The sequence below is a fragment of the Geotrypetes seraphini genome, chromosome 12 (assembly GCF_902459505.1).
Source record: "Geotrypetes seraphini chromosome 12, aGeoSer1.1, whole genome shotgun sequence".
NCBI classification, from domain to species: Eukaryota; Metazoa; Chordata; class Amphibia; order Gymnophiona; family Dermophiidae; genus Geotrypetes; species Geotrypetes seraphini.
Window position 1 is genome coordinate 67,004,479 of NC_047095.1, and position 288,358 is coordinate 67,292,836.

General features: G+C 45.0%; 7 protein-coding genes across 16 annotated transcripts in view; 1 reads left to right on the forward strand and 6 right to left on the reverse strand.

The window, feature by feature from the left end:
* Positions 1-8,134: 8,134 nt before the first annotated feature.
* LOC117346672 (vitamin D3 hydroxylase-associated protein-like) lies at positions 8,135-72,176 on the reverse strand. The gene is made up of 15 exons (XM_033916618.1): positions 71,916-72,176; positions 63,951-64,064; positions 63,360-63,503; positions 62,065-62,198; positions 58,123-58,329; positions 52,144-52,184; positions 47,779-47,903; positions 45,015-45,140; positions 40,421-40,518; positions 38,777-38,876; positions 25,821-25,864; positions 19,291-19,330; positions 12,896-13,004; positions 9,081-9,226; positions 8,135-8,983 (listed from the first exon to the last, which is right to left on the reverse strand). The coding sequence occupies exons 1-15, from the start codon at positions 72,123-72,125 to the stop codon at positions 8,831-8,833; spliced, it is 1,791 nt and encodes a 596-aa protein (XP_033772509.1). The 5' UTR covers positions 72,126-72,176; the 3' UTR covers positions 8,135-8,830.
* Positions 72,177-80,694: 8,518 nt separating this feature from the next.
* Positions 80,695-140,795, reverse strand: LOC117346614 (vitamin D3 hydroxylase-associated protein-like). 3 transcript variants are annotated; one of them, XM_033916479.1, is made up of 15 exons: positions 140,565-140,795; positions 120,943-121,053; positions 118,864-119,007; positions 111,777-111,910; positions 109,829-110,035; positions 108,474-108,514; positions 107,329-107,453; positions 104,676-104,801; positions 104,252-104,349; positions 101,777-101,876; positions 98,680-98,723; positions 89,076-89,115; positions 84,334-84,442; positions 81,855-82,000; positions 80,695-81,779 (listed from the first exon to the last, which is right to left on the reverse strand). In XM_033916479.1, the coding sequence occupies exons 1-15, from the start codon at positions 140,769-140,771 to the stop codon at positions 81,660-81,662; spliced, it is 1,752 nt and encodes a 583-aa protein (XP_033772370.1). In that variant the 5' UTR covers positions 140,772-140,795; the 3' UTR covers positions 80,695-81,659. The 3 variants fall into 3 exon arrangements, with proteins under 3 accessions (XP_033772370.1, XP_033772372.1, XP_033772369.1); XM_033916481.1 differs by lacking the exon at positions 140,565-140,795 and adding an exon at positions 133,863-134,091; XM_033916478.1 differs by lacking the exon at positions 140,565-140,795 and adding an exon at positions 123,475-123,902.
* A 7,508-nt stretch (positions 140,796-148,303) lies between these two features.
* On the reverse strand, positions 148,304-191,140 carry LOC117346627 (fatty-acid amide hydrolase 1-like). Of its 2 annotated transcripts, none has more exons than XM_033916513.1 (15): positions 191,042-191,140; positions 187,207-187,320; positions 186,725-186,868; positions 183,598-183,731; positions 180,910-181,116; positions 178,729-178,769; positions 176,908-177,032; positions 174,568-174,693; positions 172,146-172,243; positions 165,251-165,350; positions 164,302-164,345; positions 161,583-161,622; positions 161,238-161,346; positions 152,907-153,052; positions 148,304-148,560 (listed from the first exon to the last, which is right to left on the reverse strand). In XM_033916513.1, the coding sequence occupies exons 2-15, from the start codon at positions 187,213-187,215 to the stop codon at positions 148,429-148,431; spliced, it is 1,455 nt and encodes a 484-aa protein (XP_033772404.1). In that variant the 5' UTR covers positions 187,216-187,320; positions 191,042-191,140; the 3' UTR covers positions 148,304-148,428. The 2 variants fall into 2 exon arrangements, with proteins under 2 accessions (XP_033772404.1, XP_033772402.1); XM_033916511.1 differs by lacking the exon at positions 191,042-191,140 and adding an exon at positions 190,547-190,793.
* Positions 191,141-195,865: 4,725 nt separating this feature from the next.
* On the reverse strand, positions 195,866-208,001 carry NSUN4 (NOP2/Sun RNA methyltransferase 4). Of its 2 annotated transcripts, none has more exons than XM_033916568.1 (6): positions 207,849-208,001; positions 206,230-206,678; positions 203,216-203,370; positions 200,961-201,118; positions 200,478-200,602; positions 195,866-196,304 (listed from the first exon to the last, which is right to left on the reverse strand). In XM_033916568.1, the coding sequence occupies exons 1-6, from the start codon at positions 207,933-207,935 to the stop codon at positions 196,028-196,030; spliced, it is 1,251 nt and encodes a 416-aa protein (XP_033772459.1). In that variant the 5' UTR covers positions 207,936-208,001; the 3' UTR covers positions 195,866-196,027. The 2 variants fall into 2 exon arrangements, with proteins under 2 accessions (XP_033772459.1, XP_033772460.1); XM_033916569.1 differs by lacking the exon at positions 207,849-208,001 and adding an exon at positions 206,983-207,124.
* An 11,245-nt stretch (positions 208,002-219,246) lies between these two features.
* On the reverse strand, positions 219,247-229,128 carry LOC117346730 (cytochrome b-c1 complex subunit 6, mitochondrial). The gene is made up of 4 exons (XM_033916786.1): positions 228,967-229,128; positions 221,372-221,395; positions 220,427-220,588; positions 219,247-219,472 (listed from the first exon to the last, which is right to left on the reverse strand). Exons 1-4 carry the CDS (start codon positions 229,111-229,113, stop codon positions 219,440-219,442), a joined length of 366 nt encoding a protein of 121 aa, XP_033772677.1. The 5' UTR covers positions 229,114-229,128; the 3' UTR covers positions 219,247-219,439.
* Positions 229,129-234,989: 5,861 nt separating this feature from the next.
* LRRC41 (leucine rich repeat containing 41) lies at positions 234,990-288,167 on the forward strand. Of its 5 annotated transcripts, none has more exons than XM_033915452.1 (11): positions 235,183-235,269; positions 242,627-242,676; positions 245,405-245,491; positions 246,565-246,635; positions 252,648-253,749; positions 254,435-254,668; positions 258,741-258,905; positions 265,810-265,908; positions 272,819-272,941; positions 276,373-276,448; positions 284,578-288,167. In XM_033915452.1, exons 2-11 carry the CDS (start codon positions 242,661-242,663, stop codon positions 284,807-284,809), a joined length of 2,205 nt encoding a protein of 734 aa, XP_033771343.1. In that variant the 5' UTR covers positions 235,183-235,269; positions 242,627-242,660; the 3' UTR covers positions 284,810-288,167. The 5 variants fall into 5 exon arrangements, with proteins under 5 accessions (XP_033771342.1, XP_033771343.1, XP_033771341.1 ...); XM_033915450.1 differs by lacking the exon at positions 235,183-235,269 and adding an exon at positions 236,415-236,514; XM_033915451.1 differs by lacking the exon at positions 242,627-242,676 and having other exon boundaries at positions 234,990-235,269.
* Positions 287,863-288,358, reverse strand: part of RAD54L (RAD54 like) — a 90,255-nt gene continuing 89,759 nt past the window's right edge. For both annotated transcript variants that reach the window (XM_033915455.1, XM_033915456.1), the window contains one exon: positions 287,863-288,358. This exon is cut by the window's right edge and continues 1,029 nt beyond it. The gene's annotated coding sequence lies outside the window, so the exon portion shown is untranslated.

The following is a 288,358-nucleotide window of genomic DNA, read 5'->3' on the forward strand; positions in this document are numbered from 1 at the left end:
CTTGACTGTAGGCCTTGTCTTCAGTGTCAAATACTCCCCTCTTCTGATTCAGCAATACTTCTTGCTTTTATGCACACACAGTGTTAAACAAATTCCCTCTTCTGGAATTTATGACTTATTACCTCTATTATTAATATCTTTTGTTTGTGATTTGTTTACCTTATTTCACCACACTTAAGTAGATGTGTTGCATGTAAATGTTACATAGAAACATAGAAGATGACGGCAGATAAGGGCCATAGCCCATCAGGTCTGCCCACTCTACTGACCCACCCCCAAGTCTTCTATCCTAGGGATCCCACTCCTGGTGACAGGTTCCCTTGGCTTAACCCTCTAAGGGATCCCACATGGGCATCCCATTTGCTCTTAAATTCTTGCACGTTGTTTGCCTCGATCACCTGCACCGGGAGCTCGTTCCAAGGATCAACCACTCTCTCGGTGAAGAAATATTTCCTGGTGTCGCCATGAAATTTCCCGCCTCTTGAGTTTGAGCGGATGCCCTCTTGTGGCCGAGGGTCCTTTGAGACCTAAATTATCTGTTAACACCTTTATGACATCTTGCAATAATTGACACTATTAGAAATATATTAGTAATTCATTTCTCACATGAGGAACAGAGAGGCTTGTAAGAAGAGACAAGGGAGGAGAGATACTGAGAGTCTGCAGAATGAACACACTTCTAGGTTAGTAATAGGAGTTTGAACTGTATGCAAAAGCAGATTGGGAGTCAGTGAAGCAATTTGAGGAGAGGGGTAATGCAAGTGTAGTGAGGTTGGCAGAAGACATGTCGTGCAGCAGAGTTTTGCATGGGGGAAGGGGAAGGCGCAGGAGACCTGTTAAGAAGTAAATTGCATTACCGGTAGTCTAAGTATGAGGTTATAAGGATGTGGACAAGGGTCCAGGTAGTGTGCTCTAAGAGGAAGGGGGGAATTTTGGAGATGTACAGATAGAAGCAACAGGCTTTAGCAGTCGGAGGTGCGTAGAAAATGGGAGGTCAGAGTCAAAGATGACTCTAAGGTTATGAGCAGAGGAGATGGGAACTATGACAGAAATGGAGAATGGAGGGAGAGGGGTGGAGGGTTTAGGAGGAAAGAGGAGCAGTTTAGTCTTTGACATGTTTATTTTCAGGTGGCAGCGGGACATCGAAGAAGCAACGTCAGACAAACAGGAGACTTTTTTCTTGGATTTTCAATGACATCTCAGGTGTAGAGAGGTAGATTTGGGAATTATCAGCCTATAGGTGATACTGGAAGCCATGGGAGTGTGAGACTTATCACAAAAGCTAAAAAATTCGACCATATAACTCCTCTTCTAAAGGAAGCTCACTGGCTTCCAGTAGCTCACAGAATAACTTACAAACTTTGTCTGCTCACATTTAAATCTCTTCTGTTTAAAACTCCGGCCTTCATTCATAAACTATTAATTCCTTATTCCTCCAATAGAACCCTAAGATCAGACCAACAGCACTTATTAATGATTCCATCGTTAAAAATAATAAATACGCGCCGTCAGTATATCTTCTCAGTAACGGCTCCCCAAACTTGGAATTCTCTTCCCATCTATTTACGTGAAGAACTTAATCTAGACAAATTTAAAATCAAACTTAAAACTTTTTTATTTAACGATGCATTTGTTATCTGATTTATAGTTATCTTTTTAATATCATCCAACTACATTTGTTCCTATTTCTTTTTTCTTCACATATTCAACTATTTTTATCCCATCCTTTCTGTGTTTTCCTTATTTGGTTCCCCACTTTACTCAATTACATTGTAACTTCTTCCCCTACCTTCCTTTTGTTTCCAGTTTGTTCAGTTATCGTCTAGTCTTGTCAGTTTTTAATTATTTTAAATTATTTTATTCTGTAACTTTATTAATGTGTAAATCGCCTTGAATATTGAAAAGGCGATTAAACAAATAAATAATAAACTTGAAACTTAAACTTGAAACTTGAAACTTGAAGTGTGAAAAAGAGCTCTTTAATACATTAATAATACTAATTGAATAATCCAGTGTTAATTATTGCAAACTGCAGAGGTATGCAGAAAAAGTACAGAATTGGTAAACTGCTGAGGAAGGGAGAATGAAGGGAAATGAGACATTCTTGAGATAGACTTTTGCAACTATGTGAGGACATAGTACCTCTAGAAAGTTCTGTCTCAGCAGTTACAGCATAAAGACAATAACTTATTGAAGGGCTCTGTATATAGAAGGACGACTGTGCATGTGATAAGGGGAGGGAAGAAGTGAGAGTAGTGGGAGAACTAAACAGAGGCGTGGAAAACGAAAATCCAGAAGGTGATATTTCATAAGTTGTAACTTGCCACTGCCCTAACCAATGGGTTTGTAGGCAGGAAAGAACCAGAAATGTAAGGATAAACTACATAATGTGGAACCACAGTCAGCTTTGCTTCACCGGAGTCTGCTTGAGTTCTTGTAGTGAGCATTTCTCACAGGAGGAAATCATGGCACCAGGGGTCAAGGTGCAGACAGAGCAGAAAAAAGTCCTAAGACAGAACCCTGGGGTACGCCAACTGCAAGCGGGATAGCATCAGAGGAGAATCCACCAGCACATGCACTAAAGGTACGATAGGAGAGGTAGGAGGCGAGGCAGGAAAGGCATATTTGTTGAATCCAAGCTAGGACTGTATCAAGGTGCAAGCAGTGATTAACAGTATCAAAAGCAGTAGACAAGTCAAGAAGAATGAGGATTGAGTAAAGGCCCTTGGATCTGGCCTGAACAGGTTACTGCAAACTTTGGTAAGGGCAGAGACTGTGGAGTGTAGGGGACGGAAGCCAGATTGTAGAGGATCAAAAGTTAGTCGAGATGAAAGAAAGTCAAGGCAGCAACAGAGGACAGCAAGTACAAGTGGCTTGGTTAGGAACGGAAGAAGGGAGATTGGGCAATAGCTGGAGGGGCAGATGGGGGTCCAGTGAGGATTTTTTGAGAAGCAGTATAACCAGCATATGTTTGAAGGCATCAGGAACATTTTCAGTAGAGATGGATAGGTTGATGATATGAAGATAGCAGGGATAACAGTATTTGAGATGGTGTCAAGTAGAGGGATGGGAATAGGGTCAGATGGGCATGTAGTGAGCTTGGCCAAGGACAGAAGTTATGCGGTTACTACCACCCTGATTTTAGAGAAGGAAGAGAAGTTGGTGGGAGTGGAAGGAGAATTGAGAGGATGGTACCGGGCAAGAGGGGTGGGGTCAGGAGAGGGAGGTTAATCCTGAGTTGTTTGGGTGAAGTAAGCGGGGATAGTGGGAACTGAAGGTCAGAAAGGGGAGAAAGATGTGACTAAGCAACAAATTCAAGGGTAATATTGTGAACTTGTCATGGAAGTATTCAGCCATCATCTGAGGAGAGAGAGAAGGAGGGGTAGGCATAGGAGGCACTTTGAGGAGGGAGTTCAATGTGGCAAAGAGACGGCAGGAGTAGGAAGAGAGAGAGTTAAGTGGGTGTAGTAGTAGCATGGGGAAGTGTGTGACACAGTGGTTAGGCTATAGGTAGTGCAGGCAGTCCTCGGGTTAAGAACAGGTTCTTGGATAAGTTGAATTTGTATGTAACTCAGATCCTAGTATTCTTCCCACCTTCTCCACATCCTTGAGGCCCCTCTTGCATTCCTTTCCATCCATCCAACTGTTCCCTCTCTAACACCACCACCACCATATCCAACATTACTCCCTCTCATCTCTCTCTTCCCCTTCCATCTCTATCTCACTCCTCTCCCATTACCATGTTCAATAATTCTCTCTCCCTTCCTATACCCATCAATTCTCCTCTTTCTTTATCTCCCCATATGCACACATCTCTCTTTCCCTCTCACTCAGACACCTAATTCTCCCTTTTTATTCCCTCCCCCAACTCTGCATCTCTTTCCCTCACTCCCTCCATTCTTCCATTCTATGACTCATGCTCTTCTCCCTCCTGCCATTCTGTGTCCCAAGTTCATGCCCCCTCCCTCCATCCTGTGTCCGGTTTGTGCTCCCTCCCTCCCATGTCCCAACGCGCCCCTCTCTCTCCCTCCATTCTGTGCCCCAAGTATGTCTCTCCCTCCAGCGAGTGTTTATCTTCTGGCCAGCTCCCTCCTCCTTCCAGGCACAGTCGTTTCTCTGCACAGAGCTGCCTGCAGTGGCTCCTAAGCGCATCCCGCGGTTGAGCCAGAAGCCTTCCCTCTGCATCAGAGGAGCTTCTGACAACAGAGGGAAGGCTTCCGGCTCAGCCATGAGATGCACGTAGGAGCCACTATCCCCAGCTCTGTGCAGAGAGATGACTGAGGCTAGGAGGAGGGAGCCGACCAGAAGAAAGTAAACACCTGCCAGAGGGAGTCATGTACTTGGGGCGCAGAATGGGGGGAGGGATGGAGAGAGAGGGGCGCATTGGGACATGGGTGGGAGGAAGAGAGGCATATTAGGACTTGGGAAGGAAGGAGAGGGGCGCGTTGGAACACAGTTTTCATGTGCCTACACAATTTGGCTCCCAAACACCTGCTCCAGAGTATCTTGCCACTTGATCCACCTCGACTGCTTTGGTCCGCAGACCATTTGGATCTGCAAATTCCATTTGTACGAGATCTGAGGTTAACATCATCCAGGGATAGTATTTTCCATTGTATTAGGCCCAGAGAATGGAAAAACCTCCCCAGGTATATTCGTCAACAGCAGAATATACAGGATTTCAACAAATTACTCAAAAGGCACTTGTTTTGTCAGATAAAATATAGGGTCTGAGATTGTTTAAATGAGGAAGAGTGGAGATTGTTGATTGCATTTTACTGTCTGGATTGTTTTTGTTTGTAGAGATGTCTGTCGTTGATGCGACCTGTTTGTTATATGTAATTTTATATTTTGTATGTAAGTATGTAACTCGGCCTGGATAAGGGCAGGGATAAATAAAACAAACAAACCAAAGGTAGAACAGGACCTCCATTCATACGTACGAGTCCGACATAAGTCGGATATTCGTAATACTAGGACTGCCTGTATATAAATACTAAAGAAAAATAATACTTGGTTTAAAATGTGGGAAGTCAGCATGTGTATGAGATTTAAACCAAAGGTGCTCAGCGGAGCAGGTACAGGAATGTAGGTAGCAAATATTGGGAGTCAGCCAAGGCCAGCCAAGGGAGTCAGCCATGGCTGGAGCATGGTGCACCTGACAGAGCAGGAAACAGGGAGAGCACAGGTTTCCAGAGCAGAGGAGAGACAGCCTCATCCACAGACTTGGATAAGATAGTGGAGGCGAGGAGAGGCGAAACAGTAGTTGGCGATAGCTGGGCCTGAGGGGGAGGGTGTGTAAGTGTGAAGGATATCAGATGGGGAGAAGTTAGAAGGAGCAGTTAAAGAAGACAGGATGGATGGTGAGTATGGAGAAAGAAGAAAATGTCAAATGGGCAGGAGACCCTGGCAAACGAGTTATCAGAAGATAAACAGAAACCAGAGCCTGGGACCAACATGCCGGTGAGTAGGGGTAGTAGAGCATAGCTGGAGGTTAAGGCAATAAAGTCGGAGAGGGAGAAGGGGATGGGTTCTTGATATATTCTGGAAAAAAAATTGCTTTTTGATCAATAAGGAGAGTTAACATAAACACAGACATATAGTCTCAATAGCAATCTACAGAGCACTTGGAGGAGAAGCCTAGTGGTTCGAGGCAGGGCCAAAATCCCACTGCCACTACTTGCAGCCTCGGTCTGGTACGTTCATTCTTCACTGCTAAAATTACACAAACCCCGTTCATCTCACTAAGACTAGCACTAATACAAGGTCATACCTGAAAGAAGTCTCCCCAGCTTTTCATTCAGTCGCACAAGATAGTATTAAGCATTGTTTCTGAAACTGTGAGATGAGATATTATTTGACTAAGAACTCTAAGGATCTCCTATACAAAAAGGGTAAGTGAAATGGGGTTAAGCGACCACCCGAAGGTCACAGGGTGAGACTGAAACTTAGACTTACGATGCAGTAGCCATTTTAGTGTTCAAACTTGGGTTAGTCTGGCTCTACTCAGTGTGGAATTAGCTCAGGATTAAGAGGTTTTGCTCCCTCTCTAGGACTGATTGCCAAACTTCTTCCACTTGCGCATAGAGTTGGAATTAGCTGGGTTAGGATTAATGGGGCTCTTGCTCTGATGTACTTTGGAGTGAATTTGGACTACACTCTACTTGTTACTCATATATTATTGCAATCCATACTACATATCTCAAGCTCATTTGGATTAACTGGGAATAAAATAGTCATTCAAGAGAAGGATAAGAGCCTGCGTCTCAGAGCCCAACCCGAAGGGAAGATGTGCAGAGGGAAGCCTTGTGAGATATTCTACCCCAATCATGGAGTGAGGATTGTAAGCTGAAAGGGAATACGGGATGAATAAAAATGTTACAGTTCCCAAACCTAGTGTCTCTGACTTATGTCTGTAATGCCTCTGAGATTTACCTTCATTAAGTCCTTCCTGAACCAAAGCAAGTGACACGGTAACATTAAAGAATTTCTCACCATATGCATTAGGGTCGACCAGAAAAAAAACTAAAGTTGAAAAAAACTATGAAGTTTTTCCCATGAATTTGATTGAGCTTGATCAGAAAATAAATTTTTTTAAAAAAATTTTAAAGCCCATCCTCGGGTCCCTCAAAGCCACAACTATTATTTTGCTGAATAGAGCAAATTTCTTGGTATTATAGCTCTAACTTTTACGTTTTCACACTTAGCAATGATACATTGTTAAAAAGACATTTTTAGCAGCATTTTATTAAATGAACCTTCAGTATATGCACTTTATTAAGGAAAATAACAGAAATTTAACATACTTCACTAATAGCTAAATATATACACTTTGATGTAATCATCTACCGATGGTGTTCCAAACAATGTCTTCCTGAGATGTCAGGAAAAGCCTGCGATGCTGTTCAACTCCATGCAACAAGGCCTCACGCCGTATCGGGCCTGTGGTGTTACCAATGGCAAAGGGCTAGATTCACTAAAGGCACAGATTGGATTCGATCCGTGAGCGATCCAATCCATGTCCGAGGGGCTGATTCACGAATCGCCCTCATGCAAATGAGGGCAATCGGAATCACGCCTCCAACCGACTGCTGGGATCGCTCTCTAGCGATCTCGACGCATCTATAGATGGTCTGTGCTGGCCCTCCGTGTCCGGCAGAGCAGCCAAAAAACTCTTTTTTAAAAAACTTTTTTGCGAGCCCGTGGTTTTAACCCGTGGGTTAAAACCATGGGCTCGCAGTGCAGGGAAGGGCAGGAGAGTCGGGGCGGCAGGAGAGATTCGGGACAAGAGCAGGGCGGCCATAGCAGGAGATCGGGGCAGAGAGGAGCAGGAGAATCGGGGCAGAGAGCAGGGTTTTTACACAAGCGACTGTCCTGAGCAGTCGCTTGTTTTTGGATCGGCCAGCCCAGTCTGTGTGCCTGCTTTTTGTTATTGAATCGCTGCCCTTCCTACTTTGCATGCTGTTTCCCCTCATTTGCATGCGCGGATCGGAGGATGATCGGGACAGAGGTCAGTGAATCGGGTCGGAGGGAAATCGGGTCGATCGGTTTGCTTAGTGAATCTTGCCCAAAGTCAGCGATCAGTTTAACTTCACTGTGACAACCTTGATATTGCCACTGGTATCACCACACACCCAGTGGTTAAAGACACAGCGAGTGAGGTGTTACAGTGATAACAGACTGTAAAGAATTCCATTCAGAATCGGTCGCATTATTTCTACTTCGACAACTTTCAAAGAAGGTGCAGACAATTTTAACATGAACACTGGAGCTGGAACCCAAATCCATAGAAACACCAATAGCGTTTGTCCAAGGTTCTCTAGATTTGGATATATAGATTTAACTACTCATCTTTCAGACCTGAGCTCAAGGCGAGTTACATTCAGATATTGAGCGAGTCCCTGTCCCCAGAGAGCTTACAATCTAAATTAGTGTCTGAGGCAATGGAGGGTCACACAGTTTGCCCACGGTCACTAGGAGAAGCCCATTTCTTAATCTGTCGCTCTAACCCAGGGGTGTCCAATGTCGGTCCTCGAGGGCCGCAATCCAGTCGGGTTTTCAGGATTTCCCCAATGAATATGCATGAGATCTATTTGCATGCACTGCTTTCATTGTATGCTAATAGATCTCATGCATATTTCATTGGGGAAATCCTGAAAACCCGACTGGATTGCGGCCCTCGAGGACCGACATTGGACACCCCTGCTCTAACCGCACACCAGACTGTCCCTCCACTCCAAGGACTTCCAGTTTGCAAAGTATAGGCATAAAGCATAATTAATATCTTGCTAAGGCTCTTTCCTTGGCCCTATAGTTAGGGGTACCAGACGTCCGGATTTCCCAGGACACGTCCTCCTTTTGAGCCGCATTGTCTGGGTTTTGAAAAGCCTCCTCAAATCACATCGGGCAGGGAGGAAATCCATGCACACGCGAGTGCCATGCGATGTCCCTCGCAAGTGCGCATGACGTCATCGCGTGGCATCCACACATTTGTGGATTTCCTCCCTGCCTGACAAGAGCAGGCAGCAGGGGGCAGGGCTAGGACGGGACTGGGGGTGGGGCAGGTCTTGGAGAGTCTGGATTTTCCCGATTGGAAAATCATAGAAACATAGAAATAGACGGCAGATAAGGGCCACGGCCCATCCAGTCTGCCCACCCCAATGACCCTCCCCTACCTTTCTCTGTGAATAGATCCCACGTGCCTATCCCATTTGGCCTTAAAATCAGGCACGCTGCTGGCCTCAATAACCTGAAGTGGAAGACTATTCCAGCGATCAACCACCCTTTCAGTGAAAAAGAATTTCCTGGTGTCCCCGTGCAGTTTCCCTCCCTATAGTGCTTCGATTCTTGGCCCTATAGTGCTTCGACTCTTCTCTCGAGTTAGTGTCTCCACTTCCTTCATGAACCGAAGGCATAGCTCCTCCTGCCAGGGTAATGCCACACACTGCACTCCTACGGGAAGGCCTACTCCTCCTGCTGCGGCCTTCAGCAAAGGGGAAAAAAAAAACACATTAGAATTAGCATCCAAAACCAATCAGGAACCGTTTATTCACCCATTGGTTTAGCAACTTGCTTCTTACCTTTTTTATCAGTTTATCCCAGTGGTCATTGTAATGTCCTTTGTAATGCCTGAGCTCCTCCTCATCTTTTTCAGTCACGTTGGTCACTGGCACAACCCCAGCAGGGAAATTTAAGATGTTATATAAGACTGTGTAGGTACCAGAAGCTATAAAAAAGAGATGATACAGCTTTAAGTATCGGGCTACCAATATCACAAGGTTCATCCATTTTATTTGGATACCAGGAAAACCATCAGATTTCCAGTTCAGAAATACTCCGATTGCTACAATACTGAATCCTTCAGACCTTCTTTGGGACAGGGTTTTCTACAGGAAGTCCTACAAAAATTACAGAACAAAGATAGGCTGTAGAGATTATGCAAGATCTATAAGTGCGTTCTGGGTTGTGAGCAGTGTAGGTCAATATTCAACCCATTGCAGTCAGTGTAGTTTTTTTTGGTTTTTTTTAATAAATGCTGGACATCGTCTGTTGATTTAGACCAGGATATCCAATGCAATTGCCTCTGAATGCCCAAGTCTTGAACAGCTGCCAAAGTTCTCTGGATATCACCAGTGTTCAGATCTGGTACTGGATATCTATCCATGCAAGTTAGGATGGCCATTTATGAAGTCCTATTTACTCGGATAGTTATTCCAGAGCTGGCACTGACTATCGGCAACAATGACGTAACGAGGGTACGAGGTGCTTCCCTCTCCCCTTTTTTCCGCCTCCTGCCACATTCACACCCTCCCTTCCCCCCTCCATGTCTTTTTAAATCTTCACCAGTATAAGCAACTTCTCTAGCCTGCTGCTTGCGCTGGCGTTGGCTTTCCCAATGATGTCACTTCCTGGTCCAGCAACCAGGAAGTGATTTCAGAGGGGAGCCAGGCTGGCACAGGCAGCAGGTCAGAGAAGTTGCTTGGGCTGGTGAAGATTTAAAGAGGTACAGGGGTAGGGAGAGCACCAGCATGCCAGGGGGGCGGAGAGGTGCCAGTGCCCCCCACCAAAATGGCGCTTCACCCCTTGCTACACCACTGATTGGCAGCAATAGGATCACTTCTGGTTCTGCCTCTACTCTGCCCCTGGACTCCCTCAGCACTAATTTGATAATGCTGCACCAGGCAGACACGATATTCAGTGGTGGCAGCAGTTAAGTTCTAATCTAATCTAAGACTTGAGTTTATACAGCGTCATCATCTGAAAGGAGTTAAACTCGCTTAGCAAGATTAAATATCAAAGGGAAGATGCTATTCAACTAAGCATAAAAAAGACTAAATTACATAAGAACATAAGAATTGAGGCTGCTGTGTCAGACCAGTGGTCCATCATGGCCAGCAGTCCACTCACGTGGCGGCCCTCTGGTCTAAGACCAGCACCCTAACCGAGATTAGCCCTACCAGCGCCCGTTCTTGTTCAGCAGGAACTTGTCTAACTTTGTCTTGAATCCCTGGAGGGTGTTTCCCCCTATAACAGCCTCCGGAAGAGCGTTCCAGCTTTCTACCACTCTCTGGGTGAAGAAAAACTTCCTTACGTTTGTACGGAATCTATCCCCTTTCAACTTTAGAGAGTGCCCTCTTATTCTCCCTACCTTGGAGAGGGTGAACAACCTGTCCTTATCTATTAAGATTAGTCCCTTCAGTACCTTGAATGTTTTGATCATGTCCCCTCTCAATCTCCTCTGTTCGAGATCAGAAGAGTCCTAGTTTCTCTAATCTTTCGCTGTACGGCAGCTCCTCCAACCCCTTAACCAATATTACAGCCAGCTAATGGGAAGTGAGTCCCCATCAACTTGGAGAAATTATTTAAATTACCTGGGACAATTATCTACATATTGATGGAATAACAAGGTTTTCACAGTCTTGTGGAACGTCTGGTAGAAGGAAATCCATTCCAGATCTCTGTAAATCTATATCAGGGGTGGGCAACTCCGGTCCTCAAGGGCCGGAATCCAGTCGGGTTTTCAGGATTTCCCCAATGAATATGCATTGAAAGCAGTGAATGCAAATAGATTTCATGCATATTCATTGGGGAAATCCCAACTGGATTCCAGCCCTCAAGGACTGGAGTTGCTCACCCCTGGTCTATATGGATAAGACCGACATAGCATTCCAATAGATTTTATTCTCTTAAAAGAAGGAAAAGAGAGTTTGTATTTTTGAGTATTTCTTAAATCAAGAGATCGATGAGCATTCAGTGTCAAAGGTACCGGGAGAGCAAATAAGCCAAATAGGAGTTTAAATACCACGCATGCACATTTAAATTGTATTCTGAAGTAAACAGGAAGCCAATGGAGTTGTCTTAAGAAGGGGGAAACATGATCGAACTTTTTCCAAAAATTAATTTTGCCACTGTATTTTGAGTCTATTGAAGTCATTATAAACCACCCTTACTCAGGCTTAAATAAACAGAATTATAGTAGTCCAATTGTGCTAGTATAATGACCTGCGTACAATATTGTAAAGGGTGGCTGGTGAAATAAGTGCCTGACTTTTTTCAGCATTCAGCAAGAGTTAACCAGGCAGGAGCCGCTGAATATTAACCCCTTATTCGGAACGTTATTGGCTCAAAAAATCTTTAACCGCACACTTTCATTCTCAAGGATGATGAACGTTAACTGAGGATGTGTAGAAAATCTGCAAAATAATTACAGAGATTTTTCATCCGATTGCTGGGGAAAATGGCAACTTATGTAACCATAAGAACATAAGAATTGCCGCTGCTGAGTCAGACCAGTGGTCCATCGTGCCCAGTAGTCCACTCACGCGACGGCCCCCAGGTCAAAGACCAGTGATTTAAATGAGTCCAGCCTCACCTGCATACGTTCCAGTTTAACAGGAACTTGTCTAACTTTGTCTTGAATCCCTGGAGGGTGTTTTCCCCTATAACAACCTCCGGAAGAGCGTTCCATTTTCTACAACTCTCTGGGTGAAGAAGATCTTCCATACGTTTGTATGAATCTATCCCCTTTTAACTTTAGAGAGTGCCCTCTCGTTCTCCCTACCTTGGAGAGGGTGAACAACCTGTCCTTATCTACTAAGTCTATTCCCTTCAGTATCTTGAATGTTTCGATCATTTCCCATCTCAGTCTCCTCTTTTCAAGGGAGAAGAGGCCCAGTTTCTCTAATCTCTTACTGTACGGCAACTCCTCCAGCCCCTTAACCATCTTCATCGCTCTTCTCTGGACCTTTTCGAGTAGTACTGTGTCCTTCTTCATGTAGGCGACCAGTGCTGGACACAGTATTCCTGGTGGGGGCATACCATGGCCCGGTACAGCGGCATGATAACCTTCTCCAATCTGTTCGTGATCCCCTTCTTTATCATTCCTAGCATTCCATTTGCCCTTTTCGCCACCGCCACACATTCTAAATCTTAAACTGAGTTGTCATAAGGAAACGTGACCCCTGTTGGTAATCGTGTGAGGTTACCACTAAGGTAGGATGACCAGATTTCCTCTTTAAAACAAGAGGACCCTTGGCCCCCACCCTGTTCTGCCCCCCAACCACGCCCCATTCTACCCCCCCAGCCCCGCCCCCACGCGAACCACATGTATTTGAATTTATGGCTTGGCAGCAAATGAGCGATTTCCTTCTGTCTTGCTTTCAACTCTTGAACCTCCACTTTTCCATTAATCTTTCACATTTAGAGCCTCTTTTTTTGCCATGGGCTTCAGTGCATTTACCGCACCAGACCGCATTATTCGGCTTCATAAAAGAGTACCTTAGTAAAAAACAAACTCTATGAAATCTATCATCTAGTTTCTCACATATGAGTATAATCTTCCTCTCCCCAAGATGTAAAAAAGCCATTACAGTTTTGCATTCACTCCAAGGCATACCTACTAATTTTCCCAGATAGCCCAAGTTAAACGCAGGTCCCATCACAGGGCATAGCACCACGTCCAGCCTCAGCTTCTTCCACTCGGCGATGAATTCCTGGCAATATACCTACAAGAGAGAAAGGATACTCGCTGAAGAGAGACGTAGAGCCCTTTGATTTCTCAGAACTCTTGAACATTTGGTGACAACCAAAATTTTCTCTCATGCATCGAAGCTTACTCGCATCTGTCTTAACAATTGAATTGAGAAATGGGCTGACCTGACCTTAGTAATGCAAGAGTTAATGTATAATCAAGCATAAAGATAGGTGAATAAATCATAGTTACACTTTAAGCAGATAAAAAATTATTTTAAACTTGAAAATATATTGCTGCGTCTTCAATTTTTAGAGCCGCCACCTTTCAGCATTGATCAGAATTTGTGCAGGGGTCAATAACTCAATGATTGAAAAATAAGATATTGGGATATTTGGACAAACAACGCTTATCTTAGGCCATTTAAATTTGGGGGGAAGACCTCATTGGATGACTCGTTTCACATGGGGAAAGCCTCTGCCCCGTGACTCAACAAATATAGGGCTCCTTTTACAAAGCCGCGCTAGCGGGTTTAACGCGCGTGACTTTTAATCATGCACTAACCCTCGCGCTGGCTGAAAAACTACCTCCTGCTCAAGGAGCCCATAGTGTGACGTTGAAGATAGGAGGTGAAGATGAAGTGTTAGCATTAACGTTGCGTTTGATTTCACAGGACCGAGCCCTGAAGCAATACGCTATCTTTGCGCAACACTGGCCACATTGGCGACAGGTCCTTCTTTTCACCTACGTACAATTACAAGGGGCCGCTGAAAAGGTCTTGGCACAACCAACAAAGCTGGGGCAGTCTCCATCGATTTTCCACTTTTGTTTCGTTCCACTTTTTTTCAGTCCTGGTTGGGTAACTACATTAGCGGAGCCATGCTGTCCTACGGCGGCTTCCAAAAAGAAATTAAGGGCTAGCGGGGGTTAGCACGTCGGGCATTTCATCACGCGCTAATCCCCGCGGCACCCTAAGATCCTAACGCCTCGTCAATGGAGGCGTTAGGTACTGGCGCAGCATTCCGCAAGTTAAACCACTACCGCGCCTTTGTAAAAGGACCCCTAAAACATTACTATTTGATAAATTTATCTCTTAATTCGAGATTTTATTCTTAGCATAATAATTTTACTGCATTAACAAATATTTTTATTTTCTTTTTAGTTAATATGCTGTATTTTTACCATTAATATTTTGTATTTTGCCGATTGTCCAGATTTTTTCTTTTGTGTAAACCGCCTAGAATTCTTTTGATTGAGGCGGTAGAGAAAAATAAAGTTAGAAACATAGAAGATGACGGCAGATAAGGGCCATAGCCCATCAGGTCTGCCCACTCTACTGACCCAAAACAGGTGGAAAATCACTGAACTTAGGGCTCCTTTTACTAAGGTGCGCTAGCGTTTTTAGCCCACGCTGCATTGCCACGCACGCTAACCCCGCGCTATGCACCAAGAACTAACACCAGCTCAATGCTGGCGTTAGCGTCTAGCCCGCGCGTTAAAACCTCTAGCGCGCTTAGTAAAAGGAGCCCTAAGTGTAAAGCTCTTGAAGGAGACTGCCTCATCGTGGTTGGTTGCGCTATGAACTTTTCAGCCCCATCAATCCACAATGGCATATAATAAACTTCAAAGTGCCTAATTTCTAAGTGATCTTTTTTTTCAGATAATACATTTCTAAGTACCTCTATCTATGGGCTTCAGTTCCAGCCAACCACCAGCCAAAATATTTGAAGGCTTGTTTCTCTTTCTGGCTTTTATTCATCATCAGACCTTAGTATTTTTTTTAAAGTGCTTGCGCTCTATATTCTACTAGTATTTTAGCCCGTTACATTAACGGGTGCTAGAATATATGTCTATGTGTCTTTATTTCTGTCTCTCTCTCCCTCCTGCTGTCTGTCTCTCTCCCTGGCCCCCTTTGTCTTTCTGTGTCTCTTCCTGCCCCTGTGTCTTTCCTCTTTTCTTTCTATCTGTCTCTCTCCCTGCCTCCTATGCAGCAGCATTTCTCTCCCACCACTTCCCTGTGCAGCAGCCACAGCAGGATTCCCTCCCCCTTCATTTCCCTCCCCCCACACCACTTCCCTGTGCAGCAGCCATAGCAGGATTCCCTCCCCCCATTCCCTTCCCGCGGTCTGGCCAGCTCACTTAGTCCTTTACCGCCCCCCCCCCCTTCCCTTTCCGCAGTCCCGACTAACCTTCCGATTCCAGCAGCGTCTGCAGCACTCTACACACTGCTGCTTCGGGGCCTTCAGAAGGCCCCAAAACAGCATGTGTAGAGTGCTGCAGATGCTGCTTGAATCGGAAAGTTTCAGAACCCGCAGCACTTGCCAGACCCGAAGCGAGCTCTGGGTTTTTTTGGGGTTTTTATGCGGGCCCAGCCGGAGCAGGAGGAGAAGCCTGGGAGGCAGCAATTAAAGTCTGTTCTGGCCCCTGCTGACATCGCCCTGGCCAGTTCACATCCTTAAGTTCAGACGGCAAGAGCCGCCACATCCGACAGGCTCTGCGCCGCCGCGCGCATGCGCACTCCTACCTGCGGGTCCCTACAGCTCACGGAAAATGGGAGCACGCAAGTGGGAGTGCGCATGCGCACTTAGGGATTTATTATATTAGATGTTTTGTGCAAATCGATAAACTTTTCTTATACAACTTTAAAACTTTTGTACTTAGCTTTAGCTATTTCTTCATTCTTTTTTTAAACCTCGGGAAGGAATGTCAGAGTCCTAATTTAGTAGGGAATGATTTGGGTTCTTTAGAATTCAACCCATTTCTTTGTTTTCCTTAAAACTAAGTTAGTTAAAATACAAATATGTCTCCCCATTTAGTGGGCTTGTAAAGGATTGTTTCTTTTGTAATGTTTGTTCAAATTTTGTATTGTAACCCTTTTTTTCTTTGATATCATTTGATATTATAAATGTATTAAACTTATAAATAAAATTAAAAAAAAAAAAAACCTCGGGAAGGACCTTAAGGTTCAACCATTTTGTCTTAGAAATTAGGCACTTTGAAGGTTTTTATTAAACGCGTTGTGGATTGATGGTGTATATCACATAGACAACGTCATAAACAACATTGGGCTATTTTAATACATCAGATGAACTTTTCAGCGGCATAAATAGCTTTCATAAGTTTTAATAAGGAAATTATTTGTGAACCATTATAAAGGACCAGCCATTTACAGCAATACTAACCAGGTAAGTATCCTTGAAAATGACCGGTTAGCCCCAATTAGGCAATTTAACTGGCCAGGAGCCGTTTCTGGGTCGTTAATTTGCTTTGAATCTCAAGCTGGAAGATTTTTTTTTTTTAAATATTTAAAGTGCTCACATATGTATTTTTAAAAATACAGTGGTACCTCAGAATCTGAACACCCCAGAATTCGAACGACTTGGAATCCGAACCTTTTTTTGTAGTAAATTTTGTCTTGGAATCCGAACGCCCTGCACATTGCATGTGTGTGTTTGTGCCAGAATCGGAATGCTGCTTTGGAATATTTGTTAATATTTTACCTTAAAATCCAGTGTATTTCCTGTTAAAATTTGAGTTTTTGGGACCCAGGAACGGATTAATCCAGTTTCTATTATTTTCAATGGGAAAAATTGTCTTGGAACTCGAACGCTTTGGAACTCGAACAGGGTTCTAGAACGGATTAAGTTCGGATTCCAAGGTATCGCTGTACCAGTGATTTACAGACTGTAGCTTATAAATTGAGAACGGTCTGGGAGAGCTGCTATGCAAAAGATATCTTGTTTACTCTGGTTTTGACTGAAATATAACAGAACACTGTGGATAAATTGTTCTTTTTGAAGGACTTGAAATATTTACTGACTGTTTAAATTCTACTTTATGTATGTTGCCATCTGTTAGCTGCCTAGTAATAGGCGGTTGAGAAATTTGTTAAATAAATATCTGGAGAGCCCAATGGAGGGAGGTTAAAATACCTCCGTTTCCAAATCTTGCCACAAATATGAATTGAAATGTGGGATCCACAGATCCTGATCACAAAGAGGGTCGTTTACTAGTATGTTACGTTTTTTTCATTTACACTTCTCCCTCCGTATTCGCGGTTTCAGCAATTGTGGTTACGATTATTTGCGGTTTTTAGCTTTCTGGCTCCTCCCCCCAAGTTACATCAGCTTTCATAGAGAAATCACTGATTGCAAGTATTTACAGAGAAAATCGCCGATTCCAAGCACTTTCTTCACCGAGTTTTGCCTCTCCTTCAGGAACAGGCCAGGCCTCCCGCCATGTTATTTGCGGTTTCACCAAATTCACAATGGTTTTTAATAGAAAACGGCGAATAACATATGGAAAAAGTTATTTGCGGTTTTTCTGTATTTGCGGTTCTGTTAATCCCCTATCACAGCGAATACAGAAGGAGAAGTGTACTACACTTTAAACAGGAAAATATAAGGCACAGTAAGTGCAAAGGCAGTTCAGGATTTGTTAATAATAATAATAATAACTTTATTTTTATATACCGCAATACCACAAACAGTTCAGAGCGGTTTACAGAGGAAGAGACTGTATACAGACAGCTATATTACAAAAAACTTTCAAAATTACATTAGCATGGTAAAATTAATCAAATTTTTCCTGAAGTGTTTTAGAAGTACATCATGGCAGAAATGGAGTCAGAGAAATTTGTCAGAGATAAGTTTTGATTGACTTCCTAAAAAGTTTGGTAAAACATTTATTCCATTTGCCTGCTTGGAATGATAATGTTGAGGAAAAGTGTGCCCAACATGTACTCTGCAATTCCATGTTTAAATTCGGCTGGAAGGAGAGATGCTTCCTTCCCCATGACCCCATTGGGGATCCCTGAGGATCCATGTGGGATTCCTGTGGAACCAAGGGGGAACCCCACAGATTCCACGGGATTCCCATCAGCCCCATTCCTGTGCAACTCTCTTGTAGTGACTTCAGAGATAATCATTATGCTCCACAATGAGAGGTGTCTCCCAAAAGACTGTTTCTACATTGTCTCTAGTTCTTTGGTTTTTCTGTCTTGTTCTGGAGGAGGGCTGTGGCCCAAGGAAGGATTGGTCAAGTACTCGGAAGGGACTTCTTCACATCTAAGGGGAGCTGTAGACTGAGAGAACCCCAAGACTAAGGTTGGTGAAAGGGAGTTCAAGCGTACTCTTTGAATCTGTTATAATTTAAGGGGAGCTGTAGACTGAGAGAACCCCAAGACTAAGGTTGGTGAAAGGGAGTTCAAGCGTACTCTTCTAATCTGTTAAAATTTAAGGGGAGCTGTAGACTGAGAAAACCCCAAGACTAAGGTTGGTGAAAGAGAGTTCAAGCATACTCTTCGAATCTGTTATAATTTAAGGGGAGCTGTAGACTAAGAGAACCCCAAGACTAAGGTTGGTGAAAGGGAGTTCAAGCGTACTCTTCTAATCTGTTATAATTTAAGGGGAGCTGTAGACTGAGAAAACCCCAAGACTAAGGTTGGTGAAAGAGAGTTCAAGCATACTCTTCGAATCTGTTATAATTTAAGGGGAGCTGTAGACTAAGAGAACCCCAAGACTAAGGTTGGTGAAAGGGAGTTCAAGCGTACTCTTCTAATCTGTTAAAATTTAAGGGGAGCTGTAGACTGAGAAAACCCCAAGACTAAGGTTGGTGAAAGAGAGTTCAAGCATACTCTTCGAATCTGTTATAATTTAAGGGGAGCTGTAGACTAAGAGAACCCCAAGACTTAGGTTGGTGAAAGGGAGTTCAAGCGTACTCTTTGAATCTGTTATAATTTAGGTGCAAGCAATTACACCAGCCAAGGAGCTCACGCTTAAATTGCTAAATCAGCTGCATAAATTAGTTTTCTATAGTTTTTGTGCATAACTGTTCACCCTAAACAAACTCCACCCATATGTATGCCCCCTTCCAAACTATGCACCATTACAAAATAGTGCCTAGTGGGAATATTGGCATTTATGTGTGAACTCGGCACTTAAATGTCTCTGCCCACACAGAATTGCCCCCTATGTGCTTGAGGTCCTCTGGGCCACCATGTGACAGCTCTTAAGAGGGAGGAGCCTCAACCACCCCATGGCTGTGCGCCACAATCATAGAAAACTTTATTAACAAAGAATTAGTCAGCAACCTGGTAACACTCGAGTACAATAAAGGAGAACTTAGAAAGAAGGCACTCCTCATCGGATTTTGTTGTACATGACCTAGAGTGGTTTTGAGAAATTAGGTGGTTTCTAATGCTGATATATTTCATCGTATAACTAATGGGATGAATCCAGTGAAATGCCATAAAGTCATGCTAATGAATTAGATCAGTAAAGAGTGTCGATAATTATTATATTGGGAAAGCAGGTGGGTACCTCTGCAGCAGCATGCTGTTTCCAAAGATTCTTCGCTGACCTAAAATTCAAGGGCAGGTATGTTGGATCACTGAATATTTCCGCATCCGTTTATCCCATATAATCATTACACAATGCTTCTACATGCTATCTTCAAAAAATAAAATATAGATGTCAGTCAACTTTTCTCTTTCCAGTGAATTGTCCAACAGTATGATATTATTCATTTGGCAGGTTTTCTTACCGTTTAGTAACATAGTAAATGATGGTAGACAAAGACCTGAATGGTCCATCCAGTCTGCCCAATGTCAGAATGATACAAGGTTAATGTTGTGCATGATCTATCAAGACCACAAGGGTCGTGAAGAAGCATCCCATAATTTTTAAGAATGGACTTGGGTTTCATTAGTCAGGTTTCCAAACCCAAGTTCAAGGTGTGTTACACGGAGGTATGAAAGATATTTCTCTGTCTCCAAAGAGCATTCAGTCTAAAAGGTCAATTCTATAACTATGCATGAGGAGTTAAGAAAATCCTACATTTGTAAGTGCTATGATACCGTAGTTGGCATTTGTGTATGTGCACTGCGTGTTATTCTCTATAGTAGCGTGTAATTGCGTGGGGAGGTTCACATGGGTGGATTATGGGCAAACACTTAATCTGTAAGGGTAACAAAAGAGTAAGCACAGCCATCCAATTATTACTAGACGTCAATCAGCAAATGTTACACTAGAGACCTAAGTCAAAAAGTGGTAGAAAAAAAGCCTCAAACCATCATCAATTTTATCATCGGCATTGAAATAACTCCACCCATACACTTGTCTCATTGTGAAACAAATTGCTTCCGTGTACTAGAACTGAACTTATCTTTTCTTTTCCATGGAACCGCCTCTCACAGCTTCACTTTCATGGTACAGTTGTGCATTTCAGGCTCCAGCTACATAAAACGGCTGAAGTTCCAGCATCATTGGCTGTCTCAGGGGCTGTAAATTAAACTAAAAGTTTGTGCTCGGAATAAAAAGACGCCACAGATTTCACTTCCAGACCGTCTCTACCCTAACTCTAGTGTAACATTTGCTGATTGACGTCTAGTAACAATTGGATAGCTGTGGGGATTATGGGCAGGATGTGGGTATACCTCCCGTTTATAACTTAAACACAGTGTCCGGAAAAAACAGGACCCCCAACATTTTTCTAAATAACCCAAAAACAAATGCACTAGTATTAAAAAAATGATTACCATGATTGACAGGCATTACTGCAAGATGCTAGAAAAACTAAACAATCCCTGTTTCCAAAATGATGTCATTTGAAAAGCAGCCATTTTAGCAAAATGGCATTTAGCAAAGAAGATTCCATTTTTGCTCCAAAATAAGACATGCGAAGCAAAGCGTTCACAAAGGGAGTTTCCTAATTTCTTCAAGGTCATCTAAAATGCTTAAACAATTGCAAAGTATTTTGAAACTATTTAAGGGGTCCCGTTTTTTCCCGGACACCTTGTAGAATGCTATCAGTTTTGTGCATAGCATAGAACACTTAGGCGAACCCATGATTGTACTTAACTATAGAGGCACCAGCACTGACTGATACTAGCATTCTAGAACACCATCTTGGCGCAAAGATGCCATTAGGGGACTGGCACTTAGCACATGGCATCAGGGTGCCTACCTGGAGGTGCTGAATTGCCCCCTAAAGGTCAGTATGGCTATGGGCCGGTCCAAAGGGCTGCTTCAAAATTGGGTAGTGGTCTTTGTCATAAAACATACGGGGACAGACCTAGAGACCTCAATATGTATACTTTGGAATAAAGGTGGGAGAGAGGGGATATGATAGAGACATTTAAATATCTCTGTGGCATTAATGTGCAGAAGGTGAGCCTTTTTCAAATGAAGGAAAACTCCAAAATGAGAGGGCATAGGATGAAGTTAAGAGGCGATAGGCTCAGGAGTAACCCAATGAAATATTTTTTTTTACAGAAAGGGTGCCAGATTCATAGAATAGTCTCCCGGTGGTTGAGACAAAGACTGAATTCAAGAAAGCGTGGGACAGGCACGTGAGATCTCATAAAGGAGTAGATAGTAGATGCTGCAGATGGGCAGACTAGATGGTCATTTGGCCTTTATCTGCCATTGAATTTCTATGTGTCTATTGAGCCTGGTCTTATTTTTCTCAGTGGCCAATTCAGATCGCAAGAACCTTGGCATCCCAAAGAATGGATATATTCTATACTGCTTTCCCCAGCTTTCTCAATATTTGAACCTTTGCTTCTCTAGAAATTGCTGTAAACAAGAGGCCACTCATTCACTGCAAGACAGCATCCCATCCTAAAACAAGCAGATCATAACAAAGCACTTTGGGAAAACAACTTGCAAAAAATGGCGGCTGTACCCCTAAAAGGCAATGATGCTACTTTAATGGGCTAAGTGAGGGGTACAGGGTTCATCGGGGAATAATTTCTCCAAATAGGTTTTGCACATGCCATATGGATTCTATATAGCAGACCCCCAGCAGTCAAGTTTTCAGGATATCCACAATGAATATGCATGAGAGAAATTTGCATAATAGAGGCAGTGCATGGAAATTTCTCTCACGGATATTCTTTGCGTATTTATTTATTGATTCAATTTTCTATACTGTTTTCCCAGGGGAGCTCAGACCGGTTTACATGCATTTATTCAGGTACTCAAGCATCTTCCCCTCTCTGTCCTGGTGGGCTCACAATCTTTCTAACGTACCAGAGGCAATGGGGGGATTAAGTGACTTGCACAGGGTCACAAGGAGCAAGGTGGGTTTGAACTCATAACCTCAGGGTGCTGAGGCTGTAGCTTTGACCACGGCACCACTCTAGAAATCAAAATGTAGCAAAAATGAGCCAAGTAAAGGACAATCAAGCCATTGTGACATCACTGATGAGGTTGGCTCTTATTGGTGGAATGAGGCATTGTGATGTCACAATACCAGCTCTGGTTATCAGAGGCTGAAACTTGTCACACTATTTCAGTTTTCTATACTGTTCTCCCAGGGGAGCCCAGAATGGTTTACATGAATTTATTCAGGTACTCAAGCATTTTTCCCTCCCAATCTATCTAATGTACCTGGAACAATGGGGGGATTAAGTGACTTGCCCAAGGTCACAAGGAGCAGTGGGATTGAACCCACAACCCCAGGATGCTGAGGCTGTAGCTTTAACCACTGATCCACTCTAGAAATCAAAATGAAGTAAAAGTGAGCCAAGTAAAGGACAATCAAGCCATTGTGACATCACTGAAGAGGTTGGCTCTTATTGGTGGAATGAGGCATTGTGATGTCACAATACCAGCTCTGGTTATCAGAGGCTGAAACTTGTCACACTATTTCAGTTTTCTATACTGTTCTCCCAGGGGAGCTCAGAACGGTTTACATGAATGTATTCAGGTACTCCTGCATTTTCCCCTGTCTGTCCCGGTGGGCTTCCAATCTATCTAATGTACCTGGGGCAATGGAGGGATTACTTGCCCAGGGTCATAAGGAGCTGAGGCTGTAGCTTTAACCACTGCACCACTCTAGACATCAAAATGTAGTGAAAGTGAGCCAAGTAAAGGACAATCAAGCCATTGTGACATCACTGATGAGGTTGGCTCTTATTGGTGGAATGAGGCATTATGATGTCACAATACCAGCTCTGCTTATCAGAGGCTGAAATTTTTCTCACTATTTCAGTTTTCTATACTGTTCTCCCAGGGGAGCTCAGAACGGTTTACATGAATTTATGCAGGTACTCAAGCATTTTCCCCTGTCTGTCCCGGTGGGCTCACAATCTATCTAATTAAGTGACTTGCCCAGGGTCACAAGGAGCAGCGTGGGTTTGAACCCACAACCTCAGGGTGCTGAGGCTGTAGCTTTAACCACTGCGCCACACTCTCCTAAAAACTTGATTGGCTAGGTTTAGAACCTTCTGTAGGTTCTGTTTATGTTAAAATTTGCTATACTGCCCACCCTTACTGGTCCAAAGCGGTTTACAGAGTTCTAATTAAAACTGAACAGAAAGGACAAGAACTCCATAATCAGATAGGAAAGATCTACTTATTCATCCCAGCAACATCATTCGTACATTTTCTATCTTTAAAAAGTCCTTCTTTTCTCAAATTTCATACAAGACTTATTCATAATTGTTGCCTATTCATGGGTAAACTTCCCAAGGGGACAACAGCACAGACCCAAGGATCAGAGTCCAGAGGCCAAGCTGAAAAAGTATGATTTCAATGAAACCTTGCTTTTTTTTGTTAACAGGCCTCTGACCAAATTTCCATAGCTTAGATGCAATCCAAAAGAATGCACACTGAAGAAATTAGTCTAATTTTTATTAGGAAACTCCCTTAGTGAACGCTTTGCTTCGTATATCTTATTTTTGTTGCAAAAAAGTCCATCTTCTCAAGTACAAGGGTTCTCGTTCCCATAATGATTTATGAGCGATATAGAGACGTTTAAATTTGCTTCTGCATGATATAGAATAGGTAACCAGTGATAACTTAGGTAAATATTTCCAAGAAGCCCTACTGCTACATTCAGTAAAATTTGTAGTCACTTATGGCTCCTTTTACTAAGGCGCGCTTGCCAATTTAACACACGTTAACCGCTAACGCATCCATTATATGCTATGGACGCATTAGCGTTTAGTGCACGCTAATATTTAGCACGCCTTAGTAAAGAGGGGGTTAATTTGAGATTGGGGCAGTTTTAAATACACTACATACCCATAATCCATCCTAGAGATGAATAAAACGTACAATAATGTCTGCAGTCCTGTATCAAAATAACCTTTCACACATCGCACTTGCATTAGCATATAGAAGCCTTTCTCCAAGGAGGTGGAAGCCTTTCTCCAAGGAGGTGGAAGCCTTTCTCCAAGGAGGTGGAAGCCTTTCTCCAAGGAGGTGAAAGCCTTTCTCCAAGGAGGTGAAAGCCTTTCTCCAAGGAGGTGAAAGCCTTTCTCCAAGGAGGTGAAAGCCTTTCTCCAAGGAGGTGAAAGCCTTTCTCCAAGGAGGTGAAAGCCTTTCTCCAAGGAGGTGAAAGCCTTTCTCCAAGGAGGTGAAAGCCTTTCTCCAAGGAGGTGAAAGCCTTTCTCCAAGGAGGTGAAAGCCTTTCTCCAAGGAGGTGAAAGCCTTTCTCCAAGGAGGTGAAAGCCTTTCTCCAAGGAGGTGAAAGCCTTTCTCCAAGGAGGTGGAAGCCTTTCTCCAAGGAGGTGGAAGCCTTTCTCCAAGGAGGTGAAAGCCTTTCTCCAAGGAGGTGAAAGCCTTTCTCCAAGGAGGTGAAAGCCTTTCTCCAAGGAGGTGAAAGCCTTTCTCCAAGGAGGTGGAAGCCTTTCTCCAAGGAGGTGGAAGCCTTTCTCCAAGGAGGTGGAAGCCTTTCTCCAAGGAGGTGGAAGCCTTTCTCCAAGGAGGTGGAAGCCTTTCTTAAAGGAGGTGGCCTGGTCCACAAATCACAGGGGTTTCAAGGAGTACCCATATAATAACTGTGTTGAAGAAACTACACTGGTTACCTATGCAACAAAGAGCAAAGTTTAAGATTGTTACGATCATACATCAGACACTGTATCTTGCTTTCCCAAAGATCTTACAAGAATTCCTTGAGATCTATAAACCGAGGAGAGAGCTTAGAGATGTAAATGGAATGAAATTAAGTTTGGAGGGTAGAATGTCGATTATGCGTACTAGGATCGGAGCATGAATGATATCTGTGGCTGGCGTAGAACTATGGAATCCTGCGGTTTTGTATGGGGAGGATGAATTTTAAGAAAATGCTGAAAACTCAATTATTTCCCAATGCCTTCTTATACTATGATATATTTCAGCTGATAATCGTCTTTTAGAATTTTTCTGACCTCAATGTATGATTTAAAGCTTGCTTGTATTTCTGAATTGTTTAGACATGTCTATGTTATATGTGATAATCGTAGGGAAACAAGATTTTATGTATGTGATATGGAAACCGCATAGTCGTTTGCGGTATATAAATTTTTTAATAAATAAATAAATGTTGGGGACATATTTGACTGTGAAATCCAACATGTTGTGGTCTTAGAAATCTTTGAAGCTAACTTATGTTGCTGTAAGCAGTTGACTTAGGTAGATAAGGCTTTGCAAGATAGATTGGATGGGCCATTTGAATCCCCACTATCCCCTTCTTTATTTCACAACGGCTCACAGTCTATCTAATCTACCTCTGGCAGTGGAGGATTACCGGTAAGTGACTTGAACGAAAACAAGAGTGTCGGAAGCAGCGCGGGCCATTCAGCGCGTCTCTCTGTGCTGAAAACTGCTAGCGCAGTTTGATAGAAGAGACTCTGAATGGCGGTAGAGGTTTTACCATGGGCCGGAGAGGGAAATGCTTCAACAACAGGAATTCTATGAGCGTCAGGGAACTTATCTATTTGGCTCGTGGTAGAAACCTCTACCGTCGTTTAGTAAAATCCAGCGTGCGTTAGTTATTGGGCTTTATTAATTGACTTTATGAAGAGATTCATCCTAGGTGGTTGAGCTCTCTACCTCTTTGAAAATTAAAGGCAACAACTTACCCAATGCCACACAGTGCTTTCAATTCGCCGGCAATTCTGGGAACCTGTAAGCATTAAAAGATGAATTCAGATTGCAATTATAGAATTACAGCACTCCAAAGTCTGAAAATTCTTTATCTTTATTAAAATTTCTATGCTGCTTATAATGGCTCGGTAGTCAATTCAATAACATTGCATACGCACCATTTCACGTGAAATACTGATCAAAACGTAACCTTTCTCCCCCCAAATACCTCACAAAGACTAGCAGCAAAGCATCAGCAGAAGTAGTCGGTAAGGAGCAGTGCCTTCAATTTTCTTGTAAATTTACAAACATCCATTTCTGCTCATAACAGGGGTACAGCGAGGGTGAGAGGTGTCCGGGGTGGTGGCATCCCTCCTCCGTCGCCACCCACCCCCGCTCCATCCCCGATCCCGCCTGTAACGCATGTCCCCCTGCTCCTTCCCCAATCCCGCCTGCCATGCGTGCCTCCTGTTTCTTCCCCAGTCCCGCCTGCCACGCATGCCCCCTGTTTCTTCCCCAATCCCGCCTGTCACACGTGTCCCCTTGCTCCTTCCCCAATCCTGCTTGCCACGCTCGCCCCCTTGCTCCTTCCCCGATTCCGCCTTCTGCGCATGCCCCCCCATTCCCTTGTACCGCTAGTTCAAGTTGTTGCTTGCCACCCTGTCGGCTCTCCCTCCGACATCACTTCCTATGCGCGGCACCTGGAAGTGATGTCAGCGAGAGAGCTGACGGGGTTGCGAAGAGCATGTTGTTGACCATCACGAATAACTTCAACTAGACGTACAGGGGAAGGAATGGGAAGAGGCGGGGGGGGCAGGGAGGAGGAGGGATGCCAGCTCCCTCACCAACATGGTGCCTGTGATGGAATGTCTTCCTTACTATGCCACTAGCTCACAATTCCTTAGGTCAGGGGTGTCAAAGTCCCTCCTCGACGCACTGCTTTCATTGTATGCTAATAGATCTCATGCATATTCATTGGGGAAAGCCTGAAAACCCGACTGGATTGCGGCCCTCGAGGAGGGACTTTGACACCCCTGGCTTAGGTAACGCATTCCACCACACTGGAGAGGATTTCCAACAAGAGTTCTTGTCCAGAACATAGGCCCCTTGGTTGAACAGTACATATTTGTGTAATCTGGTAAACAGATAGTGTGGTTCAGTTAACCTCAACTGTCAGTAACAAAATCTTAAAATTTCACCCTGCTCTCAACTGAGAGTCAATGCGACGTCTTTAACGAAGGGGGCGGTACTTGTCTGTCGGGATTTTCCCAGCAAGAATCTTGCTGCTACATTTCGCACTGTTTGGATTCGTCAAATCAAATACTTTGGTAATCCCAACAGGACAGCGTTACGATAATCAAAGACAGAGAGGATAAACCAGACAACTAAAATTAAGTCATTGAAATAAATTGCCCTCCACATCCTTGCGCGAGCACGCTGAGCTCCCTCAGCCCTTTCACCTCAGGTCTAGAGTTCAGTATTTTTCAGTTCTTATATGTAGTAAACAAAAACTTAAAGTTTTTATGTACAAATTCAATTGAAGTGCCACAGAAGACCTCACATAGTTACATTGACATTTTGCTGTTCTTGGGGGCTCTCTGAAACTATTATACTCTGCAAACAACAAATTCCAACATGCCTTACAAGTTTGAGAAACTTGTAGGTCCATATTCTGTGGCCAGTGTTTGTTTTAAGCTCCGGCTGGAGTATTTAAATTGTTCACCAATATTCAGTGTGTTGAATGGGAAATTTATTTTAAACAATGAGAGAAATGGCAGGGAACAAATGGACCGGAAACGAGGATAGACATCTACTACCGACCTCCAGGGCAGTCCAAAGAAATTGATGGAGAAATGACGGATGAGATTAAACGCTGAACAAGGACGTACGCTGGTAGGGCTAGTGTCAGTTAGGGCGCTGGTCTTCGACCACAGGGCCGCCGCATGAGCGGACTGCCGGGCACGATGGACCACTGGTCTGACCTAGCAGCGGCAATTCTTATGTTTCTTTCATGAGTCATTAAATTTCAGAGTTTGGTTGCCACAAACCCTAGATTGGGAGGCAGTTGGCCTCCAGGAACAGCTATCCTGCTACTTGGGTGATTGGCTGTGGCTGGTCTAGTCTTAGCTGTGTCTTGTATTTCTGATGGAGGGCAACTGAAATCTTGCAGTATGGGTCCACGGCTTTTGTCCTTTTAGCAGCACAATTTCAGCGCTTAAATACTCAACTTTCAGATCAGGCACATTTGTTGTACGTCCTTTGAAACCACCATTTTATGGGACCCCCTGAAGAAGATGTGTTGATCGAAACATAGACCATGTTGGGTCCCATATTTTGTATCAAGTGGTCTATTTGTACGTAACAGGTGGCTCAAAACTCAGTGGTTGGAACTTTTTTTTCGTTTGGACAAGACTGAACATGCCGCAGAATATTATGTCAAAATATAAACTTATTTAAGGCTATGAAGCCACCTTGTATGTGATTTTCAAAAATATTTTTTAGAATTTTTTCCCAACCCTCAGTGGCACCACTCAGGACTCAAACTTCTCATTGTCCTGAGCTTTATGTGTCTGTTCGTCATGACGAGCAGACACATAAAGCTCAGGACAGTGAGAAGTTTGAGTCCTGAGTGGTGCCACTGAGGGTCGGGTAAAAAATTCTAAAAAAATATTTTTTCTAAAAAATATTTTTGAAAATCACATACAAGGTGGCTTCATAGCCTTAAATAAGTTTATATTTTGGCTATATTTATAAATTGAATGTTCTGGCACCTTGATAATAATTTCAATATTTGTGCGTGGATTTGATTCATTGCAGAATATTATGTGACATTATACTGGTTGAAGCTGGAAGACCGGATATACTTTAGACTGCTTGTGATGGTCTATCTGTGTTTGAATGGTTTGGCGGGCATTATTCAAGCTTATGTCCCTTTATCCAAGTTGCGCTTCGTCCATCATGGAAACTTGTTTATGCCATCGGTAAGGAAATCGAGATTGAGTATCTCACGTGTGACTATGTTTTCCTGTAGGGGCCCTCAGGAATGGAACCGGCTACCTTTGCACATTAGAAAGCAAAGGCATTTATTTTGCAAGATGAAATATGGGCATTAAGAAATTTGTATTTGTGTAAGCGCTGGTCACTTACCTTGTTTGGTTTACACTCTTCCCTCCTTATTCGCGGTTTTTGGTGCCGGGACACCCCCCCCCCTCCCTAGTGAATCAACCTCACCTGGTGGTCTAGCGGTGACGCAGGGCAGGAGCAATCTTCCTACACTCCTTCCTCGTGCAGAGCCGTCATCGAAAATGGCTGCTGTGAGTTCCCGTGGTCTCACGAGACTACAACGGGAACTCACGGCAGCCATTTTTGAGGATGGCTCTGCATGGGGTGTCAGGTCAAAAGCCCGCCGGGACAAAGGCGCGCGCAGACAATTGAGCGCAGCACGGAGGTGCGCGCTGCAGAAAATTACTGTTTTTAGGGCTCCGACGGGGGGGGCATGGGGGAGAACCCCCCACTTTACTTAATAGAGATCGCGCCACATTATGGGGGCATTGTGGGGGGGTTTGGGGGGTTGAAACCCCCCACATTTTACTGAAAACTTCACTTTTTCCCTGTTTATAGGGAAAAAGTTAACTTTACAGTAAAATGTGGAGGGTTACAACCCCCCAAACCCCCCATAATGCTGGTGCGATCTCTATTAAGTAAACTGGGGGGGCTCCCCAACAAAACCCCCCGGAGCCCCTAAAAACTGTAATTTTCTTCGGCGCGCACCTCCGTCTTGCGCTCAGTTGTCGGCGCGCGCCTTTGTTTTTCGCGGGGTTGTCTATGAACCCTGCACGGGGCAGGAGTGTAGGAAGATCGCTGCTGCCCCATGTCACCGCTAGACCACCAGGTAAGGTCTGTGACGCAGGAGGGAGGTGGGTCAGAGTCGGCCCAAAAGTTATTCGCGAATTTTCCATATTTGCGGGCCGGCTCTGCCCCTAACTCCTGCAAATATGCAGGTATATTATGTATGTTTATATTGCGAGTCGCCTCGGGAAAGGCTTTCCTTGTTTGTCTTCATTCTCCCTGCATAGATCGAGCCTCCACTGTAAGCAGCGTAATTTGCCTAATGTCTGACACAGTGGCATAGCCAAAGGGTGGGGACGGGGGGTGAGGAGGGGGCACCAGCCAAATCGTTTCTCTGCCGGAGCCCAGCCCATTATCTAATCAGCAGGAAGTCGGCAGGGTGCTCTGGTGGCTGATGTGGCACTTCCACATACGCCCAGTTCACCGAGCATGCGTGGAAATGCTGGTTATTAGAGGTCAGAGCATTCTGCTCATTCAGCATGGGAAACAATTCAGCTGGTGGGGTTTGAGCATCCCTGCCAGCAAAACTATGATTGGGTGGGGAGGGGGCAGCAACAGCAGCAATATCATTAGGGGGCCAGGAACAGTAGCAGCAGGAGGGGCAAGAGGAAATGCTTGGACCAGGGTTACCAGATTTTACTTTAGTAAAATCCGGACCCCCTAGACCTGCCCCCAGACCTGCCCAGATCTGGGTGTCTCTCTCTCTTAGTCTTACCTATTTTTCAGCAAGGCTCTCCCCTTTCCTCTCCACAGGGCTTTCCGGAGAATCAGAGTAGAGAATGACACAGCAGCAAGAAGATTCTGGTCAGAGCAGCCCTGTGTGCAGGAAGCTTCAAAGAAGCTGGTAGGCCCACCCCGGGAGGCGTGAAGGGGCCAATCCAGGAGAGTTGCAGGTTTGTTGGGGGGTTTTACCACCGGCGATCGGGAGGGTATGAGGGGGGGGGCTGTTGGACCCGCGATAGGGAGGAAAGGAAGGGAGCTGCTGCTGCACCCGCAAAAGGGGCTGATGGACCGGCTGGAGCTGAAGGGAACGGAGACAGTTGCTGGATCTGGTCTGGAAGGGAAACAGGTGCTGGGCTCATGTGGTGGGTGGAGTGGAACTGGACGGAAGAGAAAGGTGCCAGACCCACACCTGGGCACTGAAGGGAGGGGATAGAGGGCTAGAGGGGCTAGAGGAAAGGGAGAGAGGTGCAGGACCTGCAGAGAGGAAGAGAGAGAAGGAAAGAGAAAAGCTGAACCAAAGGGATAAAAGAAGAGTGATTGAAATAAAGAACTTAGCGAAGGGAGGGAAGAAAGAATGTGAGAGACACATCGGTGTAAAGGAGTAAGAGAGAGGAAAAGCTGGACACAGGGAGATATACAAAAAGAGGGAAGATGTGGGCATGGATGGGAGCATAGGAAAAGGGACAAAAAGGGGAATTCCGCAAATGCATGGGGATGGTATATGGACACAGAGGGGTAATTGCTAGACATGGGAGGGTATATGGACACTGAAGATGGCTGGACATGGGGGAGAATAAGAACACCGAAGGAAGATGCTGGACAGGCAGGGCATATGGATATAGAGGAGTGATATGGTACATAGGTGGAGGGGATCAAAAAATTGTGAGATGATGAAGGCAGGGAGATAGGCACAGGGGAGATAGTAGAAAGGGAAGTGTAGGAGACAGAGAAGGGAGATGCTTTCTGAACGTGGGGGATAAACATACACAGAGATGGAAGATGAATGGTGAGCGTGTAGAAAGAAGACATGTCAAATGGTCAGGAGACCCTGGCAAGTGAGTTAAGAGTAGACAGATGGAAACAGAAACCAGAGCCTGAGACCAATGTGATGTGAAGAATAAAATGACCAGACAACAAAAGGTAGAATTTTGTTTTTTTATTTTGTGATTAGAATATATCAGATTTGAAATATGTATCCTGCTAGAGCTGGTATTAGACATAACTGGGGTCTGCAAAGTCCAGGCTGTGCTTCTTTAGCTTCCAGCTAGCTTAGGGCTCTGTCTCTCTCTCTGACCAGGGGGCAGTTGCCCTCCCCAACACTATTCCTGCCATGTGTGACTGAACTATTCTGTTAGCTTGATTTTTCTATGTAGCATTCTGTAGTAATTTGACTTCAGTTTTCTCAATAGTGGAGGGGATATTTGTGAGGGGGAAGATAGGGAAGACAGGGGTTTTGTTGATCCTTGCCCTGTATTTGTGATTTATAAAATGACAATTGTACAGAATATTGTTTATTTTTATACTTTAATAAAATTAAGTTCAGTATAAAACTATTTGAGGTTTGTGCAGATAGTTTGTGAGGATGGGATGGGGACCAAGCTTGCGGGGACAGGGACAAATTTTTCCCTGTGTCATTCTCTAAATCAGAGAGACCCAGCCCAGTGCAAATTAAGATGCCTCAGTTTCCTGGAACTCATGTTTTAAAAACAAAAAAAAAACCCCAGATATAGTTGCAGTTGAGACAGATTTTTAGCTGTGGAGGAGTGCAAACTTGTTTAAATTAGAGAAAAGGTCAGCAGCCAAATTAATTATTTTTTTTTAACCTGGAGATGAAATTAAACAAGCAGGTTTTCCACCTACTATCTGTTACATCAGGGGTGCCCAACACGTCGATCGCGATCGACCAGTAGCTCAGGAAGGCAACGCGAGTCGATCGCGGAGCCCATCCCGGGCTCCGTGATAGACTCGTGTTGCCGTCCTGATCTACCGGGCCGATCAGCCTTCCTCTCCAGTGTTCTCTCTAGGGCCTTTTAGCTGGGCGGTCCGCCCAGCTGTCATCTGCTGCTGCCGCCGATACTGAACATAAAAAAAAAACAAAAAAAACCGGCTTGGAGATTTCAGCCTGTAGCGAACTTATGCTCCGTGGCTCTAACGTGTGCGTGCCGGCTTCCCTTCTCTTCCCTCCGAAACCGGAAGTTATGTCCGGGGGGGGGGGGGAAGAAGGGAAGTCGGCACGCACATGTTGAGAGCCCTGAAGCAAGCGTTCGCTACGGGCTAATGCGGGAGACAGGTTAGTTAAGCATTTGTTCTTCCTGCCGGGTCCTGCCTACTTTCTGTTTCCGCGAAGGCAGGACCCTGCAGCATTTCCCCCAATAGGTTGATCACGATCTTGGGATGATCAGCCTTCCTCTTCCCGACGGCAGAATTGACGTCGGGGAGAGGAATGCTGGTTGGCCGAAGCAGGGAGAGCTTGGGGCCTGTTATTGGTGGCGTTTGAGTTCTGGTCCTCGATGGCAATGGCAGTGGCAGTGGCTTGGGGGAGGGCAGGGAGAAAGAAAGAAAAAGGGCAGGCAGGGAGACAGAAGGAAAGAAGAGAAACAGAAAAAAAAAGAAAGGGAGGCAGAGAGAAAGAAAGGGCAGGGAGAGAGGAAGGAAAAGTTTGGGGAGGGAACGAGGTCTGGAGGAGAGGAAGCATACAGGCTAAAAGAAGGGAAGAAAGATTGGATGCACAGTCAGAAGAAGAAAGTGCAACCAGAGACTCATGAAATCACCAGACAAGGTAGGAAAAATGATTTTATTTTAAATTTAGTGATCAAAATGTGTCTGAATTTATATCTGCTGTCTATATTTTACACTAAGGTCCCCTTTTACTAAACCGCAATAGAGTTTTTTTAGCGCAGGGAGCCTATGAGCGTCGAGAGCAGCGCTGGGTATTCAGCGCAGCTCCCTGCGCTCTAAAAACTGCTATCGTGGTTTAGTAAAAAGGGAGGGGGTATTTTTGTATGGTTGTTACTGAGGTGATAGTGCATAGAATCATCTGCTTTGACCTCTTTGAAAAACCCTGAAATAGGAATGATAATTAACATTTTCTATGCGTTACAGCGTGCGTTGTGTTTTTTTAAAATTTTATTGTTGGTAGATCATTTTGACTTGGTCATTTTAAAAGTAGCTCGCAAGCCCAAAAAGTGTGGGCACCCCTGTGTTACATCATCAGCTCTACTGTTTCCTCTGGCTTTTCTATGCTCAGACTGCCAGAAGCCCTCCCACTGCAGTCCAATTAATCATTCAAGTTCACCTTGAAGGTTGAGATAGATAGTAGAGAATGATACGGTGACGGTTTACCCGCGGCCACCGCATTTAAGCCGCGGGTCACCGCCGAAAACGGGGAAGAAAACTAGCAGTCGCTGCGGTGACGGGGACAAGGCCATTCACCGACCGCGGAAACGGTGAACAGGTTTGTCCCCGCGGGCCAATGTACCCCCTTCTAGGAACCGCTATTTACCGCCCGACGCCCGATTCACCCCCCCAGCAGGACCGCTCGCACCCCCACCCCGAACGACCGCTCGCACGCGCTCCCACCCGCACCCGCGATCGGAGCAAGAGGGAGCCCAAGCCCTCTTGCCCGGCCGACTCCCCGACGTCCGATACATCCCCCCCCCCCGGCAGGACCACTCGCACCCCCACCCCGAAGGACCGCCGACTTCCCGACAATATCGGGCCAGAAGGGAGCCCAAACCCTCCTGGCCACGGCGACCCCCTAACCCCACCCCGCACTACATTACGGGCAGGAGGGATCCCAGGCCCTCCTGCCCTCGACGCAAACCCCCCTCCCCCCCAACGACCGCCCCCCCCAAGAACCTCCGACCGCCCCCCCAGCCGACCCGCGATCCCCCTGGCGACCCCCACGACCCCCCCACCCCCCTTCCCCGTACCTTTGGTAGTTGGCCGGACAGACGGGAGCCAAACCCGCCTGTCCGGCAGGCAGCCAACGAAGGAATGAGGCCGGATTGGCCCATCCATCCTAAAGCTCCACCTACTGGTGGGGCCTAAGGCGCGTGGGCCAATCAGAATAGGCCCTGGAGCCTTAGGTCCCACCTGGGGGCGCGGCCTGAGGCACATGGGACCAACCTGACCATGTGCCTCAGGCCGCGCCCCCAGGTGGGACCTAAGGCTCCAGGGCCTATTCTGATTGGCCCACGCGCCTTAGGCCCCACCAGTAGGCGGAGCTTTAGGATGGATGGGCCAATCCGGCCTCATTCCTTCGTTGGCTGCCTGCCGGACAGGCGGTTTTGGCTCCCGTCTGTCCGGCCAACTACCAAAGGTACGGGGAAGGGGGGTGGGGGGGTCGTGGGGGTCGCCAGGGGGGTCGCGGGTCGGCTGGGGGGGGCGGTCGTTGGGGGGAGGGGGGTTTGCGTCGAGGGCAGGAGGGCCTGGGATCCCTCCTGCCCGTAATGTAGTGCGGGGGGGGGTTAGGGGGTCGCCGTGGCCAGGAGGATTTGGGCTCCCTCCTGGCCCGATATTGTTGGGGAGTCGGCGGTCCTTCGGGGGGAGGGATGTATCGGACGTCGGGAGGGGGGGGCATCAGGCTTTCAGGATGGGGACAGACCTTCAAGGGGGGACAGTGCAGGGAAGTCAGGGAATTTATATTAATTAATTTTTTCTCTGCGTGTTTTGTTTTTGTATAGTTATTAACAAATATTTAACTAAGTTTTAAAGTTTTAAAGAATGTTTCCTTTATACGTAAATAAAGAAAAGTGAATGGGATTGCAGTGGCGGTGACGGGGCGGTGAATGGGGTGGCAGTGGTGGTGACGGGGCGGTGAAGAGGATGGTGAGACGGGGACGGGGCGGTGACGGGGATGGTGAGACGGGGACGGGGCGGTGACGGGGATGGTGAGACGGGGACGGGGCGGTGACGGGGACCAATTTTTTCACCGTGTCATTCTCTAATAGATAGACTAGCTTAGATTTTCTGTTCAGTTAGAATGAGACATCTCTTATGCCCTAAGAGGAACTACTTGTTTAGCAGTATGGAAATATTATGCACGGTGGGTATGTCTGCATTTATTTCACAGGACTGCTTATAAACTGTTCCGTTCATTATCAGTGCTGTGGTTCTTATCTGCAGCCCTAGTAATTAGAGCTGCGCTCTTGTCTGTCTATGCTTGGAGCTTTTTCAGCCCAAAAAATGGGAGTCGCAGTTTATATTCGAGTCCTCCCCTAGCCCCACCCACAGGCCCGCCTAGTTCTGCCTATCCCCAGCCTAATCCTGCCCCCAAGCCTGCCCTAGCCCCGCACCCCACGGCCTGCTCTTGTCAGGCAGAGAGGAAGTCCGGGCTTGCGCGGACGCTATGTGATGATGTCATCGCATGACAGCCGTGCATGCCCGGACTTCCTCCCTGCCCGGCACAGCTTTTCAAGCCTGGACAAAGTGCCAGGTTTTGAAAAGTCATCTGGACCCCCGGACATGTCTTCAAGTGGAGGACATGTCCAGTGAAATCCGGTCTTCTGGAAACCCTAATCCAAGGTCCACTGAAGGCTTCCCGCAGGCCTGCCTTAAGCCATGGTGGTCTAGTGGTGAGCCAGGACAGAAGCAGTCCCTCCTGCATCCTGTTCCGGCCTGCACCACCCCACCTTCAACCTGCCCCCTGGACCCATCCACAGCCTACCTTTTATGGCCTGGTGGTCCAGAGGTGAACCGGGCCAGAGCGATGCTGCTACACTCGTTGTTCAAAATGGTTACTGCGAGTTCCCATGGCTACCTCGCTCTGACTTTGTGAAGTGCTGCCTGATTCAGAGAAACTTTTTTTTTTTTTTAATTTGATTCAATTTGGCCCATTGAATTGATTTTTCAATTCGATTCAATTCACTTTTCCTGCCCAATCAGGCATTTTTTCCCAAACGTCCTGTGGGTTTATTTTGTAGCCTCGTCACCCCACCCCCACCCCTCTTTGCCCTCTCCAACCTCATGCTGGTGCTGTGGTGTGAACAAAATAAACATAAAAGACTTCTCTCCCTATTAGGTCCTAGCTTACACTCACTGTCTAACACCAGCTCTGGCAGGATACACATGAGTAATTCCATGTCAACTGGTCAAATTTCAAGGAGGATCGATATCTTCCACAGATACAAAAAAGTAACCCAAATAAAGGGTCCCCTACTCTGGACCTAGTTGAAACTGTGCCCCAAAACTTTGGACATCTTCATTAGAGGTCCCTGAAAAAAATGTCATCAATTTCTGAGATGGTCCAGTGGGGGGCTCCGGACCACTTGACACGGAATGACCCACATTTCAAAACTGACATATTGTAGTCACAAAACAGAAAATAAAAATTATTTTTCCTACCTTTTGTTGTCTGGTCATTTTATTATTCAAATCACGTTGGTCCCAGGCTCTGGTTTCTGTTTGTCTTCTGTTAACTCGCTCACCAGGGTCTCCTGCCCATTTGATGTTTTCTTCTTTCTCTGTGCTCACCATCCATCTTCCATCTTTGTACCTTCCCTTCCATTGCTATATCCAATATTTGTGTTTCTTTCCCACTGTCTACCATCTCTCTCTCTCTGCCTTGTGCCCTGGATCAAATCTCTCTATTCCCCTCCAAGCAGCATCTCTCTCTTCCTCCCCTCCATTATCAAGTGCAACATTTCTTTCTCTCCCCATGCACCATCTCTCCTTGCCCTCCACTCTATGTCTGACATTTCTCCCTCTCTCTTCTCTATGCATGTCTCCCTTCCCTCTACCATATGCAGGATTTCTCCCTCTCATCTCTTTGTACCTCTTTGTTGCATCTCTCCCTTCCTCTCCTCCACCCTATATCCAATTCTTCTTCTCTCCCCCATGCACAGCAGCTTTCTATCCCTCCCATCCCCCTGTGCAGCAGCTCTCCATCCCTCCCTCTCATCCACCTGTGCTCCAGCTTCCCTCCCTCCATTCCCCCTGTTTAGCACCGACCAACTGACCCCCCTCCACCACGATATCTGACACATGGACCTCCCAAAGCAGCAGTAGCAGTGGTAGCAGCAGCTGGCAGGAAGAGGCAGCACTCTGAACAGGCTGCTTCTGGCCTGTCCTGCCAGAGCTTCCCTCTGCCGCATCATGTGTGACATCATCAGTGACATGGCAGAGGGAAGTCCCCGGTGGGGTAGGCCAGGAGTAGCCTGTTCTGAGCACCGCCTCTTCCCGCCGGCCACCACCACTGCTAAATAATAATAACAACTTTATTTTTATATACCGCAATACCACAAACAGTTCAGAGTGGTTTATGGAGGAAGAGACTGTATATAGACGGCGATAATACAAAAAACATTCAAAATTACATTAGCGTGTTAAGATTAATCGAGTTTATCTGAGAGTGTTTTAAGAATAGATCAAGGCAGAAGTGGAGTCAGAGAAATTTGTCAAAGAGATAAGTTTTGATTGACTTCCTGAAAGTTTGATAAGAAAGTGCATTTTAAATAAAGTTAGTTAAACATTTTTTCCATTTGCCTGCTTGGAATGATAGTGTTCTTTCAAGGAAATCTGCTTTAGGAGACCTGGAGGTGTCAGGAGTCCGATTTTTTTCGAAAGCAAATTGATTCTAATTGATTCACCGATGTGAATTGGGCAGCAATACTCTGCACCTGCTTGAGTTAGGGAGTTTCAAAGGAAATTGATACAATGTGCAGACATGCTGGCTCCAGCAACTGCCAGAGCCTAGTTCAAGGGTTTTGGTAGTTTCTGGAAGCACATTCTAGTAGAAGCCATGGCAGCTCCTGGATTTTCTACAGGGGTGGGATTGTGGTAGTAGCTACACTCCCCAAATAAGATTTGAGCTCTATTTTGGGTGCCAAAATCATCTTGTGGATCCTCCGCTGCCAAATGGCTGTCTACCCTGAAAGAGAGTCCCTTCACTTTGCCTATTGCCTGAAGCAACCCAGCATTTGTCTAGCCTTTGCTGAAGCTTTCTTTACCTGATTGGCGGCTTTCCTATCTTCCCGGATGAGAACTCCCAAGTCCCTTTCTGCAGTAGGCCGGAGCTTAGGCATTGGTGGAATGAGGCATTATGACATCACAATCTCAGCTCTAGAATGTTGCTACTTAGGATTTTAAAGCATTCGAGGCTAGTGCAGATGAGGCCACAGCTTAGGCATTGGTGGAATGAGGCATTATGACATCACAATCTCAGCTCTAGAATGTTGCTACTTAGGATTTTAAAGCGTTCGAGGCTAGTGCAGATGAGGCCAGAGCTTGCAGGAATGGGGCAAGGACAGAGCTCGAGGGGATGGGATGGAGACAGAAAGATCCCGTGGGGACAGGGAAAATTTGTCCCCGTGTCATTTTCTACATGACATTTCTGTATTGCACATATGTAATAGCAGAAGCAATAATTCAAAGTACTCACCACTGGTCTGAGGAAGAAAGCCAGAATCCTCTTCAGGAGCTGTGGGAGTTTATAAACAGAGAGCTGTGGTTTCAGGTTGGGATCAATGAGATCTCCTTCACTGAAAGAAAAGGAGACGGGGGAGGGGGCAGTTTTATTCTAGTATGCCACCGGAGGGAAACAAAATTCGCCTGCATGCTTAGGTGCCAGCTCTGTGGGTGCTTGAGCAAACTCATCAATTTTGTCCAGAGAAGAGTTAATTCTAATAGGTTTAGCACCCCCAATCATTTTGAAAAGCTGGCACCCATGCCTGCATATCATGACATTCCTCTATCACTTATATAGCACTGCACATTTTGACATTAATAGGCAATCCCTATTCAGAAGAGCTTACAATCTAACTTGGACAGACAGACATGACGTACAATGTTCCCCCCGCAAATTTGCGGTTCACGAATCGCAGACTCACTCATTCATGGTCTGCTCCTACCGCCTCTTCCTGTTGTAAAGTCGGGCTACACCAATCAGGAGCTGCGTGTCATAGCAGCTCCTGATTGGTGTAGCTCGACTTTACTACAGGAAGAGGCGATCAGAGCAGACCACGAGTGATTTTCTTCACCCGCCGGCGCTCCAGCTTCCCTCTCCTGCCTTCGAAATTCTGGGGGGTTCCTGGAATGGAACCCCCACAAATTTCAGGGGAGTACTGTATAGAGTCTGGGATGCAGAACCCAAGGAGTTCGGAGTTGAAAGCAGTCTTGAAGAGGTGGGCTTTTAACGGCAAAATGCTGTTTAAAAACAACAGTGTTTATTTCAAAAAATATAGGTGCCTGCATTGTGGCTTTAGAGGCGCTTTACAATACCTAATGCCACTGTAGGCGTGGCTAATGCAACTTCCTGTTTCCACCCGGATTGCGGCAGAGGCAGACACGGAAAGCAGGAAGGGGAGCCGCGGGCAACGTAGCTGAATCACTGCCGAGTCCGGCAGTTTTTTCAGCTTCACGGAAGGTAAAGGGCCATCGGATAGGAGAGAAGGCTGGGAACATGCTGGGCCACGGGGACTATCCAGAGCCTTGGCACCGGGCCGTGAGAAAGGAAGTACCCAGACCATGACTCCCAGGCCAGGAACACCCCGCTCATGGCTTGCACCTGGGGGAACATTACTAAAAATATTTTTTTACATTGGGGGGGGTGTCAAAAATGATGGCAGGGTGTCAAAAAAACAATGGGACCTGGGTGTCACATACCCTAGGTACGTCACTGCCCAAGACCAAGGATAAATCCCCTCACAAGATGTCACCCCATTTCTACACTGTACATTACGAGCAGTCTTGGCCATCCCCAGGGACCGCTGTGTGACAATGTTCACAGAAAACCCTCCATTAACCGGTTTCAATTTAAGAAACAGTTAAAAACTCAGTTGCTTGATACTGCGGTTTTCTGATTTATTAGTCGGCATTTGAAAAAAAGAATCTGCTTACCATGTCTGCTATTGTACTCTTGCGATTTATTAGCTGACGTTTGCAAAGAAGAAATTGTTTCATTATGTAGATTTTTATGACATGGTTTGTTTTTATCGTATGTATGTTTTAATCGATGTAAACCGTTTAGGGGTTTTTTTGTAAACAGTATAAAAAAAGAAGTCTGAAGTAAGATGAAATAACTCACAATTTCTCCAGTAATGCTGAAGCTCCTTCAGGAAAGAGTCCTTTCAGGAAGAGTTCACCAACAACGTACTCCATCCGAAGAGGATTAAAAGGTATCAACTGCATGAAAAGAACATTACTGAGTTGACCAATATCAGCGATAGGTCACTGTGTAAATAAAGTATGTAAAAAGAGGCCACCAAACCCTGTTTCACTGAAACTTGGGTGGCCTTATAGGTCCATGTCATGGAGAGGGTGGTGGATGCCTGGAATGTCCTCCCGAGGGAAGTGGTGGAGAGGAAAACGGTGATGGAATTTTAAAAAGCATGAGATAAACATAGAGGATCTCTAATTAGAAAACGAAGGATGTGAATTAAAGAACTAAGGCCGGTACTGGACAGACTTGCACGATCTGTGTCCCATTTGTGGTGATTTGGTGTAGGATGGGCTGGGAAGGGCAGCAATGGGGACTCCACTAACTTGGAACATGAGGATATTATTGCCCGGACTTTATGGTAGATATCCTGCAAACAGTGGAATGTGCTTAAAAACAAAACAAAATTTAAAAAAAGATGGCAACTTCAGCAGTTGGAACCTAGGACAATACCAGGTGGACTTTACAGTCTATGACCCAGAAATAGCAAAGAAGAGACAAGTTCATTTAATCATGTATTTAATGGGTATAATTAATGGGCAGACTGGATGGACTATTCAGGTCTTTATCTGCCATCATTTACTATGTTACTTGGCAGAAACCCAGAGTAGCAACATTCCAGAGCTGAGATTGTGATGTCATAATGCCTCATTCCACCAATGCCTAAGAGCCAACCTCATCAATGATGTCACAATGGCTTGATTAGATGGCAACTTCAGCATTTGGAACCTAGGGCAATACCAGGTGGACTTTACAGTCTATGACCCAGAAATAGCAAAGAAGAGACAAAGTTAATTTAATCGTGTATTTTTAATGGGCAGACTGGATGGGTCATTCAGGACTTTATCTGCCGTCATTTACTATGTTACTATGTCAGAAGGGATAAACTTGACCTATCATTGGGTTTACATCATTGCATGGAGCGGGATGCAGTGCAGCTTTAAGATCATTGCACCCATCTTTCCCAGACACCACAGAACAGCAGGTAGGTTCACAGTTTTTGAGCTATTTCAGAATTCGGCACTCCAGGGAAATGCTATTTTCCTTATTCCTAAATCCATCCCTGAAGGAAATTTGAATGATTCCTCAATGCAATTAGAGAAATCCTGAACTCGATCAGCCTGTCATTGCCTATATGTGACTGCCGCACCCTTGGGCTTCCCAAGCCTGTCCTTGTACATATCGGCTCATATGAGGGCAGCTTTCAAGCTTCCCGTATTTCTACAAAGTCTTTTATCCCAGGTCTCTCTATCAATTATCAAAATGAAACCTCGTTATGGGTCCTTCTAAAACAATGTGTGGTTCTGAAAAGTCATAGGTTGTGATCTCCACCCTAACCCATGGCCTGAGAGGGTGCACACTCAGAGGCTCCACCCCTCCTCCTGCACGATTTTCCTGTTATCACAAGTGAAATAGTATGGTGGCTGTGTTAGTCCATTTTTCAAGGGAAAACGCTGGGCTGACAGTAATATTTAGAAATAAAACAAAAACAAAGCATATAAAGTAATACCTTCTTTATTGTCACCATGGAAACCCAGAGAGGGGACAGGGCCAGTGGTAATGAGGCGGGGACAAATTTGTACCCATACCCGCAGGAACTCAATTTCTCTGTCCTATCCCCGCCAGTTTTGTCTCGGTCCTTGCTCCATTCCTGTAAGCTCTGCCTTGACAGCACAAGCCTCGAACACATGATTTTAAAGTGTTTGAGGCTTGTGCAGATGAGGACAGAGCATAGGCGTTGGTGGAATGAGGCATTATGACATCACAATCTGAGCTCTAGAATGTTGCTACTTAGGATTTTCAAGTGTTTGAGGCTTGTGCAGATGAGGACGGAGCTCAGGCATTGGTGGAATGAGGAATTATGACATCACGAGCTGAGCTCTAGAATGTTGCTACTTAGGATTTTAAAGTGTTTGAGGCTTGTGCAGATGAGGACGGAGCTTAGGCATTGGTGGAATGAGGCATTATGACATCACAATTTGAGCTCTAGAATGTTGCTACTTAGGATTTGAAAGTGTATGAGGCTTGTGCAGTTGAGGACGGAGCTTAGGCATTGGTGGAATGAGGCATTATGACATCACAATTTGAGCTCTAGAATGTTGCTACTTAGGATTTTAAAGTGTTTGAGGCTTGTGCAGATGAGGACGGAGCTTAGGCATTGGTGGAATGAGGCATTATGACATCACAATTTGAGCTCTAGAATGTTGCTACTTAGGATTTTAAAGTGTTTGAGGCTTGTGCAGATGAGGACGGAGCTTAGGCATTGGTGGAATGAGGCATTATGACATCACAATCTGAGCTCTAGAATGTTGCTGCTTAGGATTTGAAAGTGTTTGAGGCTTGTGCAGATGAGGATGGAGCTTGCAGGAATGGGGCAGGGACAGGAAAAGAGCTCCCCGGGACGGAATGGGATGAGGAAAAATTTGTCCCCATGTCATTCTCTAGTGCAGACTACCCCAGGCTCCGTCTTTGAGGGGGGTGCCAATGTCAGCACCCCTTTTCTCCATCCCCCATATATCTCAAACATTCACTGGCAGAAGTAGCATCTTCCACCTGCTGCTCATGCCAGCCTTGGCTCCCTTCTGACATCACTTCCTGGTCACAGGACCAGGACATGACATCAGAAGGGAACCGAGGACAGCGCGAGCAGTAAGTGTAAGATGCTTGCGCCAGTGAATGTTTCAAGAGGTACGCGGGGGCAGGGAGCACTCAAGTGGTGGGAAGAGTGTCAGGTGCATGGCACAGTGATGCCTCAAGAGCTCCAGGGCAGGGACTGACGAGCCCCTTTATGCTTGGGCATCCATCCCCCACACACACGAGGATGCCTCGGGCAGAATTAAGGCCAGTGAGTTGTATGAGAGCAATTCTTCAAGTCTTTACCCGCTTTTCATCCAATAATATGTCTCTTCTTAACCTCATTAAATTCATTCTGTACCTTGCTTCAGAGCCTTGTCCTTTATGTATTTCTCTTCATCACTTACTAATCATATTTCAAAATTTTTTGCCTATTGTAAATTCTTATTAAAGTGTTCATGGTAAAAATAAATGGGGCAGTGTGAGTGGTCCATCTAAGTGCAAGGTAGACATGTACCATTGCCGTGAATTTTCAAAAGGTACATATTCGGACGTTGCCCTTTGATAAATATGTTACTATGTACATGTGCTTTGGATCTGCTCTTTCTGCTGGTAGAGGAATGGGGGGTACCATGCCACAGACAAATAGGAAAATTCCATTCTATATGCATTATTTGCTCCCTAGCAGTCATGTCGAAATGATTGGGGGGTCTAACAATATCCACGTTAACCTTCCCTGAACACAGCACCCTCAGTATTGTACACCCTTAGGGCTGTCTTTTATGGCTTCCTCCCCAGCCTAGGCCCAGACACAGTAAAGTACTCATTGTTGCAATGTTCATATAGTTATGATTAATAAACAAAGTAACTATTAACTACCTAGTTAACCTTTTTAGTAACTAGTAAAGTAACTACTGTACATACATTTAGTGAAGAGTAACTGGAATAAGTAACTAGTTTCTTTTTATCCCATATAACTAGTAATAGTAACTAGTTACTTTTTTTTACAATAACTAGCACACACTGTTTTATGACCTCACAATGCAAATGTTAAGAGCCTTAGCTTATAACAATAATGCTCTATGACCTCACAATGTAGGTATAAAGAGTCTTAGCCTATAAGAAGAGGAGATGCAAATGTTAAGATCCTTAGCCAATAGGAAGAGGAGGAGATAGTGGATGCTGCGGATGGGCCATTTGGCCTTTATCTGCCATCATGTTTCTATAACCATAAAGCTCTATGACCTCACAATGCAGGTGTAAAGAGCCTTAGCCAATAGGAACAGGAGATGCAAATGTGAAGAGCCTTAGCCAATAGGGAGAGGCGGAGATAGTGGATGCTGCGGATGGGCCATTTGGCCTTTATCTGCCATCATGTTTCTATAACCATAAAGCTCTATGACCTCACAATGCAGGTGTAAAGAGCCTTAGCCAATAGGAACAGGAGATGCAAATGTGAAGAGCCTTAGCCAATAGGGAGAGGCGGAGATAGTGGATGCTGCGGATGGGCCATTTGGCCTTTATCTGCCATCACGTTCCCATTCCTGAATCCTTGAAAGGGAAAACCAACCCTAACCCTAACCCTAAATCATTCCACTTCTCCTCAGAAAGCAAGAACATTAACAAGAAGGCTGGGCAGAGAAATTAGGATGCCTTTATCAGCTTAATGAATTAGTGATGCAAATTGTATCTTGTAAACTGCCATCTTTAGATTCAGCTCTTAGGCTATCTTCTAAAATGGACCTCTCTATCCAATATCTTTGCTAATTATCTCTTAACTAATGGAATAAACAAGACTCTTTAGGGCAAAAGCAGCATCAGTGTTATTAAAATACTGCCAGCTAAAAAAAGGAACAGATTGGGAAGAGATTCCAGCTGAAAGACGCACCGTATGCCCTGCCTTCTCGAGAAGCTTTTTGGTCTCTTGGACGGCCCGTTTCATGCACGGAGGGAGCAAGGTAAAACCATCTGTATCGTAGTATCCAATCCTCAGGGGTTCGGTGCTGCAATATACCTGCAAAGAGAGAAACAAAGCTTAGATTTGCTCGGCATCTTCGACAGTAGAAAAGAGTTAGAGGACAATTCTGTAACTTGGCGTCTCAGTGCATGGACTGAGCTCCAACTCTATAAACAGCATCCAGCACCAAGATTTCATTATAGGATACTAGTGCAAGTCTGTATCAATGCACCTGCTGCATTTAGATGTGCCCACTTGTACCAGTGGAGTCCAGAGTCTTGTTCAAGTTTTCATGCATTTGTTATAAAGCAGTTTTTGCTATGTCACCCGGTTATCTTGTTCCTCACTTTTCTTTGAGTCACTCTAATAAGAGTACACCTTAGAGTTCGTTTGTTTAACATATCCCTCCATAAAATCTTGTCATTATAAGAAGTTCCTAGAGAGAACTTTCTCATTTCAGGCTTCTAAATGGAATACTTAGCTGGGAAAAATTAGGTTAGAGGCTACTTCTTATTTCGATTTTAGGAAAATTGTTCAAGACACAACTATTCGATAGGTTGGTATCTTAATGCATTCTGTTTTAATTTGTAATATATTCTTAACTCGATGTATTTTATCTGCATGACATGTTTTTAACTGATGTTATTTACTTGTACTGTATGTATTACTTAGAACCTATTCGGTATGGCGGTATATGAAAAATAAATTATTATTATTATTATTATAAGTAGGACCTATGGAGTGGAACAAATTACCGGTGTATTTACGACAGTTGAAAGATTTGCAGGAATTTAAACAAATTTTTAAAAACCCCATCTTTATTGTGCTATGAAATATGTTCTTGTTTCACGGTAGAGAATTTCCACACCACCTCCCAGAGTGGCCAGGGCCTCCAGGACAGATCTCCCCCAGATCTTAATTCTGGGGAATACGCTACTTTATCTGCCTTTCTTTCAGCCCGCATTTTCTTAATTTTTGTGAGGGTGGTCCCGTAAGGTCATCCTCCCAAGGAAATATTTCCCCCAGTTCTCCCAAGGGCTCCCTCACTACTTGCGGTCTCAGGTCATCACCACGCTTAGCCCGGGGCATCCCCTCCAGATCTCTCATGCATTCTTAGAAGCAAGACTACTCTAATTCAAAGAGCAGCACCTTCAGATCAGCATCCAAAACATCGTTCCTTAAGTGTTTCGGAGGTGACACTACCTGCGAGGAAAGAACTTACTGTTCTGGGGGTTGTTTTGGATTCAGGCCTGACCATAAAGCTCCAAATAGTTATGACTGTTAAGGCCATAATTTAACCAACTTCATATGCTCCATCGTTTGAAATCGTTGATCTCGCCTTCTGATTTTCGGACTGTTGTGCAGGGGATGTTTCGGTTTATGTTAGACTATTGTAACGCTCTCTACCTTGGAATTTCGAAAACAAGAGTGTTACAATTGGTACAAAATGCCGCAACAGGGTTAGTAATGGGAGTTGACAGGATGGCACTTACTACGTCAATTCTGAAGCAATTACATTGGTTACCAAATAGGGCACTGGTCTTTGACTCAAGGGCTCCCGCGTGAGCGGACTGCTGGGCACGATGGACCACTGGTCTGACCCAACAATAGCAAATCTTATGTTCTTCTTAGTTAAAAATTCAGCGGCATTTTTGCGATTTATTAGTCAGCATTTGAAGAAAAGAATCTGCTTATCCATGTTTGCTATTGTATGCTTGCGATTTATCAGTTGACATTTGCGGAGAAAAAAATTGTTTAATTATGTAGATTTTATAATAATATGGTTTGTTTTTATTTTATATATGTTTAATTGATGTAAACTGTTTAGTTTTTTTGTACACGGTATAAAAAAACATTTTAAAAAAAATTCTTTATTCATTTTTAAACATACAATAAGTGCATCAATATAATATAACTAATAGATCATAAATATATCACTTAATAGTCATCAAGAGTATACATTAAAAAAAACAAAAAAAAATAACAACGTTTTAAATAAATTAATAAATAAAATCATCCCCCACCTTTTCCACTCCAACCAATACATATCTCACCTCTCTGAATACAGCAGAATATGTCATCACAGCTGCTTTAGGAATACCTACTTCTACTACTATTTAACACTTCTATAGTGCTGAAGGACGTACACAGCACTGTACATTTTCACACTTAATAGACAGTCCCTGCTCGGAAGAGCTTACAATCTAGCTCAGACAGATATGACATAGAGGGTTGGGGATGCAGAACCTAAGGTGAGAGGAGTTAGGAGTTGAAAGCACTCTCAAAGAGGTGGGCTTTTAACTTGGACTTGAACACAGCCAGAGACGGAGCCCGCCGTAGGGATTCGGGCAGTTTGTTCCAGGCAAACTGTGCAACACGACAAAAGGGACGGAGTCTGGAGTTGACAGAGAAGGAGAAGGGCACAGACAGGAGGGACCCACCAGCTGAGTGGAGCTCGCAGGGACGAACTTAGGGTGAGGTAAGAGAAGAGAGATAGTGAGGTGCATTTGTAGGTCAGTAAGAGAAGTTTGAATTGTATTCGGAAACAGACAGGAAACCAAAAGTGACTTTAGCAGCTCTCAAGGAATATGAGCTGTGCAGCCAAATTCTGGATGGATTGAATGGGAGAAAGACCCTTTCCTTATTTGGCACTTCACCCCATATCAACATTGCTGACATCTTCCTGCCTTTTTACCTCGTCTCTGAAGGGGATGGGAGGCACGGTGGGGTCCAGGTGGAACATGTGGTCACACAGGAGCGCCTTCATGCACAAAGCCAGGCTGTCCACGTCCCTCGCCATCGGTCCTATTGCTGGGTGCACTGAAATTAAATAAGTCAGAATGTCAAGGAAAATATTCTCTTTCCTCTACAGACTTATAGTATCTGTTATTTAGAGAATTCTAAAAGGATTTATGTAGCACTTTTTAGAAGAAATTCACCTAAGTTGAACATAGGCAATAAACAATTTCAGAAAAAAAAAAAAAAAAAAAAGTTCAAACAACCGTACATATTACAGCATGGAGGGGTGTTTTCAATATGCCCCTCTTTCAACACTGCCTTCCGGATATTTTTTGCCGATATAAGTGACCCCTCTTGATGAAGAGCCGAAACTCAAGTCGGGGGGGGGGGCATGGATTTCAATATGGGGATTTAAGTTTAAACATTAGCACATTTGAGCACTGGTACGTTTCACAGCTGTGGTTATTGAACTCCCAACTCTTCAGAGATTTCAGATAAGTGGTTTTATCATCTTCCAGTTATCTATGGGTTGGGTTAGGGGCAGTAATGGCAATGATGGTCCCTATTATAACCACAGTTTGGCGTTATCACCAAATGAAAGGTTATATGGTCTGAGCACTTTACAAAAAGTTTTAGGATTATTTAAGTAAAGTAATTAGCTAAAATAAGAGCTGCGATTGATTGGAAGTATTTCTGATATATTCATCACAGAGTTTAATTTTGATATCTCCCTATTTTTATGGACATTTTTCCATAATTTTTTTTTTTTTTTTTTTTAATTATATTTTTATTATTTTCAACTTAAATTTCAAGTATTACACTTGTACAGAAAGCAAGAATAGAATGGATATCAAATACAATAGTAATATAATTCCTAAGTTAACAAATATACTATTTATGCTCAAGTCCACAAATTAAGATCCAAGAATTAAAGAAACTTGGCGAATAAAAAAAAAAAAAAAAGAACAGTAATAATAACAGAAAACTGAGAGCTATAGCATTGAGATAGGGGTCACAATATCTAAATTTTAGGGCTCAAAGATTGTTAACATTCAGACGAGACATAGCCACGAAGTTGGTCTGTTGTGATGGTTCAAAAAACACATATTTAAACGTACGATAATATACAATACACTTACACGGATGTCTCAAATAAAAAGTTGCCCCCAAGGATAAAACCCCAGGTTTCAAAAGAAGAAATTCATGGCGGCACCTTTGCGTCTCCCGTGCCAGATCTGGGAACATTAATATTTTATAACCAAGAAAGCTTTTTTGTCTATTTTTAAAGTAAAGTTTTAACAACCATGTTTTGTCAATTGGCAAAGCTAAGGTGATAATCATAGTGGCTGGTGATGCTAAATCCTTCTCAGATGTTTCTAAAACCTGTGAAATATTTAAAGGTTCTTGATCTGAAGATTTTACATTTGGTTGTTGATTTTGTTCTTTATCAGGCAAGTAATAAACCCTTGAAAATGGTGGTAATGAATCCTCGGATATCTCTAAATTTTCCATTAGATATCTCTTAAGCATATCTCTAGGTGTTACTAACTCGAGTCTTGGAAAATTAATTAACCTTAATTTCCATAATTTAATAATTGGGTTGTTGATTTGATTTAACAGCCAATTATTGGTTTAAATTGGTGTTAACTGATATTAATCGGTACCGATTTTCAGTAAGCTGCACATACAACTTCTAGGGCGCATGGATAAGGATGGGGCGTGCCTACACATTAAGCACACATGTGTTGGAATACTGCCAACACTTAGGCATGAGCACTTACACCAGCCTCTCACATGCATAAGTGGTTGTGTCAGATGTAGGCGTGAAAATGTTAAATCAAGGATTGCCGGAGAGGTAAAATTCCTAGACGTCATAAATGACTGCTTCTTTGAGCAACTGGTCCAGGAACCGACAAGAGGGGGAGTTTCAAGTTTATTTCAAATTTACTATACCGCCCACTCGAACCTTCTGGGCGGTGTACAAAATACCTTAATATTATACCAGTTAAAAAATAATTTAGTCTGAAACAAACCAGGGGGGGAAATCTCCCCCCCCCATAAAACAATTTACGGACAAGGACGAACATGGACAAAAGGGAAGAAGGGATTGGAGATTACAATTGATAGAGAAAGAGAAAACACTTAAAGGGAAGAACAAAAGGTTGGGGGAAATAGAACGGAAACATTACTTAAAAATAAATCTAAGTTAGGACAGTTTAGGTTTCAAAGGCATCTCGGAAAAGGAATGTTTTTAGCGCTACCTTGAATTTGATCAATTTTGTATTTTACAGAGAAAAGGTGCATTAACAGAAAAAAATGTATTCCTCATAGTACTGATCTGTTTCAATGAGGGAACGATAAGAAGATTTTGCGAAGTGGATCGTAGAGACCTAACTTGAGTATAAGGGATAAGCAAATTATTAATAAATTCTGGCTGGCTATTTGCTTTCGTTTTTAAAGCTTAGGAGTAAAATTTTGTAAGTGATCCTATGCTCTATAGCAGGGATCTCAAAGTCCCTCCTTGAGGGCCGCAATCCAGTCGGGTTTTCAGGATTTCCCCAATGCATATGCATGAGATCTATGTGCATGGACTGCTTTCAATGCATATTCATTGGGGAAATCCTGAAAACCCAACTGGATTGCGGCCCTCAAGGAGGGACTTTGAGATCCCTGATCTATAGGGAGCTATTTTAGATTTAGTTCTAAATAGAAGGCAGGGCATAGTACAAGAGGTAACAGCATTAGCTCACCTGAGAAACAGTGATCATATCTGGAGTGATATCTGGAGTGACGTTGCTAAAAAAAAAAAAATCGACTGTAGTAGCATTTAATTTTCAAAAGGGTAACTATGATAAAATGAGGAAATTGGTTAAAAAGAAACTAAAAAAATCAGCAGCAAAGGTTAAGACTTAAAATCAAGCATGGACGTTATTTAAAAATACCATTGTGGAAGCCCAGACCAGATGTATTCTGCGTATTAACAAAGGAAGAAAGAAGAGCAAACGAGAGCCGGCATGTTTAATAGGTGAAATGAAAGAGGCTATTAGGGCCCACAGAACATCCTTCAAAGAATGGGAAAAGGATCCAGATGAAGAAAATGAGATATATAGGAACTGACAAGTTAAAAGGTTTTTACCATGGGATGCACTGAAGCACCCTTAGATAAAAGCCCAATGTAGGGATGCAAACCATGTCCTAAAAATGTTTTATTTTTTTCTGAGGAGGAGGGTGTGTTTGCGGTGGAGAGTGGGCATGACGGCCTGAATTAGTTAGCATAGCCACATTACTATGCATTAATTGATTTGCACAGGACGGCCATTTTCCAGCTGCAGTAAAAATGCACACAGAGAAATCCTGCATAAGAGTGCATTAAGGCCACTTTTTACCACAGCTTTTTAAAAGGACCCCTTAAATCAAATCTGTCTTAGTATCACCCAAATTAATTTTTAAAAAAATCCAACAACCCAAAGATGCTAAATTGGTCCAAAGGCTCAGCGCTAGTGTTGCATACTGATACGCTTCTCCCTCCGTATTCGCTCTGATAGGGGATTAACAAAACCGCAAATACAGAAAAACCGTGAATAACTTTTTCACATGTTATTCACTGTTTTCTAATCAAAACCATCGTGAATATGGTGAAACCGTGAATAACATAGTGGGAGACTTGGCCTGTTCCTGAAGGAGAGGCAACACATGGTGAAGAAGGTGCCGGGAATCGGCGATTTTCTCTGTAAATGCTTGGAATCAGCTATTTCTCTATGCAAACTGATGTAATTTGGGGGGGAGGAGCCAGCAAGCTAAAAACCGTTGAATAATTGAAACCGCGAATAAGGAGGGGGAAGTGTATCTGAGATTCGAAGTTTAGTTCCATCCTTCCTGACCCTGCTGTCTGAGAGAGGAGATAGGAGGTTGCAGCACTCACAGTCCCTGAGATCACACACAACAGTGACACCTACTGTTCAAATTCAGGGAGCAGACATCAGACTCTGGAGGGCATTATGGCCTGTGGCTCCTCCATGATAATTTTCATTAAGACAGGAAGAGCAGGCGGGAAAGGCCAGGGTAGATGTGAATGAAGGCTCTTGATATTATAGCCTCAACAGAGACCAGATCCAATTGAACCACACACTGAAACGGAACAGGAAAGAAACCGCTGGGTCTAAGAACACCAGCCAACCATGGAAATAACTAATAATGAGCGTGTCCAATATCCAAATACAATATCGTAGCAGTGAGTTCTCTCTGCGTTATACATTTCTACACCACAAGCAAAAAAATAAAATTTAAAAACTGATTAGATATAAGCACGTCATCAATTTACCTGATTTTATGCCATAGACTGGGGAAGAAATGCCACACAAGCTGCAGAAAAGACACAAAAGGTAAGTGTCATATAATAAATTAGAGGACAACTTTCTAATAATGCACATATCAGCCAAGTCTGTGGATGCTTTTGAACATTGAATTGGTAAAGTATCCACCCATATCTGCCCCGTATCAATTTTATGCACATCGTTTTGGAAATTACATTACATTACAGACTTGGAATTCTCTCCCCATCTATTTACATGAAGAAATCAATCTAGACAAATTTAAAAATAAACTGAAAACTTTCTTATTTAACGATGCTTTTGTAATCTAATATCATTGGTTCCTTTTAATCAATATTCAATAAAATTTTGGACCTAACTGCCTTTTCTCCACACATTCCACACATTCAACTATTTCTCATCCCATCCTTTTGTGTTTTCCATTTTCGGCTTCCCACTCTGCTCAATTACATTGTAACTTCTTCCCCTACCTTCCTCTTGTTTCCAGTTTGTCTAGTTATCGTCTGTGTCTAGTCAGTTTTTAAATTGTTTTAAAATTCTTTTTATTCTGTAACTTTTATTCATGTGTAAATCGCCTTGAATACTGACAAGGCGATTAATCAAATAAATATTAAACTTGAAACTTGAAACTTCTATTCCGCCTGTACCTTGCAGTTCTAAGCAGATTACAATTGAAGAAGGCTGGACATTTCAAGGAAGTTACAAATTTTAAGGAAAGATGCATAAAGATGCTAGAATAAGAGATAGGTTTATTAATAATAATAATAATAATTTTATTTCTTAAATACTGCTATACCCTAAGTTTAGATACATAGTGGAGGCTAAGAGGGTGAATTTAAGGAAGTGGAGGCTAAGAAGGTAAATTTAGGGAAGGGGGAACATTTGAGGAAACTTGTAGGGAGGGAGGAGATTAGGGTTGGTTATATGGTGGGGTATGCAGGGAGGGGGATTTTATGGAGGAGGGGGGATAAGTGGACAAGATAGTTTCTTTGAATAACAGAGTTTTGATTTCTTTTCGAAAAGATTTAAGGTCACATGTGGTTGTCAACAGAATAGAGATCGAGGGGTCTAGCTTCAAAATCCAAAAAGAATGCACATAAGGCTATTTCCCAATGTATGGATGCACTTCTGCATGCACTGAATTGTAAGCTTACCTGCAGATAGGAATAAGCAATTTTCAGAGATTGCATTTCTACGTATAAGACCTTGCTTTATGTTTGGAAACACCTTCCCCAAAAGTATGTTTGGAAATACCTTCCCCAAGGTCAAGCTGTCGAGGGGAAAGTACTTCTATTGCAAAATCTCACCATTAGGTACTTTATTTTATTTAACTTTATTTTTCTATACCGCCATAGTCAAATGACTTCTAGGCGGTTCACATCGAAAGAAGGCTGGACAATCGGCGAATTACAGAATGCATGAAGAGAAATGTTACATAAGTAATTGGGGTTACATGGGGGAAGAATACATGAGGGATTGGAGTTACATGAGAGGTTACATTCGGGTTTGCAGCGGGGAAATAACATAGTGAGAGAAGATCATCTGTTTAGGTAATGAATTTGTCAAGGGAAAACTCATCGTAATGAATCGACAGGTTGTAATAACACCAGCGGCCCCTTGAAACTACAAGCAATCCACGCTCAGACTTAAGTCTCCATATGTCTTACTAGGAAACAAGTCTCCTCCACCAGGGACATCGTATGACAAAGCTGGAGAGTAATGCAAAATACCCCAGTGGCGGTCAGTATAAGGAATAAAATCAAGAGAAAAGCAGCTGATAATCTAACAGTAGGGATGCCTGCTTAGGGTAACTACTTATCTGACCAACTGGACAACCTGGCCTCTAAAAGAGGGAAAAGCCAGGAGGAAGATATTATAATCAGAGGGAAGAACTGGAGGTAGAAGGCAACTCCCGACTATAAAACCTTGATTCACTGTTGAAATCCTGCCCAGGGAGACAAGACTTTATTTTAGATATATTAGTGATAGGAAGAAGTGCAAAAGTGGTATTGTGAGACTCAAAGGTGAAGGGGGGGAAATATGTAGAAGCTGATAAAGAAAAGGCTAAATTGCTTAACAAATATTTCTGTTCTGTGTTCATGGCTAAAGCGCCGGGAGCGGGACCACAGAAGACAAACGTGAATGGATCTATTTTCAGATGGTTGTGTTCATGAAGAGCTAGCTAAAATAAAGGTAGACAAAGTGATGGGGCCGGATGGTGTACATCTGAGGGTGCTGAAGGAACTTAGAGAAGTTCTGATAGCTCCATTGACTGACCTTTTCAATGAGTCTTTAGAGTTGGGAGTGGTACCGGAGGACTGGAGAAGGGCGGATGTGGTCCGTAAAGATGTGGAAGTAAAGAAGAAGTAGGGAAAAGCAGGCCGGTAAGCAAATTAATGGAAACGCTTTTAAAACAGAGAATGGTGAAGTTTTTGGAATCCCGTGGATTAAAGGACCGGAGGCAACATGGATTCACTAGAGGTAGGTTTTGTCAGACAAATCTGATCAATTTCTTTGACTGGGTAACCAGAGAATTGGATAGAGGATGTTCGCTAAATGTGGTGTATTTAGATTTTAGCAAAGCCTTTGACAGTGTTCCACACAGACGTCTGATAAATAAACTGAGTGTCCTTGGGATGGGTCCCAAATTGACGGGCTGGGTCAGGAACTGGTTGAGTGGAAGGCGACAGAGGGTAGTGATCAATGGAGATCGCTCTGAGGAAAGTTACCAGTGGTGTGCCTCAAGGTTCTGTTCTTGGGCCTGTTCTTTTTAACATTGTTATAAACAATATTGCTGAAGGGTTGTCGGGTAAGATTTGCCTCTTTGCGGATAATACCAAAGTCTGCAATAGAGTAGACACACCAGATGGTGTGAATAACATGAAGAAAGACCTGGCGAAGCTTGAAGAATGGTCTGAAATTTGGCAGCTAAAATTTAATGCTAAGAAATGCAAGGTCATGCATTTGGGCTGCAGAAACCCAAGGGAACAGTGCAGTTTAGAGGGTGAAGAACTTATGTGCACAACGGAAGAGCGGGACTTGGGTGTGATTGTATGTGATGATCTTAAGGTGTCCAAACAAGTTGAAAAGGTGACGGCGAAAGCTAGAAGGATGCTAGGTTGCTTAGGGAGAGGTAGAGCCAGAGCCAGTAGGAAAAAGGAGGTATTGATGTCCCTGTATAAGAGTTTGATGAGACCTCATTGAAATGAACAAGATCCGTTTCTTGGTCCCGAAATCGTCCTGCACACACTCTGTCATCTATTCAGATGTCTGGAGGCAATTCCCCTTAGAAAGAAAGAATACGCAGACAGTGTCCTAAAGGGATTGCCTGTTTTATTATCAGTGTACATTCATTTATATATCTTTTACATGGGTCAGTGGTATTAGCAGATGATGTAAGTACAGACCATATCTGGTGACAGGATACATAGGCTTCAAAGAAGTAATCAACACTAAAAAAGGGGGATGAGGGTGGGTGAATGAGCAGGATATGTACTTCATTGTTTAAATAAAAAGGTGTTAAAAGCTTCCTTTATCTATCTCAACCGGTACATGGCAGTGGGGGTTGAGCCTTCATTGTCTTAGACAGCTAACTTCGTTAACATGATTAAATGACCTCTTCCCAAACATCAAGTTTTTGATTACCTCCAGCATAGACAGAGACAGAAAACTTATCCTTTCAAATGTGTCCTTTCACTCATGTGGCATCTAAGGATCATGTTTGAAGCTGCTGAATATCTAGAGAAGGAATGTGTCTAGAAAGGCTGTGAGGAGCCTCAGGTATTAACAGGGAATATTTTCTTGATTTACTGGGATTGGTCCTCAACAGTGAATTTTGATGAAGTGGAGAGGCACAAAGGAGCAGCACAAGTTCCACAGTGTATGAAACTGTTACCCATTCTGTTCTTCACCAGGAAAGTGGTCAGCAGGAGGTTTTCCAGAGGTGTTGCTATGTGTGAAAACTGGGGGGGGGGGGGGGGGGAGCGTACCAGAGAGAAACAGAAATCAACTTTGTTCAGGGTGTTCTATCTTGTTCTTGCAAGGGAATTCAGAAGGGCAGGAGAGTCACTTGGACAGATTAGGTACAAAGAGAAGCCCAAGAGAGTCAGTTTCTTAAAATAGCCTAATGGAGGCCTAAAATCAGGGGAAGCCCTTTCAATATACTTAGCTGTTGAAGTGACTGAAAAAATCCTTGCTATTCAGGTACTTTCTCAGTAAACTCCCTTCGTTTTGGAACAACACAATCTGGTTTGAAGTTAACTTTTCTTCCAAGACTACAAGAGTGTGTCCCTAGCCCGCCCCTAACAGCCTTGAAACCAGACTTGTCCACTATTGGAGGAAGCTGGAGAGCCCTACAGGATGCCTCATGAACCTGGAGCTTCCAGATGTGCCCCCTTGTTCTCCAATGCTTGAAAGTATCTTCTAGAAAGTCAACTCATGACTTCCATCTTTGTTACACCTTCACTTTGCAACATAAGCTTCCAATATTTTAGAACACCTGCTATGTTCCAATTCCTTTTCCAGCATCAGAAGAAGATATTTAACGCTTAATTATTTTTTAAGCATACTTCAGATTACAACCAAGATCATCTTCCCACTCTCTATCTGCCTCTTCTTAGCCTCTATGACAGGTGTAGCTTTTGATCTTCTTTCCCTCTTATATGAAATTTCTTAGCAAAATCTAAAGGTCGGTTTCTTTGGTGTTTTAGTTTTCAACTCACAGTGAGAAGAACAAATCACCAGAGCTATTGAATGACTCCATGGTACATGTACAAGCTCAGCCAGTCCTGGTTTTACCCCTACTACAGGTTAAAAAAAACAGAGTATGTCGGCAGAAAAGGGCCGGCAGCCCAACAAGTCTGCCCACTCCAGAACCCTCCCTCCAGCAAGTCTGCCCACTTAATCAATATGAACCCTCCTCCCTGGGGTATCCTTCTTTTGGGCATAGCTCTGTGGTGCCCCCACCTGTTTGTCCCATCGACTCTTGAAGTCGAGCACGCTACTGGCCTCGACTACTTGGCGTGGAAGATCATTCCATCGATCAATAACCCGTTCAGTGAAGAAGTATTTCCTGGTGTCACCATGAAATCTTCCCCCCTTAAGTTTCAGCGGATGCCCTCTTGTCGCCGTAGGACTCTTTAAAGTGGAGGAAGAAATCCGAAGTACAGCTATACGATGGGAGGGCAGGTAATGGTTAAAGTACCCTAGAAAAGGACCTGGGGTAATAGCGGACAAGACAATGAAGCCGTCGGCACAGTGCGCAGTGGCCTCTAAGAAGGCGAATAGAATGCTAGGTATAATCAAGAAAGATATTACAACCAGAATGAAAGAAGTTATCCTGCCACTGTATCGGGCGATGGTGCACCCGCATCTGGAGTACTGCATCCAGTATTGGTCGCCATATCTTAAGAAGGATATGGCGATACTTGAGAGGGTTTAGAAAAGAGCGACATGATTGATAAAAGGTATGGAAAACCTTTCATATGCTGAAAGATTAGAGAAACTGGGGCTCTTTCCTCTGGAAAAGCGGAGACTTAGAGGGGATATGATAGAGACTTACAAGATCATGAAGGGCATAGAGAAACTGGAGAGGGACAGATTCTTCGAACTTTCGAAAACTACAAGAACGAGGGGGCATTCGGAAAAGTTAAGAGGGGACAGATTCAGAACCAATGCTAGAAGTTCTTCTTCACCCAGAGGGTGGTGGACACCTGGACTGCGCTTCCAGAGGGTGTGATAGGACAGGGTACGGTGTTGAGTTCAAGAAGGGATTGGACAACTTGCTGAAGGAAAAGGGGATAGAGGGGTATAGATAGAGGATCACTATACAGGTCCTGAACCTGATGGGCCGCCGCGTGAGCAGACTGCTGGGCATGATGGACCTCTGGTCTGACCCAGCAGAGGCATTGCTTATGTTCTTAGGTAACCCTAGAAAGATGTCACTTGAAAAAGGGGATCTCGGTACATACCTGAGTCTACCTTCTGTTGGCTTGATCCCACAAATCCCACAAAAGCTGGAAGGCACTCGGATACTTCCAGCAATATCAGAGCCAAAACCTAAGATGGCACCCCCACCGCCAATCAGCGCCCCCTCTCCTCCTGAAGAACCACCAGGAGTCTTCTTGTGGTTATGGGGATTTAAGGTTTGCCCAAAAATGGGGTTGCTGCAATCGAAACTAAAGAAGATTAAAAGAACAAGTTAGTCATACTGCAATTATTTATTAGGCCTCAAAATAGTTCCTGCATTATAAGTTCTTGAAAGGTTTATGACAATTCACATTAAATACTAAATGCAATAGTGTTTAGGCAGTTGTACCACCCTTGGAAATCTATATGTTTTATAACTCCAGCTTTCAGAGGACAGTCTCAGATGCAAGCTAGTCATGTATAGACTCTTCATTACACTTGGATAATTCTGTTAGCACAGTGGAAAATGCTTCTCGGCATTCCTTAGACCCATTCCCAAGTCTGTGATATTCCTAGGGAAAAAAGAAGCGACAGCAGCACTATTTTGAAGAGGCAGGAGGGAGTAGGCCGCTCTACTGCAAAAGATACAGGGGAGATCTCGACTCGTACAGCCAGTTGGGAGGGAGGGTTGTTGAGCTGAGGAGGCCCAGCCCAGCCCTGCCACTAGACTTCCAAGGTTTAGGGGGGGCTCAGCAGAAGGGAAATTGTGTCAGTGCGGGGGACTACCATGGTTACTTTTGGGGGGTTCAGGGTGGTCAGGTTGACTGGGTGAGTCCACTGAGGAACAGAGATTTTTTTTTATGGTTGGGGCTGGGGTTCCCTGGACATGCACAAAAAATTGGCATGTCCCAGGAAATTCTGACCCTTTAGCGACCAATCCTCTATAATAAAACCCTTACCCGCGCATGCGCACTTGAAACGGCGTGATCCCTGCCGCCGTGATTTGTGCTTCCATGCCATGTTCCATTTGCGGTGTGCGGCGGTGAGAGAAACGGCAGGAGGGTGTCCTTCGAGGTGCTGCGAGGCGTCCGGCTGCTACTGCTGCACAGGGAAGTGGAGGGGGAGAAGGAAAAGGGGCTGCTTTGGGGGAGGGGCGTGCTGGGGGACAGGCAGCAATCTTGGTTTTCTCGGGGGGGCCAGAGAGAGATAGGCAGGGGGCCAGGGAGAGACACAGACAGAAAGAATGACAAACAGACAGGAAGACAGGCAGACAAACAGCGGCCAAGGAGCGAGAAAGAAAGAAAGACAGACAGACAGCAGCTAAGAAGACAGAGACAGAAAGAAAGACAGACAGACACATCTATTCTAGCACCCGTTAATGTAACGGGCTTAAAGACTAGTACTCATATAATTTGCATGCTGTTAGTTTTGAGCATTGGTTGCTAAAATCTAGAGGTACCAGATGTCTGGATTTACCTGGACATGTCCTCTTTTTAGAGGACTATTCGGGTATCCAGATAGATTTAGAAAACCCGGCACTTAGTCTGGGTTTTGGATGGGCTCAACTCTGCCACATTTGCACATGCTCAGAGGCCTTACAGATGTGGCCTCGAGCACCGGGAAGAAGAGGAGATGAGGTTTGGGGGGGGAACAGGGCCAGATGTTCTTATTATTTCCATAAAAAATATAGTAACCCTATTAAAAACAGATTGGTGTTTCTCTGGCACTGCAGAGAAACTGTGCTGTAGTTTTGAGCATCTACCCCATATGACATGTTAAGGAAAATCAGGAAGTTAGTTTCCTGCCAGCTGTTGCTGTCCTACAAAAACCAAAAATCTAAGTTCTCTTCATTAAATAATCTGAATACTGTACCATTCTAATGGAAAATGACAATTCATCTCGTAAACAGACAATTTATATGTGTTATCAGCCAGCATATAACATATGAATATAGTTCCTCTAAAAGTCTCTTCGAATCTTTGTGACATGAAACATTTGGTATTAGGTAAAAACTATTATTATGCTTTGTAAGCAATAAATATATTAACAGCTGAAGGAAAGGAGAGGAAAGGGAATCTGTCATGAATTGTTCAGTCTGGTGCATTTAAAGCAGCTAAACTGAAGTGAAATAGAGAAGGATACCTCGGCTAGAATGTACTTTGAATAAGCAGAGCAGAACATTTAATTAGGAACTTCCTCTCTGAAGAACAATTAAAGCCTGTCATAAAACAGTTGGTATAAGGTCTGAGAAAGGCTTCCGCCTGGATTTGTTCGTGGAATTAGGTCCAGACGCCGAAGCAAGAGAAAGGAGGAGGTTGGAGGATTAGAGAAAATTCTAGAAAAGGTTCAACTGAAGGTAAACCTGGAACTGGGACAAAGTTCACCTGTATAGAGCAAGGACTCAATCAACTAGAAGAGGAGTACTTTTCTACCATTTTTAAACCTCATTTCCTAGGCCAGACTGGAACAGGAAGATCCCCCCCCCCCCCCAAGAAGCTCTTTAACAACCTACTGCACAAGCTAAAGAAGCTCAGATTGCAACAAGATCCAGAAGAAAGGACAGACAGACCCCCAACTGAACGAGCCACACAGCAACAATGGGGCAATTGAGGCATCTTTTTGACTAATTTAGGACTACAGCAGTGGCGTCATAAGGTGAGGTGCAGGGGGGTGGTCCGCCCCGGGCGCAGTCTTCCTCGGGGGACCGGCACCACTCCTCCTCTCCGCCCCCTGCCTTGCACATGCAACTGCGCTCCTTCCACGTACCGTTTTAACTTTGGCACGGGCGGCGACGAACTTGCTGCTTGTGTTGGCTCCGGAACTCTCTCCGACATCACTTCCTCCCAGAAGTGACATCAGAGAAAGTGCTGAAGCCGACACAGGCAGCAAGTTTGTTGCAAATGTTCTTTGTAGCACACTAAGGAGAAATTATGTGCTTACCTGCTAATTTACTTTTTTTTTTTGCCTCTCCAGACCAGCATAGAACCCTACCCTGTCTACTGTCATTTTTTTGTGTGCAGATTTTCATTTTTCGGTCAGTTTCTAGTATTTTTCTAGGACCGGGGAGATTAAGAACAGCGGCTGTGGCTTGGCTGATGTAGCTGGCGAGCTGTGGGGGCCTTTGCTATTTGGGTAATTGTAACAACGGTGAAACTAAAGTAGATACAAGCTAATCAATGCGATGGATGTGCTTGTTTTTGAGTGCAAATTAATTCAAAACACGGCTCGATAGTCGACAAGCAAATACGCGTTTCATCATCCACCATCTGCAGTCGTTCTCTTTTTTTAAAAAAATTTAATTTCTGCCAGAGCTGAAAATCCAAGGTCACACAGATAAGAAGATCCAAACAATAACAAAGCCTTGATTGCTTTATTGCTCAAGTTAGGCCAACTACTGCATTAAAAATAAAAATGAAATGACCTGCCGTTAGTTTTCAAAGACCAATCACATCAAAGAATGATTCTTGTCTGTGCGGTTGTATCCTTATGCACAAAGACGCTCATAACATTGACAGACTTTTGCATATGTGACGTGCATGTCACCTATTCTAGTGTATACTTATGAAGGGAATTTTTTTAAATAAAGTAAAATTCTGGAATCTCTTCAGTGCACACCACTGTGTCATGGCACACAGTTTGGGAGACACTGCATTAATGGCATATTTTGTGTTTGTTCACTATAGGTCAGGGGTGTCCAATGTCAGTCCTCGAGGGCCGCAATCCAGTCGGGTTTTCAGGATTTCCCCAATGAATATGCATGAGATCTATTAGCATACAATGAAAGCAGTGCATGCAAATAGACCTCATGCATATTCATTGGGGGAATCCTGAAAACCCGACTGGACTGCGGCCCTCGAGGACCGACATTGGACACCCCTGCTATAGGTGCTCATTGTAAAGCACCTTGGAAAGTGGGTGGTCTAGATTAATATTGTAAATATTGCTTGGGGGTTACTAATGATATGCGAGGTAAAATTCAGAATACACAAAAGAGAAAAACATACTTAAACATGGACTGTGGGACATTGGTTTTCACAAATGGAATCGCCCCCTGTTTCTTCAAGACCTGGACAACGACACTGTCTTCTTGTGCCAAAGTGCCAAGGAAATACGCAAGACCACACGAGGAGTTGTGTCCCTGTGGAAAGAAGAAATGCTGGCTGAAAATTCTTTACCAACTATCACAAGCAAGAGGTGCTTAAACACTTGGAAAGTATGACGAGCATCACGCAAAGGCAATGGGCCTTTTCTCATGGCTTATGATGTCACATGACGGCGCTGATAATGCTGGAGGCAACAAGCTACCAGGAAAAGGAATGGATAATTGTGAATTCTGCTGGAGGCAGGCACTTTGCATAAGCACCAGCTGTAAATTATACAAGTTTAAGGATTCCTCCCCCCCTCCCTCCCAATGCCAAGCTCCACTGACATCTTCATAGTGAGGCATAACAGAGTCCCATCAGTATCACCTTTAAAATGGTATTCACATGAGGGACAACATTTGCCATTGTCATCTGCACCTGATAGCAGTGGCGTAGTGTGCGTGATTGGCGCCCCTCCCCCACCCCCCCTGCAGCATGCGCGCACCCCTTCCCTGAACCTTTTGAACTTCTGAGGAAGCAGCCACCAACTTACTGCCCATGTCAGCTTCGGCGCTCTCTGATGTCACTTCTAGGCTCCCCTCCACCCATTTCTCCCTCTCTCCCTATGCAACATCTTTCCCTCCCCTCCACCCATGTATCCATTTCTCCCTCTCTCCCTATGCAACATCTTTCCCTCCCCTCCACCCATGTATCCATATCTCTCTCCCTTCCAATACACCACTTCTCCTTCCCTTCCACTTTTATGCCCATTTCTCCCTCGCTCACAACCCTCATCCCTCCTGCAACAGATTTCCTTCCCCCTCAACCCCAGCCCAACTCACAAAATATGCTCTTTTTTGCTTCAACAGGTCAAAGGCAATTCCTACAGCTGCCTGCCGCTAACCCGGAAGCCTCTCCTCTGTCGCGTCCCACATGGGCAGAAACAGGACGTTCCGACGGAGGGCAGGACGCAGCAGAGGAGAAGCAAATAAAAAGCTGCAGCCACATGGTGAAAGAGCCACATGTGTCTCGCAAGCTACACGGTGGCGACCGCTGCACTACAGCATTAAGTAATTGGCTACGAGTATGAATGTAACCTAGATGGTAGCAGAGCTGGCCTACAGGGCAATGCGTTTAAAAGGTAATGGCAAGCATAGCCCTGAGCTCCACAAGAACTAAAAGGCAAAAACAAACATACATGAGTGAAAAACTCAAACCTTGTAGTCATAATGTTCCTTGATACTGATTGGGACGCTGTATAATGGGCCTCTCTGTTTCTGCTTCTTCAAGTCCTGCAGTTGAGCTACACACTCTGGAAGAAAGTCCGTGAGACAGTTCACCTCATGGGTCACCTCCAAGGCCTATCAGTTTAATAAAAAGAAAGGGTGAAAAGCTGTTTTCCCAAGAGATCAGAACCTTAAAAGGACAAGTTTTCTAACCCATGTGCCTCACACACTTTCAGGTACTCACACTCGTCTTCATTCGTCTTGTGATCTTGCACCAGAGATGTGCATTTTCATTATGCTGAAATTTAAGTTTGCACCCTTTCACTTGGGGGAGGAAATTCATCAAAGTGGGGTAAAAGTTCACCTTTTACCACCTCTCAATTCCCCTTGGGATTCAGCAATTGAGGGATCCCAAAACCACAGGATGTAAAGAAACATCTGGATAACTTCTGTCCCCTCTAGGGGGGGGGGGCAGAGGCGTTGGCGCCCCTGCCAAGATGGTGCCTGGGGCAGTTCGCTCCCCCCTTACTATGCCAGTGGCCCTAGTCTTCGACTCCATTCCACTGCTTATGTTCTCCTCACCTTTCCCATGTAGGTATAGAGGACACTCTCGGGAGACAGAGAACCTTCCCTCAGCTTCTCAACCAGCTCTGTGAGTGGTAGGGAAAGGATGGCCTCCAGTTGTACACTGGGATTCTGGAAGAGAACACAGAGCGAATGAAAGATTTTATCAAGCAGTGCACTAGATTGTAAAGACATGCTATATCCATCAAATGCTTTCATTTATATGCTTTCATATGCTCCACCTCCATCCCCCAGCAACAAAAGCAGATAGAGACAAAGAAAAATAATGAGCCAAAGGACAACATCAAAGCTTCCTCACCAGCACTTTCAAGGTCTCTCACACACACCAGGCCCACCTACAATGCATATTCTCATATACTTGTATACACATACACAAAAATTACACATACCCTTGATTCCATATAACATAGTAACATAGTAAATGATGGCAGATAAAGACCCGAGTGGTCCATCCAGTCTGCCCAACCATACATGCTCCATAAATTAATTATATAGTTTAAATGGTCCTTTTACTTAGATATTTCTGGGCCAAAAACTGAGCCCTGCCCGGTGGTGTACTGGAGTCGCCATCAAAGCTCACTCCAGCCCATCTTAACCATCCCAGCCATCGAAGCCCTCCCCAGTCCGTCCTCAACTGAATGTCCATATACGTGACACAGGCCATACAAGCCTGCCCAGTACTGGCCTTAGTTCCTTCAATGTATACCCATTATTTTCGGATTAGAGATCCTCTAATCATGGCCATGGCCTCCCCAAAAATTGGCTGTCAGAGGAGTCAGTAATGGCTCACCCACCTCCTCCCGGCTGCTGTAATTTTAAATCTGCCGGCAGCCGCCACGCTGCTTCACTGTACAAAGAAACATGATGGCAGATAAAGGCCAAATGACCCATCCAGTCTGCCCATCCGCAGTTGCCATTCTCTCTTTCTCTCTCTAAGAGGTCTCACGTGCCTATCCCACACTTTCTTGAATTCAGACACAGTCTCGGTCTCCACCACTTCTTCCAGAAGACTATTCCACACATCTACCACCCTTTCTGTAAAAAAAGTAGAATGAAGACTTCTCGAACAGGCCTGCTCGTTGATGCTGCATGGCGGCTGCCTGAAGATTTAAAATTTCAGCAAGCAGGGAAGGTAGGTGGGGGGTGTCTTGTCACAGGATCCTGCTGGGGCTAGGGCAGAGCTTTTGGGCCCCTCCCCAAACAAAAAAGTGTTCCGTTGCCTATGGAGCTACCATTAGGTTTGCATACAATTACATCTCTGTTTCAGTGTAGAAAATTGTTTGAAAGCTTGGTTTATTTTCCAGGCTTGTGCTTACTAGGCTCTTTTTTGGAGCCTTTTGCTGTTTTTCCAATATGAAGATTGAACATTTTTTTGTCTTATTTGTTTTGATGTATTATGCTTTTATGGATGTGGATTTTTTTATGCACCACCTAAAAACAGGGCAGGATTAAATCATCGAGGGCCCCTAGGCACACAAGTACACTGGGACCCCCTGCCCCGCCCCACCCCACCAAGCGCCCAGGCAGAAGCAGGAAGCTGCGTCAGAGGGAAGTTTTGGACATGCAGCACCGCTTGCACAATTACAGTTCCCGTTGCCTTTCTTACCCGCATTGCTTGCTTGTCTTATTTTCCGTCGATGGGGGGGGGGGCTGCGTTTCCAATCGGGGTGGGGCCCGTGTTGCCGATCAATGATGGAATGGTCCATCGCCGTTTGGAAAAAAACAATGTTGATGCCCTCCTTCATTGGGCTCCCCCTGACCATTTCGGGCCCTAGGCACGTGCCTATTTGGCCTATTGGTTAATCCTGCCCTACCTAAAAATATAGGCAGTTAAGAAATATTTTAAATAAATTGGGATTTTTGTTTAAACTCTGTTCCAGCCTCCTTCCTTTCTCTTTCAAAGTGCCATTAATGTACCCGACAAAGACTTTATTCTAAATGAATAAGCAGCTATCAGGGACTCATTTACCAATCCAGGCACTTGGGAAGAGGATTTTAACATTATTAGTAATAATAATAATTTTATTCTTATATACATTACTGAAACTACTGCATGTAGCCACTCTTGGGTCACCTTCAGCTCCAGCCTATCTGAGAGATCCATCACAATTTTTTTTTTTTTTTTTTTTGCAATCTTCTAATTAATGATTCATCAAGAAATTGGCATGAGATTGATGCTAATAGGAGCGAGAGCGTTGACTCTCCAGTACTAAAACGAGTCTGTAATCTCACTTTGTTTATTCTTAGTGTACTTTAACCTGAGGGGCAGATTCCATTTCACACCTTGCAGGCTATTTGCAAGTTGGGTGCACATTCCCTGGAAGCTTTTCTTGAATAAACAATTTTATACTGAGCACAAAAGACATAGAACTATCAATTCATTACATCTCAGAATATTTGTCTTACTTCAACAAGATTTTAGGTGCACTGGCTTCTTAAGAATTGATTAATATGTTCTGTGGCCACTGAACTGTAGCATTCTGGCTATACAGGGATTCAAGACAAAGTTAGACAAGTTCCTGCTAGACCAGAACGTACGCAGATAAGGCTAGACTCAGTTAGGGCTCAGATCCTTGACCTAGAGACCGCCACGGGAGCGGACTGCTGGGCATGATGGACCACTGCAGCGGCAATTCTTATGTTCTTTATGTACAATTACTAGCAATCTCTGAGCTCTCTAAGTTTCTGCTAGTGGTGGGCAGAGACCCCTAGTGGCTCGAGTAGAGTACTGGACTTTGACTGTAAATACCCCCCCCCCCCCCCCTTTCCAGCTTCCAGAATAAAGGGAGTAGTCTTGCAACCAGTGTGATATTACTAAGAGGATTATTGGTCTCAACCTGATCTGACCCTTTTACAAAGCTGCAGTAGCGAGTCCCCCACAGCAAATGCACCGAAGCCCATTCAATTCCTACGGGCTTCGGTGTATTTGCCGTGGGAAAATCGTTGCTGCAAAGAGGGCCCTTAGTATACTCAAAATAAAGTAACCCTCCTGAGACTAATCTGAGCAAGCAGGGATTACATCTATTTAACATGGGCATGTTACAAATAAAACAAAAAAGTAAACACGACTTAGAAAGACACCTGCTAGATTTACATTACTCCATAAAAATGGCCTTTTTCTATGGCTAAGGTTACTTTTCATGCACCAGTAGTTTCAGTATGATTGCAACCTGCTCTTGTGAACTCCTCTACTTAGGGTTACCATATGGCTCCAGAAAAAGGAGGACGGATTGAGACATCCGGGTTTTACTTCTACTGAAAGCAATGGAAGTAAGGAGGACAGATAGAGACATCTGGGCTAATATGACCATACGTCCCATTTTTAGATCACCTGTCCTGCTGTCCCCATGCACAGCTTCATGACGCTGAAATGTCCCATTTTCAGAGAGAGCGTCCTAAAGCTGTGCATGGGGACAACGGGACAGGCGAGCGCGGAGCCCGGGATTTCTCCGAAGCAGCTCAGATCAGCACAGCGCAGCACAGATCAGGTGCGTGTAGCTGTGACTGCATAAGTCTCCCCCCTCCCCCGATGTCAATTCTGATGTTGGAGAGAAAGTTCCAGCTGGCTCGGAACTTCCTCTCTGATGTCATAATTGACATTGGGGGGGAGGGGAGAAGGCTTGTGTAGTCGCGGTTGCACATACCTGTTGCTGCATCGGCTTGGAGAAATCAGCAGTGGCTTGGGGGGCAGAGAGAGAGAGAAAGACAGAAAGAAAAGAAAGATTGGATGCACAGTCAGAAGGAAGTGCAACCAAAGACTCATGAAATCACCAGACAACAAAGGTAGGAAAGTTGATTTTAATTTATATCATTTTATTGAAGGAAATAATTAAATATAATATAATATACATAGATTTTCATTTCAATCAGATTCACAATTATATTTTCATACAAATTTTATCATTCCTTCAAAATATATTTCCAAATGACCCATTAGAAAACATCAAATACCCCCCACTCCCCTCCCCACCTTTTCCCCCTCCCCTTACCCACTTCCCTTCATCCCACTGAATGGAAGATTCCTCCTGTCCCCTCCCCCTCCCCACATCCCTTTCCTCCTCCTTAATGGAAGATGACACATATTACTAGGTATCGTGATGCAATGAATGTATACCAAAGCTTCAATGTAGAATATTAATAATCATACTTTGTGCTTTGGAGGAAAGATTTTGAATATAGGGGTCCCATATTTTCAAAAAGAATCGTGTTCGTCTAGGAAACTTACATACCTCCCTAACCTCAAACAAAATTAAACGATGGAGTTGGTTCCTCCAATGCCAAAAACTAGGAGGATCTTTCTGTAACCAATATTGCAAAATACATTTGTGACCAATCATGCATGCCTTTTGAAATAAAACGCATCTCCCTTGTCCATATACCCCACAAGCAGCAGCTTTACCAAATAACACCCCCCTTGGGGATTCCACTAATGAACTATCCCATAATGAACCCAAATATAATAGGATGGCAGACCAGAATGACTTAATAAGAGGACATTGCCACAAAGCATGAGAGAGTGTATTAGGAATATTATCACATTGAATATAATTGGGAGAATTAACTAATCCCGCATGGAATGCTTGCACTTGTGAGAAATATGCCCTATATAGCATTCTATATGTACATTCCCTCTAAACATAGATACAGAGATTGGGACATCCTTACATTGATTAAGAAAATCGAGAAGCCTTTCACGAACACCACAAGAAAGACCCAATCTTCGTATTTGACTAATATAATGTTCTAATTGCATATATCCATATAATGACCCTGGTCCACTTCCTACTTTTAAGGAAAGGTCTGGAAATCTCTTTATCATCCCCATATATGCAATAAAACGAACCCCTTTATTTCCCCAAGATCTAAAAATCACATTAGTCATTCCCGGGGTAAAATCTCCATTTCCTTGAATAGGTAAAAATTCTGATACATTCGGATGATACTTCCATAATTTTAACATTCTACTCCAAACTGATCTTAATGGAGTCAAGACAGAATTATACCTGAAATGATCTGGTAATCTTGACCTAGGCACTTGAATTAAATATAATAAATGAACAGGATGAAAAAATGTCTTGTCATAAGATAAAGGAGTCAACAAATCATCCTCAAGAACCCAATCCCTTATATGTCTTAAACAAGCCCAACTGTATACACGAAGATCTGGAAGTCCTACTCCATCTTTCATCCCTGATCTCAATTAAGAAAAAAAAATCAAAAGATAACTTTGGTTTGATAATTATTGTTCATAACTTCCGCCAATCTCCATTAATTTCAAAGGAATCATCTGAAAAATATAACCATTTTAGAAATATAATCCTTTTACATAAAGCTACCCTACCCCCCAAAGATAATGGTAAATTTTGCCATTTTTGTAATTTTTGTTTAGTACAACTGAGCAAAATAGGGACATTTACTTTATATAACCTTCTAGGGTTCACCAGTAAATAAATACCTAAGTACAGTGGTACCATAGATTACGAGCATAATCCGTTCCAAGGAGCATGCTCGTAATCCAAAATGCTCGTTTATCAAAGCGAGTTTCCCCATAGGAAATAATGGAAACTCGCTTTGATGTGTTCCCCCCCCCGAGAACCGGCATTGCTCCCCTCGAAGGCCCCCCCGCGATCAGGCACCCTCCCCCTGCGATCCGGCACCCCCCCTGCCTCGAACCGGCACCCCCCCACCATGATCCCCCCCCCCCGACACGATTAGGCACCCCCCCCCGACACGATCCGACATCCCCCCCGACACTTCTTACCCTCATCTGGGCACTCTTGAAAGTCGGCTTCCTCCTCTGCTGGGCCTTGAGCATCTGAGCATGCTCAAGGCCTGCGAGTTCACGTTCAGAACGTGAACTCGCAGGCCTTGAGCATGCTCAGATGCTCAAGGCCCAGCAGAGGAGAAGGCCGATTTTTCAAGAGTGCCCAGATGAGGGTAAGAAGCAGCGGGGGGGTGCCCAATTGTGTCGGGGGGGGGGGGTCGGATCGTGGCAGGGGGTGCCCAATCGTGTCGGGGGGGGGGTCGGATCGTGTCGGGGGGGTGCCGGTTCGAGGCAGGGGGGGTGCGCGTTCGTAAATCGAGCCATACTCGGTTTCCGAGGCACCGATTTTGCAAATGTTTTGCTCGTCTTGCAAAACACTTGCAAACCGGTGCACTTGACTCTCCGTCCACTTTAATGGAAAATCTGAACCCCATTCTCTACTTAATGTTTCATTAGTTGCTATAGCCTCAGATTTGTCCATATTTAATTTAAATCCAGAAAAATCTCCAAATTCTGTAGAACTTTCCAGTAATGTTTGCAAAGATAAGTGAGGATTTGTTAAGTGGACTAAAATATCGTCTGCAAATGCAGCTATTTTAAAAGGTAAAAGCCCCTATATTTACCCCCCTAATGTCAATGTTTGAAATAATATCACGAATTAACGGATCCAAAGTTAAAATAAACAATAGTAATGTAATGTAATTTATTTCTTATATACCGCTAAACTCCGTTAGGATTCTAAGCGGTTTACAGAAAAAATAGACAATAGGGTGCATTAAAATTATAAGTAAAATAGGTACTTAGAAATTCCCTTACTGTCCCGAAGGCTCACAATCTAACTAAAGTACCTGGAAAAATGACAATTAGTAGAGTAATGAAGAAATAAAATAGAGATAGATGAGAAAAAATAAGAAAATAAACATTCTAATAAGACAACAATGGTCTAAAGGACTTTGAAAGGTTGAAAAAAGAGGGGAGATGGGAAATAGAAGCAGAAGGGAGAACCGTTGAAACTATAGAATTCTTGGAAAATTTAAATGAAATTTAAATAATAAAGTAGGAAACAAAAACCAAGTGGCAAAACAATGAATGAGATTTAATAATAAAATATCATAAACTAAAAAAGAAAGTGAAAAAATAAAAACAAACAGTCAAGACTGAAGTCCAGCTTGAAATGACTTCACTGCTTTGGCTGCGAAACTTCTCCAGATGTCATCCGATCCTTGTCAGCAAACCGGAAGCCCCAAATCCAGTGTCTCCGGTTATTAACTCGTCTAAGATATTCACTCTCTGCGCCTGCATGTCAAATTCGCTGAATCTGTCTCCTTTCAGGACAGGCACCGCTCGCGTCTCTCTGACCATTTGCGGCGCCAACCATGGCCTCCCCCTCGTGGGGATAAAGGGTCCCCCTGCCTTGTTCCCTGACCCACAGAAACAAATTCTGAGAAAATTCCATTTACACATACCCTAGCTTGTGTATCCGAATATAAAGTTTTAATAGCTTCTTGAAAAAAGACCGTAAAACCATATTTAGTCAATACAGCAAACAGAAACTCCCATCTGACCCTATCAAACGCTTTTTCAGCGTCAAAACTAATAAGTAATGAAGGAATATTCTTAAAACACATCCATTCCAATGAAGACAAAATTGATCCGATATTCTTAACTGCTGTTTTAGTACTTGGGATTTGTTTTAGTACTTGGGACCTAGGATGGCCTCTGCTGGAAACAGGATACTGAGCTTGATGGTCCTTTGGTCTGTCCCAGTATGGCAATTTTAATGTTCTTATGTGAGCCAAGTATAGGACAATCAAGCCATTGTGACATCACTGCTGAGGTTGGCTCTTAGGCATTGGTGGAATGAGGCATTATGACATCACAATCTCAGCTCTGGAATGTTGCTACACTTTGGGTTTCTATAATAATTTTACAGCCCACCTTGAAGAGCTATTTTTCTGTGCTGTGGGGAATAGCTCTGTTATTGGGGGAACACAGCGTTTGCCACTCAGTTCAGCAGTAAAATTCAACTTACAAAGCATGTTAATTCTACAGCTGTGATGCAAGAACAGCAGGTGCAACTTTAAAGTCATTTAAAGCTGGTACGTATATACAGAGTGTCCCTGAAAACACTCAGCTTTAAACATTCAGTTTAACCGACAGCCCTGCCATTAAAAGTTACCCTTATTTGTCCACAGTACCTGCTCTTTAAACTGGAGAGACATTGTTCTCATTTCCATCAGGGCATGTTCTCGCTTCCTCCTTGCCTCTTCCAGCTTCTGTTGTAGTCGCCTCTGTCGGGTCCATTTCAGCGCAAGGAGGGCCAGTGCCGAACCACACACCAGGGCAGAGAGGATGCGAGGATCCACCTTGGTGTGGGGAAGTTGCAGGCTCAGTCTCTCGGCAATCATCTTTCAAGGACCTCCAGCACTCTGCTCCTCCAGCGTCCTGGGCTTTCAGGCATATATAGTAACTGGTGTTCACAGAAAAACTGTCCTGGGCAAAGTTCAAAATCTAACAGCTTTGGAAAACAGTACAGTATTTTTTTTTTCAATGTAGGCATCCTTGGGCTGCAGATATATTTAAATTATATTTAGCCTGAAAGCCCCATTCTTTCAATAAAATGATTGGCAGATTTGTCTGGAAGAACAGATTTAGCAAACTGCGTACTTTACTCCAGTAAGTTCTGCTGGCCTCATGGGAGCCAATCTTATCTACTTTTAGCTGAGAAATCACATGGTGTAAGCTGAATCCATTTTAGAGACTGACACAGGGACAAATTTGGCCCCATCCTATCCCCACAAGTTTTGTTGCTGTTCCTGCCCTATTCCTATAACCACACAAGCTTCAAACACTAATGAGGGCTTGTGCAGATGAGGACAGAGCTTGCAGGAATGGGGCAAGGACGGGGAAAAATTTGTCCCTGTGTCATTTTCTAATCCAGTTCTACTTTTACTCCAGTGCATGCTGGGAGTTGTAGTTTTACTCTCATAAAATTGAAAGACTGCTTCCCCACTCTATACATGTCAACCTAGGGCTGATCCTACCTGAAACAGCAGCTCATCTTATCTCAGGTTTTATAAAACAAAATCTATTTTTTTCTTTATGGCACTAATAATGTGCTTTAGTAAAAGACTCCTTTTTTTTTGCATTTACCGTCTTGACTGTAAAAATTAACATGTGCTAAATGGAGTGTGGGATTTGTAGTCCTTGATTTCACTCCTTGAAATTAGTGTTGCAAGTCCCACAATCTCGATAGGGTGGTTAGAAAGCCAGGAATGGCCCAAAATCTCCCTCCTCATAGCGAGTAACTTGGCATCTTTGAATTGGCCTGGACTTTCCTCCAAATATTAATAAAATTATACAGATTATTTGAAAAAAAGAAGGATCATTAGTAAATTTCCAAAATAAATATTGTCTTCAGTACTTTACGAAAAGTGGGTAGATAAGAGCAAACTCTTTTATAATGCAAATGCTGCACCGTATTTGTTGAAGCCATGCCCAGAACATTCTCTGTAGTAACACACATAAATATTCATTAATGTGCATTAAACCTGGTTGAAATTGGGGGTGGAGCTTAAGGGTTAAGGTTACCATATGGTTCTAGCAAAAGGACAAATTGAGACATCTGGATTTTGCTGCCATTGCGCTCAAATCCATTCTGCATAAAACCATTTACTTCTTTGGATTGTTGGTAGCTATACTGGTAATTCTTTTTTATTTTTAATAAAGTTAATTTAACAAAAAAAAAAAAAAAAAAGGAACAACCTGGTTGAAATTAATACAAATGGTAGAGAATGGCACAGGGAGAAATTTGTCCCCATAGGAACTCAATTTCCCTATCCTGTCCCCACAAGTCTTGGCTCTGTCCCTGCCCCACTTCTGTAAGTTCTGCCTTAACCACACAAGCCTCGAACACTCCCGATTTTAGTGCTCGAGGCTTATGCAGATGAGGACGGAGCTTGCAGGAAAAGAACTCGCCGGGACGGGAAAATGAGTCCCCCATGTCATTCTCTAGTTTAAAGGCAGCTAGTGTCTCCTCTAGAGACAGCAGTAAGCGAAGCTGAGCTCACTGCACAAGTACCAATTAGTAACTTGCGTTAACTGCAGCGTGGAGACCACACCCAATTCTCCGCCCACAACCTGCCTAGGTCCCGCCCCCTACCATGTAGTTAAGGCGCAAAGTGTGGGCTGCCATGCTAACAGAGTAGCACTTATCATGCTTGTCCAATCACAGTTACACATTAATGGGTAAATTTTAGATATGGCGCTTTATCAGTGCCAAAATATGCATAAACCGTACCTCAAGTTGGGCGGTGTTTATAGAGTCTGTTTAGGGCCAGGATCCATGGGGATTTATACCAACTGAAACCTAGAGCAACTCCCCACGCCTTAGGTGCAGCTCAGGCATAGACTATAAGAGTTATGTGCAAAATTGCTGGAACATCCCCTTTTTGGATCCGTGCACTAGATTTTATGTGCACCTCTTTATAGAATACGCCTAAAAAGATAAGCACATATAATCTAATTAATGTCAATTAGTGCTAATTGATTGTTACTGCCCAACTACACCTGCTACTGGGCTCATTAGTCAATTAAGTTGCACGCACAACTCAAAGGGCTAGAGTCGCAAAGCAAACCGATCAGTGCGCGACCCTGTTGCGACCAGATTCCCCCTGGGCCCCATTCACTAACCTCTCATAAGAACATAAGAGCTGCTGCTCCTGGGTCAGACCAGTGGTCCATCATGCGCAGCAGTCCGTTCACGCGGCGACCCATCGGTCAAAGACCAGCACCCCGAGACTAACCTACCAGCGTACACCCTTATTTAGCAGGAACTTGTCTAACTTTGCCTTGAATCCCTGGAAGAGCGTTCCAGTTTTCTACCACTCTCTGGGTGAAGAAGAACTTCCTTACGTCTGTACATAATTTATCTCCTTTTTAACTTTTAGAGAGTGCCTTCTCGTTCTCTCTACCTTGGAGAGGGTGAACAACCTGTCTTTATCTACTAAGTCTATCCCCTTCAGTACCTTGAATGTTTCGATCATGTCCCCTCTCAATCTCCTCTGTTCGAGGGAGAGGAGGCCCAGTTTCTCTAATCTTTCGCTGTACGGCAGCTCTTCCAACCCCTTAATCATCTTCGTCCCTCTTCTCTGGACCCTTTCGAGCAGTACCGTGTCCTTCTTCATGTACGGTGACCAGTGCTGGATGCAGTACTCCAAGTGAGGGCGCACCATGGCTCAGTACAGCGGCATGATAACTTTCTACAATCTGTTCGTGATACCCTTATCATTCCTAGCGTTCCGTTTGTCCTTTTCGCCACCGCTGCACATTGCACAGACAGTTTCATCAGCTTGTGGATCATAACTCCCAAGTCTCTTTCCTGGGAGGTCTCTCCAAGTACCGCCCCGGACATCCTGTATTCGTGCATGAGATTTTTGTTACCGACATGCATCACTTTACACTTATCCACGTTGAACCCCATCTGCCATTCCTCGAGCTTGATTATGTCACGTTGCAGATCTTCGCAATCCCCCTGTGTCTTCACTACTCTGAATAACTTCGTATCATCCGTAAATTTAATCACCTCGCTCGTCGTACCTATGTCCAGATCATTTATAAAGATGTTAAAGAGCACGGGTCCAAACACCGAGCCCTGCGGCACCCCACTGGTGACACTCTTCCAGTCCAAGTATTGTCCATTTACCCCCCACTCTCCGTTTTCTATTCTCCAGCCAGTTTTTAATCCACGTGAGTATTTCACCGATTCCATGGCTCACAATTTTCCGGTCGTCGATCATGCGGAACCTTGTCAAATGCCTTCTGAAAATCCAGATATACAATATTGACCGGGTCACCCTTATCTGTCTGCCCGTTTACTCTCTCGAAGAAATGCAGCAAGTTCGTCAAACAAGATCTTCCTTTGCTGAACTGTGCTGGCTAGTCCTCATCAGACCGTGTCCGTCAAGGTGTTTAATGATGCGCCTCTACCATCTTTCCCGGTACCAAGGTCAGACTTACCGGTCTGTAGTTTCCCGGGTCTCCCCTCGAACCTTTTTTGAAGATCGGCCACTTTCCAGTCCTCCGGGATCTTTCCCGTTTTGATCGAATCCGTGAATGCAAATGAGGTGAAATGCATGCAAAGTAGGCAGAGACGCGACGCGATTCACAACACAAAATTTCACATCCGACTGGGTTGGCCGATCAACTGAAGCGACTGCTGATGACCAAACGTCTGACTCTGGAAGCCCTGCTCGCCACCCTGGTTTTCTCTTGCCCTTTTTCCCCATTTTCTCCTGCTCTTTTTACCCAAATCTCTCCTGCCTGCTCGCCACATCGCCGCCCTGCTTTTCTCCTGCCCTTCCCCGCAAGCCCATGGTTTTAACCCACGGGTTTAAAGTGGATTAAAACCATGGGTTCGCAGGGCTAAAAACTAATAATAAAAGTTTAAAAAAAAAAAAAAAAAAGATTGCGGCTCCAATGGGCATGCATAGACCATCTACAGATGGTTTGCGCATACGTGGGGATTGCAGAAAAGCGATCTGTGCCGGCAGATATCTGATATCAGCTATTTTCAGTGTTTGGCATACAAAAGGGAAAGGAGACATAGCGCATGGTGCTTCCGCAAAAAGAGAGGATGCAGCTAGCCCGTGGTTTTAACCCGCAGGTTAAAACCACAGGCTCGCACTGCGGGAAGGGCAGGAGAGATTCAGGGCGAGTTGGGGTGGCAGGAGATTTTGAGCAGGCAGGAGATTCATTTGGGGCAGGCAGGAGCTCAGGGCTTATAGCAGAAGTTAGGGCAGTCGGAAAAGGCTTCAGCGACTGGTCCTCAGCAGTTGCTTGTTTGTGATCGGCCAGCCCAGTCGGTGTTGCAGGGTTTTGCTTAGTGAATCGCGTCCCTGCCTACTTTACAGGCCGTTCCCCTCAATTGCATGCGTGGATCGGAAGATGGTCGGCAGAGGGGGAAGTGAATTGGGCTGGAGTAAAATCAGGTCACAAAGGGGTCGGTACACCATCGGTTTGCTTAGTGAATCTAGCCCTAAATACTTACTCCCTGGATTCTATGTATGGTACTATGGGCCAGATTCACCAACCTGCCCGATCCAGGCAGGTCCGACGAATTCAGTAAACTAAAATATGCAGATGGGGATGATCAGAGGAATGCCCCCATCTGCCGGCACAGATTGCTTTTCTGCAATCCCCACGTATGCGCAGACCATCTATAGATGGTCTATGCATGCCCATTGGAGCCGCAATCTTTTTTTTTTTTTTTTTAACTTAGAAAAAAGAAATGACACTGCTCTTAAGTATGCGCAGACCATCTACAGAAGGTCCAGCACTGGTCGCCATACATGAAGAAGGACAGAGTCCAGAGAAGAGTGACTAAAATGGTTAAGGGGTTGGAGGAGTTGCCATACAGTGAGAGATTAGAGAAACTGGGCCTCTTCGCCCTTGAAAAGAGGAGACTGAGAGGGGACATGATCGAAACTGAAGATACTGAAGGGGATAGACTGATAAGGACAGGTTGTTCACCCTCTCCAAGGTAGGGAGAACGAGAGGGCACTCTCTAAAGTTGAAAGGGGATAGATTCCGTACAAACGTAAGGAAGTTCTTCTTCAGCCAGAGAGTGGTAGAAAACTGGAACGCTCTTCCGGAGTTCGTCATAGGGGAAAACACCCTTCAGGGATTCAAGACAAAAGTTGGACAAGTTCTTGCTAAATTGGAACGTACGCAGGTGAGGCTGGACCCATTTAGAGCACTGGTCTTTGACCTAGGGGCCGCCGCGTGAGCGGACTGCTGGACACGATAGCCCACTGGTCTGACCCAGCAGCGGAGGCAATTCTTATGTTCTTAAGTCTGGGTATATACCCTGCTCCACTAAAACTCTGACTGTGGGTAAATCCCTTCACTCTCCATTGTGTGAGCTACTGCTTCAACTGGGGAGCACACCTGGGCAGGGAAATAAAATCAGGTACCTGAATGACTCGCCTGGGGATGCATCGTCTGGTACCTTACCGTTTTGTAGACATCTATTGTGATTTAGAAAGTTGCTTAAGGCCTATGTGTTTCTTCAAGCTTTTTTTAAGCTAATGTTCTGCTTCTTTACTTTCTGAATATCATCTTTTTTGCAGGTTATTAGATTTGCGCTGCTTGATGGAAGTAATGTGGTAGATGAGCGGTTGAGATTATAACCTTATGATTTTTGCTGATGTATGGGATCTTGATGTGCAAATCCTGAAATATGTAAGTAATACTACGAACCGCCTTGGATAAAGGCAGAATAAAAATGTTTTAAATAAATAAAAATCCAAATTAGTCAAATTTTTTATACCACTTTTCCCAAAGCTCAAAAAAAAAAAAAAAGCCTGCATGTACCAACAAAACATCAAAATAAAAATTTAAACAAGTTGTTGCAAGCCCTAAAATATACAAAAAGCAAAGCACTTCAAGACAATCTTTGTTGCTGGATGAAGCTAGATTTTATTCCATTGCAGTGATGCAGTAACAGTGAGGCACCAGGTGTTACAATCTGAAGCCACCATCCACACTCAACACCCCCACATCATAGGAAAAAACCCTTCCACACAGGGCTCCTCTGGGCAGGTGCATTACGGTACCTCTTTTAACCACAGATTCATTCATTTTCAGCAAATGCTACCGTCATGGCCGCATGTTGGACTTGATTTGCTTCAAGCCTCGATACCATCGAGCTAATGCAAGGAATCCAGAAATAAAGATGCACAGGAACTCTTCAAATCACCTGGATTTGGTCTCCAGATCTAAGCAACAGAAGTCTCAAAAGCTCTCGCACAAAATTGTCTTTGCATTTCTGTCTTACTTTTGAAGGCAGGGACAGACTGCAGTAAAAGCTAACTGATAATAAGCAACACCTCAAGATTACCACAAAAGGGTGTTTTTTTGCAAGCAGTGTTAAAATACACACATAGAAAAACTGCTTTGATCATTAGAAACCAAAAATAAGCTAGATACAGTTCCCCCTCTGAATCCGCGCTTTCAGTACCCGTGGATTCAGTAGTTGTAATTTTTTTATTTTTTTTTTTATGAAATGCTGCATCCCAGACCTTACCTGGTGGTCTAGCAGCGATGCGGGCAGAATCGATCGTCCTACGCTCCTGCCCCATGCAGAGCCGTCATCAAAATGTAGTCTCGACACTACAACGGGAACTCACGGCAGACATTTTGATGACGGCTCTACACAGGACAGAAGTGTAGGACGATCGATCCTGCCCCACATCGCCATTAGACAACCAGGTAAGATCTGGGGAAGGTCCAGGACACAGGAGGGAGGTGGGGTGGGTCAGAGCCAGCCCTAAAAATTATTTGGATTTTTCAATATTCACGGGCCGGCTCTGCCCCTAACCCTTTCGAATATTGAGGTTCTGCTGTACAAGCTTGACGTCAAAAGTACTTGCAAAATCATGTTGTGTCTCACTGATATTCCAGTAGATGTATGGAAAGTGGGGAACATATAAAAACAAAAACATCTCTTTACTGGGAAAGTGTTGGTGGTCATCTACCACAGCCTACGAGCCAGGGGAAGCCCAAAAATTCTACCTCCCAGTTCCACCTCCATCAGTTCCATTATCATCATCCTATAGCTTCCCCCCCCCCCCCCGCCATCCACCATTTTTCTCCTTTTCCTCCCCCTCCCCACCATCTGCCAGTACAGTCATTCTTCCTTCAACACGAAAGCATCGATTACCTCTCCCGCCTGAGTGGCAACAGTCTGCCTAAAAAACAGTGTTTTGGTCAACTGGTTGCAATGCCTTTAAGTATACTGCAGTGTTGCTACCAGAGGGAGAGAGGCAACACACTTCATGCAAGAGGAAGACGCTGGTAGATCAAGGAGAAGGTAGAAAAATTATTGGGGGTGTCAAGGTACCTATGGCTCCTCCACCCCCTCCATTCTGATGCCTATGCAACCAGCAGAGAAACATCAAAACCCCCGACCTGGGAAGAAAATGGCCACAGCCACAAGCTTGGAAGAAAAAGGTAGAGCAGGTTATATGTCCAATAACTAGATCCTTTCAGCTAGAGCAGTGTAGGCCGAGGCTTTATGGCAGACCAGGTGAGCCAAATGGCTATGCACAAGTTATTACCTCAAAATTAATCAAATGGAATAGCGACACCAACAGACGAGCCTTACATACTTCAAAGTCCGTGGCAGCTCACATACAACAAAGTTCACACACAGAGCCAGGGTGGAAATACCGCCACTAGCATGGAAAGTGAACCAGCACTATTAAAATTTCTTCTGCACAGACCTGTGGGTGGAGCTGAAATGTGGCCCCTCCATCTTGAAATTGTGTCAACTGGTCTATAAATGCTACCAAAAGAAAAACCTGGGGGAACTCCTTTGCACACCCCAATTCCTTTTCACAGATATAAAAGCTTTTTTACTGAATATTTTCCTAGGACATCATACTGCATTTGTTCCACAATTTGACAATTCTTTTATATCCTCCCCATGGTTCTACAACAGGGATCTCAAAGTCCCTCATTGAGGGCCGCAATCCCGTTGGGTTTTCAGGATTTCCCCAATGAATATGCATTGAAAGCAGTGCATGCACATAGATCTCATGCATATTCACTGGGGGAAATCCTGAAAACCCGATGGGATTGCGGCCCTCAAGGAGGGACTTTGAGGACCCTGCTCTACAACATTGGTACAGGAGCAGCAAAAGCATTTGTAGCATTCACCCTGCAATCAGCTGCTGATCGGCTCGATGGATTTTATTTTATTTTTTTAATATAATTGAAATTTCAAATAATTTCACAAGTGGAACTTGCTACAAAATATGAACTTAATGCAAAAAAAAAAAAAAAAAAAAAGGGATTTAAACAGACAAAAACTACTTTTAAAGCTCCATTAGACCACAAAATATCTGAGGGTAGGAGAATAAGCATGACAGAGAGAGAGAGAAAATGAGAGACTGACTATTATAAATGCAGCCTATCCATTTTCAACTTGCTGGAATTTTAATCAAGCAAAAGTTTGTTTTCTACAATATTCTAGCTTATTCTACAAAAGTCTAGCTTATCCAGCATTAACATGAACGTTTCTAAGCACGGCTTATCCGAACAATATTCTGTTCTGGTTTTTAGCATCCGGCTTATCCAAGGACACTTTGTGGAAATAAATGTGTTGTACCGTTCTTACCAGCCTCCCATTTACCCCTTTACATGTGGTTACCAAGTTCTCTGGTTTCAGGCCAATTAAAAAAAAAGGTATCACAGCCTTTGAAGCATTGCAAGTTTTGATATAAGAAAACACCAAAATCAAGTAAGAGAGGCCAGTTTGTCTACTAGCTTTTATAACTTGATCTAGGAAAGTCAACACTTTTCGGCAATGACTTATACAAAAAAAACAAACAAAAAAAAAAAACGCATCTACAGAGGAGAACGTGAAAGAAGCTCGGCAGCCAAGTGACGCGTCATATACGCTATTTTCATGTTGCTTCTACTCTGCTGCCTACATAATCTTAACAATGTGGAAAAAGTTCTTGAATCTCTTAGGAAATTCAACGTCGAGAATCCTTGCAACAGTTGAAAATGCCGATGTAAAGAAGAGGCCCAGCTCTGTGGCTAGATGGCGCAGTATAATTCTTCACCAAAGCAGGCAAGAGACGACTCGCTCATAATTCCTCCAGCCTCTATTCTGAAGAATTGGGCCAGAAGGACTTCCAAGTGAGCTACAGCTTCTTCCATCTTGACAAAGGCTGCAGAGATCCAGCTGGCATCTTTCACTCCACGCTCAGTAAAGCTGAAGCCACAGTGTTTAATCAATGGGATACTCAAGTGCGAGGTTAGCCTCTTTCAATCCACGTTTGACACTTTCGTGCGACTCCTGATCAATCAAAGCTCTCGTCCCAATAATTGTTCAGCACTTTTTATCACGTCAAAGAGAGATCTTCGGCGTTTCTTTATTTCTTCTTGAAGCTTGCTTTCTCCACTTCCTTCATCAAGCGCAGGCACAGTTCCTCCTGCCAGCGGAGAGCCACGCACTGCACAGTAATAGGAAGTCCCACACCACCTTCCACACACTGCAGTGAAAGGAGAGAGACTTAAGATCTATACTTAATGAACAAATAGTCACCGCCATCAAGTATTATACTAACCTTGGGGAGCTCCTTATCCCAGGGATCATTGCTATAGCCTTTGTAATGTTTCATCTCTTCCTCATCTTCTGGGGTTACTGTGGTCACAGGCACAATCCCGGTGGGAAAGTTCAAAATGTTGTACAACATGGTAAAGGTGAATCCAGCTGGGGGGGGAAGTTACATTAGAGAGTCAGGCTTAAGGTCTTAGGTCTTAAAACCTTCCTTGCAGCCCCTCCAGCACTTGGTCAGTCTTAGCCCTTAAAAAGTTTGAGTTATATAGGGAACAGCAATATAACTCCCCAAAACAAAATAGAGTTTCATGTTTTGGTTTGTGAATTTAGTTAAGAAATCTGAACTCTTTCAGAATATGGATACAACTTATGAAAACTTAAAAAAAAAAAAAATATGGCTGGGGGGAATGGACCTTATGCGAGTCAACCTCAATCAAGTTGACTTTGTTTGACTTCAAGCAAAGCTGGAAAAGTCATAGCGACCTTATGTTGACCAAGTCTTTCTCGTTCATAACCAAAAAGTCTTTAGTCTGTCCTAAAAACAGGTGTTCTGTTCTCACTGTCACCAGTGCTTTCTGCTAGCACAGGGGTGTCCAATGTCGGTCCTCGAGGGCCGCAATCCAGTCGGGTTTTCAGGATTTCCCCAATGAATATGCATGAGATCTATGTATATGCACTGCTTTCAATGCATATTCATTGGGGAAATCTTGAAAACCCGACTGGATTGCGGCCCTCCAGGAGGGACTTTGAGACCCCTGGTTTAAAAAGTGCTAGCACAGGGGTGTCCAATGTCGGTCCTCAAGGGCCGCAGTCCAGTCGGATTTTCAGGATTTCCCCAATGAATATACATGAGGTCTATTTGCATGCACTGCTTTCATTGTATGCTAATAGATCTCATGCATATTCATTGGGGAAATCCTGAAAACCCGACTGGATTGCGGCCCTCGAGGACCGACATTGGACACCCCTGTGCTAGCAGAAAGCACTGGCGACAGTGAGAACAGAACACTTGTTTTTAGGACAGACTAAAGTCTCCTTGGGTATGAACGAGAAAGACTTGGTCAACATAAGGTTGCTAGCACACAACATTCCAGCAACCTACCGAGTTCTACAGCAGAGGTGTCAAAGTCCCTCCTCGAGGGCCGCAATCCAGTCGGGTTTTCAGGATTTCCCCAATGAATATGCATGAGATCTATTAGCATACAATGAAAGCAGTGCATGCAAATAGATCTCATGCATATTCATTGGGGGAATCTTGAAAACCCGACTGGACTGCGGCCCTCGAGGAGGGACTTTGACACCCCTGCTCTACAGGCTTCTAATGAAGATTGGACCAACATTCTGACCCAAGAGTCTGGAGAGGCTGTGGAGGTCAGGGATCACATATACAAGTGGTGGACCTGCCCTTATATGATCAGTTCTTTGGTCAGAGGTGTTCAGATTCATTTCAGAGGTGAGTCGTGTGCTACTGTTAACACTAAAGCTTATACTTCAAATCTTACTGCCTACAAGGTTTACAATTTCTTGGTCAAGGAAAGCTCCTCCCGTCAGGGAGTTCTGGCGGATGCTGCTGTTTGAAGAGAACACCTTAATGTTCAGACCTACAGCGCTGTTCCGCGTCTTAAGAAAGTTTTATCTTAATTTCTGTGATGTTTGTTTGCACTGTGGCATCTCAAGGATGTCTCTTTATGGGACCATATTACAAGAGTCTTTGACCTCTTGTTACGATTAATGCTGAAAGTAATATCGCCTGTCTGTATACAGTCTCTTCCTCTGTAAACTGCTCCGAACTGTTTGTGGTATATAAAAATAAAGTTGTTATTATTATTATTATTTCTCTCTCTCAACACTTAAGAGCCAGATCAAATATTTTTCATAAAGGAGACCATGCTCTTAAATCATTAAAAGAAGAAGGAAAAAAAAAAAAACCAACACCAAAAAGGATACCCTGCCAAGCCAACACTGCATTCAGGACTTCAGCATTTCAAAACCTGAGGAAGGGTCATCTTCAAAAGCTAATCAAACATTGCACTAAGGGTCTCCTTTTACTAAATCGCAGTAGAGCTTACCACAGGCCAGCGAGGTAAATGCACAATACTTATTAAATTCTTATGAGCGTCTGAGCATTTACCTCGCTGGCCTGTGTCAAGAAGCCCTACCACGGTTTATTAAAACCCTGTGTAAGTTAGTCCAATTAAAAAAAATGAATTACCTTTATTCCTTTTTGTTTTATTTCTTTTAATTCTGTACATTATTGATTACACAGTCCTATTTTCCCTCATCTGAATTTTCAGCTAAGCCCACAGATCACCAGAACAGCTTTGAAGTTCTTTGGCAAGTCGCCATGTGCAAGTAAGTTTAAGGTACTTTCTAGCACCATCTCAGGACATAGATTCGGTCAAAAAAGTGCAATAAAACCAAGAGGGGTTGTGCTGTTGACACTAGCCAACAGGAGAAAGGAAAAGAGGTATCCTGTAATACTCTACCAAACAGTTTCCCCGGGCAGCCTATGTTAAAAGCAGGACCGAGCATTGGGCAAAGCAGAACATCCAGCTCCAGCCTCCTCCATTCAGTAACAAATTCATGACAGTATTCCTAGGAGGAAAGGGAGAGAGAGACAATTAAACTGTATTCGTTAAACCAGGCAGCACAAAAATGAAACAAGGAAAGAAATTTCCAGTCAGCAGATAGTAGGGTTTTTTTTTCTTCCGACACACTACATCTCCAGCTATGTAGCTTGTGCTGTAATACAAAGCCACCAGTAGAGGGAGCAGATACATCCCTAGCTGCTGGGATGCTATCAACTCACAAGGCTGACACAACCCTACTTCCAAATAGTCAGAGGATTTAGGGCAGAATTAGGAAACTCCGGTCCTCGAGAGCCGTATTCCAGTCGGGTTTTCAGGATTTCCCCAATGAATATGCATTGAAAGCAGTGCATGCAAATAGATCTCATGCATATTCATTGGGGAAATCCTGAAAACCCGACTGGAATACGGTTCTCGAGGACCGGAGTTCCCTACCCCTGGTTTAGGGATTACATCCTTCACTCTTTCTAGTCTCTAGTGGTTTCTCAGGTTGATTCTGTACCATTTACGTCTCAGCTTCAATCCAACACTAAATGTGGACTTGCCCAGTTGGCATCAGAGATGGAGTCTACCTTGGTGTTCTAGTAGATGTGTCAAGTTGCTAATATAAAATCTATTCACACTTTTTAAATCTGAGCATCTTGCTAGGAGCTACAAAGGCACTGGGTGGGCTTGAAGAGCCTAGAGATTTTACAGAAATTAAGCGTAGATGGGAACGGAACTTGGGGCACAGCTTAGACACTCGAGACATTCTACCTACGACGCACGGGATTCCGAGGTTGGTTACTAATGCAGGGCTTAGAGAAACTTCTCTAGGGTCTTAATGCAGGCTTATTTCACTCAGCAACCGTTACATAAGTCGGGTAGAGTCCCATCCTCTATATGTACCAAATGCCAAAGTGCAAAGCATACTTTTTTCCATGCCTTTTTGCAATGCTCCAAGATTCAACAGTTCTGGTGCTCCAACGCTCATTATGTCTTATCACAGGAATCATTGTTCTTGATACTCCAGAATACTTGTAAGACATGGGTGTCAAAGTCCCTCCTCAAGGGCCACAATCCAGTCGGGTTTCAGGATTTCCCCAATGAATATGCACGAGATCTATTTGCATGCACTGCTTTCATTGTATGCTAATAGATCTCATGCATATTCATTGGGGAAATCCTGAAAACCCGACTGGATTGCGGTCCTCAAGGAGGGACTTTTACACCCCTGTTGTAAGATAAGCAGGAACCTGGGCGAAAAGGAGTTGGCAATAGTGTCCTCTTACAGCAAAAATTCTGTCTTGTTGCAAATTTTTATTTTTTTTTTACAAAATTGGGTGGGGATATATCCCCTGGATACTGGCAGTGGAAGAATCAAATTCGTCAACTTATGTCTTGGGAGGCATAAGAAGCCAAACATGCCCAAAAAAAAAAGCTGTGTGGTAACTTATTAAATCTGGGATGGTTACCTTCAACAATTTTCCCTCAGGGGAAAGAATTTTCATTCTATATATACACACACCTTTCCGACTCTAAGTATTATCACCACCCAATCTGGAGGGGGGGAGGGGAACTAATGTTGGACTATGACTTCTAGTGGACGCCGATGCTTATAAGACACCAGGCCATCAGCAGTGGTTAGTTAGATGAAGGAAGAAAGCAGAAGGTATAATGCCTTGGCTTGTAATTGCCTTTCTGTTGGGTTAGCCGTTTAATAACATGTGTATATCAAATATACTATTGCTTGACGGAATTTGATTCGGGGAGGTTGAATATATGGAAACTACTGCTACTACTCTTTATTGCTTCTGTAGCACTAACAGATGCATGCAGTGCTGTATATATCAAACTATTATTTTCAAATAGTTGGACATTGTAGCTCTTAGGCTAAACCATTTTTATTGAACATGTGATAAATAAAGCAAAGTCTGGCCTATCATTCACGGGAACAAACATTTACCATGTGCTGCCTCACTAATATGGAAACATTTTGTCACAGAGAGGATGATGGAGAGACACAACCTTCTAGGGAAGACGGTAAACTTGGAATAAACTGAAAAATGGTCAAGGAATCTAGAGGCCAACCACATTTCAGTTTCGGATGCATTTTTGGCTGAACTGAATCTGTCCCCCCCACCCCCAACCACTTGTATGCCCTCCCCAGACCTACCTTAAGAAGCTCGTTCCTGCCCAATGTTACTGTATGGTTGAAATGATTTCCTGCAGCAGTCTCAGCAGCCATTCGGACTAAACGAGTGGGATTTATTCCTGTCCCCCAAAGAGGCCACTAAACCTTCAGGGCAGCAACAATGATTTCAACCAAAAACTGAGGGGTAAATTTTCAGGTCAAAACCAAACTACTAGGTTTTGGTCAACGTCTAGAAGGAAATCCCAGCACTATATAGGTCCATCCAGCTGGTCTTATCTGCTGTGACATTCAGTGCATCAACTTTACAGATTTCTAAGTTATGGAAAGTCTTCACAAACCTTGGCTGTACCTACAGTATAGTCTCCATTCACAAAGACTCATTTTTTCCTGAGCTAATCTGGTGATAGAGCGTGCCAGCTTAAGGAGGCCACTTTTCAACACAGGGAGGGCAGAGGATCACAGAGGTAAAACTCCGGTTCTGGATCTCTAGCTCCAATGCCATCTGGAGAGAGATTTCTCTCTCTCATGCACCAGAGAAATGCTTCAGTGGAACCTTTTCACCTACATAGCAAATGGAGCTAATCTAAGAGAAACTACAGCCAATGTTTGAGATCAGCCTAGAGCAGGGGTAGGCAACTCCGGTCCTCGAGAGCCACAGGCAGATCAGGTTTTCAGGATCTCCAAAATAAATATGCATGAAATAGATCTGCATCTCAAGGAGGAAGTGCATGCAAATTCATCTCCTACATGTTCACTGTGGATATCCTGAAAACCTGACCTGCCCGTGGCTCTCGAGGAGCGAATTGCCTACCCCTAGCCTAGACTTTAGCATTCTGGACGCCTGCCTCAAAAAAATAACTAAAGGGAGTGCTCATCTTAGCATACAGGCCTTCCTCTCCGAAGTGAAATAAGGTACACTCTTCCCACCTGGCCTATAGATTAACATGCATACGAAACCTCCATCCTAACCACAGCTGAAGCAGCAGACTCCCATGGTTAAATTGTAGAGCAGTGGTTCCCAACCCTGTCCTGGAGGACCACCAGGCCAACCGGGTTTTCAGCCTAGCCCTAATTAATATGCATGAGAGAGATTTGCATGCCTGTCAGTTCCATTATATGCAAATCTCTCTCATGCATATTCATTAAGGCTAGGCTGAAAACCCGGTTGGCCTGGTGGTCCTCCAGGACAGGGTTGGGAACCACTGTTGTAGAGAACCAACAGCCAGTCGAAGGCAATTGCTATGTATGCGCCAACTCCTCCATGAAGGAGCGCTCCCGTGTAGTAGGGTTACCAGATTTTACCTCAGTAAAATCTGAGCCCCAAGACCCACCCCCCAGGCCCACCCATTTTCCACCCCGTTACACCCCAACTCTGCCCCCTGCTGCCCGGTCGTCAGGCAAGAAGGACGATATGTCTGGGGCAATCCGGACGCCTGGTAACCCTAGCGACATGCCATTTCTTTTCTAGTTAAATTATAACATGGCATCGCTCTGCACTCCAAGGCCTGCGTTTTGAGCCAGGAAACAAAACTAAAGGCTCCTTTTAATCAAGCCACGCTTGCGGTTTAAACGCGCGTAATAGCGTACGTTAAACCGCCGGCCGCGCCAGCCGCCAACGCCTGCCTTGAGCAAGCGGTAGTTTTTTTGGGCCAGCGCGTAATGAAACGTCGCTCGCGTGCTAACCCCGCTAGCGCGGCTCGGTGAAAGGAGCCCTAAGTTTCACCAAGTCCGATTTTAAAAGATCGCCAACTGGATATTTGTGGATTTTTGCCTCCCCTGTTGTGGACTCTTAAATATAGAAACCTCTCGTTCATTTCCTTAAGAATTTTGCCCCGGATTCTCTAAAAAAGCGCCTTAAAAAGCAGCCCAGCACGACGGCACCATTTAGAGAGTCTCACCACCTTCGATAAAGGTAGGCGCTGCGACCCAGACCAGGGTTTCCAAGGCCTCCATTTCCAGCGTCTACCTTCGATGCGACTTAACATAGAAACATAGAAATAGACGGCAGATAAGGGCCCACGGCCCATCTAGTCTGCCCACCTTAATGTCCCTCCCTTACCTTTGCCCTGTGAAGAGATCCCATGTGCCGATCCCATTTGGCCTTAAAATCAGGCACGCTGCTGGCCTCAATCACCTGTAGTGGAAGACTATTCCAGCGATCAACCACTCTTTCACTTGCGTCTACCTTCGATGCGACTTGCGCCTACAGGAGGTGCTTTATGGTGCCAACACCATTTCTGACGTTAGCCATGCCTACAGGGGCATTAGGCATCAAAGCGCCTCCCTAAGCGCAATTCTGCCACTTTTTTTTTAATTTTTAGGTGCCTTAAAAATTCTTTTTAAAAAAGGTCTTTGAAATGGCATTTTGAACTTACTGTAGGTGCAATTTATAGAATAAGGGTTTTGGTGTGGATTCTGATTAGATTTTAAAAAAGTGGCCTTTCATGTATATAAAGTTTGAAAATGCAAGTTAAAAAGATTGATATGGACAAATAGTTTTCTGTACCTTCAACGCAGCGTTATGCTTCCAGAAATTTTTCACAGAGCTAAAAGTTGCAAAATAAAAAGGCATGTTAATGAACTGAAGACATTCGAAGCAAACTGTTATGCAACAAAATATCAAAAATACAGACCGAAGAGAGATAACGTCTGCGTAATAAGGTTCCGTTTTTTTAAACCGTTAAGCTGAATTTGTATGCAACTCTGATTCTAGTATTCTTTCCCACCTCCCACCTCCCTGCCCCTCTTGCATCCCTGTCCATCTATCCCACTGTTCCCTCTCCACCACCACATCCCAACATTACTCCCTCTCACCTCTCTTCCCCATGCATTCCAAGAGAAAAGGCCAGTAAATAGCTTGCATCTAATGTCTGCAAATATTGCAGGAACTATTTGCAAATTTATGGTATTCAAGAGGGCTGTGCTCCAAATACCGTGAGTATGGAAGGAGACCCCGTAGCAGGTAAGAAGTGCTCCTTACCGCCACCTCACAACGACCGAGGACAGTGGACAGGAGGTGGGAAGAACAGATGGATCTGTTCACAGCTGGTGGCTCCGATTCCTTCCCTCCCTCCCCCCTTTCTTCTTTCTGACAGTAGCTATCTTACAAGGGCACAACTCTGCATTAGAAGTTATTGAGTCAGCAACCTTCAGCACATGCAACTCTGCCTTTGCCTTAATCCTGCCTTGTTTGCGGGGGTGGGACTAAATTGTCTAAGTACAATAATTACTTACCTGTTATGTGGATAAAAGGTTTAGAATACCAGCACATATACACAATGTACCTACTCACTTCTATGAACACACCCTCATATCCAACAGCAGGTAAAGTGGGAAACGTGTGGGCGGAGCCTGGCAGAACGTTGACTTACGCACGTAACGTAGCATTTTGTATCTCCCACTAAGCACACATTTCTGCCATCCCTAGGGCTGCTGCAAGTGCTCATACATGAGTGCCACGAAAGAAAAGTAGATGCCCTTGTTCCATCTATGGCAGGGGTAGGCAATTCCTGTCCTCAAGAGCCGGAGCCAGGTCAGGTTTTCAGGATCTTCACAATGAATATGCATGAGATAGATTTGCATCTCAAGGAGGCAGTGCATGCAAATCCATCTTGTACATATTCATGGTGGAGAGATCCTGAAAACCTGACCTGGCTCCGGCTCTTGAGGACCAGAATTCCCTACCCCTGATCTATGGATCTGGTTCTCAAAATTCAGTCCCAAGGTCCACAACCCAACCTGGTTTTCAGGATTTGAGGACCCCTGCAGGATTTGAGGATTTTCAGGATTTGAGGATCTATTAGACAGTAGATTTCCCTCAACTGCTCTATTACAGAACTATCCCTCATTAGGTTCAAGGCTTATCTCCCCTTGCACAGAGTGATGGAGACAGCATTTAACTTGGGCTGGGGTACACACCCAGGCTGTCTATGCGGTGGTACAGAGGGGGAGAGAAAGACGCATTTTAGCATGGGAAAGGGACTTCAAGAGGTGATGCAAAGGTGCCTCAATTAACGTTTCCCCAAGAGAGTCGGAAAGCCAACAAGTTTGAGGTTTTTATAATCTCTCCTGCATATAGCCACAGTTTTCAATCAGACTTTAGAAAATCAAATTGTTTTAGAAACAGAACTTATATCTAATACATTTCTGAATATTTACCTGACCACCTTGGAGCAGATAAAAATCAAGGTAATTTAAAATATACAGTATCAGTACAGTGTTGCACAGGCCTTTTTAGCCAGAGGATCAGAGGAGTCTTATTCCCTTGTCCTCTTCCTTTGCAATTATCCTCAAAAATATTTATGCCCAAGACTGAAAAATGTATTTAGTAGCAGGCGCAGCCATCACTAGAAAGCTATTTTCAGTGGCATTATCTGGATAAAGTCACTGAAACACAGGAGCGAGAGTGGTCTGCAATGTTAAACAGTAAATGGAAATACTCAGTCCATGAGCCATTTAGAAAAAGAAAAAAAAGCTCTGTGGACTGAACGGTGCCAATCCAAAGAACGGTCCAACAAGACAAACCCATGAGTTCTGTAAAGCAAAAAAAAAAAAAAAAAAAAAACAGCAAAGTGGGGGTGGGACAGTAGACTTTCCGCAATATGAAGAACTGAGCCAAAGGGAAATGCGTTTAAAAAAAAAAAAAAAATTAGTGTGTCCATTCACAGTAGTCTTGACCCGACACCTCCATCAGGGGTCACATAACATGCAAATATTTAAAAAACTATATAATAAATTTGTCTGCCTTTATGTGATAGTATATGAAGATTGCAACAACATCTGACTACATTAACAGCCAAAACCTGAATCAGAGCATACTGAATGGAATATAAGGTGGTATCCTTTGAAAACAAAGCCTGTATAAATCTAGAAAAAATAATGAAATCAGTACACGAGATGATTAATGTAAACCAAGAGATTTCATTTCTATCATGTGTTCTCACTCGACTTATATATTTTTTGTATTTAACTGTTACTGTGAATGGACATAAAACTTAGTTTATAGACAAAAGCGCGCGCCGACAACCCAGCGCAGACAACTGAGCGCAAGGCGGAAGCACGTCAAAGAAAAACAGTATTTTAAGGGGCTCCGACGGGGGGTGTTGGTGGGGAAGCCCTCCCACTTTACTTAACAGAGATCGCGCCGGCGTTGGGGGGGGGGTTTAGGGGGTTGAAACCCCCCTCATTTACTGGAAGCTTAACTTTTTCCCTCAAACCCCCCACAATGCTGGCGCGATCTCTGTTAAGTAAAGTGGGAGGGCTTCCCCACCAACACCCCCCGTCAGAGCCCTTTAAAATACTGTTTTTCTTCGGCACGCTTCCGCCTTGCGCTCAGTTGTCTGCGCTGGGTTGTCGGCACGCCTTTGTCGTCGCGTGCTTTTGACCTGTCACCATAAAGCAATGTTACTTACCGTAACAGTTGTTATCCAGGGACAGCAGGCAGCTATTCTCACTAGTGGGTGATGTCATCCGACAGAGCCCCGATACGGACGTCTCACAAGCATGCTTGAAGAAACTCAGAAGTTTCGAGATGCCCGCACCGCGCATGCGCCAGTGCCTTCCCGCCCGATGGACCGGGCGTGTCTCCTCAGTTCAGGTAGCTAGCCTGAGAAGCCAACCCAGGGGATGTGGGTGGGACGTGAGAATAGCTGCCTGCTGTCCCTGGATAACAACTGTTATGGTAAGTAACATTGCTTTATCCCAGGACAAGCAGGCAGGTATTCTCACTAGTGGGTGACCTCCAAGCTAACCTTAATGGGATGGTGGGAGTGTTGGCAACTTAAGAGAATAAATTTTGTAACACTGTTTGGCCAAACTGTCCATCCCGTCTGGAGAAGGTATCCAGACAATAATGAGAGGTGAAGGTATGAACCGAGGACCAAGTGGCAGCCTTACAAATCTCCTCAATTGGTGTCGATCTGAGGAAGGCTACAGAGGCTGCCATTGCTCTGACCTTATGGGCTGTGACCCTACAAGGAAGGGATAATCCAGCCTGGGCATAGCAGGAAGAGATACAAGCCGCCATCCAGTTGGAGATGGTACGCTTCGATACAGGTCGTCCTAACTTGTTCGGATCAAAGGAGACGAAAAGTTGAGGAGCAGTTCTGTGTGGCTTGGTGCGATCCAGGTAGAAAGCCAAAGCACGTTTACAGTCCAGAGTGTGAAGAGCCGATTCTCCGTGATGGGAATGAGGCTTTGGAACAAATACTGGAAGTACAATGGACTGGTTGAGATGAAATTCAGAGACCACTTTAGGCAGGAATTTCGGATGAGTGCGGAGGACCACCTTGCCATGATGGAATACTGTGAAAGGCGGATCCGCCACCAAGGCCTGAAGCTCACTGACCCTGCGAGCAGACGTGCGGGCCACCAGAAAAACCACTTTCCAGGTGAGAGACTTAAGTGGAGCCCTGTTGAGAGGTTCAAACGGAGGCTTCATGAGTTGAGAAAGGACGACATTGAGATCCCAAACCACGGGAGGAGGTTTGATAGGAGGATTGACATGGAAAAGTCCTTTCATAAATCTGGAAACCACAGGATGAGCAGAAAGAGGTTTCCCCTGTAGAGGCTGATGGAAAGCCGCAATAGCACTCAGGTGGACTCTTATAGATGTAGACTTGAGACCAGACTGAGACAGGCGTAGAAGATAGTCCAACACAGAGGATAGGGAAGCTCGCTGAGGCTCCTTGGCATTGGAAATACACCAGGAAGAGAATCTAGTCCACTTTTGGGAGTAGCATTGTCGAGTAGCAGGCTTCCTGGAAGCCTCTAAGACATCCCTCACCGCTTGAGAAAACTGGTGAGGAGTTACGTTGAGAGGAACCAAGCTGTCAGGTGGAGAGACTGCAGGTTGGGATGAAGCAGTGATCCTTGATGTTGAGTAAGCAGAGAAGGAAACACTGTAAGAAGGACTGGTGTCCTGCTGCTGAGTTGAAGCAGAAGGGAGAACCAAGGTTTTCTGGGCCACCGAGGAGCTATGAGAATCATGGTGGCTTGGTCCGATTTCAATTTGGCCAGAGTCTTTTGAATGAGAGGAAATGGAGGAAACGCATACAGAAATTGATTCCTCCAATCCAGCAGAAAGGCATCTTGCCTCGAGGCGATGAGGAGTATAGATCCTGGAGCAAAACTGAGGCAGTTTGAAGTTGTGGGGAGCCGCAAAGAGGTCTATCTGAGGCGTCCCCCATTGTGCAAAGATCTGATGAAGGGGGTTGGAATGGAGAGTCCATTCGTGAGGCTGGAGGAGTCGACTCAAGTTGTCTGCCAAGACATTGTCCTTCCCCTGAATGTAGACAGCTTTGAGAAAGGCATTGTGGCGAACTGCCCAATCCCAGACTCTGAGAGCTTCCTGGCAGAGGGAGGCCGATCCCGTGCCCCCCTGCTTGTTGACATAATACATGGCGACCTGGTTGTCTGTGCGGATGAGGATCACCATGTCGTGAAGCAGATGTTGAAAAGCTTGAAGAGCGTAGAAGATTGCTCTGAGCTCCAGAAGATTGATCTGATGGAGGCGGTCTGCACTGGTCCAGAATCCCTGAGTGCGAAGCCCATCCAGATGAGCCCCCCAGGCATAGGCCGAGGAATCGGTTGTGAGAACCTTCTGATGAGGAGGAGTGTGAAACAGCAAACCTCTGGATAGATTCGAAGAGGTCATCCACCAAAGTAGAGACTGCCGAAGAGCAGGAGTGACTATGATGTGTCGAGTCAACGGGTCTGACACTTGAGTCCATTGAGAAGCTAGGGTCCACTGAGGAATTCTGAGATGAAGCCTGGCAAAGGGTGTCACATGAACTGTAGAGGCCATGTGGCCCAGGAGGACCATCATGTGTCTCGCTGAGATGGACTGGCGAGAAGATACAGACTGGCAGAGATGAAGAAGAGCATCCATGCGCTGAGGAGGAAGGAATGCTCGAAGCTGAATGGTGTCCAGTACCGCCCCGATGAAGGGAAGGGACTGGGTAGGCTGCAGATGGGATTTGGGGAAGTTGATCTCGAAGCCCAAGCTCTGCAGGAAGCAGATCGTGGTCAAGGTCGCCGAAATGACCTCTGGAGCAGAGGAGGCCTTGATGAGCCAGTCGTCGAGGTAGGGAAATACCTGAAGACCCCTGTTCTGGAGTGCAGCGGCCACCACCACCAGACACTTCGTGAAGACTCTGGGAGACGAGGACAGGCCGAAAGGAAGCACTCGATACTGCAGATGTAGATGTCCCACCCGAAATCTGAGGAATTGGCGGGAGGCCGGATGAATGGGAATGTGAGTGTAGGCCTCCTTGAGATCCAGAGAGCATAACCAGTCGTTCCGCTCGAGGAGGGGGTAGAGAGAAGCAAGGGTCAACATGCAAAACCTCTCCTTTACTAAAAACTTGTTGAGGACTCGAAGGTCCAGGATGGGTCGTAGGTCGCCCGTCTTCTTCAGGACGAGGAAGTACCGGGAGTAAAAACCCCGGTTGTGCTGGTCCACCGGGACCGGCTCAACGGCCCGAAGCCGAAGCAAAGCCTGAGCCTCCTGAAGGAGAAGGGCGGTCTGCGTTAAGTTGGAAGGATACTTTCTTGGAGGGTGGTCCGGGGGGACCCGATGGAAATGAAGAGAGTATCCTTCTCTTACGATGGAAAGGACCCAGAGGTCGGTGGTAATAGCCTCCCATCGATGGTAAAAATGATGGAGGCGACCCCCGATGGGAAAAATAGGGGGGATGCAGAACGAGGTCGGTTATGCTCCCTGGAAGAGAGTCAAAAAGGCTGAGTAGCCTTCGGTACATCCGGCGGCTGAGGTTTCTGCTGAGCCTTCTGGGGAGGCTGTCTCTTCACCGGTTGTCTCGCAGCAGGAGTCTGACGAGGGGTGTAGCGCCGCTGATAAATCAAAGGCGGTCTAGAAGGTCAAGACTGCTGAGGCTTGGGCTTAGGCCGAAGGATAGATTGAAAAGACTTTTCATGATCCGAAAGTTTCTTGGTAACAGTTTCGATAGACTCGTTGAATAAATCAGCGCCCGCACAAGGCACATTGGCAAGTCTGTCTTGGAGGTTCGGATCCATGTCAACTGTCCGAAGCCATGCTAATCGACGCATGGCCACGGAACAGGCGGCAGCACGTGCCGAGAGCTCGAAGGCATCGTACGAGGACTGCATCAGCTGAAGACGTAGCTGGGAAAGGGAGGCTACCTCTTCCTCTTACTCGAATCGAGCCTGAGCATCAATGTAAGGAGTAAACTTGCGGAGCATCGGCAAGAAGAACTCCAAATATGAAGAAAAAAGAAATTATAATTGAGCACTCGAGATGCCATCATAGAATTCTGGTAGATTCTCCTACTGAACTTATCCATCGTTCTCCCCTCTCGTCCCGGTGGTACAGATGCATAGACCTGGGAGGGATGAGAACGCTTGAGAGAGGACTCGACCAGCAGGGATTGGTGAGAGAGTTGAGCGCCCTCAAACCCCTTATGATGAACAATGCGGTATCTTGCATCCAATTTGCTCGGGACCGCAGGGATGGAGTACGGCGTCTCGAAACATCGCATGAATGTTTGATCCAGTAATTTATGCAGAGGAAGTCGAAGAGACTCCGCAGGAGGTATTAGGCAAGTGCATGGTGTCGAGATACTCCTTAGAATACCGAAACCCAGTGTCCAAAGTCACATCCAAGTCATCCGCCATTTGCCGGAGGAAGGAAGAAAAAGACAACTGGTCCGCCAGTACCGGCCTCCAAGACGGGCTGGAGGAAGTAGAAGCCTCAGGATCCAGGGAGACTTGGGAGCGACAAGGAGAATAAGAGGTAGATGGCTCCTCGTACTCCGGCCCCTCCTGGGGAGATAAATCCGATGAGGAGTACCCCAGACGTGGCAGCTTCTTCTGTGGCGAAACCTCCGAGTGGCGCAAGGAGTGCCGAGAGGAGTGTCTGGATCGATGCCCCTCCCGGTGCTGGGAGGGAGAGCGAGAACATCTATACTTCGCATGGTCCCCCGAAGCTTCCAGTGAATGTATGGGACTGGAAGTGGTAGAGCAAAGGGGCGGAACGGAGGCCGCCTCCCGTGTTGCAGCCCAGGCCTGGTATGGAGTGCGGAAGAACTCTTCCTGTGATTTACTATGCCCAGGGCTTCGATCATCAGTCGGGGGAACGGCACCGTGATGGCGCGGAGGCGTAATGGGCTCTAAAGGAGGCATATCGCTAAAGGAAGCCCGCCTCGAGAGACCAGCCGCCCTTTGCCGCTCCTCCTCGTCAAGCAACAAGATCGATCGATGAGGAGGAGGGGGAGGGGGCGGTCCGCCCCCTGGGACCGGGACCGGGAGGTCACCCTGGATGGAGGCGATTAATCTGGGCCCCATAGTCTGCATGAGCTCGACAAACTGAGCTTCCAGCAGGGACCGCAGCGAAGCCGATATGGAGGGATCCGCACCGAAAGGGGGTCCTCCAGCACAGTCTTCGCGCTCCTTCGTGGTCGAGTGCTTCTGCTTGGCAGCTTTCGGCACTTTAATGACCACAGGTGGAATAGTGGAAGGCGGTACCTGAGCCGAGGAGACGGGGACAGGCACCGACGTCGAACTCGTGGCCGAAGTCGGGGTAAACGAAGCCGGCTTCAAAAGGCCCGGAGTCGCAGGAGCAGTCGCTGGTTTCGCATGGACAGGCGAAGCGGCCGATGAAGTCGAAGCCGAAGGTTCTTTAGCAGCTTCCATGTTGAACATCGACTCCCACAACAGGCAGCGCCGCTTAAACGCTCGCGCTGTTAGAGTAGAACAAGGCCAGCACGATTTCGGGAAATGTTCTGGACCAAGACACTGCAGGCAGCGTCGATGCGGGTCCTTCAGCGAAATCGCACGCTGGCACTTGATACACTTTTTAAAACCGGTGATTGGCCGGGACATAGGCCGAAAAAGCTCTGCCGCTAGATTGAAGGAGCTGGGCCTGAGCCACGTGGCCGACCCGGCCGACTCGCCGGAAGAAAAATTTTTTTTTTTTTTTTTAAATAAAAAAGAAAACACACGAAAAGAGGAAAAGAAATCCAAAATCGCGGAATTAGAAGGCAATAAAACGGGAATTCAGTTAGCGCAGAATTGAAGTAAAACTTCTCAGCTCCGCGGAAAGAAAAGAACTGAGGAGACACGCCCGGTCCATCGGGTGGGAAGGCACTGGCGCATGCGCAGTGCGGGCATCTCGAAACTTCTAAGTTTCTTCAAGCAAGACATGCTTGTGAGACGTCCGTATCGGGGCTCTGTCGGATGACATCACCCACTAGTGAGAATACCTGCCTGCTTGTCCTGGGATAAAACTTTATACACATAAGAACATAAGAATTGCCGTTGCTGGATCAGACTAGTGGTGCATCGCGCCCAGCAATCTGCTCACACAGCGGCCCCCAGATCAAAGACCAGCGCCCCAACTGAGTCTAGCCCTACCTGCGTACGTTCTGCTTCAGCAGGAACTTGTCCAACTTTGTCTTGAATCCCTGAAGGGTGTTTTCCCCTATGACAGACTCCGGAAAAGCATTCCAGATTTCGACCACTCTCTGGGTGAAGAAGAACTTCCTTACGTTTGTATGGAATCTATCCCCTTTTATCTTTAGAGAGTGCCCTCTTGTTCTCCCTACCTTGGAGAGGGTGAACAATCTCTCTTTCTCTACTAAGTCTATTCCCTTCATTATCTTGAATGTTTCGATCATGTCTTCTCTCAGTCTCCTCTTCTCAAGGGAGAAGAGACCCAGTTTCTCTAACCTCCTTTTGACTCATTTCACATTGTGGAAAGTCCATTGACTGAATAGTGCTGCCACCAACCATCCTATCTAGATAGTCAGCATTGGCCTTGAGCCAGATGATCTGGATTTATTTCTGCCCAAGCCATAGCAGCAGCAGCATTTTAATTAAAAAAACAAAACAAAAAACCCCACGGACCGTGTTGGCTGATTCGATTCAAAACTTCATTACAGCAGCTAGGAAGTAGGGACATGTCCTTGTTGAGAAAGGTGAGCCCAGGTCATTATCAGCAAATAATGCCAGTGGCTTAGCTATCAAGTGGTCCTGAGGTTAAACTAGGAGTGAACCAGACCAGGATGGAAGTGGAGCCAGCTGGGGACCCTGAGATAACTTCTAAACCTTCCAAAACATTTTTTTTTTCCTCTTACCTCACACCGCAGTGTGCATTCACATGGCCAGCAATTCGTGGACTCTAGGACCCAAAAAAGAAGAAAAAAGAAAAAGCACATTGGTCATGCAGATAGCACCTGAGAATGTGTGTTGTACTGTTGTAAAAATGAGCAAGAACCGAGGCATTGTAATCTCAAACCAGAAACAAACATTAAGCTACCAAGGAAGGGCACAAGTCAAATCCAGAAAAAGAAGTACAAGGGCACAACTGAGCCACCTCCCCCCCACCCTGCAAGGGCAGTAGAAATCAGTGGCAAGTGTTTCCTCACTGGAGAGACCTGAAGTAAGGGGCACTTGAAGTTAGTAAGTAATTGAGAGAAGGAAGAACTGGCCATCCTGTTCTGATCTCTCAGACATTTGATGGTCTCCAACTCCAACCCTTTGCAGGGCCACATTTTGGATTTGGAGGGCCTCAGAAAATATAATTATTGTCTTAAAGAAATTACAATTTTGCATGAGTTAAAACTCTTTCCTTTTGGCTAAGTCTTAATAATAATATTGTCATTTATAGATAAAGAGACATGTGATGAAGAAACTTTTATTTTACTTTTCTGATTATGATAAACATGCCGAGGGCCTCAAAATAGGACCTGGTGGGCCACGAGTTTGAGACCACTGCACTAGACTGAAGGGAAAGGGAAGGGGTAGGATTTCATACACCACCTTTCTGTGGCTTACATATTATAGACAAAGGAGGGTTAAGCGACTAACCCCTCCCCCCCAGAGTCACAAGGAGCTGAAGTGGGACTTGAACCCTGCTGCACTAAACCATTAGGCTTCTCCTCTAAACTGCAAGAGAGTGACATTCTGGTATCCAGATTTGGTGAGCTGCTGTGGTAAAACATTATGGAACAGACACCAGAGGGGAAAAATTCAAGGAGGTGAGAACAGGATGAAGATAGTTTCAGAGACTTGAGGAAACCCGATTTTGGACCGTAGTGGTTTCTGAGAACAAGGGTAAAAGGCTACCCTAGTTTGGAATAAAGGGCTGGTGTGCGAGACCCAAGACAATTTAAAACAGGACTTTTAACAAAAAGGATACCACGGTAGATAAAAGCCATATGGAGTCTCCATTCTGTCCATCTCCACCACTATTAAGCTCTACAATCCCTTCCTCTCCCTTGGATCTTCTCCCATGCCTTTCTGAATTCAGGTATTGTCACCTTTACCATCTGTGCCACAAGGCAGATCCACACAATCATTCAAAATTGGGCCTTCGGTAACAATAGAGGATGTGTTGACTAGTCAGAGTGGTTTCTCAGGTAGAAGCAAATTTTGGGCAGGCCTCCCTTCTCAACCCTTCGCTCAGCCTCCTCTTTCCCTCCCTTCTCAACCCCCCCCCCCTATTCTTGTGCCCAGCCTCTCCTGTTCTTAAACCCGACCCTCTCCCCATAACCTGTTCCAAGCATGTTTAAATTCCATTACCATTTTTGTAAGCAATATCGCTGAAAGGCTGTTTGGTAAGATTTGCCTCCGAGGATAATACCAAAATCTGCAACAGAGTAGACACCCCTGATGGTGTGAACAACAGGAGGAAAGATCTAGCAAAGTTTAAAGAATGGTCTAAAATCTGGCATCCAAGATTTAATGCTAAGAAATTTAAGGTTATACATTTGGGCTGCAAAAACTAGAGGGAACGATACAGTTTAGGGGATGAAGAACTTTTGTGCGCAAAAGAGGAGCGGGACTTGGGTGAGATAGTATGTGTTGATCTTAAAGATGGCCAAAAAGGTTGAAAAGATGATGGTGAAAGCTAGAAGTATGTCTGGGTGTAAAGGGAGAGGAATAGCCAGTAGGAAAAAGGAAGTATTGAAGTCTCTGTATAAGACTCTGGCGAGACTTCATTTAGAGAATACACCTTCACAAAGATATAAAAGGATGGAGTCGGTCCAGAGGAAGGCTACTAAAATGGTTGGTCATCTTCGTCTTAAGGCATAGGAAGAGACAGATCTCAATATGTATAGTTTGTAGAAAAGGTGGGAGAGGGGAGATATGATAGAGATGCTTAAATACCTACGCGGTATAAATATGCGTGAGGCAAGTCTCTCAATTGAAAGGAAACTCCAGGGGCATAGATGACGTTCTCTCAGAGAGGGTGGTGGATGCCTGGAATACCCTCCTGAGGGAGGTGGTGGAGAGGAAAACAGTGATGGAATAAAAAATAAAAAAGTGGAGAAACCAGAGGTTCTCTAATTAGAAAACAAAATGATATAAATTAAAGAACCAAGGCTGGTATTGGACAGACTCGCCCAGTCTGTGTCCCATACATGGCGATTCGGTGTAAGGAGGGCATCAGTGGCAACTCCACTAACTTGGAACACGAGGACGTTACTGACCAAACTTTACAGTAGATATCCTGCAAGCAACGGGAGGTTGGATAGGCTGGAGTGAACTTAGGTGGCAACTTCAACAGTTGGAACCTAGGACGATACCAGGTGGACTTTAGTCTATGGCCCAGAAATAGCAAAGAAGAGAAGTTAATTTAATCATGTATTTTTAATGGGTATAACTAATGGGCAGACTGGATGGACTGTTCAGGTCTTTTATCTGCCGTCATTTACTATGTAAGTTAAGAGGAATCTAAGGAAATACTTTACTTTTTTTTTTTAACAGAAGGGTGGTAAATGTGTGGAACAATCTCCCAGTAGAGGTGGTGGAGACAAAGACAGTGAATTCAAGAAAGCGTGGGACAGGCACGTGGGATCTCTAAGGCAGAGGAGGAGATAGTAGATGCTGTGGATAGGCAAAGTAGATGGGCCACTGCCATCATTTTTATACCTTTCTATAACCATAAAGCTCTATGACCTCACAATGCAAAGGTTAAGAGTCTTAGCCTATAATAATAACGCTCTATGACCTCACAATGCAAAGGTTAAGAGTCTTAGCCTATAATAATAACGCTCTATGACCTCACAATGCAAAGGTTAAGAGTCTTAGCCTATAATAATAATGCTCTATGACCTCACAATGCAAGGGTTAAGAGTCTTAGCCTATAGGGAGAGGAGGAGATAATGGATGCAACAGATGGGCCACTTGACCTTATCTGCCCTCATGTTTCTATTATGTCAGTCCTACCACAGGTTTCATGAAGAATGCCGTAATCCTCTTTGCCAAAGTTGGAAGTTGCCAAAGTGCCATCTGTTGTTTCAAATTTGGATCAATAATATCCTTGTCGCTGGAAGGAAAGAGAATTTGGCAGATAAAGCAAGTACTTATTTTATCAAACACAGCATTCGGTTCTCACATCAGTTACAGGACTGGCCAGTGCAAGCCAAGACCAGGCTCTTATCTGTAGATGAGACGCACATTGCAAATCCCCCACCCCCACCCCCACGCTTTAACTACACCACAGAATTCCTACACACAAATTATTGAAAAACAGGAGGAAATTTTTGTGTCTTTTTAAAAAAAAAAAATCTTTATTCATTTTTATTCTTTCAATAAGTGAAAACAGTACAACAAAACCCCCCAAAAACACATTTTACACTTTAAACATCACTTAATATCTTTGCAAGATTCAAACAGATCAATAGCCCCCCCCACCCTACCCAACCATTATCATTAAAGTATCTATAAAATTTTCATCATTTATAAATATGCGCTATAAATGCGATAACCAAAAATCAATCATTAATAAACATTCAGAAACTGTTTTATCAATTCCCCAAAACATCTTCCCTCCCTCCCATTACCCTCAGGAAAGATAAAATTCATTTAAAACCTATATTCCACCCTCCCCCCCATAGATGTGCAATTAAAATGTCAACAAAAATCAAAACTATAATAATTCTACAAAAGACATCAATGGACCCCATATTAATTTGAAATTTTTTGTTCCCTGACAAATCCGCATTCATTTTCTCATATTTATAGATTAAACAGACTTGCCCACCAGAAAGTAAGTCGATCCCAATTTTTCCAATTTTGTGTAATCAATTGTATAGCTGTACCCGTCATAATTTTAAAAAAACACATCTTTTATATTTGTCTAAGGGATCCTTTACATATAACACAGTAGCACAAATCACTACTTCATAAGTCAAAGGGATCGCAGATTCTAAAATATTATTAATATGTCCCCAAATCAACTTCCAAAAAAATCAGTATCTTAGGGCAATAAAACAGTAAATGATCCAATGTTCCTATGTCTAGATGACAGTGCCAGCATCTATTAGAACTAGAATTATCTAACTTATTCAGTCTAACCGGGGTCAAAACAGAACGATGTAACAAAAAAACAAACAAAAAAAAATCCACACACAATTTTGTTTCATAGATGCTGACGCTATACACCTCATCCTCCAAGACCAAATACGTGGCCATCGAGATGCAGAAATGTACTGCTTAATCTCAATGCTCCAAATGTCTCTAAGAGCGTTTTGGGGTTTCTTATTCACAAATTCAGATATTAATTTATACCACTTAATCTAATCGAATCTAATCCTTAGGTTTGTATACCGCATCATCTCCACGTTCGTAGAGCTCGACGCGGTTTACAGTAGGAGAAATAGGAAGGAACTACAACAGAGGGTTAGAGGTAGAAGTGTGAAGAAAATTTAGAGGACTTGGAATGCCAAGATATAAGAGTTTCCTTGATTCCTAAGTTGGAGGGAGACTTACATTTTTTGAGAAAAACCAGGTTTTCAGATGTTTACGGAAAACTTGGAGAGAGCTCAAGTTCCGAAGAGGGGAGGTAAGGTTGTTCCAAAGCTCAGTGATTTTGAAGTGGAGGGAGGTCCCTAGCTTTCCTGTGTGGGAAATGCCTTTTAGCGAGGGGAAGGATAGTTTTAATTTCTGGGAGGCTTGATGTCCTAGCATGTCTGTCTGAGAACAGAGGAACTGCAAGCTATAATAATAATTTTTTAAAATTACGCCCTTTCTGAATAGCCTGCTTCAGTTGCAACCATTTATAAAATTGAAATTTTGAAATACCAAAAGATTGTTGCAACCATGAAAAAATCAAGCAATTTTCCATTTAAAATAACATCCTCATGTTCTTATGCCTGCTTGCATTTTTTTGTGTCTTTTTGCTTGTGTAGACCCAGCCTAAGCCTTTTTCTCCCTATGTATAAAACACTCTTTGTGCGTGCTTTATATTATAAAACAGTTTAACCCACCAGGAACAGCTCTTGGCCAGTGAAATTGTCCGTTAAGGGCCAAGTACTTGTTTTCAAAGGAAGTTAACCAGCTGGTGCCAAACAAACCCAAATCAATGCCGACTCAGTCCTCCAAACAACAGTACACAAGTGCTGCTATTCAGGTTAACTCCATAAATAGGATCGCATAACCATCAGTCCTAGCTTTGTGTAGTATCCCGTAGCCTGTTAACGGTTGGCCAGCTCCATAAGCCAGGAATTTCAATGCAGGGTCTTGGACATAGCCCGGCATTTAGAGACGGGCCTTGTCCAGGTCAGCAAAAAAAAGATTTGTCACTAGCTATCAGGTCTTTAATGTTGAATATTCTGGAAGTTGACGTGGTCTGCAAATAAAACTATTAAGAACCAAAAGCCATTAAGTGCAGGCCTTATGAACGGCACATGTTATACGTACAATTTCTCAGTTAAAGTCGAGGCTCCGTCAGCAAAGAATCCTCTCAGGCAAAGCTCGTTCAAGGCATATTCAATCCGTGGAGGAGTGAACGGAACCAGCTTCAAGGGAAAAAGAAAACAGACTGAGCACCTGACAAGCTGATGAAGAAAAGAGGAGAAAGTAGCGGGGTGGGCCATAGTGTGGGCAGACTAGATGGGCCGTGGCCCTTTTCTGCCATCATGTTCTATGTTTCTATGTAAATGCATTTTCCCCATACAGACGTTAAAGAGGGCCAAGAAAACTCAAGACTCAGAATGTTTCCTATGGCAATTAAGGGGGAATAGGATAGAAATATGAAATTATAGACAAAGACCATAAGATCCATCCAGTCTCCCCACAGCCAAGGATCCTCGGGGCTCGTTCTCTGCTTTCGTCAACTCCTCACCTTGTGTCCTGCCTCCTCAAGGTGGTTTTTAGTTTCTTGCACAGCCCGTCTCACAGCGGGTGGTGGCAGGAAATAGCCATCTGTGTCATAGTAGCCAATGGTAAGGGGTTTAGTACTGGAGTACACCTAGAAGAAAGATATCGGCTTATTCACACTGTTACAGGGGCGAGACCCACACTTGTTAATGAAAAACTGACCATTCAGATTTATATTCTACATTTTTTTCTAAAATATGACATTACATCAACATATAAGATGTGCTCATACTGAGTCTGTCAAGATCCGTTTCTAATAATGGTCAATCCAGGTCACAGGTATCTGGCAGGATCCCAAAGAATCAATCTTCCCCATACATGGGGTAAAGCTGTAGCTCTCCCAAGACTACACATCTAATCATACATTTCTGGAGGAAAATCCATAAAATCGTCTGAATCCTTAAACCTAAAAGTTGCTGTTTCTGTACATCCTCCAGAATGGGGGGGAAGGGGGAGGAAGACCATACACAATTTAATTCTGTACTGTGTGAAAAAAGAAAAATTATCCAATTTGGTTTTTTTTTAAGTGCTACATATTAACATTATGGAGTCTCCCCAATCCTAACATTTATATTCCATCTTGCAAAAAAGTGATCCAAGCCAGATTTTGAAGAGTAATGACCATTTCCTATTTGCTAGTCATAATTTTATACTTACAGATTTCTCCTTTTGAATGTTGAGTTCAAAATTTATGACCTTCTGGACAGAGATTAATAAGGTAGAGCCAATAAGATTTTAACAAAGAATGTGGTTTTTTTTAAATCTTGAACTGCTACTGAAGTTTGCTGACAAAGCAGGGAAAATGTTAACATTATGTTCCAATATCTCAATGTGGAACTGCAGGAAGGGCGACGGCCATCTTTGCTCCTCTTGTTCCTCTGCTCTGGAATGTTTATAGATTTTCATATGCGAGAGGCATTCATCGATTTAAAGGAGTTAAGAATTTTAGCAGCTCTCTGGTGTTTAAATTTCCCCAACTATGGAATGAACTTCCCCTAATTGAGGTGTCCCAGTTCCGTCCAACTCTTTCGTAAACTTCTAAAAAAAACTTTTTTAGTCGCTAAACATTTTGAAAACTAACGCTTGTATTTCAGTTGACTTTATTTTTTTATTTATTTATTGTTAACCGCGTCGAGCTTCCTTTGGTTGAAGACCCGGTATATAAAGGTTACGTTTTTAAAACATCCAAGATTTTCAAGTCATTGTATTCTTATTAGTTATACTTTCTTTTTTTTACACACAACCCAATGCTTACCCTAGTTAACATTTGGAAGTCGATATGGAGAGATATTAATGTTATACTTGAGTCATCAATTCCATTGACTTATGAAGCAGTAATATGTGGAACATTATTACATATTAAGCCCCCCATGGACCGTTATAAATGCCGGCTTTTCCCAATTATGACTGGTAATACATAATTGGAAGAATTATGATCGCCTCAATTTTTTTTTTTGGTGGTCCAACTTATGCTCCAGCTACAAGTATGAAAAAATGAATGCCGAAATGTTGGGGCATAGTAATGTATTTAAATTGGTTTGGGGTCCACCGACATCTTTTATTACTTCTCTATAGTTGTCTTTTCTCATTAATTTCTGTTCTTTTTCCTTACACATCCAGGGTGGGAGGGTACTACTATTTTAAATAAGAGTAAGTTATTGAAAGATTATATGCATTTATGTTTGTTGAGTAATTAATGGTGGGTGGGTGGAAAGTGATTGATATTGAACATCTGTAGGCTGAATATGCTTTTCTTGATTGTTATATGTTTAGTTACCTGTGTATTAAACTATTAATATTTGAAAATCAATAAAGACATTTAAAAAAAAAAAATTTTAAGCACATCTGTCGAAAAACCATCAACATTTGGGATAACATAACATTGTTTGTATACTGCAAAAGAACCTTTCGGTTTACAATAAGACAAGAGCAGTTGAATATCAAACAGCGAGCTACAATTAAATATCATATAGATAAGCCTTATGCAAATTTTAGAAACTGCTCAAGAAGTGGAAAATAATCTGCAAAAAACAGGATCCCAAATGGCTGCCTGATATGAAAGCAATCTGTTGTGAAATCTTTTCTAATGGCATCTCCTAACTGATGGAAAAATCAAACATTGTTGATATTCGTGACAAACGTCTCGTGAACTAGAGAAATTAAAATGCTCAACTAAATGCCCTGGAGCCATGCCATATACTGCCTTAGAAACAGACATCCAAATTTAAACAGCACCTTCGCCTCCAAAAGGTAACTAGGGTAACTCTCTATGATCTAGGTAGGTATTTGGGACCTGGGCTGGCCACTGTTGAAGACAGGATATCGTCTAGGATTTGACATACAAGGACCTTTTCTCCTTTGTTATGTAGACTATGGCTGTGGTGAGATTTTTTCTTTTTTTTAAATGATCTTTATTTTTTTTATATAGATACGCGATTTCCTAAAACCATTTAGCAAATGACTTTACTACATTTGTCCAACAGCAGTGCCCCCTCCTGGCTGGCAGTCAAACTGCAATTTCTGAACCAGGTGATTTACCAGGTCCATGCTCAGTTGTAAATGTTTCCTTACAGCTTTACACCCCTGTTGGTTCAATACAAATTGGACAGATCCTTTACCTCATCTCTGAAGGGGATGGGAGGCACGGTGGGGTCCAGGTGGAACATGTGGTCACACAGGAGCGCCTTCATGCACAGAGCCAGGCTGTCCACATCCCTCGCCATTGGCCCAGGCATCATCACCGCTAAAATGTTAAAAAGATACATAAATGGATGAGGTATCCTTATCCCCTCCCATTACAGCTTTTCTAGACCCCTTAAACTGCAGAAACTATGGCCAAGTGCCTTTCATTAGATCGATGAATGAAAAATTGATGGTACTGAGCCTTGAGAGCTTGTATCTAAAGATCTCAAAACCACAACACACCAGTCCCATTACAGCTATTTTCTTGCTTCCATTGAAATTTGTTTCCCCCCTCCATTGGCTATGTTCTTAAGAATGGACAAGTGCGTTTCTGTCAGAAATATCTGCCCTAGATGCCATCTCCTGTAGACACACTGTCAGGTCCCAGGGCAGGAGTACCCAACTCCTCAAATAGTATTTACACCTATATCATTTTGCACCACAATGCCAAGCACTGCTCAGATTCACTTTTCCTTCTCTGTATAAGGTGGAAAATGTTTCAGATGTTTGTAAAACACTTCAGAAAACACACGGGACCAGGATTATGGCCACGAAAGAGAACAATTCTGACAACCCTTGGAGGACTTGTAGTCCAGTAGGTAAAGCTCATTTTCAAAGAGTAAGAACCACCAGGCCTAAAACCCAATCCTGCCATCTGTCATCATCCCCCCTCCACCCCTGAAGCAAATGCATCCTCTTCATAGAAGCACCAAAAGTGTGGGGTTATGGCTGTCCCCACTACTGGCCTACAACTCTATTCACGGGTGGTTCAGATTTCAGCGACAACCCTGGAAAGCAAGATTACACATGGTTTCTAGATTTCACCTCTTAATGACCAGTTCTGGCCTGGCTGTGGTCATGAATTGCTGTGGACAGATTGCGCTTAACTTTCCGATTAAGGGATGTTCCGAATTATGTGGCAGTGAAAACTCAAATACAAAACTGAGGAAAAACCCTGAACATTTCTCTACGGAACTGTCCTCTTTCAGGACGTTTTTGGGGCCATGAAACATGACCATTTGCATCTCTTCCTCGATCTCCGAACTGTAGAAAAGGCAAACAGAAGGCAGAGGTGACCTACCTGAAGACATCCCAGTGACAGGACTAGAACAGCCGTAGCCACTAAAGAAAAAATAGAAACAAAACGACTGAAAATTCAAAATGTTGCAGATCCATATAACCATCTTCACATATTCATAGCCACTGATTCACAGTGGGGAAAAGTTATAACATGCACCAGCATTCTCAGCCACGATACTAAGAATACCCCATCTGTATAAAAAGGCTTCACCTGGAGGGCTGTATCCAATACAGAGACCACATCTCCACCAGAGGGGTGCAGAGGAAGGCTTCAAAAATACTGTGGTGGGAGCAATTCTCAACACAAATAGCATGCAAATTATAAGCCTGCTATTTATGCGGAGTGGCCCTGGAAAGACTTGCTCGACAACTGCTCAGAAGAGCAATCACTAGCAGAGCTCTTCCTCCTGCCTACCCGAACCTGTCTTTTTCCCTTTTTTTGCCCTATAAAACCCCATACCCTAACAGCAACTCCCGCAGCTGCTCTCCGGAACCGCTAGCGGGCGAGCCAGCAGGGGAAACCCCAAAGCCACCGTCAGCAGCTTCCGAGAGTCCTGCTGGCTCAGCTAATCAATTGGGGATGTCCCTGCTGCAATCAGATGAGCCGGCAGCAACAGGAGACATTTTAAATGGATGCAGTTTTTATATGTGTTTTGTGCTCAAACATGCACAACAGCTATGCTTTAAAAAAAAAAAAAATGGTAGGACAGCAAGCAACAAACATACCCCTATACAGGGAAGGGGGCAGAAGGAGAGCACAGAAACCGCTAGACACACACACCACCAGCAACTCCAGAGCTGCTGGAAGATTCTAAATGGGAGTGGGGAGGGCGCGTTGCTCTGTTTTTTTGCATGCATTTGGAGAGCATGCATGCAAGGAGAGCTCATTTAAGTACTAATAAAGCTCCTTTCGATGCATTTGTATACGGTTCTCAATGCCTGCTATGATAATAATAATAATTTATTTCTTGCATACTGCCAAACCAGTAAAAGGCTCACAGCAAGATAAGGCTGAACATCCAGCCGATTTACAATACAAGAAAAGCTATTTCTAGAAGATACATAATGCCTATAGATTAAAAACATTAACATTAGAACACTTAAGTTACAAATTTATCAAATAGTTGTGTTTCTAGTAATTTTCTAAAATTATAGTAAGATGGAACTTCTAGCATAATTTTGCCAAACCAGGTATTCAATTTAGCTGCCTGAAAAGTGAGAGTTCTCTCTAAAAATATCGGTAGCAGCCACAGAGAACCCTTTTGAACATCCTGTACGGAGATCACATTAAAAAAAAACAAAAAACCAACAAACGTTCCTTCAGCAAAACAAGTATCCAGGACACGCAAGTTGTACCTCAGCCGGTTTCCCGAGGGCTTGAGCCCACAGACCCCGCAGAAGCTGCAAGGCATCCGAATGCTGCCCAAAACGTCAGTCCCAATGCCCAGAATGGAGCCTCCGCCAGCAATCAAAGCTGCCTCTCCTCCTGTGGAGCCACCACAGGTCTTCTTGTGGTTGTGAGGATTGAGAGTCTGGCCAAAAATGGAGTTGCTACAGTCAAAGCTAGAATAAGTGACAAGAGGTTAAGTTAGAGGTGGAAGCGACTCCCCTGTAGTTCCCAGGCACATGACACCTTCCTTAAGGCCTTCCTAAACTAGACAGGGGACTTCAACCTTGGTCACTCAGGAGTTGCTACTGAACACCTGATTTTCCATAATCTAGAATGCTGTAAAAATCCATCAAAAACTTGCACACTTGGCGTAGCTCTCATGGAAGCCTTATCATTCAAAAGAGAAGCTACTTCCCACATGCTTTAAGACCGCAGTAATCTAATGGGGGAGGGGAAGAGCAAGAGGCTGCTACCTCATTTTACCCCGATAAGAGACTCAAAAGGGACAATGGTATAGGAGCTATTCTAGAAGGCAGTGGTTCTCGACCATTATTCTGTTGCAACAACACTGAAGAAACCCTCTATATCATGTCATCATTGCCCAATAGTGACACAAGAGAAATACAGACGCCAGGGTCTATATAACACTGGGGTGTGTGGGGGGGGAGGGTGTGGAGGTCAGGAACAGACTGGAGGCCAACAATATTTCCAGCTGGGACTGGCAATAGAAGTTGAAGCTAGTAACGGAAGACTTGGCGTCTTGGTTCTCAACTTCCGACCCATCACACACAAAGTTGTTAAGAGTGCACACGCGCTGTCCATCAGTCAAAGTTTGGTACCACCGCTGTGCCTCGACACTGGTTGAGAACCACTGTTATAGAAGGTAACATCAAGTGCCATAGCGCCTACCTTCAAGAGGATGTGCACATGTGTTTTCTTCCTGTTAAGCGTGTTGGCCAGACATTGGCATGGTGTAAGAAGGCACACCAGTGCTGAACTCATGCCAGTATTTTACAATGGGTCTTGGGACGATACAGAATTGGTGCCAAGAGTATGGCATTGGGGCGCCTAGACTGAGGTGCCCTGTAGAGAATTGGCCTTTAAGGTCCCGATTCTGGAAGCGGCACAGGAAGATGGGTGGCAGTGGTTTTAATTGCCTTTAAGCGATGTGGTCATTGACTGCCACATTTAAAAGCAAATAAAATCATAAGGTACCTTCCAGTGCCAGAATCTCATCTACGAAGATGCCTACTGGTGCCCTAGGTCAACGGAGGTGTGGTTAATGCCAGAAATGACCTTAAGCACTGGTAGGTGCACCTCTATTGGTGCAACTCCCATCAAACACAGGCGCCAGAAGTGTATGATGGGAATCGCACCCTTGCCTACATTTCCAGCACCTACGTTTGACCTGGCCGCGATTCTGTAATCGCGCTTGACTGACATGTGATTGGCACTAGTTTTGGTTGCAGAATCTGTCCCTAAGTGTTTTATTGACACGTCATTTATCTAGTTGACTTTTTAATGGATGCATATGTCAATAGGTCAACTTGGTTTACAGCACGAAGAAATGTTGATACAGTTGTATAATGTAACACTAACACAATTTTTAAAAAGAGAAGATACTTTTAGGAACAAAAGTGGTAAAGTAAATGAGTTGCCACTTCCTATAGTTTATCAGATGCGACTTGGTGGTCTCAAAAGGTTAAGTACATCCTCATCGCAATTCTCTTGTTTGCCCAATGAAAAGGTATTGTAGCCCCCTCACCACCACCACCACCACCACCGAGAGCCCATTTCAGCTGCTCAGTCTTGTTCTCCACACCTCCCTCTCCCACATTTATTTCAGGAGGGGCTCACGATACGTCCCAGCCCACCAATCAGAGTCCAGTAGCTGCTTTCAGAAGACTAACTTACTTGATCATGGACTGCGGGATGTTGGTTTTGATAAACGGAATTGCCCCCTGTTGCTTCAGCACTTGCACCACCACAGAATCTTCCGGATCAGTCATGCCGAGATAGTGAACAAGACCACAGTGCGAATCGTGTCCCTGGGGAAAAGACAAAAAACACAGAGGGCTGGGCACAAATTTAGCCAAAATGATGCAGACATTACACAGCCTAGAGTAGGAAAACAAAACAAAATTCAGGATCCCCTCTCTCTCTCTCATTTTGGTTCTACTGTTATCTTTGATCATATTCCTAAGCAAGTTTCATTTTTCTCTGCTCTAATTTTAAGACCATAAAGAACATAAGAATAGCCTGACTGACTGCTCATGAGTGGGCTGCAATTCATGTTGAAGTAGGAAAGGCCTCATCTTGTGTACTTATTCAGGAAAATGCCTATAAAGTTTTTACAAGGTGGTATTATACACCGGTGCGTCTCCACCGTATGTTTCCTAGTGCTTCGGCCCTATGCTGGAGATGTGGGAATGCCCTGGGGACATTTTTACATATTTGGTGGGATTGCCCCATGCTATAGCCTTTCTGGAGGCAGGTGGTGGGTTGCTTATCACAACTGTTACAACTAATTATGCCTTTTTCTCCGCAGGGTTGTTTGCTAGGCCTTTCTAAATGTATGTTCCCCTTCTTGGCAAACTAAGCTTCGACGCTGGGGTCTGGCGGCAGCTAAGTGCTTGATTGCCGCTCATTGGAAGCAGGCGCCCACTAAAGCGTCATGGTTACTATACCCGGACTTGGACGTTACAGAATTCTTAGAGGTTATACAAGATTGTTTCATGGAGCAGCTTGTCAGAGAACCGACGAGAGGAAATGCCACTCTGGATCTAATCCTAAATGGGTTAAGGGGACCTGCTAAAGAAGTAGAGGTAGTGGGACCGTTGGGAAACAGCGATCATAATGTGATCAAGTTCAAGGTTGAGGTAGGAATACCGAAAGGAAAGAGAACCATAGCGACAACTTTAAACTTCAGGAAAGGAAACTACGAAGCAATGAGGGAAATGGTAAGGAAGAAACTTAGGAACACTTCAAAAAAATGGCAAAAGGTAGAACTTGCCTGGTCTTTTCTCAAGAACACGGTGAGCGAGGCGCAAAATCTATATATCCCCAGATTCAGAAAGGGGTGCAAAAAGAGTCGAATAAAGGACGCGGCGTGGATAACCAAAACAGTGAAGGAAGCGATAGGCAATAAGAAAAATTCATTCAGGAAATGGAAAAAGGACAAAACTGAGGGGAACTGGAAAGAGAACAGGAAGTATCAAAAAGAATGTCACCGAGTGGTTCGAAAAGCCAAAAGAGAGTATGAAGAGAGGCTAGCCAGGGAAGCAAAAAATTTCAAACCGTTCTTTAGATATGTTAAAGGGAAGCAACCGGCTAGGGAGGATGTGGGACCGCTGGACGATGGTGACAAGAAGGGAGTGGTGAAGGAGGAGAAAGAAGTGGCAGAAAGACTTAACGCGTTCTTTTCATCTGTATTTACAAACGAAGACACATCCAGCATTCCGGAACCTGAACAATTCTTCAATGGAAATCAGGCAGAAAAATTAACAACCATGGAAGTGAGCCTTGAAGATGTACACAGGCAGATAGATAAATTAAAAACAGACAAATCCCCGGGTCCGGACGGAATCCATCCAAGGGTTCTGAAAGAATTAAAGGAGGAGATAGCGGAACTACTGCAGCAAATTTGCAATCTATCCCTGAAAACAGGCGTGATCCCGGAGGACTGGAAGATAGCCAATGTTACGCCCATCTTTAAAAAGGGATCAAAAGGTGACCCAGGAAATTACAGACCAGTGAGTCTGACCTCGGTACCGGGGAAAATGGCAGAAACACTGATAAAAGAAAAAATTGATGAACATTTTGAAAGAAACAAACTTCTGATAACCAGCCAACACGGTTTCTGCAAGGGAAGATCTTGCCTAACTAACTTATTGCACTTCTTCGAAGGAATTAACAAACGGATGGACAATGGAGACCCCATAGACATCATATATCTTGATTTCCAAAAAGCCTTTGACAAGGTGCCCCATGAACGCCTACTCCGGAAACTGAAGAACCATGGGGTGGAAGGAGATGTACATAGATGGATCAGAAGCTGGTTGGCGGGTAGGAGACAGAGGGTGGGAGTGAAGGGCCACTACTCGGACTGGAGGAAGGTCACGAGTGGGGTCCCGCAGGGCTCAGTACTAGGGCCGCTGCTATTTAATGTATTCATAAATGATCTGGAAACAGGGACGAAGTGTGAGATAATAAAATTTGCAGATGACACTAAACTATTTAGTAGAGCTCGGACTAAAGAAGACTGTGAAAAACTGCAAAGGGACTTGAACAAACTAGGGGAATGGGCAACGAGATGGCAGATGAAGTTCAATGTTGAGAAATGTAAAGTATTACATGTGGGAAACAGAAACCCGAGGTACAACTATACGATGGGAGGGATGTTTTTAAATGAGAGTACCCAAGAAAGAGACCTGGGGGTGATGGTGGACTTGACAATGAAGCCGTCGGCACAGTGTGCAGCGGCTGCTAAGAAGGCAAATAGAATGCTAGGCATCATCAAAAAGGGTATTACAACCAGAACGAAAGAAGTTATCTTGCCATTGTATCGAGCAATGGTGCGTCCGCATCTGGAGTACTGCATCCAATATTGGTCGCCGTACCTTAAGAAGGATATGGCGATACTCGAGAGGGTTCAGAGGAGAGCGACACGTCTGATAAAAGGGATGGAAAACCTTTCATACGCTGAGAGATTGGAAAAGCTGGGACTTTTTTCCCTGGAGAAGAGAAGACTTAGAGGAGATATGATAGAGACTTACAAGATCATGAAGGGCATAGAGAGAGTAGAGAGGGACAGATTCTTCACACTTTCAAAAAATAAAAGAACAAGAGGGCATTCGGAAAAGTTGAAAGGGGACAGATTCAGAACGAATGCTAGGAAGTTCTTCTTTACCCAGCGTGTGGTGGACACCTGGAATGCGCTTCCAGAGGGCGTGATAGGGCAGAGTACGGTACTGGGGTTCAAGAGGGAATTGGACAACTTTCTGCTGGAAAAGGGAATAGAGGGGTATAGATAGAGGATTACTGCACAGGTCCTGGACCTGTTGGGCCGCCGCGTGAGCGGACTGCTGGGCACAATGGACCTCATGGTCTGACCCAGTAGAGGCATTTCTTATGTTCTTATGTTCTTATGACAAAGTTGATTCTTTATTTTGAGCTTACTTCTGTGGGGGAGGGGGGTTGTGGATCGGGGGGACTCTTCTGAAGAACCAACAGGAGATCCCTCTTTGCGGGATGTGGAGCTTGGGGGTGGGGGGTGGTCTGTGGAGTTCTGGTTATGGATGAGTATTGGGGGCTTGGTTGTTATGCTGGGTTTTCTTTGTGCTCTGAGCATGTATTGTTGGGAATCTGTGTAAGTCTGAAGATGCCAGAAGATGATGTATGAGGAGAGACTGGAAGCCCTGAATATGTATACCCTAGAGGAAAGGAGAGACAGGGGAGATATGATTCAGACGTTCAAATACTTAAAGGGTATTAACGTAGAACAAAATCTTTTCCAGAGAAAGGAAAATGGTAAAACCAGAGGACATAATTTGAGGTTGAGGGGTGGTAGATTCAGGGGCAATGTTAGGAAATTCTACTTTACGGAGAGGGTGGTGGATGCCTGGAATGCGCTCCCGAGAGAGGTGGTGGAGAGTAAAACTGTGACTGAGTTCAAAGAAGTGTGGGATGAACACAGAAGATTTAGAATCAGAAAATAAGATTAAAGATTGAACTAGGCCAGTTACTGGGCAGACTTGCACGGTCTGTGTCTGTATATGGCCGTTTGGTGGAGGATGGGCTGGGGAGGGCTTCAATGGCTGGGAGGGTGTAGATGGGCTGGAGTAAGTCTTAACAGAGAATTTGGCAGTTGGAACCCAAGCACAGTACCGGGTAAAGCTTTGGATTCTCGCCCAGAAATAGCTAAGAAGAAAAAATAAAAAATAAAAATTTAAATTGAATCAGGTTGGGCAGACTGGATGGACCATTCGGGTCTTTATCTGCCGTCATCTACTATGTTACTATGTATGTTACTATGATTGTTTTATCTTGAGCCGTCCCTGATATTCATACTTTGATTTGTATATTTCAAAATTTTTAATAAACATTTATTAATAAAATAAAAAAAAAAAGGAATAGCCTGACTGGGTCAGACCAATGGCCCATCTAGCCCAGAATCCCGTTTCCACAGTGGCCAAGCCAGGTCACTACTATCACACATTTGTTTGTTCAAGCTTTAAGCTAATACAGTATGAATTTTCGAATACGGTTTTTAGGCAGGGGAGACAGGAGAGGGCAGCCGGAGCACCGGCGAGTGAAGGAAATCACTCGCTGCATGCTCCGACCGCCTCTTCCTGTACTGAAGTCAGGCCTTACCAATCAGGAGCTGCGTGTCAAAGCCCGACTTTAGTACAGGAAAGAGGTGGTCGGAGCATACAGCGAGTGATTTCGGAAAATACCGCGAATGATCGGGACCACGAACCGCCGACCGTGAATTTGCGGGGGAGCACCATATTCTGCTTCTTGAGTTAATATTTTACTTTTTTGACTATCATCTTTTTTGCAGGTTATTAGATTTGTGTTGCTTGATTGAAGTAATGTAGTAAGTGAGCGATTGAGATAATTTATAGGTTGAGATGGTATAATCTTTACAATTTTTGCTGATGTATTGTGCAAATCCTGAAATATCTACGTAATACTGTGAGCCGCCTTGCATAAAGGCGGATTAAAAATGTTTGGGAAATAAATAAAATCTGGCAAAAATCCAAAAATAGTAGCAACATTCCATACAGAATCCCAAAGAATAGCAAGATTCCCAAAATCCCAGAGTAACGAGATTCTAGAATCCCAAAGAGTAGCAACATTCCATGCTACCGATCCAGGGCAAGCAGTGGCATCCCCATGTCTGTCTCAATAACAGACTATGGACTTTCCCTCCACAGAAAATTTTCCAACCCCTTCTTCGTTTATAGACTTTCAGAAATCACCCGTCTTCACGTTCTCTCCTACCCTGCCTCGTTTCTATATTACGAACTGAACTTCTTGTATTTGCGTAAGGTCAGTATGACATGTCTAAGAGCAGAGGTGATCCAAGTTTCCCGAATCTCGGCACAGCCATTATGACACCATGGCCCAAAATTTGACGTACTATTCAGTCTCTGTTTAGCAGAAACCTTACACCAAGTCCGTATTTAAACCCAGCGCCTTAGGACTTGAAAGAAAGGTATTATGTCACGGCTGGGACCTTGGACTGGCAGCGGAGGCTTAAAATGGAAACTGGCAAGGGACTTTAAGAACATCTGTTTTCCCTAGTAAGAATCTGAAGCATGTCACTGTTCACTGCAATTCTCCATAAAGTGTCTTGCAACAAAACCCTTTGACCAACCATCTTCTCACCTCTAGACCTACTGAAATAGCATGGAAGACAACATTATTCATGGAAATGGTTTTATAATTTGAATAACTGGAGAAGGCACGCAGAGCATGGCTTGTGAACTTCTCCAACCCCTTTGCATGCGTTTCGTTTCTGTGTGTCCCTGACTTACAGGAGATAAGGTGAGGACAGCTTTGCTCGTGAGGCCTACAGGGTTAAGTGTTTGGAGTAGAGAATGACATGGGTACAAATTTTTCCCAGTCCTTGCCCCATTCCTGTAAGCTCTGCCTTAACCACACAAGCCTCAGACGTTTATGATTTTAAAGTGTTTGTGGCTTGTGCAAATGTAGACAGAGCTTGCAGGAATAGGGCAGGGACAGGAAAAGAAGTCTTTGGGAAGAGAAAATGGGCTCCCACAGGGACAGGGAAAAATTTGGCACTGCGTCATTCTCTACTTGGGAGAACAGTATAGAAAATTGAGTAAATAGTGTGAAAAGCTTCAGCCTCTGATAACCAGAGCTGGTATTGTGACATCATAATGCCTAATTCCACCAATAAGAGCCAACCTCATCGATTACGTCACAATGACTTGAATGTCCTATACTTGGCTCACTTTCATTACATTTTGATTTCTAGAGTGGTACAGTGTAGAGAATGACATGGGGACAAATTTTTCCTCATCCCTGCGAGTTTTGTCCGTGTCACTGTCCCCATCCCATTCCTGTAAGCTCTGCGTTAACCACACAAGCCTTAGCCAGGGGTCTCAAAGTCCCTCCTTGAGGGCCGCAATCCAGTCGGGTTTTCAGGATTTCCCCAATGAATAAGCATGAGATCTATGTGCATGCACTGCTTTCAATGCATATTCATTGGGGAAATCCTGAAAACCCAACTGGATTGCGGCCCTTAAGGAGGGACTTTGAGATCCCTGCCTTAGATACTTACGATTTTAAAGCAGGGGTGTCAAAGTCCCTCCTTGAGGGCCACAATCCAGTCGTGTTTTCAGGATTTCCCCCAATGAATATGCATGATATTTATTAGCATACAATGAAAGCAGGGCATGCAAATAGATCTCAAGCATATTCATTGGGGAAATCCTGAAAACACGACTGGATTGTGGCCCTCGAGGAGGGACTTTGACACCCCTGTTTTAAAGTGTTTGGAGGCTTGTGCAGATGGAAGATAGAGCTTGCAGGAAGAGGACAGGAACAGGAAAAGAACTCACCGGGTTGAGGAAAATGAGTTCCTGTGGGGACGGGCAAAAATTTGACCCTGTGTCATTTTCTAGTTTAGTGTTTACAGGAGGTGGTATAAATAGGAGATGGTTGAGAGTGGGGGAGGTGGAGGATTGTGGGGTAAGAGCTGCTAGCTCCAAGCTAGCCTCTGAGTAGGTACTTTCGATGGTGGAAAAGCTTTAGAGGGTAGGGTAATTGCAGGGTCTAGTTTAAGGGGTGGCACGCAATAAGAACCAACCTCTGCCAGTTTCAGCAAATGCCAGGGCCGACGTCATCCTGATCTCGGAAAGCTGAAGGAATGTTGCAAGAATTCAGCAACCCTAGAACGATCATATCTGTGGAATCCAAAATGACCAAACTGCAAACGAGGAAGTTAATGTTGTAACAGAAGATACGATACCTTGTAGCCCACATTGTCCTTCAAGCTTATCGGGACTCCGTAAAGCAAACCCTTTTCTCTCCGATTCTTGAGTTCCTGGAGCTGCGCTTCGCACTCGGGGAGAAAGTCCGTCAAACAGTTCAGCTCCCTGTTCACCTCCAAGGCCTTGAAACAAAAATCAAGCAGACAAGGGGAAATGAAAAGCCTAGCAAGAACGATGTATCATCTTTGAACAGAGAACTTTACTGCCAAACTCCAGATATGTGCCTGGCACATGCCGAGAGTAAAGCCTGGGAGAGACGAGGCACAGCTGTCAGCAAAACTTACTCGCTTGACCTCCTCCGGGTCAGGCTCGTGCATTTTTCCTTTGCTCTGGGTCTGTTGGAAGTGCTTTGTGTTACTTATCCGATCTGTCAATGTAATTGGAAAGTGCTTACCACAAAGGGATTGATTCTCAGAAAGAAAATCGCCAAGGCAGGGCAAAGCAGATGCCTAGTGCAGGATCTTCTGGGATGGGGGAGGCATCAAAGAGCAGCTGAAGGAAAAGCTTAACAGAGCCAACAGCCAAACTAAGTGTTTAACCAGCAGGAGGGTGGGCATTTTCCAAAACAGCCCATTCACTCAGATTATAATGTCTTGGGAGGCGGAGAGACAATGAGCCTAAAAGCTATTCAGGGGGTAAAGAGGCCGATGGTTTTCCTTTTTATAATACTGTTTTTGCAGGGGAGCTCAGAACATTTACATGAATTTATTCAGGTACTTGAGCATTTTTTTCCCTGTCTATCTAGTGTACCTGGGGCAATGGGGGGGGGGGATTAAGTGACATGCCCAGGGTCACAAGGAGCAATGTGGGGTTGAACCCATAATCTCAGGGTGCTGAGACTGTAGCTCCAACCACCGCACCTACACTCTTCCCCCTAATATCCATGCTAGGATGTGACAAAAATGCAGCTGGCTAAACTTAGAAAGGTCGATTCACACCACCACTCCCAAACGAACCATGGAATTCTCACAACTGGAGTGTCTAAATCTGGCGAAATGGAGGTGCCTCGATTTAGCTGCTTAGAGGATGTGTGAAATGTCAGCCCTAAAGTTATCTAGCTGGCCCCCTTCCTTTGAAAACGAAATCAAAATGCGTACAGGATGCATTATATTACTAGGATATTTACACAGTACAGCTGGATAAAGTCTGACAAGACACTTTTCAGGTACTATAAAGATCAGACAAATGAGAAAATACAACCTCAAATTCTAAACAGTGTTCCTCCGGTCGTTTGCAGTCGGCGGTCCAGGTTATTCGGGGTATTTTCCCAACAGCGAACTGCCGACAAAGAGAGGGCAGCAGGAGAGAGCAGCTGGAGCGCCGCGAGTGCAGGAAATCACTAAGTCGGGCCTTATCCAATCAGGAGCTGCTTTGACACACAGCTCCTGATTGGATAAGGCCCGGCTTAGTGCAGGAAGAGAAGGTCGAAGCATACCGCGAGTGATTTCCTTCACTCGCGGTGCTCCAGCTGCTCTCTTGCTACCCTCTTCAGTCTCCCCCATGAAAAATCGTATTCGTAGTTTTTCAAGATTCGCGGGGGGGGGTTCCTCTTTTTAGAGGGCTGTCCGTGCATCTTTTCAAAATCTGGCACTTTGGCCAGGTTTTGAAAAGCTTCCAGCTCGGGACTGCGTCAGGAGGGCATCTGTGCGCGTGATGTCGCACACACGTTTGCAAATCGCATATGCCCTCTGCCGAGCACGAGAAGAGGTTGAGGGGTGGGGCCATAGGTCCGGATTTTACAATCGTAAAATCTGGTAACCTTACTCAAGAGATATGACCAGTTTCACACACACCCCTCCCCCGAGTAATTCTGCAAGTTCAGTCAAAGTTATCTGTACTTTGACTGCCCCCATGTGGCCAGGCTGCAAGCTACAAGCAAACATTATGCAGGGCTAGTCACCAGTTCACATGAGCCACTTCAGGTCTTTGTAATTGGTTCAGGACACACTATTTTCATCATCTTTCTGCACCACTTTGGGATTTTGCATACAGACCTGTACTAATAATGGACATGCATACAACGAGAAGAAATGACAAAGGAAGCGTCTCCCTCTCACCTTTCCCATGTAGGTATAGAGGGCACTCTCTGGAGAGAGAGAGCCATCTCTCAGCTTCCCAGCCAGCTGTACAAGAGAGAGCGACAGGACCTCAGAGTGCACCTCAGGATGCTGAAAGAACCAGAAAAACATGAGAAAGTCAGGCAAATGTTATCTAAGCTGATATGCATGCCCACGAGCAGTGGCGTACATAGCATATGTGATACCCGGGGCCCATCATTTTTTGACACACACACACATTTAAATTTTAGTAACAATCCACATATCGCAAAACAAGAGTGTACCTAGGAAAAGGCAGCATCTTAAACACTGCAGTGAGCACTAGAACACCAACACATACATTGTAAAACTAAACAAACCAGATCCTGCACAGTCAATTGATCCAGTACAGTCGATGCTATCAGAAAGCCATGTCCCTTTCATACACACAGACAGATACACCCTCGCCCAATATGGAATAATCACAAACTAAAAATAGAAATATGTAGACAAAAGTTAAACTGAACCGCCAAGAAACCAGACTCTGCATACAATGCAACACCACAAAAACAGTGACACATGTCCCCTAATACTGTGCAAAATATAAAGACAGTAGATGTAAATTTGAAAAAACTGATACATAACAATCACCACTTTACAAATTAACAAATAAAAATAAAACAAATACTGAGAAATAAGAAAATACCATTTTATTGGACTAATCCATTTTTCAATTACCTTTCAGAGGCCAAATCTTTCTTCAGAACAGTACAGTATACTGCTGTTATGGTATCCTGTCCTGACCTGAGGAAAGGGGTTTAGTCCAAAAAATTGCCTTATTTCCATTTCCTATTTATAAACTTTTATCAATACAGTTACAATACTACTTGATTCTAAGGGCTCCTTTTAGCAAATTGCGCTAGCAGGGTTAGCGCGTCAGACATTTCATCACGCGCTAACCCCCACGGCATGCCAATAAACTAACGCCTCATCAATGGAGGCATTAGCGACTAGCGCGGCAGGCAATTTAATGCGCGGTATTCCGCGCGTTAAACCCCTACCGCAGCTTGATAAAAGGAGCCCTAAGTAAAGCAACAACAAAAAATCTTTCTACCTTTTGTCATCTCTGCTTTAATCATCTTCTCTTTGATCTCTTCTTTCTATACAGCGTTTGTCATCTCTCCCTTCCATGCAACATCTGCCCTCTCTTTTCCCCTTCCACCCAGCTTCTGCCCTCTCTCTCTCTACCCCTTCCATCTACTGTCTACCCTCTCTTCCATATGGCATCTTCCCTCTTTCTATGTCCCTTCAATAAACTGTATATCCTGTGTCCCTTCTCTCCTTTGCACATGATTCATTTCAGCTTCACCCCCTCTCCATTTTTCAGTCTCCACCCCCTCCCCTAAGCTTTGGCATCTCTCTCTTTCTCTTCTCCTTTCCTTCCTTCCTTCCCACTCCACACCATGGTCTAGTATCTCTATCTCCTTCCTTTCTCTCACCACATGCCATGGCATCTCTTCCTCCCCTTCAATGGTCTGGTCCCTCCCTCGGACTTGGCATCTCTGGTTCCTCTCCCATCTTCCTTCTCCCTCCTTCCCTCTCTTTCCCCAATTGGATGCTGCAGCAGCAGCATTTCTCCCCTCACCCCCCCCCCCCCTTCCCTGTGCAGCAGCAACATTTCTCTTCCCAGCCCAGCATTTCTGGTCAGTTCCCCTGCTCAAAGCCACGGGCGTCTACACCTCATGCGATCCGGGGCTGCGTCTGAAGCCTTTTCGGCTTTGAGCAGGGGAACCGGCCAGAAGCTGAAGAACCACCAGAGTGAGCACTCGCGGACACCCCTGTTTACTGCTGCTGCTGCTGGTTAAGGAAAGCAGCAGCAGAATAGGGAAGGTGGCCGGCTGTGCACCCCCTTGGGGCGGCACCCGGGGCGGCACCCGGGGTGGACCTCCCCCCCCCCTGCCCCCCTGGTACACCACTGTCCACAAGTCTTTATCACCCCAGATTTATGACACAGTGGTACACATTCTCAAAGACAGAATAGAAAAAAAAAACTGTCAGAGAAACTTTGGGCTAAATTCACAAAGCAAACTGATCGCTATGCATTATGGTTTCACGCTTTTTCGAAGTGAAATGGTGTGGTGGCCATGTTAGTCCACTCTTCAAGATAATATGTAGAAATAAAAAGGGGAAAAAAACTCACCTTCATCACCTTATGATTAGCTTTCGAAGGTAGCCTCTTCTTTCTCTGATCTGAAGGGGTTAACTTGGAAAGCTAATCAAACAATACCTTTTTTAATTGGCCTAACTTAGTGTTATTTTTTTGTATTATTCTTTCGAGAAAGATGTTTTTGTACTGTGAACAGCGAGACTATAGCAGGAGTTCAGGATAGGAATGCAAACGCGCGTTTCGTAACTAGCGCGCAATAAAGCGCGATGGCTTTCGCAGATGTGCGCACTCTTTACACCTCAAGCTGCCTTAATAACTTTCATTCCGGAACGAAAGCAAAAAGTCTTCTGGTGCCCCACCCCCGGTTTCAAAGCGACCCGGCTTACCCGCTCCTGGAAGCGACCCACGGCCCCTCGCATCTGGCCCAGGGCGTCCTGGCGGTGCCTCCGGGCTCGCTCGATGCCCCGCTCCGCCCGCCCCCGCCTCAGCCAGCGGAGCAGCAGCCAAGTGGCCACCAAGCAGCAGAGGCCGGCGAGCAGAAGCTGCTGCGGGGCCACCTCGGGCACATATTGGCTCAGGGGCGTCAGATGCATGTCCGACCCCGGGACGCTTCTGGCTGCAGCTGCCGTCACCCGGCTACTGATGCTCCGAACAACTCAGCCCAGCCCAGCCGTTATCTGGCCAGCGCAGCGCAAAGCCTGGCCTGGATGTTCCAAGAGTGGGATTGGAGCCAGATCATTTCCCAAACTGGGTTCCCCGGAGTCAAAGTTGCTTCTTTTTCAACGCTCGAGGGGCTGCGGTGCCCTCCCCCCACCCCTGCACTTTCCTCCTTTATCGGGGGGGGGGGGGGTTGCAGCTCCCATGGAATCCAGTCCGGAATCGGAACCACCTTGCACCTTCCCACAGTCCTGTCCACATGGAAACTTTTTGTCTGGCCCAGGAGCCAAGAGAAATGTTGCTGCAGAGAAAATCAGAGAGTCCCTGCGGATTAAAGAAGCCGCTCTTGGTCTTTCTCTGCCTCCACACTCATTTTGGACTTATTTCAGTTCCCTAGGCTGTTCCACTGGGAACCAATCCAGTCGGGTTTTCAGGATTCCCCTAATGAATATGGATGAGATCTATTTGCATGCACTGCTTTCAATGCATTTTCATTCATTAGGGAAATCCTGAAAACCCCACTGGATTGCGTCCCTCGAGGGACTTTGATGCCCCTGACTCAGCCCTCATTCCTCTCCAGGAATGGCCTGGCATCTGAACACCAAAGTAAACTTATTTAGCTGAAGAAATTAGTTACCCCCCCATTCCACACACATTAATTCTCTTCCATTTTTGTTCCCATTATAAAAAACACTGATAAGTTCCCAGAAAAAAAATACATTAAAATAAGAAGTGAAACCAAAGGCCCCTACAGATGAGAACATAACATAAGAATAGCCTAACTGGGTCAGACCAATGGTCCATCATGCCCAGTAGCCCATTCTCATGGTAGCCAATCCAGGACACTAATACCTGGTCAAAACCCAAAGAGTAGCAACATTCCATGCTACTGATCCAGGGCAAGCAGACGCTTCCCCCATGTCTTAATAACAGACTATGGACTTTTCCTCCAGGAATTTGTCCAAACCTTTTTAAAACCAGCAACGCTATCTGCTTTTACCATAACTTAGATCTTTCCTTCCAAACAGAGACCTTGCTAGATGTCAAATACAGAAAGAACAAGATAACTTCACAAGGACTTAGCTGTGCAGGAAATGTGAATCTCCTCATACACCCACCATACAGTGCAAAAATGTACAAAGGTCTGTTTTTTTTTTTCTTTTGATCACTACATAGCCTAATTCCACACAAGCAGCGCTGTTACAAACATATTCTGAAGATCAATGCTAAAGTTAACAAAGTTTCCTTCCTTGGACCACAAGGAGATACTGACAAACCACTGGAAGAGATCCCAAAACAACTACCCAGGCACAACACCCAAAGACCCACTCAGTGTGTGAACCAGTTGAGTAGAGTGGACTAACTGGGGGGTGGAAATGGGCCCAGAGTTTGCTCAGCAGAATTTTCCAGACCACCTCTTCCTCTCAACACATTGACTCGCTGCCACCACCACCACCACTAGGAACACCTCATCGGGTAGGCCAGCAATGCTTATAAACTTTATAAAACACATTATTATATTTTCTTATAAAGCACATATTTTAACTGAACATCCTCAGCCTTGCCATTCACAAAAATAGAAGGAAGAAAAGTTTCCATTTCCCCGGCCTATACAATATTTTTCTTCTGCAGACCCTTCAAAAGTCTGACCAAATCCTCGTTTCCCTTGCATTATAAAGTACTGAGGATGCCATCTCTCCCCATTCCAAGGTCCAAAGGCTAAGACAGAAGTGCAAACTAGTGCTGCCCGATTCAGGGAAAAAAATTTTGATTCGATACAGCCTGTTTTCGATTCGATTCGATTTTCCTGCCCAATTGGGTGTTTTTTTCAAACATCCTGGTGGGTTTATTTTATAGCCTCTTCACCCCCTTTGCCTTCTCCTAACCACACTGGCGCTGTGGTGTAAACAAAATAAACAAACAAAAAAGACTTTTCCTCTCTCTGTTAAATCCTAGCTCACGTTTGCGGTCTAACACCAGCTCTGGCAGGATACATTTCAAATCTGACATATTGCAATCACAAAACAGAAAATAAAATGATTTTTTCTACCTTTTGTTGTCTGGTCAATATTCAAATCTTGTTGGTCCCAGGCTCTGGTTGTCTTCTAATAACTTGCTTGCCAGGGTCTTCTTCTTTCTCTGTGCTAACCATCCATCTGCCATCTCTGTCCTCCCCTTCCGTTTCCCTTCCCTCCCCCGGAGGTGTGGCATCTTTCCTTTTTTTTTGTCTCCATTCACAGAGTCACCTTTTCTCATCTACCCTTTCATCCAGCATCTCTCCCTCCTTCCCCACCACCCCACCTTTGAGAGGGAGATATAGTCCTTCTGGGGGGGTGCAGGCCTTCAGGGGTTGGGTGTAGGCCTTCAGGTACTTGGCGCAATTAAGTTGTTCAGCGACTTGCCCCGAGTCCCACGGAGCTGTGGTGGGAATCGAGCTCACAACCTCAGGGTGCCGAGGCAGCTGCCCAGACCACTTTGCAACTCCGCCACTCCATTAAACAGGGCTATAGATTGAAACCAGTGTTACCAGCTTATGATTTTCATAGTGTTGTGCAGGCGTTGATTCTGAGTAGAGTGGATTATTGTAATGTACTATACACTTCCCCCTCCGTATTCGCGAATTCCGGATCTACGGATTCGCTTATTTGTGGGTTTAAATCAAAAAATGCATTTTCATTTTTCAGGCTATTTTAAGCCCTGCAAGGCCCCCCCCTCCCCCCCCCAAGCCTTACCTGGTGGTCTAGCGGGTTTTCGGGGCAGGAGCGATCTTCCCACGCTCCTGCCCCGTGCAGATCACTCACAAGAAATGGCTCGAGAGACTACAGGAGCTCAAGGCAGCCATTTCCTGTGAGCGATCTGCACGGAGCAGGAGCGTGGGAAGATCGCCTCTGCCTGAAAACCCGCTAGACCACCAGGGGGGCTTTAAGGGCTTAAAATAGCCGGGGGAAGCAGGGGTTAGGGCAGAACTGGTTCGAATATTATTCACGGTTTTTTAATATTCGCGGGCCGGCTCTGCTCCTAACCCCCGTGAATACGGAGGGGGAAGTGTACTTAGAAGTCTCTACAATGAAAGTGAGAGCTCTGCAGCAAGACTGATTACAGGCATCCCCAGAATGTCTCATATAACACCGGTTTTGAAACTGTTACACCGGTTACCAGTGGAGCAAAGAGTGCATTTAAAAGTCTCGTCCATAATACATCAGATTTTATATCATGTATCTCCTGCTGTTTTGAAAGGATTTTTTGAAATCTATCAGCCAAGGAGGAGTTTGAGGTCGGAAAATAACATGAAAGTATGCTTGGAGGTGGGGGGGAGGGTAATGGTAATTTCTCATTCCAGGATTGGGGGGGAATATGTTATTGGTGGGAGGTATGAAACTCTGCAATGCTCTGCCAGGTGTTTTGCAATTTTGCACTGTCAGAAGACGTTGAGAGTTTACATAATGTAAATACCTGCTAATGTATTATCTGATTAATGATCAAATTGTATGGTATTGATAATTAGTTAAAATGTTTTCTTTGTCCAACATTTATGACTGTGATTATGCAAACTGTATAGATAATATACAGTATATTAATTTTTAAATAAAGGGATCTCATCCTAGACCTGCACTTCTGGAGTAAGGACCTCTGTTTTGGCAATCCATCCTCAGAAGAAATCTTTGGTTATGAAGGGTGGTAGAGAAAAGAGTCGCCATTCTTAAGAGGACAAAGAACTATGCAGTAGAGAATGACACGGTGACAAAATTCATCACCGTTCCCATCCCTGCAGATAACCGCGGGAAATAATCCCATGTCATTTTCTAGTGTCTATTTCAGCCTCGGTCCTTCTACACCAGCATTCTTCAAAGCAAAGCTTGCGGGTCAGTGGTTGTGGCCATTCATACTCTGATTCTTATGGGAGCCAAGGATAATGAAGCCATTGTGATATCACTGATGTGATTGGCTCTTAGGCACTGGTGGAATGAGGCATTATGACATCACAATATCTGCTCTGGATACCAGAGACTGTCATTCTGTAGTGTCTGTTTCAACCTCAGTCCTTCTACACCAGCATTCTTCAAAGCAAAGCTTGCGGGTCAGTGGTTGTGGCCATTCATACTCTGATTCTTATGGGAGCCAAGGATAATGAAGCCATTGTGATATCACTGATGTGATTGGCTCTTAGGCACTGGTGGAATGAGGCATTATGACATCACAATATCTGCTCTGAATACCAGAGACTGTCATTCTATAGTGTCTGTTTCAACCTGAGTCCTTCTACACCAGCATTCTTCAAAGCAAAGCTTGCGGGTCAGTGGTTGTGGCCATTCATACTCTGATTCTTATTTGAGCCAAGTATAGGATAATGAAGCCATTGTGACATCACTGATGAGGTTGGCTCTTAGGCACTGGTGGAATGAGGCATTATGACATCACAATCTCAGCTCTGGAATGTTGCTGCTCAATCTCAGCATTCTTCAAAGCAAAGCTTGAGGGTCAGTGGTTGTGCCCAATTATACTCTGATTTTTCCCTCTCTCCTTAAAGAATGACATGAAGATGGTTTCCCACGGTTATCCGCAGGGATGGGAACGGTGATGAATTTTGTCACCGTGTCATTCTCTACTATGCAGCAAAGCCAGGGTTCAGATTCCATTTCTCTCACCAGTGTTCTTGTGTAACCTAGTGCAACTTAATTCCCCTCAATTGCCTGGAGGTCTAAACTTAGATTAAGCCCTCCAAGGACCGAAAACTACCTCCTACAACAGAATGCAAAACGCCCCTGAGCCAGTGTGAGCTCAGTCCAAGTAATACAGAAAGATTGCCCAAATTTGAGCTCTTTGCCTTACGAAACAAATATTTAAGCAGCCGTTTAATTGCTGAAAACATCAGACATTAAAAGATATTATCCACACAAGTCTCCCCTCTATCTTGAGGTTTTATCAGATCCATCTGAGTTCACTATCAGCTGTTCTAGGCTAAGACACACACACAATTATCAGGCTGATATAATAAGGGTAACATGTGCTTTAAGGCAGTTTCAAAGTACTGCAAATGTACCTTCAGCAGTGCCTAAGTTCAGTTCCCCCATTAGATGCAGTGAAGTTTTAGTAATCTATTATCAGCCTTCCAGCTACTAATCCCTGGGGTCCAGGAAACCTGGATACAACATACCTTCCTCAGAGCAGGAGTCACATTTTCACCAGGGCTGGCTCTGCCATCACGCAGACTAGGCATTTGCCTAGAGTGGCAGTATTTGGTGGTATGGCAGTGGGGGAGATGAGGTGAGGTCACCTTGGTGGGTGGGGAGGGCTAGGAGAGGGGAGAAGGGGAGATGCTGGCTATATGGGGAAAAGATGGTATGGGACAAGAAAATGCAAGATAACGGGGTAGTGAAGAGAGGGGAAAGGGGAAAGAAGAGCCATGGGGGGGGGGGAGGATAGGGTCTTGAGCCATTCATGGGGATTTGCCTAAGGCTTCAGAAACCGTCGGGCCTTTTTTTCTTCAACACTAGGGTTTCCTCTCTGCTCCCCAGTAGAGAGGCCCCTCCAAAATCTGCTCCCCCCTCCACACACATAGGCAGAGATTTCTATCTTTCCCCAACCCTGGTAAAAAAAAAAATAAAAAAAAGCCTTTGCCATCTCCTCAGAAACATGTCTTGCTATTCTGGAGGGACGCTGGATCTTCACTAGCCCGAAGGACATCAGGACCCTTCTGCCAGCATCACCGCTGATGACAAATTAAGAAGCTCATTTTCAAAAAAGAAAAACGTGCAGAAAATCACATGTTTCTCACCAAAGTCTTCCAATTTGGAATTTCCCAAGCTTATGTCCCAGACAACTATCTGTACCATTTCTCAGTAGTTCATCTAAATCGCAAGTGGCCTTGTTAGAGATACGGTAAGGGGCGGGCTTATGATTTGGCCATTTTTCTGCGATAATTGAAAATTTTAGAAAACATCCAGGGCACAAGGTAGGCGTTTGGGGCTAGACCTATTTCAATAATGAATAGGAGGCAAAAAGGTGCCCAAATTGACCAGAAGACCACGGGAGGGATGAAGGCATTATTCTCCCTCTCCAACCCCCCCAAGAATCTATATGACAGCATTAGACGTAATGGCTGGGCTTATGAGAGCAGCAAGCAAGTCTCTGGAGAAGCCTGGTGGTCAGTGCAGTGGACTCCAGAGAGGGGGACCCAGACCCATATGTCACCCTTACTGGTACGCTTGTGGTGGATAGTGTGTGCCCACTAACATGGCCCCCAAACCTACTGTACTGGTACACGGGTAACACCTACAGGCATAAGGGCTATTGGGGTGGTATAAAATTGAGTACAGTAGGTTGTGGGGGTGTTTTGGAACCCCTTCTGTGACCCATTGCTCTGCAGGGATGTCAGTGTGGCCAGTCTGCTATGAATGCTGGTCCCTCCCACATCCCAATGGTGGCGTTATGTGTGTTTTTCACTTGTACAGTTTTTTTAGTTTTTCCAAAAATGGCTTCAAAAGAGAAAAGGAAAGAGAACGAGGGATAAGACTTGTATCTCCTCTCTTCACCTACTTAAGCCTAACTAAGAAAAACTCCAACGGATTCAGAATGCCATGGCCAAGCTCATCTTCGCTAAAAGTAAATTTGACCATGTCTCCCCACTCCTGGCCAAGCTCCACTGGCTTCCGATAATTGCCAGGGTCCACTATAAATGCGCCTGTTTAGCTTTCAAAATCCTATATGGTATCCTCCCTCCCTTTATCCCTCTTTCTTGGAATTCCTCAAACCCTAATACCACCAGATCCTCCCACAAATTAAAACTATCCTTCCCCTCGCTAAAAGGCATTTCCCACACAGGAAAGCTAGGGACTTCCCTCCACTTCAAAATCACTGAGCTCTGGAACAATTTACCTCCCCTCTTCGGAACCTGAGCTCTCTCCAAATCTTCCGCAAGCATCTGAAAACCTGGCTTTTCGCAAAAATGTAAGTCTCCCTCCAAATTAGGACTCAAGGAAACTCTTTTATCTTGGCATCCCAAGTCCTCTAAATTTTCTTCACACTTCTACCTCTAACCCTCTGTTGTAGTTCCTTTCTATTTCTTCTACTGTAAACCGTGCCGAGCTCTACGAACGTGGAGATGATGCGGTATACAAACCTAAGGATTAGATTAGATTAGATTTTTGTGGTTACACATTCGAAGCAGTTTACATGTATACAGAAGAAAAGCACGCATTAGGAGAAACGCACAGAGGGAAAAATGGTCATTTAAAAAAAAAAAAAATCCAATTTTGCTTCTTCGATAATGACCATTATCTCTACCTGATTTCTGGACGTGCTTCCAAAAAGTCTAACCTCAGAGTTAGACATTATATTGAAAATGCCGCAACATGTTGTCCACGGAGAAACCCTTGTGGCACCTTTTGCCAGTGGCAGCTGCCCAGGCAGAAGGGCTCTGACCTCTCTCTCGCCCTTGAAAACCCAGAACCTCCACAATGGCAGGACAAAGTTCCAGATGGGTGGATGGGTGGGCATTTTATTTTTATGAAAGTGAAGTGAAATAAAACAAAGAAAAGAAGTTGATACCTTTTTTTTATTGGACCAATAATGCATTCTTTTAATAGCTTTTGAAGACAACATCTTCTTTAGATCAGAAATGAGCAAACGTTGACCTGTATCAGATCATATAAGTGAAACAGGAAAGCACGCGAGACAAAGAGCGCCAACATTGCCACCCAGACAATCGTGTGCAGGACGTCAACGCGCTGGATTTAAACTGTATTTTAAAGCATTCTGAGGGTGTGGGGGGGAACCCCCCACGCTTTACTTAGAACTGTTGGTGCTCCCGTTGTGGGGGGTGTTGGGGGGGGAACACCCCATTACAGAAGAAATAGCCTTTTTGTCTGTTTGTAGGGAAAAATTACAGTTTCCTCTGTACTGGGGGGTTTCCCCCCACCCCCAATGGGAGCGCCAACAGTTCTAAGTAAAGTGGGGAGTTCCCCCACACACATCCCCTCGGAGCGCTTTAAAATGCTGTTTAAATCCAGCGCACTGACATCCTATGCGCGATTGACCCGTCACCGCACAAAACAATCTGCTAAGCTGACTCTAGCTCCAGTAAAAACATGCGGCGTTCAAATTTAACTAAGCAACTGGAGACTTCCAAGTAGTCTGCGTAAATGAAGCATAACCTCAGGGTAGGGTTACCATATTTAAGGACGGGGAAACCCGGGCGAACGGCCCCCACCTCATTCTGCCCCCAGCCCCGCCTCATTCCGCCTCCAGACCTCTCCCAAAAAGCCTCGTCTCTTTTTTTCTGACCTCTAGGCCGCATCTAGAGGGCTTCCAGCATGTGCGGTTGCATGTGACGTCACCCGCACTTGCTTGTTGAAGGCCCTCCAGATGCGGCTGGAGCTCGGGGCTTTCCAAAACCCGGACAAACTGCCAGGTTTTGGAAAGTCCATCCGGGTACCCGGACAGTCCTCTAAAAAAAGGACATGTCCGGGTTTTCCTGGACATCTGGTAACCCTGCCTCAGGGAACTGAGTGAGCAGGTTCTTTTTTTTTATTTTTATTTATAAGTTTCAAAAATACAATTCAAGATTAAACTTGTACAGAAAGCGATTTAAAGTACAGAAAATTAAAAAAGTAAATATTAGCTTAATCAGCTCAAGTCCTCAATGAGATCCAAGATGTAATATAAACAGAATAATTAAGGAAAATTAACATAAAAAGCTGGATATACGATTAACTGAAATACAGGAGTCTAACACGTGCTATAGCCCTCATTTCTTTTCCTTCTCCAGGCGGGATAAAGAGAGAAAAGCCGTCAGCTGAAAAGGTTCAAAGAAAACATATTTTTGAGAATTATACTGAATTATGAACTTGCAAGGGTGACGAAGATAAAAAGTCACCCCAAGAGCGAGCAAATTCTGATAAGATCACCTGCCCTCTTCCCAGGCATTTATTCCTTTTCCTCATCTTCTCCCACGCTTGTCACCTCCCTCTGCACCTCCCACTTGTGAGGCAGACCCAGTACCGTGGCAATCGGAGCATTCCGAATATCATGTCCATGTGAGGTCGACATACTGGAACAAGATAGATCTGCAGGGAAACTTGGGTACTTAAATTTAACTGGCTTCACGCTTGGATTTCAGAAAGGCAAGCAATAAATCTAAAATCCAAATAGGCTACACAGTACGTCAACAGCACATCCGTCTTTCACGCCCAGTACCAAAGGGTCCACTGTTGCTTCTGAGGAAGGGACCAACGTGGAACTGCAGCCGTGCATTTTTCCTTATATTAAGCCGATAGTGAATGCAAGGAATCTAGACTGTGCAGGCTGGCGATGCTGATTCTGAAATGTCTATTATTATATTGAATAGGAAGAACGAGAACGAGGGACCTCAGTGTGATAAACTCCTACATTCACACCCTCAATGTCTCCCTAGTCACTAAACACCCTCTTCCTCCAACAAACACCATTATCTACCCATTTCCCCATCATATACCTTCACCTCCATATGATATTACATTAGTATTTATGGATCGCTAATATTCCCCAATAGGAGTTCAATCCGATTTACTATATAATCTCATTCACATGCTCATTCTCAAACACCCCCTAGCCGCCATCCACCCTCATCCATATGAATCCTCAAACATATACCCTTATTCACATACACAGCCTCAATCACTCATATCCACCATACGCTCTCCACTCTTATCTACCCATATGTACCCATCTACCATACAACCTCTCCCACATGTAAGTGGAGGGTGTGCACGTGGGTGGGGTCCTATAGTGGACCTATATCTCTTTCTACAGTATATATCGTATAGCTTCATTCATAATACCTATAGTAGGAAATTGTGGGCCTGGAATCGTTACTCCAAGTGCACTGCTATCCTGGCTCTGGCTTCTATAAGACTTAACTTTTATCATCCAAAATACATTAATTTTGTAGAAAATCCCCCCCCAAAGAAGTCTATGAAACAGCACTCCTGGAAGCTGGCCCAAGCAGAGTGATTTCACCCCTACCCAACTGTTCCTCAGTTCTCTCTAGATGTCATTCTGCAGAATTTTGGCCTCACAGCCCCACTGCCTATTATGTCTTCAGCGCAGAGGGCTCGAGTTAGACAAACCTGCCCTGTACCTGTTCCACGGTGGCTTCCATGACCTGCAGGGCTTCCTCCCTTTGCTTCCTTGCAGCCTCCATTTTCGTTTTTGCCCGGAACTGGCCTATCCATTTCAGCGCGAGAAAAGTTGTGGCCAGGCAGCAGAGCAAAGAGATAACCAGATGATCTGCCACCAACTCGAATAAGAACAGGGTCATGGTGTATCGCCCCTGCACTCCCAGAACACCCAGTGCCCTAGGCTTCCTACAGCAATCACATATAAGTGCCTGGGAACCCTTTCACCAGCTCCTCCAAAAAAGAGTTAGTGAGGAATGTGCTTCCCAAAGCCTGGACTGGATTCAGCAGCAGGGAGGGCACGCCAGAGATCTAAAATAGAAAATAGTTCTCCTCTTTCTCATCATCTTAGTTTGAATAGCAGTAGTGGAAAGGTAGATTTTGAATCTTCTCATATGAACAAGAAGCATTCTGGGCAAATCCACACACTTTCCTCCCAGACAACTTGCAAAATCTCTGTGAAAGAACTCTGAAGTTTTGTTTCATCTCAACGTCTACTACTGGTCTTCTTCCAAGCAGGCAACTCAAGTGCATTGAAAATTTATTTTGTTACCTATCAGCCAAGAGACTTTGCTTAAAATAGTGTTGACTGCTCTGGAAGGCAGAGCAGTCAAATATCAGAAAGCGGATATGGGTGTAAAGGTTAAAGGTAACTATAGAAGTTGGCTCCTGTGGCATCCTCTTTGGCCTTTATTACGAGGAGTCGCTGAAAGTTCTCAGCCCAACTAAGAAGAGAATGATATGGAGCCATGAAGCCTACAAGTTATTCCACACTTTTCTTGATATTTTTTGTTTCAGCGATATGAAATGAAAAGTGTCAAGAAAAGTGTGGAATATCTTGTAAGTTTCATGGCTCCAAATCATTCTCTTCTTGGATGGGCTGAGAACTTTTTAGTGGCTCCTCCTATTGTGATGTCATAATGCCTCATTCCACCAATGCCTAAGAGCCAGCCTCATCGGTGATGTCACAATGGCTTGGTTTCCCTATACTAGAAGCATTTGCCTCATTGAACTGAAAAGTGTGGAATAACATGGAAGTAGAGAATGACATGGTGACAAAATTCATCACCGTTCCCGTCGCCACGGATAACCGTGGGAAACCATCTTCATGTCATTCTTTAAGGAGAGAGGGAAGAATCAGAGTATGAATGGCCACAACCACTGACCCGCAAGCTTTGCTTTGAAGAATGCTGGTGTAGAAGGACCGAGGTTGGAATAGACACTAGAAAATGACATGGGATTATTTCCCACGGTGATGAATTTTGTCACCGTGTCATTCTCTACATGGAAGTTTCATGGCTCCACATCATTCTCTTCTTGGCTGGGCTGAGCATTTTTCAGCAGCCCTTCGTACTCCTCGAATCCCTGAGCATAACAGCCCTGCTGTACCCAAGACATTTGCTGCATCTCACCTGCCACTGTGAGCTGCTGGTAATTGTCAGAAGCGTGGACATGCTGCTTGAACGTGGATCTGCTTTAGAATAACCCGAAGCCTTTTCATCTTGATCCTGACACGGAGCAAATGTACAGTTCAAGAGCAATTTTTAATCATATTCTGCAAACCAGGTTTATTGGATGTTGGAAGGGGCCGTGCTAATAGCTCCTGTGCTGTATGCAGGGCTAACGGGACCTACTGTGTATCCAGAACTGGACAAGACTTGACGTACTGCCTTTTCTGTGGTTACAATCAAAGTGGTCTACATATTTTAGACAGATACTTATTTTGTTACTCAAATATTTTATTTATTTATTCCATTTTCTATACCGTTCTCCCAAATGATGAAGTTACGACTGTCTTATTTTGGTCACACAATCAGAAGAGAGAGATCACTGGAGAAGGACATGATGTTTGGGAAGACTGCAGGAACCAGGCCAAGAGGGTGACCTGCAATCAGATGGCTGGACACGTTGAAAACAACGACGGAGATGACGCTGGAGGACCTTTCCAGACTAGCACAATTCATCAAGTTGCTAAGGTGGCACCTAACAACAACTTATTCATTACCTGAGGCAATGAAGACTTAAGCGACTTGGCCAGGGTCAAAAGGAGCAGCTGGGGCTTAAACCTGCAACCTTAGGGTGCGGAGGCAGCAGCTCTAACCACTGGGCCACACCTCCACTGTGCTAAGGTTTCTCCTCCAATGCATCTGTCCTACGGGTGGATTTTTCTGGACTTTAGAGATGAGGGGCCCAATATTCAGCTGATGGCGATCAAACATTTTGTTAACCACTGCAAGCGTTATCCCAAGAAATTCAATGCCACGCAATGCCCGATTTACGGGACTGGCTAAAAACATAGCCACTCCAATGTGATCTTCAGCTCTTAACAGGCTATGGTGAACCACCTAGAGATAGAACTGACTTTAATGTGGTTCTATTTATGTGGTTACCTCAGCTGGGAGGTATGTGCTGAACTCATTTGGGGGGAGGAGTCAGTACTTGGCTGACTCGGCTCCCAAAATGAGTTGGTGTTAACTGGGGTTAAATGCCACTGAATGTGACCGACTAGTCCCAAACAAGCGATTTAACGTTGCTACTATTTGGGATTCCAGAATCTTTTGTTACACTTTGAGATTCTGGAATCTTCTTACTCTTTGGGGTTCTAGAATGTTGCTACTAGTTCGTTTTTTGCCAGGTACTTGTGACCTGGACTGGCCACTATGAAGACAGGATACTGAGCTAGATGGACCATTAGTCTGACCCAGAATGGCTATTCTTATGTTCATATTTCAGGCTAGTTAAATTGCTCTGAATATCGACCCCAGGAAGTTAGACAAGAATCACTTGTATGTCCTGGACACGGATGCCCTCCGTGTCGATGGAATCTTTGCAAGAGTAATGAATGTTAAGCTAAAGTGTTGATCTCTCGGGTGAGGCCATGGATATGTGCAGGAGATAAATGGGATGCGCTAGACTAGGGTAAACTATCTGCATAGATTATTTATTCCTCATGCCTTGGCCTGCTACTCTTCTTTCTCAGTGTACATTGACCTCTCTTATAAAGAACGTATGGTAGATAACACTTCTCATTACACCAATGTTACAGTAGCTTCTCAACATTTACAAAGAGTCAACCATCAAATAAACATCTGATAACTGTATGACAAATAATTTATAGAGATCTATTGCCTGTGTACACACCCGGCTCCAACCTCATCCAAACTCATCCCCACCCAAACTCATCCAACCTCATCCCCACCCAAACTCATCCAACCTCATCCAAACGCATCCAAACTCATCCATCATGCACTCTCACCTACAAAAATATCCTCCACCATTTCTAGCCATTGGACAACTGTACCCATATAGACTCATATACCAACACTACACCTCCACCATACGTTATCTACCTTCTCTACCATTTCCCAGGGATGGTTTGGGGTGGGGAAAAAAGAGCCAATGCCAGGGCCCACAAGAAGTTGACTTAAATCTATCAAAAAAAAGTATTCTAAGACTCCAGCTAATCCAGAATACTGAAGCCAAACTGATCTTCTCAAAACGCAAATCTGACCATGCCTCCCCAATCCTTGCCAAACTTCACTGGCTCCCAATAATCTCCAGAATCCATTTCAAATGTTCCTGCCTGGCTTTCAAGATCATTCACGGAATCCTCCCTCCTCTTATCCCACTGTCTTTCAACTCCTCCAGTCCCGACTCCTCCAGAACTGCCCAAAGGCATATACTAGCCTTCCCCTCTCCACGCGGCATCCACTATGCAGGCAAACTGGGAAAATCCCTTCTCTTCAAAATTACAGGTCTTTGGAACGACCTCACCACCCCGTTGCGGAACCTGAGCTCCCTTCAGTTATTCCGCAAACAACTGAAAACCTGGCTTTTCAGCAAATTGTAACTCTATCCTTCCCCCCTTTCTCTCCCCCCTTCTACACATAAATTCATGTAATCCTTTTTCTTCTTCTCTACCCACTATTTTAAGTTCTTGTAAACCCTGTCGAGCTCCATACTCATGGAGATGATGCGGTATATAAACTTAAGGTTTAGATTAAACTTGATGAAACTGCATATCAGTGAAACAGAGCTTTCAGGTGCAGTACCATCTAGGCTTACTTCTTAGCTTTTGCCTTGATCCCCATCTCTACAAACTCCCCCACCTTCGCTGTATACCAGCTATCACTTCCTATCCAGCATTCACACTCGTCTTCAAACTAACATCATCAACAGATCGGAGAAGGTTATCATGCCGCTGTACTGGGCCATGGTGCGCCCTCACCTGGAGTACTGCGTTCAGCACTGGTCACCGTACATGAAGAACACGGTACTACTCGAAAGGGTCCAGAGAAGAGCGGCTAAGATGGTTAAGGGGTTGGAGGAGTTGCCATTCAGCGAAAGAATAGTGAAACCGGGCCTCTTCTCCCTCGAGCACAGGAGATTGAGAGGGGACATGATCAAAACATTCAAGGTATTGAAGGGAATAGACTTAGTAGATAAGGACAAGATGTTCACCCTCTCCAAAGTAGGGAGAACGAGAGGGTACTCTCTAAAGTTGAAAGGGGTTAGATTCCATACAAACGTAAGGAAGTTCTTCTTCACCCAGAGGGTGGTAGAAAACTGGAACGCTCTTCCAGAGTCTGTTATAGGGGAAAACACCCTCCAGGGATTCAAGACAAAGTTAGACAAGTTCCTGCTGAACTGGAACATACGCAGGTAGGGCTAGTCTCAGTTAGGGTGCTGGTCTTTGACCAGAGGGCCACCGTGTGAGCGGACTGCTGGGCACGATGGACCACTGGTCTGACCCAGCAGTGGCAATTCTTATGTTCTTACACATTCTCCCATCGTCACCTTCACTCCCAATCAACCTCACCCACAAACCAAGCTCCACCATAGAACGTTCATTCATAAACACACCATCATCTATCCACACATGATCCATTATATTCTCTCATCCATATATGTACTCTTTATCACCGCCTGTCCACTATACAGCTTTGAAGTCATGTTAAGCAGGTGTTAACTTATTGACAGATTCAAGTAGCACCTTATAGACTAATCAATCTATTGAGGCATGTGCTTTCGAGAACCGGAATACTACTGGTACTACTATTTATCACTTATAGAGCACCGAAAGGCGTACACAGCACTGTACATTTTGACATTATAGACAGCCCCTGCTCGGAAGAGCTTACAATTTAACTTGGACAGACAAACTTGACATATAGGGTTGGGGATGCAGAACCCAAGATGAGAGGAGTTAGGAGTCGAAAGCACTCTCAAAGAGGTGGGCTTTTAACTTGGTCTTGAATACTACCAGAGTTGGCACTTCATCAGATGGCAGAAATTCATGGACATCCCTCATCACTACCTATCCACCACACTTCACTCACATATACCCTCCATTGCTACCTGTGCATTATATGACCTTGCTCACACACCCTCCGTTACCACATACACATATCACACCTACAAACACTTCCTCCACCATATTCCCATACACAGCCTCCATCACTCCCCTTCACCATGCAGCCTCCCCTACACACACCCCCTCTGCCACCTCTACCATCATCTACAGTCTCTCCCCACAGCGCCACCTCCAGAGATGGCAGAGCACCATATTCAAAGGAGCATCCATCTGGTAAATGTTAATTTCTTGAAAAACAGCACGCATGCCACAGCGCTTGATCTCAATCTGCTGACTGTTCCAGTGTTATCTTCTGCTCATTATTCCCTGGTGGGATTTTCCTTGTCCAGGAGAGTAAGTGCAGTTTCAGGATTTTGATCTGGTTTGTTACTCTAAAATAAGCCTAAAGCACAGGACTCGGCAAAACAGCTACCAATTATCGAGGCCAGGAAAGGAGTAGTAATTGTATATAGATTTCTCCTAGCGCTGTGAGATCCTTGCACCCAAGTTGATGCCACGAAGCACATGGAGAAGAAGTTCATTTAAAGAAAAGCTTAACTGAAATAAAAATGCAAACACTTCATACGTCAGCCGGGCCTCCAGTACTAATAACTTTGTAATAATGGTAGCTTTTATCAAAGTTATAGGGAAATACTTTTAAAACTAATAGGAGGAAACATATTTTCACTTAGAGAATAGTTAAGCTCTGGACTACATTGCCAGAGGATATGGTAAGAGCGGATAACGTAGCTGGTTTTGAGAAAGGTTTGGGCAAGTTCCTGGAGGAAAAGTCCATAGTCTGTTATTGAGAAAGACATGGGGGAAGCCCCTGCTTGCCTTGGATCGGTAGCATGGAATGTTGCTACTCTTTGGGGTTCCGGAATCTTTTGTTTTTCTTTAGGATTTTGAATGGAATGTTGCTACTCCTTGGATTTTGGCTACTGGGCTTCATGGACCATTGGTCTTATCCAGTAAGGCTATTCTTTTGTTCTTATGTATGACTGCTGTAAGATTTTCACAGTATACTCACTTCCTCCCCCCCCCCCTTATAATTGCCAATGAAAGAATCCATAAAACTCAGCATGCATTCTTCCTAGGCAAGGGCTGATGATCCCCTAATGAGGAATGTTTGCAAAAAAAAAAAAAAAATCCATCCCGATACTCAAATTCTGGGTTTCCAATGTGTAGACTGAACCAGCACTCTATAAGCAGAAAACCACAGATCAGCTGTACCTCGGACTCAGTGAGATCTGAATCTCCATTCTCCTCCCCAGAAGGAAAGCACATGCAGTCAGGTAAACCCCCTCCATACCTTTTCTTTAAATAGCAATACTTGTTTCTGGATTATTTGCAGCCCGTGCGCCCTCTGCGCTTTTGCCCGCTCTATCTTCATTTCCGTCAGATTGCGGTCTATCCATCTCTCTATTACAAAGACAGTGACCAGGTAGCACACGGTGGAGAAGATGAGCAGATCGAGGAGAAGTTCGGGGAGCAGCAGGCTCACTCCTTCCAGGATCATGGTGAACTCTCCCTGTGTTCGTCCTCCAGCCTCCTGGGAGATATCGCATAGAAGTGTCCAGTCGCTTGTTCTATCAATGCCAACCTAATGGGAAAGGCAGGTTAGAAAACCTGGACTGGAATTTTCCAGTACTGGGATGTGAGCCAGGGTCCTTTAAATAGTCTTTCTCCAAAGTGCTGAAACTAGTAGCCGGTGGACCCCTGAGCGCTGACATCAGTGTCATGGAGAGCAGAAAGAGCAAGGGTTCAAGATGGGAGTTTATACTTAGTCCCATCTGTGAACTCTTTCCAAGTCTCCTGCCCGTCTTCCAAACAGACACAGCAGGTGCTTCAAAAGCCCCTGTCTGTCTGCAGTGAGGCACTGCCATCAAGCAGACTCGCCTGTCAGAAAGAGCATCCCAGTAATGCATAGAGAATTGGCCTGGGTCGGGATTTATTTAAGGACCCTTCATGTGGAAAAGGAGGAGTGATGCTCGAAGGCGCTGGAGAGGCGGGGGTCTTGGATTTCCAGATTCCTCCTCAGAGTTGATTAAAAGCCAAGTTCTTCTTTAAAGGGGCTTCCTCAGTGCTGCTAAAACGCTGAGTCTGCATAATTTGCTTAGTATTCTGTAAGTGCTTTTTGTCTATAGCGGTGGTCTCAAACTCGCGGCCCACCAGGTACTATTTTGAGGCACTCGGTATGTTTATCATAATCACGAAAGTAAAATAAAAGAGTTTCTTGATCATACGTCTCTTTAGCCATAAATGACAAATCCAAAATGTGGCCCTGCAAAGGGTTGGAATTTGAGACCATTGGCTAAACATGACATCCTGTTTGTCTTTGGGAAGCAGAGCTGAGATTGTGAAGAAAAATAAACTTTAGAATTTCTAACAAGAAGTGTATATGAAAGCTCTTTGTTAGTGTTTGTAACAGTGGACATGAGATTTAATTATAAGATTTGCGCTGAATGTTCTCTTGCTTTGAGTCTCAGAGTCACGATGTATGACATTTTCTCTCAGCCGCTGCCAGACAGGTGAAGGTGGTCAGAGACGGGTCTGATGCAGGTCCTGGAGCTTCTATTAATATTGAGGCTGTCGTCATGAGAGGTTCCAGAGTGCCAAAAATAGGGACCCAGAATGGGACCTCCGAGGAGGGATGTCCGGATGAGGCCACTGAGGCCCAGTGGGCCCAAGACAGCAGGGCCAAAAGCCGGAATGACAAGAGGCTTGGTCATTGTAGACACAGGCACCGACCTCCATGTTATTATTATTGTCTTTTAATGTATTTTATTTTAAGTTTTGTTAACCGGTTCAAGTCCCTTTTTGGGTATATAAGACAAAGGATTAAATTAGATTGATGTTCCTTGTAGCGCTGGCCCTTCTCCACTCTCTTTGTCAAAGGAACAGAATGGAAAGTCTAAGAGTGCTGGGCTCAGACACTGCAATCTTCCTAGTAATGGCCAAGGGAATGGTATTAGCGAACTCAAAGAGGCCTCTAAAAAAATCCTGCAAGTTCTTTTAATACGGTAATCAACTACTATGTCTTATCTTTTCTCCCCCGCAGTCACCAAAGCATCAACAGCACCTTAAACTAGCACTTTGGATATTTCAGAAGAAACTGACTTTCCCTTTGCACGTCCCCATTCTACCTTGGTTAATCCCTCGTTTACCTCCTGCGAGTCACAAAGGAGTCCTCGTTGCTCTTTATTGCTGTCAAAGGGGCACACCCCTTTGTTTGATCTCCATCAGTTGTACTGAACTGGAGCAGCATTAAGAAGCTGGCAAATTATTTGTAGTCTCATCGAGTATCGACGACATGGCTGGTGAGGGACAGAGTTCAAGGCCTTGCAATACACTAGCACATTTCCAGGTGGCACAAGAGCCCAACCATGCAGAGAAGATAAAATCCTGTCTCCACCTGCACTTTCAGCTGTGCTCTGAAACAAACAAATCCTTTGATATAGGCAACTAGAATCAAAAGTTTCTGGAGGCTAAATTTCCTAAAGCTTAGCAGTACCATCAGAAAACTGGTTCCAATGTGGTCTGGCAGATGAAGGAGCACTTCTGTCCTTTTCAGAGACAAAGTTGGACTCACAGAATACTCACAGCAGCTTGTCCTCCTCTAACTTTCTTCCCCTTTCTTCTTATAGCATAGGTTGCAGGGATCCCCACTCCCGATCAGTGCAGTTCTCATTACACAACGCGGGAACCTTACCCTCCACCACGACCTGCGTTCCTTAGCCCTGACCGCATGGATGATGAGAGGATGAACCTACCACAAGACGTGGAGCACACTCTTATGGCAGCCAGAAGACCTTCAACCAGAAAACGCTATGGGTTGAAAGGGAGAAGGTCCCGCTACCAGTGCACAGACACGCAGCGAGACCCCTACAACTGCCCCATACCGGACATCCTGCAGTACATACTGAGCTTATCTCAGGGGGACCTAAAACCCACTTCCATCAAGGTCCACCTAAGTGCAATCACGGCATACCACGCTGGCCTAGACAGCAAACCAGTGTCGAGGCATCCAGTAATCACAAAATTTCATGAAGGGACTGTCCAATCTGCACCCACCGGCCAGACCACCACCGCCCGGATGGGACCTCAACTTGGTGCTGCATCATCTCACCTCGACCCCTTCAAACCTTTGGGGGAGGCAGATCCCGTATTCCTGGCTGGGAAAACCCTGACCATCGTGTCTACCGACACACTCCCTCATGAGAACAGGGTGGTACCCAGAACCCACCCCCGATTCTTGCCGAAGGTGGCTTCAGCGTGCCTCCCGGCACTCTACATCTCCCTACAGGGAGGCACACTGCCACCTCAGCAACACCTCCTGGACTGTGTGCGGGCCCTGACTATGCAGCAGATTAGACAAGCCTCAATTGTTCGTCTCCTACGACCAAAACACACCAGGACTTCCGGCCACCAAACGCAGGCGCTCGCGCTGGATATAAGAGTGCATCCCCTTCACTTATAGAAAAGCGCAGCATCAACCGCAGGTGGGAGCCAACGCCCACCAGTGCAGAACCATAGCCAACACAATGGCACTTCTGCACCACACACCAATAGGGGACATCTGCGATGCAGCCACTTGGTCCTCCATGCACACCTTCACCAAGCACTACTGCCTCGACATAGCATTCCACGCTCCAAATGCATTCGGCCGAGCAGTCTTGGAAGTGGCTCTTCCCTCCCGGGAGGGACAGCAACCACTAGCACAGCCTTGACAAACACTGATCAAGTAGGGGGTTATAAATATCGACAAACACTGTTCAAGTAGGGTGTTATAGATATTGATTAAGTAGGTCTTCCAGCACTCCTTCCTAGACTGAATGTGGAATAGGCAAGTATGAATTCTCACATGCAAGTACGATTTGTCACTGTTGACCAGTTGGTTTCTCACTGTTCATTGATTGTCATTGACCAATTTCACTGTTCTGTGAGTTAAGTAGGTCTTCCAGCAATCCTGTCTAGTCTGAATGTGGAATAGGCAAGTATGAATTCTCATATGCAAGTACAAATTGTCACTATTGACCAGTTATGAATTGTCACCGTTGACCAGTTGGTTTTCTCACTGTTCATTGATTGTCATTGACCAGTTCATTGTTCTGTGAGTATTATTGCTCAGTTAACACAGCACTTTATCTAAAACCTTGTTTCCACAACTTTACCTGCTTTGCCTGATTATCCTGCCCGGCTCGGCCTCCACAGCCAGGAGAGGGATGCACAAAGCGCTAAGGCGCAGGTCCAGTCGGTACATCCCTCGGCTAGGGAGTCACCCATATGTGGCTGACTCATCCTGCTTGTCCTAGGAGAAAGTGTACTTACTTACCTGTAATGTAGGTTCTCCGTGGACAGCAGGATAGTCAGCCACACAACCCACCTGCCTCCCCATACGGCCGACCCGGCCACAGCTAGGAACATCCTGGGGATTAGGGGGAAGCAGGGGGAAATGGGTAGGGCTCGGGCATGCCCAATGGGGCCCGGGCACTGCACGTGCTCAGAGAAAAAAAAAAAAAAAATCTCTCTGAGCTATTGGAGAGCTTATCCGCAAATTGGGAGGTGTTGGGACAACACCCATATGTGGCTGACTATCCTGCTGTCCACGGAGAACCTACGTTACAGGTAAGTAACTACACTTTACTACTTGGGATCTAGCTAGGTACTTGGGCCACTGTTGGAAACAGGATGCTGGGCTTGTTGGACCTTTGGTCTGTCCCACTATGGCAATTCTTATGTTCGTATGTGAGCCAACTATATCAAGCCATTGTGACATCACTGCTGAGGCTGGCTCTTAGGCATTGGTGGAATGAGGCATTATGACATCACAATATGAGCTCTGGAATGTTGCTACTCTTTGGGTTTCTACCAGATGCTTGGGACCTGGATTGGTCACTGTTGCAAACAGGATGCTGGGCATGAAGGACCTTTGGTCTGTCCCAGTAGGGCAATTCTTATGTGAGCCAACTATATCAAGCCATTGTGACATCACTGCTGAGGCTGGCTCTCAGACATTGGTGGAATGAGGCATTATGACATCACAATATGAGCTCTGGAATGTTGCTACTCTTTGGGTTTCTACCAGATACTTGGGACCTGGGTTGGCCACTGTTGCAAACAGGATGCTGGGCATAAAGGACCTTTTTTGGTCTGTCCCAGGATGGCAATTCTTATGTTCTTATGATCGTTGGAAGTCTGTAACAGTGTGCACCTTTTGTGAATGCCTCTGACTTGCTCATGCTCCTCCTATGGCCACACCCCCAACCCACCCAGGCTCCTTTGGCCACGCCCCTTCATGGGCTGCAAATGAGATGATTTGGGCACAGATCTTTATAGGACTGCATACAGACAGATCCATGTACAAATCTGAATAGGTGCCACTTGATGTCAATAAACACTTGATTGCTAACAACTTATCTAATTTATTTGCGTGCAGATTTCAGGCAGTTGGGCACCATTTATAGAATCTAGGGAATAGTGCCAAAAAAAAGACCAAGATTCTTTGGCTGGGGAACACATCTCTCATTTTTCTCTTTATTCCATTAAATGGAGGAGACATATTGGATAGAGTGACCTCATCCAGGATTTGTAGTGGATTCTAGTCTTTCCTTTGAAGTGCAAGTGAATCAGTTGCATAAAAATATTTTGTTTTTAGGACGAAACAACTTTGAACTGTTTGTAATGATGTGATAAACTGGGATTTAATGCTGGAGTTACTACACATCTCCCTTGTTATTCGCGGGGGATAGGGGCAGAGCCGGACCGCGAATGGTGAAATACCGCGAATATCTTCTGGTCCGGCTCTCACCCACCCCCGCCTCCCTCCTGCCTTTCCCCTGGCATCCCGGCCTTACCTGGTGGTCTAGCGGGCTTTCGGGGCAGGAGAGATCTTCCTACGCTCCTGCCCCGTGCAGATTGCCAATAGGAAATAGGCGCCGTGAGTTCCCGTAGTCTCTCGAGACTACGACGGGAACTCCCCACAGCCATTTCCTACACGGGGCAGGAGCGTAGAATAATCGCTTCTGCCCCGAAAGCCCGCTAGACCACCAGGTAAGGACGAGATGCCGGGGGGAAGGCAAAAATATGTTTTTGTTTTTTTCCCCCTCCCACCCAAAAAATCGCAATTATGTGAAATCGCGAGAGCAGAAACCGCAAATGGGGAGGGGGAAGTGTATACCAATCCTACAGAAAAAAACTGGAGGCTGTAGACACAGGCGTACATTTTTTTATGGGTACATAACAGATTCAAAAACAAAACCCCTTTCCCATCCTCACGATTTTTGTTTTGGAAGTGGAGGGCAAAGGGATCTCCACTTACCTAGTCTAATCCAGTCTTCGATTTATATACCGGGTCAACTCGGTTTACAAGTAATTTAAGACCAGCAAAAAGCAAACAAAAGCATAGGAGAAAGTAAGTATTGTAGGGCAATCAATTTGTTGAATCTTTAGATAAACTGTTCAAGTATTGTATAAATAATAAGGTTTTTAGGACTTTACGAAATTGTTGTAATTGACCTATCAATCTGACAGAATCAGGAAGCCCATTCCACATTTCTACCAATTTATAAGTGAAAAATTGACTGAGTTTCCCGGCCGATTTAATTCTTCTGAAGGAAGGGAACAGTAATTTGTATCTCTGTGTATTTCTCGAATGGTAAGATCTAAGGGTATTCTAGTATAAAGGGACCTCTACTTCTATGCTTCGGTCTCCCCAAATAAGGGAGCTAGCAGGCCCCTCTGATCTCAGGTTCTGATTCCCTGGAAACAGCACAGTCCTGGAGAGAGTGCAGCCCAGTTTTGACTGGGGGGAGCGGGGATTAGCTGATAGCTAACTCTCTGTATTAGTCTGTTTTGGTTTGTGGTGCGTGTGTACTTTTGATGGAAAGTAGTAAATGAAATTTAATAAATCAAAATCAAATTTAATTCAGTCCATTTCCACTTCAGGACAGACAGTACAAATTCTGGCATAATCTTGGACTTGTGCTGCTCAGTTTTCAAGTGCTTTAACATGGGTGCACTCCTTCCTGGTTTGCTCGAAAGCGACTGTACACTTCTCCCTCCGTATTCGCGGTACAGAATACAGAATACAGAAAATCCGTGAATAACTTTTTCATATGTTATTCACAGTTTTCTATTAAAAACCATCGTGAATATGGTGAAACCACGAATAACAAAAAAGACCACGTAGCCAAATATAGTCAGACACGGCAAAACTTCATTTAGAATTAGTGCTTATACTGTAGGGTGTAATTAATCACCTGTTTAACTCATCAGTGCTTGGAAAAACACGCCAAAATTTTTCTCTGCGCTCATGGATGATGTAATTTGGGGGAGGGAGGAGCCAGAAAGCAAAAAAAACTTGTGAATAATCAAAATCGCGAGTGCAGAAACCGCGAATACGGAGGGAGAAGTGCAGTGAAGGGCGCTGTTAAAAATGGTAGCATTTTAGACAGCAGGCTAAGTCCTGTCCCCTTACTTTGGGAAATAATGTGATATCAGTACAGCCCTCCATCTCCTCCGCCCCAGCAATGCTTTAATTCTCACGTTATCACATGAAAAATATCAGAATGCTCTGCATCACAAATCAAATGAGCAGTAAAATTCTATTTATAGATGGCGGTCAGCAAATAGCCTCTATGGAGCATATCTATAATTCCGGCGTGCAGATATTTTAGTTAATGAGTCCTTCCAACACCCTGTCGGGTCCTGATTATTCTTGCCTTCCCGGCATCCATGCACCACGGTAACTGAACAGCAGTTTATAACTCCGGAGATGCATTCCTGATGCGCAGTAGGATTAGAATAGAGAATGACACGGTTGCACCAGAGGAGAAGCTTCCGCCCACACATATGTGACTGCAGGCAGGCAGGCTGCGCCGGCTTCAGTAAGTTTTTTACAAAAGCGCCGTGAAGGTAAGGGGGAGGGAGGGAGATAGATTTGGCCTTAGGTAGGTAGGGAGGGGGCTGTGCACCTTCCCTCCCTTAAGTTTAAATTCTTTACTAACGTGCCGCGAAGGTAAGGGGGAGGGAGGGAGATTCTCGGGCCGCTGAAGGGCGGTGAGGTGGCGAGAGGGAAGGGTGGATGCTGTGGGGACAGGGACGGGGCGGTGAAGGGGACAGCGGGGACGGGGCGGTGAAGGGGACAGATTTTTTTCCCCGTGTCATTCTCTAGATTAGAACTCCTTCCCCCTCGTCCGCTGGGTCAGTCTCTCCACCTCCTTCATGAATCGAAGACACAGTTCCTCCTGCCAAGGTAATGCCACGCACTGCACAGCTACGGGCAGCCCCACGCCTCCTTCCACAGCCTGCAGAGACAGGGTGAGAGAAAGGAATGATAAAGCATCTGACAAGAGTCTGCTAATCTTCCGATTATTGAGTTGGTTCAACTAATACGTTTGACTTAATTTCTTTTGCAAATCCCTGCAATTTTCCGACTCGCCTGGAGGCAGCCATGCTTGGAAGAGTCACCGATGACACAACACACACTAGATCTGAATGGTCCATGTTCATTAGATGATAATGACATCAGCACAGTGCGTGCTGGTATAGGCTACATTTGAACATGGCTGCTCCCGAGAGATGTGGGAAACATCTAATACAGGGGTGCCCACACTTTTTGGGCTTGCGAGCTACTTTTTAAATGACCAAGTCAAAATGATCTACCAACAATAAAATTAAAAAAAAACACAAAGCACACTGTATGCATAGAAAATGTTAATCATCATTCCTATTCCAGGGTTTTTCAAAGAGGTCAATGCAGATGACTCTAAGCACTATCACCTCAGTAACAACCATACAAAAATAGACAAATATACCCCCTCCCTTTTTACTAAACCACGATAGCAGTTTTTAGCGCAGGGAGCTGCGCTGAATGCCCAGCGCTGCTCTCGACACTCCTAGGCTCCCTGCGCTAAAAACCTCTATTGCGGTTTAGTAAAAGGGGACCTTAGTGTAAAATATAGACAGCAGATATAAATTCAGACACATTTTGATCACTAAATTTAAAATAAAATCATTTTCCCTACCTTGTCTGGTGATTTCATGAGTCTCTGGTTGCACTTTCTTCTTCTGACTGTGCATACAATCTTTCTTCCCTTCTTTTAGCCTGTATGCTTCCTCTCCTCCAGACCTCATTCCTTCCCTCAACTTTTCCTTCCTCTTCCCTGCCCTTTCTTTCTCTCTGCCTCCCTTTCATTTTTTTCTGTTTCTCTTCTTTCCTTCTGTATCCCTGCCTGCCCTTTTTCTTTCTTTCTCCCTGCCCTTCCCCAAGCCACTGCCACTGCCATTACCATCGGGGACCAGGACCCAAACACCACCAATAACAGGCCCCAAGCTCTCCCTGCTTCGGCCAACCAGCATTCCTCTCCCCGACGTCAATTCTGCCGTCGGGAAGAGGAAGGCTGATCAGCCCAAGATCGTGATCAACCTATTGGGGGAAATGCTGCCGGGTCCTGCCTTCGCGGAAACAGAAAGTAGGCAGGACCCGGCAGGAACAAGAACAAATGCTTCACTAACCTGTCTCCCGCATTAGCCCGTAGCGAACGCTTGCTTCAGGGCTCTCAACATGTGCATGCCGGCTTCCCTTCTACCCCCCCCCCCCCGGACATAACTTCCGGTTTCGGAGGGAAGAGAAGAGAAGCCGGCACACACACGTTAGAGCCCGGAGCATAAGTTCGCTAGGGGCTGAAATCTCCAAGCCGGTTTTTTGGTTGTTTTTTTTAATGTTCAGCAGCGGCAGATGACAGCTGGGCGGATCGCCCAGCTAAAAGGCCCTAGGGAGAACACTGGAGAGGAAGGCTGATCGGCCCGTAGATCAGGACGGCAACACGAGTGCGATCGACTCGAGTTGCCTTCCTGAGCTACTGGTCGATCGCGATCGACGCGTTGGGCACCCCTGATCTAATAGAATTTTTAAAATGACGGTGTAAAAGTAACTTTTTGAACTAGTATAAGGGCTGGAAAGACGCTATCCAGCCTCAAGCAGTCAGTTCTATTTGTCCCCACCATGAACTGTTGGATGCCCAACTTTATTGTGAGTAGGAAAAACTGTGCCCCCCCTGAAAAATAGGTTACAAGCATCTACTAGCTATGCTCTTCAGTCTGAAATTCCATTGGTACACATACCAGAGTGCTTGGTTACACATATTTCATCTCTTGGAAGGAACGATAAAGTGACATCACTTGGGAGCCAATAACCTGGATTTTGCACTCCCAGAGAATGGAAAGATCATCCCTGGGAGGAACCAGGACATACTGTGTCTGAATTCAAGAGGGCCTGGAATAGGCACGTGGGATCTCTCAGAGACAGAAAGAGATAATGGTTACTGCGGATGGGCAGACTAGATGGGCCATTTGGCCTTTATCTGCCGTCATGTTTCTACAACCATAAAGTTCTATGACCTCACAATGCAGGTGTAAAGAGCCTTAGCCTATAGGAAGAGGAGATGCAAATGTGAAGAGCCTTAGCCAATAGGGAGAGGAAGAGATAATGGTTACTGCGGACGGGAAGACTGGATGGGCCATTTGGCCTTTATCTGCCATCATGTTTCTATGTTTCTATTGCTATAAGGCTCTATGACCTCACAATGCAAGTGTTAAGAGCCTTAGCCTATAGGAAGAGGAGATGCAAATCTTAAGAGCCTTAGCCAGTAGGGAGAGGAGGAGATAGTGGATGCTGCAGATTGGCAGACTGGATGGGCCATTTGGCCTTTATCTGCCGTCGTGTTTCTATGACGACTAAAAGACTGACCCAACTTTCCAGGGCAGACCAAAGTTTTGATCTGTGTGGATGAGAGGAGGTAGGGGTGGGAGAAGGGTTACTATTTTTACAAGGCCCCTCTAGATCACGAAGCTAAACTGGAATCAGTGGGTCAGGGATGAGGCATGCAACGACTTGGCGAGGCTCTTCCGTATGGCGCAACTGAAAATCAAAGATCTTATGTTCTAGGTCAGTGGTTTCCAGACATGAACTAAAGCAAGAACTCGGGGTTCATCACAAACCGGGCCTCAGTTGACAGACCAATTCCACATCACTTACTGCAAACCAGACTGAATCTTGAATACTTGAATGCACTGCCTCCAGTACATAAAGATCTCTCTCATGAATATTCATTGTGGATATCCTGAAAACCTGATTGGCTGGGGGTGCCTCCAGGATCAGGTTTGGGAACCCATGAGCTAAGTAATAAGGTAGGGAAACCCCCCCAATATAAAAAAGGACAGATCCAGACAAAACAGGTGAACCAATCACACCAAATACAAAAACTGCTTTCTTAGTAATAAAGAGAAGAGTAAATTAAAACAAAGCTAAAGCTATTATCCAGTTCAGCAGGGGTGGGCAATCATGGTCCTCGAGGGCCACAACCCAGTTGGGTTTTTGAGATTTCCACAATGACTATGGATGCAATTAATTTGCATGAACTGCTTCCATTGTATGCAAATCAGTCTCATGCATATTCATTGCACAGGCATCAAACCAAAATCCACAGGACAACATAGTAACATAGTAAATGACGGCTGATAAAGACCTGAACGGTCCATCCAGTCTGCCCATAAGTTATACTCATTCAAAAATACATGATTAGATGACTTGTCTCTTCTTTGATATTTCTGGGTCATAGACTATAAAGTCAACCTGGTATTGTCCTAGGTTCCAAATGCTGACGTTGCCATCTAATCAAGCCATTGTGACATCACTGCTGAGGTTGGCTCTTAGGCATTGGTGGAATGAGACATTATGACATCACAATCTAAGCTCTGGAATGTTGCTACTCTTTGGGTTTCTGCCAGGTAACATAGTAAATGACGGCAGATAAAGATCTGAACGGTCCATCCAGTCTGCCCATAAGTTATACCCATTGAAAAATACATGATTAGATGAACTTGTCTCTTCTTTGATATTTCTGGGCCGTAGACTGTAAAGTCTGGTATTGTCCTAGGTTCCAAATGCTGAAGTTGCCATCCAAGCTCACTCCAGCCTATCCAACCATCCCGTTGTTTGCAGGACATCTACCGTAAAGTCTGGCCAATAACATCCTCCTGTTCCATATTAGGGGAGTTCCCATTGATGCCCACCCCAGCCCACCCTACTTCGAATCACCATATATGGAACACAGACCGTGCAGGTCTGTCCAATACCGGCCTTAGTTCTTTTCTAATTAGAGATCTTCTATGGTTATCCCACGCTTTTTTGAATTCCCTTACCGTTTTCCTCTCCACCACTTCCCTCGGGAGGGCATTCCAGACATCTACCACCCTCTCCGTGAAAAAGCATTTCCTAACATTGCTCCTAAGTCTTCCTCTCTGTAACCTCAAATTATGCCCTCTAGTTTTACCATTTTTTCTTCTCTGGAAAAGATTTGGTTCTATATTAATACCTTTCAAGTAGTTAAACGTCTGTATCATATCTCCCCGTCCCTCCTCTCCTCCAGAGTATACATATTTAGGTCTTCCAGTCTCCTCTCATACTTATTTTGGTTCAAACCTCTTACCATTTTCGTCGCCTTCCTCTGGACGCTTCAAGTCTTTTTATATCCTTCGCCAGATGCGGCCTCCAAAACTGAACACGATACTCCAAGTGCGGCCTATTTATCAAATTAAGATGCAGTACAGAGATTTTTTTAAAGCAACCAACTGAAAAAGTCATCCTTACCTTTACAAACTGCTTATCCCAGAGATCCTTATAGAAGCCTTGATGATTTTTCAGCTCTCTCTCATCCTTCTCGGTCACGGTGGTTACGGGTACCACTCCAGCAGGGAAGTCCAACAGGTTATATAGAACGCTGTAGCATACCACACCTGCACATAAAAACAGCTTTTAAACATACATTTTTGCCAGTGTCTAATAATGGAGCCCAAATGTGGAAGTCAGGCACCTAAAAGCAAGTACAGGTCTCCCTCCATATTTGCAGTTTTTGGGATTGGCGAATTTGGCTATTCATGAGTGTCCAAAAAAGCATCCTCTCTCCCACTTCACCTTTGAAGCCCTGGTGGTGTAGCGGTGAAGCGGGGGAGGAGCGATCTTCCTATGCTCCTGCCCCCGTGCAGAGCCACGATCAAAAATGGCTGCCCCCAGGGGGGGCGCTGTTGAGCCCGACTGGGATGGTCGCTTGAACAACTAGCTCCAGCAACCTTTCTTTACTTTTTGCTCTTTTGCTGCAATATTTTCGTTTTTCACCCCTCTAATTACCACCTTCAGCTGTATGAACTATGGCTTCAACTACTAAGGGCAAGAGACACAAGCCAGACCCACCTTCTCCGGCGAAAAACTCCAATTCAGAGACTTCTGATACTGCTGCATCTCCCTCCATGTCTGACTTGTGGGAAGCAATTAAAACAGTTCAAGAACTTATGACAGACACCAAAGATGCAATATCGGAGCTTAAAGAAGATCTGGCAGTGATTCACACTGATTTGTCTTCATTTAAATCCAAATTGGCTGATTTAGAAATCAAATCGGCAACTACGGAGGCTAATGTTAAAGCACTTCAGGGCCATGTGAAACGCACGCTGGCCCTGGAGAAAGATATGGAAGACGCGAGTAATCGTTCTCGCCGGAACAATTTGCGTCTTTTGGGGGTCCCGGAAGGGCAGGAAGGAAACAATATGGTCACCTTCCTCGAAGCGTTCATCCCCAAACTGCTGGATCTTTCATTCACCCACGACTTCGAGATTGAGCGAGCCCACCGGTCGCCATCTTCCAGGCTCCCACGCGACCGTCGACCGCGACCCATCGTGATGAAAATCCTTAGATACCCTCAAGTTATTGCTATACAACAAAAAGCAAGATCTATGGCTCCCATTACTTATGAGGGTAACCGGATTCTTATTCTCCCGGATCTTCATAAGAACACAGTCAAAACCCGGCAGCAACTCCTAGCATTCCGTCTCCAGCTAAAGAAGATGGGCGCCCGCTTTGGCCTCTTTTATCCGGCGCGGATGCGGGTGACATATTTAAACCAAACAAAAGACTTCACCGATCCGGAGCTTTTGGCCACCTACATAGAAGAAACTTCGCCCACCCCGATTGACAATGTGTGAGTCTGATCTGCCCTGCTCTGCTAGCAGACGCATGGCTGTGCTTTAAAGAGTGACTCTCTACTTCAGAGCAATGGAATTTTCCTCACCACGATGCATTACTTCCTTTTGTAATTATGGCTCAAGTGTTTAGTTTAGTTTTTTTCTTTTTGCACAATGTCTGCCTAATCTCCTTACCTCTACTGCACTCCTCTGCACCACGAGCTGACAATGTGCTCTCTGTTTGTTTCCTTTCCCGCCTTGGGCCTCGGCACCATTAGATTTAATGCTGCCTGCATCTGTCTCTGGAGCCGTGTTCAGCTCTCTCTCTCTCTAGCCTCTCACTGTGTGCGGCTGCCTTCTGCTTTCTCCTCGGTCACTCTGACACCTTGTTTTCACTCACAGCGTGCTCCTGTATCTGTTCAGCCCTGTTAGTTCTGCTTCAACTGTTTTTGCTACCTGGATTGTTATGACTGGTTATCTTTCAATTAGCCTAATAGGTCAGTTGTTTACTCAAGGTTTTACTGCTTGAACTTGCTGATATCCTGTTTTTGTTTTCCTGCAGCAAGAGCTCCTGTTTTCACAGTCTTTGTCAATAGGTTTGCTGGTGTGTGCTGTCCTTCGGCCTGGGCCTTGGCTTTGGCTTCTCAGCCCACCCATATTTTATGGCCTGCTGCTATTTAGCAGGGGGCTTTCTCACCTTTTCCAGTATATTTTATTGCTCTTTACTTCTTTCTCTCTTTATTGGTATTTCACTGATATTTATCACTCCTGTTCTATTTACTACAGATATGTATGCAGTTTCTGATGGGTATTTCATTCCTTATATTTTATATGCAGACAATTATCAGATTATTTTTATTATCTTCAAATGTCATTATCAATAACATCTTTGAATGTCAAGGGTCTTAATAATGTAATAAAACAACGGAAGTTAATATCATATTTGGATGATATTAAATCTGATGTTATTCTGCTACAGGAAACTCATCTTAATTCTGCTGACTCTGCCAAGTTTACCAAACGTGGTTTTCTTCCTCCCCTTTTCTCCCCTGCTGAGGATGGTAAGAATGGTGTCATTACTCTGGTGAGACAACATCCCTCCATTTCCACACTTTTTAGCTCTCATGATACACATGGTAGATGGGTAAGTGCTAAGCTTTCTATTTCCAATCATGCATTGCGAATCATTAACATCTATGCACCTAATATTGATTCTCCAGATTTCTTTCATAATATCGCCAACCATATATTGCAGGATCCAGATACTCCCGTAATAATAGGGGGGGATTTTAACCTCATTTTGGACCCTAGTAGGGACCGGAAATCACACGCCCCCTATAAAAAATCAAAATCATGGTATGCATTGCATGATATTATGACTCAGTTACAACTAACAGATCCTTGGAGAATCCACCATAGGGATGTTGAACAATTTACATTCTTTTCTGCCCCCCATGCCACATACTCCAGGATTGATTATTTCCTTGTCAGCACATCTATCTTAACACACATTCTTTCATCTGACATTCACTCCATAACTGTTTCAGATCATGCTGCCATTACAATAAATTGCACACATTTCTCCCTAGAACCTCGCAGTAAGCAATGGCGGTTTAATTCTTCACTCCTTGCTGAGGACCATTTTTCGGATTGCATTAGTGCTGCCATTGAAGAATTTTTCAAATTCAACATTCCCACACATACTAATTGGATTGTTACCTGGGACGCCTTTAAGGCATTTATTCGTGGCACTATTATTCAATTCTCAGCCAAACTTCATTCTTCTCAGAAAACTGCACAACGGGATCTGGAATCCCGCATTCGTTTGGCTGAGTCCATCCATATCTCTGATACATCTAATATACAAGCTCTAACTGATCTTCGCAATCTGAAATTGCAATACAACTCTCTTTTAAGCTCCTCTGCTGCCAACTCTGTTTTTGTTCAAGCATCCACATATTACGCCGACAATAATAAACCGGGTCATCTACTTGCAAACTATCTGAAAAAATCTCAAAATAAGATTACCATATCTTCTATTAAAGATGTATCTGGGCAGTTATCTACAGACTATTCCTCCATCTCTTCTGCCTTCCATGATTTTTATCAACAACTATATTCATCAGAAACCTCCCCCTCTATTCCTCAGCTTACCTCATTTTTATCTTTTCCCCATCCTTCACTCTTACCTACCGAGACGTCTCCTCTCTCCTCTTCTTTCTCTGCTCAGGAACTCCAGGACGCCATTAACTCTCTAAATTCGAATAAATCACCAGGCCCCGATGGCATTACTGTTGAGTTTTACAAGGCCTTTCTTCCTACTCTGCTTCCACATTTGCTATCTTTCTTTCAGTTTCTCTGCAATCAGGGCGATTCTTCAGGCTCCTTTACAGAGGCTACCCTTATTGTGTTTCCCAAACCCGGCAAAGACCCCCAAGATGTCAAAAACTATAGACCTATCTCTCTAATTAATGTGGATGCTAAAATCTTTGCTAAAATTCTTGCTACCCGGCTCCAATCTGTTCTTCCATCTCTTATCTCCCCTGATCAATCTGGCTTTATCCATAACCGATACTCCTCCAATAATACCCGCCTTTTGTCACATATCATCCACCACACTACATCTCATCCAGACAGACTCTTGATTATGGCCCTCGATGCTGAAAAGGCCTTTGATCGCCTAGAATGGCATTTTCTTTTTCATATTCTCCGTTGGTATGGATTCCCAGATCCTTTTATTGATATGATCAAAGTTCTATATTCCCACCCGACGACTCGGATTATGATTAATGGCCGTACCTCGCAACCTTTCTATCCATCCCGTGGCACCAGACAAGGATGTCCCCTATCCCCATTACTTTTTAATCTCGCTCTGGAGCCGTTATTAGCGGCTATCAGACACGACCATAGAATTAATGGCTTCCAGTCTGACCAATTTTCAGTTAAACTCTCGGCCTATGCAGACGACATCCTGCTCTACATCACCCCGGACTCTCTTTCTCCTGTTCTTGAACAAATTAGACAGTACTCAGCCATATCTGGCTATAAGCTAAACATAACTAAATCAGAAATACTTCCGCTAAATTGCATCGATGTCCAAACTGATGCAATTAACTCTGGCTTCATATGGTCCCCTACCAAAATTAAATACCTTGGTTTATTCTTTGGTCCTACTCTCGAATCCACATTGAAACTTAATTCTGATTTCATCTTCTCTATCATTCACACTTGTACTTCCAAATGGTCCCCCCTCAACCTCTCCTGGTGGGGCAGACTCTCTACAATACGAATGATGATAACTCCCAAAATAAATTATGTTCTCAGTATGCTTCCATGTCTTTTTTCTCCCTCCATCTATTCTCGTATTGAGCGTCTCCTTTCTTCCTTCTTGTGGCACAACAAACAGCCCCGGATTGCCTTGCGTAAATTAAAGTGTCCTCGGGACCAGGGAGGTGTCAACTTCCCTAGCTTTCGGGAATACCATTATGCTTTTCTATTATCTCAAGGCTCCCTATGGTCTAATCTTTTCCTCATAAGCACACCGCCCACGTGGTTATCCTTAGAGCATTCTTTACTCGATCCGTACATCATGCAACATGCTCCTGCCATTCCTCTGCCTTCAGAGGCCAAACGCAATCCGATTTTACATAGTACTTGGCAAACACTTAACCATATTGACTCCATCTCAGAGAACAAATTAGCTGATTCATTAGCGGCACCTATTTGGCATAATCCCAAACTTAAAATTGACAATTCCGTGGTACTTTGGAAATCTTGGCAACAGCAAGGTCTCTGTACTATTGCGCATCTTATCAACGCGAATAAATGGATTACCTTCTCGGACATTATGGCAAAATTCCATATCCCTCCCACCCAATATTTTAATTGGATTCAGCTGCATCATTGTCTTACTGCGAGGTTCTCATCTCCCGCATCCTTGCATACTACTCCTGACCTCCACTCAAAGATACAACTTTTCTCTGCTTCCAAAGGTCAATCTTCAAATTGGTACAAGTATATGCAGGCAAAATCATATCCTTTCCTCATCGAATCCATCTCTAAATGGGATCCGATGTTGCAATCCCCTATTACCGAGCAATTATGGTTGGCGTTATGGCCCAGATTATTTAAATCCCTTCACTCAGCCTCTCATAGACAAACAGCTCTTTTCCTCTATCATAGAGCCTTCTGGACTCCTATTAAATCAGCCAAAATAATGAAGTCCTCAGTTAACTCTTGCTGGTCTTGCAAAGCATCTGAAGGCTCCTTGCGGCATATGCTCTATGATTGCCCCCATTTGCAGATTTTCTGGAATTCGATCTGGCACACGATTTCTAAAATTTTCTCTATCACTGATCCTTTCTCATTTGATATTTTGATTCTGGGTTCCTCGGCACTCACTGCCCATCTATCTGTGTATCATGACCGCCTTTTTACCCTTTTATTAATTCTAGCCATTCAACTTATTTTACATAATTGGAAAGATTTTACAAAATTAGATTATAACCAATGGTGGAATTCAATGTGCCTCCACAATAAATTTGAACGACATATGGCTGACCGCCATAAATCTAGAGCGACTTTTGATAAAACTTGGTCGATTCTGGCAAACATCAGCACTTAGACCCTTGACCATAAACAGGATCATTTACCTATAGTATTCTGGTTTGATCTTTCCTTTATTTTCTCTTTATTTTATTTCATACTATTTTGTCATTGTCTGCTGACGATATACAGTCACATGTGCACTGTTTTAGCGTGGACTATATTGTATCTTATCTCTCTCGATTTACTCCCTTCACTATCCCATACGAAGCTTGTTCCTCGTTCTTATAGGCTTTTATGATGTGCATACTAACATGATTGATATACTGTTTACTGTTCATTTATCTTGTTATTGCCACTTCTTATTATGTAATTGAATATACTGGATGGGTGTCATCACCCGGTTTATAACCTGTGCTTCCTTGGAAGCTCTTCTTTTTGTACTTCAGTTTTTTTTTTTTATGTTTTCCAAAAACCAATAAAAATTTTTTTGAACTGAAAAAAAAAATGGCTGCCCCAAGTTCCCGTGTCGGTCTTGCGAGTTCCCACAAGACTGCTGCCAGAACCTGAGGCAGTCATTTTTTATAGCGGATCTGCACAGGGCAGGAGCTCTTCCCCCGCTTCACTGCTCGACCACCAGGGCTTTAAAGATAAGCTGCGGAGTGGTCCTGGAGGCAGGAGGGAGTCAGGAAGGGGGGGCCCTAAAATTTGTGACTTTTTAATATTCGTAAGAGCTGTGCCCTAACCCCCATGAATACAAAGGGCGATGTGTATTCTTTAAAGTGTGTGCAAACTGGAATGCCCCTAATCCATCCAATCCCCTCCCACAATGCCCGTACAGCTATAGCTAACCATATGGGTCTCTCTTTTATTCTCTCCTGATTGGACAGCTGTGAAGTGTTTAGTGAGAGAGAAAAGATAAATAACGAGGATCTGGAGAGTGAATGCATTTTTAGGTGAGCAATATAATGACTTCAGGAAAGGGACTCCATAGTCATAGCGCCACGGAAGGAAGATGTGTCATGGTGCTACGTTTTGAACAGACCGCAATGAAGAAAGAAGGTTCTGCAGGAGACCTGCAAGAAGTACTGTATTTTCTCGCATATAACGCGCGCGTTATACATGGTTTTTGCAAACCGCGCATACCCTTGCGCGTTATATGCGTGAGCACGTTGTACAAAATTTTTTTACATAGTTCCCCCCCCGACACCTGATTCATCACCCGGAAGGAGCGCTCACACTCCCACCCCGAAGGACCGCTCGCACCCCCACCCGAAGGACCGCTCGCACTCCCACAGCCTCCCCTCTCCCCCATGGAGAAGCTGTCTACCTTGTTTCCAGATGCCAGCCCAGCTCCTTCCTCTGCCGGCGGTCGTGCCCCTTCTCAGAGCCCTGTGCTGCGCTGCTTCCTCTTCAGGCGGTCCCGCCCTTTCTCTGACGTCAGAGAAAGGGTGGGACCGCCGGAAGAAAAAGCAGCGCAGCAGGGCTCAGAGAAGGGGCGGGACTGCCGGCAGAGGAAACAGCTGGGCTCGCTAGCATCCGGAAACAAGGTAGACAGCTTCTCCATGGGGGGGGAGGCTGTGGGGGTGCGAGCGGTCCTTTGGGGTGGGAGTGCGAGCGGTCCTTCGGGGTGGGGGTGCGAGCGGTCCTTTGGGGTGGGAGTGCGAGCGGTCCTTCGTGGTGGGGGTGCGAGCGGTCCTTCAGGGTGGGGGTGCGGGTGCGTGCGAGCGGTCCTTCGGTGTGGGGGTGCGAGCGGTCTTGCGGGGGGGTTAATCGGACGTCAGGGGGGGGCATCAGGCTTTCAGGGTAGGGACAGGACTTCAAGGGGGAAAGGAGAGTTGGGGCGGGCGAAAAGAGAGTCGGGGTCTCCAGAGGAGAGTCGGGGCGGGCGAAAGGAGAGTCAGGCAGCATGCACGGTATACGGGTGTGTGCGGTATATAAAAATTTCTGTACATAAATTTGTGTTTTTCGCGCGCTATACCCGTGTGCGCGTTTTATACGGGTGCGCGTTATCTACATGAAAATACAGTAGGTTGCAGTAGTCTACGTGGGAGGTAGTGAGAAAGAGGACAAGGATTTTGGTAGCATGCTCAAAAAGCGAAGGGACAAAATTTAGCAGGGCTGAAAAGGAAGAAATGTCACATTATAGAGCTGTGTAAAGAAGGAGAGGCAGCACAAGATTGTGACCTGAGGGAACCAGAAGCATGAAAGTGTCATCCACAGGGAGAGAGAAAGAAGGAAAGAGGGGAGGTGGGTCTGGGGAGAGAAATAAAGTTCTGTCTTTTCACCCCGTTACATTTAAAGTGAAAGTATGACATCCAGGCAGAGAGGTGCTGAGGGCTTGGCCAAGGGCCACTGAGCTTTCCGTTAAAAATATCCCACTGCTTATACCGAGAGGCAGTAGCGCCATGGACAGTACCAAAGACTTTTCCAGGGTATCCGATTTTAAACGCAGGGCTGATGAAGGGACACAGCACCACATCCAGCTCCAGCTCTTTCCAGTTGGCAATGAATTCCTGGCAGTATTCCTAAAACACGGGATGCGGAAAAGTTCATTTTTCAATCCACCAAGAATTTTGCAACACAAAACTCGTCTTAGGACTTGCCTGACAAATCTTTGCACAAAATGTCAGAGCACAGAAATTTCCCTTCCACTCTCCCCCACCTTCCCAACAAAACATTAAAATAGGGCAAGATTTGAATAGAGTTTGTCCCCCCCCCCCAACAAGATTCTGCCTTTCCCTGCAGGAAGGTTGTATCTTACCATGGCTTCCACATGGTGCTGCCAGAGTTCCTGTACCGAGCTGTAAATTCATAGGAAAAAGACAAAACCAAAGCCAGTTACTGCAAACATCTTTGGGGTCAATATTCAAAGTGATTTAAGCAGGCGAGAGAAGCTCCTGGTCACTTAATTACGCTCAGTGGACCAGCCACTGATATTCAACAGCACTTAACTGGGCCGTGTCATTGACTATTGACTATAATCGGCCATCTTGAATCTGGGTAGTGGGTGGGGGGCGTTCAGAGGGTGGAGCAGAAAAGGAGCCAGCAGGTATGCACCTACCGGTAATATTCAGCACCTGTGCCCACATAGCTAAATGGGCATACCAAAAACAGTCCTATGCCTGCTTAGCTACGTGGGTGCCAGCACTGACTACTGGCCAGCATCCGTGTAACTTCTGGGTACCATCCTGGAGCTTTTCAAGTCTCCCCCTCACTCCTCCAACAACAGAAGACCATTTTGATCCAACGACAACAATTTATTATTTCTATAGTGCTACCAGACAAACGCTGTACATTAAACATACAAGAGACAGTCCCTGCCCGATAGAGCTTACAATCTACAAAAGGGTGAATCTATATACGCTGCTGAGGCAAGGAATTGATGAGTCGGATAGGATGGGGGGGACTATGGAGGGGTGCTTTAGAAGCTGGTTGGGTTAAGACCTCTTAAAACTGATCCCAGCAACAAAAGCCCCTTCCTCCACCAAATGACGTGACCCGCCCCCATTCCAATCCAGACTGTAACAACAGAAGCCTCTCCTGCAACATCCAGCCTACCTGACCAGCCCTGGTGATCCAGTTGGTAAGGCTGGCAGATGTGAACCCCACTCGCTCTTGCCCCTGGTGGCTCCTGATGTAAAATGGCAGTTGTGACCCCTGGTGGTAGTCTTGTAGTACTACCGCTAGAGGCTGAGGCCTACATAAGAGACAGTGGCCAGCACATGCTTTTTCTCTCCTCTTCCTCTCCCTCTTACCTATCCACCTCCTCTCTCTCCCTCCTCTTACCTCTCTCTTTACAGTCGCCTTGAGCCTGTATAGGTATGAGCAACGCACGGATTAGATATCCCTAGATATTCAATGCTGGTGTCCAGATGTGGCCCAACACAGAATATCGCGGACTAATTTAGCTGACTGCCATTGGTGCTTAACCCTTTCAGGACCAAGGGACATATTTGTCCCATAACTTTAAAATCCTATAAATTTTGATTGGGATAGTCTACAGTTCTAAATTTGATATGTACGGATTCCACATGATACTGCCTTTATGTAAACAAACTGGTTCCGACATTCATTCATTAGCGTCGTTGCCAGATTGACGAGAAGATTCACTTGCCACACTGTCCATAAGCCAGAAGTGTGATTTTTTAAATAAAAATAATGATATTTCACAAAAAAAAATCAATTTTTTGGCATCTGCAAACCCTTTTTACCATAAAAATGTCGTCAAAACCACAAAAATTGGCCTACGATCCTTATGGTCCTGAAAGGGTTAAAAACATGCTGACCACCGCTGGCTGAATTCTGACGGGTTCATTGTCAAGCATTTAACGCCTGGTATTATGTGCGTTAAACCCCTACCACAGCTTGATAAAAGGACCCCTTTGTTTTAAAATATATAAATAAATAAATAAAATAAAAAAATAAAGAAAGTACTTTCCCTGTAAAGCTTTTAGCTCTAGAGAGCAAATAGTCTCACACTGAAGCATCACACCCCCCCCCCAAAAAAAAAATTGTCTTTCTTTACATGTATTTTTTTATTGGCTTAGTTGATTTTCAAAGTTCAATCAGTTGAAAAAGTTCCTCTTGAAACAATTGTGACTTCCTGGATGTATATAGAAGTCTTTCACTGATCCATTAGATAGATTGTGAGCTTGCCAGGACAGACGGGGGGAAATGCTGGATTACCTGAATAAATTCATTTAAACCAGCGGTCTCAAACTCAAACCCTTTGCAGGGCCACATTGCGGTTTTGTAGGTACTTGGAGGGCCGCAGAAAAAAATAGTTAATGTCTTATTAAAAAAAAAGACAACTTTGCATAATCCAAAAATGTGGATTATCTGAAATTAGTTTATAGATCTTTCCTTAATTGCTTCTGATAATTTCAGCTATACACAGCAAAAAGCTGTGCAACATACAGAAAGTGAAAAACTATCAAAGTATCAACTGCAAGAGGCAAGATTTTGGACCAACTATTTTGAGGCCCTCGGTATTATAAAGGATAATTGATTCTTTATGGAAAACTTGTGCCTTAAGTGTCCTCCAGCACTGGACACACGCACAAGCTGCACTGCCTCCAGTGGTTACCTTACGTTCTGGAACGTTGCCCGCCTCACGCAAGCACTTTCCTGCGTCTGCACCCGATTGTGAGGTGGAGTGGAGGGGACAATCGCATACAGACGCAGGAAAGCGCTTGCATGAGGTTACAGCAGCGAGGCGGGTAATGTTCCAGGATACGACCGCCGGACACTTGAGGCACAGGTTTTCCGTAAAGAGTCATTCTTTATAATACGAGGGCCTCAAAATAGTACCTGGTGGACCGCATGTGGCCCCCGGGCCGCGAGTTTGAGACCACTGATTTAAACCATTCTGAGCTCTCTTTGGAGAACAGTATAGAAAATTGAATTAATGAATAAATATATATGATGTGGAGCCATGAAATTTACAAGTTATTCCACATTTTTCATTTCAAGTCTCTTACCTTACACCTCGCAGCATCTTCAATGACTTTGCCATTCTAGGATACTAAAGAAAAAGAAGATATGATTACATGCTGGGGGGGGGGGGTCCAGGGAGGGTTTCCTTGATCTTTGGGGGGGTTGTTCCGGCAGGAGGGGTTGGGAACCCTCCTGTCGGCGATCTTTATGGAGGGTGCAGCATGTTCGGGGGTGTTCCGTTAGGAGGGGCTGAGCACCCTCCTGCCAGCGATCTTCGGGGGAGTTGGGTTGCGGGGTGTTCCAGCAGGAAGGGTTGGGAACCCTCCTGTCGGCGATCTTTATGGAGGGTGCAGCATGTTCGGGGGTGTTCCGTTAGGAGGGGCTGAGCACCCTCCTGCCAGCGATCTTCGGGGGAGTGGGGTTGCGGGGTGTTCAGGGGGTGTTCCAGCAGGAGGGGTTGGGCATCCCTCCTGCCGCGTTCATTCGGGCTGGGTGGGGGAATTGGCGGCTGCAGTTGCTAAACTTATCGTGGCAGGAAGATCCCATGCCGTGATAAGGTCAGCGGCCGCATCTACTTACAACGTAGGCCTACATTGTAAGGTCTCCCTCTCAACTAGGGAGACGCATATGGCTGCCAAGGTTCGCCTAAGGCAGCTTCCAGGGCAAACCACGCCCACGGCTAGCCTTAGGGGAACTTAGGCGAGCATGCGGGCCTCCCTAGACTCCCGGAGGCGTCTCCAATGTAGGCAGCCTGCCTTGGGAGCTTTTTTTAAAAAACGTGCATCCCGATTGGCTGGTTAGCTGTAGGACGCCTACAGCTGCCTACAGTCAAGACGCAGTTTACAGAATCTGGGCCTGAAGGTCTACTATTAAATCTCTGTCCACTTCTGTCTGTGAAGGAGGCCTGTATATTTCACCCTGCATCAGGCCCTCCCCCGACCCCCAAAGACTTGCACGGACACAGATGTACATGTGAGCAGTACAGGATCTCACCAGTGGCCAGAGAAGAGTAGACAAGAGGCTTTTCAGCCAGCGAGGCATCTTAAAGAGCTGGAGCTGCGATTGTAAAGTGGGGTCCACCAAGTCTCCTTTACTGAAAGAGAAAATAATTGAGGGTGAGTAGAAGCATCGGAGACCGAAGGCCCTCAGGTTCACCTTGTCACCTTCAGGTTTAATGTAGCGCAGCGTTTTCCGTTATCTCAGCAGCTGCCCCTGTTCTCGGAACTACCGTGTTTCCACGAAAATAAGACAGTGTCTTATACTAAATTTGGGGTCCAAAAAATCAATTAAGGTTTATTTTCGGGGATGTCTTATTTTTTTCATGTACAACAATTCTCTCTCCCTTCCTCTCCTCCACACCAATTCTTCCTCTTTCCTTTATCCCCCCTCCCCCCTCAGTGTGAAGCATCTTCCCTTCCCTCCCATCCCCCCTGTGCAGCAGATCCCACCGATCCTCTCACCGTGAGACTGACATACCTCCGCTCTGAGGCCTCAAAAACAGCGGCAGCACTCAGTGATACGGCAGAGGGAAGGCCCCGGCAGGGTAGGCCGTGAAGCAGCCCGTTCAAAGCGCAGCCAATGTTGCTGTTTTAGGAGGCCTCGGCACGGAGGTATGTCAGGTCTCACCATGGTGGGGAGTTGCTGAATCGATAAGTCTGATTTTTTTCACCGAATCGGGCAGGGACGGAGTCAGAGAGTGTCGGGGACATTTGGAGGGGGGAGGGAGCTTCGGGGGTTGATCTTAACTAGGGCTTACTTTCGGGGAAACAGAGTAGTTAGTACATCTGCAGTTAGGTGAAAATACCATAAGGCCCTGATGATCTATGGGCAGTGGCGTAGTAAGAAAGGTGGGGATGGTCCACTCTGGGCACCATGATGGTGGGGAGGCGCACCGGCACCCCTCATCCTCTCCCCACTCCTTCCCTTCCCCCGTACCTCTAGGTCAGGGTTGTCAAAGTCTCTCCTCGAGGGCCGCAATCCAGTCGGGTTTTCAGGATTTCCCCAATGAATATGCATGAAATCTATTAGCATACAATGAAAGCAGTGCATGCAAATAGATCTCATGCATATTCATTGGGAAAATTCTGAAAACCTGACTGGATTGCGGCACTCGAGGAGGGACTTTGACACCCCTGCTCTAGGTGTTCACCGCCGCAAGCAACGACTTCAACGTGTCACTCGTGACCGCGTCAGCTCTCCTGCTGACGTCACTTCTGGGTGACGCGCATAGGAAGTGGCGTCAGAGGGAGAGCCGCCAGGGTTGCGAGGAGTACGTTGACGTTGTTACTCTTGGTGGTGAACACCTAGAGCAGGGGTGTCAAAGTCCCTCCTCGAGGGCCGCAATCCCGTCAGGTTTTCAGGATTTTCCCAATGAATATGCATGAGATCTATTTGCATGCACTGCTTTCATTGTATGCTAATAGGTCTCATGCATATTCATGGAGGAAATCCTGAAAACCCGACTGGATTGTGGCCCTCGAGGAGGGACTTTGACGCCCCTGACCTAGAGGAAGGAGGGGCGCACACGGCAGGTGGTCCTGGGGAAGGAGCAGGGGTGGAGATGAGGGTGGGGGAGGGGTGGCTACACCCTGGGCACCTCTCACCCCCGCTACGCCACTGTCCATGGGGGCAATATTTTAAGATTCTTACAATGAAAGTAGCATGGCTTATTTTGGCTTTCATGAGGTGGTTAACATACCATAAACCTAGAAAACAATTAGAAAAATTCTACTCTAGAAAAAGGAAAATCTTAAATACAGAGGGGGTAATAGTCAAAGTCATTTTAACAGGCCAGAAATGGCTCCTGATTGGTTAAAATAAAGAACCCTCAAAGTCAAAATCGACCTACAAATGTATACCAAAGGAAGGCAGACTTGACAGATGTGAATATCCTTCAGAATTTTTAACAGATTTTGTAACAAAAGATTTAGCGAATTAGGGGCAAACGGACCTCAAGTGCCTACAGGTGTCAGATATAGACAAGTCTTGTCTGATCACCAAAACGTAGGCATCATTGGACCAATCAAAAACCCCTTTGAGTTAAGAACACTTTTGCCTGTGGTTTCAAAGCACTCTCTCCCGTCTTTGAGTTAAGAGCACTTTTGCCTGTGGTTTCAAAGCACTCTCTCCCGTCTTTGAGTTAAGAGCACTTTTGCCTGTGGTTTCAAAGCACTCTCTCCCGTCTTTGAGTTAAAAGCACTTTTGCCTGTGGTTTCAAAGCACTCTCTCCTGTCTTTGGTTTAAGGGCACTCTGTTCTCTCAACACTCTTTCACATCTCTGCACTGTGATACAAGAAATAAAGCTCTAGGTCAGGGGTGCCCAAATGGTCTATTGCGATCGACCAGTAGATCACAAAGGCAACATGAGTCGATTGCGTTGCCTTTACAATCTTTTTCTCCCTGCTGCTTCCCCAAGCCAGGCCTGGTGCATACAAGCGCCGGACTTACAAAACTTCACCTCCGACATCAATTCTGACGTCGGAGAGGAAGTTCTGGGCTAGCCAATCGCTGCCTGGCTGGCCTGGAGCTTCCTCCCCAAAGTTAGAATTGACGATGGAGGTGAAGTCTTGCGGGCCCGGCACTTATACGCGCCAGGCCTGGCTCGGGGAAGCAGCAGGGAGAAATCACGTTGGCGGCTTGGGGTGGGGGTAGGGAAAGAATCGGGGAAGTGTAGAAATCGGTATGATGGCTTGGGGGGGCAGGGGGAGAGAGAAAGAAAGGCAGATATAAAGAGTGGGGGGGCAGGGGGAGAGAGAAAGAAAGAAATATTGGCTTTACAGAAGAAGGAAGTGCAACCAGAGACTCATGAAATCACCAGACAAAAAGGTAGGAAAAATGAGTTTATTTTCAATTTAGTGATCAAAATGTGTCTGTTTAGAGAATTTATATCTGCTGTCTATATTTTGCACTATGGCCCCCTTTTACTAAACCGCAATAGCGGTTTTTAGCGCAGGGAGCCTATGAGCATTGAGAGCAGCGCAGGGCATTCAACGCTGCTTCCTGCGCTAAAAAACGCTATCATGGTTTAGTAAAAGGGGAGGGGGTATATTTGTCTTGCCTACTACTTATAGGGAATTCAGGAAACGCCTAAAAACACATCTGTTCCTGAAGTACTTAGGTAACTGAGCTATACAATCTTAGTCCTCAACAAATGATCTTTAGAACTGTTAATCACTATCTCTGAACTTTGTTTATTCCACTCAATCTGTAACATCTTTTAATCATTGTAAACCGCATAGAACTTCACGGTCCTGCGGTATATAAACTGTTATTATTATTATTACTCAGGTGACATTGCATATTTTAAAGTCATCTATCTGCTTTGACCTCTGATAAAAACCCTGAATACAAATGATAATTAATATTTTCTCTGCATACAGTGTGGTTTGTGTTTTTTTTTATTTTATTGTTGGCAGATCATTTTGACTTGGTCATTTTAAAAGTAGCTCACAAGCCAAAAAGTGTGGGCACCCCTGCTCTAAGTAAAAGAAAATGCAACTTTCTGCTCCAGAGAGCTTATCAGCCTTTGCATACATGGAAGAATGTAAAACTGATTCTCCACATACTTCTGTTATCTCTCGTCTGGTTACATGCCTAGTTCTTCCTATCTCTCCTCCAAATACGCTGAGACTGCACCTGGCATCCTTCAAAACAAAGGCGCCAGACTGGGTCAGACCAAAACCCACTGAGCTGAACATCCTGTCTTCAATAGATCCTAAAGAGGAGATCCGTTCCTTGCTATTAACTCCCCAAGCCCATCTGGCAAACATTAAAAGAACATCAGAATGAATAAATTTCCAAATAGTGAAAGTGGGTTAATATATCTCAAAATTCTTCAAAAATACTCCACTTTGTTAGCTGAAGGTCAAGTCTAATGGAAGAAAAAGCCTCAGGTCTAATCTGGTAGAGCTCAAAGCTCAAACCACCTCCACCCACATCTCTGGCTCCAAAAAAACTTCCGTCAGGGGTCTCAAAGTCCCTCCTTGAGGGCCGCAATCCAGTCAGGTTTTCAGGATTTCCCCAATGAACATGCATGAGATCTATGTACGTGCACTGCTTTCAATGCATATTCATTGGGGAAATCCTGAAAACCCGACTGGATTGCAGCCCTCAAGGAGGGACTTTGAGATCCCTGGTTTAGAATGACCCTATGCCACTAAAGTTCTTTTAGGAACCAAGAACATAAGAATTTGCCGCTGCTGGGTCAGACCAGTGGTCCATCGTGCCCAGCAGTCTGCTCCCGCAGTGGCCCCCAGGTCAAGACCAGTGCCCTGAGACCAGCCCTACCTGCATATGTTCTGATTCAATAGGAACCCATCCAATGTTGTCTTAAATCCCTGGAGGATGTTTTCCCCTATAACAGACTCCGGAAGAGCGTTCCAGTTTTTTGCCACTCTCTGGGTGAAGAAGAACTTCCTTACGTTTGTACGGAATCTATCCCCTTTCAACTTTAAAGAGTGCTCTCTCGTTCTCTCTCCCTTGGAGAGGGTGAACAACCTGTCTTTATCTACTAAGTCTATTCCCTTCAGTATCTTGAATGTTTCGGTTGTGTCCCCTCTCAGTCTCCTCTTTTCAAGGGAGAAGAGGCCCAGTTTCTCTAATCTCTCACTGTACGGCAACTCCTCCAGCCCCTTAACCATTTTAGTTGCTCTTCTCTGGACCCTTTTGAGTAGTACCGTGTCCTTCTTCATGTACAGTGACCAGTTGGGTAAACTCTTGCGGAGGTCTGCAGGGTTCCCCTTTATCCCCTACTTTGTTTAACATTGCCTCTTTAGGGAACTTATTTCAAAGTTTAAAAGTAAAATTTTATATCTATGCGGACATCACTATAGTTATTCCTTTTACTAACCTGACTGCTGAGATAAAGAATCATCTGTCATTTATTTTAAAGCAAACTGAAAAAAAAAACCAAAAAAAAACTTGAGTATTTTAAAAGAATTTTGGTATAACATAAGAATTGCCATACTGCGACAGACCTTAGGTCCATCAAGCCCAGTATCCTTGCCTCCATCAGTGGCCAACCGAGATCCCAAGTAGCAATAAGCAGTAGATTTCACCAAGCCATCTCAATGGCCTATGGATTTCTCTTTTAGGAAATTAGCCAAACCATTCTTAAACCCCACTAAGCTAACTGATTTCACCTTTTCGCTACAATCTTATCCAAACCTTTGTTAAACCCTGTGTTAGAACTAACCTTGACTACATTCCTCAATAGCAAATTCCACAGCTTGATGGTATACTGTCTGGGAAAAAAAATCACTTTTTCAGTTTGTTTTTAAATATACTGTCTATTAGCTTCATAGAGTTTTCCTTAATCGTAATACCAATTGAAAGAATCAACAAAGGTTCCCTATTTGTGGTTTTATAAAATCTTATCATACCTCCCTTCAGCTGTCTTTTCTCCAAGCTAACCAGCCCCCAACCTTTTTTTCCTTGTAAGGGTGCTGCTCCATTCCCTTTATCGTTTTGGTTGCCCTTCTTTCTGCCTTTTCTAGTTCTGCTACATCTTTTTTTTAGATAAGGCGACCACAGCTGCACCCAGTGCTCAAGGTGCAGTCACAGCATGGAGTGATAGAGGAATTGTGATATTCTCCATTCCTTTCCAAATAAATTCTATCATTCTATTTGCTTTTTTGACCCTCTACCATCGCACAGTGAGCTGATGATCATTTGCACTCTCATCCCGCCCAGATCCCCATCATCGGTTGCTGAGCTCCCATGTTCACTCCTTCACATTTGCTCCTCTCTCCCAGCATCTTCAATACAAAAGAACTACTTTACCTGGATCGCAAACTATCTTTTGATTTTCATATTACTACCCTTGTTAAAAAAAATCCTACTTTCTTTTATGGAAACTGAGAACGATAAAATCATATTTTGACTTTGTCTCATTTTGATTGTTGGTACAGTCTCTTATCTTGAGTTCATTAAATTATTGCAATATTCTTTATCTTTTGTCTCTAAGCAAAACATAAAAAGGTTGCAGACTAGAGAAAGACACGGTGACAAAATTCATCACCGTTCCCATCACTGCGGATAACCGCGGGAAATAATCCCATGTCATTTTCTAGTATCTATTTCAACCTCAGTCCTTCTACACCAGCATTCTTCAAAGCAAAGCCTGCGGGTCAGTGGTTGTGCCCGATTATACTCCGATTCTTTCCTCTCTCCTTACAGAATGACATGAAGATGGTTTCCCGCGGTTATCTGCGGGGACGGGAACGGTGATTAATTTTGTCACCGTGTCATTCTCTAAAATTATTATTATTATTTTATTTCTTATATACCGCTATACCGTGAGGTTCAAAGCGGTTTACAATGAAGATAGATTAAAAATACATTAAAATAAAATAAATAAAAATGGTAATTTGGATTTCCCTAGCTGTCCTGAAGGCTCACAATCTAGCTAAAGTACCTGTGTCAGGGGAAACCTGGAGCCAGGTGTCATCTTATTTTTTTAAAAGGAAATCTGGTAACCCAGGTTGACGTGGCTAATTATTTTTACGAACTTTTCCTCCAGGAACTTGTTCAATCCTCTTTTGAATCCTGCCTTGCTAGTTGACTTAACAACATCATTCAGAACCAGATTCCACAGATTAATTATGCTCTGCATGAAAAAGATCATATACAATTTGTTTTCAGTCGGCTGCTCATTAATTTCATAGTGCGTCCTGTTGTTTGACTGTTTTTTGACAGATTAATTAACCTGCTTATTTAATCATCCCACTCCACTCATTATTTAATTAAACTTCCATCCCATCCCCTCTCAGTGATCTCTTTTCACGCTGAGGAGCCCTTTCTTTACAAAGGAGTATTTTTTCTGTCAGAATTCAGCGCAAGTAGTCATGAAAGCATGAAAAAAAAGGAGTGTGCACCGCCCCATACTCACAAAACATTCACGAAGGTGGAGGCATTGTCTGCAGACAAACCCCGAATGGCAAGTTCCAAGACTGCATAATCCAGGCGAGGGGGTGTGAACGGGACCAGCTGCAGGAAGCCAATCAGAAAAGGATCGAGGTTACTGCATCACAATGGGACTGAAAGACATCACACAGCTCTCCCTGCGGAAAGTAACCAATCACACACTGGAGCTCTTTAAACTGAGGACCTGTGATTGGCTGGAAGAATCACAAGTGACATTATCGCCCACAACTCCTGGATTTGTGTCTCAAGCCACTTAATTCTCTGACTGAGCATTTCCTTTTCGGCGCCCCGGTGCCACGCAGTGAGGCCCGGATTCTTTAACCGGCAGCGTTGTCGGTGGCTGCCTTAAAAGGGCCGCTGATCGCGTGTCAGTCATGCGATGGCGCCGGCTGGAGAATCGCGCCTCCGGGAAAGGTAGGGGCTGGAAACGTAGGCCAGGATTTTTACAGACCTACATTTCTGGCGCCTGTCTTTGACGTGAATCGCACCTCTGTAGGTGCTTTACGACTCCTAACGCCACTTTTGACATTAGCCACACCTACAGTGGCGTTAGATGCCATAACGCACCTATGGAGGTGCGATTCCGGTGCCGATTTTTTTAAGCGCCTTGAAAAAAGCGTATTGTACTGTGCTGGAGTCATCACAGACATAGATAAGTTTTTGCTCATTACGATAATAAATTTGATTATTGACACGGGGCATAATAGGTTTCACAACTTGCATGGACTTGCTGGGATAATTTTAAGTGAAATAAGAGCTTAAGGAGAGTTTCAGATGATTGAAAGACTTGGAGCGATGGACTGGGGCCTGAAATAACTTTGAGTTATAAGAGACCCAACGATCCGTTTAACTATACAAGTCTGATGTTTCTCTCTCCGCTCTTTCATTTTCTCCATCAATTGGTAACAAGATGTTTTTGTTTAAACCAAGATGTGAATAATATGTGAAGCAATTCCACAGCACGGCAAATTTTGAGAATCCTGCCCTCAGATTCTGGTAAACCAGAGCTGATATTGTGATGTCATAATGCCTCATTCAACCAATAAGAGCCAACCTCAGTGTGAAGAGTTTCAGTCTCTGGTAAACCAGAGCTGATATTGTGATGTCATAATGCCTCAATCAACCAATAAGAGCCAATCTCAGTGTGAAGAGTTTCAGTCTCTGGTAAACCAGAGCTGATATTGTGATGTCATAATGCCTCATTCAACCAATAAGAGCCAACCTCAGTGTGAAGAGTTTCAGTCTCTGGTAAACCAGAGCTGATATTGTGATGTCATAATGCCTCATTCAACCAATAAGAGCCAACCTCAGTGTGAAGAGTTTCAGTCTCTGGTAAACCGGAGCTGATATTGTGATGTCATAATGCCTCATTCAACCAATAAGAGCCAACCTCAGTGTGAAGAGTTTCAGTCTCTGGTAAACCGGAGCTGATATTGTGATGTCATAATGCCTCATTCAACCAATAAGAGCCAACCTCAGTGTGAAGAGTTTCAGTCTCTGGTAAACCGGAGCTGATATTGTGATGTCATAATGCCTCATTCAACCAATAAGAGCCAACCTCAGTGTGAAGAGTTTCAGTCTCTGGTAAACCAGAGCTGATATTGTGATGTCATAATGCCTCATTCCTCCAAGATCACATAATACAACATACACCAGGGTAGAAAACCTTCAACACTTAAAGGATGTTCTGGGTCAGGTGGTTTTGGGGGTAATAATAATTGTTGGGGGGGGATGCTTGTGGCCTTTGCTCTTCTGCAGCCCATTCAAAAGGGCTTTTCACAGTTATAAATAGCTCTGAGCTTTGATGAAGTGCCGAACAGCTGGTTCCCACCCTACACAGGACTTTGGGTCATGAAGCAGACAGGGAAGTTGGAGAATATTTAGACAGCTCCTTGGGGAGGGAGGGGGAGCAACTTAACACCCGTTCTGAGGAAGGCAAAGGCTTGAGACAAAGCTGTTTAAGGTCATGTGTGTCTCAGGCGGCTTTCCTGTACCCACCAAGCCCTCATCGAATAAGGCACGGTGCAAGACCCATTAAAACTGAGAGAGGGGCCCTTTGGAAAAAGGGGGAATAGTTCCTTAATAGCTTACAGAAAACTATATATAGGACCAAAACACTGCTTCAGTTTTATTTCCCTGATTTAGTGTATAATCAAATATATAGAATATTACAAGTTGCATATCAGTTCGACTTTCTAAAACTTGAAAGATTTAGAAGGAGAAGGGAGAGAAGCACAGCTCAGAAGGGACCATAGAAACTTTCCTTGCATCTAGTACAAGGTTAGCTGCCTGAAACTGGTCTCCGCTGCCAGGAGATGGGCAGGCTCAATACAAACCGTGTGAAACCGGTCTCTGCCACCTGGAAGTGGGTAGGGGTCAGCACGTACCGTATGTCCTGCGGCCTCCAGAAGATGCTTGGTCTCTTCAATGGCACGTCGCATGGAAGGTACTGGCATCATAAAGCCGTCGTTCTCGTAATACCCAATTCGCAGTGGACTAGTGTTGGCGTACACCTAGAAGATAAACGAGATGCGAGAGGGTACAGGTGCTGGGAGGCAGAAGGCTGAGAGATGATCCCAGAGCACATTCCCTTCTGATGCTCTACAGTTAAAACCCTCCTAAGCTGGACACAAAAGCAGCGGTCAAACCGTTGATGTTTAGCGGTAACAGAGGTCATTGGGGAGGTCACATAGCTTATAATAAGGCGGATTACAACCTTGCATACAGAAATAAAAATTCACAAAGCGACATAAAATTCCACTATACCAAAAACTATCACATATAGGGGGTCTTTTACTAAGGCGTGATAGCCGATTTAGCGTGCCTTAGTATAAGACCCCATAATCTTCCCTCATAATGAAACCTCAGTAGCCATATTACAAAATAAATGTTTGTAGATATCTTTTGCTTCATGAGTAAATTAAGGGAAAATTTTGTTGTTTACCGGAATTACATCACTTTCTTTTCCATAGATAAATAAAAAAAAAAAGATTTGACATCGACGTGTGAACATTTCTTAAGAAAAAACGGAATATTTCAGATGACTAAATATGGAAGAGCTTAGACAGAGGAGGTTATTGCGGAATCCACCGTTCTAGGATCTATAAGCAAACTAGACGCACATCTCCTTACGAGAGGCATAGAGGGATATGGGTGACTAAAATGACGCCAGGTGTATACAGCTGGCTGGGCCTCCGCGTGTGCGGATCGCCGGACTTGATGGACCGAAGGTCTGATCCGGAGATGGCAGTTCTTATGAATGTAATCCGCTTCGGTTTTAAGCGGAATAGAAATTTTAAAATAAAGTGCAAATGATGGAATTCTGAGTAACTTGGAGTGTACATATTGTATAGGAAAGAAAGGCATTCCACCAAAAAACAATATTACAGTAATTCAAGCTCCATAATACCACTGCTTGAAGAATCTGCATGATACAGAACTTCAGAGGAGAGCACATAAAAGCAGTATTAGAGTCAGTTATGCATGCAAGAGGCCACTTTTGTATGTAAATAATCCCAAAAGTGCATGCCATAATTTTCTAGCAAAGAATGGCCACCCGGATGGTCTCAGGACTCAAGGATCTACCATACGAAAAACGGCTTGACAAATTACAGCTATACTCGCTCGAGGAGTGCAGAGAGAGGGGGGACATGATCGAGACATTCAAGTATCTTATGGGCCGCATCGAGGCGGAGGAAGATATCTTCTTTTTCAAGGGTCCCACGACAATAAGAGGGCATCCGTTGAAAATCAGGGGCGGGAAACTACGAGGTGACACCAGGAAATTCTTTTTCATTGAAAGAGTGGTTGATCGCTGGAATAGTCTTCCACTACAGGTGATTGAGGCCAGCAGCGTGCCTGATTTTAAGGCCAAATGGGATCGGCACATGGGATCTATTCACAGGGCAAAGGTAGGGGAGGGACATTAAGGTGGGCAGACTAGATGGGCCGTGGGCCCTTATCTGCCGTCTATTTCTATGTTTCTATGTTTCTATACGTCACCCGTGGGCTTCCACAGCTATATCAGTATACTTCAGAATTCCACTACTTACGCCTATACATGTGAAGTTTAAATTTGGATGTTTCTGCTTTAAGGTACTTTTCAGCCTAGCCCCCAGATATATAACCGACTTTTTCTCTTTCTCAACCAATTGACTTAAGAGAAGCTCATACCTGAATTTTGTTTCTCCACCGGTTAAAGGATGTAAATTTAAAAGACACCATCAACATCTCTTCTCTTATCAGGCAGCATTATGGGGTAAAGATCTGAAACAATTACTCACGCTCGCGAATACTTTGGGGAATTTAGGAGACACCTAAAAACATATCTGTTACTAAAATACTTAGAGAGTTACACTGAACAACAATAACTGATCGCTATAACTCTGTTAGTACTACTCAATCTGTAGCTTTTAATCGTTGTAAACCGCATAGAACTTCACAGTCCTGCGGTATATAAATTGTTATTATTATTATTATTACATGACAGTGGCAAGGTGATTTCGTGGAGGGCACCAAATTCTTTTCCTGGCCCTCTGCCCTGCCCTCGGTACCCCATGCCCGAATGCAAAATATAAATCCCCGAGCTGGCAGGAATCCCCACACCCACCAGCTGAAACGCACCGATCTGGGGGACAGTGCTGTTCACGCTTTTCAGCTGGCAGCAGTGTCCCTGAGCTGCAGCCTCCCCCCCCCCAAAAAAAAAAAAACGCATGCTCATCCGTTACCTCATCTCTGAACGGGATGGGAGGCACCGTGGGATCCAGGCAGAACATGTGGTCACATAGCAGCGCCTTCATGCACAAAGCCAGGCTGTCCACGTCCCTCGCCATTGGCCCTACTGCTACCGATACTAGAAAATAAAACACAGGACCATGAATGCACCAAGGCTCTAGCGCTCAAAGACTCTATTCCATGGTATAAAATACCGTGGTTTTAGCGAATTTTCTTCATCGGGTGAGAGTTCCCTCATTTTTTTATTTTATTGTAACCCGTTCTGGACTCCTGGGGGAGGACGAGCTATAAAAATGAACAAATAAATAAATTCTATGCATGCTGATAACAGAGGGAGCAATCCCTAGGCAGAGCCCCTCCACCTGCCTGCAGCCGCCGTTCTCCTTCCCTCTGCCCAGCTGATGGCAGCTCCAGAGCCGCGGTCAGCGAGCTGGTAGAGGGGAGAGCGACGGCTGCCGGTTCGGCTGGTTCACGGCTTCCCCGGCTGGTTTCAGAGCTGCGATCAGCTTTTCTTTTTTTAAAGAAGGGCACAGCGGTTGTGCACTTGTTGTGTGAGCATACAAACACATGCACCAACAGCTCCGCCCATTAAAAACAAAAATTTATAGGTTTGGCAGAGAGAGAAGAGGCTGATGGCTCAGCTGCAAATGGCTCTTTTTTTAATGGGTGGAGCTGTTGGTACATATGTTGTCCGCTCACACAACACATGCACAACCGCTGTGCCCTTCTTGAAAAAAAGAAAAGCTGATGGCTGCTCTGAAGCCAGAGGAAACACTGGCATCACAGCTGCACAACACAGGGTGTCAGGTCAAAAGCGCGCCGGGACAAAGGCGCGTGCAGACAACAGAGCGCCGCATTGTGGGGGGTTTGGGGGGTTGTAACCCCCCACATTTTACTTAAAACTTCACTTTTTCCCTAAAAAACAGGGAAACAGTTAAGTTTCCAGTATAATGAGGGCAGTTACAACCCCCCAAACCCCCACAATGCCGCCACGATCTATATTAAGTAAAGTGGGGGGGGGGGGTTCCCCAACAAAACCCCCGTCGTAGCCCATAAAAACACTATTTTTCTTCGGCGCGCGCTTCCGTCTTGTGCTCAGTTGTCGGCGCGCGCCTTTGTCTTCGGCGGTTTTGTCTATGAACCCAACACAGGCATCATAGCTACACAACGCTGGCATCACAGCTACCAGCAGCTCCAGAGCTGCCAGAAAATTACGATCCTAAAAGGTGTGTGTGGGAAGGGGGAAGGGTCCTTTTGTGCATTGCAAGGAGAGCTCATTTAAATACTAATGAGCTTCTTGTGATGCATTTGCATAGGGTTCTCGGTGGCTGCTACAAAGATCAGTAGCAACCACGGTTAACCGCGGATACCGGTCCTCGTGTCATTCTCTACTCCATAGCTCCAAAAGCACTGTAGAAAAATATTCATTTTAAACTGCACAATTAACCAATTTTGGCATATTTTAAACTGGCTTGAAACTAGTTTCACCTGCCTTGACAGAAAGTGAAATAAGAAAAATGCTGTGGCCAGGTCCCCTGGTGAACGTGGCGATTTCGGTTGTCCTTTGGAGCAATTCCACACTCACACAACCTCGGAACGTGCTGCGTCACTGCGTCAGGATTTTAAAGGCAGCGTAAACGTCCTGAGGGAGTCACCTGTTCATGTCTCAGGGACAGCGAGCTCACAATTGAGCCGGCCAATCAGAAGGTGGATTCCGAGACTGCATGATGAACAGGAAGAAGTTCACCGGGGGAGGAGGGGCCAAGCAGGGATTATAAATACAAATAAAAGATGATGACGGGTTGGTGTCTGACCTGTTTTCTGGCCCATGATGCTGGATTGTATCCCTCGCCGGCTGCAAGGTAAAAACAGATGATTCCAGTCAGGATCAGTCCCAATCAACAACGAGGCCAGCAGGGTAGGTAACTGAGTGTGCGATGCCTGTACTTCATACAACAGCAAAATTCTCTCTTACTGTGAATACCGTATATACTCGAATATAAATTGATCTGAATATAAGTCGAGACCCCCATTTCCCCCCCCCCAAAAGAGGAGGAAAAATGGTTGACTCGAATATAAGTCGCGAGCCATTCAGGAATCCGCTCAGTGCCAAGCAGCGGCGCCAAAGCTCGCTCCCGCTCGGTACCGCTCAGCGGCTGAAGCCGGAACTTGCGGCAGCGACTGACCGGGTTAGCAGCGGGACAGGAGCGTGGAAAGCTCGCTCCTGCCCACTACACCTCTGGACCACCAGGGATTCCAGCGGCAGAGGAGGTAAGGTGGGCAGGGAGGGGGGCAGGGGGCAGAGCCCGGCGGAGGCATGAAATAAGTCTGGGAGGCGGGGGGGGGGTGCGCTGGACACGGGCCCAAATATAAACCAGAACCCCCATTTTGGGTCAATTTTTTGGCCACCAAATCCCGGTTTATATTCGAGTATATACGGTAATGGTGGAGCTGCGGAGGCCACGTAACTCTGTATAACGACAAGTCTGATCCTGTGAGGCTACACGTGCCTTCCAAACTTTTCCAGGTGAGCCCCCACCTCCTTGATGCCCATTCAGAACAGGCAGGAGATGCATATACTGGGATCTCCAGTACACAGAAATTTCTTTCCTGACAACGTAACCAGCTGTGGGGAAGCCCTAGAATGGTTAGAACATTGCCCAACAGACTGCCCTCTAGTGACCGGATATAGTACTACATTACAAGGCATCATCTCCCTGTGCTCTGCTTCTGTTTCAGCGTAACCCTCTGAAAATGTATTATTATTCATCATTTGCACAGAGCCTACATAGTCTAGTCAGGACACAAAACAAACCACTAATAAAGGAACTAACCTTTTCTGAAATGTATATATCACAAATACAAATGTATCATTTCCTCAAAGTGGTTTAACTGAGAGAGCAACAGTTTTAATTAAGGAAAGCTCTAAGGAATCTCTAATTTACATAATTGTTGAAGCAGCCAGCAATGAAATCTTTGCCATACCAACATCCAGTGGTATAGCGAGGGTGGGAAGTGCCTGGGACAGTGGTGCCCCACCCCCCTGATCCTTCTGCTAAAATACGATCTTCTGTAATCTCGGTGGCAGGGGTGACTTTGTGGAACAACCTGCCAGGATCACTCAGGGTAATTTCTGATATTCAGAAATTTATAAAGGTGCTGGAAACAACTTCTATTGGTAGAGGCTTTTTATGAAAGATGGTTTATGCTCTTTTTTTAGAAAGCGTTTTAAAGTATGGTCTATTTATTGTTGCAATGCGGTGTATCGTGAACTGTGCCGCGGCACACCATTGTGCGTACTGAGATTTCAGGTGTGCCGCGACGCACTGGTGAGGAGAGTCATCCACGCCGTATGACTCTCCTCCTGACCAGGGTCTCTCCTCCTCTCCCCGCACCTCCCGGATCCCTCCATCAAAGCGGGTTGAGGCCAGATGGGCCTCCACGCACTTTCGGGTGCCTTCCGGCCGGGGCACTGGTTTTAGTGTGCCGCCATTCAGAAAGTTTGCGAGACACTGTTGTTATGTCTAAAAATTATGAGCCGCTTAGGTGTAAGTGGGGTACAAGTTTTTAAATAAATAAATACATAATACAGACCAAGCTCCAGTGCATGATTGACCCGTGAAGCAGGCGTATGAACACCGAAACACAGTGTTGTGTCGGGTCTATACCTTTGTGGATGGACATAATTAAAATGTTATGTTTTGGATGTTCTTTTTGGCTTCTTTTCAAATGTCCCACCCCAGCTCTTTTTGTGACTTTTGTCTTTTTCGTGGGCTGGTTCCCTGTTGGATTTTTTTATGTGAATTGCTTTGGTTGTACCACAGAAAGATGGTACATCAAATCCCCGACCCTTGACCCTCTCAACAGGGATTTGCCTGAGAAACTCTTGGGAAACTCAGGTTTCACACAGATGTTGCAGATGTGCTCTGAGGTGTTTACAGACGGCTGAAACGCAGTAGTGGGGTGAGCAGGGCCGTCCAATCACATGTCAGTACCTGAGTCGATTTCCGGTGGGCTTCAGGCTGCAGATTCCGCAGAAGGCACCTGGAAAACGGAGGCTGCCCGCAATATCGGTGCCCAGACCTAGTACAGAGCCCCCGCCAGCAATCAGCGCAGCTTCTCCCCCAGAGGAACCGCCGGAGGTCTTCTCGTGGCTCCTGGGATTAAGCGTCTGCCCAAATATCAAATTACTGCAGTCATAACTGGAACACAGAAATAAAACAAACCCGTCATAGACACAATTAGGAGTAAATTCTGTAAATCGCACCGAAAAATCAGCAACAATAATAATTAGCGCTAAGTAATATTTTAGAAATGGTGCTTGGAGTTGACTGCCATTTATAGATTAGCATTTGAGGATAAAAACCAAAGCAATTATCTAAGGAGTTTTCAGAAAAACTGCAGTTCTGTGGAAATCTAAAGTCCTCAAACTCAAGAAAACTGTCTCTGCTTTTTCCTATAAGAATACGATGGGATACAGCAGAAAACCTGCTGCTAATTCACTCCACAATATACCGGTAATCCACCAGTTAGAATCTACAAACATAGAAACATGATGACAGATAAAGGCCAAATGGCCCATCCACCATCTCCTCCTCTCCTTAAGAGATCCCACATGTCTATCCCAGACTTTCTTGAATTCAGGGACACAGTCTCTGTCTCCACCACCTGGCCATTTGGTGGAGGATGGGCTGGGGAGGGCTTCAATGGCTGGGAGGGTGTAGATGGACTGGAGTGAGCTTTGATGGAGACTTCAGTAGTTGGAACCTAAGCTCAGTACCGGGTAGAGCTTTGGATTCTTGCCCAGAAATAGCTAAGGAGAAGAAACCCCCCCCCCCCAAACTAATTTTTAGATTGAATCAGGTTGGGCAGACTAGATGGACCATTCGAGTCTTTATCTGCAATCATCTACTATGTTACTATTTTACCTCTTCCGGGAAACTGTTCCACGCATCTACCACCCTTTCTGTAAAAAAGTATTTCCTTTGATTACTCCTGAGCCTATCAGCTCTTAACTTCATCCTATGCCCTCTCATTTCAGAGCTTCCTTTCAAATGAAAGACTCGTCTCATGCACATTTACGCCATGTAGGTATTTAAACATCTCTATCATATCTCCTCTGTCCAGTCTTTCCTCCATTCCTCCAAAGTACACAGATTGAGATCTTTAAGTTTGTCCCTATACGCCTTATGACGAAGACCACGCACCATTTTAGTAGCCTTCTTCTGGATCGACTCCATCCTTTTTATATCTTTTTGAAGGTGCGGCCTCCAGAATTGTACACAATATTCTAAATAAGGTCTCACCAGAGTCTTATACAGAGGCATCAATACCTCCTTTTTCCTACTGGCCATACCTCTCCCTATGCAACCTAGCTTCCTTCTAGCTTTCGCCATCACCTTTTCTACCTGTTTGGCCACCTTAAGATCATTACATACTCAAGTGCCGTTCCTCTTTCATGCACAAAACTTCTTCCCCCCCTAAACTGTACTGTTCCCTCTGGTTTTTGCAGCTCAAATGCATGACCTTGCATTCCTTAGCATTAAATCTTAGCTGCTAAATTTTAGACCATTCCTCAAGCTTCGTTAGGTCCTTCATGTTTTCTACATCATAAGGGGTATCTACTCTGTTACAGATTTTGGTATGATCCGCAAAGAGACAAATCTTACCAGTCAGCCCTTCAGAAATATCTTTTACAAAAATGTTAAAAAGAACAGGCCCAAGAACAGAACCTTGAGGCACACCACTGGTAACATCTCTTTCCTCAGAGCGATCTCCATTGATCACTACCCTCTGTTGTCTTCCACTCAACCAGTTCCTGACCCAGCTCGTCACTTTGAGGACCATCCCGAGGGCACACAGTTTATTTTTTGGTGAACACCTGTGTGGAACACTGCTGAAGGCTTTGCTACAATCTAAATATACCACATCTAGCGCACTCCCTCTATCCAATTGATAGATTTGTCTGACAGGACCTGCCTCTATTAAATCCATGTTGCCTCTGGTCCTGTAATCCACTGGATTCCAGAAACTGCACTATTCTCTATTTTAAAAGCATTACCATTCATTTACTTATCACAGAAGTCAGACTTACCGGCCTGTAGTTCCTTACTTCCACTTTTGTGGAGCAGGACCACATCCGCCCTTCTCCAGTCTTCCGGTAGCACTCACAACTCTAGAGAAGCACTGAAAAGGTCAGTCAGTGGAGTCACCAGAACTTCCCTAGGTTCCTTCAGTACCATCTGGCAGACCAGAGCTCAGCAGCGTATGTTGCATGCTGTGGTCCTGCAGGAGCAGGCCAAAGAAGGATGACTAGGTTTTTGTGTTGGCTTCTCCAACCGTGTGAATTGAACAGAATCCCTACCTGGCACCTTCAGTAAAGCATTGCTTTGTTCATCTTAAACCTTCTTTGTGGCTCCAGTTCCTCCTGGCTCCAGGGCCTGCCCTCGCTCACGGTACCACACACTGTTACCGTAATATCCCCACCCCCCACCCCCGCCTGGAGGAAGAAAATCATTCACTGGAAGACAAACCCTCAACTCCCCCGTGTGCAAGTGTTAGACAGATGAACACACACAAGGACAAAAATATGCACGTCCGCATACAACACTCATGCATCAAACAGGCAGATACGTGGACGGATACATACACAGAATCAGCTGGCAGAGATAAGTCGTGATTACCTAAGCAATGACTGTGGAACGTTTGTCTTCACAAAGGGAATAGCTCCTTGTGCCTTTAAGACCTGGACTACCACACAGTCTTCAGACACAGGACTGAACAGGCGCTTCTGGAGACCCAAAGTCGAGTCATGGCCCTGGCAAGACAGAGATAAAGCAAGGGGTTAAATATTGCTCTGCAATTTCCCAACCACGGACGAGGAATGAAGATTCAGTGGAAGTAAATTACCTTCCCACAGACGCAAAATATCTGTCTCATAAAAAAAAGAAGAAAAAGTCCCTCACTGCCGATGACGGCCCTCCCCAATGACCACTGACGAACGCGGCACCGGGAATCTCCTCCCCACGAGAGGAAATTGGCAGGAGAGATGCCCACTCCCTCCTGCCAAAATAGCCCCCCCAAACCATTCCCTCCCCTCCCCCCTTCCTCCCCCAAAAAAGGCAGGAGAGATGCCCATTCCCTCCTGCCAACAAAGGCTCCCTCCCCTAAACCATCCCCTACCCTCCCTCCTTCCTCCTGAAAAAAAAAAAAAAAGACAGGGGGATGCCCACTCCCTCCTGTCACCAGATGTTCCCCTGAACCCCACCTCCACTCCCTGAATCTCCCCCTCCCCCACACCTTTGGTAGACATTGAGAACTGAAGGGAAGCGCTTTCCCTCCAGGTTTGAGGCTCGTCTGTCGAAACTGATAAGCCTTCCCCTTCCCAATGCATTATGTGATGCACGGTGAGGAGCCTAAGGCCCTGACTGGCTCAGATGCCTAAGGCCCCTCCCCTTGTGCCTTAGGCTCCTTCCTCTGTATCTCATGTGATGCACAGGGAGAGGCCTAAATTCTGACATCTGAGCCAATCAGGACCTTAGGTCCCTCCCCATGCATCACATGGGATAGAGGGAGGAGCCTAAGGTCCTGATTGGGTCAGACACCGAAGGCCCCTCCCAAGGGGAGAGAAGGAGAGACACCTAAGGTTAGCAAGGCTATGGCAAGCCCCAGGAGGTTTAATGCAGGACAAGTTAAGGCACAGCTGCCAAGGAAGAAAGGGATTTCTTCCCTTCAAACCTATTTATCCTTTCATAAAGAAGCTACTAGCTCACAAAGAAAGCCCCAGGGATTATTTATAATATCAGAAAGTACTCAGAAAGGGAGTGGAGTAAGGGAAATGCCCCAGTCTACAAGTCAACAGGTTGATTCTTTCACGACACCCAGCACAAGAGGACCTCAGCCAACTAGAAGGTCAGCCACACCTGGCAGGCCAATTAAACAGGTAGCGACACTGAGGGAGAGGAGCTGCTCAGAACACTTGGTGGCCAGTCCCAACTCCCAGAGCAAGCCAAATCTGGAGCCTTGAAGAGCCTACGGATTACCTGAATCTTATTATAAACTTTCCTAAGGAAACTCCAGAAGAATATATATCCTCCTGCCTTGCCAACCCACCCCCCACATGAGAAAAAATTGGCAGGAGGGATGACCATTCCCTCCTGCCAATGGAACTGCCCCCATGTCAGGCACCAGCTCCCAAACCATCCACTATCCTCCCCTCCTCCATAAAAGGAGGGATGCATTCTCAACAATGAGCACTTACATGGGTCTCTGCTCTTAATCACTATTCCATAACTTGCATTCCAGAATGCATGGCCTCATGGGGAGGAGTGAACCTGGGAGGGGCATGGATGAGCTGGAGTCACGTAAGGTCTAGCATTTACAAGGCTAATTGCCTACAGTTAGACATGAGCATTTCTGCCAGCCACCAAAGCTAGGTACATAACTGCAGACTTACGTAAGAATTCTATTTGTTATGGTTAGTTCTGGGGTGGTTTGGGGTCTATAATCTATACCAGTGGTTCTTAAAGCTGTCCTGGGGGACCCCCAGCCAGTAGGCTTTTCTAGATCTCCCTAATGAATATGCATGAGGCAGATTTGCATATAATAAAAGTGACGGGCATGCAATTCTGCCTCATGCATATTCATTAGGGAGATCTAGAAAACCCAGCTGGCTGGGGGACCCCAGGACCAGTTTAAGAACCACTGGTCTATAGCAGGGGCATCCAACCTTGGCCCTCATCAGGTCAGGTTTTCAGGATTTCCCCAGTGAATATGCATGAGATCTGTTTGCATACAATGGTAGACATGCATGCAAATAGATCTCATGCAAATTCATTGGGAAAATCCTGAAAACCCGACTGGATGGTGGTCCCTGAGGACCAACGTTGGACAACCCTGGTCCATGCAGAAGTGACAGTAGGACCGCCAGTGCAGTGGCGTTGTAAGGGGAGGTGGTCCACCCCGGGTGAGGGTGCGGCACCCCTCCTCTACGCCCCCCTCCTCCCACCACCTCCCCTTCCTCCTCTCTGCACCCCCTCCTCCCTCCACCTCCCCCTCCCCCCTCCGCTTCCCCCTCCTCCTCTCCGCTCCCCTCCTCCCTCCGCTTCCCCCTCCTCCTCTCCGCCCCCCTCCTCCCTCCGCCTCCCCTTCCTCCTCTCCGCCCCCCTCCTCCCTCCGCCTATCACTCTCCGCCCCCTCCTCCCTCTGCCTCCCCCTCTCCGCCTCCCACTGCCGCACGCGCCTTCACTTCCTCCCACTGCAGCTCTATCTCTTTGGCGACATGAGCAGGAACACTAATCTCTCCCTCTGACGTCAATTCCAGGGCAGCAAGTTGGTGATGCTGCTCATGCCGGGGAAGCTAAAAGAGGCGCAGGGTAGGGAAGGGGTGTGCGCATGCAGCCGGGAAGGAGCGGGTGAGGAGAAGAGGGCGGGCCTCTCACCCTCGCTACGCCACTGCACTAACCAGTCAGATTTTCAGGATAGATACGCATGGGGCAAATTTGCATGCCTGTCATCTCCATTGTATGCAAATCTCTCTCATGCATATTCAATAGGACTATCCCAAAAGACCAACTGGCTGGTGGTTCTCCAGGACAGGGCTGGGAACCACTGCTATAAACAGATCTCATACCACTGCAATGGCAATTGTCGGTGGAACTGCTCTTAGAGAACTTTTGTGCTTAGTGGGCCTCATCCCAGCAATCCGGCAACCGTTTGAGCATTTACCCCTATATTGCCGTGTCTTGCGTTTCATTCACTGCTCATATTGCTCGGGGATCGGGGGGGGGGGTCACGCCACTGCTTCCTTACCTTATAGTTGAAGTTGTCCTTCAGGCTGACGGGGACGCCGTAGAGCAGACCCTTCCGGTCCTGCGCCTGCAACTGCCGCAGCTGCACCTCGCACTCCTGCAGGTAATCTGTCACGCAGTTCAGCTCCCGTGTCACCTCCAGGGCCTTGGAAGGGCAGAGAGTAGAGAGTCAGAACGCAGGTCAAGATCAACCCATGGGGTCTGTGCCCTGTGCAATGACTAAGTGTAGTTACAGGTCAGTTGACGGGGGTGAGGGAGGGGGGCAGCTGAAATCAAGGCCCATAGGCTTCAGCTCTGTCTGAAATATTAAAACCAGGGTTGAAAGCAGGTTTCAAGTCAACAGAAGCCCAGGAAAATTAGGGAGCCAAGATAAATTCCCCACTCCCTTATTTGCCTAGTACTGTGGAACATTATTGCAGGGACAAAGGGCAACCACAGCTCTCTATAGCTCTGCTAGCCTGGAGCAGATCCATTTCAGCTCACCTTTTCCATGTAGGAACGGAGGACTTCCTCTGGGGACAATGAGCCTTCCTGCAGCTTTTCAGCCAGGTCTTGAAGAGGCAGGGAGAGGATGGATTCAGCGCTGAATGCTGGAGTCTACAAAAAATTCAAATGACAGCCACATTTTAGGCTCTTGCCAAATGAACTCTCTGACAAATTCACTTATATAGCCCAGTAACCTCTCAGTTCAACGCAATTGACAGCAATCAAGAGACTGCAGGAGCCCAGTGTATTATAATCACATTCAGAAGAATTTGTCACATAAGTAGGTCTTTAGCATTTTTCTAAAGGAAAGACAGGAGTCGGAGTTTGATATCAGGACAGAAAAGGGTTTATCCCATGATCCAGCTTGAAAAGATCAAATTCTATGGAAAAATTGTGTGTATAGGCAACCTTTAATCTAAAATGCCGAGAAAAACGTTTTCTGTCGGTAGATTTAAAGTGATCAATAATATAATCAGGTATGAGGCCAAGAAACAGTGTCTTGTAACAGTTATAATATTTTTGCCTCAACTGGGAGCCAATGTAGCTTCCGATAGATTTTAGTTACACGATCACATTTTTTCCAAGTTGAAAATCAACCGAACAGAAGTGTTCCGAATGATCTGCAGCCTTTTGATATTCTTTTTATTGGAGGCCAGATAAACGATGTTACAATAATCCAGGGAACTCAAAACCAATGATTGTACCAGTAGTCTAAATGAGGAAGGATCAAAATATGCCCTAATCCAGGGGTAGGCAATTCCGGTCCTTGAGAGCCGCAGCCAAGTCAGGTTTTCAGGATATCCACAATGAATATATATGAGATGGATATGTATACACTGCCTCCTTGAGATGCAAATCTATCTCATGCATATTTATTGTGGATATCCTGAAAATCTGACCTGGCTCCAGCTCTCGAGGACTGGAACTGCCTACCCCTGCAATCGATAGCAAATTCCATGGCATAGGGGGTCCACAGTAGAGAATGACACGGTGACAAAATTCATCACCGTTCCCGTCCCCGCGGATAACCGCGGGAAATAATCCCATGTCATTTTCTAGTTTCTAGTTCAACCTCGGTCTTTCTACACCAGCATTCTTCAAAGCAAAGCTTGCGGGTCAATGGTTGTGGCCATTTATACTCTGATTCTTCCCTCTTTCCTTAAAGAATGACATGAAGATGGTTTCCCGCGGTTATCCGCGGGGACAGGAACGGTGATGAATTTTGTCACCGTGTCATTCTCTAGTCCACAGCTTTCCTAACTAGTGCTTTAATTTGAGCATCGAGTGATAAGATTTTGGTCTAAATAAACCCCTAATATTTTTATAACTGGCATAATAGAGTATGTAATGCTGTTCTCTGTGATCTTATTGGAAGGTGAGGCCAGGATGATTTTAGTTTTGTCTGGGTTGAGGTTGAGTTTAAAATCCTTCATCCAGGAGTCCATTGTCTGGATTACAGAAAAGATAAATTGTAGAGTGTCTGCTGATAAAGATAAGATTGGGACTACAATTGTTATATTGTATGATTTTAAAGGAAGCTAATCGTGTCCATAAAGAAGCTAGATAAAGATTAAACAGTGTTGGAGAAAGAGGTGATCCCTGTAGCACTCCACATGTATTTTTCCATTTAATGAATTAGTTTTCATCTTTATGAACCTGATATGTAGGACTCTCTGGTAAACCTTTAAACCACTGTATCTCAAACGGTGTGCCTCCTGAGATTCCAAGTGTGCCGCAGCACACTTGAGGAGGAAGAGAGGCGCCTGCCAGATGACTTTCCTACGCGGTACAGCGCCAGCGCTGCCCGATTCGCCGAAGGCCTGCATGTTTCCCCCTTCGCTCTAGCGTCCTCCGTCTTCCCCCCTCCCCCGGCTTCCCGGTCTCACCTTTAAATTCATGTCAACCGTTCTCTTGGGAGAACGGTATAGAAAACAGAATAAATAAATATCTTTTACTTGGGATCTTGCCAGGTACTTGGACCTGGATTGGCCACTATTGGAAGCAGTTGTGGCAGTTTTCCTGAATATTTCCACTGCCACGCTTGATGGAGTACTCTCATGGTTTAGACCAGAGGTGTCAAAGTCTCTCCTCGAGGGCCACAATCCAGTCGGGTTTTCCGGATTTCCCCAATGAATATGCATGAGATCTATTTGCATGCACTGCTTTCATTGTATGCTAATAGATCTCATGCATATTCATTGGGGGAATCCTGAACACCCGACTGGATTGCGGCCCTCGAGGAAGGACTTTTGACACCCCTAGTTTAGACTGTATTTGAATTTCAGAAAATGGTGAGTAGAGGTCAGGACTGACCCACAGTTTAGCCACTGGAGGACGTGTGTCTTTGAAATTGTTCTCATCCAAGAACTTATATGTGCTGAAGGACAAAATTACAGATTATAATAAATTGCTGGCACTGTACTGGATAAATTCAATAAAGTTTGATTGGTTCCTATTTTTCTTTTTCTTTTCTTTAGCTGAGAGATTACTTAATGGATTATTACATAACTCAGTAACTGCCTGAGCTGTAGAAATGTAATGGGATGTTGGACTAGCTTTCAATGCTTGGCAGTGATCCAAAAAAGCAAACACCATGTTAAATATTATATTATTTGACAAAGAATGAAGAGCAAAACTGTAGGACGGGGTGCTGAAAAGTTCTCAGTCCAACCAAGAAGTGAATCACCTGGACACAGAATTTCGTTTCTGCAAATTGGCACTTAACGAAAAAACAGAAAACTCTCTTTCCAGCTACAGTGGCAAAATAACGCTCAGAATTTTGGTATTGGTGCAAGAAACTCCCCAACTCCTATATGTCCTGTCTGTCTGTCCGAATTAGATTGTAAACTCTTCCGAGAAGGGACCATCTATTGCATAAATGCATGGTGCTGCGTACGTTTTTGAGCGCTATAGAAATTATAAATACTCGTAGTAGTAATACGAGGGGGTGCTGAAAGTTCTCACCCAACCAACCAACTTCCTAAATTCTGAGCTTTATTTTGCCACTGTGGCTGAAAAGAGTGTTATCTTATTTGGTGGGACTGAAAATTAATAGATGTCCCATTTTGATGAAAACAATAAATGGTCAGGTTAAGCATAGATGAAGGAACAGGGGAGAAGAGAAGGTCAGATCATAGAAGGTGGAGCAGAGGACATGTCAGACAGGGGGAGAGGAGAGGAGAAATGCTGGACTTTAAGGGCAGGTGGCGCAAAACTGAAAATTGCTCCAGGGCGTGATGAAAGCAAAAGAAGCCTTCATGCGTAAGTGAGGCAGTTTGAGGAGCTCCATGACCTCAATTACCCCAGGCTGACCCTGGATCCGGCCTCGGCCTCTTACCCGCTGTCCCAAGTGCACGGCGGCTCTCTGCATGCTCTGCAGCGCCGCCTCGCGCCGCTCCCGGGCCTCCTGCAGTCTCCGCCGCACGCGCCTCCTCCCCAGCCAGCGCGCGCTCAGCAGCCCCGCCGCGCCGACGCCGATCAGAGCCCCGAGGAGGGGCAGCCGGGGCTGCAGCTGATCCAGACGCTCGGCCAGCATGTTGCCGAGTGCCGTCCGCTTCCTTCCTCCCGAGCACTCAGCCCCCTTCCAGCATGCATCGGACCGGGGCAAAGTGCAAAGTGTGTGCTAATCATCAACAGGCAATCGTTTGGTCAAAATTGGAAACAAAACGAGAAACTGCCTTTTGCATTTTTACTTTTTAAAAAGTTTTAAAAAATAGAGGAAACAAAAAAAGAAGCTACCTTTTGCATTTTTACTTATAAAAAATCCAAAAAGTATACCTTTTTCAATTTTTACTTTTAAAAACAGAAATAGAACAACAACAAAAAACCTCACCTTTGGAAAGTTAGGACCTTCTTGCTCAGGTCAGGACAATATGAGCAAAGGATGACAAACATTAGAATATACAAATGATTTGGGCCTGCCGCATGTCAATCACCAAATCACATCGATTTTTTTGTTCAGATGACTTAAATGTAGGCCAGTGTTTTTGTCTACAGAAGCACCTAACCACGCCTATGGACTCCAGTGTAAGCCACACCTACACCAGTCTTAGGCGTCCGTAGGCATTTCTAGGTGCTTCCATAGGCACAATTCAGATGCTTACTTCATTCGCCATATCGATTAAAAAAAAAAATATGCATCCTAATTGGTCCGTTAGATGGCAATAGGATGCCTACCGCTGCCTACAATCAGGATGCTGTTTTGAGAATCAGGCCCTTTGCACCTGATTCTTGAAATGCAAGGTACCTGCAGAAAAGGAGCCTACCACACATCAATCATCCACAATCGCGTCTATTTTTTGTACAGACACCTTAAATGTAGGCCAGCGATTTACAGGCCTACCTTTAAGGCATCTGACTCGTGCCTAGACATGCCACTTCCGGCATAAGACATGCCTATGCTGGCCTTAGGCATCCTTGGGCTTGCCTAGATGTTTCCGTAGGCACAAGTCAGGCGCCTACATTGTACGTTTTTTAAAAAAATGTGTGTCCTGCTTGGTCCATTAGATGGCAAGACACCACATGTTTTTATGTGTTCAAAGATTATTATTGATTAAGGGGGAGGGGGAAACAAATTCTAAATTGATTTTTTGCAGATTATTAAGTGTTGTATTTAAGTTAAAAATGTTTTTATTTGCTTATACACTTATTATAAGTTATAAAAATGAATAAAGAATTAAAAAAAAAAAAGACACCTACCGCCGCCTAGTCAGGACACCGTTTTGAGAATTAAGCCCAACTTCTCTTATGTTGATGTCCATAATGTATTGAAATGCTTTTAGATTTTACTTATATTCTGATGTATGTCATCTTTTGCTGATTTCTGACCCAAAGAAGGCCTTTGAAAGCTTGTAAAAAAAAAAATAAAAAAATTGTCAGGCCAATGGCCAATAAAAAAAAGATAATCTTGTCTTCTTTGTATTATGCTTTATTTCTATTTATTACCTTTAATGATAAGCAACAATTTCTTAGAGATGGGCTGTGTTTCCAGTCACTGTAGAACATGTTACGGACTTGACCTATTTGTTCTCTTCAACAGGTTGACAAAAGTGAGAGGGGCTGCAATGTGTAACTTCTCCCTCCGTATTTGCAGTTTCAGCAATCGCGGTTTCGATTATTCACGGTTTTTAGCTTGCTGCCTCCCCCCCCCCCCCCCCCCAAATTACATTAGCTTGCATAGAGAAATCGCTGATTCCAAGCTTTTTCATAGAAAATCGCCGATTCCCGGCACTTTCTTCACCATGTTTTGCCTCTCCTTCAGGAACAGGCCAGGTCTGCAGTTTCACCATATTCACAATGGTTTTTAATAGAAAACAACAAATAACATATGAAAAAGTTATTTGCAGTTTTTCTGTATTTGCAGTTCTGTTAATCCCTTATCACAGCGAATATGGAGGGAGAAGTGTATTTGAATTTTCAAAAAGCAAAAGTCCCTTATGAGAGACCTGTGAGGAAATTAATATGTCTCGAGATAGGGGTCTATGTCCTATGGTTGATTAGGAACTTGTTGAAACCAGTGGGATCTATACTGGGACAGGTGCCAACAAATGAGGGGATCAGATGTACAGATGATAATTGTGAGGAATTGCCAAACTAGAATTTGGGGTGGAGTAAAAGTTGGACTTTTACCGGACCTTGATTAGGGCTGATTCAAAAGGTTATAGCACCTCAGACCCAGACCCACTGTTTTTTTTTTCAGTGCCTCCCTCTTCCCTCCTGACGTTACTGCCCATTCCTGACAGCCAGCTGCTGAGGAGAGAGGGCCAGCGTCAGTATCAAGCAGCAGCAACAACAGTGGGGAGGACACTAACTCTGATTTCTCTCCCCCCCCCCCGACACAGCTGGCCTGCCAGAGGAGGGAGTTGGAGAACGTTCAAGCCATCTCATAGCTTAACTAATAGGGCAGTGATGAAAAGGCCCCGGGCATTTGGCACCCTTTAGCACTGCGCCCTGGGCCAGAATCTCACCTGGTCCAAAGGATAAGCTGGCCTTGACCTTAGTTTACTATGGAAACCATTAACCTGTGCTAACTGGGTGTCTCTGGTTAGTAACTCCTGCAGTACATGAATAACAACTTATAATCAACATCGCAAGTTGTCTCATTCTTACTGCCCAGGAACATCTTAAAGGGGTCAATTTAAAGTAAATTGCCCCCTCGTCATAACCCTCCAGCACAGCTCCCCCCTATCCAACAAAGCCCACCCACAGTGGTGCACTGGTAAACACTTAACTATGGGCTCGCTCTCTCTCCAAACAAGTAGCTAACCCTGCTGGACATAACTTTGCTGGTACGGTTGCTTGTTCCTGCCGATATTTCTTGCGCATGCTGCTCAGAATCAGAAACAAGCTTGGGGAACGGCGGCAGTCTGTTTCTTTGACTGGTGGGGCTCAGCATCCCTGCCAGCAAAGGCAAAAGGGAGCTTGGGAGGGGGATCTAGCCCCCCCCCCAAGGCCCCCCTTGGCTACTTTAACAACCGGCTCCCCAAATACTTAAAACTATTAGTGCTGAACATTGAAGAGTTTTAACTTGCTTCCTTAGGTGCAGTAAGCTGAACAGGATGACCACAAAAAGTATGTTTGAATGTACAAATGTATAAGAACAGTATTTATGTGGTTAGGATGTTTGAATAAGGACCTATTTCACCCATACTAATGTAATCAGATATTGTGGGGTTGCATCCTTCAATGCTTGAATATGATAATATAGCAACCTGAGGTAACCCACTTGGGGGCAAATCCATGATTCCTCCAGGAATCGGACGGGGGAGGCTGTTGGCAATTGTATTAAGCAGGATATAAGGGGGCCCATAACCCAATATGTATGAGACACCCCCTTGCCTGGGAACTTAAGACACGTAATATATACTGTATATATAAATAAAAGGATTAAGCTAAAGAATATAGAAAGGCTTCAGTTACAGTTACAGTAAAATAACATTGCTTGGTTAGCATTGCTGGTAAATGTTAAATTTTTTAAATAGATGTTTGCTCCAAAACAGAGGAAAAGAACAGGGGTAGGCAATTCCGGTCCTCGAGAGCCACAGGCAGGTTAGGTTTTCAGGATATCCACAATAAATATGCATGAGATAGATTTGCATTTCAAGAAGGCAGTGCATTGAAATCCATCTCATATATATTGATTGTTGATATCTTGAAAACCTGACCTGCCTGTGGCTCTCGAGGACCGGAATTGCCTACTCCTGACCTAGAGCATGTGAAAAGATCAGCATGCCCTGGCCTAAATGAACACATTGTCACAAGATGTACAATGCACTGAAACAGAACATGATGAATCATTATTGTTGCTAGGGAAAATTACTAATGAAATATGATTAATGAGAAACCATGTGACTTGAAACTAACCAATAGAACATTGCTGGAGTATGCAGTTTATCACTGGACCTTAATGAAGCAATTGTAATTTAATTGGAAGATGTACCAATGACGTATGTTTAATTATTTCCTTTGATGATGTAATAAACCCAATAAAGTGGCCTGTCACTTGTAGGACTCCAAGAACTCCCAAGGCCTTGATGTTTAAACTACACTTTTGTGTCTGGTAATTATTACCTTGGCCTCCTCCAGAGATGGAAGAAAGGAATGAGGGGTTATGAAACCTATTCCTGTAGTCATTCAGCGCAAACAGTTTCAGTTGGTGTAACTCCTCACACCCAAAGTTGAGTGTGGCTCCCTGTACTCCGCACTATTCCATAAAGGGCACTATCCCGGAATGCCCGTTATAGAATACCATTTAGTGCTGACTTTTGAGCGCCATCTACTGAATCCAGCCCATACTATTAAGAACATAAGAATTGCCATTAAGCCCAGTATCCTGTTTCCAACAGTGGTCAACCCAGGTTCCAAGTACCTGGTAGAAACCCAAAGAGTAGCAAAATTCCAGAGTTCATATTGTGATGTCATAATGCCTCATTCCACCAATACCTAAGAGCCAAAATCAGTGATGTCACAAAGGCTTGATTGTCCTATACTTGGCTCACATAAGAATTGTCATACTGAGACAGACCGAAGGTCCATCAAAGCTTTGTTCCTATAAACTCAAAAGAATAGCCAAGCCTCAATGACTGCTTATATTGGGAGGTAGCTCTATGTATTAGGAAAGTTATATACTTCATTAAACCTTCTGCACTTTGCCTCCAGGAATTTGTTGAAACATTTATTAAAAACAGCTATGCTAACTGCTTTTCTCATATCTTCTGACAATTTTATTTTTATTTATTTATTCAATTTTCTAAACCGTTCTCCCAGGAGAGATCAGGTACATAAGGAGTTCCAGAGCTTAACTGTTTAGAATGAAAAATATATGTCTTTCTAATTTATGAAACAGTAACCTGCTGATTCAATGCTTTCAGTTATTTATAATCATTTTTACTATTTTGCCTGGCCCCGACATCTGGCTTGCTAATTTGTAGTTTCTCCCTCTCCTTGGAACCTTTTTTTTAAACCTGCATTATGCTGGCCATACTCCAACCCTCAGACAATTTTAATGATAGGTTACGGATCACTAATAGTATGTCTAATTGTACCTTTGGTACTTCTGGAGACTGATACAATACTGATATATTTTTGAGTTACACATCAAATTCACTCTGTTATCTTCTTCTCCAGACCTTGGGAAATAAAGTACAGAACTTTTACATGCCAGTCTATAATCACAAAATTTATTATTAGAAAAAGACAGGAAACACTATGAAAGAAAAATTCATTTTCTCGGGAGAGATGAGGGTATTTCGGTTTTGTTTTCCCATGTGGCTGAAGCAGAGTGCTGGTCTTCTGCACAGCTCAATCGGCGCTGGAGGTACTAAGTGATCCGACGCAATTTGCAGAAGTACATCGGTCCAAAGTTTGCAGTGAGGTGGGGAAGGACCAGCTCCCCCACCCTACAACCATCAAAGAAGTAGAAGGTGTCTTGAAAAAGGCCACGGAAGAAGCTCAAGTCTTCAATGCGGACGTTCACGCCATATTCCACGGCCAGCACTTCAACCGCTCTTTCGACCACGTACTCATTCTGCAGCTGGGAAAGAGAGCACGTGGAGTAGACCACGTCTCCTGTGGGCTTAGCAGCCAGCAGCCCAGCACTACCGAGAGAAATAAACCGGGTACATTTCAGATTACACAAAGGACTTCTAATGCTGCAAACACATTCTACAATTAATTTTCTCATCTCCTGGCTACTAATTCTATAACAGTGAACCTCTATTTTTTAAATTGTATTAATTAATCAATAATTACAAGTTAAATCACTTGTTACAGAAACACTGAACATGTTTTTCCCTTAACTACAATAAATATCTAAATCAAAAAGAAAAAAAAAATATCAAGAAATACAAGTTTTTCCTCAGACCACTATTAAGAAGGGGGGGAGGAAAATCCTCGATAATAAAACCCCTAAGTGTGCATGCGCACTTACATCGTCATGTTCCCTGACAGCGTGATGTGTGCCTCTGCGCCAAATTCAATTGGAGGCGGGCTTGCGGCGCGTAGGGTGGCTTCTGACGGCTTGCGGCGCATGCGACTTAGAATTCAGCAGCGGTTTGTGTCAGCAATGACTGCGAGGTGTCCCACTGCACTGCAAGGTGGTAAGAAGTGGCGGTTTGTGTTATGCTGGTAAAAAGTGGAGGGGGAGAGGGAAAGGGGGCTTTAGGGGGATGCTGGACAGGGGGAGCAGAGAAAGGAGAAGGCCTACTGCTGGACGGGGGGATCAGGTAAGAGATGCTGCTGGACAGGGGTGAGGGTAAAAGGAAGGGAGAAGGCCTACTGCTGGACAACGGGAGCAAGGAAGAGGTGCTGCTGGACAGGGGGGAGGTAAAAGGAAGGGAGAAGGGCTGCTGCTGGACAGGGGGAGGTAAAACAAAGGGAAAAGGGCTGCTGCTGAACAGGGGGGGAGGTAAAAAAGGAGAAGGCCTACTGCTGGACAAGGGGAGCAAGCTAGGGGTGGTGGTGGACAGCCGAGGAAAGAGGCAGACAGACAGAAAGCCAAGGAGAGAGAGAGAGAGAGAAACAGACAGACAGGCACACACACACATCTATTCTAGCACCCGTTAATAAAGAAAATAAAGGAGATATTTAGCAGCAAAACAAATAAAAGGAAAAGGCATTGTGGACAGTGAACTTCTATTTTGTGCCCATTTTCCTTTCTAGAAAGTACGTAGTTTAATGGGCACAATTCACATACCTAACTTAGGTGGGAACACTGGCTGATGTACCTACATTCCAAAGATACGTGTATAACATATAAGCATTCTATAAGTTAAGCACTTGAGGGGAAATTCTGTAAGTGGCCTCTCTCTTGTCAATCACACTTAGACACCTATTACAGAATTGCGCCTAACTTAAAATTTAGGCTAGGGTTTTAAAGGCCTACCTTATAGCTGCTTAAGTCCTTTAAAGAATCATGCTTAACGGCACCTAAGTCCTTCTCCACCCCTAAACATGCCGACTTTGGAGTTAGGTGCCTTTCTTTTGTAGAATCGTGTTTAAGAAGGATAAATTAGGTTCTTACCTGCTCATTTTCTTTCCTTTAGTCCTTCCAGACCAGCACAGAAATGGATGGATTTACGTTCCTCTGCCAGCAGGTGGAGACTGAGAACACATTGACTTTTGGCAGTAGTACAAGTGGGCTGTGCAGTCCCATCTACAATCAATCTGACGAATAGCCAAGCAGGAACTAACTAAGAACTGTGACCTATAAACTGGTTGACATGAAAAGGAGAAACAACCTTAGGAAGAAAAGAGGGAACCGGCCACAGCATAAACCACTCCTTAGACAGCTCCAGGGAGAGGCTTACACGAAACTTCAATGTGCAGGAGCAGAGAGAGGCTCAAAAGGAGGATGAATGAGAATTGAAAGAACCAGATTGAGATCCTAGGCCAGAACCGAAGGGCAAACTGGAGGCCGGAGCAATTTCACCGCTCTCAAGAAACGAATCACATCCAGAGAAGAGGCCAAATGCCAACCGTGCAAAAGACCGCGAGGCCACAACCTGATCTCTAAGGGAGGACCACTCAAGGCCCCGCTCCAAGGCCATCCTTCAAAAACTCCAAGATGTGAGGCAAAGACACGAGAACCACGTAATGAGCGGAACACCACTCTTCAAAGAGATGCCAAAGGTGCACATAGGTCCGAGAGGTGGAAAATCTCTGAGAGCCCAAGAGGGTAGAGATCACCTTATAAGAATATCCTTTTTTATGTATGTGGTCCCTTTCAAGAGCCAAGCCATAAGACAAAAGGGACATGGATCGAACATGGGAATGGGACCCTGAGTCAGAAGGTCGGGCGAGAGGGGCAAAGGAAGAAGATCTGCCACAAGAAAATGAACCAGATCTGCGTACCATAAGAGCCTGGGCCAGTCCAGAGCCACCAGTAGTGTCTGCAGTGTCGAGCAATGTGAAGAAGAACTCTGTCCACCAGTGGCCTTGGAGGAAAGACATACATTAGGCCGTCTGCTGGCCAAGTCTGCACCACAACAAGCAGCCCCTTGGCCTGCACCGACTGAAGAACCTTGGCAACTTGGTGTTTTCACTTGTAGCTATGAGATCCATGATCAGACAACCCCACAACCGAACTATCAGATCGAAGGCTTCCATCCCGAGACACTACTTGTTGGGATCCAGCACATGATGACTGAGGAAGTCCACCTGGACATTGTCCATCCCCGTTATATGGGAAGCTGAGATGTCCAGAATGTGAGCCTCTGCCAACTCCATGAGAAGAGCTGCCTCCTGCGCTAACAGATGACTCTTGATTCCCCCTGACAATAGATGTAAGCCACCGCCGAACCCGAACTGAAGTGTCCTCCAGCAACGACTGGAAAGCCGCCAACGCCAACCGAATGGCTTTGGTCTCTAGAAGATTGATCGACCAGGAAGCCTTCACCGGCGACCAGCTGCCCTGAGCTAAGCGACTGAGACATTATGCTCCCCAACCAAGGAGACTGGTGTCTGTGAGAAGCACTGTCACTGGGGGTGATCTAGACTCATCACCTGAGCCAGATTGTAAAATTGAAGCCACAAGCGCAGGCTGCAATGAACCAACTCGCAAAGAGGGGCTGGAGAGTCTAGATCATGAATCTGCAGGGACCACCACCAAAGAAGAGCATATTGAGCCTGAGCCCACGAACCATTTCCAAGGAAGCTGCCATCGACCTCAATACCTGCAGAAAATCCTGCGTCTGAGGGTAACGAGAATCCATCAGGGAGCGAATCTGCGACTTCAGCACCTGGGCCTTGGGAAGGAAAGCTTTCACCAGACTGGTGTTGAAGAGAACTCCAAAATAATCCAAGCGCTGAGACAGGATCAACTGACTCTTGGAAAGGTTGACAACCCAGCCCAGCGACTGCAGAAACTTCATGATCCGAGCCATGACACGGGAGCTCTCCTGAAAAGACTGCACGAATCAACCAGTTGTCCAGATAAGAATGAACCAGAGTGCCCTCCTTGCACAAGGCCCTGCAGCAGCCCAGCATGGAACCAGCGGCAGGCACTTTCAGCACCGGCCCACGGGTAAGCATAGGGCCGGTCAGTGGGGAGAGGAGGTGGCAGCAGTACTAATGGTCGCGAAGGGAGGGAGCATCGCCGGTGGCCTCGGGGGAAAAGTAAAGCCGGTTCCCGGGGTGGCAGCTCGTTTATCGAATCAACGCTCGGTTTGCAAGTTAAAGTTCGCTTGATACCTGAGTATTGTACTTTTTTCCTATTCTTTACTTCTGAGTATAATCTTTATTAAATAATGCCACCAAGTAATTGAGGGGATACAGTATAAAACAGTTCACTGTGAATCTGGTGCCACAGATGCTTGCAGTCTCAAGTTCATTCTCATTATCACCCTTTCAGCAGCAGATTAGTAGAATTTAAAAGTAAAAGTTCATGCTCAATAAATGTCCATTTTCATAACAAATTTCTGATTATATAGCTGATCTTATGGTTGTTAAATGCTTTGTCTTCCTGTCCTATTCAATATTGTATTTCCCCCCTTCTACCTTCTGTAATCTAAGTCAGTCCATAATGTCTAAATATTTATACCATCATGTAATGACTATTGTTTATATATCACTCCATTTTTATAAATTTTATTACTGTAAGCCGCTTACAAATCTGATAAGCGGAATAACAAATTTTAATAAAACTTGGAAACAGTGTTTTGCTAATCTTGCAAACCGAGGTTTGACTGTACTGGCTTTCTGTGATACCACCAAAGAGGTTTACATATTACATGCAGCTAGTTTTCCAGGTTCCCTCATTGTGCCCCACTTACATTAATAGTTCCAGCTGCAACATGGGCAGGCTCTGCCGCTCCTTTGTTCTCATTTTATGGAAGATGTTGTTTTCTTCCTCCAGAAGGGAGTGTCTGTCAGTCGTACATGGGACATCCACTAGCACCTGAACGAGATGAAAGACACAGCAAACCCAAAGGTTAAACCTTGTCCTAATTAAAACCCCAGTACTAAACCCTTTGTTTTTTTTCTTAGCTTAATCTTCAACTGTCATGGCATCCATTAAAAACAGATAGTAGATGACGAGAAAGAAACAGAGATTCAGTAAAATCTGAATTACACAAAGTGGTAGGATTCAAATTCCAGTTTTCACATTTCACAGCACAGGTCCCTCCTCCAGTGAACATCACATCCTTATACTGGTTGCAGAAAAACAGTGACATCCAAACAAGAATTCTGATTTTATGCCTTCAAACAGAGGTTCTGGATGTGGTGTATACAGATTCGGTAGGATGCTTACTAACCTTGTCATATGTGCTTTCTTCCTCTGCCCAATCTCTGCCGTCACAGCAAGTGATACGCAGACTTCCTGGAGCACAAAGCTCCCTGGGAACATAGCTCTGGATGACTCTGTGCAGCCTGCCGGTGCGGGAGGTAGATAAGTCATTGGCCGTAAGATGTCCTATCAGACAGGGAAATCAAAGCTTTTAAAAAGCACTACACAAAAAGGAAAGTCAAAAGCTAGCAAGGTCTGCAGGTCTGAGCAGGTTGGGAGGCCCAGGCAGTGCTCTAAACATCTTCTGGAGTCTGGGTGGAGCTGGCAAGAAGGACTACGGACTACTTAAACCTGGTTCACCATAGAGATATGGCAATGAATATTGGTTATAGCTACATAACATCCAGGAGTCACCAAGACCTGGATATTGTGTGCCGGTGTTTGTACCCAGGCAGGGACCAGCACTGAATGTACAGTATGTTTCCATTTTAGTCAGCGTCAGTCCAGTCATGCTTCACTAGATCTCATCTCCAGGACAGCCATGTGTTCCTCTCTTCCTGCTTTACATTCAAAGAACACCATTAATCGATACTAGCCAACCTGTCCTTGAGTGACCAACTCTGGCTTCGAATTTATGCAGCCTGCTAAAAAGACTGGGGGATTCACCCAATTGTGTGCTTCACTCAATCCTGATTGTTGATGGAGAAAGCAAAGTTATTTCCTGTAATAGGTGTTTACTGTAGACACCAAGATTAATAAGGCACACAGCCTCCTTCTGGAACCGACCGAAGGGCCCACTGAACATGGGAAGGGCCGAGCACACTCAGGAACTTTACAATAAAGCTCTGGAAGAGCTGGGAGAGTGCGGCACAGTGGTTAAAGATACAGTCTCAGCATCCTGAGGTTGTGGGTTCAAACCCACACTGCTCCTTGTGACCCTGGACAAGTCACTTAATCCCCCCATTGCCCCAGGTACATTAGAAAGATTGTGAGCCCACTGAGACAGACAGGGAGTATCTGAATAAATTCATGTATACTGTTCTGAGTTCCCCTAGGAGAACAGTATAGAAAATTGAATAAATAGTGTGAAGAGTTTCAGCCTCTGATAACTAGAGTTGATATTGTGACATTATAATGCCTCGTTCCACCAATGAGAGCCAACCTCTTCAGTGATGTCACAATGGCTTCATTGTCCTATACTTGGCCCACTTTTACTACATTTTGATTTCTAGAGTGGTGCAGTGGTTAAAGCTACAGACTCAGCACCCTGAGGTTGTGGATTCAAACCCCCGCTGTTCCTTGTGACCCTGGACAAGTCACTTAATCCCTCCATTGCTCCAGATACATTAGACAGATTGCGAGTCCACTGGGACAGACAGGAAAAAGTGCTTGAGTATCTGAATAAATTCACGTAAACTGTTCTGAGCTCCCTAGAGAGATTGGTAAAGAAAATTCAATAAATAAATAAAAATACTTCTGTCCTGTCACAATCAAAGGATGCCATTCACTTGTGTGTTTTATCGATCCTGCTGTGTATGGAAGATACATTTCTTTTCACTCCAATAAACTGTGCAGCTTTGCATCCCAATGAGAAAATCACTTTTCTTTTTTAACTTTAATTAAAGGTCCTTTAAGGCACAATGTTTGGGTGCATACTGGAAGTATAATCTAAGAAAACTAAATCAAGTCATTAAGGCTCAGATTCTATAAAAGGTACAGAAATTGGTGGCCACCTAAAAAGCGGCTGCCGATTGTGTATCAATCACACATCGGGCGCCGTTTATAGAATCACGCCTGTAGCGCCGGAAATGTAGGCCAGGGTTTTCCAGGCCTACATTTCTGGCACCTATCTTTGCGTGAATCGCACCTACATAGGTGCTTTAGACCGTCTAACGTCACTTCTGGCATTGGCCATGACCGCAGTGGCGTTCGGCAGCCTGAAGTGCTTATATAGGTGCGATTCTGGCATCGATATTTAAGGCACCTTGAAACTCAGTTAAAAACGGCGTTTTTAACTGAGTTTGGGTGCCCACCGGCGCCTAAAAAATTCAGCTCTGGTTTGAAAATCCGGGCCTAAATGCCCCAAAAGACACATGAAATATGATGTTTGAAGCGTGATTGACAAGAATGTTCACCAATACAATATCAAATTACATGTAGAGAGATTTACTACTGTTGGTGCTTAGTGGATTAGGGATTTCAGGTGGTTTAATAGTGGGCCTAGTCCTAGTAACGTTTGGTAAGCCACGCACCTTTTCCTAATCAACATACACGTTCACTTACGGCAGCGCTCCATCTGCAGCAGTGCAAGTGTCTTTCCTCCTGGCGCCGCACAGAGATCAAGGACCTCGTCTCCCGGCTGGACGTCAAGAGCCAAAACGGGTAAAAGCGATGCTGCGTCCATGAGATAGTGGCTAAGCCTGCCCATGCTGTCTAGCCTGTAAAGAACACAGCCAACAATTCAACTCATCAGGAAGGGTCAGCAATTAAGCAGCTCTGGCATAGGAACTATATAAAGGAATGTGATGTGCTTGAGATGCATGGAAAACACGGAAGGAGCAAAACAGAAAAACCTAACTAGGGGAGCAGAGATTGCAAAAGTATGGCAATATATATGATCAACTCAGCTAGAGAGGGAGTCTCTAGGTCTTTATCTTCTATCAAAATTATGCCGGGTTAATGCTGGATGGATTTTATCTGGGTCACAGGACCCAAGCGGCCAGGCAACAGCTTCCTTGATTCGGGTGGCTATTTACATTGTCTTTACCACCAGGGTATGAGGCTGTGTGGTTAATGAAGAATAGACGATGACAGTAAGGTGCTGGTTGCCTATGTATTTTATTGTTTGTATTTTTGCTTTGTTTTGTGGGTGTATTTACTGTCGATCTTGTATGTATTTTTGTATGTTAGTTTGCAACCTGCCCTGGGTAAAGGCGGGATATAAAATAATTAAACCAAACCAAACAAGATTTGGATCACTGAGTGGGAGGAGCTGAGTGTTGAATTAAACATGGCAACTTCTACGCTCAGGATGGAAAAGAAGAAGGTGAGAAAACCCAAGAAGTCAAATTTCAATAGCTGAAATGTAGAACTGAGCTGAATAAATGGACCAACTTGTCTATATCAGTCATCTACTACTAACAAAACATCACATAAACTCCCTTTTTTACAAAGCCGTGCAATAGAGAATGACACAAGGACAAATTTTTTCCCATCCCCACAGGAACTCATTTTCCCATCCCGGCCAGTTCTTTTCCTGTCCCTGCCCCATTCCTACAAGCTCTTTCCTCATCTGCACAAGCCTCAAACACTTTAAAATCATGTGTTTGAGGCTTGTGTGGTTAAGGGAGAGCTTACAGGAATGGGGCAGGGACAAAACTCTTGGGGATGGGACGGGGAAACTGAGTTCCTGCGGGGACAGGGAAAAATTTGTCCTTGTGTCATTCTCTACCGTGCAGCAAAAGCCTCGTAGCCCTTTAAATCCCTATGGGCTTTGGGGCAGTTACTGCAGCGACAGCCACTAGTGTGATTTTGTAAAAGGGGTGGGGGGGGGGGAGGGAATTTTTTTGTGTACCATCTTATCTCCAAATGGTTTACAGTACACCTACATCGGCACAAAATGTCACCTGTTAAAGAAATTTCTGAACCAAGAAGATATATGATAGATTTTGCTGACATTATCTCAGCAGCTACACTGGATTTTGCAACTTTTTATGTTCCTAATAAAGGTACTACCTTCAGAACTTTACTGAAATCACAAGTGTATTAAGGACAAACTAGAGAGACTAATGTATGAGGGCCAGAGCTAGGGACCTCCAAGCAAGTGAAATAGTGTGACAAGGTAGTAACGGGCTTCCCAAAACCTGATCTGGGGGTACACCTAGATAAAGGCTGACCAGAAATGCTTTTTTTCAGATTCAGACAAAACCGAAACTGCCACCAAAACGGTCTGAAAGCTTTTTGGCCAAAACTGCAGTCAAAACTCGTCAACTAGTTTCAGCCGAAGCCAAAACCAGAGATGAAAACTCAAGTATGGTTATGTGAATGTGAACCACTGAGGGCTGCTGGGGATTGTCACAGCTTGCAGTTTGCATCCCTCTGCTAAATCCACAGCATCCAAGCTAGAATACAATAATTTAAATAATGAAAGACCATGTTTTATTTCCAAGCAAAACAACCTCCACACACATCTATCTTGAAGATCCTTAAAGGCAGTTCCACCATCAACTAGCATTGTGTATTTCTTGGTTAACTGCAGACACAACCGCGCCAACAACTGTTAAGGCATGAATAAGATAAATATATATAAACCTGATGAGAGGGATTATGCGCAGGACAAGATATACACATTGTTAAACAAAGAAAAATCTACCAGAAGTCTGTGTTGCCAAGACTTAGAATAGACTTCAGAAGAGTCAGGAACGAGTTCAGGGAATGAACATTTGGTTTCTAGTAGTCTTTTTCCTACAGAGGCTATGGTCAGGTACAAACAGTTACACTGGCAATAGACACGGGAGGAACAAGATACCCTCATCAACAGTGATCATTATCTCATCTCATCCCCTGACTAAGAAGCAATTTAAAGTATTAGATTTGGTCTCAGTTTCAAAATACAAGAAAAATGTACAAGTGAACTTTTCCGAAGAAAGGAAGATACACAACTAGGGGTCATGATCAGTAGCGTAGTTAGAGGGGGAGGGCGGGGGAGAACACCCCGGGCGCCAGCATCTCTCCACACCCCCTTTTACTTCCCCACTTCCCCCCCCACCGCATGCACACCTTCACTTCCCCCCAACCATACCTGACATTACTTCCGGGTCCCACGACTAGTAACTGATGTCAGAGGGAGAGCCAACGCCAGCAAGGGCAGAGAAGCTAAACAAGTATGATGGAAAGGACGGGGCGTGGGTGTCAAGGGGGGGGCTGGGAAGGAAGGGGGGGGCAGAGAAAAGGGCAAGGGAGTGCCTCCCATCCTCACTTGTCAGTGGTTATGATCTGAAGGTCTAAGGACGCACACTCAGGAAAAAACATCGGGACAGAGGTGAGAAATAGCAACATGGTTCAAAAAAATGTAGGATAAAACAGGGAAGCTCCCTAGAATCAAGAAGACAGTTGCAAGTTTAAATGCCCTGCTGGGCGGGGGTATTTTGGTCTCTGTCTGCTGTCATCTACAATAAGCTTAAAAATAAAAGAAAAAAGGTGAAAAGAATTGCTATAAAGCTCTTTTTAGCAGATGCTCTAAATGTATTTTCACACATGGCTCTAGCTATAATGTTCCAAGTAATACCATAGTCCACCTTGCTGGAGAGAAACGACTAATATCTCCCTTGCTGAATGTGTAGCACTTAATCCTGGGATAGTTGAATGAAGACTGTAACAAGACTGTCTGTGTGTGTTCTGCACGAGCACCATCACCATCTATAGGCACGTCTGGCCTCAGCTCTTCATCCTGGACATCCAAACACCCACTTCTCTCATCTTTAGGTGAGGAACCAGCAGCGATCACCAACTCCAGCGCTAGACTTCTCTGGCGAGATTCATAGATAAAATCCTTAGCATTTAAAAGTTCCAGCTCCTGTATAACCTTCTCTGTCTGTGCAAAATTGTTTATCAGAGCACAGTACTTCTGCTCTGAGAGGAGGCCGATGCGGATGGAGGGCCACCGATCCCCAAACTGCAGGCTGTAGTTCATGTCGAAATTCCGCAGAGCCAGTTTTGTACATGGGATCCTGGGGAGGGTGGTTGCCTTTAGGTGGAAAGAAAATTATGTTAGACCACGGACAAAATTGCTCTTCATTTTCTTATTTGTTAACGATGTCTGTGATTTTAAAGTGTCAAATTCAAATGTTTATAAGTAGAAATGAAGAGGTTTATTTCATAACTTGCTCTGACATGCTTACTCTGTACTCCTTGTACTAAAATGCAAAGCAATTTCACAAAAGTGTATGGAAAAAGAGAGCTAAACACCTGGAAACACACAGAAACGTCAAAGTACAAATAATGTATGTTTGAGCACAGTCTACTTCGGTGAAGAATTTATTTAAATGTACCATAAACAAGCTGCTGTAATACTCTTGTCTGCAAAGTGGCTCATTAATGCAAAAACTGTGAAAAGACATCACAGCCTTGTTTTCACAAAAAAAACAAATAACCGACTGCACTTCTGTAAACCTAGCTGGTTTTAAGAAAGGTTTGGACAAGTTCCTGGAGCAAAAGTCCATAGTCTGTTATTGAGAAAGACACGGGGGAAGCCACTGCTTGCCCTGGATCGGTAGCATGGAATGTTGCTACTCTTTGGGGTTCCGGAATCTTTTGTTACTCTTTAGGATTCTGAATGGAATGTTGCTGCTCTTTGGGTTTTGGCCAGGTACTAGTGATCTGGATTGGCCACCGTGAGAACAGGCTACAGGGCTTGATGGACCATTGGTCTGACCCAGTAAGGCTAGTCTTATGTTCTTAAGCTAGCTGTGCGACTTCAAGCCTTAGATCACAAAAGAGCCCTGCTTTGTGCCATGGCTGTACCATTTAACAGATTCTGCTTCAGTCTCTGGCAGGGTGGTGTCCTTCCCCCCAGCTCCTACACAGGGCATAAATGATTTTAAAAAAAACCAGCTCCCCCCTCCCAAGACTTTAGCTCTGGAAGTGGCTTTTAAAAATCTTGATAGCCCAGCCCAGCCCCCCCCCCCCCATGCTCCTCCACCTGCCCCCTTAGAAAAAAGGTGGGGTAGATTGCAAAAGTGTCTTCTCCCATCCTTTCAGGGAGAATAACGGAGGCTGCCTGGGCCATGCTGTTGTTTGGCCTCTGCGAGCGCCTGGCCGGGCCTTTAGTGCCTTCTGTAACCTCTTAAGTCTGTTTCAGGCAACAGTTCGGGGGGGGGAGAAGGTTCGCGCCCCCCCCAGGACGAGCCTCCCTCACCCATTTCTTCTTATAGAGGAACCGTCGGAAGGTGCGGAGCGGTCCGACGCGCGGCCGCCGCAGCCACAACAACAGCGCTAGCGCCATCTTGACGCTCTGTGCGCACGACGTGCGCTCCCGCCGCTGCCCCCGACACTTGCGTTCCGGCCCGGGGGAAGCTATTGGGTGGGACACCCAAATGTCATCATTTTCCTCTCCCCCCTTGTTTCCCTTTCCTCTCATATCCATCAATGCAGAAGTGCTTCCCTCCTTTTAGCTGAGCCATGCTTTTATATTCCATGTATCAAAAATAAAGAAACTTAACTTTTTTTTTTTTTATTACAAGAGAAACAAGCAGAACACAAGATAAAAGTAAGCAAACAATGGCAGTCAGAGGAAGAAAACAATAGGCATCACCAAGAAAACATAAGGCAACATGACACTGCAGGACTGTCCAAAAAGCAAAGACAGCCTGTCTCTCGTGTCGGCTCCACAATTTTTATGTGTTCCCCCCGTGGAACCACAACATGGCAGTCCTCCCCCCCCCCCCCCCTACAATAACAACAGGACTTGAAACTGTCTCTGCTCAGTCTGGGGCTGTATTGGAGAGAGGGAAGAAGAGGGCCAGAGACTCACCGAAAATCCAGAGCAAGGGAGTGGCAGCCCCACCCCCAGCTGGCTGTACCGCTCAGTGGCCCCCCCCACTGGCGTAGGAAGGGGGAGTGGTGCCCCCTCCCCCCATACCTCTTTAACCTTTTCCAGCGTGAGCAGCTCGCCCTTTGATGTCACTTGCTAGGCGTTGGTCCCAGAAGTGACATCAGAGAAAGCGCCGATGCCGAAGGCAATGGCTTTGTGCCAGGGAAGTAATAAAAGTACAGGGAAGGCAAGGGGAGTGTGGCAAGGAGAGGAAGAGGGGTGAAAGATGGTTCCTGAGGCGGACCGCCCCCCCCCCCCCCTCACTATGTCACTTCTGCCCCAGACCACTAGGAGCGGCGAAAGTACCTATAGATAATATATAAACTGCTTTGATTGTAATAATACAGAAATTAGGTATATCCAAATCAATTTACTCCCATTCACCCAAGGCTGTGCACAGCAATTACAGTTCAGTATAAAACTTACAATTTTATGAACAGCATCATAGTATAAAGACCAAATATTTACATAAATACAATGAATGAGGTAAAAGTTAAAATCAGTAAATCGAAACTTAAGGACTACCATGAAACAGTTTAAAAAATATACTTATTAACAATACTGAAATTCAAATAGCAGAGATATGATGCATACTATAAGGGACGCATAATACTTAATGAAGTATCTAATGAGCACAAATCAGAACATTTCAATAACATAGATATGGCACTAATATTTTTCTACAAGCCAGAGGTGGGCTGGTCAGAGATACTCATTCACACAAAAAGGTGGAGAAAAAACCAGCAGTTGTCATTGGCAAAAAAAACTCCACCACGTTGAATATTTAAACTCACATTGGGCAACTGCCCACCACCATGCACAGATGGAAAAGAAAAAAGTTTCACTTAGCTGAAGTAAGAATGTTCACACTGTCCCAGAAAAACATGAGCCTCCCAGCTCATTAATCTTCCATTCTTCATTCACCTCTAACAAGAGCCTTGTTTCACCGTTAACCGGCTACCTCAGAGATTCAATACCAGCTAGTTTTTCTTCATGGCGCACAAATGGCGGAGACAACCAGCTGATTTAAATGGAAGAGAGGTGGGAGGTATCCGGAGTGACATAGGCATTCCATCGCAGGAACCAATCAACAAAGGAGCTCACAAAAACGTCATAAGCCTGTCAAAATTTTTTTAAAAACAACAAATAAACAAAATCAGATAAAAACAAACCATTCAATGTGCTGATTCATCCTCAAGGGCCATAGGGTATTTAAATAGTATAAAACAAAATTGACCCCAAAATATCCACAAAGAAGAAAATCTAGAGAAAACCAAAAAAACTCTGTGGAGTGACGATGTTCCTAAATGGACTTTATTTGAAAGTGTCAAAATTCCAAAGGTACACTGAAATCATCCACATAAAATAATTTCATCCACATAAAAATGAATCATCCACATAAAAGCCTTAAAGGACCTAGTCTGCTAGGGATACAGGATCCAACATGGTCTGCGTTTTGACAAAAAGTCTTCTTCAGGGGTCCCTGGGGGTCCTATAAAGGTGAATACGTGGGAAACAATTATGTGGTGAGCCGGAAGAAAGGCACATAAAAATAAATCATCCACATAAAAGCCTTACAGGACCTAGTCCGCTAGGGATACAGGACCCAACATCGTTGCTCTTGATGATGAAGGGTACATTTGACGTCCCCTCTCCGATCAATGACAAGGAAGTGTTGCAGCACAAAGCATCGGGCCCAATCCGACAAATTCTTGAAACTTAAATATGCAGATGGGGCGATCGGAGGAACACCCCCCCCCATCTGCCTGCCCAGATTGCTAGTGTGCAATCCCCGCGCATGCGCAGACTATCTGCTTTTCCTGCAGATGGTCTGTGCATGCGTTTTGTGTCTTTTTTTTTTTAACTGTTTTTTTTCCTGGTCCCGACTCTCCTGCTCCTGTTCTCCACCAGTGGCAGCCTCTTCCCTCCTTCCCTCAGTGCGAGCCTGCGGGTTAAAAGCGGGGTTGCACTGCGGTGTGCAGCCTCGCTTTAAACCCACAGGCTCGCACTGCAGGAAAAGCAGCAGAGAGTAGGAGCTCTGGGCTGTAATGAGGTACTTGGCTGCTGATCTTTAATATTAGATCCAGCTTCTCTGGTTGCATATCCAGGGTGTAATAAAGTCAAATCTCCATCTGCCGTTTCCCTAAAGCCAGCTCACCGGAGTAATTAGCACCAGTGATCGAATCGCTAGGGGCTGCTATGCGCTGGGGAACGGAACATCAAGGCCGGTTCTAGCTTCAGCATATGTCCCATCCGTGACTGGCACCGGTGATCTCACTCTCTAAAAGTTCAGCTCCAAATAAGCATTTACGGTAGAAGTGAAGCAGAAGCTCCCGAGAGTGATACAAAGGGTTCGGTACTGCTACCGAAAATGAGTTTGAAACCTTGCCAAGTCTTTCAACCTTTTTCTCCTTACAAAAAGGAAAGCCAACAGGCAGTGCTCTCCCTCCTGCCCCAGGGCTTCTGTAGCCCCTGAAACAGGCAGCAAGATCGGGGCAGCAGAAAGCAGGGTAGAGTGCAGGGCGGCAATAGAGCAGGAGAGTCGGCAGAGAGGTGTGCAACTGGTCCCCAGCAGTCGCTTTAAGAGTTGATCGGCCAGCCCAGTTGAATCGAGAATTTTGTGTTGTGAATCGCTGCCTTCCTTACTTTCGAATGTCCCTCCCTTCATTTGCATGCGCGGATCGGAGGATGGTTGGCAGAGAGGTAAGTGAATCAGGCAGGAGGGGAATTTGGTTGCAAACCGATGGGACTGCTTTGTGAATCTAGCCCAGCATCGGATGTCACTAAACAAGTGTTTTTCTCCACACAGTGCCTAGTAAGCACATCTATTTCCTTTTTGCGCTGAATATTAGAGCGGTGTTCAAACACTCAAGTCTTAAATTGTCTGGCAGTGTGCCCAATATATGCCAAATCACAAGAGCACAACAGTACATACTCCAACAGATAGGACCCTGAAATCGTTAGCACAATGTGCGGCGGCGGCAAAAAAAGCAAATAGAATGTTGGGCAGGATAAAGAAGGGAATCACGTGTAGATCGGAGAGGGTCATAATGCCACTTTATAGAGCGATGGTCAGACCCCACTTGGAATACTGCGTCCAACATTGGTCTCCCAACCTAAAGAAGGATATAAAACTGCTGGAGAGGGTGCAGAGATGAGCAACGAAGCTAATAAAAGGTATGGAGAACTTAGAATACGAGGAACGACTGGGATTGTTCTCCCTTGAGAAAAGGAGACTGCGAAGGGATATGATCGAGACCTTCAAAATACTGAAATAAATCGACAAAATAGAGCAGAAAAAACTATTTACATTGTCCAATTTGACACGGACAAGAGGACACGGAATGAAGCTAAGGGGGGACAAGTTCAGGACAAATATCAGGAAGTTCTGCTTCACGCAACGAGTGGTGGACACCTGGAATGCTCTCCCAGAGGAGGTTATTGCAGAATCGACCGTCCTAGGATTTAAAAGCAAACTAGATGCACATCTCCTTACGAGAGGCATAGAGGGATATGGGTGACTAAAAATTACGCCAGGTTTACACTTGGCAGGGCGACTGCATGTGCGGATTGCCGGACTTGATGGACCGAAGGTCTGATCTGGAGATGGCGCTTATGTTCTTATGTAGACATGCATATGGTGAAAGCCTGCAAATCAATTCTTCGTCTGCCAGGAATAGAGTTAAAGAGGTATGGGGGGTGGAGAGGTGCCGGCTCTACCACCAAGAGAGCACCCAGGGCAGTCTGCCCCCCTTACTGGATATCTTGGAGAATACCAACAAACTCTTATTAGACAAGGTTTCTGTACTGTGCATTGGCCTAAAGCCATGTTGAGATGAATGCAAATATGTAGAAAAAACCCAGTGGTCTATAATTCTATGCATTAATAAAATACAGTACTATCTCTTTTCCCTTTGATTACACTGCAGAAAGACAGGGTATCAAACTTATGACCAATCTGCTCCTGTCACAAAACCACTATAGTCCCATTCCAATCTGCTCTCTCCTCCTTCTCCTGAATGTCACTGGGGCCCAAGAATTATAATAATTTTTTTTTTTTTTTTTACTGTGGGGAAAGGATATAGCTGTCTATTATGAAGCTGGCAAAGGAGCACAGCATCCCCATCCCCACCCCCACCTTTACAGATAAAACCAGCTGCAGAACTTGGCTTTAGTCTTAGATGCTGGAAATGGAGCCAGCACCAGTAAGGATATAGGTATGGGGAGGCACCGATATGTAGATTTGGGTCAAAGACCTTCTAGATGCACACAAGCAAGAAGTTAGTTATTTCGTGTTTTACCAGATGGTCCAAAGGTTTGAGGTTTGCTCCTTGTGAACCTGGGCATCACTTAACCCTCCATTGGCCCAGGTACCATAGTTAGATTGTATCTTGTTAAAGTTCCATAATGTCAGTGGGTACAGGCAAAGGTAATCTGCTGTATTGAAGCTCAAAATAATGAGAAAATATAAGCAATCTTCAATTTGTTCCTGTATATACTATACCACAGTTCTTCAACCGCCGGTCCACGGACCGGTGTCGGTCCGCAGGAAATTTTTGCCGGTCTGCGCAGGGCCGGCAAGATTGACTCATTTCAACTTCCTGCCGGTCCACGCAGGGCTGGCAAGATCAGCATGTGAAGCTTGCGCTGGGCCGGAGAGATCTTGAGGAGCCTTCGACAGTGGCTTTCTCCTCTCTCTGCAGCTCTCCTTTACTTCCCAGCGCAGCGATTCACCAAGACAACCTCGGGGCTTTTGCTGAGTCGCGGCTACCTCTGATGATGCAACTTCCTCTTTCCTCAGAGGCGGCGCGACCCAACAAAGGACCCGAGGCTGCCTTCGTGAATCGCTGCGCTGGGAAGTAAGAAGAGCTGCTGGCAGGGGAGAAAGCCACTATCAGAAGCTGCTGGGCAAGGGAAAAAAAGGGACAGCTGCTACTGGAGAGGGAGAAGGAGAGATGCTTCTGGGAGGGGAGGAGGGAAAGGAATCTGGGAAGCTGCTGGGCAAGGAAAAAAGGGACAGCTGCTACTGGAAAGGGAGAAGGAGAGATGCTTCTGGGAGGGGAGGAGGGAAAGGAATCTGGGAAGCTGCTGGGCAAGGAAAAAAAAGGGACAGCTGCTACTGGAGAGGGAGAAGGAGAGATGCTGCTGGGAGGGGAGGAAGGGAAGATAGTTACTGCTGGACAGGAGGAGGAGGGAAGGGAGAATGAAAAAAGGAAGGAAACAGCTGGTAGAGAGATTAGAGGAGGGGAAGGGGAGACACAGGAATGAGAAAGTAGAGAGATTGATGATAGGAAGGGGTCAGCAGAAAAATAAGCAGAGGGACAACGATGATAGATCTGGTGTAGGAGAGATAAAAATGAAGAGAGCAGTGAAGCTGGAATGAATCATGTAAAAAGGAGAGAGGGGGCACAAGCTGGATGGAAAGGGGAGAGGGGCATAGAAAGAAGACAGATACCATATGGAAGGGGGAAAGGACAGACAGTGGATGGAAGAGGCAGATGCTGGATTGAAGAGACAGAGAGGGCATACGCTGGAAGGGAGTGAAAAAAAGATTGAAAGCAGAAACCAGAGACGACAAAAGGTAGAAAAAAATAATTTTATTTCTATTTTGTGATTAGAATATATCAGATTTGAAATATATATCCTGCTAGAGCTGGTGTTAGACATAACTGGGGACTGCAAAACCCAGGCAGTGCTTCTTTAGCTTCCAGCTGGCTTAGGGCGCTCTCTGACCAGGGGACAGTTGCCCTAGTTGCACTCCCCTAAAACTATTCCTGTCATGTGTTACTTCAGTATTCTGTTAGCATATTTCTGTGTAGCATTCTGTAATAATTTGGCTTGTTCAGTTTTCTTAATAGAAGAGGGGATATATGTGAAGGGGAGGGGAGACAGGGGTTTTGTTGATCCTTGCTCTGAATTATTTGTATTTATAAAATGACAATTCTACAGAATATTGTTTCTTTTTATACTTTAATAAAATACATCCTATATAATAAAAGGCTAACTCGCGCATGCGCAGTCCTATTTTCGTGTTCCGTGCGCTGTAGGTCTGTGGCCGAAGGAGTGCGCATGCGCGCGAACACGTCACCACCCGATCGCCTCCACAAGCCGGACCGCAGCCAGACGACGTTCTCCGTTTCTCCTGTCGCCGCCGCCGATCTCCGTTTCTCCTTTGCCGCCCACCCCCTTCTCTTCCCGCGGGTCCGAATGGCGATTCAAAGCAGCGTGTACATCAGTCTCCACACGCTGCTTCGGGCCCTTCTACTGCCCTGATTTGCTCTGCCGCGTCTCTGATGATGTCATCAGGGACGTGCCAGAGTAAATCAGGGCAGAAGGGCCCGAAGCAGCGTGTGGAGACTGATAAAAGCGCTGCTGGAATCACCACCTTTGTAGTCCGGCCCGCGGGAAGGGACAGGGGCGGGTAGAGGAAACGCTAATGCTGCTGCACAGGGAACTGGTGGGGGGGGGAGGGAAATGGAAGGGAAGGGAATGCTGCTTTGGACGGACAGACAGACAGAGAGAGGAAGGGAAACACAAAGAAAATAAGAAATACACAGGGGCAGGTGCTCAGGGAACTGGTGTGGGGGGAGGGAAATGGAGGGGGATGGAATGCTGCTTTGGACAGACAGAGAGAGGAAGGGAAACACAAAGAAAATAAGAAAGACACAGGGGCAGGTGCACAGGGAACTGGTGTGGGGGGAGGGGGATGGAATGCTGCTTTGGACAGACAGACAGAGGGAGGAAGGGAGACAGGAAGGAAAGAAGAAAGACACAGGGTCAGGGAGATACACAGAAAGACAGACAGGCAAAGGGGGCCAGGGACAGAGACAGACAGAAAGGACAGCGGGAGCCGTGTCAGGAGGGGTGCAGGATGCGGCAGTGGGAACTTTTCCAATGGGTGCAACTGGGCAGCTGTCGGGAACCTCTGATCAGGGGCAGAGCAAGGTAAGAGTATCATAGGGATAAGAAGGAGGAGGGAGGATAAAAAAGGAAGGGATGCCTACTGCTGGACAGGGGGAGAAGAAAAGAGATGCTGATGGACAGGGGAGGTGAAGAAAAAAGAACGGAGGACTAATGTTGGACAGGGGGAGAAGGAAAGAGGTGCTGCTGGACAGGGGGGAGGTAAAACAAAGGGAGAAGGGCTGCTGCTGCATAAGGAGAGCAGTGAAGGGGTGGTGGTGGACACAGTGGAGGTAAAAGGAAGGGAAAATGGACAGGGGGAGCAGGCAAGGGGTGGTGATGGACAGCCAAGGAAAAAGAAAGGCAGAAAGAAAGAAAGCGGCTAAGGAGAGAGAGAGAAAAAAAGACAGACACACACACATATGTTCTAGCACCCGTTAATCTAACGGGCTTAAAGACTAGTTCAATATAAAATCATAACTAAGGCTTGTGTGGATGGGATCAGATGATTTGTGGGGACCAAGCTCGCGGAGATGGGGCGGAAACGGGGTTTTTAAATTTTAGTCCTAGTAGTTTGCCGGTCCACAAAATAATTCTTTTTTTTCTGCTGGTCCACGGGTGTAAAAAGGTTGAAGAACACTGTACTATACTATATGTAGTGCAGAAGCTATGCATTTTTTTTCAATTTTTCCCTCTGCGTCTTTTTGCTTCCTATGCTTCTCTGTCTTGTTCCTTCTGTTCTTTAGCTCAGGGTTCCAAAACTAGGTCATAACACCTGGGGCAGGCAAAACAAAAACCAAAAAAAAAAAAGGGAGGAACCCAGCTACCAGAGGCTTGGAAGTACATACAGCTTTGCCTGGTTTGTGAGAGGAGGCATAAGCAGATCTCAGCTATACCAAGCTGTTGGCTTTGAAACTACTTTCGCTATACTACCTTGGGTAAATCTCTTCGTAAAGGCCATTAATAAACCCCAGTAACTTAAAGAAAAAAAAATAATTGACCCAGGCCTGCTCTAATGGCTAGCCAGGGTTCAAATCCATTGATCATCCTCATGATCTGGGGCAAATCTTGTGGATTTTTCACTGGCCCCCCAGGTTCAAAGAGGGCTTGATTTACTAGTATGCTACTATGTTATTCTGTTCAAAAGCCCTTAAGGCAGGGGTGTCAAAGTCCCTCCTCGAGGGCTGCAATCCAGTCGGGTTTTCAGGATTTCCCCAATGAATATGCATGAGATCTATTAGCATACAATGAAAGCAGTGCATGCAAATAGATCTCATGCATATTCATTGGTGAAATCCTGAAAACCCAACTGGATTGCGGCCCTCGAGGATGGACTTTGACACCCCTGGCTTAAGGTGTATTACTAAATAAGTCCTATTTTAATAATTATTGACTGTAATTTTTCTTCCTGTTGCATTTTGCTTTTTTGTTGTGTATGTTTTCCTTATGATGTTAAATTATAACCTGCTTCGATATCATTTAATGATTTGGCAGTATAGCAAAATAAAATTGAACTTCCTCTGGTTCTTAGTCTTGAAGTCCCTCCATCTTCATGACTCCTCTGTTGACACTAGGCCAGTGATTCCCAAACCTGTCCTGGAGGATCCCCAGCCAGTCATATTCCTTGTGGATATACTGAAAACCTGACTAATTGGGATTAACCCAAGACACGTTTAGGAACCTTTGCACTAGACCAGGGGTGGGCAACTCTGGTCCTCGAGGGCCGGAATCCAGTCGAGTTTTCAGGATTTCCCCAATGAATATGCATTGAAAGGAGTACATGCGAATAGATCTCATGCATATTCATTGAAGAAATCCTGAAAACCCGACTGGATTCTGGCCCCCGAGGACAGGAGTTGCCCACCCCTGCACTAAACAAAGAGGTACCAGTTGCTCTATGGCTTGCCTACAGCTTCAGTACATTTTCAGTAGCATTTCCCTAGGCTTCAACAGCCATTTTGTCTCGTACATAAAGGAGTCTAGCCCCCTCCTTTTTCTTTAATTTTCATTCATTTATTTATTTAGCAGTCAACATGTCCAGTTCAGTTGTACAGAAATAGAAACAGGCACTGACCATAAGAACAACCATGTAAGACAAAACAAACAAAAAATAACCATCCCATCAAGTTCCCTAAAAGGCAGGGGGTAACTTTATACCTAGCAATAGCAAGAATTATTTTAAGTTAAATCATCAGTGCTGGAAATCAGAAATGTATAAAACTGCAAATAAGTAAGCAAAGGACAATAGTTGCCAGTCATTTTCCAGCCAAAAATGCAGACCTTGTTATTACATAGAACATTTATTTTCATGCTGTAGAGGAAGTGGCAAGACTAAGAAGCATCCAAGACAATCAGAAACACATCTGGGTTTTAGCCAGGTGACTTGGACTGGCCTCCACGAAGATGGGATACTGACCAAATAAGGCCATTCTTATGTTCTTATGCCATATCAGGGGGAAGATGACAAGCCCATTTATTTTAGCTAAGCGGTAGATGAAGTATCTTAATAAACATCATAATAAAATGGTTCCAAGATCGCAAACTTTGTTGAAAGCTTTGGAAAGTTAAATTTCAAGAGATGCAGACAGAATGTTGATACCTTTGGAGAAGACAACTCGCGACCTTAGAATTACATGGTTCTAACTGTACCGAAAGTCATTCTCAGGAATTTGAAGTGGAGGTTTGGGGGGCAATTTGGTGTTCAATGTCATGTGCGGATTTACCATGTAATTTCTTATGAAATGGAGGAACAGTTAAGTTGCAATAAATCCTCGTGAGTGTTGTAACATCTACATGTCAGATAGAACCCGGAAGTCATTGGAGTTAAAAATACTGAACATTGTCACTTAAAATCCTGTAATTCTAAGGTCGCACAATGGCTCCCAAGCCCAGGTGTAAGGGGCACCTCTCCCCCTACAAGAATCACCTTTCTTGTAGCAAACATCCACTCCTGTTAATAAGCTCCATGCAGGAATTCCTCTTCCCACCCTGCCTGACACACCCTCAAGGTTCTTTACTGCATAAGAGTGAAACCCACTTCTTTCTGTCTCGCTGGCATCAACATCAGGAGCTCCTCTTTGCCCTTGCATGCTTCAAACCAGCCAGCATTGTTTTGAATTTTAGCACTGACTAATAGGAAAAATAGACTGCCAAAGGGGAAGGATTGTTCTTGGAATATTCGGTTGGAGGGCTTTCTCCAAAGGGCAGGAGTATACTCCTTATTCTGTTAGATGATAAAGCAATGTTACTTACTGTAACAGTTGTTATCCAGGGACAGTGGGCAGCTATTCTCACTAGTGGGCGACGTCATCCGACGGAGCCCCGATGCGGACGTCTCACAAGCATACTTGCTTGTAGAAACTTACTCGGGGCCACCTAGCTGCCTCAGTGTATACAAACAAGTATTCCTACAGCCCAAAACACAGCAGTGTATTCAGCGAGATCAGTGAATAGTAACTAAAAGCACATGGGGGGCTTTTGAAAGTTCCACTACAGCCTGGCTTCTCCCGTCTCCTTTTAGTTACAGCCATACCTCTCATTTTTCTGTAAGCTCGATGATTTTTTATAAACAAGGAGCAAGGCCACAATAAAAGTTGCACAACTCTTATAACAAAACAAACTGTTTAAAGATGCAACACGTACCAGAACATAAATGGAGAGATCAAAAGGAGACAAGCTGCAACTCTGCTGCTTATGAGAATGCCATCACTGTATGTACATCAAAAAGCTCTGGGCTTATAACAGTACAGCATGCTAAATGCAAACATAGGTCCTTTTTTCTGACATTATACTGTTTCAAGACTTAGAAATGAAAATACACAAATCCATTTCCACATACACTCAATATTATTTATTACTATGGCAAACCAAAAACCGCTTGTGTATTTAGTTACTGGAAGAGTTTCATGGAGGTCTGAACAGCTGGATTAGCACAGCACAGCTGGGAGGAGTATGGAGCCAGCCTTCGCTTTAGAAAGGAAGAACTGCATTCTGATGAAACAATGCGTCTTCAAACACTATTTTAAGCTGCTGAAAAGTTTGTGAGCCACCTGCAGGATGCAAGAGAGAGAGAGAGAAAAAAATAAAATCAGGTCCACGACTGGAAAGATAAAATTCAGAGTTGTTAAAGCGGTAGCCTGGGAACTTGAGAAGCCAGGATTCAAATCCAGCTTCTGCCACTGACACTCCTTGAACAGGTCCCTTCATCCTCCACTGCCTGACAGGGACTTTGCTTTCCACACACATGCACAAAACAATTCTGTGACCTGAATGGGATACATGCTTTCTCCTGCAGATATTTCTTTATTTATTTGGTTTTATATCCTGTCCTCATTCCACCCGATAAGGAATAACATTTTCCAGGAATTCAATGAGAAAAAAAAAAAATGGTTAACAAATTATATGAGGACGCACAACATATAATATGTTCATATAATGAGTCAAAATGTTGTGTGATCGTGGCACCGAGGTAGCCCCCTCTTCAAACCCAGCATGCACCCCAAAAAGAGGGAGAAAAAGCCTCAGACTAATGTAGCAATAGAGAACCAAAAGGTACAAATCAAAAACTGCTTTGGATACTTTCATTGGCAAAAAACTCCCTCATAGAACAGGGGGCTGGTCTCAGCGTGGCTGCACTTTTCAAGGCCGCATTGATTGTTCCCCAGATGAGCCAAACATTGGTGAAACAGGGTCGCTTGTTGGGAAGATTAGAGAAGACGTGACAGCGTTGGAGCTCAAGTCATCTTTTGTCAGCTAAGTCCGGGTGACTTTGCCCTTTTCTGGACCTGAGCTGTTCTGTGAGGGAGTTTTTTTTGCCAGTGAAAGTATTTAAGGCAGTTTTGATTTGTACCTTTTGGTTCTGTACTGCTACATTAGTCTGAGGCTTTTTCTCCCTCTTTTTGGGGTGCATGCTGGGTTTGAAGGGGGGGGGTACCTCGGTGCCACGATCACACAACATTTTGACTTGTTATATTTAAAAAAATGGTTGCAATGCCATTACTCACACAATGGTCTCTGGCATGCAGGAAATCAAAAAGCTCTTCTGTACACTCCTCCTCAGTTTTTGTCCTTGAGGTCACACGTTTCTCACACAACTCCAGCTTCTCTTGGGCTTTCACGCATTTTTCTATCTGTGCACAATGCTCCCTCACCGCTATTAAGGGATCCTAATGAAGGAGGAAAAATAAAATCAAGAGAACTTCAGTTTTACTCTGGCATTTGTTGTCCAATATCTGAACATAGCATTCCTAAATAAACCACATGATTCAATAACAAAATTAAACTTCACTATTTAACTACCCAATTGGTATATTGAAGAATGGGCACACTGGGGGTCATTTACTAATGGTTAACGCACTGGCTGCTCTAGAGTCCAATTTACAGCTCTATAACACAGCCTAGAATGGGGTGGGGGGGCATGAAATCCATCTACTAACAGCACAGACTTTTTTTTACCACCGATTTATAAAAAACAGATTTTAAAATATTAACACCTTTTCCCATAATTGTAAGTTATGAATTAAAATGAGTTTCAGTGTACAGTGTTACCCCACAAATTTGCGGTATTCTCCGACCGCCTCTTCCTGTACTAAAGTTGGGCTACACCAATCAGGAGCTGCGTGTCAAAGCAGTTCCTGATTGGTGTAGTCTTACTTTAGTAACAGGAAGAGGAGGTTGGAGCATACCGTGAGTGATTTTCTTCACTCGCCAGTGCTCCAGCTGCCCTCTCCTGCCTTTTGATAGGCGAAAAACCGTATTCGCAGTTTTTCAAAAGCCGCGGGTATTCCTGGAACGGAACCCCCATGAATATCGGGGGAGTACTGTATTCTGAAGACTTACAGCATAGTTCTGTATCCCCAGTCATACATATTTAACTATTGTTACAAATCTGTCTTATACCTTGTCTTCTTGTACAGAAGGCGCTAAAGTACCAATTCAAAACAGCTTACCACTAGTTCCACCTCTTCTTCCTCCTAGACAAAAGAAATGAGGTGACAGTTAGATGTAACGCAGTACTGAAGGGTGAGGCTTCATCTATACAATGGTTTCCCTCAGGGAAATGTCTCCAAATGGGTTTTGCAAAAGATTAAGATCTCTAGATAAGCAAGCTGAAACTCTCTTTGCTTCAACTGGCAATGAGTTAGCAAACTCGTTATATAGAAGTAACGTACATTTAGAAGTGTGTAATCTAGCCAAGGACCTAGGTCGCTATAGCTCAGGGGTCTCAAAATCCCTCCTTGAGGGCCGCAATCCAGTGGGGTTTTCAGTATTTCCCCAATGAATATGCATGAGATCTATGCGCATGCACTGCTTTCAATGCATATTCATTGGGGAAACGAGTTTGCTAACTTGTTGCCAGTTGAAGCAAAGAGAGTTTCAGCTTGCTTATCTAGAGATCTTAATCTTTTGCATTGAAATTTCTTTGATCTCTTCACTCATTACTTTGAATTGTGTTGGTTTCTCCCTTATTTATACTTTTGTCCAAATGGGTTATGACAGCAAGTGAACCCTCACTTCTAAGCCAGGGCATGTGGAATATGATTTCAGTCTCTGAAATTTACTGCTAATGCTCACCATAGAACTTGTATTGGGCTTATGGTTACTGCGATGTGCTGAAAACTTGCCAAAGCAAGGTTCAAATCACACTTTCCAAAATAATGCTCCTTGTGACCTGAAAAAAGTCACTATGGCACGCAGTCATTTAGACTGTAAACTCAAAGTCAGGACAGTAAAACCTTGGAGTGCGGGTGTTTTGCAAGACAAGCAAAATATTTTATTACATTTTAAACTTGATAAACGAGCACGGTCTTGCAATACGAGTACGTATATGCGAATCACATCATTACAACTAAGCCGATGGTTCTCTCTCCGACGCTGCGAGGTCTTGCAATACAAGACTTCACACTATACATGTGTGTCACAAGTACGCACTGTATACGTGCATCATAAGTTCTCCTGTTTCTGTTTCAAAATAACATTCAATATGCTTCCGAGTTCCCTAAACTCTCACTTCAATCTAAGTTATACAAAGAAGAGTTCTCGAAGATTGGCCTATCCCTCAGTTAAATTTTGCCAGTATAAAAGGTTTTGGGAAAGAAACTTTACCTTTCAGGCAGCCAAACTAAATATTTGGCTTGCCCGGTGTGTGTTAGAGGCCTCTTCTTACCTGGATTTTAGAAAACAGATAAAAACTCAATTATTTACTAGACTAGGGTCTTAACACTTTTTATATTTTTTGGTATGTAAAATTTTCCGCATTCTTTTTATGCATTTTATAATTTTAAGTATTTCTCTGTTTACTGGTTTTTAATTGCTGTTTTATAAAACTTGTACTGTTTGTATCTTATTTAATTGTTGTGAACTGCTTAGAACTCTTGGGTATGGCGGTATATAAAAATAAGTACGCACGTCACCACAACTGAGCCATTGTTTCTGCTCTCTCTCCGACGCTGCAGGACTGTAGCGACTGTTCTATAGTATTTTGTATTAAAGTTTTTGGGTTGTGGAACGAATTGTCTGCGTTTCCATTATTTCCTATGGGGAAATTCGCTTTGATATACGAGTGCTTTGGATTACAAGCATGTTTCTGGTACGAATTATGCTCGCAAACCAAGGTTTGACTGTATCAAGTATACCACGTGAAACAGAGAGAACGCTCACAGCTACTAACTTTTCTTCCTCATCTCACAGTGGTTCTGGTAATAAGCAACTTTATTGAACCATACCAGTAGTCTTAACATAGCTAAGAAATATTATTTGCATTTTTAAAAGCGCTACCCTAGGGGTTTACCAAACCTGGTTTGCATGTTCTATATCCAGATTTCTAGGATATCCATAAAAATGTGTGTGACAAATTTGTATACAACTGGAATCAGTGTAGGCGAATCTACCTTGTTCTTATTAATTGCAGGCATCCTGATCATCTGTGGGATGCCCAAATCAGGTTTGGCATATCCTGTATTGCATTCCTTTTAACATTATGTAAAAAAGTTAAATTTTGTTTAGGTTAGCAGGGGTTGGCAACTCCTCGAGGGCTGGAATCCAGTCAGGTTTTCTGCAAATAGATCTCAGGCATTGGGGAAATCCTGAAAACCCAACTGGATTCCAGCCCTCAAGGACCGGAGTTGCCCACCCCTAATGCACAGGAAGAATCAAATGTTCTACTTTTTTGTTAATGCTGAGGGTTCAGTTGTTTTGGTTTTCTGGCACCAGGATCTCGTTAAAATGTCCTTGGCAGTTGCTGTGATACACTTCTAAGGCCTATCCATAAAGCTTCTGATCCAAAACTTTCTGTTAGGCCAGGGGTGGGCAACTCCGGTCCTCGAGGGCCGGAATCCAGTTGGGTTTTCAGGATTTCCCCAATGAATACGCATACCTCATCATGACCAGCAGTTGGAGACTGAAAACAAATTGTGCGATAGTACATAAGAGATACCTTCCCCTATCCCTATCAGTCTGCCGAATGCTGTTGGAAAATGCAGAGGAGAGATACCAGTAAGAAAATGTCCCCACAGCTCGCCAGCTGAGCCACTGTTCTTCAATTCTCCCCGGCCCTAGAAAAATACTAGAACCCGCAGCAAAAAACAAAACTGCCCGCACAACAGCCACAACAACAGACAGGGTTGCTATTGCTCTGGAGAGTGCTAAAGAAGGATAAATTAGGTTCTTACCTGCTAATTTACTTTCTTTTAGCTTCTCCAGACCAGTAGAGGTTAATTTTTAAGAGTGGGATGTACCAAAGCAGTCCCCATCACGGGTGGGACCCCCGAAGGGCCAACACCAAAACACGCTCACCGAACACCGCATCCTGACGCGCCTGAATATCTACCCGGTAGTGTCTGACAAAGGAATGCAAGGAAGACCAAACCGCAGCCTTACAAATGTCCACTGGAGGCACTGAGTGAAGACTCAACCCAAGAAGCCGCCTGACCCCGAGTGGAATGAGCCTTGAGAAACTCCAGAACAGGCTTCTGTCTTAGAAGATAAGTGGAAGCAATAGTCTCCTTGATCCAGCGCGCAATAGTAGCCTTAGAAGCGCCATCCCCCTTACGAGGACCCGCCAGAAGGACAAAGAGATGATCTGATTTCCTGGGTCCTCTGCACATAAGAACAAAGGACCCAACTGACATCCTACTTGCGCAGCTGTCTTTGCTCAGAAGATCCCCCCCTGACTACCCAACACCGGAAGGACCACAGATTGATTGACATGAAAAGGAAGAACTACTTTTGGCAGAAAGGAAGGAACAGGCCTCAAGACAACCCGTTCCCTAGTAAACAAGAAGGGAGAACTACAAGAGAAAGCCTGCAGCTCAGAAACACGTCTAGCTGAAGTACTGGCCACTCATAAAGATTAACCTCTACTGGTCTGGAGAGTGCTAAAGAACAGACTCCACAGGCTCTCGAAGCAATATGCCTTGCTTGATTTAGGGAGCAAGGCTTACTGCTGAGGCTCCTCTAAAAAAATGTGGGGAGGTGGAGGAAATGGGGGGACCCCCGAGGTCGGATGGACCTCCAAACAGGGCCCACAAAGCTCTGTCCGTCACAAAAACGGGGACTAGGATCCCTAAACAAATTCCAACAGCCCTACTAAGGGAGATGGGTACATAGAAACATAGAAACATAGAAATAGACGGCAGATAAGGGCCACGGCCCATCTAGTCTGCCCACCCTAATGACCCTCCCCTATCTTTCTCTGTGAATAATAGAAACATAGAAATAGACGGCAGATAAGCTCACTCACACCTGCTGGAGACTGAAAGAACACAGATAAGAATAGGGGAAGTTACCTCTTATGTATTATGCCAGTTTTGTTTCTGTCTCCACCTGCTGGTCATGATGTGATATATAACTCACTTGTAAGATTAACCTCTACTGGTCTGTTGAGTGCTAAAGAATATGCATTGAAAGCAATGAATGCAACTAGATCTCATGCATATTCATTGGGGAAATCCTGAAAGCCCGACTGGATTCCGGCCCTCGAGGACCGGAGTTGCCCACCCCTGCTAGGCTGACATCTCTGCAACATATGCAGCCATGGGAATCCAGAAACACAGGGGTAAAAATCTGGGTACCCTGTAGCAAAGCACTGTAGCTGGCTCACTGTATAGAAGCATTCTGCTTTTTGAGATCTCTGTAACAATATAAGTCACATATCAACTGTCTTTGTAATCTACAGCTATAGAAATGTAAGCTGGCAATGAAACTCACAATCACGTAACCCTGGGTTCTAAGCATGTTACACTGGGACGAGCAAAACTTAAGATTCTGCTCTGAAGCCCTACACTGAATATCTGCTTGGAAGGATTAGGAGACATAACCTACTTTGATACATCAGAGAATATCAGCTAATCTGTACCCTTCTCCTCCACTGCCAGCTGATAGCACCATTCCTTTCATCTTACTGTGCCATATGCTTAGAATGGACATCCTGACACAGTATGTTGTGCTATGATTCCATTCAAGTCTAGACTAAAAGCCCTACGTTTAGATATTGTGTTAAAGTTTTAATTAGGGCTGTACATTTAACACTAACTTAATTATGTTTTGGGGTTTTTTTTACGTGAGTAAACTAATACTCGCCACCATTTTTCATGGCACCTCCTCTTACCTTACCAGGCCCTCTTCAGCCCTTTCTCCTCTGCTGTGTTCCTTCTCCTGCCCCTGCTGCCTCTCTGACCCCGACGCTACAGAGAGGCTTTGAACCAGCAGAAAACCATCTTGCTTGCACTGCGGTGTGATTGGGTTCAGGGCTGCGAGGGGCAGGAGAAGGAACAGCAGAGGAGAGAGGGCTGTGGAGGGCTTGGAGAGGCAAGAGGTGGTGCAGACAAGGGAGGCAGCTGTAGCTGAGAGGGAGAGTAAGACAAGGCAAAGGGGAGAGAGAAGGGAGCAGGGAGGAGATGGTGCCCATGGAGAGCAGAGGGAAAGGGAATACGATTATAAAAATAAAATCCCATTGTGCAGCAGGAGCAGCACTTTACGTTTCTTCTGCGGCTACATGGTCTCCTTACCGGGCATATATTTCTGGGTGTGCCTCATGCTCGATGTCCTAAGTGCCAGTCCACTCCTGCTGATTTACTTCACATGTTTTGGTCTTGTGACCGCATTCAGACATTCTGGTCTTTTTATGTACTATATTTACAAACTGTATTGGGTAAGCGGATACCATTGAGGGCAGATGTTCTATTCTTTTCCCAGGTTGTCACCCTAGGTTTGTCATGAGGGGGGAGGTTTACTGCAGAAAGCCTCTTTATTGGCCCGGAAATGCATCCTATTGTTGTGGCATCAGGTTGAGGCGCCCACTATTACCATGTGGAGAAATGAAGTGTTTGCTTTGTTAAAATTTGAGTATCTGGATGTTCAACGGGGTGGTCCTGGTCCCTGGAGGACGTTTCATAGAATTTGGGCTCCTGTTTGAAAGGGATTGTCCCATAGAGCTAGTAGTTCGCTTTTGAACTTTTGACACTGGAGTGCGGGGAGGGGGGAACCATGGGAGGGGGTTTAGGACTTGGCGAGGAGTATCTTTGGTGGGGGGTTTGGATCTTTTAGGTCTTCGTGAAGGTTTAACATGGAAGGCCTTTCTGGTTCTGCTATTGTCTTTTAGTTTGCTGTTGTTGTGAGGTTGTATGTATAATCAAAAATTTAATAAAAATTATTAAAAAAAATAAAATAAAATCACCAGACCCTTGTACAAAGCCATGGTAGCAAGTCCTACTGCAGTAAATTCCATTCAATTTCTAGGTCTTCAGTGCATTTGTCTTGAGAATTACTACTGCAGCTTTGTAAAAAGAGCCTTTTATTTTTTAGTAGATCTGTAAATGCTAAATTTATTTCAAATCTTTTATATTTGGGCCATGCAATTGATTAATCGTGTGATTTAAAAATTTAACCACGTATACTCTTAGCCTTAACCCTTTATTCATTCAAGTATGTTTTATTAAGTTCCATAATAAATGTAACCTCCCAATCTCTTATTTGTCCTGTTTATCCTCTATAATAAAACCCTAAGCGTGCATGCGCACTTACTACACCGTGATCCCTGCCTCTGTGATGTGTGACTCTGTGGCCGTGTTCGATTTGCATTGCGTGTGGCGGCGAGAGCAATGGCAGGAGGGTGTCCTTCGGCCTGGACGAAGCGGACAGGGTGCGGGGAGGCATCCGGCTGTTACTGCTGCACAGGGAAGTGGAGGGGGAGAGGGAAAGGGGGCATGCTTTGGGGGGAGGGGTGTGCTGGGGGGCAGGCAGCAATCTTAAATCTTGGTTTGCTCGGGTGGGAGGGGAAGACAGAAGGGGGCCATGGAGAGACAAGCAGGCATTGCACAATAGAGAGATAGGCAGGTAGGGGGCCAGGGAGAGAGACAGACAAGGGGCCAGGGAGAGACACAGACAGAAAGAATGACAAACAGACAGGGGGCCAGAGAGACAGTCAGCCAGCAGCCAAAGAGAGAGAGAGAGAGAGAGAGAGAGAGAGACAAAGAAAAAAAAGACAGACAGAGGCCAAGGAGAGAGAAAGATAGACAGACAGGGGGACAGGGAGAGACACAGACAGAAAGACCGCCAGAGAGAAAGACAGACATCGGCCAAGGAGAGAGACAGAAAGAAATACAGACAGACAGAAAGCGGCCAAGGAGAGAGAGAAAGACAGACAGACAGACACATCTATTCTAGCACCCGTTAATGTAACGGGCTTAAAGACTAGTGTTGAATAAATTTAAAGTCTGTTGAGCAGAGGACTAACATAAGAATAGCCTTACTAGGTCAGATCAATGGTCCATCTAGCCCAGTAGCCTGTCTTCATGGTGGCCAATCCAGGTCAGAAGTACCTGGACAAAACCCAAAGAGTAGCAACATTCCATGCTACCGATCCAGGGCAAGCAGTGAATGGCCTAACACAGGGGTAGGCAATTCCGGTCCTCGAGAGCCGGAGCCAGGTCAGGTTTTCAGGATCTCCACCATGAATATACATGCACTGCTTTCAATGCATATTCATTGGGTAAATCCTGAAAACCCAACTGGATTCCAGCCTTCGAGGACTGGAGTTGCCCACCCCCAATCTAGACCTACCGCTCTGGGTTTCAATGCCAAAAGGGCTTTTCTCCTGAGCTGCGTAGGTCTAGCCCAGGGGTAGGCAATTCCGGTCCTCGAGAGCCGGAGCCAGGTCTTCAGATGGATCTGCATGCACTGCCTCCTTGAGATGCAAATCTATCTCATGCATATTGATTGTGGATATCCTGAAAACCTGAGCTGGCTCTGGAGGACCGGAATTGCCTACCCCTGACCTAACACATGGGGGGGGGGGAATCCTCTCCCCTAGACCCAGATCGACTGGTGAAAAAACCTGGCCCATAGTTGTTGGGGTTTTTTTTCCGTTGTACCTAGTTGAGCCACAACCTTTTCCTGTTGGGATTCTAAGCCGGGCCAACGAGAGCTCAATGAACTCGCCCACAATCACCCGGCAGCCTCCAGGGCTCAGTCCAAGGGCGCTGAAGCGTAGCTGAGAGGAAAGACGTTGCCTGCGGCCTGCCTCGCGCCCGACGCTCAGCCTCACCTCCTCCGCCGCGTGCACCACGCTCCCTCCGCTCGGCTTCATTGTCCCACGCTCAGCAGCAGCAGCAGCAGTGGCCCGCGACCAGAAGGACGTCAGGGTCACCCGCCGGAAACGACGCGCCGGAAGCCGGCCTCGCCCCGGGGGCATGACGGGTGCTGTAGTGCTGGCAGGCTACCTGGCGCTTCCGCTTCTCCGCAAGATGCAGATTCAGGCACTACAAGCCCCAGATTGCTTTGGGCGAACATACAAAGCCAGGACTGGCCCGTCTCCAGCCTCTGTGGCTAAATAAAGCACACGTTGCAAGCTAACGTTAGCTTCCTTTCTTAAGCAAGCAGAACCAAGATTGGTTGTGCACCGCTGCATGCAGGGAATTGTATACCCGAATTTCAATACAATTCTTCTGTATTCCTGTGATAGGGGATTAACAGACCCGAGAATACAGAAAGACCTTGAATAACTTTTTCATATGTACGGTACTGGAGTTCAAGAAAGAATTGGACAATTTCCTGCTGGAAAAAGGGATAGAGGGGTATAGATAGAGGATTACTGCACAGGTCCTGGACCTGTTGGGCCGCCGCGTGAGCGGACTGCTGGGCGCGATGGACCTCGGGTCTGACCCAGTGGAGGCATTGCTTATGTTCTTATTTGATGTTTTCTATTAAAAATCATCATGAATATGGTGAAATCACAAATAACATGGTGGGAGACCTGGCCTGTTCCTGAAGGAGAGGCAAAGCACCATGAACAAAGTGCTGGGAATCAGCGATTTCTCTATGCAAACTGATGTAATTTGGTGAGAGGAGCCACCAAGCTAAAAACCGTGAATAATCAAAACCACAAATACGGAGGGAGAAGTGTACTGTTAAGTGGGAAATCCTAGTTTTACCTTGTTCCCCCCAGTGACAAATCAAAAAATAAGTTAGAGCAAGGGTTGTTTCTACAGACCTGCATGGACATGACAGTCCTGGCCATGCACTAGCTTAAAGTGCCCTGATCACAGGCCATACATGTTTGGACGTGCGGCCACAGGTGCCAGATCTCAGCATCCCAGTATTGAGCTGCCTCCTTTAGTGTGGCCAGGGAGGGCTAATATGTGTCATGTTGTACCATCTGAAAGCACCCTCACATCTCTCACTCCCCTGACTATGGCTAATTACTTCCATGAGAAAGTCTGCAAAATTGTGCTTGAATTCACTACAAAGTCATATCCTTCTTCCCTACCCTTCTTCCACACTCCTGAACTTCAAACTCACACCACCCCTTCATCCTTCACCCAAACAACTCAGGAAGCTTCTCCTGTCTGGTCCCACCCTCTTGTCCCTCCGTCAACTACTGCTGAATTTTTTCCTTTAAATAAAATTTTCCCCATCCTCGTGAATTTTGTTGCCGCGTCCCTGTCCCATTCCTGTAAGCTCTGCCTTAACCACACAAGCCTTGAACACTTATGATTTTAAAGTGTTTGTGACTCGTGCAGATGAGGAAGGAGCTTGCAGGAATGGGGCTGGGACAGGAAAAGAACTTGCCAGGATGGGAAAACTAGTTCCCACAGGGATGGGGAAAAATTTGTCCCCATGTCATTATCTAGAAGAAACTGCACAACCTCTGTCTTCAGCCAAGCCTGCTACATGCCCCTAAGACCCTATTCCCACCCCACTATTCGACCCCATCTCACATACTGTTATCCCTCCCATATGCCATATTCTCAATCTATCTGTTTCCACTGCAATTGTCCCTGCAAACATAAGAACATAAGAATAGCCTTACTGGGTCAGACCAGTAGTCCATCAAGTCTAGTAGCCTGTTTCCACAGTGGCCAATCCAGGTCCCTAGTACCTAGACAAAACCCAAGCAGTACACCTCTCCCTCCATATTTGCTTTGATACGGGATTAACAAAACCGCAAATACAGAAAAGCTGCAAATAACTTTTTCATATGCTATTCACTGTTTTCTATTAAAAACCATCGTGAATATGGTGAAACTGCGAATAACATGGTGGGAGGCCTGGCCTGTTCCTGAAGGAGAGGCAAAACACGGTGAAGAAAGTGCATGGAATCAGTGATTTTCTCTGTAAACACTTGGAATCAGCGATTTCTCTATGCAAACTGATGTAATTTGTGGGGAGGAGCCAGCACACTAAAAACTGCGATTGCTGAAACCGTGAATATGGAGTGAGAAGTGTACCAATATTCCATGCTACCGATCCAGAGCAAGCAGTGGTTAAGCCGCTTCTCAAAAAATCCTCGCTGGACCCCACCTGCCTGTCCAACTATCACCCTGTCTCCCTTCTTCTGTTCCTATCCAAGATACTTGAGTGTGCTTTTCTCCGTCACTTCAACTCAACAGATTCTCAATTCTCTACAATCTGGCTTTTGCCCCCAACACACCATAGAGACTGCCCTCACTAAAGTCTGCAGTGCCTTGTTCATGGCCAGATCTAAGGGCCTTTACTCGATCCTCAACCTTCTTGACCTGTCTGTTGTCTTTGATACTGTTAATCACAGCTTACTCTTTGATACGCTGTCCTCGCTTGGATTCCATGAATCTGTCTTCTGGTTGGTGTACCCCAGGGTTCCGTCTGAGGACCTCTTCTCTCTCTACACCTCTTTCTTTGGTGCCCTGATTTCTTCCCATGGCTTCCAGTATCACCTATATGCTGAGAACTCCCAGATCTACCTCTCTACACCTGAAATTTCACCTAAAGTCTAATAAAAATATTTGCCTGTTTGGCTGACATTGATGCCTGGATGTCCTGCCTTCATCTGAAATTAAATATGTCAAAGACTGAGCTGCTTCTCTTTCCTTCTAAACCCTCTGCTCCTCCTCCTCCTTTCTCCATCTCAGTAAATAATACTGTCATTGTTCCAATCTCTTTGCAACCTTGGAGTCATCTTCTATTCCAACCTCTCATTTTCTACACACATCCAAGAAGCTGCTAAGACCTATTTTTATTTATTTATTTAAAACATTTTTAATTTGCCGTTTTCCAAGGCAGCTCACAATATTACATACATATTTCAAGACTTGTACTACATAAAGATCCTCTGCATCAGCAAATATCATAAGATCATACTATCTCAACCTATAAATTATATCTCAATCGCTCATCTACTACATTACTTGATTCAAGCAGCACAAATCTAATAACCTGCAAAAAAGATGATATTCAGAAAGTAAAAAATGAACTCAAGAAGCAGAATATTAGCTCAGAAAAGCTTGAACAAACAAATGGGTCTTAAGCAAATTTCTAAATTGCAATAGATTTCTACAAAACTGCAAAGTACCAGACAATGCATTACACATAAATGGTCCAGCTATAGAGAAACATGAATTTTTGGTCTGTACATATCGTAAAACATTCCCCTTTGATGTGTCTAACAACCAACAATTCTGTGACCTCAGCGTCCTTGGTGGAGTACATAGAGTTAGGCATTTTGCCAAATAATTTGGCAAGATGCCACCAAAATTTGCCCCTTCCTTTCTGAAAACACTATCGGGACCCTTGTCCAGCTCTCAAAACCTCATGCTTAGATTACTGCAATCTACTCCTAACTGGTCTCCCACAGTGTTGCCTCTCCCCCTTGCAATCTGTACAAAACTCTGCTGTGCGACTCATCGTCTACCAACCTTGCTACGCTCATGTCACCCCTCTCCTTAAGTAACTTCACTGGCTCCCTATCCACCATTGCATACAGCTCAAGCTCCTATTGTTGACCTACAAGTGTGTTCATTCTGCTGCCCCTCAATATCTCTCCTCTCTCCTTGTACACCTCCCAGAGAACTTTGTTCCTCAGATAAGCTGCTCTTAGCGTTACCCTTCTTATCTACTGCCAATTCCAGACTTTGTTCCTTTCATCTAGCTGCCCCCTTTGCCTGGAATAAATTACTTGAGTTTGTCCATCAAGCCCCTTCCCTTCCATTGTTTAAAATCAGACTGAAAACCCCTTTTTTGATATAGTCTTCATTCCATAACCGTACTCTCCATTGCCTTCCAACCCAGCCAGCTGATTAACCGTTCCCCTTAACTGTATCCATGACATCCTGTTTGTCTGTCTTGGCTGTTTAGATTGTAAGCTCTTTGGAGCAGGGACTGTTTTCTTACTCTTTGGGGCTCAGTACAGCACTGTGTGTGTCTGGTAGCGCTATAGAAATAATTAATTATAGTAGTAATAGTAGCATCTCAACAACTTGTGCTGGCGATTGCTGCAGAAAATGGAATTGTCTTCTTCCAAACTGCTGGCCTATGGTGATACCTAATATATAAGGATATTTATTTAGTTTATAAATGTTGTAGTTTAGGACACAGCAGAAATCAGTGCACAGCAGAAATCAGGCGTTCCCTTCCCAAAGGCTGAGCATCAATTGTTTTGGTTTTCTGACACCAGGATCCCTTTCACAGCTGCAGTCTTATCTACTATAATAAAACGCTAAGCGCGCATGCACACTCCTACCTGCGTGTTCCGTGATCAGTATGTCCGTGGCAGTCAGGAGTGTGCATGCACGCTTACAACAGCCCCACAAAGTACTCCAACGAACCCATCCAACCCTCCCACTGCGGTCTGACCCTCCCATCCGACCCTCCCTTCCCGCGGTCTGGCCGGCTCCCTTAGTCCCTTGCCACACTCCCCCTTCCCTTCCCGTGGTCCCGACAAACCTCCCGACTCCAGCAGCGGATGCAGCACTCTAAACATGCTGCTTCACGGCCTTCTACTGCCCTGATTTGCTCTGCCGCGTCTCTGATGATGTCATCAGGGATGTTCCAGAGTAAATCAGGGCAGTAGAAGGCTGCGAAGCAGCGTGTTTAGAGTGCTGCATCCACTGCTGGAGTCAGGAGGTTGGTCGTGAATGCGGGAAGGGAAAGGGGGGGGGTAGAGGAAAATGCTGCTGCTGCTGCACAGTGACATGGAGGGGAAGTGAAATGCCACTGATGCATAGAGAACGCGGGGGAGGGAAATACTGCTGCACAGGGAAGTGGTGTAGGGGGAGGGAAATGGATGGGGAGGGAATGCTGCTGCTGTGGCTGCTGCACAGGAAAGTGGGGTGGAGGGAGGGAAATGCTGCTGCAGAGGGAAATGTAGGGGGAGGGTATGCTGCTGCAGTTGCTGCACAGGGAAGTGGGGTAGGGAAATGCTGCTGCTGCTGCAGAATAAAGACATATGGCCTTGGGGAAGTACAAAGGGGACCTGAAGGGAAAAGATGACAAAAAAGGTTAAACAGGGTCAGAGAGAGATGGTAGAGGGTGTGAGACAGGGAAAGGGCGTGATGAGGGTCTAAAGCAGTGGTCTCAAACACGCGGCCCGCCAGGTACTATTTTGAGGCCCTCGGTATGTTTATCATAATCACAAAAGTATATCTCTTTAGCTTTAAATTACAATATTATTATTAAGACTTATCCAAAAGAAAAGATTTATAAACTATAAAGAGTTTTACCTCATGCAAAATTATTTCTTTAATGACATTAACTATTTTTTTTCTGAGGCCCTCCAATTACCTCCAAATCCAAAATGTGGCCCTGCAAAGGTCTACTGGTCTAAAGGGTACAGAGGACTAAGGAAATGGTGAAAGGTGAAGTGGTGGGACTGGGATCAGTGGGAGGCACGATCCAGCCATGGTACAGGCGGGGCATAGGTGGAGCTATTCTAGCACCCATTACTGTAACAAATGTAATGGGCTTAAACACTAGTATTTAATAAAATCCTTGTATGAAATGTATAATCCAAACGATTCTGGTAGACTAGTATCTCTGCATCGAAGCTCTTAGAATACTTAGAATTCCAGAAAATTCTGAAACAGATCCTGGTTGTATGTTCCCTTTGCAATTGCTAATAAAGACAATTTAAAAAAAAAGAAGCTGATTTAAAAGCAGAAGCAGCACTGTTGGGCGTGCTCTTTGGATGAATTCCATCTGACCTTCCCAAGATGGCTGCAATCACAGCGCTCCTATTTGAACAAATTCTACCTGACCTTCCCAAGATGGCTGCCGCAGCGGGTCCACGACCTATCCCACATTCCCCAAATTGGACTTCCCCAAGATGGCCGCCAAGCAAAGACGCTGCCAGTCCCACGTGACGCGCGCTGTTTCCCTCAACTGACTAAGATGGCTGCGCGCTATGCTAGGAGTTGAGGGCGCGTTCCCCCTTAGCTCGGGCAGGCCATTGATGAGTTGCCTTTGTGTGCGGGGCTGCGGTGAGGAGAAAAAAGCATGGAGGAGGAGAAAAACGACACAGGAGAGATCCCCTCTCTCTTTCTGCTGTGTGGCCGGACTGTAAGTGCCAATATGGAGACCCTGGAGCAGGAAGTCTGGGGTAAGAGGTTCCATCTCGGTCTGAGAAACACAGCCCTGGGGCCGGCCAGGAGCCCACCCTCCTCACACTTGAACCAGGGAAATGCACAATCCTGCACTGACCCCACCCCTTCCTCACACTTGAACCACTGATCCCAACCCCTCCTCACACTAGAACCAGGGAAATGCACAATCCTCCACTGATCCCAACCCCTCCTCACACTTGAACCAGGGAAATGCACAATCCTGCACTGACCCCACCCCTTCCTCACACTTGAACCACTGATCCCAACCCCTCCTCACACTAGAACCAGGGAAATGCACAATCCTCCACTGATCCCAACCCCTCCTCACACTAGAACCAGGGAAATGCACAATCATGCACTGACCCCCACCCCCTCCTCACACTAGAACCAGGGAAATGCACAATCATGCACTGACCCCCACCCCCTCCTCACACTAGAACCAGGGAAATGCACAATCCTCCACTGATCCCAACCCCTCCTCACACTAGAACCAGGGAAATGCACAATCATGCACTGACCCCCACCCCCTCCTCACACTAGAACCAGGGAAATGCACAATCATGCACTGACCCCCACCCCCTCCTCACACTAGAACCAGGGAAATGCACAATCCTCCACTGATCCCAACCCCTCCTCACACTAGAACCAGGGAAATGCACAATCATGCACTGACCCCACCCCCTCCTCACACTTGAACCAGGGAAATGCACATTCCTTAGCATAGCAGCAGATGAATCCAGAGACAAGTGGGAATAGCTCACATCGACCAGCAGGTGGAGATAGAGAAACTGATTAACAGTTGGCTTTATAGCCTGGTATTCCTCCTGTCCATTCAGTTTGCTCTATCTCCCAGCAGGGGTTGGAGCTATTCCAATAGCTCCTGGATTCTGGCTGTGGCTGGAATTTCGAATTCGCCTGTTGAGGTTTCTCTTCAGTGAACTCACAATTGATTCTATTTCTCCTGTTGAGATTTTTTCTCTTCAGTGAGACAGGGGTGTCCGGCTGTACGGTGCCGGCTTTAGAGGTTACACTTGGGCCCTCCCTTGTCCCTGCCTCACCCTCCCTCCTCTGATAGAGGGTCTATCTGGGTCTCTCGTTTTTTTTCTTCTTTCCTTAAAAAAAAAAAAAAAAAAAAAAAAAAATACACAAGAAAAGAGACTGCGGTGGCTTTCCATGCTTCAGTACTCTCAGGGGTGCTCAAGCTGTTCCTGCCGAGGTCTGGCAACCTTGTCTGCTGGGTTGTGAGTATGGCAATGGCAGGGTATAATTTCTGGTTGTTGGTTGTCTCCTTTATTTACAGCCGCTGAGCTTTGGTGAGTGGTTCGTTGGTGCGGCTCATCTCTTGGTTTTTGCCTATGTTTGAGTGCACTGAACCCCTGCGTTGGGCTCAGTTGGAGTAGCTGCTGCCTTCCCGCGCACAGGAGACGCATGGTGGTTTCCTGTGTGGGCGGGGGGGAGTGCCCTCGCATATACACCATGGTTTGCTGAGGCTGCCCGTCGATCGGCAGGGGCCGCGGCTGTGGTCAGGGTTCTAAAGGGTTGAGAGCCCGGGCCTTTTCCATGGACTGTTGGATCACATGGGTGCTCCGATGCTGGCAGACGCGCTGAGGCGTTCTCGTAGTCTGTTTCGGCGGTTTTTTTTTGTGGTTTCTCTCTTCGACTCCCTTGGCTCTCGGGGTTTCCCTCCCAGTCGCAAGAGGCCGGCAAAACGGGCGAACGTTGTTGTCTGGCCGGCGGAGCAAGTCACATTGTGGCTTCAGTTTTCCGCTTGCCGCGGCGGTGTTTGCTTCTTCGACTGAGAGCCGTGGTCTTTTCTGAGTAAAGACTGACGCTCCTGCACTGGGGGGGGGAGGGCGCCGCGGCGTTCAGTAGTTCTCTGGGAGCCGGCTGAGTTGGGCTCAACCGTCGCTACGCTGTGGCGGTAGTTGCGGGCGGTTTTTACCGGCCTGCATGTTTTTTTGGGGGGGGCCCAGTGTGGGGGCTCTGATTTGTAGAACAGGCTCATAGCCTAATGGTTAGTACAGCAACCTGAGAGCCATAGGAGCCAAGTTCAATGCTAGCTGCAGCTTCCTTTGACTCTGGGCAAGTCACTTTACTCTCCATTGCCCCAGGTACAAAATACATAACTGTATATAATATGTAAACTGCTGTAATTGCAACCACAGAAAGATGGTTATCAAATCCTATCCCCTTAAAAAAAAAAAAAAAAAAAAAAAAAAAAAAAAAAAATGAGAGCTACTAATACCAAGCGTGCTATGACACTGCTTTAAATCTGAGTTGTGGCTTTTCCGGTTAGAGCAGCTGCCTCGTCACCCTGAGGGTATGAGTTCAGTTCCCATTGCAGCTTCGGGTGCATCGGGACTTTTTAATTAACCAGAAAAAGCTGTTAAATCCATTTATATGGAATTGGAATATGTTCAACACCTTACGAGGTTTGCCGCGCTTGCGTTATACCCTAGGGGACTCTCTGCAGCCCCATTTGCTTGCGGTTTGACTCTATACTTCTCCCGATTTCGGCTTCCCTCCGTACTGAGTTGGAGGAAGCCGTGTCACACTGTGTTGGGTTCAGGCGCAGGAGAGTGTCGAGATTTTTCGCTTTGACTATCTCTCGAAGTCTCCCATGGGTGACACTGGGTAATTTGGCAATTTGTTACATTGATTCTGACCTGACGGTGTCTGGGGACGCTATTTCCGATTTCCTTCGAGCATACCTCTCTTTTTCTGTAGTAGCGTTCCTAGGACTACGTCCAGGGTGTCCCATCGTTGGCCTTCCCTGGGCCACTTTGAACTACACGCCCGCTGGCAGCTCTTTCAGCTGTCTCACGGACAGGATTCGGTCATATGGGCAGGTCACAACGCATTTGTCTAATTCCTGTTAAATGGCTATGGTTGTTCTGAGGGCGGTAGATGCAGCATCTTGATTGCATCTCTTGCGTATTCCCTCTATGGGCATCCGGCTTGTCGCTCCCGTTGCATAGAGTTAATCCTGTTTTCATGGGTTACTTTACGAACCTTGAATATTTTTCTAAGAGAATTTAATTTCTTCTTCCTGTTCCTGCAGTGATCGTACTGCTGTTTACTGGCCTCTTGCGCTTCATTCTGAAGGGGTCTTGACTTCTCCCATGGCCTCATACAGCTTTCACTTGAGGGAGTAGTCACTATGCTATCGGATCAGGGAGAGGTGAGGTTGGTTCCTTTTGCATTCTCCTCAGGTTCCAGTTAGTTCTTGGAGTCTCTCTGTTTGCTGTTTTCCTTGCACGGGTTTGTGGTCTTCAGGAAGGTGCTTGTAGTTCTTGGGGTACCACTGAATGTATGGGGGGCCAAGACTGGGGCATTGGGCAGGCCCATTCTAACCGATCAAGAGCCTTCTCTGCATCTAAGGACACAGAGAAGGACGGGTCATGTAAGTCCTTTGTTAGATATAACATGTGAAAAGCCTATCTAGTATTATTGGAAGAGTGCCTCTGAGCAACAAAAACCATTTGATGCATACCAATTATATAAAGAAGAGCCTTTGCCACACATAAGGCCAAGAGATTAGCAGGCTGCATCCCATTCTGCGGCTTAGTTCTCGGGGTCACACATTTCTGCTCGTATCCTGGAAGAGGATCTTCATAGTCTCTTTGGACTTGGCCTCGGCACTAGGTTGGCCTGCCTCCCTTGGAGTGGCGCTTTTGGATTTGGCGCATACCCTGAAATTCACAGGCATTTTAGAATCTGTGAACGTTAGACAGTTGTTGCGCTGCCAGGAGATATATCCATATTACTGACTCACTAGGAGCTTTGGCTCGCTTTCCCTTCGGCTGCTTCAGCTGTCGTTTTAGTGTCAGTGGTTCCCAGTATCTCAGGACTACATTTATTAGTATGATCCTCCTGCACCGCTCTGAGTGATTTGATGGCTCAGTGCGATTTCTCTTTTCGAGACATGGCTCGGTCTTTACTGGACTTGTTCATGTCCACTGACCTTTCCAGGCGGTCGGTTTGGGGGGGGGGGCTCGCTGGCTTCTTTCCTCAGATCCTGGTGTCTGGTCTTCAGGGGCACCTCTGTCCTTGGTCATTCTTCTGCTCTTGAGCATGGTCAGGCTGCCTGTCTGGAGCTGCTATTATTCTTCTGGAATGCCACTGAGGTTCCTTTTGGTCAGTATGAGGATGGGAGTGTTTCTCTACAGCTTGGGCAGTAGGTGTTGTTTTCGGTTGGAAGGTGAAGTTATTCTGCTTCACTGGGTGTACGCTCATCTTCATCTTCTGTTGGTAAATCCTTTTATGGATCAGGATATGAGTTTAGACAGACTTGATCTTCACGGACTCTCAGCATGGCACATTTCTCGTCTGTTTCATTTTCTGCAGCCTGGATATTGAGAATTGTGGCTCGGGCGTTCTAACTCTTTTTATAAACATGAGATCTCCTGAGCCTATCCTCATGGCTCGTCTCTCAATTCTAGACTTCCTAGCTTTCTCAGCGGGCCTAGGAAGTGTGCGTTAGAGGGGGTTGCTGTGTGGAGACTTTTTCGCCTCTGCTTTCTCCTTTTCAGTGTTTTCCGCTGGCTGATGTCAACTTGGTTCTGCCATCTCGAGCTCACTTTCCGAGCACTGTATTTGCGGAAGCTCTGGCTTGGCGGCGCCGTCCTTCCTTACGGTATTGATGGGTTCCTCGCCAGCCGGATGACGAAGTTCCTGGTATCTCGGGCTTGGCTCGCCTAGGGTCCGATCTCCTGGAATTTTTTAGGTACCTCCTTAGTTTTACGACCTTGCTTTTTGGAGAGGTCGTGACTGACGTGTAAAAGTGGTGAAAAGCAGATTGTTTCTTCTTTAGTCCAGGGGTTAAGGAAGTCTTCTCCTGTGGCTTCTGCTTCCGTTTGGATGTTTTTCCTTTCTGGGGTACTTCTTAGCGTCTGCACCACGCCAGAATTCCTTTTTGGGCACGAGTGTATGGCCGAGCGCTTAGCGTGTAATTTCCTTTTACTTCTAGGGCCAGGCTTGGCTTGTTACGTGGGCTTGTTACGTGGGCTCGGTATTTTGCTCATCGCGTAATGTCAGCTTCATTTCATCCTGGTCTTTTGGCTCGCCGAGGGGCTGTGCCGTTGCTCATGTTGCTTCTCGTAGCCATGGTTTCAGCTCTGCAGTTTTCTTTTTGGGTGCAGGCCGTTTTCAGCGGGGATTCCTATTTCTGATTTCCGTTATATAGGGTGTCAGTTCGGATGGTACCACTATTCCTTCTGTAGGGGAGTCATCCTTTCTTTCTGGCACTCTTAGTTTTCCTTCCCGCTACCTAGGAGGTAACCTGGGGAGCAGTGTTATTCTTCACTGCATTTTTTGATCAGTACGTAGCTTTCTCCGCGGGCTCGGTTTCTGATAACTTTTAGTTATCTATTTCTCCTTTTTTGTAGTATTCCAGGGACGCCTTCAATGTATGGCGACATCCGCAGCCTCCATCACGCTATGGGTACAGAAGGACATTCTTTATGCCTGCTGGCTGGCAGGGAAGCGGTTGGCGAAAGATCTGCATGACCATTCCGCTGGAGCAAGGTCTACCTCTTCAGCTCGGTCCGGAGGTTTTTATCTTGGGGGAGATTTGTCTCACGACTATTTGGTCTACCGAACGTGCTTTCTCTACGCATTGCTGCTTGGATGTGGGGGCGCCTGCAATAGTGGCATTTTGGGCTTCGGTTGTTGCGGAGGCGGCGTTTGCTTCCCACCCGGATTAAGGTTTGCTTTGCTACATCCCACTTGTCTCTGGATTCATCTGCTGCTATGCTAAGGAAGGTAAAATTATGTTCTTACCAGTGTTCCCGCTAAGCTGCGTTGGCCTGCGCTCACGCACAAAATATTATATCGCAGCGCACAAGTTTCTCTTCACAGCGCACACACGCGTCGCAAAGGTAAGGGGAGGCTATAACAGCTCCTGCAGCTCTGCACTTCCCCACAATTGCCATGCTTCGGTTCCTCTTCTTCCTTCCTTCCTCCCCCCCCCCCCCCCCGCGGGACCCTGCGGCACCATCAACTCTTACTCCCTCTAATGTCGGCCCTGCAGCTCCAGACTTCCTCGCACCTTCTCCCCTCCCCCTTTGGATCGCTATTATTTTAAATGTTATAGCCGCAGAGCTGTATCCATCAGTGGAGATGTCTAACCTCGGCCTGCCCCGGAACTCTTACTGCAGCAGCCGCCCGTCTAGGCAGGAACAGGAAGTCACTGTTGCAGTAAGAGTTCCGGGGCAGGCCGAGGTTAGACATCTCCACTGATGGATACAGCTCTGCGGCTATAACATTTAAAATAATAGCGATCCAAAGGGGGAGGGGAGAAGGTGCGAGGAAGTCTGGAGCTGCAGGGCCGACATTAGAGGGAGTAAGAGTTGATGGTGCCGCAGGGTCCCGCGGGGGGGGGGGGGGAGGAAGGAAGGAAGAAGAGGAACCGAAGCATGGCAATTGTGGGGAAGTGCAGAGCTGCAGGGAAGAGTGTTGCGGTACCCAGCTGGAGGGAGAAGGAAGATGAGGGAGGGAATTAAAGGAGATGCCAGGGCTTGGAGCATAGGAGGAAGGTATGCCAGTCTAAGGGAAAAGGAAGGGGGAGATGTGAGAGCATGGAGGGGGAACGAAAGATGGAAGAAAAGGAAAGGAGAGAGATGCCAGAGAATCAGGGAAGGGGAGATACCAGACTATGAGGAGAGGTGTGGGAGAGGGAAGGCGAGGAGAGAGATGCCAGACCAATGGGGTGAAAGGAGAGATGGAAGGGGGAGGCATACAGTTTCTGGAAGGGGCATAGAAGGAGAGAAGATGCCATATAGGGGAAGAGAGACGGCAGACAGTGGATGGAAGGAAGAGAGTTACAAGAAGATGAGGAAAGGAGAAACCACAGAAGACAAAGGTAGAAAAAAATTTCTATTTATTTATTGCTTTAGGAGACATGTGTCACTGTTTCTGTGAAGCATTGTATGCAGAGTCCAGCTTCTTGCTGGTTCAATTTAACCTTTGTCTATGTATTTTTATTTTATCCCCTCTTTTACAAAACTGTGAAGCGTTTTTAGCACCAGCCTTGGTGGTAGCAGCTCTGATGCTCAGAATTTTATGAGCATCAGAGCTGTTACCTCCGTAGCTAAAATCCACACTACAGTTTTGTAAAAGAGGGAGGGGTTAGTTTGTGATTACATATTCCTTACTAGGCGAAGGTGTTTTCTGTGTTCTGTGTGTTTTCTGTTAGGATTGACGGTGTAGGATTGATCTGTGCTGGTCTGGCTTGTTTAGTTTTACAATGGGTGTATTGATGTACTGCTCACTGCAATATGTAAGATGCTGCCTTTTCCTAGGTACTCATGTGTGACGTGTGGTTTGTTACTAAAAATCATGTTTTTCTTACAGATGGGGGGGGTGCCAAAAAAATGATGGGCCCCGGATGTTACATATGCTAGGTACGCCACTGTATGTAAAGATACCAGAAAGCTGGCGTAGCAAAAACTTCTAAGTTTTGAGTATTTAACCCTCCCACAATCTCACGGGCACTCGTTTCAAGTTTATTGAGATTTTGATTTAAACGCAATATCAAATATTTTCAATGCGTATAACAAAAATAAATTTGGGGAAATAAATAAAACCATTTGAACCAGTGTTCCCGCTAAGCTGCGCTGGCGCACAAAATATTACATCGCAGCGCACACGTTTCTCGTCACAGCGCACAATCGGAAGAGGCGTACGGCAGATGGCAGGGCGGCGAGAGGAGAATCGGGCGAGTTGGCTCATAACTTGCTGGCGCCCGATATTTTTGGCTCACGGTGAAAAAAGTTTGCTCACAACACCCGCCCGCTTAGAGGGAACACTGGTTCTTACCTGTTAATTTTCTTTCCTTTAGTAGCAGCAGATGAATCCAGAGCCCCACCCCTTCTGTGGCTATCTGTTTGTGTCTTATGTGGCATTTTCAGTTCTGGTTTAAACATTCGCTACTGGAAAGAAGTTTTTTTTGGATGCTCATTATCCTATCTCGGGATGCTTGGGCAAGGAGCATAACTGAATGGACAGGAGGAATACCAGGCTATAAAGCCAACTGTTAATCAGTTTCTCTATCTCCACCTGCTGGTCGATGTGAGCTATTCCCACTTGTCTCTGGATTCATCTGCTGCTACTAAAGGAAAGAAAATTAACAGGTAAGAACATAATTTTACCATCCTGCACTGACCCCACCCCCCTCCTCACACTTGAACCAGGGAAATGCACAATCATGCACTGACCCCACCCCCTCCTCACACTTGAACCAGGGAAATGCACAATCATGCACTGACCCCACCCCCTCCTCACACTTGAACCAGGGAAATGCACAATCCTGCACTGACCCCACCCCCTCCTCACACTTGAACCAGGGAAACGCACAGTCCTGCACTGACCCTAACCCCTTCTCACACTTGAACCAGGGAAATGCACAATCATGCACTGACCCCACCCCCTCCTCATACTTGAACCAGGGAAACACACAATCCTGTAACTTCAAGTGTCCCCTAGTATGTACTTTTTGATGGAGTAAAAAAATCGATTCCCTTGTACCCACTCACCACTCAGGATCTTGTAGACTTCAATCATATCTTCCCCTCAGCTATTTCAGTACCTTCTTATCTTGGAAGGAAGAAGCATGATTGTGGGGCTCCTTAATAGAGCTGGAAGGTACAGAGGATCTGAGAGGTGGGGGACAGATAGTTCACTGATAAAGATGTATTGTTATTGCAAAGAGGTGTATGGATTGTCTTTGTAATCATATTAAGCAATCTTTGGTCTTTAAACTCTTTCAACTCTGGAATGATCTCCCCTTTTAAGGAGTTCCAGTTCATCTTTAAAAACTACTATTTGCCAAACATTTTGAAAATTTATTCTTAGAAATTTTGCTATTATCTTCTATTTATCATTTGTAAATCATTCTCTGTTTATTTAATTCCAACAATTGTATTATATCTATTCCTGTATAACATGTTGTACTCTTATAAGCTTATAATGTGTACATTGTAATTCGCTGATTGTCCAGCTCTCTTTGGTGTGAACTGCCTAGAAGTCGTCTGACTATGGCGGTATAGAAGAATAAAGTTATTATTCATTATTATTATTAAACCGAGTTGAGCCTTCTTAGAATGATAACTCGGTATAGAAAGTTAAGCTTTAGTTTAGTTTAATACGTCTTCAAACATGCTTATTTCTTTTTAACTGTTCTAATTTGGAGGTGATCTTGCATTTTCAGAAGGGATCCCTTGGCGATGTTGACGTGATACTGCTTGTGGTGAGCTTTTGGTAGCAATCTCTGTGCCGCAGCCGATTCCAGGTGTGCCCCGACGAGATGCCAGTAAGGAGGACAGGGGCTGGCGTGGGCTGACTGCTTATAGGACGTGCCTCTCTCAGTGAGAGTCTCCTATAGGCAGTCAGCCGGCAGTGATGACTCTTTTCCTCGCCGGCATTTCTCCTCCTCTGCCCGCACCTCCCCTCTTCCAGGAGCCTCCACCGAAGTGACAGATGGGCCTCGGTGCATGCATGGATGTCGACGTGATGTTCATCGTATTGACATCCTCGCACTTCCGGGTTCCTTCCTGCCAAAAGTTTGCGGGACCCTGCTTTAGTCCTTGATAACTGTACAAGCTTCACATGTCCCAAGCTTTTCTTTTCATAAGAACATAAGCATTGCCTCCGCTGGGTCAGACCCGAGGTCCATCGCGCCCAGCGGTAGCCCAACAGGTCCAGGACCTGCACAGTAATTTTCTGTCTATACCCTTCTATCCCCTTTTCCAGCAGGAAATTGTCCAATCCTTTCTTGAACCCCAGTACCATACTCTGCCCTATTACGTCCCCTGGAAGCGCATTCCAGTTGTCTACCACACGTTGGGTAAAGAACTTCCTAGCATTTGTTTTGAATCTGTCCCCTTTCAACTTTTCTGAATGCTCTCTTGTTCTTTTATTTTTCAAAAGTTTGAAGAATCTATCCCTCTCTACTCTCTCTATGCCCCTCATGATCTTGTAAGTATTTATCATATCCCCTCTAAGTCTCCTCTTCTCCAGGGAAAAGAGTCCCAGTTTCTCCAATCTCTCAGCGTATGAAAGATTTTCCATCCCTTTTATCAGACAACAGTGTATATGTACCTTTAAGGCTTTTGTTTTTTTTTTCCCTTCTAGCACTTCCTTCCACCATCCTTCAGCACCTTCTACCACTACTTAACATCTATTACCTGGAAAGGATTGAAGAAACTGCTGTTAAGAAAGGTGAGTGCCTGGTGCTCTCTGGTTCACGGGAGCTATAGGGTGCTGTTTGCTGTTACTGGGGAGGGGGGTTGGGAGGGGGGGTGGGGTGACATCAGGGGTCTTACTGTTCTGCAGATTGCCTGACTGTACTGTTTTTGTATGTTCCTGATGTTTTGCTGTGCTGTGTTTTGTCATAAATAAACAATTGCAAAAAAAAAAAAAAAAGAAAGATGAGTGCTCAGGAGCAATAGTCTTGAAGAGCCGCTGCTTAGCCCTTCACGGGAATGACCCAGACCAGACATGCAATGCATTTCCAAAACAGATAATACTTTATTTGTAACAGCGGAAGTGTACCAGTAACAAGCTTGCATTATCAAGCTGGAAATGCAATTGGAGAGAGTATACAAAGAGAAGCCGGCAGAGTCCGAATGCATGAATGATCTCTAAAGAGACAAGCAGGATGGGAAGCCCATTCTATAGGCTTGATTTTGGACTACAGCGTTCCCCCACAAATCGCAGACTCGCTCATTCGCGCTCTGCTCTGACCGCCTCTTCCTGTAGTAAAGTCGGGCTACACCAATCATGAGCTGCGTGTCAAAGCAGTTCCTGATTGGTATAGCCCGACTTTACCACAGGAAGAGGCGGTCGGAGCAGAGCGCGAGTGATTTCCTTCACCCGCTGTCGCTCCAGCTACCCTCTCCTGCCTCACCCCCGTGAATTTCGGGGGAGTACTGTACACCCCTACATCCTGTGCCATCCCAGGATTATTTAAATTAGTGCAAAATTGCCTCTATTCTGCCCTTTTCCTTATCCTGTGCCCATATCTAGAAGGTTGTTTACTATCTTTTGTGGGTTTTCTGTGGTCAGGTCCTTTGTCCAGATGTGCCAGGCTGTTGGTCACAAATTTGCTCCCGATGGCAGTTGGTAACAAGTTTGTTTTCTTTACTAACAAAAGAAACTTTCAATTTATGCTTGGAAGCATTGCATGGGGCCCTCTTCATGGGGTTCACTGACCAGGCACCCCTCATCAGTCCGCTGATCTGTCTTGAGCTGCCTACACTACAGAGAGTCATTTGCTGAAATTCTAATTCCAGGGCTTTCCACGGAGCCGGTGTGGTGCCAGATATGGAAACGTGTGATGAAAAGGAAACCATCGCAATACGAGGTGAGGCTGCAAATTGGAAAGGCTTTTCTGTCTAGACCAGGGGCCTTCAAGTTTTATTAAAATTTTGATGTATCGCGATATCATTAATTCAAAGCGATTTACAATTAAAAACAGGGTCTCAATTATTAACGACAACAGACACACATAAGGGAAGTAGGGAGAACTACAATAAGCTTAATAAAAGACTTATGAAAGGAAAAATTTTTTAAAAGTATTGATAAAAATTGAAAAGGAAATTAAGAACCTTTTTAAAAAAAAAAAAAAAAAAAATTCCATTTCTCGGAGCCTAAGACAGAGGACAAGTGAGTTTAAGCAGCGAATGGGATCAAAAGAGACTCCGATGAAGAGGTCTGAAAAGCATCCTTGTACAACCAGTATTTTAACAGTCCTTTAAATTTATTTAGTGATTTTTCTTCCTTAATAAATGATGGTAAGGAGTTCCATATTCTGGGCCCTGTAACCGCAAAGATCTTATCTTGTCAAACTTTTTGTCACGAGGGCCACATTCAGCACTTTTCAACGGGCCGTGGTAAAAAAAAAAAAAGAGTTTTATTGAAAGCAGAAAATTTTATAAACTATTTACAAAGTATGTGAGATTAAATTATCGTAGTAATGGACTTCCAGATTCATTTTAAAGATTAGTCACCGCGCCAGAGCTACCTAGAACGCTGCAAATTGACGCCGTCGATTGAGGCCGTACAAGTACGAAAAAATACTACGAATTATACAATTACAATTTAGTATTAAATAGAGTTGTAAATAATATTAACATAATATGGAATATCAATATATTTTGGAACATAATTTTAATTAATGCATTTGAAATCTATCAACACAACGTGGGGTTTTTAAAAAATGTTTTGTGGATTCTCATTGGAAAATTAGTCCAGTTCGCACATTTCCGCATAATTCTTCCATGGGCCGTACTTTGGAGACCCCTGGTCTTGACCATCAAGTCTTATATTGTCAGTAACGATAACAATGGATTTAGGCAGTATTTTTCATCCAAGCTAGACTCCCCCCCCCCCCCACCCAAAGGAAGTGATTTTTTTGAAAAGCTGTTGGGGGATTTGTGGAACTGCTGTTCTTTCGTGTGTTGGGTTTTGTTGAATTAGGCAGTATGAATTCTGCATGGACATTACACCTGTTTCTAGGGCTGTTATCTATAGATTCCTTGGTTCTTCCCTTTGTCCAGTGAATACATCTGTCCCATATTGGAGAAAGCAGAGGTGAAGCCAGACAGTAGGAGATTCTGAAACTGACTGTAATAGTAATTTTGCATTTATTACAAAACCCTGGGAACTGAGTAGATGGTGTGGTTACTTGGCTAGATGGGGCAAGAGTCAGAGGAAGTCCGCCTTAAATTTGACTAAATGTGAAATTGGTGAAAAGAAAAACTGGCAAAAAGGGAAGCCAGAGATGAACGAGAGCTTGTGACAGAAAGGGAAAGAGGCTTTGTTAACTGTTGTCAAAATCTGGACTATAATGACTGCTGAAGTGGAGCAGTAGAGAGGAGATGACTGGTCAGAAGGATATAGGCATTCTAACACAATGTCTTCCTCACAGTGTCCTTGGTCAGTTATGATCAGTAGACTGCAATTTACTTACAAAAAGTGTGTGTATGGTTGGGGGGGTGGGAATGGGAAGAGATTTTGGATTTAGCTCACACTTTTTCCAGTACCGTATTTCCCTGCATATAGGCCGTCCCTCTGCATAGGCTATATGTATCCATGTATAGGCCGCAGAAAAGGGCAGCCTATGTTTAAAAACCGGAAGATAAGCTGCCCTATGGTATTAGCCGCGGCTTATCTTCCAGTACCTCCTCTGCCTTTGTCAATCATCCCCCACCTCCGGTATCTTTTCAGGAGCCCCCTAGATGGCGAATCTCCGGTGGTGCAGGGCAGCCGCGATCTCTTTGGCATCCGGCCTGCCTCCACACCGCCCGCTGAATGACCAACGTCAGCTCTTGCGGGACTCGCGAGAACTGACGTCAGTCACTCAGCAAGCGGTGCGGGAGCAGGCTGGATGCCAAAGAGATCACGGCTGCCCTGCACTGCTGGAGATTTGCCGTCCGCCGTCCAGGGGGCTCCTGAAAAGGTACCAGGGGTGGGGGGATGACTTAAAATTTTTATATAGGCCACCCCATATAACTAGGCCGCGGCCCTATATATGGGGAAATACGGTAGTAGCTAAAGTATGAGTTAAATTCACATAGAGTAGACATTTCCCTGTCTAGAGAATGAGGGCTTACCACAAATAAAATGTTAAAGCCAAATAAGGGCTCAGAAGGATCATCTTGTTTAGGTCAACAAATGAAAATACAGCTTTTGGGATCCTTTCTCTAACACATGTATTTATTTTTCACAACTTTTATACTGCTCTATTTAAAATGCTTAGCGGTTTACAAACTGACTTAATCAGAAATAAAATTAAGCACATTAAAACAAAACTAGAAGAAGATGATAACCCCCCAGCAAATTACAAAAAATAATTACTCGGTCAAAAGTCTGCTGAAATAGAGGTTTTCAGCAACTTCCAGATCTGTAAGTTTTCATTTTACTTAAAGACTCTGGAAGCAAATTCCATAGTCATGCACCCTCTTACGTAAAACACCCTAGATCAGGGGTGTCCAACCTGCGGCCCCGTGAAGTATTTTGTGCGGCCCCGGTCGAGGGCGATGCAGTGTTTTCCTCTGATGCCCCCGGGTGTTTACCGTCTTGCCGGCTCCCTCCTCTGTCTTGCTGCAGCATTTGCGCGACCCCAGAAAATTTTTTTCGGCTGATGCGGCCCAGGGAAGCCAAAAGGTTGGACACTCCTGCCCTAGATCTTTTAAACATGTCAGATTGGAGGATAATAGATAGAATATCAGTAAATATTTTTCTGCTGATCTCAATGAAAGTGGAAGACAGTGCAGTCTCAGAACTGTAGCCAATGATGGGTCCTCTAAATATTCTTCACTCTTCGACCTCTAACCCTTTATTGTAGTTCCTTCCTATTACATCTCCTGTAAACCGTGCCGAGCTCCACGAACGTGGAGAAGATGCGGTATACAAACCTAAGGATTGGATTAGATTAGATTATTTAACATTTAAAGATTCAGGCCAAAATTTTAACTTGAACACACAGTCTGGTTCAAATCGTGGAATATTAGTCAAAAGACTAGCTACTACATTCTGAGCAAGTTGTAAGGACTTGAGCATCTCTACATGTTTGCTCTTGTACTATCCCCCTTTATTCCGGGACCAGTGGGTGATGTGTCCCTTGCCGCCAGGCATTGTAGGAAGCCTCAGATGATTGAAGTCTTAACTCCTCCCTCTGATAGCATACCCTGGAGCATGCCCCTTGGACACCAGTCTTGTCTTCATACAAGCCAGCCTGTAGGAGCTTATCTTTTCTGCTCATGTTTCTTTTGGTAGTTTTCAGTAATTCTTCAGTATTTTCTTTCGTGCTCTTGCCCTCGTGCTGTGGAGGTTCCCTGCGAGGACATTCTGGTGGCAGGAGATCGCAGACTGTTGGAGAACATCTGGGGGGGGGGGGTTCCCTGCGCTGCAATAAGCCCCCTGGTCAACCTCTAAAGATCGGGGCTCCGGGATCGGGAACTAGCTCACCCCAGGTTCGTCCACTAGTGGGTGTAGCACAGGCTGACCGGTTCCACGGAGGTGCTACAGGGATTGGAGCTGGATTGCGTGCCTCCGCCAGGCATTTGATCGACGTATCCATGGCTTACGTCATTCATCAGGGGGGCATGTGGGGGTCCCTCCCGCTCTTTCGCTGGGCGGAGAGACACCTTGTAGCCCTGTCTGCTGCTCACATGGCAGGGGTAGACAATGTTCATGCAGACTTTCTCAGTCGCCAGACCCTGGACCCCCGAGAGTGGTCTCCCGGAGAGCGTTCGAGTGCATAGTGCACTGGTGTTCGAGTTCATGGCGACTGCAGCGAACAAGACGGCCAATTGATTTTTCAGTCGTCATGAGGCTTGCAGCGACGGCCTAGACGCTCTGGTGCAGCCCTGGCCCCAGGAGGGTCTTCTTTACACCTTCCCTCCTTATCCCATGATAGGATGTTTGTTGGGTTGAGTAGCAGAGCATGGGGGGCCGGTGATCCTGGTGGTCCCCGATTGGCCCAGGTGGATGTGGTATGCCAATCTGGTTTGGCTGGTGGGGTAGAGTGCTGTGGTTGCCTTGTCACTCTCGTCTCCTCACATGAGGGCCAATCACTTCACTTGGGTCCTATGGCATGTCTCTTAAGCACGCAGCCTTGATGGCCTGGGGCTATTCTTCTGCAGTGACTGCTATGCTGCTTCACATTAAATGGAAGTCCATGGCGGCGGTCTATGCGCCCTCTTGGCAGTGCTACCATGCATGGTGCGCCAGCTGACAGGAGGATCCTTCTTCCCCCTTGGTTCCTCGGGTGCTAGAGTTTCTGCAGGATGACCTAAAAAAGGGCCTTGCAGTGGCTTCGCTATGGGTTCAGCCTGGGTCCTCTTGCCTTGAGGGGCTCCTTGGCGATTCATTTGGACGTGGTTCATTTTCTATGGGGCGCGGGTTGTCTGAGGCCCCCTTTGCGCCTCCCTTGTCAAACACGGAATCTGAATCTGGTTCTCTGCTCCCTAGCTCGCCCGCCTTTGGAGCAGGCATCTTTGATGGATCTCACTATTAAGACGGTATTCCTTGTGGCTGTAACTTTGGCTAGGAGAGTTTCGGAGCTCCCGGCACTCTCTTGTCAGGATCCATTCCTGCGTATTATGGATGCCGTGGTGCTATTGAGTATGGTTCCTTCCTTTCTTCTGAAAGTGGTTTCTGTCTTCCATGTGAATCAGGAAGTCCGGCGTTTGTTTCTTCCGGTTCGAAGGCCTAGGACCGGGTGCTGTGGTCTCTGGATGTGCGCAGGCCTTTGCTGCAATATTTGAGGTTACCCAAGAGTTTCGCCTCGTGGACCACTTGATTGTCCTGGTGGGACCTGCACACCGAGGCGGTCCTGCCTCTAAGGTTACCATTTTGAGATGGATTCGAGCAGCCATTTCTGTGGTTTACGTAGCAGCAGTTAAGAAGCCACCCTTCGGGGTGCGGGTTCATTCAACCAGAGGGGTTTCCTGCTCCTGAGCTGAGTCATTGGCGGTTTCTCCAGATGAGATCTGTAGGGCTGCTACCTGGTCCTCCTTGCACACCATCAAGTTTTATAGGATTGATGGGGCGGCCAAGCAGGATGCCGCTTTTGGTGCCTTGGTGTTGGCAGTGAGCTCATCAGTCCCACCCTGATGTTTTCGGGACTGCTCTGTTACGTCCCACTGGTCCCGGAATAAAGGGGAATTGTGCAAGAACGAAAGACTAAGCTCATACCTTTGCTAATCTTCTTTCTTGTAAATCCTCCCTTTATTCCGGGAACCCACCCTTTATCTGTCTGAATCGCTGATTGCCTGTCTTGAAGTACTGGTAAACTAGATTTTGGTTTCAGACCAGCCTTTATAAGAGTGCCATCTGTCTGTATTTAGCACGGAAATTGGGGGGGGGTTCTAGTTCAAGCACCCCCTCCTGACAGTGTGAGCTCCCTATAGCACTGGTTTGTTGTTCAGGTTTCTAATGTTTTATAACCTGTTTTCTCGTTTTCATTATTGCTGTTTTGCAAATGTTGAATTGAGCAGAATTAATTTGTCTGGCGGGGAGTTCCCCATTCCTCTCTCTTGTTTATCTTCTGTAGATGTTCCTTGCTGCTTTCAGGGGCATGCTCCAGGTTATGCTATCAGAGGGAGGAGTTAAGACTTCAATCATCTGAGGCTTCCTGGTGGCAAGGGATGCATCACCAACTGGTCCCGGAATAAAGGGAGGATTTATAAAAAAGAAGATTAGCAAAGGTAAGAACCTAATCTTTCATTAGCAGACTGTAGGCGCTTCGCTGGCTCTCTTTCAACCAAATTTAGTTTTCTTTACTTGCTTTGCTGTTGTCTGTATTCCAGACTCATATGTGACTTTGCTGCTTTAAAAACCATCTCAGGCTGTGATTATTTCCTTACAGAACATCAGATGTTGGAGGCAGAAGTTCCTGGAGACCTTTTTCCACAACATCATGCGTGGGATCTTGGACATGTCCTCGGACACATGCTTACAGGACCCTCGGTTCTCCCCCCTGCTCCACAGCGCACGTTATGTCACAGAGTTGACCATTGGGAACAAGCTGCAGGGAGTGACTCGACTTGGCCCGGTGTTAGGGAGCTTGGTTGATTCGGTGAAGACCTTGAAGTTCCTTCATCTTCGCTCTGCTGACAAGGCAACTGAATATGCACTTAGGCTTCTACTTCACTGTTTAATCCATCACGGAAAGGTCTGCAAGATATCTTTATCATCCTGGCCAACTCCAGACCAGGATCTTTTAGTCGTTATCTTAAAAATCAGTGCAGGCCTCTGGCGTCAGACCAGTGACTGCAAGATGTGCGTGCAGGAACAAGATGCAGAAAGCAGTGGTTCGGCACAGGAGAACAGACTCCCACAGTGTGTGGAGTCGCAGGAAAGTAGCCACATGCAGGCGCCCTCTGGAGGCAATTCTGAGAACAAATGGACCAATGAGAAGCCCCCAAGTGCCTTATTAAACTTACATTTGCCTGATGTAGACCAGAAAGCACTAACTAAGGTGTCCACAAAGAGTGGAGACAATGCCGTAGCCACTGATATCCCAGCAGTGCCGGCATTGATCGGCAGCATTTCCAGGAATGCCGTGTGCCATCAGTCTTCCCTGAATAAAGTGCCTCCGCCTACCTCGCAGAGCTCTAACACTTCAGCGATACCATCTGCAAATAATTCCTCCTACTGTGGGGGAGATGCGAAGGCAGAGCAGGATGAACTGTTTGATTTTGTCTTCGCCGTGGCCCAGGAAGAGATGAAAAAGTTGCAGGATGGAAATACTCAATTGGCAGAGGAGAACGCAGGCAATGGGGGGGCTCTTTCTGAGGCAGCCCAGGGGACGACTGACCTTCCTCCACCTTTGAAAATCAGATATCACTTCCGCAGTGTTACGTCGCTAAATTTACACAATGTGGTATTATCGCTAGAGTCCTGTCATTTCCTGTGTCACCTGCTGTGTTCCTGGGTCTCATTGGAAGCCCTCATGATGGCTTACAACGGTGCGTAGGAGATAGGTGAAAAGGAAGGAGATCAAAGGACAGGAAACCTGGAGTCTCTCTTGCTCCTCTTAGAAAAATTTCAAAACATTCATTTTGGTTCATCAGCTTCTTCCTCCTCTTGGTCTTACAGTCCAGAGCTGGGGAAGTGGTCTTCAGAACTACTAAGATCCCCCCTCACACAAACACATCTTCATTTAGAACTATCTGGGGTCCCCCCCCCCCAATCTTTATTTTTAAAGTGCTTTATATTACGTTTGTACTGCTGTACTTCGCCTTGATAATAGGCAGGTTAAAAATGTTTAAAATAAATAAATGACCTGAGATTGCTTTCTGCACCCCCCCCCCCCCAATCTTTATTCAAGTTACCTGGGATTACCACTCTAATCTTTGATCTCCTTCCTGATTGGCTTAGTTATTGCAGCAACAGACCCTCAAATGTGCTCCCCAAGACTGGCCACTGGGTGTCACTGCTGAGCGATGCTGGGGTCTCCTAAGGGCTATGGACTCAGTTGATCTAAGATGCTAAAGGCGGCCTCAGCTCTGCCTCGAACCCATTGAGCCTCTGCATCTTATTTCTAGCCTTGTTTGCTTGGGTTTTTTTTTTTTTTTTTTTTTTTACATATTAGGGCAATTTCACATCTTCTATGCAAATATTGGTTTTTTTTCCTCACTGATTTTTTTTCAGAGTTGGGTTCCAACATCTTCCTTATACTGAAGGCGCTCTGCACTTTATCTCGCCAGCCAGACTGCCATCTCTCCGTGGTTCAGCTTAGTGATTTTGTGGTGCAGGTGCCTCCCCTGGAGCTGGCTTGCACTATCCTGACTGACTTTCCTTCCCTCCATGTCCTTGCTCTCAAGTTCAATGTGGAAGATTCCCTATGGGAGGAGGGACTGGAACAATCTGACCCAGAATTCCTTGGTAAGAAGTGCTTAGAATGTATTCGCCCAGCAGGGTGCTCTGTGTAGTGAAGGGTGTTTCTGTGCTTCCCTCATTGGCAGGCAGTTCTCTTCCTGATCCCTGCCTTCTCCCCCATGGGCTCCGGTGCCGAGAGGTTGCTAGCTGGGGCGTGGCTGAAGAGTGTCAGGGGAGACCTCCACTTAGGTGGCATCTTTGTCTCAAGTGGACCTTATGATGGAGGAAGGGCTGTGGCTCGGCACCCAGAGGTTGTGAGATCAAATCCCCGTGCCGCTCCTTGTGACCCTGGGCAAGTCACTTAATCCTCCAGTGCCCACCGCTTTGAATGTCAGCTTTGAAATGCCAAAGTGACAAAAAGGCAGTGTACAAGTCTATTCCCTTTCCAACAGGGGTCTACCCAGGTCACAAGCACCAGGCAGAAACCGAAAGAGTAGCAACATTCCAGAGCTGAGATTGTGATGTCATAATGCCTCATTCCACCAATGCCTAAGAGCCAACCTCTTGGGATGTCACAATGGCTTCATTGTCCTATACTTGACTCACATAAGAATAGCCATATTGGGACAGACTGAAGGTGGGGCTCACTGGTAGAGCTGTTGCCTCTGCACCCAGAGGTTGTGAGATCAAATCGCCGTGCCGCTCCTTGTGACCCTGGGCAAGTCACTTAATCCTCCAGTGCCATCAGCTTTGAAATGCCAAAGTGACAATAAGGCAGTGTACAAGTCTATTCCCTTTCCAACAGGGGTCTACCCAGGTCACAAGCACCAGGCAGAAACCGAAAGAGTAGCAACATTCCAGAGCTGAGATTGTGATGTCATAATGCCTCATTCCACCAATGCCTAAGAGCCAACCTCAGCTGGGATGTCACAATGGCTTCATTGTCCTATACTCGACTCACATAAGAATAGCCATATTGGGACAGACTGAAGGTGGGGCTCACTGGTAGAGCTGTTGCCTCTGCACCCAGAGGTTGTGAGATCAAATCCCAGTGCTGCTCCTTGTGACCCTGGGCAAGTCACTCAATTCTCCAGTGCCCACCGCTTTGAATGTCAGCTTTGAAATGCCAAAGTGACAAAAAGGCAGTGTACAAGTCTATTCCCTTTCCAACAGGGGTCTACCCAGGTCACAAGCACCAGGCAGAAACCGAAAGAGTAGCAACATTCCAGAGCTGAGATTGTGATGTCATAATGCCTCATTCCACCAATGCCTAAGAGCCAACCTCTTGGGATGTCACAATGGCTTCATTGTCCTATACTTGACTCACATAAGAATAGCCATATTGGGACAGACTGAAGGTGGGGCTCACTGGTAGAGCTGTTGCCTCTTCACCCAGAGTTGTGAGATCAAATCCCAGTGCTGCTCCTTGTGACCCTGGGCAAGTCACTCAATTCTCCAGTGCCCACCGCTTTGAATGTCAGCTTTGAAATGCCAAAGTGACAAAAAGGCAGTGTACAAGTCTATTCCCTTTCCAACAGGGGTCTACCCAGGTCACAAGCACCAGGCAGAAACCGAAAGAGTAGCAACATTCCAGAGCTGAGATTGTGATGTCATAATGCCTCATTCCACCAATGCCTAAGAGCCAACCTCTTGGGATGTCACAATGGCTTCATTGTCCTATACTCGACTCACATAAGAATAGCCATATTGGGACAGACTGAAGGTGGGGCTCACTGGTAGAGCTGTTGCCTCTGCACCCAGAGGTTGTGAGATCAAATCCCAGTGCTGCTCCTTGTGACCCTGGGCAAGTCACTCAATTCTCCAGTGCCCACCGCTTTGAATGTCAGCTTTGAAATGCCAAAGTGACAAAAAGGCAGTGTACAAGTCTATTCCCTTTCCAACAGGGGTCTACCCAGGTCACAAGCACCAGGCAGAAACCGAAAGAGTAGCAACATTCCAGAGCTGAGATTGTGATGTCATAATGCCTCATTCCACCAATGCCTAAGAGCCAACCTCTTGGGATGTCACAATGGCTTCATTGTCCTATACTTGACTCACATAAGAATAGCCATATTGGGACAGACTGAAGGTGGGGCTCACTGGTAGAGCTGTTGCCTCTTCACCCAGAGTTGTGAGATCAAATCCCAGTGCTGCTCCTTGTGACCCTGGGCAAGTCACTCAATTCTCCAGTGCCCACCGCTTTGAATGTCAGCTTTGAAATGCCAAAGTGACAAAAAGGCAGTGTACAAGTCTATTCCCTTTCCAACAGGGGTCTACCCAGGTCACAAGCACCAGGCAGAAACCGAAAGAGTAGCAACATTCCAGAGCTGAGATTGTGATGTCATAATGCCTCATTCCACCAATGCCTAAGAGCCAACCTCTTGGGATGTCACAATGGCTTCATTGTCCTATACTTGACTCACATAAGAATAGCCATATTGGGACAGACTGAAGGTGGGGCTCACTGGTAGAGCTGTTGCCTCTTCACCCAGAGTTGTGAGATCAAATCCCAGTGCTGCTCCTTGTGACCCTGGGCAAGTCACTCAATTCTCCAGTGCCCACCGCTTTGAATGTCAGCTTTGAAATGCCAAAGTGACAAAAAGGCAGTGTACAAGTCTATTCCCTTTCCAACAGGGGTCTACCCAGGTCACAAGCACCAGGCAGAAACCGAAAGAGTAGCAACATTCCAGAGCTGAGATTGTGATGTCATAATGCCTCATTCCACCAATGCCTAAGAGCCAACCTCTTGGGATGTCACAATGGCTTCATTGTCCTATACTTGACTCACATAAGAATAGCCATATTGGGACAGACTGAAGGTGGGGCTCACTGGTAGAGCTGTTGCCTCTTCACCCAGAGTTGTGAGATCAAATCCCAGTGCTGCTCCTTGTGACCCTGGGCAAGTCACTCAATTCTCCAGTGCCCACCGCTTTGAATGTCAGCTTTGAAATGCCAAAGTGACAAAAAGGCAGTGTACAAGTCTATTCCCTTTCCAACAGGGGTCTACCCAGGTCACAAGTACCAGGCAGAAACCCAAAGAGTAGCAACATTCCAGAGCTGAGATTGTGATGTCATAATGCCTCATTCCACCAATGCCTAAGAGCCAACCTCTTGGGATGTCACAATGGCTTCATTGTCCTATACTTGACTCACATAAGAATAGCCATATTGGGACAGACTGAAGGTGGGGCTCACTGGTAGAGCTGTTGCCTCTTCACCCAGAGTTGTGAGATCAAATCCCAGTGCTGCTCCTTGTGACCCTGGGCAAGTCACTCAATTCTCCAGTGCCCACCGCTTTGAATGTCAGCTTTGAAATGCCAAAGTGACAAAAAGGCAGTGTACAAGTCTATTCCCTTTCCAACAGGGGTCTACCCAGGTCACAAGCACCAGGCAGAAACCGAAAGAGTAGCAACATTCCAGAGCTGAGATTGTGATGTCATAATGCCTCATTCCACCAATGCCTAAGAGCCAACCTCTTGGGATGTCACAATGGCTTCATTGTCCTATACTCGACTCACATAAGAACATAAGAATTGCCGTACTGGGACAGACTGAGGGTGTGACTCATTGGTTGAGCTGCTGTCTCTGCCACCAGAGGTTGTGAGATCAAATCCCAGTGTTGCTCCTTGTGACCCTGGGCAAGTCACTTAATCCTCCAGTGCCCACCACTTTGAATTTCAGTAACAAAAAGGCAGTATACAAGTCCCTGTTTCCCTTCCCTTTTGCATTCTGCAGGGGAAGCCAAAGATTGAAGTCCCTCTCCTACCTTTTTGGAGACCAGAAATTTGAAGGGGTTTGTAGGACATGCTCTCCAGTGCTCTGGTGTTTTCACTTCTCAGTTCTCTAGGCTTCCAGCTGAGAGGGCTGAATGAGTGGTTCCCTCTGAGGCTTTCAGATACACTCCGCTGTAGTCACTGCTTGTGGTCAGCAACCACCAAGGCGACTTACTGAAAACCTGTTTCTGAGCAATTGGTTGCACGTGTATTCTGTCTGACCACAACCCAGTCATTCAAGATGTGGTTGATGTTCTCCTTGGAGGCAAAACTGTTAGCTTAGTTGACGATAATTCTACCTAAGATGAGAAAATGAGTCCATCAACACAAAGAACATTGTCTATGTTGTTGATTTTTCCCTTTAGCAAACCAGCTGAAACAGTTGGAGATCCAGTTTCCACGAGGGCTGCTGAAACCTAAGCATTTGCTGTCTCTGCTGGGAGCGTCCTCGTCCCTGGAGAAGCTCATCTTGGACAGCGCTACATTTCCATCCCCTGAGGACTTGCGGGTTGTGCTGCGTGCGCTGTCAGGTATATGTCTCTACCGCTTCACTCGTCCTAATCTCAGACAAATCACTTTCTTTATCGTCTCTCCAGAATGGCACAAACGGATGGGTTTACGCTCCTTTGCCAGGAGGTAGACACTGAGAACACACTGAATTCTAACAGTACAAGTGGGCTGTGCAGTCCTTCCTACAATTAGTCTGTTCTTCAGCGTCCCTCCAGACCGGCACAGAAATGGATGGGTTTATGCTCCTCTGCCAGCAGGTGGAGACAGAGACATTAATTTTTGGCTATAGTACAAGTGGGCTGTGCAGTCCCTCTTACATTCGGTCTTTTCTCAGTCTCCAGCAAGTGGAGTGGCAAGATAGTGCAGTCTGTGCTGAGGTTTGTTTTGGGCCTGTTGGATCTGATTTAAGGAATCGTTCTTGTCCCTTTTGTTGTCTGGACAGAGCTTGGGAAGATAGTTCAGTCTGTGCTGAGGTTTCTTTTGGGCCTGTTGGATCTGATTTAAGGAATCGTTCTTGTCCCTTTTGTTGTCTGGACAGAGCTTGGGAAGATAGTTCAGTCTGTGCTGAGGTTTCTTTTGGGCCTGTTGGATCTGATTTAAGGAATCGTTCTTATCCCTTTTGTTGTCTGGACAGTGCTTGGGACCCTCTCGGGGAGGGGGGGGTGCCACAGTCAAAAGAGTCGAATCCCTCCCACCATTTTCCCCACCTCCCCAGGTTTTCTGAATTCAGAGGAACCTCAACTGTACTTCTGGCCACATGTTCGGCATAGACTACAGTTTAGAGTGCCTGTGGGGTCTGCTCTCTTGAGACAGCTAGTTTAGCTGGGAGAAGTTTAAAAAAAAGACACAAGAAATAATTGGTGTTGCTGTACGTGGGTTTTTGGCGCATTCAGTTCGAGCTCTTAAAAAAAAAAAAAGCAGCGCAAGTGTGTTTTATGTGGGCAACAACGGTGGATGCAGCTGGCGGGTGCGCAGTGTGTTGAGAGGGACCTGGCTTCAGACTCCCATTTGCGCGCTCACCACTCATCAGCGGGAGGCGCTGGTGACGTCCGGGCCTCTCCTGCCGCCCATGCTGGGGTTTCCTCAGCTGCTAGTGGTCTGGCAGATTTGGGGCTGCGGACTGCCGGGGAGGCTGGGGATTCCCTTGTTGCTGTGGCTGCTAGTGGTTTCTCTGTAGTGACAGGGTCGAGTTTGGCTTCGGTGCCGTGCATTACTTCAGCTGACGGTTTAGCAACGGCCCTTCCCTCGGTTTTGACGGGAAGCACATCCATTTTGCCCACTGCCTCAGGTGACCTTCCTCCTGCCTTAGAGAGACAGGAACAGGTCTTAAATGTGTCTTCTGCTCCTGCTATAAATTCTGGACTGCCGCCAGAGTTGTGCCCTGATTTTATGTTAACAGACTCAGTCAAAAAATAAGTAGGGAAACTACCAAATAAATGACATCGTAAGGAATATAGAGATCAAAAGAGACTAAGCATCAAAAATTGAGGATCTGTAAATAATATACTGTGTTTCCCTGAAAATAAGCCCTAGTCCCGGGATTCACCGGCAGTTTCCCTTCCCTCCCTCTCCTTGTGCAGCAGAACACTCCCCCCCCCGAGCACCCGCACCTGCCGCACAGCCAAATCTCCATCCTTCACACCCTCCCATCGGAATCCCGCCACGAGCCTTACTTACCTCCCTAAGCAGCGTCGGTCCGGCAGCACTCCTAAAAGGCTGCTTCGGCCTTGTCCGCCCATGAATTCACAGCTGCGTTACTGATGATGTCATATGTGTGGGAGTCGAAATGCAGTCCTTGTTTCTGCTTACTGCTTTCCTTCGCTTAACGGCTGGAAAAAGCCGCCGCACATTTAAAAAGAGTATGGTAACGTCACCCCATGAATATGGAGGGGGGAGACCTGCATGTCAGCTGATTCCGACGTACTGTCAAAGGAGAAATGGAGGCGGGAACTATAAAAATGCTAATCTGTGCTCCAGCTATAGATATGAAAAAATAAATGCAGATAGTTTGGGGCACAGTCATTTTTTTAAATTGCTTTGGGGTCCGTTGGTATTTTATATTACTTCACTATAGCAGGTCTTTGATTATAAGTCAATTTTGTTTAGTTTCATACACATCCAAGGAAGGGTGGGTGGGGGGGATATTTCTGTCCTAATTTGACCTTAGCATATTTACACTTGGGGTGGGTGGGGGAGAAAATGATTGGTTATGTATAATTATAAGGTGAATGTGCTTATATTGGCATATTATATGGTTTTTAAAAAAATAATTCTTTATTGATTTTCCATACTTCAAAAGTACAATTTTAAGCGGCAGATTTCTGCCTCTCAGTGGCCACAAATTTGGTCTTGGAGAATGAGATGTACAGTGTCAGCATTTATGAGGCAAACTTGGTTCTTTTTGTTGAATAGAACATTTTGGACCCCTGTTCGTTTACAAAAAATAGATAGCTCTAAGTCTAATAGATGCTGGCATTGTAATCTGGAAGGGACATTGGACCATTTACTTTATTATTGTCCCTGCATTAAAAATTTTTGGAATTCAATTTGGTCTCAAGTAAATTCTCTATTAGAAAACCATGTGGAGATAAGAGAATATTATATGTATCATTGTTGATTATTAAGTGATATATTTATGGTTATTTGTATGGATATGTTATCACACTTATTATAAGTTTAAAAATGAATAAAAATTTAAATTAAAAAAAAAAAGAAAACCATGTGGCTTTATCCTATGATACTATTCTGTTTGGCATGTCTGTGAGGAAAAAAAGTCAGATTTCATCGCATAATAACAAACTTTTATTAATAATGACAGGGGTTGCAATTCAGCATATTACTAATAATTGGAAAAATTATATTAATCTTTTTGGTGGAATTCACTTTGTCATATTTATAAAATGGAAAGAGCAATTGCGTTGCAGAAAGAACATAAGCGTTGCCTCTGCCGGGTCAGACCAGGGGTCCATCGTGCCCGGCAGTCCGCTCCCGCGGCGGCCCCCCAGGTCCATGACCTGAAAGTGTTCCCTACCTAACCTAAAATATCCATACCCTATTCGCTCAATGTCCTGTAAGGTAAACCTCTATCTGTACCCTGTTATTCCCTTTGCTTCCAGGAAATCATCCAGTCCCTTTTTGAACCCCAGAATTGTACTCTGTCCTATCACCTCTCCGGGAAGCGCGTTCCAGGTGTCCACCACCCTCTGAGTGAAGAAGAACCTCCTTGCATTCGTTATGAATCTGTCTCCTCTCAGTTTTTCTGAATGACCTCTTGTTTTAGTTGTCCCTGCTAGTCTAAAGAATCTGTCCCTCTCCACCTTCTCTATGCCCTTCATGATTTTATAAGTTTCTATCATGTCCCCTCTCAGTCTCCGCTTCTCCAGGGTAAAGAGCCCCAGCCTGTCCAACCGTTCGGCATATGAAAGGTTCTCCATACCCTTTATCATCCTCGTTGCCCTCCTCTGGACCCTCTCGAGTATTGCCATGTCCTTCTTGAAGTATGGCGACCAGTATTGGACGCAGTATTCCAGATGTGGGCGCACCATTGCTCGATACAGTGGCAGGATAACTTCTTTTGTTCTGGTAGTGATACCTTTTTTGATAATGCCCAACATTCTGTTCGCTTTTTTTGAGGCCGCTGCACATTGTGCCGCCTGCTTCATTGTGTTATCCACCAATACCCCCAGATCTTTTTCTTGGATGCTTCCCCCGAGTACCCTCCCTCCCATCGTATAGCTGTACATGGAGTTCCCCTTCCCTATGTGCAATACCTTACATTTTAAGAAGATCTGGGGGCCATTAGAAAGTTATTGCAATGAGTGAACATCATTTTCCTTTGCTAGGTATATATATTTATTGGGGGGGGGGGGTTTGGGGAGAAACATTTTATTCTAATTTAATATGATATGTTTCATTTGAAATATGTTTATTTATAATAATTGAGGGTGGATGGGTGGGTTGGGTGGTAATTTTTATGTTTTATGATTATTTGAGTAAGATTTTCAAGTGTTATATGTTTGTTATGTACTGGTATAATTGTGTACACTTGTTGATTGTTTTAAAATGAATAAAGAATTAAAAAAAAGTGCAATACATGAATATATAACACATAAAACCTCAATTTAAGCACATCCACTTACAATTATATATAGAACCACTCATTTTCTCCCCCCCCACTCAATGATTATACATTAAAAAATAGCAACATTTATTTGCCCAGTAACCTTACCCTTTTCATATTAATAATATCTTCCCACCTTTCCTCCCACCCCAAGTGTAAGTACTCTAGGGTCATATTAGGACAGAAATATCCCCCCCACCCTATTTTGGATGTGTATGAAAGTAAACAAAACCTGACTTATAATCAGACACCTGCTATAGAGAAGTAACATACGATGCCAACAGACCCCAAACCAATTGAAAAAGAATACTGTGCCCCAGACTTTCTGCATTCGCTCTCATATCCATAGCTGGAGCACAGATTAGCCCACCAGAAAGGGAAATTCAGACGATTATAGTTTTTCAAGTTTCAGGTTATCATCTGCATGGCTATTATATGTTGTATATTCATGTATTGCACTATTGAAGTATGGAAAATCAATAAAGAATTACAAAAAAAATAAAAAATTCACTTTTAAGCCCTCCAGGATGAATAGTGTGTAATTTAAAGATAAAGCACTGTTCCCATGCCCTCAGTATATGAGCCAAATCACCACCTCTATTCAACCTAGGGATGTCCAAAATAGAAAAACAAAGGTTGTAAGCTGCATGCTACTTGCCCATCCAGTGCTGGACCAATGGGGCATCTAATTTGCCCGTACGTATTTTACTTAAATGCTCTGCAGTAGCATTTGGTTCGGCTGGTTTAGCTGGCGAACTGTGGGGGGTTCTGAAAGGTTCTTGTTCTAATCAGTATCCAACAGTGTTCCCTGTACAGATTTAGGACTATTCCTTGGTCTTCTCCATGTGAGTGTGGAGTTTTATGGTCTTTTTCAGCCTAGTTGATTTCTGCTTGGCTGTTCGTAAAGACTGATTGGAAGAGGGACTGCACAGTCCACTTGTATTGTAGCCAGAAGTTAATGTCTTAGTCGCCACCTGCTGGCAGAGGACCATAAAGCCATCTGTTTCTGTGCCGGTCTGCAGGGATTCAAAGAGAGAAAATTAACAGGTAAGGATCTAATTTCTCCTTCTCAGTCTCCAGCAGGTGGAGTGGTAAGCCTGTGCAGTCCTGTTCTATTTTTCTAGGCCTTTCCTTAGGAACTTTTGGAGAGGATAGGCAAGGGCTTTTATTTTTTCTGGCCTTTTGGTTGCCGGACTTAGGCGGCTGAGTCCCTCCCTCACCTTCCCTTTTTTATTTAGAGGTGAGTCAGCTGTACGCCTTGCCATGGGACAAAGACTAGAGCTTGGAGAGCCAGTGAAATCTGCTCCTTTAAATCTTAAAATTTAATTGGGAACCCCCCCCCGAGACAGAGCCATTCAGTTTTTACTTATGCCAATTTGAAGGGAAGGTTTCAATTATTAATTTTTCTCCCTTCTAGCTAACCGGCCTGTCTCATGGTTTACAATGAGCACTTCTCGGCTGAAGAAGTGCTCAGTGTGCTTCTGCCAAATTCTCAATGTGGCTGGTGTGTGTTCTTTTTGTTCGTGGCTGCACGAAGGGGAACCCTCGTTGAGGTCGGCGTCTGGTGCTGGCTAGAGAGATTCCCTGGTGGCCGTGAAGGGAAAGTTGGCTGCTGGCGGTGGGGACGCCCAGGATTCCCCAACTGCCTACGGCTTTGGGGCGTCCCCAGCCATTGTGGCTGCTGCCTGCAGGGAGGCCCGTGGTTCCCAGTCTACCGTGTATACTGGGGATTCCTTTGCCCTGGTGTTGGGGTTTTCTGGGGATTCCCTTTTTGCGGCTGGTTCTTTTCAGGCCTTATCAGTTCTTTAAACCTTGAGGGAGCCTTTTTTCAGCGGGTTTTTCCTTTTTGGCAGGAAATTCTGCCATTCCACTCTGGGTCAGGTGAATTACTGGGCCGAGTCTTCTCGTGTGTCGCCGGTGGGATATCTATGAGGCTGCAGTTTGGTCTTCTCTGCATTCTTTTGTGCATCACTACAGGATGGACGTTCAGGCACATTGGGACGCGGTTTTTGATGAGCGTGTTCTTATGGCGGCCCTTTCGGGGTCCCACCCGTGATGGATACTGCTTTGGTATGTTTCATCCATCTCCGCCAGTCTGGAGGGATGATAAAGAAGGAGAAATTAGGTTCTTACCTGTTAATTTTCTTTCTTTTAGTCCCTCCAGACCGGCACAGAACCCACCCAGTATTTGTTCATGATGATGCGAAGAGTCATTTTTTTTCTCAGTGATGTGATCTGGTGATTTTGGATTTGGGATTGGTTTTTTTGGGTTTTTTTGCCTTTTCTTTTTCTGGGGAGAGTATATAGTTATTGTGGAGCAGTGACATCTAGTGTCGTTGGCGAACTGTAGGTTCAGTTTTGGTTGCCTGTTCTGATCCTTCTCCAACAGCTGAGTTTTCTTTCAAGTTGGAATACATTTAAAAAAAAAGTCCAACTGGACTGTTTGTATGGTTCCTGCTTGGCTATTCTTCAGATTGATTATAGGAGGGACTGCACAGCCCATTTGTACTGTTAGAATTCAGTATGTTCTCAGTCTCCACCTGCTGGCAGAAGAGCGTAAGCCCATCCGTCTGTGGCGGACTGGAGGGACTAAAGAAAGAAAATGATCAGGTAAGAACCTAATTTCTCCTTATATCCTGGTGCATCAGGTATCTGTGTGCACTATAAGCTCTTCATGGAAGGGACTCTTTCTTCTTGTATGTAGCTTGCACAGTGCTCAGTATACCCTGTTGGTACTATGTACAAATGAAATATTGTATAAATGACCTTAAATAAGATAAAAGGTGTGTGTCCTTTCCCTGCAGAATTAAATCCAACACTGAAGAAACTGTACTTGCATGAGCTGAATCTGAGTGGTTGCAAGAGCGAGGTGCTCCTCCTGCTTCAAAGCTCCACTTTGGAAGGTGCAGTAACCCCTCCCTGTCCCTTTGTTAACTGAGGTCAAGGTGGCTATGTGACCCAGTGGTTAGGGATTCGCTGACTGAGTTCAGAGGGGGGAAATTTTGTTTAGGCTCAGATGACATAAGATGCTAAATACCTGAAATTCTCCAGTTACCAGGGGCTACACTAGTGAAGACTCCCTCATTTTAATCTCCAAAGGATGTGCAAAAGTAGGGTGTGTGCCTGTTGCATTTAAGTAGGGCTTCCTTTGGAGGTAAAAAGGAGCGAACTGTCACTAGTGCCCCTCGGTGACTCTTTAGATGGCTGTGATTAATACATGGCCGGCTCAAGAGATTACGGTCCCTCCTCCCTCCCCTGATGCTACCATCCAGTCCTGGCAAGATGTGATGTCATAGGCCAGCATCAGAGGAGGGAAGTGCTGCTCTTTGCTACGCTGATGCTGGCCCATGAAGCTGCACCCTGCCTGGACAGGGCAGCAATGTCAAGAGGGAGGAGGGAAGCCGCAGGGTAGCTTGACTTATGGACCAGTGACGTCATGACCCTGAGCCTCACCTGGTCCATAGGTTAAGCCGGCCCTAATACAGTGATTACCTGTATCATAGGTTTGCTTTCACTGTAATGTGCAGGAATTTAGGGATTTACCCTCTAATTCTAGACAGTGTATCAAATGTTAAGTGCCAGAATCAGGGTGAAATGGCATTTTAGACGCCTAAGTGCACTTAGATGCTTTTCTGTAACTTGGCCCCTAAATGTGGTAGTGCATATCTGCAAGGGAGCGTTCATAAGGAAGGCAAACCACAGAGTGCTGGGATTCTTTATTTGTCTAATAAAAGACTTAACACGTACATGTTTTGGACCAGTGACCTGCTTTAGGAGTCTGACTGGAAATTATGAACCTAAAGGACCAGCAACTATAGTTGTTCCCTTATTGTTGTGCAACCTCAAAAAATACCGAGGTTGTGATGACTGTCTACAAGTTGCATGCAAACTTCTATGTCTGAAAACGCATTTGTGTATAGTAAAACTGAAAAAAAACAAACCCAAAATGTAGATGGAAGGAAGACCAAACGGCAGTCAATATGGTTAATGACTGAGGTGAAAGAAGTTATTACAGCTAAAAAAGAATCCTTCAGAACATGGAAGAAGGATGCGACTGAAAATAATTGGAAACAACACAAGGAATGACAAGTCAAATGCAAGGTGCTAATAAGGAAGGCTAAGAGAGATCTTGAAAAGAAGATTGCGTTGGAAGCAAAAACACACAGTAAAAACTTTTAGGTATATTAAAAGCAAGAAGCTAGGAAGAGAATCATTTGGACCGCTAGACGACCGAGGGATAAAAAAGGCTTTCAGGGAAGACGGCATTAGTGGAGAGATTAAATTAATTATTTTTCTCAAGTTTTCACCAAGGAAGACGTGGAGGAGTTACCGGTGCCAGAAGTGGTATTCAATTCTGTCAGGTCTTCAAGATTTCCCAATGAAGATGCATGAGATTAATTTATGTATACTAGTTCCATTGTATGCAAATATATCTCATGCATATTCATTGTGGAAATCTTGAAAACCCAGGTGGGTTGTGGAAGAGTGATTAGTGCAGTAGGTCTAGAACCCAGAGCATAGAATACGTAAACCACATTGGTTGTACCACAGGAAGGTGGTATAGCAAGTCCATGACGATTTACCCTTACCTCAAGGACTGTGGTTGACCACCTCTGCTATAACAGATTAGGTACGTGCCAAACGAACCTGATTTAATTTTTTGATTGGGTGACCAGAGAGCTGGATCGAGGACATATGCTAGATGTAATTTACTTGGATTTCAGCAAAGCCTTTGATACAGTTCCTCATAGGAGGCTGTTGAACAAACTTGAAGGGCTGAAGTTAGGACCCAAAGTGGTGAACTGGGTCAGAAACTGGCTGTCGGACAGACGCCAGAGGGTGGTGGTTAATGGAAGTCGCTCGAAGGAAGGAAAGGTGACTAGTGGAGTCCCTCAGGGTTCGGTGCTGGGGCCAATCCTGTTCAATATGTATGTAAGTGACATTGCTGAAGGGTTAGAAGGAAAAGTGTGCCTTTTTGCAGATGATACCAAGATTTGTAACAGAGTAGACACCGAAGAGGGAGTGGAAAATATGAAAAAGGATCTGCAAAAGTTAGAGGAATGGTCTAATGCCTGGCAACTAAAATTCAATCCAAAGAAATGCAGAGTAATGCATTTGGGGATTAATAATAGGAAGGAACCGTATATGCTGGGAGGAGAGAAGCTGATATGCACGGACGGGGAGAGGTACCTTGGGGTGATAGTGTCCGAAGATCTAAAGGTGAAAAAACAGTGTGACAAGGCTGCTGCCAGAAGGATGCTAGGCTGTATAAAGAGAGGCATAGTCAGTAGAAGGAAGAAGGTGTTGATGCCCCTGTACAGGTCATTGGTAAGGCCCCACTTGGAATATTGTGTTCAATTTTGAAGACCGTATCTGGCGAAGGACGTAAGAAGACTTGAGGCGGTCCAGAGGAGGGCGACGAAAATGATAGGAGGCTTGCGCCAGAAGACGTATAAGGAGAGACTGGAAGCCCTGAATATGTATACCCTAGAGGAAAGGAGAGACAGGGGAGATATGATTCAGACGTTCAAATACTTAAAGGGTATTAACGTAGAACAAAATCTTTTCCAGAGAAAGGAAAATGGTAAAACCAGAGGACATAATTTGAGTTTTCAAGTTTCAAGTTTTATTTAAATTTGATAATTCGCTTATTACCATCTAAGCAAGTAACATTAAAAGAAAAAATATAAAACATACAACATTAAAATATATATTGTACTACATTAAAAGGGGGTATTCGACAGACTGACATTACGGACTGACTAAGATACATTAGGAAAGAACAAAAGGAAATAAAAGTTACAAAGTGATGTTTCCCAGAGGGAAGAGAAAGAGTATCAGGAGGGGGGGAAAAACATTTGGATTAGGGTTCGATAAATGAAAAGAACTGTTTTTGGATGTTGAAAGTTAAGAAATAATGAATAAAAGAGGTATTTTAGAGATTAAAATGGGTTTTAAAAAGAAAAGTTTTTAGATTGGTTTTGAATAATTTAAGGTCTTTAATTTCTCTAATATATAAGGGAAGAGTATTCCAAGTGAGCGGGGCCATGACTGAAAAGATGTCATGACGTCTAGTCCCTATGATTTTTAGAGAAGGGACCATTAGCAGCCCTTGTGTGTCCGACCGCAGGGAACGATTCGAAGTGTAGGGAACTAGAAGCCGATCTATGAATTGTGGTTCATTGGTAGTTAATGTTTTAAATACTAATAGTGCTATTTTATATGTTATTCGTTGGTTAATGGGCAGCCAGTGTGATTCTATTAAAAAAGGTGTTACATGATCATATTTCTTTCCATTATGAATTATTTTAATTGCAGTATTTTGGATAATTTGTAGGCGTTTTTTTTCCTTTTGAGTGATATTTAACAGAAGTGAGTTACAATAGTCTAGTTTGGATATAACGAGGGAGTGTATTAAGGTATTTAAAGATTGCGGTTCTAAGTACTTAGACATTGAACGAATTAGACATAGACGATAAAAACAGCATTTAACTAAGTTGCTGACGTGTTCTTGGTAAGAGAATTTGTCGTCGATAATTACTCCTAATAACTTGAGTGAAGTGACTAATTCAATGGTTGTTTTGTCTATTAAAAAAGGGGTAGATAATATTAGTCCCTGTTTTGCTGGGAAGAGTAGAGCCTTAGTCTTAGATATATTTAAAGCTAATTTGTTTTGTGTGAGCCAGTTTTTGATTTTTTCTAATTTTTGATTGATTTGAATTATTTCGTTAGGGTTTTCGGGGTTGAATGGATGTATTAGTTGTATATCGTCAGCGTAGGCATAAGTGGAGAAACCTATAGATTGACTGAGACTAAGTAATGGTGAGAGAAAGATATTAAACAACAGAGGGGACAGAATTGAGCCCTGAGGGATTCCGTAATTGTGTGAAAAAGGTTTGGAGTTTGCATTGTTGAAATGTACCGTCGAAGATCGATCAGATAGAAAAGAGGTGAACCACTGTAGTGCCAAATCGCTAACGCCTATAGATAGAAGCCTGTCTAAAAGAAGAGAGTGGTCAATGGTATCGAATGCTGCCGAGAGGTCAAGGGAGAAAAGAATAACTGAGTTGTGATGATCGAGATTATAGATAATATTGGTAGTGAGACCAATTAATGAATATTCAGTACTGTGATTTTTCCTAAAACCGGTTTGATTGGGGTGCAATACGTTTGTGGATTCAACAAAATCCGATAGCTGGTTAAATATCACCCTCTCGGTGATTTTTGCTAAAAAAGGAATATTTGCAATGGGGCGGTAATTCGAAGGGTGTTCAAGACTGGTTTTATGATCCTTGATTATGGGAAGTATTGTAGCAGTTTTCCAGGATTTGGGTATTGTCCCGGAATTGAGACTTTTTGAGGTTGAGGGGTGGTAGATTCAAAGGCAATGTTAGGAAATTCTACTTTACGGAGAGGGTGGTGGATGCCTGGAATGCGCTCCCGAGAGAGGTGGTGGAGAGTAAAACTGAGTTCAAAGAAGCGTGGGATGAACACAAAGGATCTAGAATCAGAAAATAAGATTAAATATTGAACTAAGGCCAGTATTGGGCAGACTTGCACGGTCTGTGTCTGTGTATGGCCGTTTGGTGGAGGATGGGCTGGGGAGGGCTTCAATGGCTGGGAGGGTTTAGATGGGCTGGAGTAAGTCTTAACAGAGATTTCGGCAGTTGGAACCCAAGCACAGTACTGGGTAAAGCTATGAAGAAAAAATTAAAAAATTTAAATTGAATCAGGTTGGGCAGACTGGATGGACCATTCGGGTCTTTATCTGCCGTCATCTACTATGTTACTATGTACGCTCTTTAGTTATTATAGAATACTAGTTTAGGGCCAGTTTCTGTGTTGCCTGCTAGACCAGTACAGTTCTTCACTGATGGGTAATAGCTCATCATGATCAGCAGGTGGAGACTTTGGTATAGTACATAATAGCTGTCCCTCCCTACATTTCCGGTGCCTATCTATGATGTGAATCCTGCCTCCATAGGCGCTTTACACTGCCTATCACCACTTCTGGCGCCACTTTTTTTAGGTGCCTTGAAACTCAGTTAAAAACGCCATTGAAACGGTGTTTATACAGAGTTTGGCGCCCACTAGCGTCTAAAAAATTGGCGCAGGTTTGAGAATCCGGGCCTAAGTGCTTAGCTTTTGGCCACCTAACATTTCTCTTTCTTTATGGAATTGCCCCCATAGGTCTTCATTTAATGATTCTCTTGTGCCAGGAAGGACCTGTTTTTAACCCAATTGGCTGAGGTTCTCCAAGCCTTTTCACACAGGCTTGAAGTAAAAACAGTCTTAACAGTGAAAGAAGGAAAGTCTAATGCCATCTGCAGGATGAGTTGAGTACTTCACCCAAACTTTACCAATTGGCTGACGGGAGTCAGCTTGACATAGGATGATATGGAAGCTCAGGAAAGCTAAGAGTTGAGGCCATCACCGCACCTTAAGAATAAAGTGGATATTTAGTTTTGACTGTGGTATTACATACATTTATTTTCAATTCTGTCTGAAGTAATATCCATGCTAGGGTTAGGAAGCCTTCTGCCAGTCAGCCTTTCCACCATTGCTGTAAATGTGTGTTATAACTTGCCATGATGTTCTTAATGCTGTTAACTAGCGAGACCAGAGCTTGAATGTACTGTTCATTAATTGCCGTGAAGCTTTTATGAATGGGAGTCTGGTTTCTCAGGTTCTGCATTTTGAGTTTTCATGGCACATTTCTTCCCTGTCCCTGGCAGCTATATATTGCATCTCTTAACAGAGCTGGGATAATCTCCTCTCCCAACCAGTTTTCTACTTTAAGAACATAGGAATTGCCGCTACTGGGTCAGACCAGTGGTCCATCGTGCCCAGCAGTCCGCTCACGCGGCGGCCCTTAGGTCAAAGACCAGTGCTCTAAATGAGTCCAGTCTCACCTGCGTACGTTCCAGTTTAGCAGGAACTTGTCCAACTTTGTCTTGAATCCCTAGAGGGTGTTTTCCCCTATGACATCCCTGGAGGGTGTTTCCCCCTATAACAGACTCCGGAAGAGCGTTCCAGCTTTCTACCACTCTGGGTGAAGAAGAACTTCCTTACGTTTGTACGGAATCTATCCCCTACAAACGTAAGGCATGGGATATCTTGAGCACTGTTAAAGGTTCTGGTGCAGCATTAGAGCTTGCTAATGAGCCTGTAACAAGATGTAAAATAATAACAATAATTATTTTATTCTTATATACCACCATACCGAAAAAGTTCTAGGCGGTTCACAACAAGCAGAGCTAGTACATGCGATGCAGATAAAATACAACAGATTAGAATAAGAGAAACTTATTAACAGTTAAGAAACAAAATGCATTTAAGATACAATGTAGATAAAATACATCAGATTAGAACAGGGATCTTAAAGTCCGTCCTTGAGGGCCGCAATCCAGTCGGGCTTTCAGGATTTCCCCAATGAATATGCATTGAAAGCAGTGCATGCACATAGATCTCATGCATGTTCATTGGGGAAATCCTGAAAACCCGACTGGATTGCGGCCCTCAAGGAGGGACTTTGAGGCCCCTGGATTAGAATAAAATAAAAACCTTATTGACAATTAAAAATTAGAATGCATGCAGAGCTTTTTGCTGGAAGGGAGGGACATGCAGTAGAGAAGAAAGAGTGAGGAGGTGAGCAAAGCATATAGCCACAAGAAAGGAGAGTTTGTGTGTGTTGTGCTTTGAAGGTGCCAGCTTTGATGTTTTCAGAGTTTAGATCTAGCATTAGCCCTCCAGGGAACAGGCATTTTCCAGACATGCTGACACATTTTGCATGCTTTTGTTTTGGCACGCTAGAAGTTACATTTTCGTTTTGCCAGCTCTTTGAAAGACGGCTGGATGGTTTTCTGATCGAACTTATCAACACCGTGAAGAAAAACCGAACTCTTACTATTCTGAACTTGCGAGGAAACCGACTGGGTAACGTTTCTACAATTCCGTTTCAAATATGCTTTTCCTTTGGGCTGATCAGGTTGCTCAACCATTCTGGGGCTTTTTGATAATCTGCCTTCTCAGATGGCTGAAGCTACTAAGTAGTACTACTACAAAACACACTTTCACAAGAAAGAAAGACAATGTCATATATGAATGTAGACAGTACTGCTTTAGTTCAAAGGGGTGTATTTCAAAAAATGGAGGAAAAGCCTCAGACGGAAGCCCTCCCACCACCACAATGGTGGATAAAGGTGGTTTTTCTTCTATCAACTTCGCATAGACAGCCCTGCTTAAAGTTTTTTACACTTGGGAGTGAAATAGAGGTTTTTTGCCAGTGAGGTTATCACCCAACCACCTTTATCCACCATTGTGGTGGTGGGAGGGCTTCTGTGAGGCTTTTCCTCCATTTTTTGAAATACACCCCTTTGAATTAAAGCAGTACTGTCTACATTCATATATGACATTGTCTTTCTTTCTTGTGAAAGTGTGTTTTGTAATTATATTGACTTTTCACATATCTGAGTTCTTTCTGCTGAAGCTACTACGTCGTACATTTAAAACGAATCACATAAGATATGTCTTCACTCAGTGCATCCCTTCCTAGAGAATGTGGTAAAAACGGCTAGCATAGCATGGTTAAAAAAGGTTTGGAAAAGTTCCTAAAAGATGGACTCGAGGAAGATCCACTATTTATAGCTACTAATCATTTCTGTAGCGCACTGTACACTTTATTTGCAGGTACTTTTTCAGTCCCTTATGGGCCCATAACACTGGTCAACAAAAAAAAAGTTTTTCTTTGCTACTGAGAACTTAAGAAGCGTTCTTAGTTAATTTAATGACACTAATTCCAGATCTGTAATTGAAATTCAGCACATCAGGTTTCTGAGATATACGTTATTGATTTTTAGAGCTCCCGTTCTAGTCTCGTGAGACCACGGGAACTCAAAGCACGGCTCAGGAGTGTAGGAAGATCGCTCCTGCCCTGCATCGCCACTAGACCACTAGGTAAGATCTGGGGGTGGGTCAGAGTCGGCCCTAAAGTTATTCACGGGCCGGCTCTGCCCCTAACCCCCACGAATACAGAGATGGAAGTGTATTGTGTTACAGAAACAGTAAAATACCGATGCTTCATGGTAGCATTAACAACGAAAATGACAAATCAAACTGACACATAACTTAAAAACAGGCTGTGATAGACGAAAACTGTTTTCAGATTTAGAATCAGCCTGTGGCTCTTGTTAAGGTACAGGTGACAGAATTCCAGTAGCAAAATGCTTGTTGACCAGTGTAATTTAAGGTGATTAAGTGACTTGCCCAGGGTCACAGGGAGCTGCAGTGGGATTTGAACCCAGTTCCCCAGGATCGCAGCCCGCTGTAGTAACCACTAGGCTAACTCTTCCATTGCTATTTCTGGGATAAGCAGCATAAAGTCGATTTCTCTTTTAGGATCTTGCTAGGTACTTGTGAACTAGATTTGGAAACAAGATATAGCGCTTGATTGACCTTTAATCTGTCCCACTGTGGTGATACTTATGCACTTAAGTAAATGTTGTTTATTTTTTTTGCCATGGGAGCAAACCCTGCATCCTCCAACTAAATCTGTCCCTATTTGATTTGTGGACAGGTTACATAGAATCATAGAAATAGACGGCAGATAAGGGCCAGGGCCCATCTAGTCTGCCCACCCCAATGACCCTCCCCTACCTTTCTCTGTGAATAGATCCCACGTGTCTATCCCATTTGGCCTTAAAATCAGGCACGCTGCTGGCCTCAATAACCTGAAGTGGAAGACTATTCCAGCGATTAACCACCCTTTCAGTGAAAAAGAATTTCCTTGTGTCCCCGTGCAGTTTCCCGCCCCTGATTTTCCACGGATGTGTGAAATGATGAAAGTTTTATTTCTACAACAGTGGTTCCCAACCCTATGCTGGAGGACCACCAGGGCTATCGGGTTTTCAAGCTAGCCCTAATGAATATGCATGGAGCAGATTTGCATGTCTATCACTTCCATTATACGCAAATCTCTCTCATGCATATTCATTAGGGCTACCCTGAAAACCCGATTGGCCTGGTGGTCCTCCAGGACAGGGTTGGGAACCACTGTTCTACAACATTACTTGTGGATAAGTAGTTTATTTGTAAAAATGTGGAGCATAAGTGAAATTGTATTATCTAGTCTGGAACCCTGGGCTTTACTTCAGATCTTTTATGTTTATTGCTTACTGGTAAGGGCAGGATCATCTGATTCTCTTTCTCCGCACCATAGGAGACAAAAAGGCTGCAATCTAGACCAGATTCTGTAAATGGCACCATTATCGACAGCTGCCAGTCGCATGTCATTCACGCACAGTGGCTTTTGTCAAAGGCAGGCGCTGGAAATCTAGACCAGGTTTGAAAGTCCGATTTGCGTCTTCATTGTGTCTAGAGGCACCTTAGAACGCATGAGGTTGTTTCAGGTGTTAACCATGCATTCTACGGTGCCTCTAGACGCGATGAAAGCACTGGTTGGTGCGAACATTTTTGTTTTAAAAGGGTTTTTAATTTGCTTCTAAATGGCTTTACCTATTAAGTTAGGTGCTGGTAGGGTGCTTACCGATTCATAACTTAAGGCGTTGTTTATAGAATATGGTCTTTTGTGACTTTCATGCAGTTGCTTTTAACAAAATTTAAACTACCCGTCAGTGTCTGCAATAGAGCCAGAAAAAGGCTGGGCCTACTGGGCCCTGATGCCTTTGATTGTGTAAGGCAGGGTTCTTAACCAGTCCTTGGAACGCACATAGCCAATCATGTTTTAAGGACACCCACAATGAATATGTATAAGAGAGATTTGCAAACAAATCTGTGGCTGTCCTGAAAACTTGACTGGGTTGAGAACCCCTGGTCATGAAAACATAAAGAGTTCTATACTGGGACAGACTGAAGGTCCATCAAGCCCAGTATCCTGTTTTCAACAGTGGCTAATTCAGGTCTCAAGTATCTGGCAAGGCCCCAGAACAGAAAAACAAATTTTATGCTGCTTATCCTAGAAATAAGCAGTGGAATTTCCCAACTCTGTCTTATGGACTTTTATTTAAAAAAAGTTATCCAAACTGTTTTTGAGTTGTTGTTTTTTTTTTTTAATCCTGCTAAGCTAACTGAAGAGCCCAGCACTTGCCTTTTAGGATCCTTACTCTTTTTTTCTACACCATTCTTTGACTATTAGGATTATTCTACTGAAACACAGAAAGTTTATCTTTTTTCCTATGGGAGACTATCGTGCAGGAATGGGTATTTATTTCAGCAGCATCCTGTAGGTACAACCCTTTATAACACTATTATGTGTAATAGTTGTGACTGACCCCTCCTCCACTCTGTGGTTCTCCTATGGTTTGTCCTATAAATACCAAACCACTGACCACATTCATATCTGTTTGTAGGGGATGAGGGACTTGTCTCACTGGCAGACATCTTTTCTGAAGATTCAGTGTCCTCTATTCAGCACATGGACATCAGGTACAGAACGTCTAATCTAATGGCATCTGAATTTCCAATGCAGGTTCAAGGCGATTTACAAGTTAAGAGGCCCATAAGGTAATACGGGTGATGTTAGTTACATCTCATCGATAAGTGAAGGTAATTCCTTGTGGGTAGATAGGAGGGTTAAAATCTAAGCGGTTTAAATATAAAAGGGGGGAAAACACTGTAAACCAGTGGTTCCCAACCCTGTCCTGGAGGACCACCAGCCAGTCAAGTTTTCAGGATAGCCCTAATGAATATGCAAATATCTCTCATGCATATTCATTAGGGTTAACCCAAAAACCTGACTGGCTGGTGGTCCTCCAGGACAGGGTTGGGAACCACTGCTCTAAACATCACTGAAACATAAGGAGAAGCAATAAGGAACAATTACAATAAAATCTAGGATATAGGAAAGAGGGGAGAAGGGAAAACCATTCTGTTCAGTTGTAAGCTTAGTTCTTTAAAGCTAAGAACAAAATGTCAGCGAAGTAGCCTTGAATGCTAGAAATGAACTTTCTGTACGAAGATCGAAGGTCAGGGAATTCCAGAGTAGGAACCATGACTGAAAACGAGGAATTGCTATGAACATCAAGAAAGAGTTGCCCAACAATTGTGGGACGTATTGAACTAAAAAGCTAAATAAAAAAGAAGGAGGACTGTTTAATATTTAAAAGGAATTTGGTAAGAGACAGGAAGAATATGCTCTGCTTTTAAAAGAGGCAACATGATCAAATTTGGAACGACGTATTTTGAACTAATTGTAACTGATGTTAACTGGTATTTTGGAAAACCAATAAAAATAAGAGTTGCAATAACCAAGTTTAGATACGACTAAAGAATGGTTGAAGAAATGAATAAATAGATCAAATTTTGTAAAGAAAGAACAGGAAGAGAGGTTGCGGTGCCGGTGTCAGCTGACTTGCAACTTCCTGTCACGTATGCTGGGACTCCTGCCTCCTGCAGGTATGTCTCCACAGCTTCAGACCAGCAGCGGCAGCTCTGTGTGCTTTTAACTTCGGCACACAGCTGCCCTTAAGGAGTAGTTTAGCCGCGGTTTCATGAGGCAGCCTCGGGGCCTTTGCTAGGTCGGCCCACCAAAGGCTGCCTCATGAAACCGCGGCTAAATTACTGCTTAGGGGCAGTTGTGTGCCGAAGTTAAAAGCACACAGAGCTGTTGCTAGGCTAAAGAGAGGAAACATTTGCTGGAGGGGGGGAAGGGGTACTGCTGGACAGGGGAGGAAAGAAACAGCTGGCAGGGAGATTAGAGGAGGGAAAGGAGTTAGGATGAAGGGGAGAGACAGAGGAATGAGAAAATAGAGATAGATTGATGTTGGAAAGGGGGTCAGATGAGAAATGAGAGAGGGACAAAGATGCTAGATCTGGCGTAGGAGAGATAAAAATGAAAGCAGAATGAATCATGTAAAAAGGAGAGAGGGGGCGCAGGCTAGATGGAAAGGGGAGAGGGGCATAAAAAGAAGGCAGATATCATATGAAGGGGCAGACGCTGGATGGAAGAGAGTGAAAAGACGATGAAAGCAGAAACCAGAAACGACAAAAGGTAGAAAAAATAATTTTATTTCTATCTTGTGATTAGAATATATCAGATTTGAAATATGTATCCTGCTAGAGCTGGTGTTAGACATAACTGCGGACTGCAAAGCCCAGGCAGTGCTTCTTTAGCTTCCAGCTGGCTTAGGGGGCAGCTGACCAGGGGGCAGTTGCCCTAGTTGCACTCCCCTAACACTATTCTTGTCATGTGTGACTGCGGTATTCTGTAGCATGGGAGATTCCGTCTATGGGGCACTGCAAAACCAGGCCGAAACAGTTAATGTAGAGGTAATGTGGTCAGCTCTGAAATCTACCCTACAAGAAGCAACCAACCTCTATATAAAAACAGTAAGCAAACGGCAGAGAAACAATAAACCTCAGTGGTTCTCTGCGGAGATCTCGGACCTCGTAAAAAAGAAGAAAAGAGCATTTATCTCCTGCAAACAATCAGAAACACTAGAAGCTAAAGAAGACTATCTGGCCAAGTCTAGAGCTATCAAAACAGCAGTCAGAGAGGCCAAACTCCGGATGGAAGAGAATCTAGCAAAGAACATTAAAAAGGGGGATAAATCCTTCTTCAGGTATATTAGTGACAGAAAAAGAAACACAGATGGGATAGTGCGCCTTAGGAAACCAGACGGGAACTATGTAGAATTGGACTCTGATAAAGCTGAACTACTCTCAGTCTTTACCTGCGAGGCGCCGGGATCCGGTCCACAGTTGCAGACAAGGGAAATCTTGGAAGACCCGTTTCAAAATTTTGAGTTTACGTTCAGCAGCGTCTACTATGAACTATCAAGGCTCAAAATGAACAAAGCCATGGGACCAGACAAACTACATTCAAGGGTGCTTAGGGAGTTGAGAGATGTCCTGGCGGAGCCGTTATCCATGCTCTTCAATCTTTCTTTAAGCACAGGAAGAGTCCCATTGGACTGGAAAACAGCTAACGTCATCCACTCCACAAAAAGGGTTGCAGGACGGAGGCTGCAAATTACAGACCGGTAAGTCTCGCATTGATAGTGTGTAAACTTATGGAAACACTAATCAAACACAAATTAGATACAATCCTGAACGAGGAGAATCTACGAGATCCCCATCAACATGGATTTACAAAGGGTAGGTCCTGCCAATCCAATCTAATCAATTTCTTTGACTGGGTAACGAAAAAGCTGGATATGGGGGGAATCCCTGGACGTCGTGTACTTGGACTTCAGTAAGGTTTTTGATAGTGTCCCACACTGCAGGTTATTGAGCAAGATGAGTTTGATTGGGATTAGGAGAAACATTGACTGCATGGGTTAAAGACTGGCTCAGAGGTAGACTTCAGAGGGTGGTGGTAAATGGTACTCTCTCCGCAACGTCGGAAGTGATCAGTGGAGTGCCGCAGGGCTCGGTCTTGGGTCCGATCCTATTTAATATCTTCGTAAGGTACCTTGCTCAGGGGCTTCGAGGTAAAATTACATTATTCGCTGATGACGCTAAACTATGCAACAGAGTAGGCAAAAAGCACAGTGCCCAACAGTATGGCGCAGGACCTACTCTTACTGGAACATTGGTCCACAACTTGGCAACTAAGTTTTAATGCCAAAAAGTGTAAGGTCATGCACCTTGGCAGCAGAAATCCATGCTGAACTTACACCCTAAATGGTGAGACCTTAGCAAGAACTGCAGCAGATATGCAGACTGCCAATCAAGTGGAGAAAGCTTAATCCAAGGCTAGACAAATGATGTATCCGTAGAAGTTTCGTCAGCCGGAAGCCCGAAGTTATAATGCCGTTGTACAGATCCATGGTGAGACCTCATCTGGAATATTGTGTACAATTCTGGAGACCACATTATCAAAAAAATGTGCTGAGAGTTGAGTCGGTTCAGCGAATGGCCACCAGGATGGTCTCAGGACTCAAGGATCTCTCGTATGAGGAACGGCTTGGTAAATTGCAGCTATAATCACTCGAGGAACGCAGAGAGAGGGGAGACATGATTGAGACATTCAAATATGTTTTGAGGTACAAGAAGATATCTTTTTCCTTAAAGGACCTACGGCAACAAGAGGGCATCCGTTGAAAATCAGGGGTGGGAGATTTCATAGCGACACCAGGAAGTATTTCTTCACCAAAAGAGTGGTTGATCATTAGAATGATCTTCCACTGCAGGTAATTGAGGCCAGCAGCGTACTAGATTTTAAGAAAAAATGGGATAAGCATGTGGGATCACTTCAAGGAAGAACTTAGGAGGGTGGGTCATTAGATTGGGCAGACTTGTTGGGCCGTGGCCCTTTTCTGCCGTCATGTTCTATGTTTCTATGATATTTCTGTGTACCATTCTGTAATAATTTGGCTTATTCAGTTTTCTTTATAGTAGAGGTGATATGTGTGAAGGGGAGGGGAGACAGGGGTTTTGTTGATCCTTGCTCTGTATTATTTGTGTTTATAAAATGACAATTGTACAGAATAATGTTTCTTTTTATACTTTAATAAAATACTTTCAATATAAAATCATAACTATTTGAGGCTTGTACGGATGGGATCAGATGTTTTGTGGGTCCGAGCTTGCTGGGACGGGGTGGAGATGGTTTTTTAAAATTTCAGTCTTAGTAGTTTGCCGGTCAACAAAATAATTCTTTTATTTCCGCCAGTTCCTAGGTGTAAAAAGGTTAGAAACATAGAAAGATGACGGCAGAAAAGGGCTACAGCCCATCAAGTCTGCCCACTCTACTGACCCACCCCATTAAGTCTGAGTGCTGATGACTTAGTTCCTAAGCTTGACCCTCTTAGGGATCCCATGTGGATGTCCCATCTATTCTTAAAGTCGAGCACGCTGGTGGCCTTGATCACCTGCACCGGAAGTTTGTTCCAATGATCCACCACCCTTTCTGTGAAGAAGTACTTCCTGGTGTCACCACTAAATTTCCCTCCTCTGAGTTTAAGCGGGTGCCCCCTTGTGACCGAGGTTGAAGAACACTGTTATAGAGAATGACAGAGGAGTACCTTTCATACTAAAATTTGGGGTTCATTGTGTGACCAAGTCCAAGCGTTCTGGTAGGAATGAATGTTGAGAAGTGCTGTTGGCATCAAGGTCCCAAGTAAGAAGATATTTGAAAGCTCTTCTTCAGCCATTTTGGACCCAAAACGCCCTCGCTTAAAAATTAGTGAAGATCACTGCTTTAGAGTAGTCTACACCAGTGTTTCTCAACTTCTTCAAGCCAAGTACCCCCGAAACCTAACACATACCAACCGAGTACCCCCGCCCAAGGTCCGCCCCAGACCTGACCCCCATAATAACAGTACTAATTGTAACACAATTTCTTCCATCCATTTTTTTATATACACACAATATTTATCTTATTAAATTAATACATAATGGTAACTATGAAATTAAAAAAACACAAAGCACACTCTATGCACAGAAAATGTTAATTATCATTTATATTTGGGGTTTTTTCAAAGAGGTCAAGGCAGATGACTTAACAACTATAGAGCAAAATATAGACAGCAGATATAAATTCACCAAACTGACACATTTTGATCACTAAATTGAAAATAAAATTATATTCTTAGCTTTGTTGTCTGGTGATTTCATGAGTCTCTGGTTGCACTTCCAATATTTTTCTTTCTGCCTGCTTCCTCTTCTCTGGACCCCATTCCCTTCCCCAACCAACATATCTCTCTGTCTCTGCATGAGTCCCAACTTCTTCCTCTCTCCTCCACCACTAGTGACAATATGTCTCCCTCTCTCACTGTCCATCTGTCTTGAGATCCAGGCATCTCGCAACCCCACATCCAACATTTCTCACTACTGCCCACCAGCCGCATACCCATTTCTTCTTCTATCACTCCTCTCCAGCACCATGCCACATCTCTCCACCTTGAATCCCCTTCAGTCTGCCCTCTCCACCACCATATTCAACATTTCTCCCTCTTCTCCTTCTATTCCCCATGCTTTTCTATCTCACTCTTCTCTCTCTATGGCCAATTTTCCTTTCCCCATGTGCACCATCTCTCACTCACACACTCATGCCCATCAATTCTCTCTTTCTATTCCCTCCCTTCTATGTCCCATGTTCATGCCCTCCTCCCAGCTTTGTCCCAAAATTAAGTTGCATGCTAGGGACCCTGCCTGCCCCGCCCTTCCCCAAAGCGTCCACAGAAGCCGCAGGCGGGTTTCTAAAAGGATGCTCCCACAGTCGACATGTCAGGAAAGTGAATTACATCATACTGAAGCACAGACATTCGCGCTTAAGATCTGCTCACAAAAAGGTCAAGTAATGATTCCTATTAATAATTGCACAACTTAAAAATAAATCTGCTTAAAAAAAAAAAAAGCTTGCCACTCAACTGATATGTTCTGTTGATTGTAATTTAAAAATCCAAAACTGCTCATGTTTCATAATCAGAATACCCTGAGAGTAAAGGTTACAGAAACGTACATGAAGAAGGACACGGTACTACTCAAAAGGGTCCAGAGAAGAGCGACTAAGATGGTTAAGGGGCTGGAGGAATTGCCTTACGGTGAAAGATTAGAGAAACTGGGCCTCTTCTCCCTCGAGCAGAGGGGACATGATCGAAACATTCAAAATACTGAAGGGAATAGACGTGGAGGGGCATAATAAAAAAAAACGTCTAAGTCCCCATTTGGCCTAAGGCCTTAAATGTTGAAAGTAGAAACAGGGAAAATGTCCATTATAAAAAAAAACAACATCCAAAAGGAGGGGTTTTTTTTGATAATGGTCTGCCTCTACGTTCAGCTGTTTAAACGCCCAGACCCCCACTACATCTATACTAACACCATATAATCAACCTAAAAAAAAAAAGCCTAAGTCCCAAACGTCCAAACCAAGGGCTTTTAGGTGAAGGAGGAGCTAGTCCTTCGCCTACAAGCTGGATTCTGTAACCGGTGTCTACAACGATCGGGGCAAGAGGGAGCCCAAGCCCTCCTGCCCTTGACGCAAGGGCCCCCCACCCCCCACCCCCCCGTACCTTCAAAAATGTTGGTCAGACGAATGGGTGCCAAGCCCGTCCGTCCGACAGGCCAGCCATCCGTTGAATGGCTGGCCTTAGAACCTGATTGGCCCAGGCGGCTCAAATCCAGCCCACAGGTGGGGCCTGAGATGCCTGGGCCAACCGGAATAGGCCCAGTAGGCTTAGGCCCCTCCTGTGGGCGGGGCCTTATGCACATGGGCCCATCCCGGTCCATATGCCTAAGCCTACTGGGCCTATTCCAGTTGGCCCAGGCGTCTCAGGCCCCACCTGTGGGCGGGATTTGAGCCGCCTGGGCCAATCAGGACCTAAGGCCAACCATTCAGCTTGTTACCGTCCGTCTGACCAACGTTTTTGAAGGGGTGGGGGGGTGTCGCAGGTCGGTGGGGGGCCCTTGCGTTGAGGGCTTGGGCTCCCTCTTGCCCTGATCATTGGGGGGGGTGGGGGGGAAGGGTAGATCGCGGAAGGGGAGATGAGCCATCTCTCCTGCCGCAATCATTGCTGTAGGGAGTAGGCAGGTTGCTGGGGCTGCTGAGCTGATTGCAGTAGCCACGATCAGCTCAGCAGCCCCTTTTCGGCACTTATACCTGTTTCGACTTGGTCTAAGTGCCGACTAGGCAACCTGCCTAAAGTATTGGTTATACCTGCTGCACGCCTAGGTCTAGGTTGGCCCACCTCCTACCCTTTCCCCTCCTTTAAAAATGCCTCTTTTCTCTCTGTGCGTTTAGAGGCAGGGGAAAGGCCTAAGCTGGTTTTAGATACGTCTAAAACCAGCTTTGATTATGGGTACTTGGACAATCAGGCTTTTTGATCATCCAAGTACTCATTTAGGCCACTTTTTAGACTTTTTTTTTTATTATGAGCCCCTTAGTATATAAGGACAGGTTATTCACCTCTCCAAGGTAGGGAGAATGAGAGGGCACTCTCTAAAATTGAAAGGGGCTAGATTCCATATGAACGTAAGAAAACACACTCCAAGGTTCAAGACAAAGTTAGACGACTTCCTGCTGAACCGGAACGTACGCAGGTAAGGCTAGTCTCAGTTAGGGTGCTGGTCTTTGACCAGAGGGCCGCCACGTGAGGGGACTGCTGGGCATGATGGACCACTGGTCTGACCCAGCAGCGGCAATTCTTATGTTCTTATTTAGTGCTAGAGGGAGACATAGCATCTGACCTGAGCTGCAGTGACATACAGCGCAGAACAAAGACTGACATGGTGGGAAATGACCAGTAGGCATAATTTCCCCCCATGGGCCCAATCAGTGACTTCACTCAGGCTGAGGATTTGCTATCCTACTTCTTGATGAACCCAGTAAAAACACAAAGAAGCATTTTGCATAAACATATTTTTGGTAGTACTTTGTTCCTTTTTAGATATAACAGTATAACTTCCAGTTTTCAGGATAGACAATCAAGCTTGCTGGGCTATACTTTTTCTTGTGAGGTACATGACAGGTACACTAGCAAATACCTAAGCTGTAGGATATTACTTGCCCCCCTGTAGATGAACCATGGGACATCAATGAGCCGAGTCCTGCGGAGCTCCCCTATCATTAGCTTCTGCTCTAATCATTCTTTTTTTTCTCTCTTCATTCAAAGTTCAAATTGTATCAAACCAGCTGGACTGATTCAATTTGCCAAGAAACTGGAAAAGAGTCGAGAGCAGGCTGGACGCATCTCATTAACCCACCTGAACCTCTCGCAGAACCTGCTGAATCGAGACCTTGCAATCACACAGGAAGCGCTGCAAGCGCTTCGGAAGGCATGCACGGTAATTGATCACAGCTCGGACTTCTCGCAGGTGTTTGCAGACCACATTAGCGTCATGTAAGCGGCAGTGTTTGACGTGCAGGTGCAGGCGCTGCCTCTGAACACTGATGGTGGACAGAACTCTTTGATATCATTTTCACTGTTGTGTTCATTATAGGTAACACTTTTTTCTCCACTTTTTGAAAAGCTGAAGGGCTCTCTCGCATGCATTTATTATATACTTCTTTCTTTTTCTATATATGCACCACTGCCATTTGTGTATCTTTGCAGAAGTGTCTGAACTGCGATTACAGATCTCAAACTACAGGGGAAGTTGTAGCATATTTATGTAAAGGACCTGGGTTTAACAGCATTACCTATTGGCCGGACTTAGAGCTCCTGTTACTAGGTTCTAGAACACTGTGCTGCAAGCTTTTTAAAGCTGTGACATCCAGAAGTGCGCAGACATCACACTGATGATATCTTCAAATAGATGTCCGCGCATGCACAGATGTACTCCAGCCACGGCCCTGAGACTCCTATTGCCGCCAGTGGTGGGGTGCAGATAGCAGGAGAGGTACCAGCTGCCTGCCTATAGGATGGGCCTCGCCTCAGCACACAGTTTTAGAAACTGAGGACTGAAGTGTTAATGGAAGATGAGGTTTCACCTTTGATAATCTTTGTTAGTGCCTGGAGAATTCCATATCCTAGGTGTTCAATCCCTTCTTGCTATCTGGGAGTTGCAGAAATCCAAACACTTTCCTGAGCACATGGTCTTCCCACCTTAGAAAGTTGGATCCCCCACTGGCGTTTTCGATTTTTGCAAGCAAGCCGTGCAGAAGTCTTTTGGATTTGCTATGCATCTTTTTTGGTGGCTTGAGACCTCTTTGCGGTGGTCCTCTGTTGGAGGAAAGGACGTAGTCTTGCGGAGCCACACTGCTGTTTCATTGAGAAACTTTGGTGGAGCCAGCATGCTGTCACCCTTCCTGGACTTGGGGGTCCATTCCCCTGGAAGCTCATGTGTCCTCTGACCTTGTCAGGGGTTAAAGTGCAGGTTGTATGCATCCCGAGTAAAACTCCTCCGGGTTTCAAGATGCAGGCTGCGTTTCCCACCCCTGGTCGCATGAAAAGGATCCGTGTGGGAGGAAGATACAATCGGTGTCCGTCCCAACTGGCAGTCTGAAGATCTTTAAGTCTGGTCATTTAGGAGCTATTCTGAGGCAGAAAATCCTTTTCTTCCATTCAGTTGCAGTAAAAAGAGCTGACAAGCGGTCCTGTTGTTGCTGCTGACACAACAGTTCCAGCCTATCTGTCCATGAAACCGTGCTGCAAGAGGAAAGTTATCAATGGCAGCTACTGTTAAGCTGTGTTGTTTTACTTTTAAGATCTAATTACAAATAACTGGTTGCCAGAGGATGTGGTAAGAGCGGATAGTGTAGCTGATTTTAAGAAAGGTTTGGACAAGTTCCAGGAGGAAAAGTCCATAGTCTGTTATTGAGAAAGACATGGGGGATCAGTAGCATGGAATGTTGCTACTCCTTGGGTTTTGGCCAGGTACTAGGGACCTGGATTGGCTACTGTGCTTGATGGACCATTGGTCTGACCCAGTAAGGCTATTCTTAACTAGAGTAAATACATTTAAGCGACACCTGTGCTAAAATACACACCTTTAACAGTAACCGATGCCCTTCAATGTGAAAATCTAATTAAAGGTAAGAGCCTTTCTTTTCAGAGACGGAAGCACATTTCTCTTTTAAAGTAGTTTGTACAGGTCTTCTTCCCCCCGCCCCGCCATATTTGCAGGTTTAGGATTGACAAATTTTGTTCTTCATGAGTCTTTAAACCACCCCACCTTCACTACTCGACCACCAGGCTTTACCGATGCAGAACTGCCTGCTGTGAGGTCCCGCAGTCTCTGGGTTTGGTAGGGATTTAGCAACTCAACGAACCTCAGATTAGTTAGCCCCAGAGTTGTAGAGGGCGAGTGACAATTTGCTAGTGTTCAAAAATATGACGAAGTGGGATTTCCCTCTGCCTGCTTACCTAGTTCAGTTGTAGAGCCTTCACACGGCTAGGAAGGTCTGTGTTATTCCTCACACTTTCATATCACAGGACAGACTCACTCAGGATCAGTTTGCACAGCTGATGAAAGGCCGCTTCTTTAAGCCTGAAGATGCAATTGTAAATCCCCTCCAGCTGTTTTCCCTTTGCAAATGGCCTAGCTACACTGCAGCAGGTATCAAGCAAACTCTAGCCAAAAGGCAGTCAGCACTTAACATTTGCTGCAGTAAGTCAAAGGAGAAGCAGTTGAAAACTGGAGCAGTCTTGAGAGGTTTTCTTTTGGTGCTACTCAAGTGGAAGCAGACCCATCTTCCTCCTCCTGGGATTTAGCCACCAGAGAACAATCAGCTGTACATATTCTTGTAAAAGAGCTTCCTTAAAGGGTGACCAGCAAGTGCATACTATATCTGAAGCCCCCTTCCTCACAAATACCATCCTACAACACAGAAGTAGGGTTCTAGGAGTTGACCTCATGTTTCTCAACTGGCAAGATCCATCCAGGCACTAGTTCCTCAAACTACCTGTAATATCACTATAACGACATGCGTTTCTTCCGAATAGCTACTCTCTCTCCCCCCTATAGGGCCAAGGCACAGCTACTATTACTGAAAAGCATGAGGCTTGGCTTGAAAGTTCTCAGCCCTGACCTCGGATACTTTCAGTGTTGCTCTGGTACCAGCTACTAGGCCCTAGTCTGGAGTCAAATGTCATCACTTGGCTATGTACTAAAGCACCAGTTCCTTCTCTCGTTGCATGGAGCATGTCAGCGCATGAGGAAAAACACATCATGCATGGTAATTACACAAGGGTCCAATCACTGTTGTCATGGCATGAGCAGTTCTAGGTGATGAACAAATTGCTTCAAGGCTTATGCTCGGAGCTGCGTTATTACTGTGTAAATAAGCCAGAAGTGGGTCCGCAGCAGGCAACCACAAGCCATGGCAGAACATGAAAACAGACCATGCAGCCACCCTCGAACTGAACTATAGGGAAAAGGCTTCTACCCATCAGGGATATATGTTTACAAAAGTAATCCAAAGTTAGTTTAGAAGAACAATTTTTATGCCATATAAGTATCATTAAAAGAAAAGAAAAAATACCTTTAATAGAAGATTAGTGAAGTTAATTCACTTTCCTGAATTTTTCACATGTTCTTAGACCACCACAAAGACATAAGGTGGCTACTGAAGGGGATGGCTCTTGAGTCAGGGCTATGGCACAATCTTATGAATGCAAATAAAAGTTTTATATATTCACAAAAAGTCAGTTTTGGGCTTAGACTGTTATACACGGGCTAATATATACCACCCCCCAAAAAAAAAAAACAAAACCAAAACCCCCCAAAAAACATGCTGTCATCCTTACCAAATGACACTAAACGCTACACTGCACCCAACCCACTTTTCACACATGCATTATTTCTGTATTGCATATATTATGAAAAAATAAAGTTGTTTATAATAGAAACCGCTTGTTTTTGGCCTCATTAGTTCTGACACTTCCAAAGGCAGATAAACAGAGCAATGGTTTATTTCCAATGCAGGTTTCTTCCATCCATCAGGATCATTCC

Coding starts and splice junctions, on each gene's coding strand:
- LOC117346730 (XM_033916786.1), bottom strand. CDS start 229,113: ATGCCCCCGGGGCGAGGCCGGCTTCCGGCGCGTCGTTTCCGGCGGGTG. Junction 221,396..228,966: donor TGGTGCACGCGGCGGAGGAG/GTGAGGCTGAGC, acceptor TCTTTTGTCTAG/GAGGAAGAAGAGGTGGAACT. Junction 219,473..220,426: donor TGCATGCCAGAGACCATTGT/GTGAGTAATGGC, acceptor TGCATCCTGCAG/GTGGCTCACAAACTTTTCAG.
- NSUN4 (XM_033916568.1), bottom strand. CDS start 207,935: ATGGCGCTAGCGCTGTTGTTGTGGCTGCGGCGGCCGCGCGTCGGACCG. Junction 206,679..207,848: donor TCCTCTATAAGAAGAAATGG/GTGAGGGAGGCT, acceptor TTCCACCTAAAG/GCAACCACCCTCCCCAGGAT. Junction 200,603..200,960: donor AAGAAAGCACATATGACAAG/GTTAGTAAGCAT, acceptor CATCTCGTTCAG/GTGCTAGTGGATGTCCCATG.
- LRRC41 (XM_033915450.1), top strand. CDS start 236,447: ATGCTTCAGTACTCTCAGGGGTGCTCAAGCTGTTCCTGCCGAGGTCTG. Junction 253,750..254,434: donor CCTCATGATGGCTTACAACG/GTGCGTAGGAGA, acceptor ATTTTTTTTCAG/AGTTGGGTTCCAACATCTTC. Junction 272,942..276,372: donor CTTGCGAGGAAACCGACTGG/GTAACGTTTCTA, acceptor ATCTGTTTGTAG/GGGATGAGGGACTTGTCTCA.
- LOC117346672 (XM_033916618.1), bottom strand. CDS start 72,125: ATGATTGCCGAGAGACTGAGCCTGCAACTTCCCCACACCAAGGTGGAT. Junction 62,199..63,359: donor AGGAACATTATGACTACAAG/GTTTGAGTTTTT, acceptor TTCTTTCCACAG/GGACACAACTCCTCGTGTGG. Junction 19,331..25,820: donor AAAGCACTGTGTGGCATTGG/GTAAGTTGTTGC, acceptor CTTGAATTTTAG/GTCAGCGAAGAATCTTTGGA.
- LOC117346627 (XM_033916511.1), bottom strand. CDS start 190,744: ATGCTGGCCGAGCGTCTGGATCAGCTGCAGCCCCGGCTGCCCCTCCTC. Junction 186,869..187,206: donor TCCGTTCCTACATGGAAAAG/GTGAGCTGAAAT, acceptor TGCCCTTCCAAG/GCCCTGGAGGTGACACGGGA. Junction 183,732..186,724: donor AGGACAACTTCAACTATAAG/GTAAGGAAGCAG, acceptor CTGTCTTGCCAG/GGCCATGACTCGACTTTGGG.
- LOC117346614 (XM_033916479.1), bottom strand. CDS start 140,771: ATGATCCTGGAAGGAGTGAGCCTGCTGCTCCCCGAACTTCTCCTCGAT. Junction 111,911..118,863: donor AGGACAATGTGGGCTACAAG/GTATCGTATCTT, acceptor TCTTTTCCCCAG/GGACACGATTCGCACTGTGG. Junction 104,802..107,328: donor CCATCCCCTTCAGAGATGAG/GTAAAGGATCTG, acceptor TCTTTCTTCTAG/GTGTACTCCAGTACTAAACC.